This window comes from Elephas maximus, chromosome 6 (assembly GCF_024166365.1).
Source record: "Elephas maximus indicus isolate mEleMax1 chromosome 6, mEleMax1 primary haplotype, whole genome shotgun sequence".
Taxonomy (NCBI): Eukaryota; Metazoa; Chordata; class Mammalia; order Proboscidea; family Elephantidae; genus Elephas; species Elephas maximus.
This window is the reverse complement of record NC_064824.1, coordinates 120,196,182-120,484,539: the sequence shown is the minus strand read 5'-3', so window position 1 is coordinate 120,484,539 and position 288,358 is coordinate 120,196,182. Positions and strand designations below refer to the sequence as shown.

The 288,358-nt window shown below is 40.8% G+C and overlaps 1 protein-coding gene and 1 non-coding gene across 5 annotated transcripts; both read left to right on the top strand.

Moving 5' to 3' along the window:
• The first annotated feature begins 79,898 nt into the window (after window positions 1-79,898).
• EPHA4 (EPH receptor A4) lies at window positions 79,899-247,588 on the top strand. 4 transcript variants are annotated; one of them, XR_007517971.1, is made up of 18 exons: window positions 79,899-80,022; window positions 82,998-83,065; window positions 87,201-87,864; window positions 152,277-152,432; window positions 171,266-171,604; window positions 201,081-201,205; window positions 202,190-202,349; window positions 203,568-203,679; window positions 214,475-214,533; window positions 215,680-215,793; window positions 216,317-216,502; window positions 220,861-220,922; window positions 221,370-221,579; window positions 224,210-224,359; window positions 227,818-228,011; window positions 234,179-234,334; window positions 234,663-235,568; window positions 245,270-247,588. XR_007517971.1 is itself a non-coding variant. In XM_049888303.1 (17 exons), the coding sequence occupies exons 1-17, from the start codon at window positions 79,932-79,934 to the stop codon at window positions 234,775-234,777; spliced, it is 2,961 nt and encodes a 986-aa protein (XP_049744260.1). In that variant the 5' UTR covers window positions 79,899-79,931; the 3' UTR covers window positions 234,778-236,099. The 4 variants fall into 4 exon arrangements, 3 of the variants coding, with proteins under 3 accessions (XP_049744260.1, XP_049744261.1, XP_049744262.1); XM_049888303.1 differs by lacking the exon at window positions 245,270-247,588 and having other exon boundaries at window positions 234,663-236,099; XM_049888304.1 differs by lacking the exon at window positions 245,270-247,588 and having other exon boundaries at window positions 234,179-234,363; window positions 234,663-234,749.
• Window positions 127,308-127,378, top strand: TRNAR-CCU (transfer RNA arginine (anticodon CCU)). The gene has a single exon. It is a non-coding gene; the product is annotated as a tRNA-Arg (tRNA).
• Window positions 247,589-288,358: the final 40,770 nt, after the last annotated feature.

The following is a 288,358-nucleotide window of genomic DNA, read 5'->3' as shown; positions in this document are numbered from 1 at the left end:
TAATGAATCTAAATTTCTAGAGCATTGAGGTGAGGTACAATAGTTGTCCTTCCTGTTCAATTCCAGGCAAGGTCAATAATCAATGCTGAGTATGCAAACAGTGAAGACAATTGGAAACTCAGTGTTAATGTGAGTCTACCAGCCTTGTCAGTTTAGCACCAGGGACCACATTACATAAGCAAATGTGCAGCCGTCAATCTGGTTGGCAGGGCAAGGATCCAAAGAACTGGAAGCAGGAGAAAATGTCATATTGATGGTGCCCAGTCTGGAGCTTTTGAGGTCACCTCTTCATGAGACCAGTCTTTTATCCCACCCTGCTGGGGAATGCTGAGAAAGCCAGGGAGGATGTAGATGGCATGATGTAAAGTAAATATCTCAGCATGTGTCTTGCTGACAGTGGGAAGTCCAGCTCTGGAAGAAACACTGTCAGCAGTAGCATCTATTTATGTGAAGGATTAAGCTAGAAAATGCTTATTCTCGTTGATATTTTTAGTAATTCTCCCAGAATTTTGAAACTGGTTTCAATTTGTGCTTTTGCTTGCTTGGATCTTCACACTTAAAACTGTTTCTATTGAATGCATCCATAACGTTTGAGATGATCAACAGGCATTTAATACTTAAATAAGAATTGAATGGTTAGAGAAATTGGAAAAAAAAAATTAAAAAACCTGCATTCACCATCATGAAACCTGGGTTTGAATCCCAGATGTGTAATTTGTCAGTCGATTTGTAATACCCAAATTTCACTCTAACTGGCCCTTCCTATTTCTTAGGGTTTTTAGGAAGATAAGATAAAGTGATATATGTAAAAGCATTTGGAAACCATACAACCAAAAAATAAAGAGGGAGAGAGGAAGGGAGGGGGGAGGGAGGGCAGGCAGGCAGGCAGGCAGGCGGGCAGGCGGGCAGGCAGGCGAGGGAGGGAAGGAAGGAAGGAAGGAACGAAAAAGAAAAAAGAGGCTCACAGCATTCAATATTCTATTTAAAAACTTGACCAATTCAAAAAACTCTATAGTAAAATGAGAAATAGCCTAGTTCTGCACTTACGTTGTTGGGTGTTTCTTTTGCCCCCTCTCTATTGTCTCACAATATTTGGTGGGGAGGAGAAGAAGGGGTATGTAACTTCATTTTGATGCACTAAGAACTTGGATGATAACAAAAGTGTCAACCCCAGCCTAGATCTACAACTTGGCTGAAGGACATTCACTGATGGATGGGTAAGACTCCAAGGGGTTCTACCTAAGTAAGACCATCTGTGGAGAGTTTTTGTTAGGAAATGCTAATGTTTTATGTGATTCCTTTAAAGGGTAAACATTAGCTAAAAGCCAGGGTAGTAACCTCATTGAATATGACTGAAAGGGTCAGTCCTGACTGACATAGGCCTGTTTAAGCCCCAACTGTTTTTGAGAGTAAACACCTAGAAAAAACATTTAAATTATGAATAATTAAATCTAACAATCACATCTTATTGCCCACATCAGATAGGAAGAGGGACAACCGAGTGATATTACTGGTTGAAACCCCCTGAAATGACTGAGGTTTTTTTCTTGGTTTGTTTATTTGAGTGAAGTGGTTGTTTATATTTTTTTATGATAAATGAGACAGAAAATTTTTTTTTTTCACTTTGGAATCTCATCAAGCCAAAAAGATCCAGATGTAATTTCACTGAAGAGCAAGACATCTTTGCCAACTGAATTCCTATTGATTAGCATCTGATCTCGTCAGCAAAAAGAAAAACCTTATTCTTTAACAGCTTGTTTGGCACATTACTAATGGATGCTTACGGACCTGCGTGTGGACAGAAGTTTCACTTTCAAAAGTCGATGAAAAAGTATTACAGTATATGAACATTTCTGCTCTCAACCATATAAATAACAGCCATAATCTTAAAGCAGCCAACATCTTGCCCTGAAGATGAGAAAAATCATTGTCTGGGTGTTGTTCTTCAGATTTGGAAGCTGTCTTGGGCTGGAATGGGGGCTGGGATGTGCTGACTATAGGGCCAATGTCACTCTTCACATAGGCTGTCTTCCCTGGAGGGTTCAGAGGAACCATACACAAACCAGTCATTCACACTGGAGGAGGTGGGTGTTGACAACTCCTAATTACATGTTATAGCTGTTTTGGGAGATATGGCAGCATGAAGGCAGGCCCTGCCCCAGAACAGTGTGAAGAGGATTTCTGGGTAAAAGGAGCAGACCCTAGAGTTTTAAAAACAATCACACTGCTAGATTATAGCCATAGAATATTCTGGAGTTTACCAAGAACTTTTTCGTACATTAATTCATTAGATCATGATTACAATCCCATGAAGTAATTATTATTATCTCCATTTTAAACTGGCAAAACTGAGGCCCAGATATATTTAATGACTCACCGATATGTAATTTATAAGTTACAGCCATAAGATTTGAGCCCAGGTCTTCTGCATCTGAGTCCAGTGTTCTTTCTAATATACCACTCTCTCTAGCTTACTTTAATAAGGGAATATACTTTATATGCTTTCAAATAAAAACCTTGTTTCCTGTTGGTAAAGATTTTTTCTAATGAAGTTCTTTTACTAACTATGTAAAACTTCAATAATTTATGAAGGCAAATAATTTATTACTTAGGTTTCATAAGGGAAGAGCATAAAGAATCAGTGATGCTTTTAAACCTAAACCATATACCTACCACCAAAAAGACTTTATTTCTTTAGTAACTTAACATGTTTCTTTCATATTAACCCGTGTGTCCTCACATCAGCAGAGGAAGCAAAAGGGTGTACAACTTGATTAAGTAACAGAAAAAATTTCCTGGAATGAATTAAATGAAATGAATTTTCTTAAGTGATTGACTGAAGACCTAGCAAGAGTTTCCACTCAATTCCCTATGCAATAAAGAGTGTTTCTGGTCAACTATGGCCTTCAAGGAATTAAAAGGCCAGAATGCTCTCCCAGTCCTAAGATAAAATAAAGAAGAACAGGAAATAAATAGGGAAACTGGCATCAAAATATGAGACCAAGTCTGTATACGGCTAAGATATTTTGAGAAAGCCTGCCTGCTCTAAAGTGGTAATGAGAATTTAGTTACATGAAAGTGGGATAAGCTATCAACTCCAAGTAAACTAAATGCTTGGTCATAAGGCAAGGTCATAAAGCATGGTTCAAATGAAAAATGTTTTTATAACAGAATTTTTATAAAATGGATTAGGGGGAATGACCCCACACGTCTGTCAGTTGTCATACTGTGGTGGCTTTCATGTTGCTGTGATGCTGGGAGCTATGCCACCAGTATTCAAATACCAACTGGATCACCAATGGTGGACAGATTTCAGCTGAGCTTCCAGACTGAGACTAAGATGAAGGATCTGGCAGTCTACTTCTGAAAAACTTGGCCAGTGAAAATCTTATGAAGAGCAGCAGAACATTGTCTGATATAATGCCAGAAGATGAGCCCTTCAGGTTGAAAACCACTCAAAATATAACTTGGGAAGAGCTGCCTTCTCAAAGTAGAGTCGACTTCAACAACATGGATGGAGTCAAGCTTTCACGACCTTCATTTGCTGATGTGGCACAACTCAAAATGAGAAGAAACATCTGCATATACTCATTAATAATAGGAATGTGGAATGCTGAAAGTATGAATCTAGGAAAATTGGAAACCATCAAAAATGAAATGCAATGCATAACAATCAATATCTTAGACATTAGTGAGCTGAAATGGCATCTTGAATCAGAAACTCATATGGTCTACTATACCAGAAATGACAAATTGAGTAGGAATGGCATTGCATTCATCATGAAAAAAAATTTCAAGATTTATCCTGAAGTACAACACTGTCAGTGATAGGATGATATCTATACGCCTATAAGGAAGACCAGTTAATATGACTATTATTCAAATTTATCCACCAACGGTTAAGGTGAAAGATAAAGAAATTGAAGATTTTTACCAACTTCTGCAGTCTGAAATTGATCAAACATGCAATCAAGATGCACTGATAATCACTGGTGATTGGAATGCAAAAGCTAGAAACAAAGAAGGATCAGTAGTTGGAAAATATATCCTTGGTGATGGAAACGATGCCAGAGATTACATGATAGAATTTTGCAAGACCAACAATTTTTTCATTGTAAATACCTTTTTTTACCAACATAAATAGCGACTATTCACGTGGACCTCACCAGAAGGAATACTACATTTGTGGAAAGAGATGAACACTTACTTGTGCCATGAGAAGCCTGTACGTAGACCAAGAGGCATTCCTTCGAACAGAACAAGGGATTACTGAGTGGTTTAAAGTTGGGAAAAGTGTGTGTTGGGGTTGTATTCTTTCACCATACCTATTCAATCTGTAAACTGAGCAAATAATCTGAGAAGCTGGACTATATGAAGAAGAACGGGGCATCAGGATTAGAGGAGGGCTCATTAAAAACCAATGACACAAACCTGCTTGCTGAAAGTGCAGAGGATTCGAAGCACTTACTGATGCTGATCAAAGACCATAGTCTTCAGTATGGATTATGCCTCAACATAAAGGAAACAAAAATCCTCACAACTGGACCAATAAGCAACATCATGATAAACAGAGAAAAGATTGAAGTTGTCAAGGACTTCATTTTACTTGGATCCACAATTAACACTCATGGAAGCAGGAGTCAAGGAATCAAAAGACGTGTTGTATTGGGCAAATCTGCTACAAAAGACTTCTTTAAAGTGTTAAAAACAAAGATGTCACCTTGAAGACCAAAGCAAAACACCCTGGCAGTTTATAAGGTGTGGCTAATTATAATTTTTAAATGACTTCTCTTGGTCCAAAGAGTTAGCTAAGATTCTTGACACATGGTGTTTTCAATCGCCTCTTATGCATGCGAAAGCTGGACAATGAATAAGGAAGACAGAAGAATTGATGCCTTTGAATTGTGATGTTGGTGAAGAATATTGACTATACCATGGAATGCCAAAAGAACAAACAAATCTGTCTTTGAAGAAATAGAACCAGAATGCTCCTTAGAAACAAGGATGACGAGACTTTGTCTCACATAATTTGGACATGTTATCAGGAGGGATCAGTCCCTGGAGAAAGACGTCATGCTTGGTAAAGTAGAGGAAGACCCTCAATAAGATGGATTGACACAGCGGCTGCAATAATGGGCTCAAGCATAACAGCGATGGTGAGAATGGCACAGGACCTGGCAGTGTTTTGTTCTGTTGTACATGGGGTCGCTATGAGTTAGAAGCGACTTGAGGGCACCTAACAACAACATGGGGAATGCAGGAAACTTTAAGTTTTGATCTCTGTCTCTTTGTCTCTCTTTCTTTATCTATCTTTCACATGCTCTACTACTATCCCTTGTTGGTACAAAGGTTAAGTGCTCAGCTGCTAACTGAAAAGTTGACAGTTCGAACCTACCCAGTTGCTCCATGAGAGAAAGACCTGGCAATCTGCTCCTGTAAAGATTACAACCTAGAAAACCCTATGGGGTCTATCTCACAGATCACCTTTTTCAGTAATCCTATTATTTACTGTTACTAACCCATCCTTGAAGGAGCCCTGATGGCACAGTGGTTAAGTGCTCGACTGCTAACCGAAAGGTTGGCAGTTCAAACCCACCAGCTCCTCTGTGGGAGACAGATATGGTAGTCTGCTTCCATAAAGATTACAGCCTTTGGAAACCCTATGGGGTAGTTCTCCATTGTCCCCTAGGGTCTCTATGAGTCAAAATCGACTCAAGGGCAGTGGGTTTGTCTTTTTTTTTTTGGAAGCCATTCAGTTCTTAACAAATTCAATTCAGATTTCTCCAGGACACACTCGTTCCTTTAGTTCTTGCTGGATTTTCACAAAGAACAAGCAATGGTACAATGATCCACCTTTCCTCAGCCATGCTCTCGGAGTCCATCACACTCTTCTCCCACTGCCTAAACACCTAGGCACACACCCAGTTCAAACTTCCTTATTCACTCATACTTTGAACTCTTCTTCCCAAAATATAATTGTGTCTGCAACTAATGACTTCTGTCACTGCCTTTGGCCCTGAAGTTGCCAATTTTGATTTAACTCAATGTAAGCAAGGGGGGAAAACACCTTGACAGTTTCTAAGGTGTGGCTAAATAATTTTTAAATGATTTCTCTTGGTCCAAAGAGTTAGCTAAGCTTCTGAATGATAGTGATAGTAGGGACATTCTTTCTAATTAGAAAGGCAAGGGGGAAATTATATAGAGAGAACATACATATAGGTATATGTATATAGCTGCATTACGTACCTAGTAAGAAAACACAGAAAGTATAAGGCAAGATATTTTCCTAAAAGAGCTCTCAATATTACTTATTTGCACTTCAATATTGTTTTGAACTTTTTTCCATATGAATTTCATCTTTGCATTTCTGTAAAACCCTTGTTGAGAATGCTATTATATCTTTCAAAGTTTGTCTTCTATTAATGCAATATGGACAAAAATATATTTTTTGCATTTAGTCTCAAGGGAAAGCCAAAATTTTAAAAGTTCTTAAAAAAATAAATTTATGTAACTTACCACATTTCCATTTTCAACTTAGCTATCACACTTCCATCTTCAACTCAGCTGTTAGGGTGCATATGCCCTCACCTCTCCGCCACCACACATACACAGCAATATATAAATTCACCATAATTCCAATAAAAATCCCAGAAGTGTTTTTTTTTTTTTGCAGAAATTGCAAGCTGATTCTAAAATGTAAACAGCAAGACAAAGGAATTAGAATAACCAAAACAATTTTGAAGAAGAACAAAGTTGGATTATTACACTGCCTGATTTCAAGATTTTCTATAAAGCTGCAGTAATCGAGGCAGTGTGACATGCCAAAAGGATAGATGTAGAGATCAATGGAACAAAATAGAGAGTCCAGGAATGAATCCACACATATACGGATTGTTAATTTTTAACAACGTTAAAAACGCAATTCATTCGAGAAAGGATAATCTTTTCAGCCAATGGTGCTGGAACAACTTGACATCCACATGCAGAAATCAAACCTTGATCTATTCCTGGTACCATACACAAAAAAATTAACTGAAAATGGATCACAGACTTAGTATGAATCCTAAGACTGTAAGAGTTCTAGAAGAAAGCATAGTAGAAAACTCTGTAATATTTCCACATTCCCTGTAGAAAAAAAAGGGAGGTTTCAGTCTATTTTCATAGTCTCCTGGAATCTGCTGCATATCTGATCCACAGCTGATAGAAATTGGTGTTTCTGGGTACACCTCTGACTATGTAGACCACGTGGTCCAAAATGGTTCCAAATAGTCTTTAGCCTTTTATGATCCAGTTACGGCATGTGCAATATAGTTATTGATATCAGCACAGTGGAGAAAATCATATTATACTCACGTGTTTCCCATTCTTACAAATGGCCCTTTTGGGCTTAAAGGGCCATTTGAAGCCAGCCAACTTTTCATCCTATGAGTTAGAACAGAGAGCTCTTCTTGCCCAGTGATGGAAGAAATTTGCTGGTGTTCTTCATTCCCTTTCCCACTGATGATTTGTTGTACAGCCTTTGTAGCAGCCACTCCTTCTTTCTGTTGTGTGTATGTCTTCTTTTTATCTTGGCAGACAGGGTAATTTCTTTGAAATATGGCCCCCTTCTCTGTTGCAAGTGACCTTGAGACATTCAGCACTATCATTTTCCAGCTATATTAGTGACTCCAAATTTAATTCCAACATTCTTGAAAGCTTTCTCTTGTCTACCTGTGTTCCTGTTGCCTTCATTTAAGTGTCCTACAAAGCAGTTGCTTTGGGATCCTTGTATCCACTCTAGCATGTGCCTGACAGAATTGCAGCAACTGTGGCTTCAATGCCTGGGGCCTGGAAATGATTCCAGAGTGTCGCAGTTGGGTCCTCTGGTGTGTCATTGGATGTCGTGAATACCCAGTAATGGGAAAAGAGGGAAGTCCTATTCTAGGACCTCAGGGTCGAAATCATTTAACAATTTAGTAGACAATCAAATATCCATAGTATATAGAACCAAGAGCGCTTTTACAATAGTAAACTTGAATAATAAGCAATTATAAGCAGATTTTAAATTGCGTGTTTCTGATTGATGGGTGGGACAGTATACATGGTGTTGTCATTGAAACATGCTATTTATGGTTGTCATCAACTATATTGGTGTTTATCAAGGAACAGCCCTCTGTAACTTAGCTTCCTCATTTGTAAAATTTGTGTCTAAGGCATCTGTACAACCTGGGCTTCTAGGCCACCTGCCTGTTGAGTACTCAAAACTATTTCTAATTCAGCTGCCCGTGATTTCTTGTCTTTTCTTGTCCTACACAATAAATGGGAAATAGGTTTCATCTCTAGTGTCCAGGCTAACCAAGTGGCCATGGATGCCTGGAATGCCGGGTTGAGAAGGATTTTGAAGTTGCACTTGGAATCACCTGAGCACTGGATGGGGGGGGGGTAGCAGCAAGTATGTCCCAGGTATGCCACCATTGCTAATGGATTTAGTCCAATTACATTCTCCCTCCGAGTGTCTGGTCTACCTGCTTCCTTTCCTCCACATCCCTCCCTCTTGGTAGAATTCAGGCTGCCTGAACAATATTGTGGCCCTGGTGGCTCAGTCATTAAGAGCTCAGGCTGCTAACCATAAGGTCAGTAGTTCGAATTCACCAGCCACTCTTTGGAAAACGTATGCGGCAATTGTACTCTGTCCTATAGGGTTGCTATGAGTTAGAATCGACTCAACAACAACGAGTTTCTTTTTTTTTGTTGTTATTTGTTTGTTTTTAATAAATCTACCTTACAGGCAGAATTTAAAAGAAGTTTACAAAACCATCTGTCTGAAAATTTAACAGATTGTAATTACAGGGGAAACTGAGGGATTAGCAACAGAGTTAGGGATTTCAAAATTAACCAAATTCTCAAAAAATAAATGATACCTAGTCCCTATTACAAAGTAAATGAGTTAGTCATATGTTCTAATATCTCTTAGAATCCTTTCTTAGACATTCATGGGAGAGAAATAAACTGTTTGCCACGCTTATACTGTCTCACTCCACTAAAAAGAGCCATCCACTCTTAGTACTATTACTGCCTGGACATAATAAAAGACATTAATAGGAGGATAGTCAAGGATCTGAACATGCGAAGGGGATTCATTTATACCTAAAGTGAAAACTATAGCACTAGTAGACTCTTTTTTCCAATCTCAGCTACCAATATCCCGTCTTTAAGCAGGGAAGATCAACTTTAGTCATTATTTGAAAATGTTGTACTCAACCCTTACCCTTAGTCAATGTGAATTTTCCATCATCATAAACAAAAATGGAAAATCTACATTGATTAAAGGTAAAGGTTGCACAGCTGTCTTAGGCTGGGTTCTCTAGAGACGCAAAACCACTTAAGCGTATAAATATATATCTATATATAGACAGAAATTTATATCAATGAAACAGCTCAAATGGTTATAGAGGCTTGAAGGCCCAGTTTGGGAATCAGGATAGAGGCTTCTCCTAATTCACATAGCCTCAGGGGCTGGTGAACCCAAAAGTCAGCAGGTCAGGGAGCAGGGCTCTTGCTCACAGGCTTTGAAGTTCAAAGAATTCCAATATCTGCAGACAAGCCTGAAAGGTTTCTCTAGATTCATGTAGCTGCAGGGGCTGGTGAACTTAAGATCGGCAGGTCATAGAACAGGACTCTTGCTCACAGGCTGTGAAGATGGACAAATCCCAAGACTGGCAGGTAAGCTGCTAGCTCAAGTCCCAAGAGCCAGAGGTCAGATGAGCAAGAGGCAGCTTCAGGATCCAGAACAAACCAAAAACCTTGGCAAGGCAAGCAGGAAGGAAGTAGGTGGTGGAGGGCAGAGAGATGAAGCCTGAGGGGGCAGTGAGCCACCACAGGCCCCGCTCCTGCTGGTACCACTCAGCAGATTCCATCATGGGGGTGATCAGATATCAAATTTCTACAAGGAAGTGATCATGACATTATACAACTACCAAAACACTGAGAATCATGGCCCTGCCAAGTGACACATAATTTTAACTATCACAACAGCCAATTAATGTAATTGATGTCAATAAGTTATACACCTGTAAAAAGTTGAATTGGCAAATGTGGTATACATGCAAAATCTAAACAATGAATAAGGAAGACCAAAGAAGAACTGATGTCTTTGAATTACGGTATTGGTGAAGAATATTGAATATACCATGGACTACCAAAAGAATGAACAAATCTGTCTTCGAAGAAGGACAGCTAGAATGCTCCTTAGAAACAAGGATGGCAAGACTTCATCTCACATGCTTTGGACATGTTATCAAGAGAACTAGTCCCTGGAGAAGGACATCATGCTTGGTAAAGTAGAGGGTCAGTGAAAGATAAGAAGGCCCTCAATGAGATGGATTGACACAGTGGCTGCAACAATGGGCACAAGCATAACAATGATTATGAAGATGGCACAGGACCAGACAATGTTTTGTTCTGTTGTACGTAGGGCCACTATGATTCAGATCCAACTCAAAGGCACCTAACAACAACAGCATATAGAGAGAGAGAGAGCTCTGGTAGCGCAGCAATTAGAAGCTATGACTGCTAACCAAATGACTGGAATCTACCAACCACTCCTTGGAAACCTTATGGGGCAGGTTTACTCTGCCCTATAGGGTCACTATGAGTCAGAATCAACTCGATGGCAATGGGTTTATGTGTGTGTGTGTATATATATATATATATTTAGAACAGAAAAAGAGTAGCTGCTGTGGCTGCTTATGTACAACTAGGCACCTCATGGGAATTGGTTTCTTGGCTTGGAGGTTTAGGGTCATGGTTTCACGGAACATCCCAGTTAATTGGCCTAGTATGTATAGTGGTTCTATTCTCTCTCTTAGTTCGTTACATCATGATTGGGGTCTTAAAAGCTCGCGAGAGAGCCATCCAAGGTAGAACAATTGGTCTCTATTAACCTGGAACAACAGAGGAAGAAGGAGGGTTAGGAATAGGAGGAGGATATGGAATGTATGTATAATTGCCTCCACGAACAACTGCTTCCTCTGCCATGAGACCAGAAGAACTGGATGGTACGCAGCTACAATTACTAAATATTTTGATAAAAAACTCTGTAGAAGAATCCTGATCAAAAAGGTAAAAATGTGAAACAGAATTTCAAATTCCCATGGAACCCAGACTTTTTTGGAGCCATGGAGGCTGGATGAATCCCTGAAACTATTACCCTGAGATAATCTCTAAACCTTAAACCAAAAATATCCCCTGAAGTCTTCTTTAAACCAAACAAGAGTTTAGTTTAATTTGTAAACAATGTCTGCCTTGAGCATCGTGCTTTTTTTGATAACTATCTATAGGATCAAACTGACAACAGCAACTCAAAAGGTTAGATAGTAAGCTTAGGGAACAGTGGGTTTATATTAATATGGGAAGAACAATGCAGAAAAGGGGAGTGAGGATAGTTACACAACTTGCAGAGTGTAATCAATGTCACTGAATTGTATATGTAGAAATTGTTGGTTTGGTATATTTTTTGCTGTGTATATTTTCAATGACAACAACAATAAAAAAATTATTTAAAAAAATGTACTTACAAGGCAAGGTCATGGAAACTCCATAGACACATCCAAACTCCCTGAGGGACCGAATTACTAGGCTGAGGGCTGTGGGGATCATGGTCTTGGAGAACATCTAGCTCAACTGGTGTAACAGTTTATAAAAAAATGTTCTACGTTCTACTTTGGTGAGTAGCATTTGGGGTCTTAAAAGTATGTGAACAGCCATCTAAGATACTCCACTGGTCTCACCCCTTCAAGAGCAAGGGATGATGGAGAAAACCAAAGAGATAAGGAAAAAATTAGTCCAAAGGACTAATGGACTACAACTACCACAGCCTCTACCAGACTGAGTCCAGTACAACTAGACAGTGCCTGGCTACCACCACTGACTGCTCTGACAGGTCTCACAATGGTGGGTCTTGAACAGAGCTGGAAAAAAATGTAGAACAAAATTCTAACTCGCAAAAAAAGACCAGACTTACTGGTCTGGCAGAAACTGGAGAAACTCTGAGAGTATGGACCCCAGACACCCTTTTAGCTCAATAATGAAGTCACTCCTGAGGTTTATCCTTAATCCCAAGATTAGACAGGCCCATAAAACAAAATGAGACTAAAGGGGCACATCGGCCTAAGGGCAAGGACTAGAAGGCAGGAGGGGACAAGAAAGCTCATAATAGGGAACCCAAGGTTGAGAAGGGAGAAAGTTCACATGTCATGGGATTGTTAACACGTAAGAAAAAAAAAAATATTGTACTAAATACTGAATAACATTTTAAATGCTAGGACTGTCCTATCAACTGAAGTGTCAATCAAGATTTCCAAGAAAGTTTCACTATCATTGACTTTTTTTTGCTAAGTGAAACGTGCTTTCCCTGTCTACCAGGGCTCTTGCAGTTTGAAATTTCAAATGTTGACCCTACTAAATGAAATTTGGTTCTTTGAGTTCAGAAAAGTGTTGCCCTTTCTCTAGTGTTTCTTCAGAGATTTAACTAGCCACTTTTAGGAACTCAGGTCAACATGCGTATGTGTGTTGAGCACATGAGTGTATACATGTATCTAGATGTTTGATGGGATGATCTTCAGCATCCCCTAGACACAGAGAGAAGAGAGAGGTGAAGATAGGGGAAGGATACCTGAGGCATCTCAGATGGATACAGGCTTGGCCCTGTCTTGTCCCATCCCTTTGCTTGTTCTACCTTGTTCTAGAGGCTCTGCTATTAAGGTTGGGGAAAGATTTTTCCATTTTCCAAGATACCTAAGAAGATTTTGAGCAGAAGATTTTGAACAGAAGATTTCAAAGGGCCTCTTGAGAAGACAAAGTAAAGTATTACAATGACATATGCAAAGAGCTGGAGATGGAAAACTGAAAGGGAAGAACACGCTCGGCGTTTCTCAAGCTGAAAGAACTGAAGAAAAATTCAAGTCTCGAGTTGCAATAGTGAAGGATTTCATGGGGAAAATATTAAATGACGCAGGAAGCAACAAAAGAAGATGGAAGGAATACACAGAGTCATTATACCAAAAAGAATTAGTCGATATTCAACCATTTCAAGAGGTGGCATATGATCAGGAACCGGTGGTACTGAAGGAAGAAGTCCAAGCTGCTCTGAAGGCATTGGCGAAAAACAAGGCTCCAGGAATTGATGGAATATCAATTGAGATGTTTCAACAAACAGATGCAGTGCTGGAGGTGCTTACTCATCTATGCCAAGAAATGTGGAAGACAGCTTCCTGGCCAACTGGCTGGAAGAGATCCACATTTATACCTATTCCCAAGAAAGGTGATCCAACTGAATGTGGAAATTATAAAACAATATCATTAATATCACATGCAAGCAAAATTTTGCGGAAGATTGTTCAAAAACGGCTGCAGCAGTATATCAACAGGGAACTGCCAGAAATTCGGGCCAGATTCAGAAGAGGATGTGGAACCAGGGATATCATTGCTGATGTCAGATGGATCCTGGCTGAAAGCAGAGAATACCAGAAGGATGTTTACCTATGTTTTATTGACTATGCAAAGGCATTCGACTGTGTGGATCACAACAAATTATGGATAACATTGCAAAGAATGGGAATTCCAGAACACTTAATTGTGCTCAAGAAGAACCTTTACATAGATCAAGAGGCAGTTGTTCGGACAGAACAAGGGAATACTGATTGGTTTAAGGTCAGGAAAGGTGTGCGTCAGGGTTGTATTCTTTCACCATACCTATTTAATCTGTATGCTAAACAAATAATCTGAGAAGCTGGACTATATGAAGAAGAATGGGGCATCAGGATTGGAGGAAGACTCATTAACAACCTGCGTTATGCAGATGACGCAATCTTGCTTGCTGAAAGTGAAGAGGACTTGAAGCACTTACTAATGAAGATCAAAGACCACAGCCTTCAGTATGGATTACACCTCAACATAAAGAAAACAAAAATCCTCACAACTAGGACCAATGAGCAACATCATGATAAATGGAGAAAAGATTGAAGTTGTCAAGGATTTCATTTTACTTGGATCCACAATCAACAGCCATGGAAGCAGCAGTCAAGAAATCAAAAGACGCATTGCATTGGGCAAATCTGCTGCAAAGGACCTCTTCAAAGTGTTGAAAAGCAAAGATGTCACCCTGAAGACTACGGTACCCCAACCCAAGCCATGGTATTTTCAGTCACATCATATGCATGTGAAATCTGGACAATGAATAAGGAAGACCGAAGAAGAGTTGATGCCTTTGAATTGTGGTGTTGGCGAAGAATATTGAATATACTATGGACTGCCAAAAGAAAGAACAAACATGTTTTGGAAGAAGTGCGGCCAGAATGCTCCTTAGAGGCAAGGAGAGTCTTACATACTTTGGACATGTTGTCAGGAGGGATGAGTCCCTGGAGAAGGACATCATGCTTGGCAGAGTACAGGGTCAGTGGAAAAGAGGAAGACCCTCAAAGAGGTGGATTGACACAGTGGCTGCAACAGTGAGCTCAAGCATAACAACGATTGTAAGGATGGCGCATGACCGGGCAGTGTTTCGTTCTTTTCTGCATAGGGTCGCTATGAGTCGGAACCAATTCGATGGCACCTAACGACAACAACCTAAGATTATGGGTAAGTATCTAAACTTCACTTTAAATATGGAGATTCTTATAGAATAGTATAGAAACCATTACAAGGTTCTACAAAGTAGTGTTTTGGAGCCTTGATGTTAGTAATGAGAAAGTGTCTAAGCTTATTTTCTTGCCTAAATTGTCAATTCTTTAGGTTGTAGCCCCAGTGCCTGGAACTGAACATAGTGCAGAATAGCAGTTAGTTGCTACTGAGTGGGTTCTGACTCACAGTGACCTTACGTATAGCAAAACAAAATCTGCCTGGCCCTGCATCATCTTCGTGATCATTGGTATGTCTGAGTTCATTGTTGTGGCTATTCTGTAAATTCATCCCATTGAGGATTTTCCTCATTTCTACTGACCCTCTGCTTTACCAACTATGATGTCCTTTTCTAGTGATTGGCCTTTCCTGATGTTGTGTCCAAAGTAAGTGAAACAAAACCTCACCATCCTTGCTTCTAAGGAACATTCTGGTTGTATATCTTGTGAGACTGATTCATTCTTTCTTCTGGTAGTCCACAGTATATTCACTATTCTTAACCAACACCGCAATTTGAATGCTTCAATTCTTCTTCTGTTTTCCTTTGTCATTGTCTAGCCCTTGCATGCATATGAGGCAATTGAAAAGACCATAGCTTGGGTAAGATGAACCTTAGTTATCGAAATGATATTTTGCTTTTTTTTTTTTTTTAACACTTTAAAGAAGTCTTTTGCAGCAGATTTGCCCAATGCAATACTTCATTTGATTTCTTGACTGCTGCTTCCATGTTGTTGAATGAATAAAGTTATTCAATATTAACATTTTTTAACTATTAATATCATAGACTCACAGAATTTTGAAACTCTGACAGCTTAGAGTTTATCCTCCCTGAACCCTTTACTATAAAATTCTCTCTCTCAGAGAGAGAACCTCATTTCTGAGGCTTAATACTATAACATGGTGATGACATAAAAGACCATCTCACAGACAAAAGTAGACCTGGGTCTAGTATGCTAGTGTCTAGACTCCTGTTGACTTTTTATTCTCCTCCTTACCCCCATTCAGGGTCCTGTTAAAAACGAGAGCCATATTCTCATTTTTTTCTGGTTATATTTTTATGTATTGACAAGTAGGAAGGTGCAAGGGAATCTTTCATGAAAATGTGCTGTGTCCTAGAAAATATGAGCACCACTATTACAGAATACATTGTTGTCCTTTCTGTTCTTCTGAAGTAACTTTCAAGAATTCGGCCCCCCAAATGTCCATATCTTCTCTCCTCCAGATATCTGACATCTTATAGAAAGATACCTTACTTAGTTATCTAGTGCTGCTATAACAGAAATACCACAAGTGGATGGTTTTAATAAACAGAAATTTATTTTCTCACAGTTTAGGAGGCTAGAAGTCTGAATTCAGGGCGCTGGCTCTAGTTGAAGGCATTGTCTCTCTGACAGCTCTGGGAGAAGGTCCTTGTCTCTTCAGCTTCAGATTCCTGGTTCCTTGAAGGTCTCCATGTGGCTTGGTATCAATCTTCCCCCATCTTTGCTTGTTCGCTAGTCCTAATCTGCTCTTTTTATATTTTGGCAGAAATTGACTCAAAACGCACCCGATATTAATCCTGCCTCATTAACATAACAAAGACATGAGCCTACAACCACAGGCGTGGAGGTTAGGATTTACAGCACATATTTTGGGGGGGACACAGTTCAATCCATAACAATACCATAGAAAAGTTTTCCCTGTGAAGTCATTAAATTTAGGCCACCACTATCTGCTGTGAAATTTAGCTAATGGAAATGGAAAATCATTCTTTAAAAATGACTATTTGACACAACCTCCTAAGTATAACAATAATATCAGTTAATGGCTCAACATATTTAATATATAAAATTCAGAGGTACTAGGGTAAGGACATTATTGAGTTATTTTTGTTTAAAGTCTCTGCATTTTCCCTCAGGATTCTGCCTTCTGTCAAGATTAAGTTGTTCAGACTTTAATATTTGTTGTGAAAGAAATGGCTTTGATCTCGCAGATGCCATGTAGACAGAAGGTGGAAAAGCCCCATTACTCAGAGAGAAAACAAATTTCATGGGCTGCAGTCATACGTTCCAAATGCCAAGCTCAGGTGTAGTAGTCATTCTTGAAGCAGAAATTCAATGACCTATATAGATACGTCCGTTTCCCAAAGGGCAGTTCATCATGGAAGGAATGATAGATCAAAGTCTGCATGGTCAAATTGGGTTTTCTTGATTCAAGGCTATTGCTGGGGAATGATTACGCATTCATGTGCACCACCAAATATCTCCTTAGATACGTCTCTATGAGCCCACCAAAAAACCAAGCCAAACCCGCTGCCATAGAGTTGATTTTGACTCATGGTGGCCCTATAGGACAGAGTAGAACTGCCCCATAGTGTTTCCAAGGCATCTTTACAGAAACTGACTGCCATATCTTTCTCCCATGGAGCAGCTGGTAGGTTTGAACCACCAACCTTTCAGTTAGCAGCCAAGTGCTTAACCACTGTACCACTAGGACCCTTTAAAAGTCCACTAGACTCAAGCTACTTAAGGCCAGAGCTAGATCTCCTTTACCTTTTTTCTCCCCAGCCTGGCACATGGTAGTTGCTTAACAAAAGAGTTTGGAATGCACCAAAGTTTAGCAAGTAGAACTGGTGTCAGTATAGGTCAGTGGTTTTCAACCTAAAGGTGATTTTGTCCACCAGGAGACATTTGGTAACTTCTGGAGACAACTTGTGGGGTGCTACTGGCATCTAGTGGGTAGAGGCCAAGGATGCCGCTAAACATCCACAATGCACAGGACAGCATCCCCAACAACAACAACACAAATCTGGTCTAAAATCTTAATATTGCTGAGGTTGAAAAACCCTGACAAAGATTATTGGAAGGGAAAAGGTATCCCTTACCTTTTCAATTTTCTTTCCACTGGAGGTAGCTCCATCAGCTTAACACCCACAGCCTCTCTCTGCTCCTTACTTCCTCCCTCACACAAGATAAAGGTGATTCCTCTGATTGGTGGGACCTGGATGAGAACCTGGAAATGCCAATACGAGCCTTTACTCAACCCTTTTCCTTTTTGGCAATGAACTGCCTGCAGGCTTCTGTGCTTTGCAGTTGAAGCCACAGGGAGGAGTGGGCACATCCTGCCCAGCTTGTGCTGGCAGGTGAATCTGTCTGTCAGTTCAGTATTAGAAAGCCCATTGTTTCTCCACACCTAACGCATGTAATAAACCTCTGAATTGGTTCAGAATTCAGGTGGGGAAAATGAGTGCCTTCTCTAGATCCCCAAATCCCCCTGTAGGCCATGTTTGATATTCATTATTTACTTACCAGTTGCCATAATGGCAACCCCATATGTCACAGTAGAATTGTGCTCCATCGGGTTTTCCATGGCTGATTTTTCAGAAGTAGATTGCCAACTCTTTCTTCTGAGGTGCCTCTGGGTGGACACAAAACTCCAGCTGAGCATGTTAACCATGTGCACCATGCAGAGACTCATGACACTCATTCATTGTTGTTCTTAGTTGCAGTCGAGTTGATTCTGTCTCATGGTGACCCCATATGTGCAGAGTAGAACTGCTCCATAGGGTCTTCAAGGTTGTGACCTTTTGGGACCAGATCTCTAGGTCTGTCTTCTGAGGTGCCTCTGGGTATTTTCGAACTGCCAATCTTTTGCCTAGTTATCAAGTGTTTAACTCTTTGTACCAGCTAGGGACTCCTGACATTCATTAAGACTCATGTATTTGGATATTAGCAACAGTCCCGTGCTATCTTTCTTCTCAGCATAAAAGTTGCTGCCAGGAGCAAGCCCTGCCTAGGCAGATACACAGTGATAACCACTTGCTATCAAGAAAATGGCCCTAAGTTATTAGAAAGCATGGGATTTAAAGATATGTTTGGAGGCGCTGACAGCGGATTTGCAGATTTGGAACTGAAGGCTTCCGATTAAAGACTGAATCAGCCTTGCTAATACAGAGAGTAAGCACTCAGTGATAAGCTGCAGTGAATGTGATGTTATCCCAGGTCAAATAGCCAAAACCAAACCCATTGCCTTCCAGTCGATTCCGACTCATAGCGACCCTACAGGACAGAATAGAACTGCACCATAGAGTTTCCAGGGAGCGCCTGGCGAATTCAAACTGCCGACCTCTTGGTTATCAGCTGTAGCACTTCACCACTACACCACCAGGGTTTCCCAGGTCAAACAGAGGCTGGCAAAATAGCCATTCTTTTCCAGGATGTGGCACACAGACCTCCTCACTGTATAGAAGGGTACATTTTCGTTAGATTATCTAGCCCGAGAGAAGCTCTCTCCAAATTATCACTATTTCATAATGATTAAAAAAAAAAATTGCCATTGAGTTAATTCCAACTCATAAAAACCCTATAGAATGGAGTAGAACTGCCCCATAGAGTTTCCAAGGAGCACCTGTTGGATTCGGACTGCGAACCTTTTGGTTAGCAACCATGGCACTTAACCACTATGCCATCAGGGTTTCCCCAGAATCATAAATCCTGGAAAAGAGCATCATCTTAAAATGCTGTCCCCAAAATCGACAGAGATAAATGACTCCAGAGGTTTTCCTTTCTCACACGTCTACTTAAAGCCTTTTTTCCCCTAGACACATTTATTTTAGTGTTTCCGCTATAACATCATTGATCATATCTGATTCGTAATTAACTCAGAAAATATAAGACTTGCAGTTTCCATTCAATTCTTAGATTTAGGAAAGAATATTGATGGTTTTCTTCACTTAAGTTCTCATCTCTTTAGTGGGTCCTAGAGCAGACATTGAAGTTCCTATGTGGCACAAAGAGTTAAGTGCTGAACTGCTAACCGAAAGGTTGGTGGTTCAAACACAACTAGAGGTGCCTTAGGAGAAAGGTCTGGTGATCTGCCTTCCCAAAGGCCACAGCCTTGAAAACCCCGGGGAGCATAGTTCTACTGTACACCCGTGGGGTTGCCATGAGTCAGAATCGATTCCATGGCAACTAAAAACAATAACAGAGTGGACATCAGTTTTTTTCTCATTGGTAGATGGAAGCAAATTGATATTTGATGTTGAGTGAAAAAAATATTTACTTCTGAAAATGTCTTCTCCATTTATTATTGTTCACTCGGTGTACAACTCTTTCACTATTTTTTCCATTTGTTTAAATTAATCTAACATCATCACTGTGATAACAGCTCTCATTTCTTCTTCTTTTTTTGAAAATAAATATAGAGTTTAATGAATAACCATAAAGTAGACACGTCAACAACTTCATTACCAATCCCCTAGAAGCCCCTTGGGTGCCCTCCTGTATGAACAATGGTCGACATAAGGCTGATTTCCAAAATGTGAAGATAACTCATATTCCCACTTTCCTCCTTTGTCATTCTGACACCGGCCACCCATGTGACACTTTTTCTCTCTGACCTTAACCACGCAGAATTGGGTCTCTACAAGTTAGGACTCTGTCCTTCCAGGTCCTGCCAAATAGGGAAAAGCCAGCCTCCCTGCTGGCTCTCACTGCCCCCAGTGAGTTCAGTAATTCACTAAAATGACTCACAGAACTCATGGAAACTGTTACCTATACTTACAGTTACCCATTTATTATAACCGGAAAGCATAAAACCTTAGAGATGCATCAGGCAAGGTCCGGGAAAGGTCCTAGCACAAGGCTTCCCTTATCCCCAGGGACATGGCGCGCCCTCCCCATTTATAGATGTTCCCCCAATCCTGGAATAATCCCAAAAGCAACAGCTCTCATTTCTTGAATACTTACTTTGCTTTCCCAAATTGTGCTGGATAATCAACACAATATTTCCTTTAAATCTTACAACAACTCCATGAAATGGGTATTATATCCTAGATTTTACAGACAAGGAAATGTAATCTCTGAGAAGTAACTTGCTCAAGGCCACATAGCTATAAGGGACAGGGTCTGAATTCAGCCTGAGGTTTGTCTGAACCTTTTATCAGCGATACAGATAGCTATAGGATTGTATCAGCAAGGCACAGAGAGAGCCAACCAACACCCATTGAATGCATCTTCTGTGGCATGCTGTGTGTTAGCTACTGTGGGAATAATACATGGGGAAGTACAGAGTCCCTGGCCTCAAGGAATGTTCTGAACAAGAAGGTAGAAAATACCAAGCACAGAGGTGGCCCACAAGATTTCTCAAAGTTTCTCACCAAGAACTTCTTTGGGAAACAATGCTTAGAAGATCTGGGAATGTGGCCCCAAGTGACTGCGACAGGTATGGCATATCTTTGGAGTCTTGTTTTAGGTTAAAAAAAATCACCTTCTAATCCCTTAATGTGCTCATGTTGTTTTAATGTAAAACTAAAATGTAGAGATACTTACCATTGACTGGAGTCCCTGGGTGGTGCAAACGATTAATACTCTCAGTTGCTAACCAGAAGAGGTTGAAGTGTGCCCAGAGGCACCTCAGAAGAAAGACTTGGTGATCTACTTCTAAAAATCAGTCATTGAAAACCCTACAGAGTACAGTTCTACTCTGACACACATGGGGTCATCATTGACTAGAATGGGTGCTCCCAGTAGACGGAGCACTTGTTCTTTGTGATCTCATGTATCTCTGGCACAGTGCACGGCTGTGAGCTTCACAGTATATGTTTCTCATTTTGAGAAGTAAGGAAGTATTTGGTGATAAATTTCCACACCATAAAAGGTAGGAGTAGAACTGTGTTCCACAAGACTTTTAATGGCTTTTTAAAAAATTTTTTCAGAAGTAGATCATGTTTTTCTTCTGAGGTGCCTCCAGGCGGACTCGAACTTCCAACCTTTTGCTAGCAGCCAAGCCTATTAACCATTTACATCATCCAGGGATGGAAATTATCTCAGACTCATCTTTTTTCAAATTTTCCTGAATATCTCTTGAATTTATAAATTCTCTCCTTCTTTATCATTATCACTCTAACCAAGCCATCGCTAGCTCCCCTTGGATTATGGCAACAGCCTCTTAACAGGTCTCTGACTCTAGTCTTCTCTCCCCTGTCCATTCTACTTCAGAAATATTGATCAAAAATATGTAACTGACCCTTAATGTCCATGCATGCGATGCCCTTTGCCATTTTCCCATCTCTGCAGAATGAAGTTCAATCTTCTAGGTACACAAAGCAAGACCCTGCTTCCTCATCTCTTCCCACTCCCTGCTTCAATCCCATCCACCAGCAAAGTGACACATTATGGGACTGAGAGTAGGATGATGCAAGTGAGATTTTGATTTTCAGGATGTATAAGTGTATCTGACAATGAGTGCCTCCTTAAATTTTGCATCCAAAATGCTTCACTTACCTCGCCCTAGACCTCACCTGCCCTTCATGCTGTTTCCTATCTTTCATGCCTCTTCTTGTGCCATTCCTTGGCTGGGACACTACTTGCACCCTCATTTACCTCACCAATTCTCATTCATCTGTTTTATATTTGGCTTCAGTACACATTGCCCAGGAAGCATACCCTGAACACCAGGTGGTATAAGTTTACTCACTTTCTCTGAGCTCTTATAACAGCTCTGGGTTTACATATCTCACCTTCCCCACCTTCTTGACTAAAATTCCTGAGGATGAGGTCATGCGCTATTCATCTTTGTAGCATAAGGGCCAGGCCAGTCACCCTCAAAACCCCCTCTCTCTAGTTCCCCAGATCTAATCTAATCTTTCATTAAGTCATGTTTCAATTACCTTCTAAATGTCTCACAAAGCCATCCACCTCTATACCTCCACCCAAACTTCAGAATCTAAGCTCTCATTATCTCTTACCTACCCTGTTATGATAACCCCTTACCTGGCCCTCCTATGTTCTACCCACCACCCGACACCACCCACTCCCATTTGTTCTTTTCAATGAAGCCATAGTAATCTTTGCCAAATGTAAATATGAGCATGTCACCAAACTTTAATGGCTTTTCCTTGTTCTTAGGACAAGAACTCACATCCTTAGGATAGTCTAAAGCCACCCTGTATGAACTGGTCCTATACTACCTCTACAGCCTAATCTCAAACCATTGCTTTTCACGTTCACTTCTTCACTCCTGCCATCCACTCCCCCACCTACAGGTCTGGACACAGGTGGGTCCAACTGCTTAAAACGATTCATCCCCTCCATCATTTCACCTGATTAACAGCTACTCCTCTTCTCGTGTCTGTCCAGGAATCACTAGTTCAACCTTTCTTGATGCCTCAATCTAGGTCAGGTTCCCTGTTATCCATTTTCATCGCTCTAGGACTCAAGACACCTCCATTCATAATGTTTCATGTTTCTAGGCAGCTGTTTTTGTTTATCTGCATCAAGTTTTCTTTGTGCTCTTAAAGAACATTTTATTATAGGAATTTTTCAATATGCGCGAAATGGAGAGGACATAATGAACCGCCATGTTTCCTTCTCCCTGCTTGGACAAGTATCAACATATGGACAGTTTTGAAAGAGCCCTGGTGTGCAGTGGTTAAGTGCTCAGCAAATAACTAAAAGATCAGTAGTTAGAACCCACCAGCCACTCCACAGGAGAAAGATGTGGCAGTCTGCTCCCACAAAGATTATAGCTTTGGAAACCCTACATACAGAGCGGTGCTACTCTGTCCCATAGGGTTGCTATGAGTCAAAATCAACTCAACAGCAATGGGGTTTATTTCTGTCCTAAATATTACATTGTATCCTTAAGTACTTTAGTGTGTGCCTCTAAAAGATAAGAATTCCTTTTTTTAAATCATATCTACAATATATTTTCATATCACAAAAATTTTAATTATTTAAAATTAATTTTGTTGTTGTCAAGTACCATCAAATCAATTTCATCTCATAGCAACCCCATATGGCAGAGCAGAACTGCCCCAGGGGTCTTTGTTGGCTATAATCTTTATGAGAGCAGATCGCCAGATCTTTCTCCTGCAGAGATGCCGGGTGGGTTTGAATTGCCAGCATTTCAGTTAGCAGCTGAGCTCTTAACCGTTTGTAGCACCAATGTTCAAGTATTACATAAGATTTTAAGTCTGACTTTCCATCATACTGCAAGCACAGATAATCAGCCTAGCACAACACATGGCGCATAGTAGATGCACAATAAATATTGTTGAATGAATAATTGAATGGAAGAATGGTTGCTCACTAATATGAACTGAACTGGGCACAGGCGCTCTGGGAGCACTTCCCAGAGAAAACCAGTTAAACAAGCTGCCACCCCTTTCTTCACTCCATATGGGCCAAACCTCCTCTTTAGAAAGCATTCTTGGGCCTTTGGACAAGATGGTATACTGGGACAGACCCAGAGCCAAGGTAAACCCAACAACCCTTGCTGTCAATCTGAGTCCAACTCATGGTAACCCCTATGTGTTACAGAGTAAAACTGCTCCGTAGGGTTTTCTTGGCTATAATCTTTACAGGAACAGATCACCAGACCTTTCTTCCACAGTGCCTTTGGTTGGGTTCAAACCACAAACCTTTAGGTTAGCAGATGACCGTAAATTGTCTGAGCCACCCAGGGACCTTCAGAGCCAAGGAGGGGTGTCAAAAGTTTGCCACCTCAGGCATGGTATACCTTGCTCTCATCTCTGGGTGAGAATATGGTGGGATGACAATGGACTTTCTGCCCTTCCAGGATTTTACTTTGTTTCTTCCCATCCTTCTCCTTTGCCCATTCCCAGAAAGCACTGGGCATCCACCAGTCAAAGGTGGCTAAAGTGAGCACTGCAAGGGTTGCCAGTTTGTCAGGAGGCGCCATGTCTATACAGACACTTGACTGTGGGCCAAGTGTGTTCTTAAGTATCTAATCCCACCATTAAGGAAGAGAACATTTATAGTTAAATCTCATGGTGGTGGGGGGGTGGGGGATTGATGCTTATTACTTCTTCTAATTTATTGCATTTTTATTTTTTAAAATACATAATTTTTTTTATTATATTACTTATCCCGATTGTGATTTTTCACTCTTTCATAAGTAGAGTTCCATGTTGTTAGAAACCCTTGGCATACGTCATCTTTTACTTCATAATATTCCATTAAGTGGCATTTCCAAACTTTATTTACTGGATATTATCTTGCTTCCAATTCTGAACTACTATGCTTAATGCTTTGATAAACAATTTTGTGCATAAAGCATTCCTTAGGGTAGATTCCCAGAATCGAATGACTGGGTCAACGAACAAGAATGATTCTAAAGCTCTATATGCGTATCACCAAACTGCTTAGAAAGCATTGTTGTCTGTCTTTCAAATTAGTTTTCAATTAAATTTTTGAAATATCTTTTATTGTTCTTTTTTTTTGCAGAAATAATACATATTTACTATAGAAAAATTAGATCATACAGACAAGCAATAAGAGGGAAATAAAAATGATGAGAAATTCAGGGCAACTTTTGAAACCTTTGAAAAGTTATGAACATGCCTGGGTTGGATGAGCTCTTTACTGGGAAAATCTTTTTTTTCCCTCCCCACTGCTAATGAAAGCTCTGTTGTATACAGTGCTACATCTTTTAGGAAATCTTTTCTGACCTCCTGTTTACTCTGATCTCTCCTTTGTACCTATGTACTATGCTACTTGTTCCTCTCTTAATATGCCAAGGATAAACTGTTGTGCAGTGTGGTTAAACCTCTCTTGTTGTCCTTAACAGTTGCTAAACTTCTTGAGGACAGAAACTATTTTTTACTCATTTTTTTACACCCTTTGTAGTACCTGGCACTGATTCACATTGAATAATAAAGATTCTCTGAAAAGTTGTATAAATACAACATGATATATTGCTTCACTATGTGTGTATGTTACTGTTGTTGTTGTCAAGTGCCATCTAATCAGTTCCAACTAATACTGACCCTATATAGAATGAAACACCGCCTGGTCCTACACCATGCTCACAATTGTTATACTTGAGCCCATTGTTGCATTCACCATGTCAATCCATCTCATCGAGTGTCTTCCTCTTTCGCTGACTCCCTACCAAGAATGATATCCTTCTCCAGGGACTGATCCCTCCTGATAACATGTCCAATGTATGTGAGATGAAGTCATCCTTGCTTCTAAGAAGCGTTCTTGTTGTACTTTTTCCTAGATAGATTTGTTCATTCTTTTGGCAGTCCACGGTATATTCAATATTCTTTGCCAACACCATAATTCAAAGGCGTCAATTCTTCTTCAGTCTTTCTTATTCATTGTCCAGCTTTCACATGCATATGACATGACTGAAAACATCATGGCTTGAGTTAGATGCAGCTTAGTTCTTAAAGTTACATGTTTGCTTTTAACACTTTAAAGAAGTCTTTTGCAGCAAATTTGCCCAAAGCAATGCCTCGTTTGATTTCTTGACTGCTGCTTCTAAGCGTGTTGATTGTGGATCCAAGTAAAATGAAATTCTTGACAACTTCTATCTTTTCTCCATTTGTCATGATGTTGCTTATTGGCCCAGTTGTAAGGATTTTTGTTTTCTTTATGTTGAGGTGTAATCCATATTGAAGGCTACAGCCTTTGATCTTCATTACTAATATCCTCTTCACTTTCAGCAAACAAGGTTGTGTCATTTGCAAAATGCAGGTTGTTATTAAGTCTTCCTCCAATACTGGTGCCCCCTTCTTCCTCATATAATCCAGCTTCTCCAATTATTTTCTCACCATACAGATTGAATAAGTATGGTGAAAGGATTCAACCCTGACACACACCTACCTGACTTTAAACCATGCAATATCCCCGTGTTCTGTTTGAATGACTACCTTTTGATCTATGTACAGGTTCCACATGAGCACAATTAGGTGGTCTGGATTTCCCATTCTTCACAATGTTATCCATAATTTGCTATGATCCACATAGTTGAGTGCCTTTGCATAGTCAATGAAATACAGGTACACATCTTTCTGGTAATATCTGCTTTCAGCCAGGACCCATTTGATGTCAGCAATGAGATTCCTCATTCCATGTCCTCTTCTGAATCCAACTTGAATTTCTGGCAGTTCCCTGTTGATGTACTTCTGCAGTTACTTTTGAATGACCTTCAGCAAAATTTGAACTTGCATATGGTATTAATGATATTGTTCAATAATTTCCACATTCAGTTGGATCACGTCTCTTTGGAATAGGCAAATATATGAAACTCTTCCAGTCATTTGGCCAGGTAGCTGTTTTCCAAATTTCTTGGCATAGATGAGTGAGCACTTCAGTGCTGCATCCATTCCTTAAAACATCTCAATTGGTATTCCGTCAATTCCTGGAGCCTTGTTTTTCACCAGTGTCTTAACAGCTGCTAGGATTTTTTCCTTCAGTACCATCAGTTCTTGACCATATGTGACCTCCTGAAATGGTTGAATGTCAACCAGTTACAGTAACTCTGTATATTTCTTCCATCTTCTTCTGATGCTTCCTGCATTTTTCTGTATTTTGCCCGTAGAATCTTTCACTGTCGCAACTCGAGACTTGAATATTTTCTTCAGTTCTTTCAGCTTCTGAAATGCTGAGCATATTCTTTCTTTTGGTTTTCTAATTCCAGGTCTTTGCACATGTCATTATAATACTTTATCTTCTCGTAATGCCCTTTGAAATCTTCTATTCAGCTCTTTTACATCATCATTTCTTCCATTCACTTTAGCTACTCAACACTCAAGAGCACGTTTCAGAGTCTCTTCTGACATTCATTTTGGTCTTTTCTTTCTTTCCTGTCTTTTTAATGACCTCTTGCCTTCTTCATGTATGATGTCCTTGATGTCATTCCACAACTCATCTGGGCTTTGGTAATTAGTTTTCAACACATCAAATCTATTCTTGAGATGGTATCTAAATTCAGGTGGTATATACTCAAGGTCATACTTTGGCTCTCATGGACTTGTTCTAATGTTCTTCAGCTTCAAATTGAACTTGCATATGTGCAATTTATGATCTGTTCCACAGTCAGCCCCTGGCCTTGTTCTGACTGATGATATTGAGCTATTCCATCATCTCTTTCCACAGATGTAGTTGATTTGATTCCTTATGGATAGCATATGTTACTATTGTCTCCAAATCCCTACCACATTATTTTTTAAATTTTTTGCTAGCAACGCTGCGTTTGTGACAATCAATTCACTGACCGTTGGTCTAGACCATAAAATGGTCATCACTTTGATAGACAGATATGAATATACCAAACCAAAAGCCAAACCCGTTGCCACTGAGTCAGTTCTAACTCATAGTGACCCTACAGGACACATTAGAGCTACACCACAGGGTTTCCAAGGAGTGGCTGGTGGATTTGAACTGCTGATCTTCTGGTTAACAGCTGAACTCTTCACCACTGTGCTACCAGGGCTCCTAGATATATATATATCTATATAGATATATATACATAGATATGCATGTGGATCTAAATATATATATATGTAATATAAAATACAAAATGATACATGATAATGACTTGTTCATAGGTCTACACATTTTATTTTTCTGAGAGGACTATTATTTTCACATAGGAAAAGAGGTTGTTCTATTCTCTCATGTCCCCCATGTTCACATAGCATCTGCTCAAAAATTAGTATTGATTTATTTTAGACAACTTGTTAGGATTGACTGTCTCTTGTTAGGCTAAAGTAGCTGGTTAAGTGAGAAATTTGAAGATACCTAAATTGTTAGAAAGATAGAATATTCAAACTGAGACACAAAAGTAGATTGTTGTACTTCTAGTTTGTTCCCTGAATTTTGTTCACATTTTTCTAGTTCTTTATAACCTAATAGAAGAGAAACCATTACTTATTAAATAAGTCAGGATATATATTTCCTTGTGTAAATGAAAACAAGTATTAAAAGTTATCTATGAGTACAGAAAGAGTCAAGGTCAGAGCCTAATTGTGAGGTGCCTATAAGTTCTGACTCTTTAATATATCATTTTTCCCACGCTGTATACCCTCTACAAATAAAACGCATATTCTCAGAGCTGGCTGTAAACAAAATGGTCACATAGATGTAATCTGTCTTTGGCATTCTCTCACTTTACCAGTCTCCTTACTCTGGGAACAGGGTATCCAGGCTTTGGATCAGTCTCCAGGAAGTCCAGTGCCTTCCTCCAGTTTACCATCCACCAGGTGGAAGAACTAGTCTAAAACTTTGTCTTCATTTTTCCTTGCTTGAAGCATCTCTGTGAGATGGCCTACTTCCTTAAGGACCTAGCTTTCAGGCATCAGTCAGCAATCCCGATTTATTAATTCCCACTAAATCGATGATCAATCATGGTTCAGTGCATGATCTCCCTGTGGGATATAAAACAGAACTTGGTAAGAAGTAAAACCTAACCCAGAGATTTTGCCTGTGGGCCAAATCCAGGCAGCTACCTCTTTCTGTAAATAGTTTTATTGGGATACAGCCACACCCATTCATTTATATATTGTCTGTGGTGGCTTTCCCATCACAACAGCAGAGCTGAGCAGTTGCAATAGGCATTATAGGTCCCAAAAACCTAAACCTTTTAGTATCTGGCCCTTTACAGGAATAGTTTGCCAACCCCTGCTCTAACCTAATGCACAGGAGCAACTCTCTAGTGAGAACATTTCAAACCTGATGGAAGAGCAGTGGGGAACACATCTGAAAGTTTGACTGTCCTTGGGTGGTCCCCTAATATCGCACCATCAAAGTGACTCCTACAAACATGGGAGACCAACCTTGTAAACACCGTCCTAAAATGATGAACATGCCAAGTGGCTGCTACCAGACAGGTCTGCCACCAACTTTAATTCCGAGCAACCTGTCAGTGACAATTTCATTCTCTCTACACGAGGTAGGAGCCGGGAGAGAGAAGATGGTGACCTTTTTGAATGGTTTTGTAAGTTCTGTGGCAGATCCAGCTGTCATGTTATTGAAGCTGCTTATTACCTGAGAGCAACACTTCCTTCAGGGCAGACCAATCTTGCTAGTGGAAGAGGTTTAATTTATAAGCAGTCTAATTTAATTTTCTCTGTTTGGACAGACTGTAATTTGGTGCTAGAAAGAAACCCTTAGAACAGCTTTGTTGTCTTAGCTGACGATTACGCGGCTTTAAGTTGTTCTACCTCTGAGCCACATTGCTCACACATACATGGCAGATTTATATTCTTTTTCTGTTTAGGTGCTATTTCAAATCAGCACTTGGGTGATAGCAACTTAGGCAGACAAGGGAGCTAGTCTAATTCTACTTATGCCAAATTACGTTTAGTACAAGAGAGCTGAACATTTTAAATCATAGAATAAAAAAAAAAAAAAAAAAAAAAAAACTACCTCTTTTAGAGTTCCTAATTGGAAAAGGTAACATATTCAGCAATACCCTTGGAATCTGGAAGTGCTAATTCATCTCCTTCTAAGCAATAATTCTCAAAGACCGGAGTACTTTGCTCATACCACATAGGACCAGACTTGTGGAAAGGAACTGGGCTCTTTAGAATACTGCATTAAATCTAAATTTACTTTCTGTGCCATCCACAAGAACTTAACTTGCAGAAACCACTGAGCAAGCAACATGAATTTCAAGACCATTCTGCAGTTCACTGTTTTCCTATGTGTCTAGAAATAGTCCAACAATCTTAGCAAGCGTAGAAATCAAGCCCATCTGTTTTGGAGACTCAAAAAAGATCCCCTTTCCCATCAAAGCCCTGAGAACTTTACATAGAGTTCCAAAAAAGTAGGTTCACTCTCCAATTTCTGTTTATTTTATTTAACAAACATTGACATAGTGCTTACTAGGTGCCAGGCACTGTTCTGAGCATTTTACAAATATTAAAATATTTAACCTTCACAATAATTCTACGATGGCAGGTCTCATACTAAAATCCATTTTAAAGATGAGAAAACTGAGACACAGAAAAGCTAAGAAATTTGTCCAAGACCACAGAACTAGGAAGTGACAGGGCTGGGATTTATAATCAGAAAGTCTCTGCAAGCTTTCAACTACTGAGCTCTCCTGACTTTGAGGACGTTGGTGGTTGAGTGGTAGAATTCTCGCCTTCCATACAGGAGACCTGGGTTCAATTCTCTGCCAATACAACTCATTCACAGCCAACACCCATATACCAGTGGTAGCTTGCAGATTGTTATGATACTGAACAGATTTCAATGGAGCTTCAAGGTGAAGAAGAAAGGCCTGGTGACCTATTTAAAAAATCAGCCAACGAAAGCCCTATGGAGCACAACGGTCCAATTCAATCAGTCCAATTCAACCCTGTTGTGCATGGGGTCATCATCCCACCTCGGCAGCTAACATCGACAGCATCCTGCCTATGTACCATCTGCACCAGCATTCCTCACCACCAGAGAGAAATACTAAAGTCCTGATGCTCCCATGAAGCATCCTTGGAGCTCCCTGATCCATTGTGAGCTCTTCTACCAATGACTTTTGTAGCATTTACCTGTTCCTCCTGATCCCACTGGGAATTCATGTCTAGTATTGTTAAATAACATTTCAGATGTATAGCAAATCCTTTTAACTTTCTAAGTTTCTTGGGGAAGGGTACAAATTCAGCACAGTGCTTGATAAATCTTTGCATACTGACTTATCCATTGATCCTCATTGTTCTCGGAGTCTTTTTAGACTCAATGGATATTTTATTTACTAAAACTGGAAGTGTTCCTTGGATGTGGGTTTTGCCTGGGAGCAGTTTTCTGGAGCAGGCATCCCCTTGAAAAGTAAGCAGATCTCAGGACAAGGTATTTGCAGGACTTTGAGACCTTTGACTCCAGTGGTCTGAAGCATTTTCAGGTGGATATTTGTGGTTCTGATTATCGATGAACCAAATTCGATGGTTTACAATTATCTTTTTCTTCCTTAACATGAACCAGCGTCACACGTACACCAAAGTTGGCATTTGAGAGAAAGTCACTTGGCTAGAGAGAGACTTGTTCATCAGTCAGCTTGCCTCTCCACGAAACTTTGTTGGCTTCTTTATTCAGTGTACCATCTCATTTAATTCTCATAGCAACTAGTGATATAACTTTTAGTATAACATTGCAGATAAGGAACTAAGAAAATTAATTGTATAGTAGTTATTTGCAAATACTACCTTGGGGCTTTCATATAATCCTGGAGATTGAATTTTGGAGAGTATCAAGGTTCTATTGTAGTAATTTATTGATTCTAATATACAAAACCAAACCAAACCTATAGGACAGAGTAGGACTGTCCCATAGAGTTTCCAAGGAGCAATTGGTGGATTAGAACTGCCAACCTTTTGGTTGGCAGCTGAGTTCTTAACCACTGCACCACCAGGGCTCCAATTCTAACACAGACCATGAATTTTCAAACATAGTCATATCAGTGGAACTTTCTGCAAGATAAAATCTTGCGTGGAGCCCCAAAATGTAAAGCAAATAAAAGCCGAGCTCCTCAGGTTAGGGCTCTGTAGATCCCATAGAGCAGTCTGAAACCATGGCTACAGACCAGGACCATCTACCAGTTTTCAGCGTTGTCAGTTAGGCAGGAGACAGTAAAGAGTTCGGAGTGGACAGACACTCCATTTTTTTATGACTTCATGGACAATCACCTTTTATTTTCATTGAAAACCTTTATATGCACCAGATGCCAAGAGCGAAATCTGTTCCTTGTGCTTAGAGTCCAACTTACATAACCGCTTTGGCACTTGCTTTATTTCTATTCACATTAGGTGTTTTTACAACACAAGAATTCGTGCTCTCTTATTGCATTGGGAGTGACCTCTGGAAGTAATAAATGGCAATCCAAGGGACTTCTAATCAAGATGGCTTCATAAGTCATGCTGTGAATTACATCTTCTGCTCCAAAACTTTAGTAAAGACCAATTAAAAGGAGAGGTTCTGAGAACAAGAGTAAGAGAGAAAAGCAATGAGTAGAGCTGAAACTTCCAGCCTGCTGGGCTCTATTGCTGGAAATGGTAGCCGAACGGACAATTTCTGAAGGATAATGGGGACTCAGATGACGAAGTAAAGGACTGGTGCTAAGTGCTTGAAGAAGGATCTGGATGAGGCTTGTTTGCTTGTGAAGAGAGACTGAGAAAAAAAGGGCCAATAACTGGATTCTGGAATTAGTGCTTTAAAACAAACTGTAACCTGATGTACTTATGATCGTGTGACATATGTCTATGTGTCATTATTTATGTAAAGGAGTTTTTTTTTTTTAAACCATACGAAACAATCCTACATATTGTTCAAAATTACATATATTTATCTGGAAAAATAAAAAGAATAGACTTGAAGGGCCAGGATAGAAGAGGAATTGTGGATGGTAAAGAGAACTTTAGATTTTCTGTAATGAAAAATTATCTTTAAATAATATTAGAAGCAAATATTAAAATACAATAAACTGCTGTGAATTCTGGGTGGTAGGTATTTCCTGTATTATTCTTTGTACTCTTTTGTAATTTTAAGCTTTTTCTCCACCAAAAAGAACTATTAGGAGATAAATATTGTAATCTCCATTTTATAGACAAGACTCTCAAGCCACCAGAGAAGTTAAATAAACTTTGCAAAGTCATATAGCATATTACTGACATGAGAAATGTGTTCTCTCCACACCCCTATTTCAAGCCGGATTAGGTCCCAGAATAGAAAGCTGCTTAGAGCCAGTGACTTATTCCTTCCATTTTGCCAAATGGGAATAGCCTGGTTTTACTTTGCCTTTAGAGAGCCTGGGAAAAAAAGAGACTCATGCTTCCCCCAGGGACTGGAAGGTGATGAGCATCTCAATGACAAGTGCCTTGAAATAGGGGATGATAAATATTTAAGTTGAACGATACAAACCCGGACTGAATTCCACAAAATTGAACTGAATTTTTGGCAACTATTATGGATTGAATTGCATCTCCCAAAAGGATATCTGTGACTGTAACCTTATAGGGTCTTTGCAGATGTAATCAAGTTAAGATGAGGTCAAACTGGATTAGGGTGGGCCTTAAATCCCATATGACCTGTGTCCTTATAAGAAGAGAAGAGGTACAGAAACAGACACACAGGGAAAATGCCATGTGATGAGGGAGGCAGAGGTTGGAGCGACACATCTACAAGCCAAGTGTAAAAACGGCAGGGCAGAGGCATCTGACCTCCTCTAACTTCACCAGGGGGAAGGAGAAACAAGATCAACAGCCCTAGGCTGATTCCTAGGAGGCGGAGTTCAGGCTTGCCTTCACTCTCCAACCTTTTTAGCAATTCCGATACCAGCTATCCCTCCCACGGCATTCTCTACTTCTCTGCCGAGTTCAGTAATTTGTTGCAATGTCCACACAGAACTCGCAGACCATACTCGCAGTTATGGAATTTATTAGGGAACTAACAGGTTACAGTTCAGGTTCAGAAACACTCCTTGTTAGGGATTGAATCGTGTCCTCCCAAAACGTGTATCAACTTGGCCACGATTCCCAGCATTGTGTGATTGTCCACCATTTTGTCATCTGATGTGATTTTCCTATGTGTTGTAAATCCTACCTCTATGATGTTAATGAGGCAGGAATAGAGAAAGTTATGTTAATGAGGCAGGACTCAATCTGAAGGATTAGGCTGTATCTTGACTCAATCTCTTCAGATATAAAAAAAAAGAGGTGAGCAGAGGGAAGGAGCTCATGCCACCAAAAAATGCAGAACAAGTAGGGAAGCGCATCCTTTGAACTCAGGGTCTCTGTACTGAGAGACTCCTAGACCAGGGGAAAATTGATGACAGGGACCTTCTCCCAGAGACAACAGAGACAGAAAGCCTTCCCCTGGAGCTGGCACCCTGAATTCAGGCTTCTAGCCTCCTAAACTGTGAGAGAATAAACTTCTGTTTGATAAAGCCATCCACTTGTGGTATTTTATAGCAGCACTAGATAACTAAGATACTCATGATAGAGTTCGTCAATCAGGACAGCCTCTTCTCAGCCATGCTAACAGGCAAAACTCTCTCTGGCTGCTGACATCTGACATGCTCAGTCAAGCGTTAGAAAGCTCTTTCAGTAATCCTTGAAAAATGCCCAGAGGCACAAGCTCAGCTCTAGCTCTGTGGGTCAGCAAACCTAGCTCTACCAAGTGCCTGGAGGCATCCTATTCCTCCAACAAGTCTCCTGCCTAAAAGCATTCAGCTTTCTCACTCTATGCCAGTCTCCTGGTTCTGCTGCTGCTGTTTCTTTGCTGTTGCTTCTCGCTGTCTTTGGTGTTTTAATTCTATCTCAGTCTCCTGGTTGCAGGAGTTTCTCAGCTCAGGGATTCCGGGTCCAAAGGATGCACTCCACTCCTGGCTCTTCTTCCTTGGTGGTGGTGAGATCCTCTCCTCCTGTCTCTGGGATGGCTCATTTCAAGCCTAGCGGGATGGCAAAACTGACCAATTCCTTCATTAGGGTTCTGTAGACCTTATATGCATGGTCACACCCCTACAAGGGTACCATGAACTTTATTTGCATTATTAACAAGCTATCCAATCCCCTTGGACTTTTAATTGGGCCACAATTACCTTATTTGTATAATCCCACCCAGTCACTTGGGTGGAAGTTACAAGACCTTGGCAGGAAAGGCCATGTAAAGGTGATTCATCACACCGCACCAAGGAATATCAAGGATTGCCAGCAACACCAGAAGCTAAGAAAAGGCATTAAAGAAATGTTCCCCTAGAGTCTTCAGAGAGAGTATGACCCTAACAACTCCTTGATTTCAGACTTCTAGCCTCCAGAACTGTGAGAGAATAAATTTCTGTTGTTTTAAGCCATCCCGTTTGTGGAAATTTGTTATGGCAGCCCAAGGAATCTAATTCAGTAATGAAAGGAGATAGTGTAAGGATTCTCCTTCCTGAATGTCACAGAAGAAGCAGCAACTGTCTCCAGGGCTCCAGAGGCTAAAGGAGCCCAGGCATCAACAACCCCAATGTACCTACTGTCTTTTCAACTGTAATAAGTTATGCCTGCTGAGTAAAGCAGTCTTCCTTCCAATTTAATGTAGAACAATGAAACTCAAAAAGAAAAAAAAAAAAAACCTGGACCATGCACTTTGTCACTTAAAAATTTATTTTACTTTTTATCTTTCAGCACTCTTTACATCTGGGAGCAAATACGTCAAAGCATTTATGATTATGGGTTCTTTCATTCTGTTTAAAATAAGTTGAAGCAACATTTTCCCTCTAGAAAAGCACATCGTAAGGAAGTTTTGAATAAGCATCAGTAAATCCTTCCTTTTATCACAATCTTCCAGAATTTTCTGGTTTGCCCTTCACTCGCTATGTACATATTTCCTTTAACATGTCAGTTTTCCAGGTGACAAAGGTCCTAAAGAGGCCAAGTTTCCCACAGCAATATGTCAGAAATGATAAGCTTCCTTTGGTTACACACAGCTCAACTTGGACTTTTAAACACTGGTCTTTCTACTCTATTACATGCTTACAAACCTTTGTTTTGCTGTCACTCAGGGAAAAAAAGTGTACAAATCAATTGGGCCAGGATTTTTTTTTTTTTCTTCTTTGACTTAACCAGTGAAACCTTTCTCTTCTCTCTACCTACACAACCCGTAGTCCGTCTTATTTCTTTCTAATGGTACCAGACAGCTGTACTGCATGGACTCGCAAGTTTCAGTAGGCCCTGGGCTTTGGGCTCAAATCAATGATAGCTCTACAAATTAGAACAAACTACAGAACCCATGCTAAAATCGCCAAGCAAATTGTCCCGATTTTTAATAAAGCCACTTTGCTCCTGGAGCACATAATGGCCTTTAAATTAAGGAATTAGTTACATTTCCTTGATAGCTCACATTCTTATTAGCACCAGTGGCATCCTGACTTGGCCTCCTTCTAATTATTTGTAAAATATCTTCTTGCATGAGATGGCTCATTTTCCACTCATTTTTCAGTTTTTAAAGAATATTGTATTATTAGATGGCATATGCCCAGTTATTTATATAAGAGGAAGAAAAAAAAAAAAAAGAAAGAAGAGAACTTTGCTATGGGATGAAACCTGGTAATTATGCTCTGCTAAGCAGATCACAGATCCCCAGCTGGCACAATTAAAGAAATAGCTGATCAGTTCCAGTTATTGGCTCTGCTAACATGTTTGTTCACGGTTGCTTCTTGTCTAATTAGTTTTTTCTGCTTTCTTAGTCTAAAAGCGTACCTTTCCAGACAGGGCTATTTTCAGACGTTAGTAAGCAAGGCTTCCTTTGGTTGCCTTCTAGATTTTTTCTTTTTTTTGGATGCAATAGTTTGCCTATTCACTCATTCACTGAACTAAGAGATGGCCTGAAAGCTAGACTTTTCTCTGAGCGCCTTAGTGAACTTCAAATCTGGATTTTACATGCTTTCTCTTTTTAAATGGATATTTCAGTAGCGCTGGCACAGCCACATTTGAAGCTGTTGTCATCAGAGGGTGATGTGGCACTAGGGCCATCTCCACAAACAGGGACAAATTTGCTAACGCCTGAAAGATTCCGTGAGTCCTATTTGGTGAGGCTTGTTACAAGGGCTCATTCTCCCTTTTGCCAAAAAGGAAAAGCTAACTCAATGCAATTTCTGTTTCCAAAATGCAGATTGCACCAGTAAAATGTTTTTACTACTACCAGAATCTGTGGCAAAAAGCAGAGTCAGTTTCCAAGAACAAAAACGTACGGTCATGATCCTGGAACATCGACCAAATGCCACTCTGTTGGAGGAGCAAAGGCATATGGTATGGAATCTCTGCCTTTGTCAGAGTTTGTGAAATAAAGCTTTAAAATACGGCAACAGCTGCTTGTGTGAAATGGAGGCAGAGTGTCTGTGGCCCAGCAGAGCAGTTTACCAATAAAGCTCACCCTGGCTCTGTGGCTGTGCTCAATAGCCATGGCAGCTGTCACCAAGCTTGGGGACGCTGGTATGCTATCAACATTTTAATCACTCCCATGTAGGCAAAGAGTAAATGTTGTTCTTTTTTAATACTACTATTTTTTTTTCCAATGCAAGATTTAGATGCAATGATATTTATTTACCTAAGCATTAAAAATGAGACAGAGAGAACCTTTGAGATTTTCGACAGGAATTTTTATTTTCTCGGTAAGAGAGGACGGGTCCATTTTCATCTGGTGTTTTTACTCTTAATTGCTGATTTAGTTGGTCCTGTTGCTATAAACCTTTCAAACCATGGCAGATGAGCCAATTCTCCTTCTTCAACAAAACAGCATCTTGCAGATTATAATATCTCATTAACTTTGCAGTTTTACTTTAGCACCGTATTGAGGCATCGGGGCGCTTTGATTCAGATGATAGGAAATTAATTTTCGCTTTTTTAAATTATATTTGCAGTGGGAAACTACTGATGACATAGCCATTGTAGCATAAAAATGACACAGGAAATTATGGATTTTATTTCCTTCAGGGAAAAGAAAGTGAACAATTAAAAGCTACAACACTACCCATATCCATCCTAAAAATCCACAAAAGGCTGAAATTTGAAAAAAAGAAAAACACAGAAAGTTTAACCTTTTGTAGAAAAGCTACTGTCGTAACCATAAGATTTTGGCGTAAATAACAATGTAGAATAGGAATGAAAAAGAATCACATCGGCTGTGTTAGTCATTTACTGCTGCTATAACAGAAATATCACAAGTGGATGGCTTCACCAAAGAGAAGTTTATTTCCTCACAGTAAAGTAGACTAAAAGTCCAAATTTAGGGCATCGGCTCCAGGGGAAGGCTTCCTCTCTTTGTCAGCTCTGGAGGAAGGTCCTTGTCCTCAATCTTCTCCTGGTTGAAGAGCTTTTCAGGTGAAGGGAACCCAGGTCCAAAGGACACACTCTACTCCCGGTGCTGCTTTCTTGGTGTTATGAGGTCCCCAGCTCTCTGCTTGCTTCCTGTCCCTTTTATCTCTTGAGAGATAAAAGGTGATGCAGGCCATACCCCAGGGAAACTCCCTTTACATTGGATCAGGGATGTGACCTGGGTAAGGGTGTTACAATCCCACTCTAATCCTCTTTAGCATAAAATTACAATCACAAAATGGGGGACAACCACACAGTACTGGAAATCATGGCCCACCCAAATTGATACACACATTTTGGGGGACATAATTCAATCCATGACATCAACCAAACAGCAAATAGCTCCAAGTAAAACACTCCTCAACCAAGGCAGATTTTAAAGACTGTATTTTTTAATATAATGCAGGGAATAACCAATTACGGTTCATAGGCAAAATGCGAACCACTGCCTGCTTTTGTAAATAAAGTTTTACTGGAACACAGCCACACTGATTTGTTTATGTACTGTCTATGACTGTTTTTGCACTATACTGGCACATTTGAGTAGTTGTGATAGAGATTGTGTGGCCCACAAAGCCTAAAATATTTATTTATTTTTTTCAGGCTCTTTACAGATAAAGTCTGGATATTTTAGGTATAATGCATGAAATATTTAGGTATTTTCTCTTAATATAAAAGAATTAGAAGTAAAATTGAGGCTCCCTTGCCCTTTTATTTATTTGTTTTTTTGGCACAAAAATAGCCAATTATCCAGAACAGTAATATAAATTCGAGAGACTACATAATTTCCTAAATTATGAATTTCAATAATCCTAAAGAAAAGCAAAGCCTAAAGGAAAAATCAAGATTTTGGAGTATTCCTAAAGAATTAAATGCGCTGGTTGATGTTGTTACTTGACGTCCACCTGGCTCTAACTCATGCGGACCCATTGCCTTCGAGTCGATTCCTTCTCACAGTGATCCCAGAGGAGAGAGTAGAATGTCCCCATAGGGTTTCCAAGGCTATCATCTATATGGAAGCAGACTGCCACATATTTCTCCTGTGGAGTGCATGGTGGGTTCAAACTGCCGACGTTTCGGTTAGCAGCCGAGCACTTAACCACTGCGCCACAGAGGCTCCTTGATCTTATGTACAGTAGAACAAAATGAGGCCTGGTCCTGCACTATCTTCATGATCATTGCTATGTTTAAGTCCATTGTTTAGTTTAGGCCACTGTGTCAATCCATCTCGCCCAGGGCCTCCCTCGCCTTCACTGACCCTGTACTTTACCAAACATGATGTCCTTTTTTAGCAGTTGGCCTTTCCTTTTGATTTGTGCAAAGTAAGCAAGCTGAGGCCTCATCATCCTCCCTTCTAAGGAGCATTCTGGTTGTATTTCTTCAAAGGCTGATCTGTTCATAATCTTCTGGATAGCAACAGAATGCCCTGATACTGTTCATTTACTCAGATATTCAGAAAGCCCTGTTACAAATATGAGCTTCTCTTTCCACAGTTTTATTCACTTTATTACCAATTTATAACACTCTAGCTCCCATACTTTGCCTAAATCCACTCATTTCTGTGTACCAGCTCCTTCCATAGCTTTTGTCGTTACCAAGTTTCCCTCGTTTATAACTGTTTAACTCTATTACCTCTACCTGCTCACTTGATAACGTGTCCTACAAGTGTGTCCCTCAGGACTAGTTTACCTTTGGTATCACCAACCCCTTTGGTGGTAAATCTCTGCCTCCCCCTTTCCTTAGCCCCTCCCCCATTCCACCTTCAAGCATTTGGTCATCTCACATCCTTTTTCTCTTCTTCCTTCCAAACTTATTAGGAGAGAATTTCACTAGGGCATGATGACTGGTAAGATTAAGACCATACTCCCTCCCACCAAAAGCATTTGATATTATAGTAGACGGACAAATTAAATGTAATTGTCAGCATTTGGGGCTTCTGAAAGCAGACAGCATGCCCTGGGGAGTATTTTTTTCCTGGAGGGTGGGTTGTAGAGATCGGGGTGGGTCACTAGGAAGAGGCTTCCTTGTTTTTGTTCATTGCCATCAAATCGATTCTGACTCATGGCGACCCCATGTGTGCAGAGTATAACTGCTCCATAGGGTTTTCAAGGCTGTGACCTGTCAGAAACAGATTACCAGGCCTGTCTTCCAAGGCACTTCTGGGTGGGTTTGAACCACCAACATTTCAGCTAGTAGTCAAGAGCTTACTGTTCGTGCTACCCAGGGACTTCTGTATTACCTTCCTAATGCTTCTCGAATCATTTGAGCCAAGCTACTGCCCATATTTACAAATATTTGCCAATCATATACTTTGCTACACCTGCTCCCAGCCTAACATGTCCCTTCATTAAGTGGTGGCAGGGACCAAATTCTCCAATAAATTAAAATTCTTTGAGGGCACAACTGTACTCACGTTCAGCACTGTATCCCCAACACTTGGGATAATATCAAGTCTGAAACACAGGCCACTGAACTTGTAAATGAATGAGCATTATCTGCTGCTCGAAATACCCCAATACTTATCTTCTTGCCTCAGAGTAAAAGCCAAGTCCTCACCAGTGTCAATAAGGCTCCTGTTTCCTCTCTGACCTCCACTTCTCTGTTCTGTCCTCTTTTTACTCCAGTCGAAGCATACTGGCCTCCTTTCTGTTCCCCTTGCTCCCACCTCAGGGCCTTTGCACTTCCTGTTTCCTCTGCTCACGTTAAATCCAAGGTTCACTCCCTCATCTCTTACAAGTCTTTGCTCAAATGTCACCTTCAAATTTCATTGCTCCCCATGACTCTCCAGCCTCCTAAACCTACTTTATTTTTCCCATGGCATTTGTCACCTAATAACTGGGTTATCATATTACATACCTAGTTAATTTGCTTGCATTCTATTAGAATAGAAACTCTAAGTGAACAGTGGTTTTTCCTTATTTCCTTCATTGTGTCTTCCCAGGGCCTAGGACAGTGCCTGGCATACACCAAGCACTCTAAGTATTTCCTGAATGAGTTACTTCCAAAGTGTGTGAACCCTGGGAAACACAGACTCACCATTACCTCCTTTTCTTTCTGCCTTGACTCCACATTGTAAATATGCACAAACAAGGCCTAACTTTTAGAAGTATACTTCTTTCCCTTCCCAGTGTGTCTCCTGTTCCACAGGCTTCATCTCACTTTCCCTTTAAAATCTTTTCCTGTCCCAAACTACATCTGCCTTAAGACCCTTGTTATAATGGACTCCTTAACCCCATGCAGCATTGCCCCCCGATGCCTGAAAAAACACACCAGAACTGCACCACCCGTGAGCCTCTTAGTCCATTTCCACCAGGTTCCAGATGCACCGATCTTCCAGACAGCGTGTCCAATACATGTAAAGCCTGAGCAGGCCACGGTGCTCTGTGCCTATGGAGGGGAGAACCAACATAGACTGATCATCATTATAGAGCCATGTGACGGTCCTCTCTCCTGACATATGGGCTGGGAATTGGGATGACTGTCCCCCCACTTAGTTTCTGAACTGCTGAAGGGCAGAAGAGCATTTTTTGGACCAGGTAAAACCTCCCAGCAGCTAACATGGTACTTTCCTTCCGGGCAGCATTCAGTGCAGAGATATTGATAGACACTAGAAATGAGAAAACCAAAGAGAAATAAGGTGGCAGCAGATTCCTTTGTCTAGAATTACGTTACCACAGCAAGTAGGTAACTGCTGTAGTGGGAACGTGGCCCTTGTGCACAGGATGAGCTGCACCGACAATACGTCTTCTCTTTACTGATCGACTATCGCGTTATCCAATATTTTGCATTTACAACAGTAGTAAAAAATCTACTATGTGACTATTTTGCACATTAACAATATACATATGGCAGTAATGAAGGCCGAGATGTGAAGAGAGAGTAACACTGGCCGTAATGGTTAACATAAGTTATGTGTCAGCTTGGCTGGGCAATGATTCTCAGTGGTTTGGCAGTTATGTAATGATGTAGTCATCCTTCATTTTCGCATAACACCAATTTTTGCACAACAGCCTGGTCTTTGGAAGCTAACCATGTTGATAAGGGAGAAGTGGGTGTATACGCAGTGAATATACCCTTTGCTATCGAGTCGATTCCAACTCATAGTGACTCTGTAGGACAGATTATAACTGCCTCACAGAGTTTTTGAGGAGCAGCTGATGGATTTGAACTGCCAGCCTTTCGGTTAGCAGCCATAGCACTTAACCACTGGGCCACCAGGGCTCCAATGAATACAGAGAAATACGAATGTAAGAATGTACCTATATTACGTATGAATGACTTCATGGTCTCTTCTTGTAACGTCCAGTCAGTACCAAATATTCACAGAAAACGTATTCGTCCAGTTCTGAAATATTTTATTTTTATATGAAATTTAAGTATGTACTTTTTCAGAATTAAATAAATACAGAATTTCCAGAAGAAGCTTCTAGTCTCGTAATTTCTAAATAAATTTAAACTTAATTAAATGAATTCAGCTATTATTAGTCATCTCATTTATCTGTTTTTTTAATTTTGAAAATAAATGACATTATCATGGCTCCTGGTGAAAAAACAAAACCCAAAAGCATAAATGATTAAAAGGCTATGTGAATTTACTCTGGCAAGCATAGAAATGGAAACCCCCATTTAGGTATGTCTCCAGTGCTAACCCCAGCTTTACTGTTGTAGAAACTCTCCTTTTTTTCTCACTTCTCTATCAGTTCCTTTTTCCTCCAGCTACTTCAGACACCACAATTCTCTTTCCTTTTCTATCCTTATAACCCCTCCACTGCTCCAGATACTTTTCTTATGAAAATGTCAGTGAGGGAAGGGCTGTTGTTGTCAGTTGCCATGGGGCTAATGAGGCAGAATGATGAAGGCAAAGCAAGAATACAGGCACCTTGTTTCTGCCATGAACCACTCTCTCCATCATGATCCTCTCTCTCCATCATTACAGCTTCTTCTGCTCCCAGTCAGTCTATGTTCCCCTTGCTATTTCTTCTGCTCCTGTCCTAGTACCTCAGTGTTCCCTCATCTTACACTCCTCACTCCAGAGTTCCTACCCTACTCCAAGCCCAGAATCTTCTCTCTCTGGCCATAGGAAACCCCCCCAATGGCTTTGAGCCTGTAACCAACCTAGAGCACAATGAATAGTAAGAAAAAAATCTCTACTTCCACCGCTAGGCCTATAGTTAGAAGCATGTGTGTTCCTAGTATTCACCTTGACCCTAGCAATGCATTTCCCCATAGGAATGTTGTTATGCCTGGTGGTTGGAATCTTCAGTACCATACAAAAGAAGAGCCTCAACAAGTAAGTGCGAAATGTGGAAAGAGGTAATAATCCCTACGTACAGTCACTCACACCCTAGGTTCACAACGGAAGGGAAAAACTTTGCAGTTGTTGGAAACTTTCAAAGTTGTCAAAAATAAATAAACTAGTTGGAAACGATAGCCTGAAATGTCTCACAAAACTTTCCTTTTTCTCTGCTTAAGTCTCAACCATGATATCAACTCAAGTGCTTTCCACATCCCCAAACATTGATATATGTTATTGGTTATATGACTAATAAATGACCCCAGTGGACAATCTGTGGTCTCTACAAGTGGTTATCATGCTCAGCTGCTAATCAGAAGGTTGAAAGTTCAAGTCCACCCAGAGGCACCTTGGAAAAAGGCTGGGCAATCTAGTTATGAAAACTCAGCCATTGAAAATCTTAAGGAACAGAGTTCTACTCTGACACGCATGGAATCACCATAAATTAGAGTCTACTTGATGGCAACTCCTTTTTTTCCCCCCTTTAATTGGCAATCTAAACATGGAACAGACTGTTCAGCCATATCGTGAACAGAAGCTGTGCCATTTTTCCTTCCCGAGCCTGTCTCTATCTCTGATTATGATTTTGCTGTTTTTGCAGTTTAGTTCCTCTAAAAGTTAAAAGTTAACCAATGTTTCCCCTAGGACAGTGGAAAAAGAAGTGATATTGATCTAAGCCTGTCAGACAGGACAATGCACCATCTTGTGACTAGGAACCAGGATAGCAGCAGTTACCCCCTGGGCTGATGGGATAATGACAGGAAAAGGTCAACCTGTTTGAGATGTGACCACACAGAAGGAGAATGGACATTCCACAAGGTCCTAAAACTCATGTACCCTCCCCTATAAAACCCCCAGCTGGCCTCCAGTTCGAGGAGGCAGGTTTAGGAGGAGATCATTCCCCTCTGTCTCCTATATATTGATATATAATAAAGCTCTTGCTACCCACCTCACCCCTGTCTCAAGAATTGGCTGTTTGTGGCAGGTGGCTCTAACTTGCGAATTTGTGGTAACAAATATGTCTAACTTTGTTTTCATGTGAGAATTTTACACAAGCTCTAGATTCATTAAAGTAGAACTTTGTTAATGCTACTGCTTTTGGAGACAGCTACCTGGTGGAGGGGTTTCAAGTACTTTTCAGATCTGACCCCCAGGATTGAAGTCTTGTATTCTGAAAGAGATACACTGGAGGAACTTCCTTAGGTAAGTTCATCTATAAGAGAAATCTTTCTAATCTCTAAATTGAAGGTTGAGAGATCTAGCAGATGTTGTGATGGTAAAGACTTCAGTCCATCAATATTCTTTCTCCCTTTCTTCCACTGTAATAGATGCTTTAGTTAGGCAAATGAGCACCAAATTAAGACAAATTCTTCTTCCTAATCTAGTTTAGCCAAATAAATAGAAGAAAATGATAAGTGACACATTACCATAAAGGAGGAAAGCTTTACAATTAGAAAATTTTGAAGAGGTGAGTTAGTGAGTTTCAGATTGCAAAACAAAGAAGGTAAGTTGGTTTTCATTGTTCAGGCGCATGGCTAAAAGCTGGGACTCATCAAGGAGGGGCTGTAATTGGTTAATAGATGACTTGGGCAGAGGAAAATGTTGGTAATAGGAATAGAGAAGAACGATCTTATTAGGAAATAATCTGAACACATGGCAGGAAGAAACTGTGCTTAGAAAACTAGGCTTTAGAGCCAGATAGCCCTATGTTCTACTCCCAGTTTACCAGCTGTGTAACTTTAGGCAAGTTGTTTAACCTCTCTAAGTCTGCAAAGTGGGGAGGATGTTTGTCCCTATATTGCAGAGATTTTGTAAAAATTAAACAAGGCCACAGAGGTGAAGAGTTTAACAGAGTACCTGGCACATACATAAAAAAATAAAAAACCCATTGCCATCAAGTCAATTCTGACTCATGGTGACCCTGTAGGACTGCCCCACAGTTTTCCAAGCAGTGGCTGGTGAATTTGAACATGCATAAACCAAAAAACAAACCTGTTGCTGTCAAGTTGATTCCAACTTATAGCAACCCTACAGGACAGAGTAGAACTGCCCCGTAGGGTTTCCAAAGAGTGGCTGGTGGATGTCAACTGCTGAACTGCTGCTCTTAACCACTGTGCCACCAGAGCTCCCAAACATACATAGTGTTCAGTTAATTTGAGTTCCAATTATTTCTATTGTTGTTAAGTGCCATTGAGTTGGGTCCTACTCATAGCTACCCTATGTACAACAGAACAAATTGCTACCTGTTCCTACACCATCCTCACAATCTTTGCTATGCTTGAGTCCATTGTTGTCACTTCATCTCGTTGAAGGTCTTCCTCGTTTTACTGACCCTCCATTTTACCAAGCACGTCCTTCTCCACGAACTGGTCCCTCCTGATAACTTGTCCAAAGTATGTGATAAAGCCTTGCCATCCTTGCTTCTAAGGAGTGTTCTGCTATACTTCTTCCAAGATAGGTTTATTCATCCTTCTGGCAGTCCATGGGATATTCAATATTTTCAACAACACCATCATTCAAAGGTGCCAATTTTTCAGTCTTCCTTATTCACTGCCCAGCTTTTACATGCATATGAGGCAATGGGAAATACCATGGCTTGGGTCAGGTGCACCTTAGTCCTCAAAGTGACATACTTGCTTTAAAGAGGTCTTTTGCAGCAGATTTGCCCAATGCAATACAACGTCTGATTTCTTTACTGCTGCTTCCGTGGGCCTTGAATGTGGATCCAAGTAAAATGATATCCTTGGCAACTTCAATATTTTCTCCATTTGTCATGATGTTGCTTATTGGTCTAGTTGTGAGAAATTCTATTTTCTTTATGCTCAGGTGCAATCCATACTGAAGGCTATAGTCTTCCATCTTCATCAGTAAGTGCTTCAAGTCCTCTTCACTTTTAGCAAGGAAGGTTGTGTCATCCGCATAATGCAGGTTGTTAATACGTCTTCCTCCAATCCTGATGCTGTATTTTTCTTCATATAGTCCAGATTCTCAGATTATTTGCTCAGAATACAGATTGAATACGTATGGTGAAAGGATATAACACTAATGCACACCTTTCCTGATTTTAAACCGTGTTCTGGTCAAATGACTGCCTCTTGGCCTATGCATAGGTTCCTCACGAGCACAATTAGGTGTTCTAGAATTCCCATTCTTCACAATGTTGTCCATAATTTGTTATGATCCACACAGTTGAATGCCTTTGCATAGTCATTAAAACACAGGTAAACATCTTTGTGGTATTCTCTGCTTATCCCAAGATCCATCTGACATCAGCAATGATACCCCTCATTCCATGTCCTCTTTTAAATCCAATTTGAATTTCTGGCAGTTTCCTGTCAGTGTACTGCTGCAACCACTTTTGAATGATCTTCAAGAAAATTTTACTTGTGTCTGATATTAATGATACTGTTCAATAATTTCCGAATTCTGTTGGGTCATCTTTCTTTGGAATGGGCAAAAATATGAATCTCTTCCAGTTGTTTGGCCAGGAAGCTGTCTTCCAAATTTCTTAAGATAGACTAGTGATCACCTCCAGCTCTGCATCCTTTTGATGAAACATCTCAATTGGTATTCTGTCAACTCCTGGAGCCTTGTTTTTCGCCAATGCTTTCAGTGCAGCTTGGACTCCTTTCTTCACTTCCACCGGTTCTTGATCATACACTACCTCCCAAAATGGTTGAGCATTGGCCAGTTCTTTTTGGTATAGTGACTCCGTGTATTCCCTCCATCTTCTGGGTGACCCTGTTGGCATTTGAAATATCAGTGGCCTAGTTTAGCGGCACTCAAGCCACTAGTGTATGACAAACTGACACACATGGGGAATTATTTCTATGATTACTAATAATATTAATGTTATTATTATTTACACATGTACAACTAAGCAGGGACATTGACACTAAACTATATGACTCACTGTAATTGTGCTTACCTGATAGATATAGTGATTTTTATGTTCAACACTACTGATGCTTAGGAAGACTTCATGTTTAGAAGATTTATTAACTGAAGCATACTTGTTCTAATAATACTTTGAATTAAGTGTATTCTGGTTGTCCTTATTCATACACATGGTATAAGCACCTTTTATAGGTTCTTTATTCTGCCTATAATGCAAATCTGAAACTGAAAAACACCGTTCAGTTTTTGTTTACTAGGCAATATAGTTGTTTGAGATCCTTTTTGTCTCTGTGACTCTATGTCACACAGAGCAATTGAAAAGGAGAACAAAGGCAATTATCCAAATAATTCAAGGAGCAAACAACCTGCTGGAAGTAAATTGAAAGGAAAACTTCACTGAATGATTTTTTTCTCTGATGGAGCTCATCATGCAACTGTTTAACATACCGATTTCCTATATTTGCGTCACCTAAAAAAAAATTTTTTTTTTTTTTTTTATCCATCCCTGCTAATTCTGATTTTACTTACTGTTATAAAATGGCATTTAGTGATGGCCTAAATAGATCTCTGAAACATGGGGATCTTGCTTATAGACATGATTTCACGGAGAAGTACAGGTAGTCCTGGGTTATGTATGTCCGACTTACAGACCACTCCTACTTGCTCTTTAATGTTGTGTAAATTTGCCCTCACTTTGAAAGGATTGAACCAACCCCTACTGGCAACAAATTCTTCATCACAATCACCTTCTCTTGCTGCACATACAGCTTTTAAATCGTTGAAAAGTCTTCAAGCTTTTTCTTACACTAACGGAAGGCTAACTAAGAACCGTGTGCCCCTATTCTGTCTTACCTACAAATTCTTAAAGACAAACTTAGGGATGGACCTTGTTCTAACCTGGGGATTGCCTGTACCTGTGATAATGCTTACAGCCTAAACTCATTAGAAACAAAGAACCCTCCGGCTTGCAACAAATTGGAATTCCTAATCTCACCCCCAAAGAAAAGTGTATATTTTATTATTGCAGTCTGGATTTATAGACTGTTTTGGATTCTCACATTTCTGTAGTTATTTGCATAGCACAGAAAACATATTACATAACAAGTCAGTCAAGCTAAATTATAGGCAGTTCTTTTCAATCAGGCCACTGCAGTTCTGTGTTGCTCAGTTCAGCTCCCTGTCTCCCACTGCTCAAATGTTGCCATGGTGACCAATTTTTGTCATGTACATTCCTAGGTCCCGCGTGGCCCCCTTATTCATAGTACTTTGCCATCGCTACAGCGACAGTTAGCCGTTATCTTATTATCTAATCTCCCCTTAGTAATACATATCACCTTTAAGCTACCTAGGTGAATTCTGGACATCTGAGTATAAATGATAGGCTACACAAACAAGAATATAAATCCATATTAAATAAAATGATAATGGTAATAACAAGTAAGAATATTTAAGGCATCCATAAGCAGGACCTTTCTACTCCCTTAGTATTGTACAGCTATGTCATTGTCCATATCATTGGAAGACCGATTTGATTCTTTCACGACAAATGGAATAACAAGATTGAAAAACTGTTGAGCCAAATTTGATCAACCATGCTGCAATCCATCTGATTGTTGAGCCTTCCACGGTTATGACAGCTGAAAAACACAAATTATCAGTATATTGGAAGAAGGAGTTGAGAGGTATAGAAACAGTCTAATTTATCCATATGCCTGCAAAGACAAAGTCATATGGATAGACTAAAATGTCACCTTTTTCTCTTTAAATATTGTAGGCTGCATGTCTTTTGGATAAAAACACAACCTTAAAAAATCACAAGAAACCAGATCAAAGACATAAATAGAACAAAATATGCACAAGAGATCTCATCCAAGATCAAAGATGTGAGCGTAATTGCCATGAATAAGAATTGCAGAGCTCACCAGAACAGAATGTCTTCAGCACACAGAGAATTCCACCAAAAAAAGAAAAACAAATCGCTGGGAAATCAAGCCCTCCACAAAGCAAGTAAAATGTCTTTATTTTCTCCTTTGCAGTAAGCAAAAATTCTATGCATTTCAACTGAAATAACCAAATAGGGGCAATGCTCACCAAGTCGAAAAGAAGCACGTCAGGATCTTTCAATTTTGTGGGCTAAGCGCCCTTTGTGATTTTTTTCTGCCAAAATCTACCCCCCAAAACTTTCATCTTTCAAAATGTTTAGCTGTAAGTCAACCTGGTACACAGAGAGTTTTCAGTGCTATATGGAGTGTGAAGTATGGAGGTAGTGTTTGAGAGAGCCCCTTCGCTTGTTAAAAATGAAGTAATTAATTTAATGCATATGGGAAAAAAGCAAAAAAGGGGGAGTTCCCTTTATTAAATATTTATCACGAGAGCCCTGGGTGAATGCCACTCAGAGAAGCAATCATTAAAGATGGGACATTGATTGAAGTGAATATTAAGTAGTACTCTACACTAAATAACGGTTGCTGATTAAAAAAAAAGTTCTTGAGATTCTTAGACACTGCTCTTTTACCGTGCTTGGCTGTATGCACTTAATTTCAAGTAATTCAGTCTTTTAGAAATAGACCGCTGTCTCTGACCTTGTAGAACTTTCATCTCATTTAAACCCATGGACCTGGCATTCTTCTCCCACTCCACAATAACAGGACGTAGGAGAGAGAGGGAGAGGAAGAGTGAAACACAGTCAGAGAGAGAGAATGCGTGTGAGCAGATGGTTATCAGAAATGCAAACTAATGCCCACACAAAGAACAGAAATAGCAAGTTAATAATCCATGATTCTATTTAGCTTTCCAGGGAGAAGACAGATTTCTGATTCAAGGTAAAGTTCGATTATATATGTTAGAGCAGAGATGATCGGAAAGTAACTTTTCTGAACTTGATTCGTTAAAACAAAAACATGTGAGAGATCTAACCAATGCATTTCCTAGTGATTTTTAGCCATAAATATGCACATTAACACGTACATACTTTTCTTACCCTAAGAATATATATAAATCTATATATGTAACAATGGCAAATACTTTCTTTGAAAAATAATACCAATCGGGAGCAATCTATTTCTATGGGGCTAAATGACCCCAACAGATGTATCCAAATTCATTTTGAGACTATTTCTTATATTGCGGTGTTATTAGGGAGAGCAGCACTTGTATTTTCAGATCATTCTAGATCCTAAGTATGATCTGACTTTTACTCTGACCAAATAATAACATGTTTATTAAGCTAATTTCCTGGTCTCACTTCACCAGAAAGCTAATGCAACCTTCACTTGCGTGAGACAAAGCACAATTCAAGGACATGGGATTCGTCCCTGCAGCAATTTCCATTACAATGTGAATGCGCGGCAAATCTACTGCTGCATCAATGGAATATATACGCGACAATATTAGGTGGGAAGGGAATGTAAGACACTATAAATAACCCCAGAGTGCCACTGGGGTTTATGCCTCCTAAGTATAAAAAAAAAAAAAGAAAAATCACCTCCCAGTGGCAAATAGTTTCATACTATTTGTTTGAAAAATAAGTGTGGATTGTTAAGAAGCAAAGGTATTGGTGGTTTAGTGGTAGAATTCTTGTCTTCCATGCAGAAGACCCTGACTAGGTTCTGGCCAGTGCACCTCTTGGAGGCTTGCGTGTTGCTATGATGCTGAACAGGTTTCAGCAGAGCTTCCAGACTAAGAATAAGAAGGAAAGCCTGGAAATCTACTTTCAAAAATCAGCTAATGAAAGCTCTGTGGATCACAACAGTCTATTGGCAACTGATCATAGTGATGGCGCAGGACAGGGCAACATTTCCATTGTGTATGGGGTCACCATGAGTTATGGGCCAACTGGATGGCAGCCAGCAGCAACAGCAACACTGAAGACGTGAGTCCACTTCCTGCAGTGTCTGGAGTTTCTAAAAGAAACGCTCTTTACCCCAGTCCACCTGTTAATGGTCAGCCTGCTTTGAAGGTGTCTATTGAATCCATTTTAAGGATCATCAGAAATGTCAGGAAAAGGGAAAAAAATGCATACTGTCCCCTAGCCAAAAAGAACAGCGTTATACTAACATCGATCATGAAGACTTTTAGGACCATTTTCTTGAAAAGCCAGAAAGATGGGTCTGGTGGAATGGAGTGCACTCCTTCAAGGGTGATCACACTAGAGTACTGAGTCTCAGCCAGGGGTAATTCCTTCCATCCTTCTCTCTTCCCATCTTTCCTAGTTAGAAGCCATTTGGCAATGTCCGGGGACATTTTTGACTCTGATAATGGGTTGGAGGTGCCGCTAGCATCTAGTGGGACGTTCTATAATGCACAGGACAGCCACTTGCTGCCCCCAAGAAAGAATTATTTGGCCCAAAATGTCAATAGCATTGAAGTTAAGAAACCCTGTATTGGACAGTCCCTTCACTTTCTCTCCGTTCTTTCCTCTTTCTTTGATTTCATGAATGCATTTTTACCAAGAGATAAAGCTTTTATTTTCTTTAAAGATATTAAAATCACAATTTTGCTTAGGAAACAATAGCAAATCCACAATCCATTTACAGTGATGATGCTTGGGATGCCTCAAATTCATATACTGAAGAACTCAGAGCTTTATAAATATTCAGCTTGATTTTTGGACTCAGAATTTAGAGACTGGACTGGAGCCCAAACCTTTTATTGGACAGAAGTAATTCTCCACACAGTGGTTTCACTTTTGCTTCCCTGTCATGATCAGGGGTCTGATGCCCAGAAACAATTTGGCAGGTCTAGAGTCCAAACGCCTTCATTTTCCTTTGTGTGGGGATTCTTTGAAAGTCAGGCCTACTACAGATAACATTTGTACTTGGGAACATATTTTTCACAAATTATTGCCTTTACAGAAAAGAAGCAATCGTTTCCAACCACCTTTTTACCCCATTTTTTCCCTGTAATACACAGATAGACTTCTGATGATTTTCTCCAAAAACTCAAATATCTTTCTTGAACAAGAGAGTTGTGTGATAGGAATGTTGTCTTCTTTTCTAGTCTTTTGACTCAAACTGTCCTGTTTATTCAGTCAGAACTCCAGAATTTCCTAGTTTGGAGTTAATGGGGAAGGGAGACTGTCAAGATTGTCTATGTGGTTTAACGTAGAAGCCCATTAGAACATCAGCACTCTCTTAGATGTTTTGTAGTTCAATGAAAGAAATGCAGTAGGCTCCATCACGGCCAGCCACAGAGACCAGCCTTGATCCGTACACCATGACAGAATCCATTGTACAAAGAGCCATGTGGCCATTTATTAACATGCAGTGTACTAATTGCAAGTTATTTATTTCTAAGAATTCTAATCAAAACAAATCAGGCAGGACTTTTACTTGAAAACTCCTTTTATCTACTGTCAAGCTACCTTTGAATCTTAGACTGCATTTTTTATAGTAATATTCTGTAACCCAAGGTTTCCATACAGTCGTTCTATGACATATATGAAGCATCTACTACCTAACAGGCCAGGTGACACAGTGGTTGAGAGCTCTAATCAAAAGACTGGCAGTTCAAATCTATCAACTGCTCCTTGGAAACACTATGGGGCAGTTCTACTCAGTCCTGTAGGGTTGCTATGAGTTGGAATCAACTTGACAGCAGTGGGTTTGGTTTTTTGGTTAGCCTAACAAATGAGGCATTAGTTCAGTGGTAGAACTCTCATCTTCCGTATGGGATCCCTGTGTTCTAGTGTCGCAAGTGCAACTATGACTTGTTGGTCAGTGGAGGTTTGTATGTTGGTATGATGCTGAGCAGGTTTCATTGGAGCTTTCAGACTAAGGTCAATTAGGAAGAAAGGCCTGTTAATCTACTTCCAAAAAATCAGCCAATGAAAACCCTATGGATAGCAATGGTCGGATCTGCAACCAATCATTAGGATGGCAGAGGACCAGCGGTGTTTTCATTTCATTGTGAATGCGGTTACCATGAGTCGGGAGTTGACTTGACAGCAGCTAACAACAACTACCTAATACGTATGTAAAACATAAACCTTCCCTCTGTTTACTTCTGAATGTGGAAGTATGATCTTAAAAAGGAAAAAAAAAAAGAAAAATTTGTTTCCCTTTGAAGTCAGTGTTTTACAAAAGTTCCGGAGCATGAGAGTTATCTGGATTTCTTATGAAAAGAATCGGCTCTGGAGTCCAATTAATACTTCCGTGGCAGAGCCCTAGGAATCTGTAGCTTAAAATAGCACCCAGAGATTTGTATGGTTTGGTAGCTTAGGAAACAATTCTTTAGGAGAATTCGTGTATACGGAAGACCTGAGACGACACAATGGATTTGGTATTTACCCTTCCAAGAGTTGTTTGATACATACAGAGCGCTTGAAAAAGTGTCTGGCACATAGTAAGCCCTTACTAAGTGATAGATGTTAGTGTTATCCCTTGTCATACCTGGTGCAGATAAGGTTTATCATTTCACTAAGTCAACCTCCAAAAACCATTAGCCCTTCTTACTCAATAACCCAGAGCCATAGTTAGAGCCCTGTGTTTATTACCTCAGCGAACCGTTTCCTCTTCTTTCTCAGGCGCTTGTCCAAATTCCTGTCTCATTTTCATTAACTCCTCTATTTTGGTTGCTTTCTTATCTCTCCTAGTGTTCCTCCTGATACTGACTTTTCCAACAGTCGTTTCATTCTTTATCTGTGCACAGGAGGAGATCTTCCCAGGAATTCTAACATTCCAGTGATAACCATCAAGGTACACACCTTGATCCCACCTTCTGAGCCCAATTTACCTGCGACCTGGAGTCTGAGTCTGATTATTTAAAATTAATTGGAAATTTCCCAGGATTTGTGTGGCTTTAACCATCCATCGCTTAGCAATGCTTCAATCCACACGTGTTTAAGCATTCATTTGGAGAGTTCCTTTGAGTGGTCTAAACCACTGCATGTTACACATATCACGGAGTGTGTTCAACCTGGAAGCACTCAGATGGCATATTGCTTTTTTCCATAATTCAAAAGAAAATCCCAGTGCCCGTCTACCAGCTTATCCATAACTACAGCTTATGTTCTATTTCAGCATAATGCTTGGAACAATCATAAGAAATGAACAGGAGAGGCTGTGTATAACCAATCTGCTCCTTTCCCCCATGGCTCATCGTTGCAGCTCTTGTAAAAAATATTTGCTTCATAAATCAAACACATAAAAACTTGCATCACTGAGCTAAAGAGAGAAAAAGAAAAAGCTGTAACTTTCACCTCCTATCAACTCATATTTCTTTAACCTCTGTGCCTAATATGAGTTATTATATTGTCAGGCTGAATTTTCTAATGGAACTCTCAATTCACATTGTGTTAGGAATTCATGTATGTATACAAATGGCTTTATTCACGAAAAGTATGTATTTTCTCTATAAAAGTATAATTTAATTCTGAAGCGGGTGGAAGAAAACAAACAACGATTGCCTATATTTTATCTACTGATTCTTTCCTTTCAGGTCTTAATGAGATGAAGATCGGTGACACCTCAGGAAATTCCTAAAGAGCCAGAGTAACTGCCATTACTCTGTGTTAAAAGAGGTTAAACTGCCCAAAGCCATAATTTCTAGTCTTAATTGAATGCTAGCAATTCAACCATGAGCAGGATCCCAGAAGAATGGCGAAGTTCTCTGTGGGCTTCACACAATGGGAATGCGTGGGTAGATGCCATCTGCAGCTCTGGGGTGGGGGAACAAAAAGACATTTGAGGAAGAGGGAATTTCTTACAGATATGATATAATGGGAAAGATCTGAAAGTCATCCATCATGACCGTGACACACATCACACCCAACAACAGCCAAAAGCCAGGAGATGTCACGTACCGCCTGTGGAGTGTCAGGCCTTCTGGCATCAGCACTTTTGTACATCCTGCCCCCTCCCCTTTATTGCCCACCCTGCTGCACTGCATAGGGAGCCCAAGAATGCCTCTGCCTGCTCCCGCCCCCAACATTTGCTCATGCAGGCTTTATTATCATACACCCCAACAGGCACTCAGGACACATTCATCCAGTGACATGGAGTGACAATCCGAGCCGAGCAAGGATGCCAACACCGCCAGATGTTGCTGGAGCCCATAAATTGGGTTAGTGCAACCACCGTGTTCTGAGAGAGCCAGAACAATGCGGACCAGGGAAAGGCACACGGCCACTCAGAAGCTCTCATGTGACAGCTGCTTGGAGACACGATGAATAGGCCAAGGCGTCCATCCCCTTCTTCTCTGTTGTCCTTATGGGCCTTTCTTTTTAAGTAATGATCTCAAAAAGTAAAATACAGATCAAGTCCAGCAAGGAAAAAAAAAAGGACGGAAAAAGCTATGTTTTAGATCATTGTGCTTTATCAACCTGACACTTATATGTGAGTGTTGTTTGTTGGATTTCAAGGTGCCATACGTCATAAGTGTGTAAGTGTGTGGGCATTCCTTTGAATTACATATACGAAATATATACGTATTTAACATTAAAATGAATTACAGTTAAATTTGTATTATATCCTCTTGTTTTGACCACTGTATACCACTGGTTTTTATCTCATCTTCCCAATGAAATTACAAGCTCTCCAGGGGCAGGAGACATGCGTAGTGGTTCCCCTTTGGTCCTCACAGGGCCTCATACGATACTGAATACATACTAGTTGCTTGATGACTAGTCGGTTAATTTACAAGTTTTTTGTTGTTTTTTTAGCATTCTCAAAAGATTATATATGAACACTGAAGACAATCTATGGAGTGACAAAATAAAAATTTAAAAAAAAAAGCTGGAAATTATGGCCTTGGACCGTACTAAAGAAATATAAAACTAAGCAGTTAAATTTTATCACTTGAATTGAGGATACTAGTAGCATGGAATTCCTATGATTATTCGGACTGATTTTGTAGGTTAATGTCCTAAAAATTGTGCCAACAATTCATGCTCCTGGCTTGCGTGTAACTGCCATGTAAAATGTCCACTTGCAGGTGCGTGGAAGTATGTGTGTTACTAACACATAGAAATCCATACAATTGACAAATAAAGAACACCAAGCAATAACTTGATTAAGTATAAAACAATTGGAACTCTTGCTTTAAAGACTGAGAGAATCAAGTGTTTGAAAACTACCCTGCAAAAATACCAACCATTTCTGTGGGAGAGAATCTATATAACCTAATTATAATGTACTATATTTGCCTCTATTCCAATATCCTGTGTATTTGTCCATATTAATTACTTCTTTCTCGATCTTAATTATTATTCTTGTTTTTTTTAGCACATAGTAAACCATACTCCCCCCAACACAGAGTAAATTTATAATGAGGTCAAATTATTGTATCCATTCCTGTATATATTCTCCTGTTAAAGTTTTATAGATTGCTACACTTTTAATACTGTGTGGCTTCTTGAAACAGCTTCCACTTGGGGCATTGGTGCAATAAAAAGATTTCGTAGTTATCCTGTATACAAATGGTAGAAATGACCTGGTGGAAACAACAAGTTCTTACTCTGTTTGACGGAAAGTTCACATTCAGTTCCAATTTATAAATTGTGGACCCAAATGTGGGTTGGGGGGAGATAACAAAACAAAAACAACTGTGTCATTATTTGTAGTCACTAAGAACAAATCAATTTAAGCCACAGTAAAAATATTGTATATAGCCAGGTTCTTAAACTCAATGTCAGACAAAACAAATATGAATCTAAGGACCATAAGGATATACACTTTGGAGCTTTGTTTATCCTTTCCTGTAAACAAAGTTCTCTTGTTAGAATTAAACTATGATTTCAATAACTGGTTTAAATGTAAGCAAGAGATTATATTAAAACAATGTGTTCCTTTTTAATCAGGCACTTGGAGATTGCTGGTCTAACTTTGATAATAAAGGCTTATTCTCATTTGTTCTACAGGAGTTTGTTTTAACTCAGCATAAGAAATATAGGTGAAACTGTAATTCATATATTACATATATAAGCACTGAGAATACCAGAAAACAGGTTATATAAATGTATATGTCCTCTCTGTGAAATAACCTGCCCTTCTCTGTAGCAGCAACGCTCCACCACTTTCAGCTTCAGTTGCCCCCATCAATCCTACCCGTTATGCTATTTGCTCATTTGTTTTATCGTCCCTTTCTCTCTTCTTCTAGAAGCTTCACTCCATGAGGACTTGCGTTTGCTGCTTCAGTCCCTATAATATTCTGAGCATCTAACATAGTGTCAGACACTCCAGAAATATGTCTGAATGTTTGAATATGTATAGACTACATGTGTTCTTCATCTTAGGACCATGCAGAGGAAGATAAATCCTGCTTAACTTTTAGGCACCAGCAAATGGAATGAGGACAATATAAACCATGAAGTTAATAATTAAATAAATAAAAATATGAGGGGTGGAAGTAACTGCAAAATTAAAAAAAAAAACAAAAAACCTTCAAATAAAATTCCAAAAAAAAAAAAAAAAAAACCATGGTGAACTATATATTGATTCATGTGTTTTTATTTTAAATGTGTATCAGTGGATAGAAGTATCTGTATAAAGTCAGGTTATTTTTCATGAAATCATGAATTTCTGACAGTGCTCACCAATATCTGGAATTAAATAAATAGTTCAGATTTCAGATTGTAGATTCTCTTAAAACCTAAGACATCAAATTCATGTATTAGTTTAAAATGTATAATTATCATCGTATGTTAGTTTTAATACAAAACATTATATTTTATTCAAATTACATGCTTTACCCAGAATATTTTAGTATGCTTTGCAAAAAAAAAATAATCTTTTTCAATGAGTCATTTTTAATCAGCACGTTTCCATAGAGTAACTGAAAAGGAAGTGTGAAAGAAGGTTACAGATAAAACATAATAAAGCTTTATGATTGAACTTTGTGAAATTTTCAACATAGTACTTCATGACTTTGGAAATAAAGGTCCATAAAATCAGTCAAACAAAACCAAGTTCACCAAGTTGCATTCAATACTTGGATTTTCTGCATTTTATATAAAGTTTCTGCTTGTCACAAAAGGATGTGTTATTTATGCCCACAGTAGGTCTGTGATGATGGTAAGCTGCTACAGTGATGAATGGGGAGATTTTCGTGATCACAGAGTAGCACATACACTATTTTAAGAGTTTTAGCCAATGTGTGTAATTTTAGCATAACTTCTAATAAACTAACAATAATCTGAAATATTTGTAACAAGCACCTCTGATTCTAGTTTTAAGTGCACAAAAACCAAAACCCGTTGCCATCGAGTCAATTCCAAGACAGATGGAAATTTTGATAAAAATGGAAGGAAAATTTCCTACTGAAAGATTTTTAGTTGTTGAAAAGTTCTTCCTCTAGAAAAGTTGAAATTATACTTTGGACAAAGTAAAAAGCAAAACAAAAAAAGCCCAAACTGAATAATTCCATAGATTTAAATTTACGTTTCTTGCAGTTGTCCAAAACCTTCCCCTTCAGCGGCATTTACATATGACTATTAAGGTCTTCTGGCATCTATAATGCCCACTCAAGGCAATTGGCTAAGGACCAATTTTAGACAGCCCCACACCCACAGATAAAGCATGTTTTAAAAAGTGTGCACAAAGTCTATCTAGAACTCTTCCTTTGAAAGAAGACCAAGGAAGCATGATGTTTTATTTTCCAGCTCTTGCTTTTCTTTAAATGAATTTTTTTTTACAAAAATGAATATACATTTATATGAATCATATATCAAACAGTATAAAAAGGCATATAGTGAAAAGCTCCTTCCTTTACAAATTTTTTGGGGAGATTGGTTTCCCAGTTTCATCAAGAATTTGCCTCTTTATTTTCTGTTCTCCTTGTTGCTCTTGGGAGTCTCTAGGGAGAGGTGTTTAGAGAGAGATGTTCCTCCCAAAGTCCTGCCTTGGGTCCAGTCCATCCTGGACCCTTGATCTTTCTCCAAGACCCTGGCCTCCCAGTTGCCTCTCAATGGCGCCTGCCTGCCTAACAGAAAACTTGCTCTGGTATTTCACATCCTAAAAAAGAAAATCCTTCCATTAACCTTGCCATTTTCTAAAGTACCCTAATTTTCCTCAAATTGTTAGTGCCAACATTCTCCAAAGAATAATCCAGACTCACTGCCACCATGTCTGCATCAGCATCTACTGCTTAACTTTTTAAAATCTAGTTTTTACACACACGTGCATGAACACACACGCATACACACACACACACACACACACACACACCATACAAAGCCTTTAATATAATGTTTCTTCCAGGATCACCAAGACCTGATCATCACCTTAACCAGCAGTTTCTCAAGCTGGCATCTAGGTCACTCTCTGAATCGCAAGCTTCCCTCCCAGCCCCCACACCTCCTCCAGGCAGGATTATCACATTGCCTCGCCTGCCTTCCATTCTCTTCTCTTGGGATGCCCCCTCTCTGTTTTCTTCATTGGTGTAAGAGGTTTTTTTTTTTTTTGAGCTTTGTTTATTCCAGAGAAGCTCTGGCGGTGTGTTGTTAAAGCACTCGGCCACTAACCGAAAGGTCAGCAGTTCGAATTTACCAGCCTCTCTGTGGGAGAAAGACGTGGCGGTCTGCTTCCATAAAGATTACAGCCATGGAAACCCTATGGGGCAGTTCTTTTCTCTCCTGTAGGATTGCTGTGAGTTGGGATTGATTCAAAGGCAATGGTTTTTTTGTTTTTGGTTTATTCCAGAGTTGTCTGTTTTGTTTTGTTTTTTTAATTGCTTCTTTCCAAGATAATACAAAATCTACATATTTGACTCTTATCTCTCGTGGAATTTCAGCTGCTTCTCACTATTCTTGAATGTCTTCACCTGATTGTCCCAGTACTGCCTCAAAGTCTACTGAACTCAAATTCTATTTCCCTCAATTAATGATTCTCAATCGGGGGTGATCCCCTCTCCAGGGAATATTTGGCAATACTTGGAGACAATTTTTTTGTTGTCACAACTGGGGACTGCTACTGGCATCTAGTTGGTAGAGACCAGGTGTGATGGTTACGGTTGTGTCTCAACCTGGCTGGGCCATGATTCTCGGTGGTTTTGCAGTTATGATAGAGTTTGGCAGTTACATAATGATGTAATCACGTCTATGATGAAATCTGCTGTGAGCAGCCAATCAGTTGAAAGAAAGTTTCTTTGGGGGTGTGGCCTGCATCCAATATATATGGACTTTCTGGCAAAGCTCTCTGGCTTTTGCTCTGCTCTGGATTCTGTATTTAGTTCATCATCATCTGATCTCCGGCTCTTGGGACTTGAGCCAGTAGCCTGCCATCTGATCTGCTGATCTTGGGTTCATCAGCCCCTGCAGCTACATAAGTCAGGAGAAGCCTCTGGCCTGACGCCTGACCCATGGTATTGGAACTTTCCAGCTTCTACAACTGCATGGCCATTTCTGTGATATAAATCTCTCTCCTCTTTCTCTCTCTCTCTATAAAAACCCATTGCTGTTGAGTCGATTCAAACTCATAAAAAAAAAAAAAATTTTTTTAGCAACCCTATATATATACACACATACATATATACAAATATATATATAAATATACATGTATGTATACACACATATACAACCCTATATGTAATATATATGTATACACACACACACGTATATATATATACTTCACTGGTTTTGCTTCTCTAAAGCATCCAGCCTAAGACACCAGGGATGCTGCTAAACATCCTACATTGCACAGGGCAGCCCCCCACACCCAAGAATTATCTCGCCCCAAAATGTCAATAGTGTAGAGACTGAAACTCTGCCCTAAACCAATTGCTATTGAAACTTCCCCATTTCAGTCACCCAGTCACCCACTCGGGCAGAAAGTCCTAGACTTATTCCTAAACTGTTATCCTTCTTTGTTTGTTTTCTCATTTCTCCCGCTCCATCGACACCCAGACGTGCACTTGGGGTTTTCCCTAGGAAATTTGTGTTTGTTAATTATTTTGTATTCATTCCTGCTACCACCATCATCACATGCATGCACTTGGGTAACAAATTATAGTTTAGCTGGTCTCAGTATCTCAATTCTCTTTCCCTCCTCTCCTTACCCTGTTCTGCTACATTGTTAGTTGTCATTGAGTGGGCTTCTACTCAAAATGACCTTATGAATAACAGAATGAAATACTGTCTACTAAATTAAATTTCCTCAAGTGCTGTTTTCCTCACTTCAAAAACCTTCAATCGTGCCTTTCTGTAGCTGCCCTATTCTAAGACTCCTGGACCGTCAGGCCCTTATCACCATCTTTCTCTAATGCTCTCTATGAACCTTCCATTCTAGCCAAATTGGCATAGTCATCATTCCATTTTTGATTATTTGTTTTAAATGTAGTAGTCACATCAAGTAAATTTACTATATTGGTTGCTCTACTAGATAGCCAAGTAGTACTTACCTGTAATCTTTACTGGGACTCCCTGGGTTGCCAAAGGGCAAAGCCCTCGACTACTAACTGAGAAAGATTGGAAGACAGGCCTGACTGTCTGCTTCTGAAAGGTCACAGCCTTGAAAACCCTATGGAGTATCATCCTACTCGACACACATGGGGTTGCTATGACTTGGAGCCAACACGGAGGCAGCTAACAATTATCTTTATGGAAGCAGATTGCCAGGACTTTGTTCAGTGGTGCCAGTGGGTGGGTTGGAACCGCCAATCTTGAGGATAATAGTCTAGTCCAAACCTTTTGCACCACTCAGGAACTTTCAGTCTTGCAGTCTCACTAGTTCCCTGTCAATGACAACGTGGCTTTGATCTATTTGGGGAAAACTGCAAAAAGCATTTAAGAGCAAATTGGACCCAAGAATAAAGGACCAGCTTTCCTTCTCCTTTTTATCTTTTCCCAGAGTCCCAATATTTTTCATTGCAGCTCCCCATGGGCATTGGGGAGGTAGAACAATTAGTAAGTTATTCATTTTGAACTTGGATGGTGGGGAAGGGGGACTACATTTCTCCCTAAACCAGTGTCTTCGTTACAGAATTGCTGTTGTCTCCCTGTTCTTCTTTCCCCTCTGGGTGGTCTCTATCTCCGAAGATGATGGTAAGAGCAGAACAAGCCGACAAATGGGACCACATAGGCGTGTAACTACAGGAGTTTATTGTCTGATGTACAGGCTCCAGATAACCCTTTTACTTCAAAACTCAAATTCTTTCCTTTTGTGATCACCCTTTGCAGTATCAAACTCTCCCCAACTCCTTTCTGAGCCCCCCCAACCCTCCCCACTTAAGTAGAGTGAGTAGAACAAGTGAGGATATGCCTGTAATTACTGCTTAATTCATTTGCATATGGATGTTCTCATTATAATGTCATTAGCATGGGGAGGGAGTCTGGTTACCAGAGCAACCAGGAGTGGGGCAGGTGCAGTTCAGCCTCAATTGGAGTCTCAGCTCCTTTTGGTCAAACTCCACCTGTATTTCTGGCTCTTACCACTCTTGTGGTTGCCAAAAGGAAAACATTCCGCAGCTTACCCCCCTTGTTTTGGCTGTGTCTCTGGGATTTCTTGGTAACCTGTACAGTTTAGCCTGATTTTACTATTTTATCCTTTTATTTTAATTAGTCATGCTTGGGGACTTTATCTTTTGGTTTCGTGCTGGCCAACGTGGTAGCCATTTGCCACGTGTGGCTATTGAGCCCTTGAAATAGGATTAGTCCAAAATGAGAGGTGCTGTTGATACAATACCCAAAGAGGGTTTCAAATACTTAGCATGAAAAATACAGAAAATATCTCATTAATAACTTTCTAAATTTTGAATATATGTCAAAATGGTAACATTTTAAGCTGCTCATTGTAAGTATATTGACGTTAACTCTGCCTAATTCCTTTTTACTTTTTTAATGTGGCTACTAAAATAACTTAAAATTACATTTGTGTCAGGAAGAGTTAACGGTGACGGTTGAACAATCTGACGAACATATTTAATGTCACTGAACTGTACACGTGAAAGATTGTTGAAATGGCAAACGTTTCATTACCTATGTATTGGCCACGATGAAAAAAAAATAAAGTTAATAAAATAACCTAGGTGGCATATATATATATGATCCATGTTATAATTGTATTAGATAGCAGCACTGTCAGAGATCATGGATTCCTCTTCCCAAATCTCTCCTCTGATAAGTTCTGTCTTCTTAGCCCTTACAGACATTTTCAACAGCTGTCATCTAAGGCAGAACTTCCACACCTATTTCTTTCAGAATTACCTAGCAATCTGCTTGTTTTAGCCATCATCTCCTAAAGACTCTTAGAGATCAAGGAATTCAATTTTCCTATCAACGCAGAATTTCCTCTTACAGCAGTTCTGTTAGATCGTTACCCAGGATTTGCTTGAGTCTTTCCCTGGGGGCCACTACTTTACAGAAAAGCAGATATAGAAAAACTCAAATTCTAAGAAAGTTCTTCCTTACACTGAGCAGAAATCTACTTATAAAAGTCAGTATGCATTTACCTTCATGGTGCCCTCTGGAATAAGATAGAGGTAGGGTGCTCCTCTTCCACGTGACAACCCTTCATTTACGTGAACATAGCTGTCATGGTCAGCTAAGCTGAGCTCTTTGTTAAACACCACCCACTCACCTCAACAATTCTCGTAAGTCATGGCCTTGAGGCCTCAAGTCATCCTGTTGCCCTCCGCTGGATGTTTTGTCATTTGTCAATGTCCCTGGAAAAGAGTGGAATATAGAAGTGTGCCCCAACTCCAGATGTAGAAGGCAGTAAGAGGATCCCATCTCTTCATCTGGACACTATATTTAGATTTATTTAGCCTAAGCCCGCATTCATTTTGTCAGCTCCCCTATCACATTGTTGGCATATGTTGAGCTTTTTGTCCACTCAATGGAACAGATCTTTTCCACATCAACTGGTATGAAGTCATTGCTTCTTTGTCCTGGGCTCATATAATTATTCATTTTAAAACCTAAGCCCAGAACTTTATGTTTATCTCAGTTAAATTTCACTTTTTTTCTTTTATTTTTCTGTTCCAGTATACCAATATAATTTTAAATTCTGATTCTTGCTCAATGAATTAGCTATCCTTCCTAGCTGTGCAAGTCAAAGATATGGTAAACTTCCTTTTGATGTCATCTTGATCATTGATAAATGTGTTGAGCTAGACAGAGCTATCTTGTCCTTTAAGATAAGAGACTTTGTCAATCTTCTTTCTAAAATCAAGACACGCTGTGGTGTTATCTGATCTAAAACTATTCTACCAGAAAAGAGCAGCAGTAAACAACTACCTATTGTGTGCCTACTATGTGCCAGGAATTTTCTAGGCACCAACGTATGACTTGACTTTGGTGAAACAATTTTGATGCCTTCTCTATACGCTCCCCAGCTGTCTGCTTGACAATCTCATAGTACATTTTGCTAGACACCATCATTAATTTCATTGATTTATAGTTTCTGTAGTCCAGCCTTTTCACTTTTTCAAGAATGGGGATGCCACTTCTCACTTGTCAATTTTTTTTCATATCCCCTTCCTTCTCTTGGTGTCTTAAAGATTATCAACACTGATTTCACAATTGTACCTGTAAAGGCATTTTATTTTCCTGAGAAAGTGTTTGCCTGTACATGGAGATCAATAGTTATTTAAAGTTCTTCTCTATTTCTTCTTTTCTCCCATCCTGGGGAAGCTATATTGGCCTTGATCACCATTGTAACCTGGCACCTAGTACAGAGCCTGATTGTTGATGGGTTAAATTTTCAGTCTTTTTTCTTCCTTCCTCTTTTCACTTTGAAAGTTCATCTCTCCATCTCAGTAAGATAGAAGAAAAAGAGAGTCAAATAGGTCTTTTGCCTTCTTTTATCTATTAATATCGAAGCATCTTTTCCCAGCCATGATCAACAGGTATGTTCCTCAGTCATTTCCTGAAGGCAAACAGCACACTTAGTTTTAGAAACATAATTTCCATCAAGATTGTGAGACTAGATTCCAGGAAGCTCTCTTGGTTCTTACATCTGTGTTTACCATCAGGACACTTGGAAACTTTGCATTTCTGGCTTTTTTCTCTGGTCTATATTTCTAACATAAGATGTTGTAAAAATCTAGTCATTAAAATAAACAATTATAAAAATTGTTATCGGATTTGTTATAGGAACAATTTATTGAATTTGTAAGTTAGGACTAATCCTTTCTTTTTCATAACTCCTGTAGAGGCATATAATATCTTGACGTTAATATATTTTATACTAACAAAATATTGTTAAAATCATTATTCAGAGTTCCTGGGTGGTGTAAATGGTTCGTGTGCTTACCTGATAAGTCAAAGGTTGGAGGTTTGAGTCCACACAGAGGTGCCGTGGAAGAAAGGCCTGGCAATCTAGTTTCAAAAAATCAGCCATTGACAACACTAAAGAGTGCAGTTCTACTCTAACACACGTAGGGTCACCGTGAGCTGGGGTCAGCTCCATGGCAACTGGTTCATTAAAATCATTATTCAGTTAATCCTTCAGCCAATGTCTGCATTGCTACCTACATTTCACATGTTTCATGTATGCATATTCCACAGTGGTTGGCAATGATTGTGTGGTTGTAAGGAGACCTGGTTTCACAGTGGTTAAAGAGTTTGGCTGCTAACCAAAAGGTCAGCAGTTCGAATCTACCAGGTGCTCCTTGGAAATCCTATGGGGCAGTTCTACTCTGTCCTGCAGGGTCGCTATGAGTCAGGGTTGACTCGACAGCAATGGGTTAAGGGTCTAGGGTCTTACATTGAAATCGTTTGTATAGTACTGTTACAGTGTCGGGGCAGAGTTTAAATATGTACTTTTGAAGAAGAGGCTGATAAATTGTTACTACCTATGTTGCCAAAAGGTAAGTGATTATATATAATTGGATGAATCTTGAAAGGTACTATAAGCTGTGAGTTTAGTGTTCTGCATTTACAAATGTTACATCCACACTCAGATTGTATCTTCTCATGTAATGAGAAGGCAAACTGTGAAAGAGTAATTTAACTAATTCAGTCAAAATTATCATATCAATCATTTGGATATTTCAGAGAAAAGTTTTAAGTGCCTGAATTATCAAAATAATCACCTCATTTCTCCACTCCCTTTACTCTGTGCGTATGAAGAGATAATCTGATAGACTTTTTTTCTTTTTAGAAAAAGACAGTCATTTAAAATGGGGACCCACCCAATATAATCTCTGAAAGCATTTCAAGATGTTGCATCTGGCTTCTTTTGATAAATATTATCTTCTCATTTTTATAGCAATTTTTTTTCAAAACAAAGAGCATCTTCTTCCAAGTTTATTTGACAGCATAATGCAAATTAAAAATGGGAACATAATATCGTAGATTCTTTCCTTACAAGACTGCAAAAAAAAAAAAAAAAAGCTTTGAATTGAACTGAATTATGCTGGCTTACTTAACTCAGTTAATATCAATAAACATGAAAGAAAGCAGGCACTGAAGGTAATTTTATTCATGTCTCAGATTTACAATAACCTCAAATTATTTTGCTTGATTTGTTTCTCCACCAATAATTTAGTTTAATTTATCACCATGCAATACCTGAATAGGTTATCAAAGTATTGAAATACATAATCCTTGTAGAAAACCCGTGATTCTCAGATTGTACTTATTTTTCTACCAAATGAAAGATTTTGTTCCAAGCTGCAAGACAATTTTCTAACCAAAGGATAGCAATGGCTTGACTAATTAAAAATGCATCCATCTGTTGGTTTGCTTGTTGCCTTGCTATTTGAAACACAGAGATCTAAGAGGGTTGTTTTATTTATGAAGACCCTCTAACTGTGAGAGCTCTGAATTCATAAGCTTGCATTCATAAGCACAAAAAAGGTTAACATTATAACAAAAGCTAAATATGCAGACTATTTTATATATTTCTTTAATAGGTTTAAGTTTTTAAGCATGTAATTGTGGAAAACAGACTTTTTCACATAAAAGGCAAAATAGGTTTCAACTATTCTGCTTATAAAATTTTTAGAAAGGTCAAAAGGACTTACATAAAAAACATCAAGTTACATAGGACCTATTTGATATTTATTTTGTTTATGAACAGTATGTAATCACTTTAGGATTACTGATTACAAAGCTTTATTCTTCCCCAAGGCGGGGGTGGGGGTGGGGGAGGGAATGTGGAAATTGCTAGAACTAGGATTTATAGCATTTTAGGGTTGAAAGAGACCATCAAGATAATCCAGTTTGGAAACTGCTGCTTAGAGAGATGCAGCTCTTTGTTCAACATCGAACAATCCAGAATTCAGGACTCCTGCTCTCTAACATAATGGTCCTTTCTTTGGTTAAGGTGTTTTGGTAGTATCCTGAGTCAGAATGACTCAATAGCAGTGTTTTTTGTTTGTTTGTTGTGTTACCGAGGCTCCCTGGTGGTGCAGTGGTTAAGTGCTTGGCTGCTAACTGAAAGGGCGGTGAACCCACCAGACTTTCCTGGGGACAAAGATGTGGCAATCTGCGTCCATAAAGATTTACAGCCTTGGAAACCCTGTGGGGTAGTTCTACTCTGTCCTGTTGGGTCGTTATGAGTCGGAATTCACTCCATGGCAATGAGTTTGTTCTTTGTTTTTTCCTTTGGTTTGAATTAAATTGCTTGATGTCCGCGTTCTGCTGTTATACTATAAACAGAAATGCAAACAAACAAACAAACCCATTGTCGTCAAGTCGATTCCGACTCATAGCTACTCTATAGGACTGAGTAGAACTGCCCCACAGAGTTGCCAAGGAGCGCCTGATGGACTTCCACATTTTGGTTAGCAGCCTTAGCGCTTAACCACTAGGCCACCAGAGTTTCCAGCAGGAATACACTTCCCCTTCATTAAGGTAGCATCCTCTGTGTTGGGGTGAGAGCAATTTTGACTGATACATATTTCAACGTTAATTTCAGGCATTGGAAAGACGTTGTGGCCCACACTTTGTGACTTGCCACCAAAGAAACAGATTGCGTGTGCACGAGCGTGCGCGCACACGCTTTGCAATGGATGAAGCATAATATATAAAATAATCCAATATAGAAACAGATTAATCTCTGCAAAAGATGGTACATGGGAAAAGGATGATTGCCCACGGACTACCAGTGCATCCACCCTTTAGTTTAAGACGAATGACAAATGAAAAAAAAGATCTTTGCTTGGCAAAAAAAGTACTTGTGAGGTTCTTTAAAAACATCTTCCAGACTATTATATTAAATCATAGAAGTGGACCATAGAAGCTTTTTTAAGTGGTTTACCACCATTTTCTAGGGCCTTATCCAATGAGCACCACATTAAGTTACTGTATGAATAGCAAGGTTGCTAACTTAATGGCAAACAATTATTTTGTACCAGGCCCTTTCATCAAAGCTGTGTATTGATTACCTCATTTAATTCGTGTAACAATCCTGAGCTAGGCACAATTATTATCCCAATTTTATAGATGAGGAAATTAAGGCTCTCACTAGGTCATACGTTTCCCTAGGACCTGATAAATACAAGGAAAAGTACTGTGTATGAAATGTTGTCTCACAGACACAATTTGAGAGCTGAGATGAGGTTGGATATCAGGTGATCAACTAGGGTCCTTTGACTCTCTCCCCTGCTTTAGCTTTAAACTGTGTAATTCAAATTTAGGTCTCATTAAGCTTACAGATGACATGTCACGGGCCATCAAGTTTACTCTCAAATGGCCAAAACCTCCAACCTTAAATCTGTATACAAGTCTACTATACCATGTCTACAGAGAAAGATTTTTATGCAGTGCTTAACTCTGACGTTATTTTCAAAAGGTCAGCCCATTTTAAATGATCTTTGATTCCTGGAAGAAGTGAGAACAAGGGAAAAATTTGAAAAGCATTAATTCCCCTAAACCTCATTCAAATCACAAATTGGAACTCTTCTAAGCCAGCAAACTTTTAAGCAGAGTTGCTAACAATTAGCTAAACTATTTGTGTTTGTTTGGGGTTTTATTCCTTTCCTCTCTTTGTTGGGAGCAGCCAAATGATCAGCTAGAAGCAAATGGCCATGGCTTTTGGGGACAATCTCCAAGCCCCTGAAATCAAAAGACGGCTGCAGAGACAATGGGAAATGTAATAAGACAATCTGTTTACAGAAGTGGGCGCATTTGTCCAATATGGTACAACACAAGGCCACACATTTTGGTGAAGCAGCAAGCGAGTCATTGTGTGAAAATCCACATTTATTCTCCAAATGGCTATAATGAATGGGCCCCTTACGCAGAGTCAGTACAAATCCTGTGTGGTTACAGAAAAGAAGTAAACCTTTCAAAAGTTTTGGGAACATTTTCACCAGCAGCTAATTAAATTTTATTGCACAGATTAATTACAGCCTGATAATTTATAAATACCCTATATAGAGAAGCACCCCTTCCATGCACAGTTTGACTACTTACTCAGATTTATTTTCTTCATAGTTATTATTTCCCAAATTAAATACACTGAACATACATGGAAAAGTACATGCTTTCCACAGTGAAGAAAGAATTAAAGAGAAGGTCAATAAATGTGTAATTAAAAGAGAAGATGGATTGCTCACTTTGAGGTTTCAAGTGGCAATTTTATACAGATGCTGATATTGGAGGAGTTTATTTTTTCTTAAGAAATCAACTATCTTTTATCCATCCCCCTCCTCCCCCACCCCATATAAAAAATCATGTAGATTGCTTTTATTCTGAGTTAGAAGCCAAAGAAGACGCAGGCTCATTTTTTGGAAGTAACAAAACTCAGTGGCTTGTAAAGAGTGTTTCTGGATTTACGTGTTTGTACATGTATGTGTATGTGCGTGTGTGATATTTACACAGATAATCCCCAGGTACACTTGTATTGAAATATACCAAACCAACCCAAATTGAAGTCCAGAGACCAATATTATTCTTGGCATTACCTTACTAAGAAGACAATTTACTAAAAGCCCATTTGTATCCACAACCAAGTGTAATTTATTGGGAGTTTCTAAAGCTTTGAAATATTAATTCCAAGCACTACTGTGTTTCTTCTCACCAATTTCATCATTTTGAAAATCAAATCAACTGTCAAAAAAGTTGAACTCTAAGTGATATTAGATTTAAATTATGCATGTGTTTTTATCAGGGCATGAATAGCAAAACATATTGCAGAATTATAAATAGGTAAATTATCTTCAAAGAAGAGTCTATGTAAACTGAAATTAATCAATAATATGGCCTTAATTTTAAAAGTTAAAAGCTTTACTCTCTTTACAAAATTTCAGACTAATCTAAAATCGCTCCAAAATAACAAGTTTATTTAGCAAAACAAAAAGAGAAAGGCTTTCTGTGATTTCAATTGTTTTTGACCCCTGTTTGGCTGTTTTCTCCCTGACTGTTTCGCTCAGCTTCAGTGACTATTAAAATTGTGTGTGCGTGTATGTGTGTGTGTATACGTGTGTGTGTAGAGATATGTAGACACATAGATAGGAGAAGTTTTTCTCTATAAAAGATTATGCCTTTTGGCTGTTGATTTGAAGGACCAAAAAGGGAACACCTGCACACACTGTATGTATACAACTTTAGAGTCACTCAAACTGGGTGAAACAGCCAAGAGGAAAACAGCCAAACAGGGACTGCTCTAATATTTAACCATCTAGGTCCTAATCACATTATCAAACCAAAACAATTAAATCACAGAAAGCCTTTCTCTTTTTGTTCTGCTAAATAAACTTTCTTTTGGAATAATTTTAGACCACTCTGAATGGCTGCAAAGAGAGTAAAGCTTTTAACTTTTAAAATTAAAGCCATGTTATTGATTATTGTGTGTGTATGTACACACACACATTATATATATATACATAATTACCCACAATTCTACACATTTTTTTTAGACTTGTTCTATTTTTATACTAAGTTCCAAGAAGAAGTACTATATTTGAAGATTAACTGCATTCAGAAAAAAGAGGAGTCACAAAGTTATTTTCTTGGTAATTATTAGCTTTACACTCAACAGGTTTAAGGCACCGATGACTCAAACATTTGCCAAACATTCCCCATGGATTTGCCAAGCATCTGTGTTAACATCCCAAATAAGCTCCAGGGTTAGAAAGTTATTTGCACAGGTTTATTAGTTACACTCTTGCCCCTGAACAACTGGTGCTTGCCTTTTGCCTGGCTAGATGAGAAACCCAATTGATACACTGTTCCTGGACAGACAGCAAAACAGACCATTTATTCAGCATGAGGAGCTGTGATATTCAAATTGTTATATCATCAGCTGGTTCCACTTTTATACCTTCTTATCTCCAATAAAACAAAAATGAAAATAGAAACACCATCAAAGTAAAACTTGAGTTTAGAGCTAATGTAAAAAAATAAATTATAATACATGACTAGACGATAACGTATTAAATTTTTAGGTGACGTGTGTACCTGAATTGAAGCCGAGACAAATGTATTCATTTCCCACGACAAGGTGAAAATTAATCTGTTTATTTTTAGAGACTATCAGGACTTTTAATGCTTTTCCTGCAAGCTTAGAACATTTTGTTTAAAGAGCCTGTAACTTCAACTATCAGAAAGACGAAGTGAAATTCAAGAGGCTCTGAAAATCAGAACAGAGAAGGCACTAAATAAAAAGTCTTGAAAATAAGGCCACAGTCTTAATTCAGGTGGTTTTTCTAGAGATCAAAATTCTCCTGTGTGCTAATGACCTATTTGACTTTCCAGGGACGTGATTTACTGTACAAATAGAAATGTCCCAGTGGTGTGTGGCTTCATATTACAGACTGCAACGTCCTTCTAATACAAAGATATTAACGAGATGAAATCGGTACAAACCATAAGCAGAACGTTCCTCCAGCTAGTCTCCAATCAGCAGAAACCAAGGTTCCCTAGTCATCTTATGAAGACATGTTAGTACTTACAGGTCAGCTAAGGATCAGTCAGTCGAAGAAAGGGAAAGCTAGACACATCTGATCAAGCACACTCAGAGAAAAATCAGAGCTATTCTTGGGAGCCAACCTCGTCAAAGTACAGCCAGGGTGTTTCATTCTCTGCATCTACAAGGCTTAGAGCGCCTGACTTCCCAGGGTGATGGTATGTTACATTCTGGCTGGGCTGCAGATGTGGGAGTTTGGTAGCTGTGTTTGCGTTTTGTGTATGTGTGTGTGTGTTTGAGAAAGCAGTTTCTGAAGGAACTAAGCACCAAAAGCCTCCCCCTAGTACTCCCCCACCCCCAGCTTTCCAAGAACTGGTAGCATTTGCCCCCTCCCACTCCTCTTTCCATCTAAATGTGGTGCTGGGTCTCAGGAGGCCTTGGTATACAAAGCTCCCATCCAAGCTGTCACTTGACTGACAGCAAAAAGGTTTGCGGAGATGGACAGCTGTGTGGAGGTGGACACGGTGAAAACAGAGAGCTGAGCAGATTCAATCAGGATCCAGCGAGAGGAAGGCTCTAAATCACAGACGTTTGCAGACTTGGAGCTAAACCACAGTGGTTGTTAGCCAACCGTGTGAAGTACTTAGGTAGAGGAGTTTTGATACCGGCTAATCTTCTTTTTAATCTTTTAAACAAGTAACTTAACTAGGGTGGATTGCTAAGCAGTATGGACACCCTGGGCATTCATCAAAGTATTTTAAATGGTAACAATCCGAGTGAAAACTAGAAAGGTTTCAGATGAGAATGTAATAAGACACATAAAGGAAATGTAACCTGCTTTACTGAGCTGCAATGAACTGACCATTTAATGGAACCAAACCAAAAACCCACACCCACTGCCGTCCAGTCGATTCTGACTCATAGTGACCCTATGGAAATGATATGTGTCTGTTATCCAGATTATGTATCTGTTATCCCGAAAGTTAATCCTGAATGTCAAATATGTATCTGTTATCCTGAACGTTAATACTGAATGTCAAAGTGAAGCATCAAATCTTGGGAGATGAATCCTATAATATTTATAATGTACAAATATTCTATATAGAAGAAATATTTATCCCAAACTGGGACAACTCAGTCTCAAACCCAGCTAGAGATGGTTAACGGGTTTCTTCTTAAAAGGCTACTCTTATAGGGAGCCATAACTTTAAATAATCAACAGCATAGAGGTACCATTCTTTGCATTTTAATGCCTAATTTTTAACTCCTCTCACTGTCCAGCAAAAAGAGAACCTGGGGGTGTATACATGTACAGATTGAATAAGAAGGAAAACAAATGGTCAGATTGCTACAGTTTAAATGTCAGTTTGAGTCAAATGATCCATTAGTAACTGAATTTCTTTTTACCTCCTCACTTCAAATAACTCATTGTTTGCCTGAATTTAAGCCAGTTTATTTGTGCAGATATAGTTATGGTCTAAGAAAAAGTGATTCTACATATAACTAAGTATAAGACGGCTGCTTAGAGCATTGCACGACCATACATTTGTTCATAGGCTCTCGAGATAATTTATTTTATATGAATCCATTTTTTAAAATTACTTGTCCAGAAGGTCTGAAAATAATGCCAGTTTTAACCAAGTTATGTTTGTAAATCCCAATTTTGCATTTCATTATATAGGGAGTCAATTTATGTTCAATTGATTTTCATAAAATTCCATCAATCTATACTGGAGCCCCAAAAGTAGATGACTTAGGAAAAAGGCTATGTGGTGTTTTTTTTGAGATTTGACTAAGTTTCTTCTTTGGTCCATTAAAGCAACAGGCAAAAGGCATAAGCTTTCTCAGTACAAAAGCTTTTCCTATTTACTAGCTGGCATAAATGATTAGGTTAACGAAATATCACATTTCCAAAGTTATGTTTCCTCTGGGAGTCCACTTATAAAGTCCAATTATCTAAACAAGTGATTAAAGGTTTTCTGTTGTACACATAGAAATACATTTATCCTTTTAGCCTTCTTTAGAGTATTCAGATATCTTTTGAACATAAGCATTCTATCAATGCTTTAGACTTTGATGGAGGAAGGAAAAGCTAGGTTTCCAAACGTACATCCTCATTATGTAAAAAGTGGAAACCATAAATTATGTTCACTGTTATTTTTTTTTCTTATAGCATTTCATTGCAATTCCATTGTTTCTCAGAAAGAAAGAAAGAAAAAAAAGGCTGTTGCAGTATTTCCATAAATTGGTGTTCTGACCAGATAATTATTTCTCTCTCAAAAACGATTCAAAAGAAAAAAAAAAGTGCCAGTTTTATGTTATTCATATATACACATTATCATTGGTTTTTCACCCTAAGACAACTCTTAATTCTGAAGGTTCCCTTACTAATCATAAATCAGCATAGTTATACATTTAATAATTAATAGCTATGACTTGCAGCTTTGTGTTGGCGTTTTGAATTAGAATAAGTGAACACATTTTATTTCAGTGGTCAATAACATTTTGTAGCTGTTATTTTTGATGGGTTCCAAGTGAAAAATATTTTGGAGTTCTTTTGGGACATAGCTTTCATGCCTCAAAAGAAACAAAAAAAGATCTGATGTTTAACTCATGTTCCTACTGCAACCTAAGACATAGTTACAAATAATCTCCTTGGAGTTCCCCTCTAGAAAGGCCCATCCTCTCTGGAAAACATTGCCAGTTAAAACCAGTTGCCGCTGAGTTGACCTGGACTCAATGTTGAGTGACCCCACGTGTGTCAGAGTAAAACTATGCTCCATGAGGTTTTCAGTGGCTGATTTTTTAGAAGTACATTGCCAAGTCTTTCTTGCGAGATACTTCTAGGTGGACTCGAACTACCAACCTTTCGTTTAGCAGTTGGGCATGTTAACTGTTTGCACTATTATGGATTTAGAATTGTTGCAGGACTGAACCGAGTGTCTTGGTCTGTGCCATCTCTCTCTGCCCTCCTGTGGATCCCCCAGAGAATAAAGGGTTCCTGATGGTTTCTACATGGTTCCCACATCCCCATGTAGTGGGGATCTGAGAATGAAGGAAATGAATGAACAAATGAATGAATGAAAGAAAGCATGGCCAGGGCTGAGACGGAAACTTGGACATGTTAAACATGTGCTATTGGGTACATACTAGTCCCTCAAGTAATGTTTGTTAGAATTGAACTAAAATTCGGAACAGCACTAAACAAAGTTCAGAGCTCCTTGAGAACACCAACCTTCCTGTGGGGCTCTTGGAAGGCCTCTTGCTTTCTCTTGTGCTCTCATTTTTCTGCCCTATCAAGATCTGTCTTTTATCAAGATCTGAGCTCTACGGCCATCTTTCTCACTCAGGTGTAAATGGGTAATACAAGTAGGACTTCTTCTTGCACAAGAAATAGCATCAAAGCCTTGGCATCAAAGGATGAAATCTCCTGTAGGGTTTCCTGGGGCCTTCAGGAAGCCCACCAAATGTTCTTTCAGATTACTATGAAGTCGTAGCCTATGGTTAGAAGCATTTTCTGACAAAGGTGAATGTTAGGTTCAACTTTAGCTATCCTTTGTCACCAGTATCCTGAGCTGGTTGTGGAACTTTTCATCCTCATCCCTTGCTTCACTTAATTATCTTTTAAACTATTATATTTGAAGACTGGTATAACCTGTAGGCTCAAATCTGATGGGGTCCTCTAGGAGTTGGATGTAAGATCCCACAAATCAACAAATTATGGGAGGGAAGAATTTAGAATTCATTTCCAGTCCTTGCTCCAGGAGTTGATGAAATAAAGCATTCTCCTCTCATGGAGCACAAAAGGGAAAATATGGTTGCTGGTTTCATCGTGGAAGGGAAGATACGAGCTTAATAAATGACTTTCCAATATTAATGTAATATTATTTGAGAGTAATAATAGCTGCCTATCACTTGCCAGACACTATACTGCATGCTGTACCAAATTGCTTCAATTTTTAGAAGAATCATATGCCATATTATCAATAATTTACAGGAAACCATGTCTCAGAGGGGTTAAGTAACTTACTCAAAACACACAGCAAGTAAAAGGCCCAGCTAGAAGGCTAAGCCAGCGATATCTGACATAATCCCTGATTTTCCCAGTGATAAGGCACTAACAACTGTGCACCATTTTATCCATAAAAAGACTAACGTCCGGGGAACACTAGCTAGAAAATCTGGCGTATTTCTAGAAAAAGGTAGAGTGGTTCACCTTTTCAATCCTCACCCTTTCTCTAGTTGTCCTTACACTCCCTTTATCATTGCTTATTTGTCCACAGGTTAAAGGGCCTATTCTCATTACTTTGGTGAAACTGGCGCTCCACTTAGAGGCAGAAAACCTTGAGATGCTTGGTGCTGTTTTAAAATGTCTTTTGCAGATTAGAAATACCTTTGAAATCCAACCACCTCAATTCAATTTAGCGTTAAAAATGTACTTTGTAGCTTAAGTCTTTGTGGAAGGCACTGTACAAAAAGGAAAAAAAAACCTAATATTTAAAATTATTTAAAAAAAAAATTTTTTTTTTTTCTTTTCACTAAGCTTACAAGTATACATGGAAACCCTGGTGGCGTAGTGGTTAAGCACTACAGCTGCTAACCCAAAGGTCAGCAGTTCGAATCTGCCAGGTGCTCCTTGGAAACTCTACCAGGCAGTTCTACTCTGTCCTATAGGGTCACTATGAATCGGAATCGACTCGATGGCAGTGGATTTGGTGTACAAGTATACATATTTTAACATGTTGTCTCAAAAGGATTCAAAGCACTCCAAATTCTTACAACAGTGTGGGGTTGGTTTTACTCAAAGGTCAAGAAAACGTATTTTACAGTAGATGATGTTTGGTACTTTTAAAAAGTATGATATTCTATTGTATACTCATGAGTCCAATGGACCATTCATTCCTTACCAACCCTTTCAAAACATTGAAGAGGCCCAGATGCTTTTTGATTAAGGGACGATTCTACATCGATGATGAGCCAGGCGGGGCCACCATCATTTTTTCATTTTTGCTGTATGTTTAGGAGAAATGGTGTCTGTTAGGCGGTCTGTTAGGTGAGGACACTGTTCTCTAGGTTGCCACAATGAACAGAAGAATTTTCAGCAGCCCAGAAATGCGTTCAACAGAAAGTTATAGTTTTGGTTTTCTAGGTTAGCATTTCCTGCCTCTTGGTTCTCCAGAATATGGGACCTAAAAATGAAAAACAAGAACAAAAAAGGGGAAGTCTGTGAATGTGCCCAGCAAAGGAAGGCTTGCTTTCAAGCAGCTATGGCTGGAAAGACTTCCTTTCATATTCAGTGTGCATATAGCCGCTCCCTGCCCCCGCCCCCCCAAAACTGGTACCGTTGTAGACATTTTACTGTCTTTAAGGACCTGGGCAATCCATTTTCCATTTCAACCACTGCCTGCAAAACTCAAGCCCCTGCAAACAGGCAACCAGCAACCATTGCTTAAAACGTTTTCAGAAGAATTTTGATTGCTCTTTTTCTGAGTCAGTGTGCCAAATGACAGGGACCCATAGCCATCCTCTTTTTTCTGTCAAAGTCAAGAGGACACATGAAAGAGCCCAGAAATGCTTTCATTACAGGGACTTCCTGAGTTAATTCATTTATATACACAAATACATATATATCCCCATTGTGCTTTTTTTTTTTGTATAAAATCAGTAACTCCAATAACTAAAATCCACTTCTTTTCAGCAGGTCTTTCACCGAGATGCCCCACTACCCAGGAGCTGCGCAAGCTGTCCCTTTCGGCCGGCCACCTACTCCCACAGCCATCTCTCAGCGCCGAGCCAAGCGTGCTCAAGGCAAAGTTGCCCCTCTCCTTAGCCTGGATCTGAGTTTGCACGAGAAACGCTGGCAGCTTCAGAGCAATGGGGGAAACACAGGATCTGCTGCTCATGGCTCGAAACTGCGCGCCCAGTGCCTGGACAGAGAGCTCTTGACCTGCTCTCTCCTCCACACCCCCTACACCTTTCCGGCTTTATTTAGGGTCCGTTTTCCAGCAGAGCAGCTACTCTTCCAACCCCTGGGGTGCTGTTATTACTGAGTTTCTCCCTGAAACGCTTTCCTAATCTTCCTTAACCCCAACGGCGAGAGGCGCGACTGGACTCCTGAATCCTCTCGACCGCCGCCCGCTATCACATCGCGGGAATAGCTTGGGTCATCAGGTATGGGCCGGCAGACGAAAAAGACACCCCACGCACCCCCATCTCTCCGCGGAGCTGTCAGCAGCAGTCTTTGTCCGTCCCTTTCTCCGCGCACCCTGCCGCAGGGCCGCGCACTCCCTCAACTGAACGGCAGGTGGCGCCGTTGGTTCACGATGAGCCGCAGCCCCGCAGGGTAGGAGGTTCCAGTTCCCCGCGGTCGCTCTCCGGCTGGGATCCAGGCTCCGGAGGAAATCCCAGCCCTACCCCGAAGGGATCCAGAGGAGGGACGGCCAGGGAGGAGGGAAGAGAGGCTCGTCGCTGGGAATCGGGCCTCCTTAAAACGCCCAGGAAATATACCGAGTCGCGTGGGGAGCCGGTCCCCGGAACGCGGGCTGAGCAGCCGTCGCGGGCTGCGCTCAGGTGGCAGTGCCCGCCGCCCGGGCATCAGAGGAGAGCCCGCGACCCCAGGAGGCAGTGACACCTACAGCCCTGGGGCAGGGGCAGTCGTACGGGTCTCCGCGGATCCTGCGGCTCATCACCCAGGCCCGGGGCGGCGACGGCTGTCACCACCGGCTCAGTGAAGCGGTGGACGCGCGTAGCTGTAGCGACGGCCGGGCAGCCCCCGAGTCCCTGTGTGCCTTGTCTGTGCACCTGAAGGCCCCCGCACGCCCACTCAAGCCCTTCGCTTCCACCCCCGGGGCCCCGGAATTTCTAGGCCTGGTTCCAGGGGCTTCCCCCGAAAACCCACAGTTGGCTCCCTGCAGCTAGGCCGTCTCCGTGCGTCTTGCGCGGCAAGGAGCCCTGTCCCGGGGCCGGGACGCGACACACAGCAGGCCTCCCCGCTGCTAGAAAGTCACTCGTTCAGGCTCCGAAGACAGTAACTGAGCCCCGTTGTGGACGAGGCGCTGCACTCGACATTGGCGACTGACGAGGTCACCTCTCTCCAGCAACCTGGGAGCCTGGAAAGACATGAGTGATTAAGTCACAAAACTCCCCAAAAGAGCATTTCAGATGGAAGAGCGCCATAAAGACACAAAACAGGGCAAGGTGGCAGAGGGTGGCTGTAGGTGCGCGCCGAAGCACTTGTGCGGCCCCAGCCTAGGTGCCCCGGACGCGAGCGCCGGACGTCGACTTCCAGAAAGAAGCAGAGAGCAAAGGGGGCAGGGCAACTTGATCCTCATTGCAATAAAAAAGCTTTTTCCTAGATCTCAAATTGCTCGTGGGGGGACAGGGGAGTAGCCCCATCTTTCCTCGGCTCCCCCAACCCCCATCAATTCAGAGTCTTTGGAAGCTCCCTCCGACACTCTGGGGCTCGACCCCCGAGGTGGCGTCCGCAGATCCGGTCGGCTTCCTAGGGCGAGGCAGGGAACAGGAGATTCTTGCCCCTTCGAACTAGGGGGACCCTGAGCCCCGCGCAGCCCAGAGGCGGGGTCTGGAGGGGCGGGCTCTGCTGGTGGGGCGGGGCCTAGCCGTCCCGAGGGCGCCGCCATTGGCCACAGAGCCAGGACTGGCGGCGCGCGTCACGGGCCGGCCCGCCCCTTGGCAATGTCTTCAGTCTGCTGCACTCCTAACTTAAGCATTTATTCCACTGGGATAGAAGCGGCAGGAGCAGCGCTGGCACCGGCGAGCCATGGCTGGGATTTTCTATTGCGTCCTTTTTTCGTTTCTCTTTGGGATTTGCGACGCTGTCACTGGTTCCAGGGTGTACCCGGCTAATGAAGGTGAGAGCGGGGTGGCCTTTCTGGGGTCGGGAACAGACAGGGGACATTCGGCAGGGAATGGTCCTCCGAGCGCGGGGCTGGCGGGGGAGAGGGGAGCCCGGCGTGCGTCGTGCGCCCCACTCCGGAGCAGAGGGCCAGGGCGAGGGGATCCGCGAAGCCGCGCCGGGGAGCGGCGGGCAGCTTGCGCAAGGGAGGCGACCCGAGCCTGCGGCCAGGCTACCCAAGTTTGTAGCGAAAGGCCAAAGTTTATCAGCCTTCGCTGGCTGGACAGCTCAAGACACCCCACGGGGATGCACCGTGAGCCGATGGCAAGATTGAAAAAACGAAAACATTTTTTTAGGCCCAATTCTTTTCCCCCACCCCCATCCTCAGGGGAAAACCCGAGCGTGAAAAGCGGCGAGGTCTGAGAGTCCTCTGATTTCTGTGAAAGCTTTCCGGGCTCCGCGTTCTGCAAAGTTTCCGAGCCCCACACTCCCGGTACCCGGCTGCGGGCCCACCGCGGAGCAGCGGTCGTGGCGCCGTTTGCCGGGCTCCGGTGACCTGATTTCTAGCGCCCGGTATCAGACACCTTTCTCCCCGCCCGGGGGTGCGATCTCCGGCCTGGGGCACCGCGAGACCTCCAGATCCCCCCAGCAAAGCTGGAGAACCCGCCCGCAAGTTGATCGCAGGCGAGTTTGCGCCCTCAGAATTGTGCACTGGGCTAGTTTGGAGGGAGCGTGCGGAACCGACGGGAACCGTCAGGGTGCTCGGTTTTCTACGCTTCTGCTCAGGCCTGAACGTATTGCGAGGACTGAGTGTGCGAGTGTGCCTGTGTTGGGGGCAAGGTGATCATTTCATTTGGTTTCTGATGATCCCAGGGGCGAGCTGTGTGTGCGTGTGTATGTGTGTGTGTGCGCGCGCGCGCGCGTAAATGCGTGTCTGTGGGTGCACGGGTGCCTGCGTGGACGCGAACGCTTAGCGCCCGGGCGCGGGTAACCTGTGTGCGCGCGTGTGTCCTGGTGTTTGCTCATGCTCGCGCCTGAGAACATCTAGCCTTATATCCGTCTCGCCGAACCCCCTCCTCCCTCCCCACCATCCGTCTATCCATTTCGCCAGGCATCCGTCCCGTCCACCCGTCCCTGTGCAATCTATCATTTCCCCTGTTCCGAAGGAGGGAGCCAAAACCCAATTTAGCCTTGGCTGGGCTGCGGGTACCCGGAGCCCGACAGACGGAGGCTCTGAGACTCACACACCTGCCCGCAGACACTGCTTGGAGGAAAGGGGCGCTCTCTCACTGCGCTCCCCCCCCTCCGACCTGGCGCCAGGTGCCACCTCGGTCGCCGCCGCTGCCCCTCGGTCCCCAGAGTCATTCCCTTGAGCGGAATTTTGGATCCCGCGTTCTCTCGGCTACTTCGCACACTTGTTACCAAGTCCCTCGGAGACCTCTCTCGCCCCAGACATAGAAGCGGTTTTCTTTCTTTTTACCCCTTTCTTGCTTTCTCTTTTGGAAGCAAAACTTTGGAGCCCTAGACAAAAAGGCGCTGATGGAGCTGTAGGCTGATGTAGAAAGAAGGGGGGGTCTACCCCCTCCAGCCCCTCCTCCCCCTTAAAATTAATTCATTTTGTTGCTTTTTATTCCCATCACGTTTCCTTTTCTCCCTTTTACCCTCCCTTTCTACTCCCTCCCTTTTTTGTAAATTGGGTCTTATTGTTCCTTTTGTGTCCCTAATCCACCTTACATAAATCCAAATGGATGTAGCGGGCTTTTCTCTAGGGACCGAGAAGGGAGAATGAGGAGGGGGCGCAACTCCGGGCGGGAGCGACCCAGGGAAGGCTCTACATTTTAAAATAATTAACAGACCCCGGCAATTCGGGCTTCACAGGAAAACTAGGAGAAAGAGGCAGATTTTAACTAGGTGTAAAGTGAGACGGGAGGTGAGCAGAATCCAGGGGGCTGGGGCGAGGCGGAGAGTTGGGGTGCTCGGGAGCGAGTACGAAGGCCTCCAATTCACACCCCTCCCCCAGCCTGAAGAGCAGCCTTGCTGATCAAATTAATAACCCAGTGGTTCCTTTGAGATGGGCCTTTCGACCCCGGGCCTGCAAGATCTCGGTGGGAAAGGGAATGTGGAGAGGCTGGAAATTCCTTGTGTCCTTTTCAATGTCCTCGGTGCCTAGGACTTCCAGCCTGGGAGGAGCGCAGCTGCTCTGTGGCCGCCCCCCTCCCCTCCCCAGCTCTTAGGTGTAGCTGTAGCTTACCATATCCTTCAGGCAGCACTCCTTAGCTAAAATTCAGCGATTTTCTCTGGAGCAGAAGGCGAGCCCTACTTGTCCTCAAAAAGACCTGAGAGAGAGAGAGACAATGCTTCAGGGCATTTGTATTTTAACTCCTCAGGTCTGTCATCCCCCCTTTTGAAACTTTGATATTTAAAAAAAGCAGCGGAGACCACACCCAGAGCCAATTTATTTGGTGATAGAGGGGGAAAAAATGGTCAGGAAGAGAGCCTTCCCCCCCCCCCCCCCCCCCCCCCGGTACTCTCCGATAGAACTCACTTCAGGCTTTGTCACCAGGCCAGTGAGTTATGTGGTCCTCTGAAAACTTGCAAAAACAAATACTTCTGGTAGACACCAGACAGAGATGAATGCCATTTTTGCTCTGGAGTGTAACTGCCCTCCATAGATAGATTAATTTTTTTGAATTGTATTTGAGATTCTCTATTCATCCTTTTTTAGAAACTGAAGCACACTGAGTCCTGGGATGGAATTTTAAATGCTAAAGCAAGTTAAATAAATAAAAACCTGCAGATTTTAAAGAGGAGAGAAGATCAAGTGAGTAATGATTATTTACATAAGTGAGAGCAAGTTTAGGTTTTGATCAGAGTTGGATATGCTCAGCCTCAGCACATATGGAAACGCTCAGGCAAATGGTTTTTGTAGTATTGGCTTTTTGTGTGTGTGTGTGATTGGAAATTAATCTATTTGTCTTTGTTTCTTTGCAGTTACCTTGTTGGACTCCAGGTCTGTTCAGGGAGAACTAGGGTGGATAGCAAGCCCTTTGGAAGGAGGGGTAAGTTCCCAGTTGCTCTCTGATCCAAAGGGTAAAAAGGAATGATTAGCAACTTTGCAAGAATCCTAATGGCTTGATCCTTGATTGTGGTGAGGGGGTCAGATTTCCGCCGTGGCCTGTGAAGTGAATTACGCTTTGTTGGAGAAATGCTATACTCCCTTGGGATAGCTCTGTCATGGAAGAACTAGAAACCGAAAGGGCAGAAAGAGGTTTCAAAATTAGGAGATTGGTAGAGGCCGAGACTCAGATGCCTATTTAAAACTAAAATACCCGCAAGATATACGATCCGGGGACCAAATTAGAATTTATGGCTCTTTTTTTTTTTTTACTATGATGGCCATGAAGTCCTGACAGGGTTAATTTTAGAGCAATTGTTCTTTTTCCAGAGGAGGAGAACGAGTAAATAAGGATACCAGAGAGAGAGAGCACATTTGTAACTGTACCAGGTGCACGGTTAGTTCTGCGCAGACGCAGTCAGGAGGTGTCTTACCTTGCTGTCACAACCCTCAGTCAGCTGCTGAGAGAAGGCCGTCTGGATGTGTGCTAGGGCCACGATACATGCAGAAAAACAAACAAACAAAAACCCTATGTATTGTTTGTGTTAAATGTAAAAAGTTGAAGTATTTGGAATCTTGGCTCTTCAGGGAACAGGGAGGCTGGATTATCAAGTATGGGAGAGCTGGGCACTCACTGTTCATTTCTTCCTGCCTTTGTGGCATTTGCTATCAGTGCCTCCATTGGAAAGGTCAGACTAAAACAAGATCAATGCTCACACCCCCGTACCGCCAGTAACAGGTCTGAGTGAATGACAATCAGCTTCGGAGAAAAAGTAGTACTACATGTTAACTCTGGCTTCTGCCACATTGAAATAATTCTTCAATCCTTTAAAAAGGAAACAAATCGTCCTACCTTAACATACTTGATATTCTGTGGCTGAGTCAATTGATTTTAAACAATGGGGATGACAGATTAGGAGGCTTGGAATGCCAGCACCCACTAGGCCGGGTAACACACCCAGTTTGGTGTTCCATACCCATCTATTGAACAAACAATATAGGATTAAAAAAAAAATAAAGTTGCCTAGGAACTGTTACAGAGGACACATTTTGAAAATAAGACCAGGCAAAGACATAGGCGTGAAATAGGGGAGACTTGGGGGCTGTCTTTTTCCAAAGCAGATCTTTTCATCTTTGTGACATAAAATGGAGATTGCCTTGCCTTCCTGTTTTTCTGCCAGAACTTGACTGCCATTGGTTTGGTCTCTGCTGAAAAATTCTAGTCTGGCTTCAAAACCATTTTTTTTTTTTAAAGGGGAGAGAGTGATTGGCAGGCCTCTGGCCGTGTAGACAGGCTGTATTCACCACTGATGACAGGCAATTGCCCTCATCCTCTGAGTGTGAAGAAAGGTACAGCTTTATCTTGGGGAGAGTCAGACCCCTGCTTAATCCTATACCCTGGAAAGGTCACTGATTCAGAGGACGCTTTCCCATGCTACACCGGGGGTATCACTCTGTAGGTTAAAATACACTATCAGAACTGCCAACAAAATTGAGGGTAGAAGGTATCAGCACTTGTATTAATACATTTAACGAGTCCTGTTTTTCTCACTGGCTAAAAAAAGAGAAAATCTATCCAGAATTACTTTAGACTTGTTTCACTAAATATACATGTGGCCTATTTAAAAGCACGGAGTGCCACACTTTAGAGTACAGTCTGTGGTCTATCTAGTTTCTGGAAAGATTTTATTGCAATTTAATAGGCTGCAGAGCCCCCCTCCGTCGCCCCCGCCACCCCGAGAACTGCTGAAAGAGTACCTGGTCACTTTTTCTAGACGCGTAACTTCTTTTGGCTGTCTTGAAGTCTTTTAAAAAAATACTATGCAAAGCTGATTGTATATAATCCAGAACATTTTACGGGCTAAATGTAGGCAAGGTTTTTTTTTTTTTTTTTTTTAAATATATTAAATGTGTAACATTTTACATACTGTAAGAGGTTAGAAATGAAATTTATTTGTGTACCTTAAAATCGGTCATTCTAAAATACATAGTAGCCACTTGCTAAATTATAAAGTATAATTAACCTTGAACTTTTGTCATTGAAGAGGACTTAGAGTGAAGGGAATGAATTGGATTTATACCAAGTAGGGGTGGATTGGCTTAAAAAAAGTTCTTTCCAGTTTAGGGTAAAAGCAAATTGAAGTTTTTTGAGTATTCTGAAACCTGTGGTTGAGTTCAAACATTTTACATCTTTCTTGACTGGCAATTGGGATACTAGTTTTGCTAATAATGCCATTTTGTTGTTATTAAAAAAAGAAAAGAAAACCAACATGATTTGGCATTATCACCAAACCAAATAGGAAATCTATGTAGTCAGAGACAACTGTTCTCGCCTTTGCCCATAAGAACAACTAAGCAGAACAGAAAAATAATGGAAAGTGATGGCTCCTAATCGCAACACTGTAGCAAAAAGAAATCTGATTTTTTGTCAGCGTTCATGTAAAGGCCTATATTGAGTTGCTGACAATGTGATGGTAAAATACAAAGCCAAGGAGAGATTTGGCACTGTTTTAATGAATCGATCAGTGTGGTTAGGTAATTAAGTTCCGGCTGCAAAATTCACATTAGACCTGAACTAGCCTGTCTGGACCCTGTGTGTTTTCATTTACGTTGATAGATGTGTGTTTCCATATTCCCTTTGTTTTGAGATGGGAAACATGTTAAACTTTTTTTTTTTAGGGGGTGGCTATTTTTGGATTTGCATGGATCTCCCCAAATAAGTACATTACTAGGGATTTTTTGCTGACTGCATAAAAAGAAATTTTAATCACCACAGGGCACTTATCCCTTCCCAGTTCCAACTTTCATAATGGTGGCAGATGAAAAGGAGACAGAACTTAATGCATTATGGTCTTTGCATAGTAACATTTCCATCCATTAATAGTTTTCCAATGCACAGATGGAAAACCTGTTAAAAGATACATTATGATTCTATGTACTTCATTGGATTGAATGGACCTTTAAGTAGAGCTATTATACAGTACGGATTTTTTTAACCTTTTTTTTTCTGTTAATTATATTCATGTGTTAGATACTTAAGCTGATTTATACCAGATCTATATAAATGCATTACTGTAGTAGTTAATGAAGAATCAGAGACTGCCAAGCAGCCTGGTAGGAGCCCCAAAACTATCTTACTGCTTTTAGGATTATTTTTTAAAAGCTCTGGTGACTGTGAGCCCACTCCTGTAGTCACAGAGAATTCAGATCGTCCCACCATTTGGATCTCTGTGTTAAGTAGATTGCAAGGAAAACACCACCATCTTTGTTCAAATTTCTTGGACCGTGTATCCTAAATGCCTCTTAACCGTTTCATTTTCTTTATCTGCAGAATGTTTAGAAGCAAAGCATGTGTGCGTTCTTGCTTTCTTATGTGCCTGTGTTCGAAACATAAGAAAATACACATGCCTTTCAATTGAATAAGTGCTCTTCAAGAGCACAATAAGTGCCCTACCACTAGAAATGACAACATATTTGAGAAAGCCAACCATAAAATTTACTCTCTGTCTTCCCAGGCTTATCTAAACCAGAATGGTAGGATTTTCTTTTCCCTTTTAAAGACTAGTAACAGTGCCCAAAAAATGGGCTGACATTTTTTGAGGTATTAGGGAGCAAAGTTCTGACAGGAACCCCACTAATTAACTGATAATTGTCCTCTTTGGCAAGCTCTACTCTTCCTGCCTTTAATTTGCAGGTCTCTGTTTAGTTGTTGAAACAATACACATACGAGTTTCTCATTTATGAGTAAATTTGAACTGTTGCCACTTCAAATTGTAGCTGTTGTAATAGGTGAATCGGAGGTGGTTAGACCCCCACAAGGAGCTGCTGAGAACTCGTAAGCAATAAATCCACCATAGCCTCTGGATTTTAGGCAAAAAAAAATGAAACAATGGAAAAAAAACTTGGAAAAAAATATTGTCTTATCTCCCGTGAGATGCTTTCTTAGGGGGAGCTTTGGTGCTCAGCACTATTCCTTGCTATTGAAACAGAAATCATCAATGTCCTTTAAGAGTAATACAATATCGAGGAATCACTGTATAATGAAAGTTTGTAATTGCATTTCCTTTGGTTCTTTGCAGTGGGAGGAAGTGAGTATTATGGATGAAAAAAATACACCGATCCGAACCTACCAAGTGTGCAATGTGATGGAACCCAGCCAGAATAACTGGCTACGAACTGACTGGATCACCCGAGAAGGGGCTCAGAGAGTGTACATAGAAATTAAGTTCACACTGAGGGACTGCAACAGCCTTCCGGGTGTCATGGGGACTTGCAAGGAGACTTTTAACCTATACTACTATGAATCGGACAACGATAAAGAGCGTTTCATCAGAGAGAGCCAGTTTGTCAAGATTGACACCATTGCTGCTGATGAGAGCTTCACCCAAGTGGACATTGGCGACAGAATCATGAAGCTGAACACCGAGATTCGGGATGTGGGGCCATTGAGCAAAAAGGGGTTTTACTTGGCTTTTCAGGATGTGGGGGCTTGCATAGCCCTAGTCTCAGTCCGTGTGTTCTATAAGAAGTGTCCACTCACCGTTCGCAACTTGGCCCAGTTTCCTGACACCATTACAGGGGCTGATACATCTTCCCTGGTGGAAGTTCGAGGCTCCTGTGTCAACAACTCAGAAGAGAAAGATGTGCCAAAAATGTACTGTGGGGCAGATGGTGAATGGCTGGTACCCATTGGCAACTGCCTATGCAATGCTGGGCATGAAGAGCGGAATGGAGAATGCCAAGGTAAGAAGAGCCATATTGTACTTTTCATTAGGGCTTAGTGCACGTAATTAAATCAGAGATGAGACTAAATGGAGTCAAGCCAGTAATTAGCAGCCCCTGTGGGATGTGGTGGGACAGAGGGGTCTAATGAGTAAGTGCTATAGCTCCAGGTGGCAAGGCTAAGACTGACAAAGTAAATGATGCTGCTGTAATCAGCAGAAGGCCAAACACATTTGCTAGCAGGCACTTAGATCTGAACCTGCCTGATGTGCCCTCTGAAATGTAAATGAACAAGCTGAAGAAACGGGCTTGATTGATCCCCACTTAAAGAGGGCGGACACATTTCTGAGCCATGGTTTTCCTGTCTAAAGACTTGGTAAAATGACAAGGATGGTAAATATCTCTGCTCTTATCTCTAGGTGTGTGAATGACTCAAATATGAAATTAGGGTAGGGTTGTTCTAATTCCCTCCTGCTGATTAAGATCATCAAACTGTGGGAAGAAAGTTTATTTTTTTTTGCTACCTTATAGATGAGTGTAGATGTGGCCCGACAAAGTAGAGGGACTGAATGTTCCAACTACATTCAGTTTCGCTGAGTAGTCATTGATGAGGTCTCTAAGTGAAATTAATCTTGATGAAAGACCTTTATTTCCCTTAGGAGGTGATATAGAGCTAGCAAGAGTCCTTACCTGAGCTTTGGTCAGAAGCAATAGTAAATTGTGATCCATTTTGGTTGCTTGAGTCTTTGAAGAAATCTAGGTATTTTTTATGATGTTAATTACTGTTTGTCATATGGCTACCATGATTTTTCTCCTCATCTAGAGTTCAGTGTATTCCACACATTCTTATTTCCCCCTTTCTGTCATGATACCAGGGATACTGTCATCTTTTTCTTTATAGCAACTTTGTATCTGGGTAAGAGAGGAATCCGGTCCATATTTGTATGATGGCTCATGTCATGTGTGGATTAAGGTTTAAAATAATCGGTTATCCCAAGGTTTTGCTTTGCTTGGTATTTATGTTTAGTGGCTATTAATAATAGGCTGCTGCCAACTTTATTGTTATTGTCACTACTAAGCAGTTACAGTGTCGTTCTGGTCCCATTTATGGAAGAGGTCTGATGAATCTTTTCTTGCAGGGCGATTGCTGAGCTGTAGACTGGATTGCCACATGGTTCATCTGGTTGGGTGATTAGAGTCTGAAATTACTCACTGCCAAACAATTTGTCTGGCATTTCAACCATGTTAATGACAGGGTGGGATTAACTATGGGGGCAATCCACTTGACTCGCTGGAAATCAACATTTATAACCTGAAGAAAATTGCATTTTTTGTAATTTGGTGTCATAGAGTTAGGTGTTTCAGGGGTCATACTTTATACTTTTCTAAACCATTGTTCCTGATTTGCTCTAGCTGTTTCTACAAGTAGCTAACAGTGAAAGTACTTTCATTGAATTCTAAGTGAAATAGAATTAAGGCTAGTTATCTTTCTGGCTGACCTAGAGTGAAAAAGTAAACTTGTATACTTATAAATTAAAAAATTGGAATTTAAAGGGTTTTTGTTGGTTTGTTTTTACAATTTGTTTTACAAATATTAATTCCTTGTCTTTGTATTTGCTCTTGACTTAGAAACTACTACCTAGGCTGTAATTGAATTGAAACCCTCGGTGTATTCTGGTATTAGTTTTAAAAAATATGTAAGTGCATTGCTATTGGCAATTAAATTACAGTGATCATAGCAGGAGTGGTGAAATGAAGAGTGCAATGATGATGACATCGCGTGACACTGGAAAGTAAATTCTTCTGCCTTTGTGATTTTGTAAGACAGGACTTGCACATCTCCATGTGTCGAGATTTTAATATGTATTAAAAGAAAAACACCATTGACTTCCATTTCCTGATCCAGTGCCGACTCTTCTAGCATGAGGACATCTCTCTGTATCTAATGTCATTGATTTTCAATTGTCCCAGAGAGCCCAGTAACTCATATATTGCTACATTGTGAAATTCCTTGACATTTTTACAACCCAAATGAGAAGAAAAAGAGAAAAAGATGGAGGGAGTGTAAATGTAAAAGCAATTGAACATGTTAGTGGTTTGCTTTATGGAAATCATCTAGAGAACCCAGTGAATCACGTGGTTCACGGAGTGGGAGGGGGCCCGTGTTGCAGGCGCAGGCCATTTCTCAGCAAATTATTTCTAATCCAAGGCCAGATATGTCATGAAAGGAAGGCCGATTGAGCCCTTTTTGAGATTTCTCCATGTTTTGAGGCACATTTCTAGGTTCTTTTTTTTTTTTTTTTGCTACTTGTAAAATGATTAATTCTTTGAATAAGACATTTCTTGTGCAAAATCTTACACTTTATTGTTTGTTTGTTTTTGATATTACCAGGTAAGAATCTGATGAATTTAGTCAAGAAGGAAAAATGTGAATGATGAAGGGTTCCTTAAGTTCCCAATTTGTGTGTGAGACTTTTTAAAGATGGCTCAAGACTGTAAAAATGTTAGGAGTAATAAAAGTGATTAACTCAATCCTTGAAATCAGTACCGGATTGTTAAGGGAAGGATTGAGGTATAGCAGAACGAACATAGAGGCAAGGGAATGTGTCTCGATTTGGTCACTTAGCTACATGACCTAGAGCATATTTCCTTAGCCCTCTGAGCCTTGGTTTGCTCATCTATAAAATGGGATGATAATCATTGTACTTAGCTTACAGACTCACTGTGAGAACTTGGGGGTGTCAGATTGGTGAAAGTCACCTTGTAGGTCATAAAGTAGTAAACCAGGGTTACTGCTAGTGTTTCTTTTATCACTCTGTTCTCCCTAAAGTCATAGCTGTTGACTTTTAAGGGTGCTAAGTTGAAACAGTAAAAAAGGAATCCATCTCCCGGCCACTTCTGAAGTCAAGGCTAAAGAAAGGAAGCATTACCCTTGCCCTAGTAAAGAATAATGTCCGTTCTCATACCTCATATTGAAAACGATATTTGGAGAGTGTCATTTTTATTCCCTCTGTAGGAAAGAGGACCTTCTTTGAGTGAGAGAAAAGTGCTTAGGGGGTGGGTCCAGAAAGGCCAGGGTGTAAAGAGAGCTGAGCCAAGTCTTCAGAACTCAGGCAGCAGGCCCCACCCCAATTGTCTTTTCAATGAGTCCACTGTGGCAGGACAAATAGAAGGACAGGTGAAAGGTCACCTACTTCCTCATCCATCTTCCTTGGGGTCTGGGAGGTCAGAGTGAAGATTGATTAAGATCTTAAATGTTTGACAAAAGATCCTTGGGCAAAAATGGCCAGGGCGGGTGGGGGCCTGGGGTATGCTGTTGTTTGAATCTAACCCTGATAGTCTGCCTGAGTCCTCAAGGGGCCTTGGGGACAGAAGGACACTTCCTCTTGCAGTCCTTCCTTGCCTCCAAGCAGAGCATGCTAATGCAGAGGAAGGATGAAGGGCCATCAAAAACTGTCAAGAGTGTGGAGGGTGAGGGTGGGCTTGCCCCAAGCAGCTGCAAGTTCATTCTAACTTCTGCCCTTGAATAACATTTTGTGAAATGATTTTGTTTAGTCTCAGCTGGACAACAAAGAGTGTTAGCCACTCATCTCCCCTCTTAAGGAGAATGTATGGCTGGAGTATAGCAGCAGTTTGAACTTGCCTAGTGATTGGATACAGGGAATAATGAGGAAAGTGAGGCCTTGTCAGGCTGTTGGAAAAAGGAAACGAAGTTTACCTCCAACACCCTTCCTGCACCCCCAGTGAGGAAACGACCCGGAAGTTTTACAGGGTTCTTTTCATTACTACAGAAATATTTAGCAGAAGGAGGAGAGGAAAAGATTCCCTGTTAACTTATTTTTTACTTAATTACAAAGCTGAAACCTGAAAGGGTTTGCTCAAGATTTGCTCAGTCTTTGCGAAATATTAGTAAGTGATGTTATTGGAGAGAATGTCTAAAAATCATACTAATAAAATGGAAAGCATGCTTATGGAGTCGCCCTCAGGCCAAAATAATCACAACAGTGACAAATGAAGCTAGGTAGGAATCAAACCTTGCTTAAATATGCAATTTCGGTATACATTGGTTGAGGTATCCTATCTACTTTACATATAAAAACCAAAAAAAAACCCAAACCCAGTGTCGTCGAGTGGATTCGGACTCATAGAGACCCTACAGGATAGAGTAGAACTGCCCCATAGAATTTCCAAGGAGCGCCTGCCAGATTCGAACTGCCGACCCTTTGGTTAGCAGCCATAGCACTCAACCACTATGCCACCAGGGTTTCCATTTTATATATAGTATTACGTATATTCAGGCTTCATATTGCAAAAAGACGTCTTATCAACGCATCTTTTTTTAAGAAGGAAGAAGATAGAGATGCTTCGATGGCTGTAAAAGAAATATTTCAAATTTGTGCTCTTAAAAGAGGGCAAGAGCTGTGTCCAAAAAAAAAAAAAAATTGTTTTCCTAATACACCATAGAAGGACTTCTGGAAGAAGAAGTAATGGGAAGAAAGCATTTAAAATCTAGTTCAGAGAGAGGCTCTTTCATATCCTTTCCACTTTGGAAATTTTTCTCCTACCTTTGAATCAGGTCTTTAAGGAGCATTCGCCTGAATCACCTGGCTGCTTTTATCTCTGGCTTTGAAGCCTGCCTGTGATCATTGAAAGACGTGATTCTTTATATACAAGAAGAGCAGCATTTAATTGTTGTCCTTTTTCTCTTTGACTTTTTATTCCTCCTTCTTCATGGGATCGGGTTTCTTTTGTGAGTGTGAATCATGGGATAGTCTGTATTTTGGGGTCACCAAAGCATCACACAGAAATTCTCTCAGGGTCTTTTGAATATGGTATTGAAGATTGGATGACTTCTTTTAGCTGACCCGAGCGTCCTTGTACCTTTTAAACGTAATTAAGACATAATTATTCTGTTAAGACGTGGACCTTTAGGAAAAAAAGACTGATTAAGGGGCTTTTTCGGTTTCTACTGTGTAAAGCCGAAGTGGTCATAACGTAATATTATGTGTCTTTGAACTTTACTCCTCTTTCTTGCATTTAATCGACAAATTTAACATTAGCAAAGACATGCGTGCTTGTCTTGTCAGAAACATTTCAAATGCAAAATTGTATAAATTAAAAAGTGGAAGTCTGCCACCTCCACCAAAATGCACACAGACACTTAATTTTCAGACTTCCACTCCAACTTTTTATGAGTTACCATTCTTTACAATTTGACAGGTAACTCAAATAAATGTATATACATATATGTATTTTAAATAATAACAAAAATGGAAGTATCCTCTTAATTGTCATCTTGCTTTTTGATACTTGACTATTTATCATGGACATTATGTCATATTAGAGAATATAAGTTTTCTTCACCCTTCTTAATTGATAAAGAATCTTCTGTAGCATGAATCCATCATAATTTATTTAACCTATCCCTATTGGCGGAAACCCTGGTGGCATGGTGGTTAAGTGCTACGGCTACTAACCAAAGGGTCAGCAGTTTGAATCCGCCAGGCGCCCCTGGCCTATAGGGTCACTATGAGTCAGAACTGACTCGACAGCCCTGGGTTTGGTTTTTTTATCCCTATTGGCAGATATTTAAGTTGTCTTAAATTTTTGACGCAGTGGCTGCAACAATGGGCTCAAACATAGCAACGATGGTGAGGATGGAGTGGACCTGGGCTGTGTTTCGTTCTGTGACCCAACGGCACCTAACAACAGCGACAACAACAAAGCTTTTCCCAGTAATACTTTTTTAAACAGTTTAATTTAAAAATCATCTATTTGAATTTTTGTTAAAAATAAATGGACTTATGGCTTTATGACTGTTCTGGTTTCATCTTGGAAAAGTGAATATAGTAAAATGCCTCTATCATTCGAATATAAGGGTAGGAGCGCAGTCAGGAATAACCAGACCTATAGTACCCTGGTAGCGTACGTAGTGGTTAAATGCTACGCCTACTAACCAAAGGGTTGGCGGTTTGAATCTGCCAGGTGTTCCTTGGAAACTCTATGGGGCAGTTCTGTAGGGTCGCTATGGGTCGGAATCAACTCGATGGCACTGGGTTTGGTTTTGGGTTTTACAGTAACCCCGGAGACCCTGGTGGCATAGTGGTTAAAAACTACGGCTGCTAACCAAAAGGTCGGCAGTTCCAATCTACCAGGTGCTCCTTGAAAACCCTACTGAGCAGTTCTACTTTGTCCTATAGGATCCCTATGAGTCAGAATTGACTCAACGGCAAGAGGTTTTATAGTAACACCAGCAACGATTATGGAACATAGAGGAATCCCATTAAATGTTCATCAAATGAATGAATGAATAAATGCCTAAGGAATTGTGGCCTGTGCTATATTAAACATTTATTTGGTGGATCCCTGTTTCATGTAATCAACATGATATATCCAGAGCCTTGTGTGTGACTAATATATTAATGAGGACCTTGTTTATATTCTGGTTTGATTCGGGCCTTAACTATTTTCATGATGTTTATGAGTCATCTGTATAACTAAATGTTCAAAATTCTCTGCAGCCCTTGAAGTTAGGATAGAGTAGAAAATGTCCTGAAAGACCTAGACTTTGAGACTTGGGTTTAGTTTCCCATTATGCCGCATAACTTGATGTGTGATTGTGGACCCTACCTTAACCTCCCTAACCTCGAGCGTGCATTTGCAGATTGGTGGTAATAGCGTGTTAGTGTGCGTGATACCCACATATAATCACGTATGTATAAAGGGCTTAGCACAGTGCCTAGAATGCTTTAAAAAAAAAAGTAAGTGGCAATTGTTACTGTTGTTTTTATGACTTCTTATTTAGGTGGAAATATGGTGATAATATGGGCTGTTTGATTAATGTCTGTTCAACAATGAAGACAGTTCAGTTTCCAGATTAGAGTTTTTCGTTTTTTGGGGGAGAGGGGCCGTAGAGTGTGTGCAGTGGTAACACACATAGGAGAGAATGAGATGATGGCACAGAGTGGTTGGTCTTGTCTACTTTGGTCCAATCGTCTGTTCCTTTCGGTTATTGGGACTAATTATCGCATTAGTGCAGTGGTTCTCAAAGTGTGACCCAGTGGCTTCCCTAAGGCCCTGTCATGGCATCGTCAAGGCCAAAACTATTTTCTTTATAATACTGATAGGTTATTTGCTTTTTTCTTCTTATTCTGTCATGAGTAGGTGGAATTTTCCAGAGGCTACCTGGTTTGTGATCTCAACAGATTGAATGCAGAAGCCAGTATAAGAATCCAACTGACCTCTATTAAGCCAGGCATTAGAAGAGACTTGCGAAAATGAAAAACAATCCCACTCTGCTCACAAATTTTTTTAAAAATATATGGCCCCATGGATATTTAAAAAATGAGTTTGTAACTACTTTGAAAATTTATCAGTTTCAATTTCTGATATGATCACTAGAAAGAGATATTTCTAGTTGTAACATGGACCAAATCTCTTTGGCATCTTCAATAACTTTGAGAAATATAGGGGGTCCTGAGCCCCAAAGTTTGAGAATCCGCTGTACTACCTTTTACCGTTTCTCTGGCAGGAACACAGAATGCACTTCTGTGTGGCTACAGCTGATGTCAACAATTTGACAATGAAAATGTAAGAAGAAAGCTCTGAAAATAGGTTCTGAATCTGGACAATTCAGCTTAGAAGAGTGGAGTTTTATTTATTCAACCCTTTAGATGTTTCTATAAAATTAGGCAGCAATTTATAGCTTCTGGCTTTTTAAAAACTGTTTATCTGTGTCCAATAACATGGCTCAGTGCTTGCTTTACTTTTATTGTGCTTGTGGGGAGGAATGATTAAAGAAGGCCTCAGCTGTCCCCTGGACCCTGTATCTTTTTCTCTTAGAGCGTAAAACCTTTTTCATTGCATCCTGGTACAGCTGGTACCTCGGAGGAGTTTTGGGGAGGAAAGCACTTGAGGTCACTGGGTTCCATGATCTGAAGGGTAATTAATGGTCCCATGACTAAGTGGACATTTTATGAATCTTCAGAGTCTATTTCACCTTTCAAAGAGCCCTGATGGCACAGTGGTTAAAGTACTTGGCTGGTAACTGAAAGGTCTGCGGTTCGAACCCACCAAGTGCTCCATGGAAGGAAGATGTGGCAGCCTGCTTCCATAAAGATACACAGCCTTGGAAACCCTATGGGGCAGTTCTACTTTGCCCTATGGCAGTAGGCTTTTGGGTTTATTTCTCCTTCCTGAAAAATGAACATGTTGGTACCCGCTTAAAACTCCCTTTGGAGACACGGAGCGTTTTCTGGATGACTGTGGGTCATCGGGAGCCCTGGTAGCTTAGTAGTTAAGAGCTCAGCTGCTAACCAAAAGGTCAGCAGTTCAAACCCACCAGCCGCTCCTTGGAAACCCTATGGGGGCAGTTGTACTCTGTGTTATAGGGTCGCTATGAGTCAGGATCCACTCGATGGCAATGGGTTTGGATTTTCTGGTTTTGTGGCTCCTCAGCTGTCTGCCCAGAGTTGCTTTTCCAGGCAGCAGATTCTTCATTTGCATATTTTGTATGCGCCCTCATGCAAAACAGCACACCCCTTTCCCCGTTTGACAAAGGCGGCCAGGGCTTCCTTTGGAAACTTCAGCCAAAATCTCCTTCTGTTTATGCAGAACCCAGTGATTTAGACACCATGCAAATTAATTCGGTTTTGATATGAATGCTTTCAGAGACTGGGGGTGGGAGGCGGCCGAGAGGCGACTATTGCACAGCGCTCTTTTTGTGCACCCCACCTCCCCCCATGTGGCTGGCTGTCACTGCCGGCCCCATGGGCCATGCGAAACAACCAAAGCCCCCTGCCGCTCATTTGATTTTGACCTTTGGAAAGGAACCCAGCCGGGGTGAATCCCTGGGCTTGTCTGTTCAGTGACAGCTTCAGCTGGAATCTCGGTGTTCTTTCTGAGGTGGGAGGGGATGGCACCATTCAGATTATGCTAGGAATGTTTAGAAGTGTCTCCACAAAGGACACACACACACACAAAATGTCAAGTAAAAAGATAAAACTCTTTGAAAAAGAGTTGTCTGGTCCCAGGAAGTTCCTGAAATACACTCAAGGTCAACTGGTAGGCTGGAGTCCATTCATTCCTTCAGCAAATAGATACTGAAAGAATATAATGTACAAATCACCAATGATATTTTCATCTGTGTTTTCGTGTCTTTGAATAAATCCATCAGTCCTCACACCTAATTTCACAATTAAAATTTATTTTCACTTAAAGGTCCCTGGGTGGTGCTAACGGTTTGCCATGTTATCGGACATGGATAAACAGTTTAAAAAAAACCCAAGAGCTATAAATCACTGCCTAATTATAGAGGTTTTTTTTAATTATAGAGGAGCCCTAGTAGCACAGTGGTTAAGAACTCAGCTGCTAACCAAAAGGTCGGCAGTTCGAATCTACCAGCCACTCCTCGGAAAGCCTTTGGGACAGTGCTACTCTGCCTTCCAGGGTCCATATGAGGTGGAGTCTACTTGATGGCAACGAGTTTCGTTTTTGGTTTTTAATTTTATAGAAACATCTAACCAAAAAACCCGTTGCCATCAAGTCGATTCCGACTGATAGCAAACCCATAGGACAGAGTAGAACTGCCCCACAGAATCTCCAAGGAGCACCTGGGGAATTTGAATTGCCCACCTTTTGGTTAGCAGCAGTAGCTCTTAACCACTACACCACCAGGGTTTCCTGAAACATCTGAAGGGTTGGATAAATAAAACTCCATTCTTCTAAACTAAAAGCTGGTGGCTTGAACCCCCCCTAGCAATACCAGGGAAGGAAAGCCTGGAAATCTACTCTGTAAAGATTACAGTCAACTCTGTAACACAACACATGGGGTCGCCATGAGTCAAAATTGACTCCCTGACAGATGTCCCCCCACCCTTATATTCCCAAATAAACATTCTCTAAAAGGTGTATTGGCTGTGATCCTGTTCCTTATTGCTAAATGCACTCTCTGTGGTTTGAATAGTGCGTTTTGAATCCCTCCTATCCCAGCCCCATCATCTGTCTCCAAACTTAACACTGGCACACTGCATTTTCCCTTTGTCTTTTGCTGTTTTTGGTGGAAGTGTCAGGGCATGACACGCTGTGTTTTTGTTTTTTTTTTTTTTTTGCTCAGCAAACCTCACTCCCTTTGCTTGAAAACAGCATTGCCACGGCCATATGCATCCTATAAACTAGAAGACAGGGACTTGGCATGAGATGTGTTTGAAGTTCAGTAGTTTTGAGTTCAAACTCATTTCACAGGGTAGAAAACGGGCACAGCCAGTGAAATTAAGCAGAGGCCAGGTCAGTTAAAACAACACCCAAATGTGGACGAGCACTGGCTTAGCTCTACATGCTCTGACAAAGTGTGATGATGCCCTTCAAAGTCCATTTGGGATGGATTATTAGGATTAAAGAACAGCAGAAGGCTCCGTACTTGGTATGTTCTCTGGTGTCATTAGCAGATGAGAAAATTCAGCAGCTTATCTGGCTCTTGTTTCTAAGAATGGATTTGAACAGACCCACGCTTTTCAAAGGTGATCTTCCTAACCTCTCCCTAATAAGTTACAGAACACAAATTACTCCAAAGCCTTAAAATACCATTTGAAGTAAGTTGATTGATAATTATCATTTCCCTGACGTGTACCGATATTTTCCGGACCAGTACAAAGCTGTGGTACACTTTCTTAATTACCCAGATAACCCTGTTTGCTTGTATTTTTAAACTATGAAGTGCTGGGTAATTATTCAATTCTTAATAGAAGGCAAATGGCAATGTAAACAATAATTAGGATGTTAGACAGACTAATGCGCTTCAAAGCAAATTGGATTTTTTTTTTCATACCGTTCAGCATGAAGTCCCATAAAGCCAACAATTTAGAAGCAAAGCAAAAAAGGCTCCATTTTGTTCATATTTTATGGCGTTATCTTTTCAGGGCTTGTTTCTCTGAATACTAGTTTGCCCCAACGAAGCTGGCTGCACCAAAGCCAAATGTCTCCTGAACAATTGTTTCCCTGCTGTGTGACATTTGGCTGTGTTCTCCCAGGGCTCCAGATTGGCCCTTTGTCTGCTTCAGATCCCTGGGGTCAGAGGTTAACAGAATACTGATTTCCTCCCATAATACCATGGCAGGTAAATATGGGCCAACCTCATGATCAGTTAAGACGCAGCTCAGTTAGGAATGTCTTTCTCTTGGGCTTTTGTCCTTAAGAACGTCCCTGATTTAAGACGCCAAGTTTCCCAGCTAGTGCTTTCACAGTGGAGTCTTCATTATGATCTCCACAGTCTCTCTTATGTAACTTCTTCCCTTAATAACCATTCACAAGGAACAATACAGCTCCAGAAATACACGACCTGAAAAGTGCAAGCAAATCATTGCTTTTGATGAATTAATTTTGCAAACTTAATATGATAATACTTTGCAATCTTTAGACACTTAATTATGTCTTGTAGTCTTATCTGTACGGTATGTTTCATTGGTGAAATAATAAGCTGATAACAAAAGAAGTAGACAAAGATACTTCCATAATGCTAGAGGTCTAATTTGCTATTCCCTCCCCTCCCCTTTCTTTTTCCTTTTCTTTTCTTTCTTTTTTGGTCTAGGCTTCATGGTGTGTTGCCAGTTAGAGATATAATTAAACAATCAGTTTTATTTACCATTTTCATCATTTTAAAGAGATGTTAAAGCATTCATCAATATCGATGTTATTAATATTTTACATCCGTTTAATTATATCAGCCTTTATTTTGCTCCCAAAGATTAATGTAACTCAATAGGTTACATCCTAATTTGTTATGATGTACACACAGGCTTCAGAAGTTTAAACCCTATTTTGAAAACTTTGAAACTTCCTGTTAATCATCAATTAATTTTAAGCCATCTTTCTATATATTAGCTACTCTTTCTATTTGGCCAACCTCCTTCACATTGCGTGGTGAACTTGATACTTGCATTCCTTTGTTTTCGATTTTAAGTATTTGAAAAAGACATCGCCACTTTGAAAAACAGTTTCCTTTTGAAGTGCCCAGCCTGGCAAAGACTGAAGCAGCCCCAGGCAAATTAGCATGTTAAAAGAGTGGGTCAATACCTTTCTGGTTCCTCCACCCTTCTTGCTCTCCTCCAAGGGGCAAGAGTTTTGAAGAACCCTAGGAGGCCCTTGACAGATGTCCAAGGAGGCTTCAAGAGGATTGTCGTCTATAGCCGAGTTGGGAACACTGACAGCTTGATCTAGTGCCCAGACCGCTCCTCTGATGGCCATTTGAAAGCGGATGTGAGAGAAACCGACAGCTTCAGGAAAGCTCTTGCAGTTCATGTAATTATGGAGAGGATTGGAAGACAAGTGTTGGGAGAAATAAGAGATCAATACAAGGGCGCTAGTTGACTAAACTCACCTGTAGTTGTTGGAACACTCGATTTTGTAACATTTAGCCTGTGCACAGAAAAGAATATTGCTTTTTTTTTTTTTTTAAGGGTTGTATAAGCTTATGCATAAGAAGAAGAAAAAAGGGTATAAAGCAGTCAGTGATATTTGAGAGCGGACTTGTAGGTAATTAACAGTATAATGGTTCCAGTACTTAAGGTACAAAGGTGCTAATTAACTAATGGGAGAAACTGAGATTTCATTACTGTGTTTCTCTAACAAGGTGCCAGCAAGGAAGTGCAGCTGAAAGTAATATTTGGATGTTGTTTTCTTTATAAGGTGCTTTTTTTTCTTTTAGAATTGGCTCTCTGCATCTCGAAGTTTAAAACTAGCACCGATGCAGGGGTACACAGTTAAACGATATGATGAAAGTGTGGTGTTTTTGTAAGAGAGGGACTCGTGATGTTGATGGAAAAGGTGAGAGTTATCTTGCATGAATGAGAAGAAAGACATTAAAAAACAGTTTGAAACAGACCCCACTGGATGGTGTTAAATGGTCTTAAATGGAAGTTATCCTTCATTGGGCAAAAGTGGCTACTATAGTTAGCTAAAATAAATCCCAGTATATAGTTTATTCTGGCCTTCAAACAGGATTCTGGGACCCTGTTTCACAAACTGCTGTAGGTGTAATTGTTTTAGTAGTTTTTAAATGGATACAGGTTAGAGTGAGAATCCTGCACCATATATGATTTTAAAAACTGTACTAAAACTTTTTTTACAAGCTCGATCTTTCCTTTTCTTCTAGTAGAGAAGTAACACTTAACCTTATAAAAATTGCATTATCAGAACTTTTGAAAATAGATGTTCTGAAAAATACCCCTTCTCCCAAAAAAGGACTGTCGACTTAGACTACAGATGATGATTGAAAAACACAAACCTATTGAGTTTTTCCAATATTTTCTATTATGCGTCCTACCTGGTTATCACTGATCTACAGGAAAGCTATTGATTTTTGTATGTTTATCTTGCATCCAATCTCTTTATTGAACCGTCTTGTGAATTCTAACAGGTTTTGACTTAATTCTTTAGGGTTTTCTCGAGAGCAAATAATTTTGACTGCAAGCGATTATGTATATATATATTTTTCTTTCCAAAAAGGGGACTTTTTATCTGAGAGTATTGGTCAGAATTTTCAGGCTAATAATAATAATGTTCATTGTGAGACTTCTTTATGCCTGGTTTTAGTGGACTTAATTTAAGTGTGATATTCAGATTCTGTTTTCTTTATTAAACATCATATTTCTAATTTTTAAACATTTCTTAGAAAGAATAAATGTTAAATTTCATTAAATGACTTCAAGGATCATTTTTGGTTATGTGACTTTTGATTTGTTATACTTATGAAATATATTAGATTTTTCTGATAATAACCCTTAAGTCTACTTTGTATTTCTGGAATAAACTGTATTAGTTGCAGTGAATTTTGAGAAATAGTCTCTCAAATTCAATTTGTTAATCGGAAATAGTGACTAAGAGCCAGAGCTTTGGCATAAGAACTTCATTTGAGTCACAGCTTTGCCACACACTGTGGTGTGATAATGAGATAGTTACTTAACTTTAGTACCTTTAGTGATAGGCAAGTAATTGAAACTTATTCCATTGGTACGTTCAGCATTAAATAGGATAATATATGTAATTCTCACCTATTAAGTCCCAAAACCCAAACCAAACCCAGTGCCGTCAAGTCGATTCCGACTCATAGCGACCCTATAGGACAGAGTAGAACTGCCCCATAGAGTTTCTAAGGAACACCTGGAGGATTCGAACTGCTGACCCTTTGGTTAGCAACTATAACACTTAACCACTACACCAGAAAAAAAAAAAAAAGCCCAGTGCTGCTGAGTCGATTCCGACTCATAGCGACCCTATAGGACAGGGTAGAACTGCCCCACAGAGTTTCCAAGGAGCGCCTGGCGGATTCAAACTGCTGACCCTTTGGTTAGCAGCTGTAGCACTTAACCCAGTGGTACCTAATAAATGCTCAGCAAACAGAAAATTTTATTATTTTGAGTTTCTATAAATAGTAAAGTCATATTAGCTTCCTTTCTCAGTCTTTTTCGTTCCCCTACCCTAGAACTGACTCAAAGATAATTTTTTTTTTTTTTCTTTTAACCTCATCCTCATCACATTTTGGTATTGTAGGGTGGTTGTTATTAGGTGCCTTCAAGTTGATTACGACCCTATGTGACAAGGTAGAACTGCCCCATATGGTTTTCTTGGCAGTAATCTTTATGAGAGCAGATCACCAAATCTTTCTTTCCCAGAGCTGCAGGGTGAGTTCTAACCACCAATCTTTAGGTTCCTAGCCTAGCACTTAACTGTTTGCGCCACCAGGGCTCTATGGTCAATTCTGGCTCATAGTGACCCTATAGGACAGAGTAGAACTGCCCCATGGGATTTCCAAGGAGTGGCTGGTGGATTCAAACTCTGACCTTTTGGTTAGCAGTCATAGCACTTAACCATTGTGTCACCAGCCTTAGAAACCCTGTGGGGTGTTTCTCCTCTGTCCTATAGGGTCGTTATGAGCCAGAATTGACTCGACAGCAGGGTTTTAGAAAGCAAATTAGCATATTTCCCATTTTTAAGTTTATATTTTAGAAGGTTAATGTATATGAGAACAATTTTTTTTTTTTCTTTACAAGTTTGGAAGACCTGACTGTTAAAACTGGCTCTGGATAGCACACTTATGATTGTGTATCTTTCCGTATATTTGCTAAACTTCAATAAAGGTTCCAACAGACTCAACAACAGAACTGCCAGAGACCCTCTTCAGTTGCTTTTCAAATCACATAAAACTGCTTTGTAAACCTGACGTTGTAGACAAGTTGTTTGACTTTGATTTGGTCTATTCCCAGCCTCTGCTGCCTAGTGGTGAAAACCAAAGATGTCACATTGCCCTTATTTATAATTACATTATTGGATTTTCTCATTACTGGTGTAGATCTTAAACATGTAAGGTAAAGCTAATGGAATCGTTAAACCTGGAGTTAGTTCCTAGGCGTGGTTGAGCTACTCATTAATCGGGAGCCTGACTGTTAATGAGAATCTAGTTGAGAAAATATTTGATATCCCATTAGCGAAAGCTACCTTTCACTGCAGAGTGACTGGATACAGCCCTACTGAGCTGTGCTTTGCTCTCCTTTCTTGTTTCGAGAAAGAGTGAAAGACAGACAGATGGACAAACTAACAAAGAAAACATGAAATGGAAGATCCACTGGGTTGTAGAGAAATATCTAATGTTCCTTAGAGCAGCAACTTTGATATAATCATTTGTAAATATATTGTATTGGTCTTGAAGGTTGGCAAGTTCCCATTTTTCATTTAATTGAACAGATTATTTTGTGCGCCACAGCAGGCACAACGGAGACCAGAGGTTATATGCTGCCTTGATAGAAGAAACAACTGTCTAACCTTTTGAGCTAGCCAAGAGGTAAAATGTGATGCCTTTTGAGGCGTGAGCTCCACATCACTGGACTTGTTTACATTACCTAGGTGACCCTAGGAGTCTAACAGTATCCTTACAATAAGAGAACAGAGACCTTATGTTTCTCAAAAGGGATACCATTGGCATTTGGGGCAGGGTGATTTTTCATTGTGCAAGACTCTACCAAGTGCTGTTGGTTTGTGCTGTGCATGTGGACATTTAGCATCCTTAAAAGTTTCAGAAAGGAGCACTCATGGCACAATGGTTAAGTGCTTGGTTAGAAAAGGAAAGGTCAGCAGTTTGAACCCGCCAGCTGCTCCGTGGGAGAAAGAGGTGGCAATCTCCTTCCACAGAAAGTAAAAAAACCTCCTGCTGTTGAGTTGATTCTGACTCATAGCGACCCTATAGGACAAAGCAGAACTGCTCCATAGGGTTTCCAAGGAGCAGCTGGTAGATTTGAACTGCCGACCTTTAGGTTAGCAGCCGTAGCTCTCAATCACTGTGCCACTCAGGCTCCCCATAAAGGTTACAGCCTTGGAAACCCTGTGGGGCCGTTCTATGTCCTGTAGGGCCACTATGAGTCAGAATCAACTCAACAGCATACAACAACTATCATAGTTTCTGAGAAGTCCATGTGTGGTGAAAATGCTTTCTAGTACTAGTTGGAAGGTTGGCAGTTGGAGCTCACCGAGAAGCACCTTGGAAAACAGGCCTGGTGATCTGCTTCTGAAAGATCATAGCCTTGAAAATCTTATGCAGCAGTTCTACTCTGCACACATGGAGTCGCCATGAGTTCAATCAACTCCTTGGAAAATGAAAACAACAGTGGTTCCTGGGCACTAAAAGCCATAGTATCTTCCAGCCAAGATATCCTCTCACATTTCCAGATTCCCCTGGGGATGGATACTAATCTTAGTTGTAAACTTCTGGAGTAGACAAACGCCAAGATTACTTACAACTCTTAAGATTTTAAGAAAGGGGAATATTTGATACTTCCTTTTTAAATATTTCGTGTTTCCTATAGAGTAGGCCATCTAGGTCCAGGATCCTGTAGCACAGAAAAAATGGAGCAGCTCTTCAAACAATCCCAGCTAGCAACCTCTCTTTTATTTTGATTTTTCTTAAATCTAAGTATATACCATGGCATTCTCAAAATCAATGTTGTATGTTTCACCAGCAGGCATGAAATGAACGAGATCGGGGGTGGGTGTCTTTGGGAAGAAACTATTAACTTTTTTAAAAAGCCACTGGAATGATGGCAATCAACCAAGTGATCTGGTTTTAATTTATTTAGTTCTAAAACAGCCTTAGAAGGCAGGTACGGTTATTATCCCCATTTTACAGATGAGGAAGTTTAGGCACAGATAGGTGTCTAAGGCCATTGAGACTACTCAACATGACTCAGTGTATATTGTACTATACTACTGTATATTATGCTACACTATACTACTCTGTACCATACTATACTTCCAACTCCATAATATACTTCCACTGTAAGAATAGTTAGAAATCTGTCCCCAGTTTAACTGACAATATGACGTCTGCCTTATGTTCTTACAAGGTAAGAGTATTTAAAATGCCTGAGTTATATCCTTTTGCAAACAATGCCCTGTATTTACTCCAAATTTGATCTAACACTTCTTGGCCATTAGGTGGTCTTTGTATAATTTTGAATGGCCTTGCAAAGAACAAAATGTGACATTGCATTTGTCAAAGTTGAAGACCTTGTCATAGAGTGTATTGCTGAGCAAATTATTCTTATTTTGACTCTGTACTGCAGCAGGTAGGGATGGTATATTTTTCTTGGATTTGACTAAATAACTGGGAGATTACACAAACAGACCCAACTTTACAAAAGACAGCAACATCTCATCTTAACAAGACAGCCTACCTGCCTTAGTCATCTAGTGCTGCTATAGCAGAGATGCCACAAGTGGATGGCTTTTACAAAGAGAAATTAATTTTCTCACAGTCTAGTAGGCTAGAAGTCCAAATTCAGTGTATCAGCTTCAGGGGAAGGCTTTCTCTCTCTGTCCGCCCTGGAGGGAGGTCCTTCTCATCCATCTTCCCCTGGACTAGGCGCTTATCCACACAGGAACCCCGGGTCCAAAGGACTTGCTTTGCTCCCGGTGCTTCTTTCTTGGTGGTATGAGGTTTGCCAGTCTCTCTGCTAGCTTCTTTTTTTTATATCTCAAAAGAGATTGCCTCAAGACACAATGTAATCTTGTAGACTGAGTCCTAACTCACTAACACAACTGCTGCCCATCCTCCCTCATCAGCATCATAGAGGCAGGATTTACAACATATAGGAAAATCACACAATACCAGGAATCATGGCCCAGCCAAATTGATACACACATTTTTTGAGGGGATATAATTCAACCCATGGTACTACCTGAATGAGAACTTTTTATTTTCCAAATGTTGTACAATAAATTTAGGGAAATCAAGAAGAAAATCAATCTACAAAAGCAGGTGGACTTTCAATAATTTAAATATTGGGCATGTGCTTTTAAGCTAGGAGGCATGGTGGCACAGTGTTTAAGTGCTCATCTGCTAACTGAAAGGTCTACAGTTCCAACTCACCAGCCACCCCACAGGTGAAAGGTGTGGCAGTCTGCTTCAGCCTTGGAAAACCTATGGGGCAGTTCTACTCTGTCCTGTATGAGTCTAATCGACTCAGTGGCAATGGGTTGGCTTTTAAACTGATTCAGCTAGACTATTTATTTATAAATATGTCCACAAAAAGAAAGAAAGAAAGAAATGGCAAAGAAACTATTTGCTCTGGAATTCTTAAATTTAAGCAATAACGGGGAAGGGGAAAAAAGATGGAGCAATCATTTGCAAATGGAGGTGCTTGTCACCTCCTCCCCAGCCTTCTTATCCATCCCACCCCTCTCCACTGTGTTGCAACATCCTGGCTCCAGTGGGAATGGCCTCCCCTTTCAGCTCTCCTGAGTGGGAGTTGACAGCAACTAGTTTTAACTGGTTTTCAGTTCGTAACACATTGTTTAGTTATATTAGCCACAAAAATTTCCTTTTTTTTTTTTTTTGTAAGCCATATGCTATTTAGGGTCAGGTTTTCTCTATTTCTTGCAGTACTACCCTAATCTTAAAAGGAGGTCAGGTGGCATTACTTGAACATGCGAACTAGTTTTTTCTATACAGATATTTCACATCCAAAACAAAATGTTTACCCAGACTGAGCAGTTCCCTTTCAAAAAGTTTCTTTATAAGTCATATAAACAGTGGAAACATCTTGGATGGTTGTTTGTCCTCCCTCCTCAGCCTGATGGCAAGATGGAATACTTTGGGTTCTGTTGCTGCCAGAAGCAGAGAGAAACCCCGTTCAGTGCTGTGGCTTAGTAACGTGGAACATCTCGCTTCTTGGAGTGGGAGAATATTTAAGCTGGAAACCCCCCCCCCAAAAAAAACCCCCAAAACAAACTTGTTGCTGCGGAGTCAATTCTGACTCATAGCAACCCTATAGGACAGAGTCGAACTGCCCCGTAGGATTTCCAAGGAGTGGCTGGTGGATTTAAACCACTGACCTTTTGGTTAGCAGCCAAGCTCTTAACCACTATGCCACCAGGGCTCCTCAAGCTAGAAGAGACCTTCAAAATTGTTTAGTTCGTGCTACTCATTTTTTAGATGAGAAAACTAAGTCTCAAGTGACTGACATTTTGAAGCCTGGAATACTTGAATCTTGCCTTCTTGGTAGTGTTAAAGGGAGGATAAGCCCAGAAAAGGTTGTGGGCAATGTGAATTCCCACCTGCATATCTGAAGGAGACTTTGGGGAAGTCAGTCTCACTCAAGCCTACTGGCACAATGGTTAAACACTCAGCTGCTAAAAGAAAGGTCAGTGGTTCTAACCCACCAGCTGGTTGCTCCAGGGAGAATAGTCCTGGTGATCTGCTCCTGTAAAGATTGTTGTTGTTGTTAGGTGCTGTCGAGTTGGTTCCAACTCATTGCGACCCTCTGTACAACAGAACGAAACACTGCCCAGTTCTGTGCCATCCTCATGATCTTTGTCATGCTTAAGTCCATTGTTACAGCCACTGTGTCAATCCATCTTGTTGAGGGTCTTCTTTTTCACTGACCCTCTTCTTTACCAAGCATGACGTCCTTCTCTAGGGACTGATCCCTCTTGATAAACATGTCCATAGTACATGAGATGAAGTCATGTCATCCTCATTTCTAAGGAGCATTCTGGCTGTAGTTCTTCCAGACAGATTTGTTTGTTCTTTTGACAGTCCATGTTATATTCAGTATTCTTTACTGATACCCTAATTCTTCAGTCTTCTTTATTCATTGTCCAGCTTTCACATGCATATGAGGTGATTGAAAAGACCATGACTTGGGTCAGGTGCACCTTAGTCCTCCAAGTGACATCTTTCCTTTTTTTTTTTTTTTTTTAACACTTCAAAGAGGTCGTTTGCAGTAGATTTACCCAATGCAGTGTGTTGTTTGATTTCTTGACTGCTGCTTCCACGGGTGTTGATTATGGATCCAATTAAAATGAAATCCTTGACAACTTCAATCTTTTGTCCATTTAATGTGATGTTACATATTGGTCCAGTTGTGAGGATTTTTGGTTTCTTTATGTTGAGGCGTAATCCTTATTGAAGGCTGTAGTCTTTGATTTTCATCAGTAAGTGCTTCAAGTCCTTTTCACTTTCAGCAAGCAAGGTTGTGTCATCTGCATATTACAGGTTGTTAATGAGTCTTCCTCCAATCTTGATGCTGCGTTCATCGTTCATCTTCATATAGCCCCACTTCTCAAATTATTTGCTCAGCATACAAATTGAATAAGTATGGTGATGGATACAACCCTGACACACACCCTTCCTGACCTTAAACCACACAGTATCCCCTTGTTCTGTTGGAACAACTGCCTCTTGATCTGTGGGCAGGTTCCTCATGAGCATAATTAAGTGTTCTGGAATTCCCATTCTTTGCAGTGTTATCCATAATTTGTTATGATCCACATAGTCGAATATGTTTGCATAGTCAAAAAAACACAGCTAAATATCTCTCTGGTATTCTCTGCTTTCAGCCAAGATCCTGCTGACATCAGTAATGATAATCCCTTGTTCCATGTCCTCTTCCGGATATGGCTTGAATTTCTGGCAGTTCCCTAACAGTGTACTGCTGAAACCGTTTTTGAATGATCTTCAGCAGAATTTTACTTGCGTGTGATAGACCTGTAAAAGTGTTTATAATACATGCTAAGTGAAGTTACTCCAAATGAGGACCTGAAGGGAGAAATGCTGAGTGTTACTGGGGATGAGGTATGAAGGAAGGTTTTTGGAAATTTAAATAGAGCTTTGTTAAGTAGCAAACTTCAACAATAACCACTTCTTGATAATCTATTGTGCCTGGACAGTTGGGAGGCAAAGACCATGTTCACTAAGTCTCCCTACCAGGAATTCACTGACCACCTTGTAAAGACCCACACCAGTCTCTGCAGAGGACTCAGGCTCCAGCTGTAGCCACCAGGAAGTGGTTTTTATATATGAAAAATGAAGCAAATTAATTAAGCCTGAAAAAAATAAATGAATATGACATGACCTTCCAGTTTAGGGCCTTTCCTGGAAAAGGAAGACAATTACATTTTTATTTGCTATTCTGAATAATTTGACTTTGTAGAAACACAAGTTTTAGGGGAGCTTTAGATTGATAATCTTTGAGAGGTCAAAATGTCTTTCTTTTTGTTCTGTGAAAAATACGTGAACATGTAATCAGATCTATAACGCTTAGTCTGTATCAATGTTTCTGTGTCCCAGTTTTAGGATTGGTTGTATTTACCTATGTCTTTATGGGTTTCTTTTGAAGACTGTGTGGCTTGGTGGCCAAGAACTTCAGTCCTGGTATCAGGGAGACTGGGGCTGTTCTAGGTATATGATCTTGTACAAATCACTTAATCCCTCTAAGCCTTTGTATTCCTCATCTGGGAAATGGAGATAATTTTATTTACTTTTTAGGTTGCAGTACAATTCATCTAATCCAATATGTTGTTGTTGTGTGCCATTGAGTTGATTCCATCTCCTAGTGAACCTGTGGGACAGAGAAGAACGGCCCCATAAGGTTTCCTAGGCTGTAATCTTTAAGGAAGCAGCTCTCCAGGTCTTTTCTCCAGCAGAGTTGCTGGTGGGTTCTTACAGCCAACCTTTGGGTTAGCAGCCTAGTGCTTAACTGTTGTGCTACCAGGGCTCCTTTAATTCACGTATTTGTTATATCGATTTATGTATAATGTCTTCTTTGTTTAAAGAAAATAGCTTGCTTGCTTATTTATTTATTGTTTATCTCAGCTAATACATACTTCATAACATAGCCTTTACACTGGACTTATTGTATGGGTTACTGCTAACTGTAGCGTGGAAAACCCTACTTTTCAGCCATGTTCAAGGGAACTGATGAATCACAGGATTTCCGGTTAAAAAAAAAAAATCACAAGAAATTCTCGATATAGAAGAATATGGCAATATACGTAAATCAAAGGATGGACAGACCCATCCATAACCTCATATAAAGAAATCCACTCTTAACATGTTGGTTTCTATGCTTCCAGAGTTTCTTGGCTACGCACAGGCGCTCGTGTGTGTGCACACATGTGCGCGTGCGCACACACACACACAAATGGATTAACAGGCAGCATGATTATAAGGTTTTTCCAGATCAATAAATATAATTTTACAACATCATTTTTAATATCTGCAGAGTCTCCTATTGCTTGGATATACCAAAATTTATTCATTGTTGTTGGGCATTCATGTTGTTTTTGGTTTTGGGCTTTTAATAACATTGCTGTGAATAGTCTCACAGTGAAATCTTTAAACATATTCTTTAGAATTCACAAAGAGTTTCTGAGTTGAAAAATATGCATCTTTTAAGGTTTTAATGCATATTGAAAAAAGCTCAGTTTTAAGATAGACGCTTACCTAAGCTTGAAACATAGTGAGAAGCAGCACACCTGTAGTGATATTACATGTTAATTTCTGTGCAATGCTCATTCGTGAAATAAACTCCAAAGTGAAGGTAGCTGCACTCATTAGGGCTTATGTGAGAGAAAACTTCCTTTCAGCATTTACCTTCTCCTGGTTTTTGCCAACGAAGCCTTTCTTTTCATTCTCTAAAATCAGTTTATTTTTCAGCTTCTTTTTTTTGCATATTTGAACACACATGCTTTGGCTACCTGTGTGTGATATCTGTTGGCAGTCACACTTTAGTTTAAAGGATTATGTATTTTAATTGCCTGATGCAAATTACTGCCTCTAAATCTACTGTAAGTTTTCCCTCCCAATATGTAAGGTGCATCATTGTTCCAGAAACCCATAGAAAAAAGTTGCCTTTCAAAATGGCGTTGTGAAAACGAGCTAGATGAGGCCGATTGTTTTTATATAATTGCTTAGACGCTGTTGTCTTAAAACTTTATAGAATGCCTTTAGGGTTTCATCAAATGGAAAGGAAGATGACTTAATGGACTAAGTAAGCATGGCCTTTAAAATACCTCCACATACAGAAACCAGAAGTTCCAAGCCTTTTAGGGTCGGGTAATTCTTAATGAGTTAAATGCATTGTGTGTTGTGTAATCAATCGTTTCTGTGACCTTAAGATGCATCTTGTTACACTCCAGAGCTTTACCATTTTTAAACTATCACCCAATTGTCTGTACTAGGGTTCCATGCTTCTGTCTCCCGGGACTCACTTATCCAGTTAAGTTTTGTACCTTTTCCCATTTAAGACAAATTAAACATGTTGCAAGATATTTTTGCAGTTGGAAAGAATATGGGAAAATACTCCGCCCTCTTTCTTTTGCCCTTTCACTGGCTCCTTTTTCGTCCCCCCTCTTTCAGTGAGGCTGAAAGAATCCTGTGCCTGCTGGCTCTGATCTGGAAAAGCTTGTCATTTAGAAGCAGAGTCGAGTCTCCAAGTAAGGTGAAGCCATAGATGTATTTCCCTCAGCCAAAAACATTTGCCTTTCTGTGACTCAGCCTCTGGAATTAAGAAAGAAATAAAACCGTATTATGTATTAAAAATTTTCCTGTTCAATAAATTAATCTTTTATTTTTTGAAACTAGGAGTCTCTGGATGGTACAAATGATTAAGCACTTGGCTAGTGTCATAGATTGAATTATGTCCCCCCCAAAATGTGTGTCAACTTAGTTAGGCCATGATTCCCAGTATTCTGTGGTTGTCTTCCATTATGTGACTGTAATTTTATGTTAAAGAGGATTAGAGTGGGATTGTAACACCCTTACCCAGGTCACATCCCTGATCCAGTGTAAAGGGAGTTTCCCTGGGGTGTAGCCTGCACCACCTTTTATCTCTAAAGAGACAAAAGGAAAGGGAAGCAAGCAGAGAGGGGGACTTTATACCACCAAGAAAGCAGCACCGGGAGCAGAGCGCGTGCTTTGGACCCGGGGTCCCTGTGCCTGAGAAGCTCCTTGACCAGGGGAAGACTGGTGACAAGAAATCTTCCTCCAGAGCCGACAGAGAAAGCCTTCCCTTGGAGTTGACACCTGAATTTGGACTTGTAACCTACTAGACTGTGAGAGAATAAATTTCTCTTTGTTAAAGCCATCCCCTTGTGGCATTTCTGTTAGAGCAGCACTAGATGACCAAAACAGCTAGTAACCAAAAGGTTGGGAGTTCAGTTCCACCCAGAGGCACTGTGGAAGAAAGTCCTGGCAATCTACTTCCCCAAAAACCAGCCATTGAAAGCCCTATTGAGCAGATCTGCTCTGAAGCACGTGGGGTCGCCATGAGTCAGAATCTACTGGGCGGGCAGCTGGTTTGGCTTTTTGGTTTTATTTATGAAATTAATACTGTTCATTGTAGAAAATTTAGAAAATGCAGAGAAAGGGACATACACTTCCACCCAGAAAGAAAATTAGAGTAACCCTCAAGCTCTCACATGAAGTTACTGCTGGTATAACTCCAGCTCTCTATCCCTGCCTTCTTTCTATACACTCATAAGCGTGGTGTTTTTCCTCTTGTTTTGCTGGTGACACATGCCTTTTTCTCTCTACTGCCAGTCTAGAGGAAACTCTGGTGGCGTAGTGGTTAAGTGTTATGGCTGCTAATCAAAAGGTTGGCAGTTTGAAGCTGCCAGGTGCTCCTTGGAAACTCTATGGGGCAGTTCTACCCTGTCCTATAGGGTCTCTGTGAGTTGGAATCGACTCGACGGCAGTGGGTTTGGTTTGGTTTTGGCCAGCCTAGACCAAGGGAGGTGGTTCAGTGGTAGTCTAAGGATCACCTACTCGCTGGGTTGGCAATTCATTTTGCTATTGTAGACTGCCTTTCTGTTTTGTTTGGGGTGAATATTGTCATCTATATACCTATGAGTTACTGCTTCCCACATACCGTATCGGCACAGAAATTACAACTCCTTTGGTCTGTCTTTCTGGCTCAGCATTCCGGCTCCTCGCTGGGACCAGCATCTTCGGCTGTAACCCTGAACTCCCCTATGAGTTCTTGCTGTTCCCTTCCCCTAGGGTGCTGCACCCTATTTCTCAATCCCACAGAATCTTGTGAATCATCAGGAACTTGAATGTGGCTCGCTCCCCTGACTTTTAGTATGGCACCTCTTAGAACCCCCTAGCTGTTCTCTACACCCTGGCTGGAAGCCTGGAGAGTTTGATGTTGTCTCAAATCAAGACTTCATTCTCTACAGCTCTTCAGACACAAATTTAGCCCTTTTGGAGGCCAGCCCCACTCTAGTGTCCTTAGATCCAGTCCCCCCAGATTCCAATTGCTTCTCATTTTCCTATGTTGCCAACACCAGTGAGGTTTCTACATGCCTGGGCAGCCAACCCCTCAAAGATAAGCAGTACATTCTGTGTCCTGGCCAAGTACTTCAACAGAAACTGGAGGGAATCTTTAGTCAGAGATGCTTCAGCAAGTATCCATCTCTGGAATGAAGGACTTGAACGACTGTCCTGGTCCCTTAGAATTCTAAGATATTTTAACTGAACAGTAAGTGCCCTTCCCACTCACAATTCAATTAAACAAACACCTCTCCATTTCTTGGTATATCTCTGATCCTGTTTTGAGAGCCCCAGTTGGTATACAAGGATTTGTTGGATACACATGGAATGCAAAATTAAATTTTAAAAAGGTCATATCAGTACAAAAAGAGGAGAAAGAAGTTGCTCAAAGGCAGCATGTTTGGTAATTTAAATTTTATTGACCAATTTCGACCCTGTTTACTTCCGTCAGATGTGAAGACAATCGAGGCAAATGATTTGATTTACCGGCTACCATGAAAATCTGTCAATCCACACGATGTATTGCTCACTGAATGCATATTTGTTTTGTGTTGCACATAGAAGCTTGAATAATAATAAGAGTAGGAACTCCTCCTGGAGATTTTGCTTTGAATAGAGAGAATTTACTGAACTAAAGAAAACTGTCTTGTAAAAATGGACGAGTGCTAATAAATGAAGTATACTTGGGTGTTATGCAAATCTTCCCTCTTTTCTATCCCCTCCTCCTCCAAGCCCATTCGGCCTTCACTATATACCAGTTGCCAAGGAGTTGATTTCGTCTCATGGCAACCCCATGCATAGCAGAGTAGAACTACACTCCACTGGGCTTTCAAGGCTGTGACCTTTCAGAAACAGATTGCCAGGCCTTTCTTTGGAGGTGCCTCTAGGTGGGTTCTAACCACCAACCTTTTGGTTAGTAACCATTTGCACCACCCAGGTACTCCTTCTCTTTACCCATTAACCCATTGCCGTGGAGTAGATTCTGACGCGTAGCAACCCTACATGGGGAGTTATAAATCTTCCTAAACCTGAGTGCCAATCCTGTGGCACTCCTACTCCAAAAGGACCTCTGGCTGTTCACTGCGGGCCTGCAGGGAAGGTTGTGTAAGTTCTCTCTTCGCCTCCTTACTGCTCCTTAACTACACTAAGGCTCCAGCCACTCCACATTTATCCGAAGTTTACTCTGCCCCACGTGCCTTCCTGCCCGTCAACCATTTTGTGCCTCCTTCAAGACCCTGTTCAAGTAGCACTTTCTTCTCCCTGTGAACTCTTGCAAGGTTTTAAACTCCATTCCTCGATGTCACTTACTATATTTTCTAAAGACACTTTTGCCTTACATTGCAGGGCACAGAGTATTGCTTAGTGAGTAAACTCAGACTGCTTGGGCTCTGCTAATTATTAGCTCTTGACTTCAGGCAAGTTAATTCTCTGTGCATTGGCTTGCTAATGTAGAGAGTGCAGATAGTAATACCCAAACCCACTTACGTCGAGTCGATTCCGACTCATAGTGACCCTATAGGACGGAGCGGAATGCCCTGTAGAGTTTCCAAGGAGGGCCTGGTGGATTCGAACTGCCAATCTTTTGGTTAGGAGCCATAGCACTTAACCATTAAGCCACCAGGGTTTCCGCAGATAGTAATAGTAGCTACTTAATCAGGTTAAGGAGCCCTGGTGGCATAGCGGTTAAGAGTTACGGCCGCTAACCAAAAGGTCGGCAGTTCAAATCCACCAGGCCCTCCTTGGAAACTCTATGGGGCGGTTCTGCTCTGTCTGATAGGGTCCCTATGAGTTGGAATCGACTCGACAGCAATGGGTAATCAGGTTAAGGAGCCTGGTGTGGCAGTGCTAAAGCACTTGGCTGCTAACCGAAAGGTCACTGGTTTGAACCCACCGGCCACTCCGCTGGAGAAGGATGTGAAAATCTGCTTCTGTAAAAGATTTACAGGCTTGGGAGCCCTATGAGACAGTTATACTCTGTCCCATAGGGTCGCTATGAGTTGGAATTGACTCGATGGCAATGGGTTTGGGTTTTTTTTTTTTTGGTATCAAGTTGTTGTGCCGATTAAATAAGTAAATACCTGTAAACTACTTGAAACATGCCTGGAACATAGTAAGTACTCAATAAATATTAGCTCTAACTGTTGTTGTTAGGTGCCATGGAGTCGGTCCTGACTCATAGTGACCCTACTTACAGCAGAACGAAACACTGCCTGGTCCTGCACCATCCTCACAATTGTTTTTGTGCTCTAGCTACTACTTCTGTTACTACTGCTGCTGTCATTATGGTTTATGTAGCCCTTGTCTACATTTCATGGTCTGTAGATTAAATGGTCGATCTGCGTTGTTGCAGCCCCGGAAGTTTAGGATGCATTTTAGAACCCCTATTCTCCTTCATTTGAATACATTTGTGTAGTGAACAGCCTATACAACTGTGCATGGCAGCTCTGAACCAGAATCTGTGCTCTTCCTGGGCTGTTTATCTTTGCATCTGCTGTAGTGCCTAAAAGAGTGCAGTTCACAGGGCCCCATTCGGCACTGACACTCCATATGTGAGCATTGAGATGAATGAACAAACGAATGTGAAAAGGGAAATGTAAAAATGTCAGTACAGTTTTGTTTATTTGTATGCGGCCCGTTGATTTTGGAAACACACTCGGAATGTATCATGTAGTTTCAGTAAGAAACCAGTATTTGTCACCATCTTGTTATAATATTGGATATGTCGTAAATTTAAAGAGTTGTAATTGAAGCTGAATTTTCTACGGGTTTATTTACTAGATCAAAGAATGACTTCAACTTTCAGCACTTATTTTATTTGCCAGCATAAACTCATGGGTTTAGTCAAGTGCCAAGAAAAGAAATTCATCATTCGAATTATGTGGATTCTGGCAAATCACTCTTTTTTGGGGGGAAAAATGAGCTTTGAGTTTTTATCTTCCCCCAACAAATCCAACTGATTATAATAGTAAGAATAAAGCTATAATAATTAATCTAATAGCTCTAGACTGCTAATCATTCCGGAGAAGTGACATTACCCAGAAAATACTGGCTACCCATTGTGCATGTCGTTGATATATAATTCAATTGATTTTCACACTTTTTATATTCCAAAATGAAATACAACTTTTGTCATGTCACCAGATTGGAATTCTTTGACAATACATTAACATGCCAAAAGTAGTATTACATACAAGAATAATGTAGAAATAAATTACAGGTAGAGCCATATCCCTAAGGAGATTTTCATTTGTGTCTTGGACTAGAAGACTTATAACCCTACTCATACATCTATTTCACCCCAGGATGTTTTAGGCTCTTAGTTCAATTCAGTAAATTACTCATTTTGTGGTTGCTGCATACCCAGCAGTGTGTCAGTTTTGCTGTGTAGTATTTTTTTTTATACTTATAGGGTCGCTATGAGTCAGAATCGACTCGACGGCACTGGGTCTGGGTATACTTATACAAAAGCGTCTGTGTAACTCTGAAGTATCTCATGATTTTTTTTTTTTTTTTTTTTGAGAGCAAATACAGAGAGACTTTCATGGAAACGAATCTTGGAAAGGGTCAACTTGGCAGTCTGTGGCTTACTATAGGGTTCTATGTGTTGGAGTAGACTAGATAGCAATGAGTTTGCTTTTTTTTTTTTAGATCTATAATACTGCCACTCCTAAGATTTTAGGACCTCTTTTGGAAATATCTTCTTCAAATGTCTACCACCTTCTTTTCAGATATGTTCAGTACTGAGCGATTTGTCTTTTAAGGTGGATTTAATTTTTGGAAACCAGATAATTCATAGATCGATTGTTGAAAAATGAGATTGATCATGCTGTGTAATTCCATTATTATTATTATTATTTTTGCTTAAGAAAAATGAGAATACCAAAGAATGATTCCTTTTCACCAGTGACTTTTACTCTGAATGAGTGACTTTTAACTTGCTTTCAAAAGAAATGTTTTGAGCATTTATGACATAAATGCAATAAGGAAATGGTGGATCTTCAGTACTCTTGGATTTAGCAGTCAAGTAGAGTGTAACCTCCATAAAGGCCGAAGTCTTTTTTCTTCCTTGCTTAATCCTCAGAACCTAGAACTGAGTGTGGCATATAGTAGCTATTGAATAAATGAATGAATGCATGAAAGTTTTGACCATTCACCTGTTCACCAGTGAGCTCAATGGGCCATGGCACATAATGGGCAATCTTCCCCTCAACCCCCCCGGCTTTAATTTGTAGGAGCCCTGGTGGCACAGTGGTTAAGAACTCGCCTGCTAACTACAAGGTTGGCAGTTCAAATCCGCCAGCCGCTCCTTGGAAACCCTGTAGGGCATTTCTACTCTGTCTTATAGGGTCAGTATAAGTCGGAATCAGCTCGACTGCCACGAGTTTTGGCTTTAATCTAAACAATTTGTGTTGAGGTTGTAGGTCCCTGGGTGGTGCAAACGGTTTGCACTCAACCACTAACTAAAAGATTGGTGGTTCAAACTTGCCCAGTGCAACCACAGGAAACATAAAGATTACATTCAAGAAAACCCTATGAAGCTCAGTTCTACTGTGTTTCAATAATGGCGTCACCATGAGTCAGAATCCACTTCAGGGCAATGGGCTTGGTTTTTTGGTTTTATGTTGAGGTTGCTGTGCACTTAACCTGGTAAGAATCTGGCTCAGTGGTAAGCACTTTACCTTCCATCTTTCTTTGTAACATCACATCTACTTGATTAAAGTAGTGATTGTCATTATCCTCTTTTCATGGATGAGGAAACTAAGACCCACAGAATCTAAGCAGCTTGGGTAAAGACACACAGCTAGCCAATGAGGGGTCTGGATTCAACCTAAGAAGCCTGAATACTGGCCCTGCCCACACCCTTAACTACCTTTTAGTACATGTTTGTTGTTCTGATTTGATACGTGTTCTCACATTAATCTTTCAGTCACCTAACCTGGGGACACAATTATCCTCTTCAGAGATAAGGGATTTGACCTTTCATCTATAGAGAGAACTTCTAATTTGGGAATTAATGGAGGTTTTGGAAAATATTTTTTAAAGAATGTCAGGAGTTTACTGCAGAGCACCTAAGGCAACTAATCTGAAGATGACTTTTCTGTGAAGGGGTAAACACGAGCACATTTATTAAAAAATAATTTCTCATCTAAAGTTCTCTGTTCATGGAGAGAGAAACGTTGTTCTTGTTAGGTGCCTTCAAGTCGGTTCTGACTCATAGTGAACCACTTACAACAGAAGGAAACACTACCTGGCCGTGTGCCATGCTCACAATCATTGTTATGCCTGAGCCCATTGCGTCAGTCCAACTTGTTGAGGATCTTCCTCTTTTTCGCTGACCCTCTACCAAGCATGATGTCTTTCTCCAGGAATTGATCCCTCCCAATAACATGTCCAAATTATGTGAGACGATGAAGTCATTCTTGAGGTTCACCCTTCAGCCAAAGATTGGACAGGCCCGTAAAACAAAACAAGACTAAAGGAGCACACCAGCCCTGGGGCAAGGACTAGAAGGCAGGAGGGGATAGGAAAGCTGGGAATAGGAACCTAAGGTTGAGAAGGGAGAGGGTTGACATGTTGTGGGGTTTTTAGCCAGAGTCATAAAACAATATGTGTACTAACTGTTTAATGAGAAACTTGTTTGTACTGTAAACCTTCATCTAAAGTACAATAACATTAAAAAAAAAAAAAAGTAACAAATTACGTGAGACATAGCCTCGTCATCCTTGCTTCTAAGGAGCATTCTGGCTGTACTTCTTCCAAGACAGATTTGTTCATCCTTTTGGCAGTCCATGGTGTATTCAGTGTTCTTCGCCAACACAATAATTCAAAGGCATCAACTCTTCTTCAGTCTTCCTTATTCATTGTTCAGCTTTCTCATGCATATGAGGCAGTTGAAAACAGCATGGTTTGCTCAGGCACGCCTTAGTCTTCAAGGTGACATCTTTGCTTTTTAACACTTTAAGAAGGTCTTTTGCAACAGATTTGCCCAGTGGAATGCTTCAGTTGATTTCTTGTGATTATTTGTTCAGCATACATATTGGATAGGTATGGTGAAAGGATACAACCCTGATGCACCCCTTTCCTGACTTTAAACCACGTAGTATACCCTTGTTCTGTTCGATCGACTACCTCTTGGTCTATGTACAGGTTCCTCATAAGCGCAATTAAGTGCTCTAGAATTCCCATTCTATGTAATGTTATCCATAATTTGTTATGATCCACACAGTTGAATGCCTTTGCATAATCAATAAAACACAGGTAAACATCTTTCTGGTATTCCCTGCTTTCAGCCAAGATCTATCTGACATCAGCAATGATAATCCCTTTTTACACATCCTCTTCTGAATCTGGCTTGAATTTTTGGCAGTTCTCTGGCAATGTACTGCTGCGCAACTCCTTTTGAATGATCTTCAGCAAAATTTTACTTGTGTGTGATGTTAATGATGTTGTTTGATAGTTTCTGCATTCTGTTGAATCACCTTTCTTTGAAATAGTCATAAATATGGATCTCTTGCAGTCGGTTGGCCAGGTAGCTGTCTTCCAAATTTCTTGGCATAGATAAATGGGCACTTCCAGTGTACATCCGCTTGTTGAAACATCTCATTTGGTACTCTGTCAATTCTTGGAGTCTTATTTTTCACCAATGCCTTCAGTGCAGCTTGGACCTCTTCTTTCAGTACCACTGGTTCCTGATCATATGCTACCTCCTGAAATGGTTGATCAACGACCAATTCTTTTTGGTATAGGTTGAATGACTGGGTTTCTATTCTTTATTCTGAAAATGTCCAATTGTCTGATTATGGATAAGTTCCTTAGCTTTCCCACATCAGTTTTCTCTTCTGGGAAATAGTTAAGTGGATTAGATTATCTACAGGGTATCTTTTAACTCTTAAGTGTCAAAGTATGTGATATAATAAGTGCTCTCCCTTAAAGATAGAAGAACTATCTGTATTGACTGGAGTTATTTCTAAAGGCTTCCAAGGAGAAGAGAAACTTGATAAGGTATGTAGAGAGAAAGAAGGTAGAGGAGGTGACTCCAGGCAAAACAAGCTAAGATAATGGATCCCGTGAGCCAGGAACAGGCAGTTAGTTGCCTCCACTGGGATTGAGGAAGCCAAGTAGGTAGAGCTGGATTTTGGATAACTTTGAAGGGTAGGGGAGAAGTTTGGTCTCCTCTCTTGGCTCATTTGCTAGCTTTCTGTTGATTGTCTGCTATCTTCCTGGGCATTAAAAGCCATTGATCGTGGAAACTATTCTTTCTGTCCTAGAGCAGTCATTGTTAGGTGCCATCAAGTTGGTTCAGACTCCTAGTGACCCTGTGTACAACAGAATGAAACACTGCCCAGTCCTGTGCCATCCTCACAATCAATCGTTGCTATGCTTGAGTCCATCTTTGCAGCTACTGTGTCAGTTCCTCTTGTTGAGAGTCTTCCTATTTTTCACTGACCCTCTACTTCACCAAGCATGATGTCCTTCTCCAGGGACTGGTCCCTCCTGATAACATGTCCAAAGTATGTGAGACGTGGTCTCGTCATCCTCGCTTCTAAGGAGCATTCTGACTGAACTTCTTCCAAGACAGATTTGTTCTTTTGGTAGTCCGTAGTATATTTAGTATTCTTCTCCAACAGCATAATTCAAAGGCACCAATTCTTCTTCAGGCTTCCTTATTCATTGTCCAAATTTTGCGTGCATATGAGGCAATTGAAGATACTATGACTTGCATCAGACGCACCCTAGTCCTCAAGGTGACTTCTTTGCTTTTTTAACACTTTAAAGAGGTCTTTTGCAGCAGATTTGCCCAATGCAGTATGTCCTTTGATTTCTTGACTGCTGCTTCTATATGCATTGATTATAGATCCAAGTAAAATGAAATCCTTGACAACTTCAGTCTTTTCTCTGTTTATCATGATGTTGCTTACTGGTCCAGTTGTGAGGTGTGTCTGTTTTCTTTATATTGAAGAAAGTCTTTGATCTTCATCAGTAAGTGTGTCAAGTCCTCTTTGCTTTCAGCAAGTAAAGTTGTGTTACCTGCATATCACAGGTCGTTAATGAGTCTTTCTCCAATCCTGATGCAGCATTCTTCACATAGACTGGCTTCCGGGATTATTTGCTGAGCAAGGATGGTGGATATTTCCTTCAACCAAAGGGAATGTGCCATTGATGTGGAGATTTGTAATGTTTACCAAAATCTTTATTCTGCCACTTCAGGCATTCAGAAGAAAGATAAGGAAAGCCTCAGAGTAAAGTTGACTTGAAGGTTATATTTGAAGAATGATTGACTTTATTTAAACAAAAAGAGAGAAAATAACAAATCAGTTGTTTGAAAGCCAAAAAAAAAAAATAAAAAGGTGCCTATGATTTGGTGTGATCGATGTTTTATTATCTTGTAGATGGGTGGTGAAGGGCAATAGACAAATGATGATGATGATGTTTACTTAGATTTGGAATTTGGAACTCTTCTAGAAAGTCAACACAGAGTTGTTCCTTTTTGAAAGTAAGCATGGCACAAAGTATGCTAGTGGAAGTGAGTGCTTTCTGGGCTTTCCTTTCTGATAATGAATCTAAGCAGTTCCAAAAATGAGTTTGCACATTAGAATCATTTGGGGATTGCTAATGGCCCAGTGGTTAAGAGCTACATCTGCTAATCAAAGTTCAGCGATTTGAATCTGCCAGCTGCTCCTTAGAAACTCTATGGGGCCATTCTACTCTGTCTTGTAGGGTTGCTATGAGTTGGAATCGACTTGATGGCAACTGGTTTGGTTTGTTACAAAGAAAGCTCTTTTAAGGTCACATCCCAAGAGTCTTGAGCTGGGAGATTTTAATCTGAATTTTAAATAAACTCAGGTAGTTCAGATTAATTTAGGCTAAGGAATAGTTTTGGAAGCCACTGGTGAACTCATGTACTGCTAACACCACCAAGACTGACCGTAGATGATCAAGAACTGAAAGTCAGGTGTAGGTTCCATCCTTGCAAGATCCAAGGGAGATAATAGTGATGCTTGTGCTTTTTAACCTGGTAGGAATAGAAAGTCCTGTGGATCCGGTAGTGGTGGATTAAATGCAGAAACCCCGGATTAGACCAATGAGTTCAATTCCAGATGAAATGGAATTAGCCAGTACCACATATGTTTAGTTTGGATGCTATGAATAATATTCTTTCTAGCTAATATAAAATTAAATTAATTGTGTCAGTGCTCAAGTGAAGAACAGTTTTGTCTACTGGAGAGGTGTGAGTTATCTACCTTTTTTTTATGGCAACTATTACACAGGAGTGAAAGGCTGTTTAGTTTGGCTGTAGATATAAGAGTAAATTGTCAGTTAAATGTGGTAGTCCTAGTGGAACAAAGAAGAACTGATCAAAATGTTCTCACCTATGGAGACTTTTAGACAGAGCTATAAATTGACCTTGGATTCTAGGGATAATCAGAACCTGGAGGTTGTTCTCTTCCTTCCAAAAAGTTTGGAAATTCCCACAGCCCCCATTCCGTTGCAGCAAAGCAAGAGTGTAGCAGACCATCCAAGATGCTGTTTTTCATCCAGCAACCAAGATCCTTTCCAGTTACCAGTGGTAGAATTTGTAGCACTTATAAATAGAATCTCAGAACTTTCTGGAATTAACATAGTATTCTGGTTAAAAGGAAGACTTGTTGGGAGCAGGACTGGATGTGGACTAGTCAAGAAGACCAACAAATGGAAACAACCAGGGCCAGAACCAGAGCAAGGACTAGGGCAGACAAAATTTCCAAAACCTCTGTGGGGAACTAGAGTACCAATAATGTATTTGTTAATTATAGATGTGTTTTATTGGGCAAATTCATCAGTAAAAGAACTATAGTTTATTCCATGTGTGGGTCATTGTCAAATCATCCTTTTAGTTATCCTTCTAAAGATATCGGTTAAAATGATCCCAGCTAATATCCTGCAAAGAAAGTAGTTGAATTGACATTTGCAGTTGAGTCTCTGCTTATCCAGATCAGACAGACCAATTTAGACTTAATGGTATAGTGGTTAAGTGCTACAGCTGCTAAGCCAAAGGTTGGCAGTTCAAATCCACCAGGTGCTCCTTGGAAACTCTGTGGGGCAATTCTACTCTGTCCTATAGGGTCGCTATGAGTCGGAATCAACTCGACGGCAATGGGTTTGGTTTTAGTAGAGACATATGCCCTAACTGTTGTTATGTGTCGTCGAGTCCATTCCAACTCATAGACCCTATAGGACAGAGTGGAACTGCCCCACAGGTTTCTCTAAGCTGAAATCTTTACAGGAGCAGGTCGCCAGGTCTTTGCTTCTGCAGAGCTGCTGGGTGAGTTCAAACAGGCAACCTTTCCCTTCGCAGCCAAGTGCTTAACTGCTGTGCTACTGGGGTTCCTTGTGCCCTATCTAACTAGACCTGTTTGTATATGGATATCTTATACAGTAAAACTTGCGAAAGCTGGAAACTATGTAAGGCAGAAACCTGAGCAGAGCAAATGGTTCATAGCTCCAGTGCTAACTGACACGTTGGCAGTTTGAGTCCATCTGGAGGCTTCTGGGAAGAAATGCCTGACGATCTACTTCCGGAAAAATCAGGCACTGAAAAGCCTATGAAGCGTAGTTCTACTCTGATACACACGGTGTCACCATGAGACAGCAACTGGCTTGGTTTGGTTTTGGAATATTTACTTAGGCATGAAACACATGGGGTGCCATGGAGATATGGGAAAAGCAGTCTCACAAGGGGCTTTGGCCTGGAGCTCTTCTGGTGTGGCTCATCCTGCTCTTACAATATGGCTCCCAGGTAGCCAGGATTCTGCCTTTCAATGTTACCTGAAAGGGGGAGTATAGTTGGTTGCCCCATAGAGGCTGTCCTCATTTTCAGAGGGGGAGATGATCTCTCCTCTTGGATTTACAATCCAAGAGTCCTGGCTTCACAGGCACTTCTTGATGGTGTAGTCATAAAACTGGAGCTCTGGGGGCGCAGTGGTTAAGAGCTACGGCTGCTAATCTAAAGGTAGGCAGTTCGAATCTACCAGCTGCTCCTTGGAATCCCTATGGGGCAGTTCCACTCTGTCCTATAGGGTCACTGTGAGTCAGAATTGACTCAATGGCAATGAGTTTGGTTTGGCTTAGTCGTAAAACTAAAGCTCAGAATACATTTGAGGTCATGCTGATGGTTTCCTCAGAAAGGCACAGTCGTGCATACCATCATTCGTATATACATTTTGAAACTCCATAAAATGGAACTCATTCAGTTTGCTATAATCAGCATGTCTAGAAGCTGTGTTGACTTCAGGAGTCACAGAAGGGTGTAAACCAGGATTTCAACATTTTTCTTTCAGGGACACACCTTTGAATTTTTGCTTTGAATGCATCCCTCGCAGTCATCAACCAACTTAGTCAAGCGCCCATCTGTATCCTTTATTGATACACATGGGTGTGAGAGAGAGGAGTTGGTTCCTACCTGTGCCTCCGTTTCCTCATTCAAACATTAGCAAAGGGCCACAGAGAAATAGATAAGCCAACCCAAAGAAGACAGACCATGTTTATGGTTTGTTGTAATATATTTTGAACAAAAATACAAGGGTTTGGAGTTATGGCGCTGCCTGACAATGAAATAAATAATGGGTTTATTGTAATGCATGTATATTTTTATATATAACTTTCACAAAGTTTTCACACCAGGGCCCTTTGCTCAGATTCAACACTTGCTAACAGGCCATTTTGACATGACAGCTTTGACCTTCACACTGTTCTCCTGGCAGCTTGTAAAGGGAAGAAGAGTGGCTGAGAAACCTTGCTTCCTTGAGCAGAAACTGGAAGTTAATAATGTACCTTTACAACAACGAGGAAATTTGGTCAGGTTTTTAGCAGGTACTTGCATAGCAAATTAAAGTGGTCAGCAAGAACTAGGTTGTGAAATCTCCACTGATCAGTCTGTCTCATCGTTCAACAGGATGCATTTAAGTATCACTGCGACAACTGAACAATGTTTGCAGTTCCACTTGCAAACACCTCCCTGCGTTTGGTTTGTCTCAACCAGCCCCCCCTTGGAAAGAACACAGGCCACTCCCTTGCAAAAGGAAAGAGGTCAGTCAATGCCGGTAGAGGTCCTTGCTCCTGACACATTTTCATTTGAAATTTCAGCACAAGGCATCTCTTCCTTCATTCGTCTTTTTTGTTCAGCCAACATTCGTTGTGTAAGACTTTCTGCTTCCCTGAGAGAAAAATCAGGCCTGTGACCTTAGCACACAAGCAAAATTCTGTCTTGGATTTGGATAGCTATAATGTAGAGAAAACAAAAAAAACAGCAGTGGATCAGTGGTAGAATTTTCTCTAGCAGAGTAGTAAACCCACCAGGACAAACAATGTCTAACTAGATGTTGGTGTTCTAAGCTTCCTTTAAAAAGTTGAAGATTACTTTTCTAATGTTGCAGTTTCAATACTACACGCTCTTGGAAAGGTAGAGATAACAATTTTGTGTAAGTTAGAAACCCTTGTTAGACTTTGCTGGTAATAATTCATGCTTATCTGCGCTTTCTTGGGTAGTTTTAGAACAGGTTTGTTTGCTGCAGTTGAGTCAGTCATGCTTTAACCCATTCTAGGACCACGATGAGTCAGAATCAACTCCACGGCAGTAGGTTTGGTTTTGGTGTTTTTCTGAACTTGATTGTAGCCCAGTATACTCGGATCCTGTGACTAAATTAGCTGCTATAAGTTAATTCCCAGGCCTTTGAGCTATCAACTGTGTGCTAAGCCACTCACAGGCAGTATTTGAAGGATTCCAGGGTATGGGGAGTGTTCAAAGAATCACATTTACCCACAACACAGTGAGTAATGGATTCTGGGCTGAGTGTAGGATGTTCTGCTTTTTGGACTACAAAAAGGACTGGCTTCCTGCAGATTGCTATGTCCTGCTGTAATTCTTCCCTTCCTGGCTAAGACAGGGCCAGAAATGCACCCCCTGGAGCTGGAGAACAGAATTCCTTCTGTCCCCCATTGCCAAATCATGCCCACAAAGCCCCCAGCCTACAGATTTAAGCGTTCCTAGCCTAACAGCTTTCTCTGTTGGTTCTGGCACCTCCTAGCAGGGTGCCCAGGGCACGTGTGTCTTAGGTATCCTTGGCAGGGTGTATTCACCCATCCCTAAGACTGTCAGCCCACGGGGGTCACCTCCTCCTAGTTTGTTGCACTCTAGCCTTTGCTTCCTACTCTGCTCAAATGTTTCCTGTTTGAGAATGTTAACTGCCGTCTCCTCTGTAATGGATAGTGCCAAACCTGACTGCAGATGAAAGTAACACTTCGATCCAGCCTTTCCCTTCCTGTTCTGATGCATGAGTCAGACTCCTGAAACTCAGTGTTTACACAGATCCTTAATAACAAATAACAGCTGACGGTGACTTGCTGAGACATGTACAATAAGGAAAGAAATTACATATTAAAGGATTTAGGCTTTGTCCCAAGTTGTTTTTTTTTTTTTTTTCAGAGGGAAAAAAGAAAAGAGGGAGGGAGAGAGGGACAACCTGGTGGTAATAACCAGTTTGTGCAATAGCGTTTGTTGTTTCAAACCTAATGAGGTCTGATTCCCACAAGTGTCATGATTTATTACCTGCCCCTACTGGACTGTTTGCTTTTAGTGTTTATTATTTTGATATTAAGCTAACCTAACACTTGAAACTACTTTCGGAATCCATTTTTTTCTCCCTTTTCATGAATGGTTTTGTGGTAGGTTGGACTTTGTCATATTAAAACAGCAATCACATTAAAACATTTTTCCTTTTAGCGGTGTTCTGTTTTCATGTTGAGGAGAATATACTTGTTGGTTTCTCCTAATGTGGGATAAAAAAAAAAAAAAGTTCCTCTTCTTTGTGTCTAGAAACTCCATGAGGAGGCACTGGTGGTTCGGTGGTAGAATTCTCGCCTCCTGTGCAAGAGATCTGGGTTTGATTCCCAGCCAGTACACCTTCTGCTCAGTTACCACCCATCTGTCATTGGAGGTTTGCTTGTTATGATGTTGAACAGATTTCAGAAGCTTCCAGATTAAGATAGATTAGGAAGAAAGGCCTGGTGATTGACTTCGGAAGATCAGCCAGTGAAAACCCTTTTGTCCACCGATCCACAGCTGATCATGGGGATGGCACGGGACCAGGCAGCGTTTCGTTCTGTCGTGTCTGGGTTTGGCAGGAGTCGGGAGCAACTGGACAGCAGCTAGCAACAAGAAACTCCATGGTGTAGCCCCTGGAAACTTTTACATGTTAATGAATGATGTTTCATGCAATCTCACAGTGTGTCACTTTAGAGCTACTAAAAGTAAAAGAGATTATGCCTTTCAGCACCATTTCAAATTTTGTTTTTAAGTTTAGGCTACAGATAATCTTTGTCAACCTCTCAGGTGATTTGAATCACAGATTTGATACCAGGGGATCTCAAAATATTAGGTCAAAATAATTAGTTCTGTTGGCAGAATAACCAACTTCCTCTCTGCTCATATTAAAAAACAATTTTACACTTGCTTTAGGGGATCGGCATTCCCTATTGGTACATGTTAGCGTGTTTAGGTGTGGAAGGGGTTGGCAGCCCTTAGGGAGGAGTAGGTGCTTCCCAGAAGTCACAATCCCTGGTGGAGAGAGAAAGTCCTCTATTCTGTTTCCCTGCTGTGTTTGTCAATGGTGGTAGCTGTCTTCACCCCACCCTCCCCACAGTTTCCTCAGCACTGGTGTAAAAACAGTGTGGGGGCAGTGTCTGACCTCCTCTAACTTCACAAGGAGGAAGGAGATTGAAGATCAACAGCCCAAGGCTGATTCCTCTGAGGTAGAGGTCAAGCATGCCTCCTCTCGCTACCGTCTTCACCAATTCTGACACCAGCCATCCCTCCCATGGCACTCTTCACTTCCCTGCTGGGTTCGAGAATTCATTGCAGTGGCCATACAGAACTCACAGGCAACACTCACGATGATAGAGTTTATTAGGGAAGTAACAGGTTACAATTCAGGTTCAGGAACTCTCCGGATACAGTTTTTCCATCAGGACAGCCTCTTCTTTAGCCTTGCTCACAGACAGGCCTCTCACTGGCCCTCGGCCTCTGCCCTGCTCAGGCAAGTGTTACAAAGCTCTTTCAGCTCTGCCAGTAAGTGCCTGGAGGCACCCTATTCTGCCAGTAAGCCTCAGCTCGAAGGCACTCAGCTTTCAGCTTTCTTGCTCCATGGGCCAGGAAGCCCACCACACCATCTCCTGCTGGTCTCTCCTGCCACTGCTTCTCTGCCACCACTTCTCACTGTCTTCAGTGTGACGGCTCTCTCCTGTCTCTCTCTCCCTCTTTCTTTCTTGGTTCCAGGAACTTCACAGCACAGGGATCCCGGGTCCAAAGTACGAGCTTTGCTCTTGGCTGTTCTTCGCTGGCAGTGGTGGGATCCTATGTCTCCCATCTCTGGGATGGCTCACCTCAAGCCCAGCAGGATGACAAAACTGAGCAGGCCCTCTGGGGGCCGCGGTTACCCTATCCGCATAATTCCGCCCCATCATTTGGGTAGGAGTTACAAGACCATGGTGAAAAAGGCCACATGAAAGTGATCCGCTGTATCGCAACTAAGCAAAAGGAGTCTCTGCCAGCTGATCACAGCAGCCACGGTCCCTTTCCTTCCTTCCTCAGAAGACTTGGCGTGCCAGTATCTCCATTGCTTAACATTTTTAAAATCATTTTTTTCTGATATCAAACAGTATAACGTGTGTTAATTGAAGAAAATTTAGGAAATATAGACTATTGCAGTGAAGAAAATGACCCACAGTCCCATCCCTCAAAGAGAACCGCCATTAATGTGTATCCTCTTGAGTTGTTTTTCCTATTGTTTGCTTTTTTTTTTTTTTTAAAGGGAGGGCATACATCTACTTTTTTTTTTTTTTTAATGTCATCTGCTTTTAATTTGAGCTTGCAAATGCCAATTTACTCTCCATCTGGTTGTATTAAAGGGTGTATGTGACGGAAGGTTAGAGCATACCTTTAGTTGTGGGCGCACTTGGAAAGCATTTTAACTTCTGGGATGGAGGACATTCGCTGATGGTATGGACGAGCAGCCAACCCAGAAGGCAAGGATAGAAAAGGAAGGGCATGGAGATGGCCTTCTCAGGGATGGAAACTGGTAGAAGAGGAGTGGCTTGGGATTTAGAATCAGAAGATCCAGTTCCTGCTTTGGTTGGCTGGACCACCTCCCTGAGGCTCAGTTTCCTAATCTGGGAAACGGGATAACTCCTACCTTACCGGGTTGTATTGATGATTCATTTTGTTAAATGAGGCGTATGAAAATCTTTGCCAGTAAGCACTGCAAGGATCAGGTAGTATTATAGTAATTAAAAGACGTTCTAACTTGGCCATGGTGATTCAAAGGAAAGAGGAGGTATAAAGGGAGCCGGGAGGTGGCTGGGAGTGTAGGTGGCTGAGCAGGTAAAACATTTTACTGGCTCTTTGATTTTTTTTTTTTTTTTGGGGGGGCAGAGTGTAATACATCTAATGGTTAATGTACACTTTGTTAAGGTGGTTGTCCAACCTGGAAATAGGATTATTTGGGGAGGAGATTGTGTAGTAGGGAGGCAGTTTAGCAAGGCAGCTATCTGTTGTTTTGCTCGGGTCCCTCTTTCTCCTTTAGTCTGTGTATTTTTAACTCAATGAGTACATTCTCCTGTAAGACTAATATGTTTGCTCTCTCACCTAAGAGACTCTTATCAGACTTTTACTGTGGATTACAGGCCTGGGTATCAGGGATCTTCTGCATTTATACAGGAGAGAGCAGGGCAGCCAAAACGCTGGTGTTTTAAACAAAAGATAAGGTTTGTCTCCTGTATTGAGTGTGTGGAGAAAGGGGGGAGGAAAAAAAGGGAGCAACTGAAGGGGGTGAGCCTGGGAAAGATGTACAAATACCTTTAATATGTGAAAGGATTTCTTTGTCTCTGTTCATCAACCTCCGAAATTTGGGGGCTGTCCAAAGGGAGGGTTTTGCAGGACAGCATCATGGGCTCTGGGGCCCTGGTGGCACAGTGCTTAAGCACTCAGCTGTGAACCAAAAAGTCGGCAGTGAATCCACCAGCCATTCCTTGGAAACACTATGGGGCAGTTCTACTCTGTTATATAGGGTCACTATGAGTTGGAATCTACTCAACGGCAGTGGGTTTGGTTTGATTTTATCATGGGCTCTGGGGTCAGCTGCTTTGATCTAAAACCTGGCCCACTAGTTACTTAACTGTGTGACAAGTTCATTCATCTTTTTGTGCCTCAATTTTCTTACCTGTAAAATGGTAATAATCCTAGTATCTACTTTATAGGCTTGTAATGATGCAAATATAAGCCATTGATATCTTCAGGACTGATCTAGCCAATGCTGTGTTGAATCCGTATAAAGGATTTGAGAGGGCAGCTCCAAGAAAGCACGGAGACCCAACCCTATGACTCTGAACACCCCTGAGTGTTGAGCAGGTCCATGTGGGCCTCCCCAGTTGGGGCTGGGGGCCACTATACCCAGCTGTAAATGGCACGGTGGGAATGAGGGCAAGATTTCAGTGGGCTTTGCCTTAAGCTATGAACCTTCTGCCTAGGTGGTGCAAATGGTAAATGACGCTTGGCTGCTAACAGAAAGGTTGTAAGTTCAAGTCCACCCAGAGGCATTTGGGAAGAAAGGCCTGGAAGTCTACTTTAGAAAAAAATCAGCCACTGAAAACCCTATAGAGCACAGTTCTACTCTGATACACATGGGATCTCCATGAGTTGGGGGTTGACAAGTTGGCACCCGGTGTTGGTGGACGAACCCTCTGTCCTGTGGGGCTGAATCATTTTTCTAAACCTGGAGATTGTGAAAGTCTGTCCAGGGCATCTTCTGAGGAATACATCAGGTCTTTCCAGCTCCCTCTTCCCAGGTTCATGGTTTTCTATTTTTCCTTTTCTGGTCTCTTCCTCCCACTGTTTTATGATGAGAGACTGGGCAGGAGGGCGTGTGCATATGGACGTTACTCAAAGGCACTAATCATTCTGAGGAGGAACTCGAGTAGAACACATTTACTAATGAGAACCCTTTGAAGCAAGAGAACGTTGGGCCATGTTTAATTTACTGCATTTCAACACCATTCTAGTTTATTCTCTTATGTTGTTCTAAAACAAATTAGTAGGCTGGGACTCGAATGCTTCTTCTCATTATAAATGTCTGTGTGAGCTTGCGTGCATATGTACTCGTGCATGCACAAATTTTTCTTGGCCCTGGACTTCCATGCATACTGTTATTCCCTGAGCATATTGGAAAGACAGAGCCTTTTGAGGCACGTGTGTATTATGATTTAGATTCTGGAATAAAGCTGCCTGGGTTCACATCTTGACTCTGCCATTACGAGCCGTGCATACTCAAGCAGTTGCTTAACTTTAAAATGCCTCAGTTTCCTTATTTGCCTCCTTAGTCCCAAGGTTGCCTTGAGTATTTAATAAGATTATATGTGAAAAGTACCGAGCCATAACTATTCAACAAATATCATAATTATTTTTAGACTGTGATAAACCTCTACTTGACTCCTGCTTTGGCCACTTAACTAGTTGGGACCTTTTCTAAACCTCAGTTTTCTCATCAGGAAAATAAAATGGGGAAAAACAGTATCTGACTTGGAGTGATAAACAGGATGAGATGTTATCCCCAGCACTGTTGGAACACAGCACCTAAAAGTCTTCAATAGGTTCTTCTGTCTCTCTTGCTCACTCCTAGCCTCTTTTCTTGCCATCATTTGCTCAGGAGATGCCTATTCCCAGAAGAAACACTTCCATATAGAGACCATTAGCTCTGAGTGCCTGGAGAGGACCTCCAGGCACCCAGTAGCAGTATATTTTGAGTGCTGTGCCAAGTACTTTGTGGGCAGTTTTCATTACTCCTCACGTGATACCATCTCATTTCACTGAGGAAGCTGCAGTTGAGAGTGAAGGATTGCCTTGCATCTTGCTGATCTCGAGAGGCAGCGCCATCATTCCATACAAGTCTGTTTGACTGCAGAGCCTGTGCCTAACCACTGGGATGTCCTGCCTCCACTGATGAAACATGGGAAAGGCATGACCATGAGGATCCCCACACTGGAACTAATGCAGCTAAATAAAGCATAACTTCCTTTATTTCCTCCCTTCTTTGGTTTTACGGAAAGGTAATTTAGGGGAGCATGTGATAATTTGTTTTCATCTACAACTCCAGTGTCCAGACCATGAGTCAGAAAATTAACCTTTTTGCTTAATATATCCATTGTACATTGAGTCTCACGCCAGTTTCCATCCCCCTAAATGGGAAGTTTTCACACAGCTAGTGGATGTTCTTCCCGTGGACACAGAGATGGCGTGCAGCTGCCTTGCCCTAAGGCCATTTTGAATGCCATGGTACTTGACAGATTGGTCTCCTTTACATGAATTCTTATCGCACCTTTTCATGAAATAGAAATTTCTATCCTGGGCATGTAATTTGCTGAGTGTTGAAAATAGCCCTTTCAGTAGGATATGAAATTATATATTTTTACGTTTGTGAAATTTTCCTTTTTTTTTTCTCACCCTAACACTCATCCCAGGTTAAATGAGACAATAAATGGAATAGTATTGAGAACTTAGGGCATTATAAAATTATGGTTATTATTTGAAAAACTCAATTTTAAGTGTCTGGGAAAAGCATGCATCCCGAATATGAACGTATTCATTTAAGTTCATTGGCAGTATCCATAAAATGCAATCAAATCAATTCAGTGTTTTTGATGCGGATGATGTGGCAACTCATGGCAAACTCAAGCGTGTCAGAGTAGCCCGGTGCTCCATAGAGTTTTTTTTTTTTTTGAAAGTAGATTGCCAGGTTTTTCTTCTGAGCCACTGGCGGGTGGACTCCAACCTCCAACCTTTTAGTTAGCAGCCTGGTGTGTTAACTGTTAGCACCACCCAGGGACTCCTTAGTTTCTCATAACCGAAAAAAAAACCAATCAGTTTTTGTTGAGTCGATTCTAATTCGGGGCGACCCCACGTGTGTCAGAGTAGAACTGTGCTCCTTAGTGTTTTCAGTGGCTGATTTTTTGGAGTCAAGTCAGTGATGACTGGAGTGGACTGGACGGATGTGGCCATTGACCTGGGTAATATTTTGTGATCTGAGTAACACATGATACTGAAAATACTGAGACGCCCACATACAAATGTCTCCTGTGTCATATCTTTCGGTTTTAAATAAAGATGTTAGGAGACACTTGAGGTTTATATAGGTAGTTAAGCATTTGGGAAATTCTGAAAGGTCACGAAACAGGACTGTACTTTCCTTGTCTTTTCTACTTTGCCTTTTCATCTGATGTAAGCTTCATTAGGAAATTACAACTATACTTCCCTGGTGACATTCATCCCCATGGAAGACTGAGTATAAGGTCAACTTGCCGGTTATAACAACTTATTGATACAAGAAGATTTCACGCGGACTATGGCACTAGTTTTTTTTTTTTTTTTTTTTAACCATTGCCTTGGATTCGCATTCTCATTCTCATTTTAACAAAAAGACCTGAAAAGATAATCAAACACTGGAGGAATTATAATAACATACATTTAACCTGCCACTTGCCTTATTGACTGTTTGTAGGTGGTTATGCTTTCTCAAGTTTTATTTGTCTTTCTGTCATCCCAAAGCTTGGCATTAAGGTGCACTCAGGCAGAATCTGATGGATTTAGTACTCATCTGTCGTGGAGAAACAGTGCGAAGGAGTGGGGTTAGCTTCTGGCAGGAGGCAACACACACAAGTGGCCAGAGCCTTGGCTCTGGAGCCATTCTCTGTGTATCTGATCCCTGTTTCACCACTTAATGAACATGGAGGTGCCCTATTCAAGTATAGCAATATTTGGGTGTCTCAGTGTTCTCGATGGAAATATATCTTTTTTCCCTTCAAAGTACCTTATAATCAGCTGATTTTTATGTCATTAGCTGCCATCAAGCCAGCCCCCAACTCATAGCTACTCCATGTCTAACAGAAGAAACCTGCGCCATCCCCATGATTGGTTATGGATCAGATCATTTATGGTCCATAGAGTTTTCACTGGCTGATTTTTTGGAAGTAGATACCGGGCCTTTCCTCCTCATCTGTCTTAGTCTGGCGGTGCTCCCTGTCCTCTTGCCTATACTGCTTACTTATTCGTTTTTTTCTGATTTGCCTCTGAAGTATAGGTGTTTACAAGGTTTTTTCTGAACTTTGCAGAATCTACTGCTCATCCATTCCTGTGACTCTTGTGCTCTTCGCAGATGGTTTCCAAATCTCAGTGTCTGGTGGCCGCTGACTTCCAGACCCACAGTGTCAGTTGCATCCCAAACATCGTGACTCAAAACATGTCAGACTGAATGATGGCCTAACGGACTTCATGCCCTTCCTTCCCAAATCGATTCCTCTTCCTCTACTCCCTATTTTGGTTATAGCATCTGTTGTGTCAGGCATTGGTCTGGAAACCTGAAAGCAGATGTGTATTTCACCTTTTCTATATCACAAAACATCCATTGGAAGTGAAATCCTGTTGATTTGGTTTCGGATAGCGCTTTCTGCCTTTTTTTAGTCAAGGGCAGGATTGGAGTGAAGTTGGCTGCTTGAAATTAGGTCAAACAATATCTACTTCATTGACTTTCAGAATAGTAGGTCACAGAGTCTGAAGGGTCTAGGTCTCAGAGTCTGAAGAGTCAAGAACAGAGAAGGAATTATGCCAAGATATCTCTGGGTTATCACTGTAGGGGCCAAGCTTTGAGGTGAATGGAATGGTCTCATAGTCTCTATTTTTCAAACGTATGCAGATGCCGCCGTGCTTAATCAAATGTAAATATATTTTAAAGAATTACCGAATGTGCCGTTTTATAAGTTTGTCGTTATCTAACTTTTCAAAGAATGCAAAAGAAAAGTGCAGTTGTCAAGGGGGTGTCATAAAAATGTTTTGATGTCATATTGTGAAACATGAATTTCAAGGGTGACTGATGATTTTTTCATTTGTTTGGAGTCACTTGTAGGGAAGAAAGTCAATCTGAGACTACATGAGTTTTCAAAAATAAGAGTTTTGGGGAGAGAAATCAAACTGAAAGTCTCAAATCACTTGTCTAGTGATTTGAGCTTAGAACTCCCACTTTTTAAAGACATATCCATTATATTCAAGATATTAGGCACCCTATGTGTGTGTATGCGTGTGTCTGTCTGTCTGTCTGTGTTTGGCAGGTGTGATAAATCTTATAGTCTGGGTCTACCAGTTGCTTGCTAGGCAATAAGGTCAATAAATGTGCAAATAAACATAAAGGTAGAAGTGCTGGGTACACAAAATAATTTGAATTCTGATTCCTGAATATATTAATGCTTGATAGAAGGGATGGCTGGTGAATTTTGGGCTTTGAAGACTGATTAAGATTGTATTATTCATAGATGATTGTGGAGGTGTGAAGAGCAATCCAAGTAAAAACAGACGGCACACAGTCTGGTTTGACTGAAGCGTAGAGTGTTTGAAGGGAGTAAGATACAAACTGGGACCAGACATGGGCACCCTTGAGTTCTCATTCCTTTGAATTTTATGCTATGTGTATTAGGAGTCATTGAAAGACACATAAGAATGACAGACACAAGCGTGAACATCCTATTTTTTTGTTACACAAAACAGGTATTTAAAGATTAACCTTAATTGGAGATAATGGCCAGTAAAGGAAATAGGAGAGAAAACAAAGGAGGAAAGATGAGAGACAGAAGAGCTGAGAAACTATAGACAAAGAAAAACGATGTTGGTTCAGAGATGGGAAGGGTGTGGCTGGGACTCTGTGGGTTGTCAGATGCTGTTGGAGGTAACCTGCTCTTGTTTATTTGGGCTGTTCGTTTAGAATGGTATCTTTGCCTTGCATTTGAAAGGCTAATTTGGTGATTTTGCCACTTTGCATGAATTGACTAGATGGGCAGTGGGTAAGGTGGTGCAGTGGTTAAGAGTTCGGTTGCTAAACAAAAGGTCAGCAGCTCAGACCCACCAGCTGCTCCTTGGAAACCCTATGGGGCAGTTCTGCTCTGTCCTATAGGTTCCTTATGAGTTGGAATCAACTGGACAGCAACAGATTTGGTGTGGTTAATGTTCTTTTACTCTTCCACCCTTCCTCAGGGGATCCTTGTAGGCAGGACTGAGTGGCAGTGCCAGCAGCAGTAACATCAGCCAAGACCAGAGAGTCCTAGGTGGGGTCTCTCTATAGCTGAAGCAGAAGAAAGCAGTTCTGTGAGGCTAGTCTGAATGGCTGAAGGAAGGAAGATGGATTTTGGTTTTCTCCCCATCAGTTGTCCCTTCTTCCTCTCCATGTCTCCTTCCATCAGCGTCTTGCTTTGGAATCCCCATTGGTTTCCCAGTTCACAGTGCATCGAGTTTGTGTCAGCTATGCTGTCTTGGAATCAAGGTACAAGCATACCTTTTCAGAAACTATGCATCACTTAAAGTACAGTAAGAAAATTAGGGCTTCCTTTGTGGCCATTAAAAATCAACAACAAGAACAAAATAATTGCCATGGAGTAGATTTTGACTCCTGTAGACCCTGGGAGTTACAGAGTAGAACTGCACTCTGTGGGCTTTCAAAGCTCTGACCTTTTGGAAGCATGTTGTCAGTCCTTTCTTCTGAGGTGCCTTTGGATGGGTTTGAATCACCAACCTTTCAGTTAATAGTCCAGCACTTAACTATTTGCACCACTCGGGGACTCTTCTGTGGCCATAAAAGCCCAAAACCAAACCTGTTGCCAGGTGAGTTGATTCCTACTCATAACGACCCTATAGGACAGAGTAGAATTGCCCTATAGGGCTTCCAGGGAGTGGCTGGTAGATTTGAACTGCTGACCTTTTCGTTAGCAGCCAAGCTCTTAACCATTTGTGCCAACAGGGCTCCATAGGACTCTCGTGTTCTCAGATTTCCTTATGGATCATGTTTTGTTACATCCTGACCTTTTGATACCTTTTTTATTTTTCTTTCTTAATTTAAAACTACATTTATAGGCACCCTAGCAGTTACACTTCACTGTCTTTTGGTTAATACACGTGCCTGCCTTGTTAGTAAAGGAGCCTTTGCCAAGTGAATTGTCTGTAGGAGGGTGTGACTAACTCAGCAGAGGGATTTATTGCTCACCCTAGCTGCCCAAACTTCCAAGCCTGCCTTTGATATGACTTAGCCTTCCCCCGCCAACCCCACCCTCTCCAACCTTCGCTGCTATCTTTTCTTAGAGAAATGATTCATATCTAAATATTTTAACTTTCCAAAGCTAAGCTGCTCTGGATTCATTTTCTGTTGGGTGATCTGAACCTTGGGTTTCCTACACCTCTGGGTGACAGGTGCTCTTAAGAAAGAAAAACATGGAAATTATACCTCCCCCATGCCCACCCTCTGAATATTATCAGCAGACCTTTCTTGCCTGCCTGGGTGAGGATTGTCTGTTTCCCTTTTGGCAACTTTCAGCCAAGACTCAAATGTTTGGAGGCTGTTTGAAGGGAAATCGAAGTCACAATGGCCAAGAAAACATAGCCAGAAGGTGAACCTGGAAAGATCTTTGTCCAGCTTGGTTCAGAGCCAGTGGATGGTCTAATTTGCCTTCTGTGTCCAGACTTCTAAAGATGGTCACCAGGACAACTCTCAGCACTCAGCTCTTCATTGTCTATGAACAGTTAATGAACAGCTACGATTACAAGGCACTAGTATCAATGGCTGTTGAGTTGACTCCAACTCATGGTGACCCCATGTTTGTTAGAGTAGAACTGTGCTCCGTAGGATTTTCAGTGGCTTACTTTTCAGAAGTAGAAAACCAGTTCTTTCTTCTAAGGCACCTCTGGGTGAACTCAAACTTCAAACTTTTCAGTTAGCAGCCGAGCACATAACTGTTTGTACCACCCAGGGGACTGCATTACAAGATTAAAAAAAAAAAAAAAAAATCCAGGGACCGACAACCTCAACACAAATGGTTTAAATGAAAGCCAAAACCAGTTGCCATCAAGTTAGTTTCGACTCACAGTGACCCTATAGGAGAGAGTAGAACTGCCCTGTAGAGTTTCAAAGGAGCGGCTGGTGGATTTGAACTGCTGACCTTTTGGTTAGCAGCTGTGCTCTTAGTCACTGTGCCACCAGGCTCCCCACTACAAGAAACTGTACTATACTTGCTAGAGATCTGGTAGTAAATGGGATGGACGCATTTGATGCTTCTGTTGAGCTAGGGATGAATTCTACAGGCGGAGATGGACAGTGAACCTCCAGACACACAGTTTATTACTGAATGACAGTTGTGTGGACAAGGAGGAGGTAGAGACGGTCTATAAGAGAGAGACTTCCTCACCTCAGCTACAGGCATCAGGGGAGTTTTCTCCTTTCTTACAAGCTGGAGTCGAAGACTGTTTTGAACTGGAGGATAAGGACTAAGGACAGCAGGGGCAATCAGGAAACAAATTTTTTAAAGGTGTGAGCAGTACCAGATCTGAATAAATCCACTCATATATCCCAGTCTTCCTTGAAACCAGCTAGCTATCTCCTACCTCCCAATTAGGTCAAATTCAACTCTGAGCAAACAGAAAGTGAAGACATCGTTTCCAAAACAACGCAGTAGTGCTGCCCACACCAACAACCTGATGTCAACTTGAAACCTAATAACTCTTTATTTCTGTTGACATGTCACCGTCTTTCTTGCCCCGGCTGTGCTCTGAGTTCCAGTTTGAATCATACTCAGGAATCTGGCCCTGGGCTGACTCCTTCGAAGTCACTGGTGCTGTCAGGCAGCTGCTTTCAAGGTATAGCCCACCTGTCAGTGGTGAGAGCCCAGGCCTGGCCACTGGGCCTCGTTAAGGCTGTTGCATTAGCACACGTGGGAGGCATTCTTGAGCTGTAATTAGTGGGGAAGTGGTAGCCCCTGTGCAGATACATCTAGACATGACTCATTTTGAAGGACAAAGCCAAGGGGGGAGAGGTGGAAAAAACCTCAAAATTTGCTCTTTATGTCACTAGTTTGGAATCTTCAGTCCATGTAAAAGAACATCTTGTGACCTTGGGGAAGAGCAAAGTTAGTTTCTACATCATTTGCTTGGAAATTGCCTACAGATCCTAGTTCCACGGCCTCTACCCTGGTCCACGTGGCCACCACCTCTCCCCTAGACTGCCCCTAAAGATCTCCTAAGTGGTCCCCTTGCTTCTGTTATTGCTTCCTCTGATCCATTGTGCATCAGTAGCCAATGGTTTTTTAAAAACATCTCTTTCAAATCACATTGTCATTTTTAGAATAAAATCTAAACTCCTCATTGAATTAAGGCTCTAGAATGTGGAATCTGCTGATGTCTGTGATCTCTTACTTTAGCCTTCCCTCTGGTGAAGTCCCAGCTACAGTCTCGTCTTTCTGTTCCTCTAATACGTGCTCACCGAAGGGACTTTGCAATTGTCTTCTTTTCATTGAATGTTCCCCCCACTTAAATTTTCACGTTTGCTGGCCCTTTCTTATCTCAAGGCTTGACTTAGGTGTTACCTATAAAAGGCCTTTCCCAAGAAGCTGCTCTAAATCCCTTACCCCTCCACCATCAATCTCTGTTACACCATCCAGCTTTATTCTCTTAAGTTATATCCTCACCAAGAGAAACGTGTGCTCCCCTGGAGAGCACAGCACTTGTCTGTTTTCTCCTCTCTACGTTGGTCATGTGTAGGCGCTCAACAATACATGTTGAATAAATGAACTTTGCCACCTTAGAGAAAAGGTATTCCTTTCCCTGTTATCTTTTCTGACCTGCTTTATTAGCAGGTTGTGGAGTGCAGGAACACTCGGGAATGTCTGCTAAGCCAGGTAAGAGACAGTTCTATAAAAACTTGAAGTTATGAATTTATTAGAAAAAGAGTTGTTTCTATAAACCGTTCGTTCAGTCCCTCGCTCATGATCCTGTGGCTGGTAAATGGCAGAACTTGGATCCTGTGTAGTGAAGAGCGGCCTGCTCAAGTCCTAGAAGGGAACATATACGCGTACAGGACTGTTGTTGTTAGGTGCCACCATGTCGTTTTCAACTCCTAGTGACCCCGTGTGATAGTAGAACCGTCCTAAAGAGGGTTTTCTTGACTGTAATGTTTATGGGAACAGATCACCAGGTCTTGTCTCCCGTGGAGCTGCTGGGTGGGTTTGAACTGCCAACCTTGCGAGCTCCTTACATACTGGACGACTCTGCTGAATGGCATTTGAACCAAGACACGAGTGACTTTAGCGTTTATTAAAACAGATTATATCAGAATCGTTGACTCTATCAGATCATGACTTGGAATTTTAGAGGTTAAAAAGAGAGGTTCTAAATTATTTAATTGGTGCCCTCAGAAGAAGCTGAGGCCAGAGACACTCAGTGGGTAAATGCTGAACTGAACCGGGTCAGCTCACCACCGAGTTCAGGCTCTTCCCAGTCTTCACAGGGATTCGCTTCCTGCACTTCTACCTATGCCAGGAATAGATTCGTGGTTGCTTTTTTGACATACCAAGCATAACCTTGACATAGCCTTGAGGAAAACAGCTTCATTTTTGTCCATGAAGGTGATATCCACCTGCCAACATTTTTTCCTGCTGTTATTTTTTTTTCTGGGGAGGAGGGAGAAGATTTTATGACTTTATTTTATTATTATCTTTTCCTTCAAATCAGAGCCACTTTCAGAAAGATCCTGCCTCAGGGCTAGGAAAGAAACCTTTCCTGTTCTAATAAATAAAACACAGGTCTTCTCATGGTCTCAGGGCTCTAATGATTTTCAAGTGATTCCTGATACGCTCAGCAGGGAAGAGTACCTTAACAAAGAGATGTTAAACCATTTTCCTAAATCCAGGTAGACTGCCTTCTGTAAATAGAATCCTAGAAAAAGTAATCAACCTCCTTACCCTGTATAATAATTTTTTGAAGGTTAGTCTAGAGGTTTGGTTTGGAGGAGTAAAGATTTGTGTCCATCTGATAGGAATTTAGGCTTTGTGGTGATATACTAGAAACCCTGATGATGTAGTGGTTAAGTGTGATGGCTGCTAACCAGAAGGTTGGCAGTTCGAATCCACCAGGTGCTCCTTGGAAACTCTGTGGGGCAGTTCTACTCTGTCCTTTAGGGTCGCTATGAGTCAGAATCTACTCGACAGCAGTAAGTTTGAGTGAGTGAGTGATACACCGTTGTTTTGGGCTTGATAATAAGCCTGGTTGGCTCTCCTGTCTTCTCTTTAAATGGGTCTGCTCTCACTATGATCCCCGTCCATATTTTACGAGGAGTTGTTTCCCTTTTTATTTCTTCATGACCCAACACTGTGGGAAGAGTCAGCATCACGGCCTGTTTTTGTAATTATTAGTATCAATTTTCCTCACGTTGCTTGTGCTTAATATTTGGGATGGAATCATTACAGACACATGAGCAGATTACGACTTGCTATTTCCCCGGGCATTCCTGTTTGTGATTTATAATTTATACATGAAAAAATTGACTGACCTAACTGATAATCCTTCCAAGCAAAAGATAAACATACAAGTCATCAGTGTAAGTCAGATGTACTTGAAAGGGACAAAGAATTCACCTGCAAGCGCTTTTGGCATCTTGCCCCTTCCCATGAATTCAAACTGATGACAGAGAATGTCAAGGCTGCCAAAGCACTTTCCAGGAGAACCTCCCAGAGCCCCCAAGGGGAACTAGCCCCGCTCTGTCCCCACTAGCCATATGGTAATGAGGATCTAGAGGCCAACCCTTTGTGTTTTACAAGACAGAATCAAATGGAGGTGAGAGAACTGGTCCTTGTGCTTTGCAGTGCAGATTTGTGAATGTGTAGCTCCGTGTGGTCCCATAGAAAGTTCAGAGGTAAGCCCCCACAGTGGGGACAGTTAAGTGGTAGAATTTTCACCCTTCATGCAGGAGACCCAGGTTCGATTCCCAGCCAGTACGCCTCCTGCACAGGCATACCCATCTGTCAGTGGAAGTTTGCATGTTGCTATCAGGCTGAACAGATTTCAGCGGAGCTTCCAGACTAAGATAGATTAGGAAGAAAGGCCTGGCAATCTACCTCTGAAAATCAGCTAGTGAAAACTCTATGGATCACTACCCTCCGATCCAAAGGCGATCATGGGCATGGCGCAGGACTGGGGAGTGTTTCTTTCCGTTGTGCATGGGGCTGTCATGAGCCAGGTGCCAACTCACAGCAGCTAACAACAAGCTCTGAAAAGTTTACCAGTTTATCATTGTCAAGTTGGGTGCAGTGTCACCGTGAATATTTCCGCTAGCAGTTTAACCTAATTTTGGGGACAACAGTCTTACTGTGGACCTGATGAGTTAATAAAACAACAAAAACATAACCTGTTGCCATAGATGCTATAGGACAGAGCAGAACTGTCCCATAGGGCTCCCAAGGCTGTAGTCTTTTACGGAAGAAGACTGCCGCATCTTTCTCCTGTGGAGCAGCTGGTGGGTTCGAACCACCAACGTTTCAGTTAGCAGCTGAGCTCTTGACCACTGTACCATCAGGCTCCTTCCTAATGAGTTTAGAATGCACTGAATAAATTTTCAAGCCCCCCAGCTTGCAGGAGTGTAACTGAATTGGTGGGAGTGGTGGGTTGCTCCTAGAACTATAATACATAATACACAAGGTCCTTGTGTGGAGCTAACAGTTTGTGCCTCACTACTAATCTAAAGGCTGGTGGTTTGAACCTACCCAGAGGCACCACAGAAGAAGGGCCTGGCAATCTACTTCCATAAAAATTACAGCCAAGAAAACACTATGGAGCAGTTCTACTTTGTAACACAGGGGGTCGCTATGAGTTGAAATGGACTATAATATATAATATATAACTCTGGTGGCAGTGGGTGTGGTTTTAACCCTGGTGGCATAGTGGTTAAGAGCTACCGCTGCTAACCAAAAGGCCGGCAGTTCTAATCCATCAGGCGCCCCTTGGAAACCATATGGGGCAGTTCTACTCTGTCCTGTAGGGTCGCTATGAGTAGGAATCGACTAGACGGCAACAGGTTATGGGTAACTGTGTAATAGCAAGGTCATCCCTGTGGTCTCAAGGGCTTTGGCAGCTGATTCCTGCTCTGATCTCTCTGACTGCCTCTGTACTGCACCAAAAAGGGACAGTGGAAATTCCCCATAAATTTCACTCAGTCTAGACTAGTTCTCTTCAGGGAGCACCTGAAGAATTATTTTGCTCTCCTGAGACAGCAGCAATGTTGGACTAATCCAACACGTATAATATTAAATGCTGGCAGGTAGTTAAATAAAAATCTGCGAGCCACTTCATACAATACCAAAAACATCTGTCTGATCCAATCATGTCAGTTTCACATTAATCACTTTTATTCTTATTATGTGTACTCAGAATTGGAGAATCGTCTTTCAAAAAACTCTTGCTACACTAATTTTTAAAAAGTAAATGGTAAAGGGGCCCGTGATCAAAAAACCTCAGCAGAAAATTCTAACACGTTGCTAATAACGAACGTGGGGGAATTCAGGCTTTTAAAGCTTCTTTTATTTTTATGGCGTAGTGGTTAAGAGCTACTGCTGCTAACCAAAAGGTCGGCACTTTGAATCTACCAGGTGCTCCTTGTAAACTCTATGGGGCGGTTCTACTCTGTCATATGGGGTCGCTATGAGTTGGAATTGATTGGACGGCAATGGGTTTTTTGGTTCGTTTTATTTTTAAGATGCCGGGGCCCAATCAACACAACAGTAAAGAAGAGAGGCACAGAGCAGTTATTGCCGAAGTCATTGCAGCCGCATAAATCATGATTCCTGACAACTCAGGCGGTAAAGTCGTTTGGATGACAATGACTAGCAACACTGCCCGAGTTAATCAAATAATTATTTAACACGTGTTTCTATTGGTGTGGCCCTGGCTTCAGAGCATATTTCATTCTTTCCCAGCCTTCCTTACAACCTTCACTTTTTTTTTTTTTTTAAATAGAGAAATGGGGCAAGTATATAGGATGTACACAGAGCTAATGAGAGCAGTACTTCTCTCTCCAGTTGGGCTGTGGTCGCCCTTATTAAAAATAATAAAAAGTCATTGAAATTTGAACATAAGGTTTATTCTGAGCAGTTATTCTATATGCATCTAGGGAGACCATTTTGATTCCAGAAAAAGCAAATGGCTCAAAGAAGAGAAGAGGAGGGAACATATATAGAAGATCCACCAGTGGCTAAACTTAACATAATTGATTGGACCTTGCCCTCCCGCTTTTACTGAGACCTACAGGTCACAAGATGGTCTCTGGCCCCCTACCCAGACATATCTTCTGCAATTCAAATTCAGCAAGCCAGGCTTCCAAGGGGAAAGAAAAGATTTGCAACTTTGGGTGAGAGAAAAACCTCTGGCAGGATTAATTTTGGTCTGAGATTTCTTTAAAGTGATATTTGGTTTCCTGGGTAAGAATTCCCAAATCAAAGGAAGATATCTGCTATCAGTTTCTCCCTTTGACACCATTAAAAGAGCGTCTTTGTTTGGAGCCCTGGTGGCGCAGTGGTTAAGAGCTCAGGCTGCTAACCAAAAGGTCAGTAGTATGAATCTACCAGGTGCTCCTTGGAAACCCTCTGGGGCAGTTCTACTGTGTCCCATAGGGTTGCTACGAGTCAGAATTGACTCTGCAGCAATGGGGTTGGTTTTGGTTTGTCTAAATCAGGAGTCCCTGGGTGGTGCAAATAGTTAATGCCCTTGGCTTTTAACTGAAAGGTTAGAGGTTCAGGTACCCCCAGAAGTGCCATGGAAGAAAGGCCTGGCAATCTACTTTCGAAAAGTCAGTCACTGAAAATTCTGTGGAACAGAGTTCTGTTCTGATACACGAGCAGTCATCATAGCTGGAATCAACACCAAGCCAACTGGTTGTCTAAATCAGCTGTGATTTCCTCCTCACTGGCAATCAATCAATATTATTGCAGCTTCGTCTAGATGGAACCAGCTTCCTGGCTGAACTCTGCTTTTTCTTCAAGAGCACTCAACTAAGGGGTGCCAATTTTCGACTCAGTTCCTTCTCCAAGCAGATACTCTGGGTTAGGTGCACAAGAAAAGTCCCACTGAAGTTGGCAGGTCTGCTCGCTCTCGAAGGCAACAGCTTCATATCCTCTGCTTCCTAGCAGGTAGTATACGCTCAATAAATAGTCACTATCACTATTGCTGTTATTATGTAAAAAAAAAAAAAAAAGAATTTTTTTTTAAATAAAATAATAAATGTTTGCTAAAACATGAATGGTTAAGTGAATGAGTAAATGTACACACCCCGTAACGGGTGAAAATTTACATAACCATCCTGATCACGTAGACTCGAGTATTACATTCAGACAGCAGGCTGGCTGCGGGGTAGCGTGAGGAGGGGAAGAAGAAAAGAACAGCGAACAGCTGCTGTCTTTTTTCGGGGCTCTGACCTGTTATTTGTGATCAGTGGCTGTGTAACGAGCCACTAGTCTTTATGCACCTCAAATATGAAAGGACCAAGAAGACAATAGCAACTCTTTAAAAGCCGGACCCTCTCCGAAATGTCACGGGTAATCAAGTTCAGTGTTAATGGCTTTTGATTTGCATGCCATTGCTGTGATTGATATACCAGCGGTGGTGAGGATTGATAGTTTATATGGCAGCGCTTATTTAAGTCTTTCAAAAGGATTTCCATATATTTTCAGTAATTTCATGTTCAAATTCAAGGCAGGGATTTTTTTTTTTTTCTTTAACTTGATTAATCACTTTCTGTATTTAACACATCTTAATAAAGTGTCCAATGAGCTCAAGCATAACAGCAATTGTGAGGATGGCGCAGGACAGGGCAGTGTTTCACTCTGTCATACATAGGGTCTCTGTGAGTCGGAACTGACCTGAAGGCACCTAACAATAAAGTATTTGCTTTTCTTCTTTTAGAAAAAAAATATTTTGGATTGTTTCTCTTACATTCCTTTTCTACTCAAAACTTCAACATGTTTAAAAAAGAAAGTCAGCTTAAATCTTTGTTTTGACCTTAAAGGCATTATTATACATCATACAATTAATTTCTGCTCAATCTACTTGAATTTGTATTTTCAATACGGTCAATATGTTGAGAAAAAAATCAAATGAACATTTCTTTAATCTCAGAGCACACCACAGTCATAGTCATTGATATATGAAATTTAGGCATAAGAAAAATGGAGAAAAAAAAAAAACCTGCAAAATGTGTAGAATGTTAGGGATTAGATTAAGGAGCCTTGGTGGTACAGTGGTTAAAGCATTCAGCTGCTAACCAAAAGGTCAGGGGTTCAAAGCCACCAGCTGCTCCCAGGGAGAAAGACGGGGCAGTCGGCTTCCACAGAGATTTATAGCCTTGGAAACCCAATGGGGTTGCTGTGAGTTGGAATCAGCTCAGTGGTAGTAGGTTTGCTTTGGTTGTTTGTTTTTTTCAATCTAATAATCTACATACTTTAAAAAATATTGTAATGACACGTTGCTGTGCTGCCTTCTATTTTAACATTGTCACCCCTTATCAAATGGAAATAATTTATATATTGATTTTAACACAGTACAGTGATCGATTGTGATTTTTTTACAACTTCATATTAGCTCTCACCTTAAGACGGAAAAAAAAAAAAAGGTCAATAATCAAAGTAACCAAAAGTTCCTAACTGTCCTGTTGTCAAACCCGGTAGCAACCTTTGGGCCTTTGGGACAGAATGAATTACGTTACATCTTTTTCAAGAATGCTGCAGCCCTTCACTTGTCCTATCAGTCACATCGACATTTAGAAGTCTAATTGCCTTTGCCCGGAGCCCTTAAAATTTCCCGGGTGAGATAGAGAGAACCCCAGGCTTGCCAGGCAGAGATGGGAGATGGTAGTCTTCATTTCCATCAGTACCTTTACACAGGTACTGAGGAGGGCTGCCTTGATGCAGCACTTCCGACGATGGAATTAGGTTTTGTTGATGTGCAGGTCCTGGTTGCGCAGTGGTTGAGTGCTTGGCTGCTAACCAAAAAGTAGGTGGTTCAAAGCCACCAGCGCCCTGAAGGAGAAAGAGGTGGCAGTCTGCTTCTTTAAAGATTTACAACCTTGTAAACCCTGTGGGGGCATTTCTACTGTGTCCTGTAGGGTGGCTATGAGTCAGAATCGACTGGATGGCAGTGGGTTTGGTTTTAGAATGTGCAAGTCTAAGGAGCCCTGGTGATGCAGTGGTTAAGGGCTTAGCTGCTAACGAAAGTTCTGTGTTTGGAACCCATCAGTCACTCTGAGGGAGAAAATGGTGGCAGCCTACTTCCATAACCCTCTGGGCCAAGTTCTACTCTGTCCTATCCGGGCTTGACTTGAAGGCACACCACAACAGTGTGCCAGTTTGTTATTTGAATTGACTGTCTCCAAAATTTGCCAAAGATAAATAGTTCCTCAAATAATTAGATTGTCTGCTTTAAAGGCAAGAAGGAAAAATAATAATCTGTTTTCTCCCTTGCATCCTGTTTGTTCGTGTTCTATTTTTATGGAGTTGATTTAAATTTAGCAGGCTTTACGTGAACTTGCTTCTAGAGGGTTTACTGCATCTTATGTCAAAACCATCTACATCTGACATTTCAGAATTACCCACCTACTTATGGAATTATACTCCATTCTGTTCTTGAAAGAGCAAGTTAATTTTCAGCAGCGCTTCTTCTGTTACGTTTCCCCTTTTGTCTGTTTACCTGAGAGCTAGCTCTCAGGTAAGAGAGGAAAGAATGGAAGGGTATGGAGGACACAGGATAGAACTATGGGTTGCTCGAGGGGGTGACCTGGATTCTAAACTATTGATGGAAAGACAAAACCTTGAGAATGCAACTCAATAATTTATTTAATTTGTATTTATTTGTTCACATATGCTTATTAGGGTGTCTCATGGATTGAACTATGTCCCCCCAAAATGTGTGCTTGTCCTCCATTTTGTGATCGTAATCTGATGTTAGAGAGGTTTAGGGTGGTATTGTAACACCCTTACCCAGGTCACATTCCTGATCTAAGGTAAAGGGAGTTTCCCTGGGGTGTGGCCTGCACCACCTTTTATCTCTCAGGAGATAAAAAAAGAAAGCGAAGAAAGCAGAGAGTTGGGGACCTCTTACCGCCAAGAAAGCAGTGCTGGGAACAGAGCCTGTCCTTTGGACCTGGGGTCCCTGCGCCTGACAAGCTCCTCAACCAGGGGACGATAGAGGACAAGGACCTTCCTCTAGAGCCAATAGAGAGAGAGAGCCTTCCCCTGGAGCCAACGCCCTGAATTTGGACTTGTAACCTACTAGACTGTGAGAAAATAAATTTCTCTTTGTTAAAGCCATCCACTTGTGGTATTTCTGTTATAACAGCACTAGATGACTAAGACAGAGGGTCAGCAAAAAGGAGGAAGACCTCAATGAGATGGGTTGACACAGTGGATGCAACTGTGGGCTCAAGCATAACAATGGTCATGAGGAGGGTGGAGGACTGGGTCGTGTTTCCTTCCGTTGTATATAGGGTTGCTATGAGTCGGAATCGACTGGATGGCACCTAACAAGAGCTACAACAACTTATTTTAAAAAAATTGATTTTGATCAGCCACCTGTCTTGCCTGCGGTCACAAAGCAAGCAGTCGGTTTGGTTTGGTTAGTCTTATCAGAATAGAAGTTGAGACAGCAGCAGTGCCTTTTATTTCTCAGAAGTTTTTAAATGTGTTCTCTTTTCCCAGTGGTATGAAGCACGTGTAGGCCCTTTTTTGTTGGTGTTGCTCTTCCGCTTCCCCTATGAATTTTTAGATGTTGATACTTGATGAAATCGTGGCCCATGGGATCAGTCAGGAGTACACAGGCTTTTTTCCAAATGAATTCATGTATATTTATTCTTGGTAACATGACAATACCAGCTTCGAGGGAAATTTGATGAAGGGGGGACAGACTAAAAGTTGGAAAAAAAATCAAACATTCAGATGGGAGAAAATAAAAGTCATTTGTGCCTTCTTGGCCATCCTTATAGCACCAAGTGACCATTTTTCTACAAGTTGCCTTTGTTGCTGTGACTGAGTGACAGTTGGAACCTGGTGCGTTTGTGTCCCTGTTCAGGGACTCATTGGGACTCACTGTGTTTGATGTGGGAAGGCCAGGCTTGACCCCTAGCGTGTCTTCCTGCCAAAGCCAGGGTTCCTGATTTTAATGGAAACCCTTGGGCCATTATAAGCCTGACCAGAGAACACCTTGCAGGTCGAACCTTATCTAATGTGTATAAACCTGACACGCATACATCTTAGTCGTTGCAACCACTTGTTTTTCTAAGATGCTCTGGTCCAGTGAAAGACAAAAGCAAATAAGGGAGAGATTGATCTCCGAGTGCTTTTATTGTCGGTGCTCCAGAGTCGTAAAGTTTTGACTCGTTAAAAAGGAAATTCCATAAACAACATGAGTTAATAAGAGTGAAGTAACTGTGCCTTCCTTGAGCTCCTGCTAAACCCCCTTTCCGCTTGCCATTACATGAACATGATTGAGAAAATGCCAACAGGATGTGCATGAGAGAGGAACAGACTTCAACTGAAAGCCCATATGGATGCCTGGTGGATGAGTAATGGCAGAGGAATCGTGGCCATATCTCTACAGATAATCAAGGAATTTTGTGGCTCTCTTTTATCTACAAGTTTCCATAAGATCTGCTGGCTGGCACGGTTGGTCTCTTGTTGTCAGGCTGATGGAAAATGCCTAATGGAGCCTCTCCCAGGTGGTGTTTTTGATAGTATTAACCAAACCAAAAAACCCGTGGCCGTGGAGTCGATTCCAACTCATGGCGACCCCACATGCATCAGAGTAGAACTGCCCTCGATAGGGTTTTTGTGGCTGTGGCAGTTCAGAAGCAGATCTGCAGATCTTCAGGCCTTTCTTCCGAGGCACCTCTGGGTGAGTTCAAACCACCAGCCTTTCAGTTAGTAGCCCAGTGCTTTACCACTTGTGCCGCCCTAGGGCTCCTTTTGATAGTATAGAAACATCTGGAAGTCACGGTAAATAGAGAGAATTGTTAGTGAATCATGCATGAAAGACTGTGGGTAGCTTTCGCATTTTTATCTCTGGTCTTATGAAATTACTTTTAGTGGCTGTATCTCTGTGGAATTAATGCTGCTGGTGTTGGTCCATTTTTTATTTCGTGTTGGGACAGATTTAGGAAGTGATCACGAAGGACATAGGGGGCGGAGGTGTGGGAGAAAGGTAAGGCCCTATTAATTATATTTTATTATGAGGTTTCACAAAATTATTGAGTTTTTCCACATTAGTAGAAATAGTCCTCAGTGTCAGTGTGCAGTTTATAAAGATGAAGTCATAGAAAGCAAGTCAGGTGCGTAAAGAACTATATGGCCTGTGTTGTCTGCCCCAGCCTCTTGGGGTAAGTGTATGTAGGGAGGGCAGGTGTTGAAAATGGAGGAGAGGGAAGAACAGGAGGCTTTTATTAATTTGAGAATAAACACAAAATATTTGCTGTCGTGGATTGAATTATGTCCCCCTAAAAATATGTTAAAAAAAAAATCTTTTTTTTTTTATTTTAAATATGTGTATTAACTTGGTTAGGCCATGATTCACAGTATTCTGTGGTTGTCCTCCATTTTGTGATCGTAGTTTTATGTTAGAGAGGATTAGGGTTGTATTGTAACACCCTTACCAGGTCACATCCCTGATCCAACTAAAGGGAGTTTCCCTGGGGTGTGGTCTGTACTGCCTTTTATCTCTCAAGAGATAAAAGGAAAGGGAAGCTGGCAGAGAATGGGGATGTCATACCACCAAGAAAGCAGCACCAGGAGCAGAGCGTGTCCGTTGGACCCTGGGTCCCGCACCTGGCCAGGGGAAGATTGAGGACAAGGACCTTCCTCCAGAGCCAACAGAGAGAGAAAGCCTTCACTTGGAGCAGATGCCCTGAATTTGGACTTTTAGCCTACTTTACTGTGAGGAAATAAACTCTTTGTTAAAGCCATCCACTTGTGGTATTTCTGTTATAGCAGCACTAGGTGACTAAGACAGCAGGTTTTGAAAAATGGAGAACAGGAGGCTTTCATTAATTTGAGAATAAACACAAAATATTTGCTGTTTGTAAAAAAAAAAAGAAAAGCAATCCTAACATACTATATTCCAGAGTCTACAGCTGGCAGTAGTTTATACTACTTTCTCTTGAGATTGTGATCCATGTCTTATAAACTTGGCCGCTTTTGGTTTTTTCCCTTTGGTTCGCTCTCTCTCAGGCTGTAATTAGGAAATAATCACCAACCAAGGTCTTGCTAACACCTGGAGACACTTCAAACTGGTTGGTTAAAGACTGCTGTCGGATTCCATAGGATGTGACTAAGAGTACAGGTGTCAGGATACTTGGGGTCAAAGCTCCTCTTACCAGACGCATGGACCTGTACCAGCCATCGCAGCCACTCAAAGGCAGTATGGAAAAGGGATGCTGTAAGGATGAAACAAAACAATGCATATAAAGGGTAAACAGGGTTCCTGGCACATAGGAACCAAACCCATTGCTGTAGAGTTGGTTCTGACTCATGGTGACCTCATGTGTTACAGAGTAAAACTGAGCTCCATATGGTTTTCTTGGCTGTAATCTTTACGGAAGCAGATCTGACAGGCCCTTCTTTTGCAGAGCCACTGGGTAGGTTCAAATGCCGATAGCAAACCATTTATACCACCCAGGGACCTTGGCACATAGGAAGAGAAAATGTCTTCTGAAGGGTTCCTTGCCACCTGCCCAGATGTTGACAGCCTTTAAAGAGCTATCATAATTAAAGTTTTCCATTGCTTTATTCACTCTCTGGAGCCAAATGATCAGTAGTGATTAGAAAACGAATCTCCCTTCTTTGGAATCAAGGAGGAGGCCCTGCAGTTTGCTTTGCTGTATAAGCAGAGGCTTATATTTGTTTCTGTTTGTTTTCTTCCCTCTAGCCTGCAAAATTGGCTATTACAAGGCTCTCTCCACGGATGCCACCTGTGCCAAGTGTCCCCCTCACAGCTACTCTGTCTGGGAAGGCGCCACCTCCTGCACCTGTGACCGGGGCTTTTTCAGGGCCGACAAGGACGCTGCCTCCATACCCTGCACCCGTAAGTTGATGCGCGTCTTCTGTTTCTGAGATGCCAGCAGCTTTCATCACCACCTAGCGGGACGCTTCCGGGCATCTCCCAGGAGAACCACACAGGGGGCAAATTAGATCTAAGATGCATTTTTTTTCCCCTCAATCATAGCAGGGGAAATGCTTAGGAAAAGAACAGGTCTTTTTCGCTGTTCTGGTTGCTTTAAATGCACAGCTGCCAACAGACGACTTTGAGGAGCACAGATTGAGTGTTCAGGGGTTGTCTGACGGTGTAATTAGCGCTGAGATTGGAATTTATAAATGGCTTTACTGTTTCACAGAGGACTCCCGGGGGCCTCTTGACAGCCTGGGGAGAAGTGCATATAGGGCAGGGTGATGTGGGTGGGATCTCATGTGGGAAAGTGGTGTCAGTCCCGCAAAGGGGCGGTGCAGTGTGCACTGAGGTCATGGCTTGTGCCGTCATCACACCTCTTCCTTCTTTCCTCATAGTTTTGTATTCATAACACTTAGGCCCGAATCCTAATAAATGCTTGCTTAATGATAGGTGCTTAATAACTGTTGGGTTAATGAATGGATGGGGTTGGCAAACTTAGAACACAGGGGAGTAGAGAAATCTTTTCTCACACTGTATGTGGACAGTGTTTCTGGGTGTTGCCATTCCTTCCATGTATGTTCTGGGGTTTCGCAGACCCTGCAGTGGGTATCACCTGGGCCATGCCAGGAAGCGGTGGGCCCAGGTATTCCACCAGTCAGTGCTGTGTATGTGGGCATATAGCATAGTGGCTAAGTGCACAGACTTTTCACAGGCTTTAGGTTTACTTCCCTGCCCCCCTAGCTGGATGACTGACTTAGCCTCTTTAGTCTCAGTTTTCTCATCTGTAGAATGGAGCCAATAATAGAACCTCCCTCCTGGCTGTTGGTTGTGAACAGCTTCATGTTGTTCACATACTAGATAGAATGCATAAAATGTTGCTTTGACTGTTGTTATGACTGTAATTATTTCGTTTCTTAATTGTCATAAACTCCATCTGGGCCTGCCTGGAGCCAACATCCCTGCAGATAGAAGTTTTTTGTTTGTTTGTTTGTTTGTCTTCAAGAGCAGCTTGGACTGCTGCAAGGCTCTTGTCTAACCCAGTTAAGTGTGACCTTTAAAAGGACTGGAGAGCAAGATTTCAGGTCTATTCCACGTTTGCCCTGAAACTGCCCTAACATTCCAAGTTTCTTTTATAACGAGAGACAGTAGTAATAATAATAGCAACAACCATTTAATAATTGTACCAGCTAATATGTTAGGCACTTGTCAGAAACCTTACCATTCACTGTTGTTGCCAGTTGCCGGCAAGTCGGTTCTGACTCATGACGACCCCATATGTGCAGAATAGAGCTGCTCCGTGGATTGAGGTATGATTGTATTATGAACCTTATGGAATTCGTCTTTGAAGGCAGGAGGGAGTGGCTTTTTCTCCCAGGTATTTGTCCGTCCTGTGATTCTGATCTCTTAGCTAGTCTTCTGCGTGACCACTTGCCCATCACTTAACTGATACGGCTTGCTACTGGGGAGTTCCTAAACTCCATGAGGTTCATAATACAGTCACACCTCAAACCATGGAGCACATGACTATGTTTCTGGAATGTTTAAGAAGGATGTGGTAGCTGAGCACTTGGAATTTTGTTTCTGTAGGAAAAAAAAATGTTAGCTTTATCCCGAGGGTGCAAATGAAAAAAAAGAAAATGTTGATTGTAGCTTATGGATGGACCAAGAAGTGTAAAAAGCAAAGTGTCTGTTGTGTTTTTCAGAGGTTGTTTTCAACAGTGTCAAGACAGACTGGTGATTTCTGTGTCATTGGTAAAAGGTCCATAAAAATATCAATGCAGCATTTGGTACTTTTTTCCCTCAGCCGAGCTCTTGGACATCCTTTTACACTTTGTTGATTCAGGGTCTCATGTGTTACCATAGTCCCTGAGTGGTGCAAACAGTTGAGCATTTGGTTACTAACTGAAAGGATGGCAGTTCAAATCCACTCCGAGGTGCCTTGGAGCAAAGTCCTGGCAATTTACTTCTGAACGATCACTGCCCTTGCTGACTCCGGCACAGCTCTAGTCTGAAACCCATGGGATCGCCATGAGTCAGAAGTGACTCCTGGCTTTGTTTTTGTGCATTACTTTAATGTTTATCGCATCCCATTGAATGGATGGACACCCAGTGCTTCAGTTAAGAAGAAACACGGTGCTGATCACAACACTACAAACGTGCCAGTCTAACAACCTGGGCTCTAACCATTCACCAACTTTGACTGTGCCAGATTATTTAACATCTCCAAGCCTCAGATTCTCCATGTGTAATACGAGATTCTCACTATCTCCCACTGTGGCTCTTTTAACAATTAAAAAATAGAAAATATGTGCAAAGGTGAGGCACACGGTCAGTATCTAATAAATGTGTGTTCACGTCCTCTTTGACTCTCAGCTGGTCATCTCCTTCCCCACACTACCTCCACAGCAGGTTGCTGGCAAATCTCTCTGCCCCCCAAGCAGTGATTTTCACCCTTGACTGCACAGTCACATCACGGGATGTTCACACTGCTCCCCAGGGTCTCTAGGGGCGGGACTCAGGCATCAGCGTGTTCAAAGGCTGCCCAGGTGATTCCGTGGCACAATCGAGGTTGAGATCACTGCTCTGCAGAGTTGAAGTTTTTTTTTTTTTGCCCCTAAGTTCTTAAACAGGAACTGTTTAAGCCTCTTAAGTCCTCCATTGAGGTAGGGATAATCAGGGAGGTGACCATAGTTTGCTTATGAAGCCAAAAAACCAAACCAGTTGCCGTCGAGTCAGTTCCGACTCCTAGGGACCCTATAGGACAGAGTTGGACTGCCCCATAGGAATTCCAAGGAGCAGCTGGTGGATTCGAACTGCTGACCTTTTGGTTAGCAGCTGAATGCTGTGCCACCAGAGCTCCTACTTTGCTAATAGGCATACCAATAAGTTAGTGGACAGAGTTAGAATCCAGAATTATTAGTTCCTAGCCTATGGCTTTCCCTCTAGGTTTCCCCTTTCCTATTGAATATCATAGAGTATGGAGTCCCTGGGTGGTGCCAACAGTTAAAACCCAAAGGTTGGGGCAGGTTTGAGTCTACCCAGAGGCACCTGGGAAGAAAGGGCTGGTGATCTGTTTCCAAAAAATCAGCCAGTGAAAACCCTGTGGAGCACAGCTCTACTGTGATACACATTAGTTGCCATGAGTTGTAGTCGACTTGATGGCAGCTGGTTAACTGGTTGAATATAGATCACGCTCAATACAGTAGCCACTAGGCACATGGGGCTATTTAAATTTAAAGTTGTTAACATTTCAATTTTGAATTCAGTTTCTTATTTGCTCTGGCCACATTTCAAGTGCTTGATAGGCCCATGTGCCTAATGGCTACCGTATTGGACAGCACAGACACAGAATAGTTCCATCATTACAGAAAGTTCCACTGGACAGCGCTGTAATAGACATTTCAATAGAGAAGACAGTGGGAGTTCCTCAAAGAAACTCTTGTTCAGATAATCCTCAGGGTGAAGCCCCCCACTTGCCCCGCCCCCAGCTTTATCAGATTCTCTTGACAAGATGTAGGGATGGAAAGGAACATAAACATCAGGGATCCTTTCAAACTGATTCCAACCTCTAATCAGTCCTTACCAGTTGGTTAAGCCAGGTGACAAACCCAATTCCCCTGTGCTGACAGCCATGGTAATCAGGCCCCTTCTTTGTTCATTATGCTGTCTTTAACCCCAACATTCTTATGCAGCCCTGCACTTAGTGATCACTCACTGTGACGGCACACTAATGAAGAAATGAAACACACTCTCTGAGACTCATTCTTCTAGCCAAAGAGAGACTCTGCTTCACTGGCTTGTAAAATCAGCTTTTTGTTTACTTGGAGAACGATTAGACCAGGTGAATACCAGTAGCCCTGGCTAATTTAGAAGGAAATGCATAGAAGTTCACACCTAGAAGTTCTTCATCGCCCCCGGACTTAAGGGAAATTAATAGTAAATAAGCTTTATCTTTGGGAAGACTAGGAAACCCTGGTGGTATAGTGGTTAAAAGCTATGACTATTAACCAAAGGTTGGCAGTTCAAAATCCACCAGGCGCTCCTTGGAAACCCTATGAGACAGTTCTACTTTGTCCTTTAGGGTCGCTATGAGTGGGAATCAACTCGACGGCAACGGGTTTGGTTTTTTTGGTTTTGTGAAGACTTGCGATGGAGTCTCTGGTTAGGTTAACAAAAATGGTGAGCCATACTGAGATGTTTTAATGGAAGTGTCATCTGGATGTTTTCAAGAAAATAATCCAAGCCTGTTTAGAATAGAGAGTTTAGAGCAGTGCTTCTTTTAAACATTAATGGGCATATGAACCACATGGAATTCACCTAGGGAGTAGGCAGGACACAGATTAGGCCTAAGATTCTACATTTATAACAAATCCCCAGGTGGTGCTTAGGTAGTAAGAATTTAGAGAGTAGCCTGATTGATGGCAGGGGAAGGGAGACCCTCTCTTCCTTGCCTGTAGCTTCAGCCCAGTGAAACAGAAAGGTATTTCAACGGTTCTGAACATTCTTTCTAAAGGGGGATGGAATGCTTCGGTTGTCTCCTATATGAAGAAATTCCAACCTGCTTTGGGGTCACATCACCAAATACACTCATTATAGAGGTTTTTTTTTGACTCTCCAAGTCCCTACTAAGTTACTGCCAGAGAGTAGACATTTAAACCTCACCTCAGAACACGTGTGTCAGTCAAGAAAGTCACCAGGGTTTCCTGGCTACGTTGCCAGCACAGCGTTCGCCTTCTCTGCACACACAAGGGTGCCATTCAAACTGAGGGAAGGAATTTTGATTTCATGAATCATTTCTTAGAAGGAATTTTGATGTGATTTTTATTAATGAAATTAATGTCCTTTAACTCTGAGGATAACCAATCCCTCCCCTCCAAATCTCTTTCACCTTGGACGTATTTACCTTTTCCCTTTAGTCAGGAATGTCTTCGAGCAGTCATCAACGGTGTTGGGATAAGTTGACAGCACCCTGCCTCTGCATGGAGACTGGACTGCCTTAGTCATTTAGTTGCTTGTTCAGTGATTGTAGTGAGAAAAGATCTTTTCCCATCAGGGGGCTGGACCAATATTATATTTAAGGTCACTTTCCAACCCCTTATTATGTTTCAGAATGTGCTAGAAAAATGACTTCTAAAGGTAGTAAATTGGCTTTGTAGACTAGAAAAAAACAGCTAATTTGTTATTTTGCCATCTTTCCTTCTGAGCAGCATTACTAAAGTGGTTTTCAGTATTTTGCAATTGGAAATCTGTCCTTGTGCTTTTGGGTACTCTGTATTTAACTTGTTTGATGAAACTTATCAGAGCCTTGTGATTGGAGGGCATTCTGCCAATGAGAGATGATTATTTTCAATTGCCAACTTGAAGGGCCTTCACGAATCTGTCTCCAAGTAAAACGGCCCTGAATAATTCAGTCAGCTGTGCCAAACAAACAAAGACTGATTGATTGATACTTCGACGTGGCCTAAAATATTCCAAAATTGCAGCTTTTAAGACAATTTGTACTGGAGGAGCTTAGAGCTAATGAGGGCAAATTTACTGAGCTCTATGACGAGAGGTCCTGATTTGAGAAAGCTTTTCTGCAGGTTTAGGTTATGAAGAAATTGACATAACCTTACTCCAGACAGCAGACATCACTCACTTTGTCTTTGCATTTGGCTTTTCTAATTGAATTTTGCGCGGTGCTGTATTTCCTCCAGAAAGTATATTGTTTTAAATTACCATTTTCGTTCTATTGCTCAAAGCCCTTGCTCTTAATGCTTTCTGACAGTGATCAACATAATGAACCATAATGAAATGGTGAGCAGCCTTCAGTGGAAGCCCAGTGTGGAGTCCACTGGTGCTGTGTGACTGTGCTGTTAAAATCTGAATGCAAATTAAAATAACACTGTCCTTACTTGTTTCCAAGGTCAGGAGAAGAGAGGGACTCACTCTCTCTCTCTCTTTTTTTTTTTTTTTAAGTGCTTTAATTTTGGGAATCTCATATCCATTTTCAAACAAGCCCTTGAAGGTGCCACTGATGTTCAGTTCAACTCTCTACGCCAAAGATCTTCATGCTTAACAGTCTGGCTAAGGGATTTGGGGAGGGATATGCAGCGTTTGGCTTTGATGTATAAACCATTGGATAAAAGGAAGCTTTCAGTTTCAAGTAAACTGCGTTTTTTTTACCCCCCCCCAAAGCATATTGCCTTTTTCTTCAGAGCTGCAAGCAACTCTAAAAGAAGGGAGGGGCATCCTATGGAATAGGTCATGGAGAGCACCAAACCCCTTGTCATTGAATCAATTCTAACTCATAGTGACCCTATAGGACAGAGTAGAACTGCCCCACAGGGCTTCCAAGGCTGTACATCTTTAAGGAAGCAGACTGCCCCATCTTTCTCCCATGGAGTGGCTGGTGGGTTCGAACCGCCGACCTCCTGGCTTGCAGCTAAGCGCTTTTACCACTGTGCCACCAGGGCTCCTCAGTGAGAATACAGTTAGCTCTGATTAAGTAAGGATTGGTTACTAGAAGAGTGAGAACGAAGACAGAGATTCCCAAAATGATGTTAGTGAAAGTGTTGCAGATAAACGATCTATTGGTTGGTCTCTGGCTGTTTTATCGTCCATGTGATCAATCATTTTTATAAACTTATGTCTATGAAGAATCCTGAATCCAAGATTCCTGGATGGAATCCTTATTTCATGTCATTTAACAAATCTGCAATGTAATAGGGGAGTTTGTATGCTGCATTCCATTTATCATAGGGCAGAAACTCAGACAGAGACACTGACTCCCCCATTGCCAGATTGTGTGGCTTGGTTTTTAGTTTAGAACATACAGTCATACTGCCTGTTAGCCAGCTGATAAGCCAACTAATGAGTTTGTCCCTTGGACAGTACAAACATATCAAAGCAACCAAAGTCATTTTGACACATTCAGATGCTGTCTTTGGTCCATTCCATTTCTAGGCAGCTTTTTCATTTAGACCTCACAGTTCAGGGACTGACTTCAGCTAGTGAGTAAAGCACAACCTTGTCTCCTTATTTCTGATTGCCTTTCAGAATTTTGACTACTAATAGGAAAAAGTAGTGCCTTTAAAGAAGAGCCCTTGGGTGGTACAAGTGGCTAACGTGCTCAGCTGTTAACCGAAAGGTTGGAGGTTTGAGTCCTTGCAGAGGTGCCTTAGAAAGGCCTGGTGATCTACTTCCGGAAATCAGCCATTGAAAACCTTACGGAACACAGTTCTACTCTGACACCCATGGTTTTGCCATGAGTTGGAATCAATTCCACAGTGACTGGTTCCTCTAGAGAACCCAAGTGCATGGTTTCTCTTCAATGACGGTTGAGGATATAGGGTAAAGGATTTCCGGTCAAGTTACATGGAGGGCACCGGATGGACCACAAGCTGATTGCTTGCCATTTAGTTGTTTGTAAAATTTTAAGAGTCATGGTATTTAATAAAAAGCAGGTAATCACCTCATTGACTCTTAAAAAACAATGCTGGCTTAACCTCTTCTTCACTTCACTCTCCAACATAGCTCTCATTTTATAGGAAATAAACAGTCTAGCATGGGGATTTTATAGGGGTAAGGAGTCCAGTGTGGATTCAACTGAGAAATGCATAATTTTGAGTCACACTGGTTTAAACTCTGGCAAAAGGTTTGGATAATCTGCCAGTGCCATTTAGCCAAGTCATTGCAATTTTTCTTCTGCCATGAATAATTAAGAGTGGCTTGTCATCAACTGAACTCATCATTTATGAATGGCATTTTTTGTCACTATCTTTTTTTTTTTTTTTTATCATGGAAGCCATACAGTGGTCAGGCACAGCGTGCTTCTATGACATGGGGTCATTTATACCTTTTCTTGAGGTCCACGGGGTGAGACCTGGATAACTTCTTTGCGATCAGCATTTTGATTTTGCTCTCATAGTTGACTCTTGTTCTACTATTTTCTACAGCCCAGCAGAAGATGTGCTGTTGGAGGAGTTCCATGCACAGATATAACTCCATCCACCTCATTTCCCTCTCACTCCCCATGCACTGTGCCCTCCCAAGGGAAAGAACCTTCAACAGAAACTCCTAATTACCTGCTTGCATGGAAGGGGGGAACCAGGCGGGAAAGACAACTTCATTAGGACAAGGCCACCATCCATGAAGTGATGTTATCCCCATTCAGCATGAAGGACAGAGAAGCTAGAAGAAACTTAACACTGGGGTGGATTGACAAAGTTGGGAACTTTCTAGCTTGTTTCAAGAAAGAATTCATACTGAAACTTCATTATTTTCTTTCGAATTGTTATATCTCTTCGAAGGGGGTCTTTTTAGCCTTGGAATCAGGGTTTCTGATCATAGGTTTGCCCACATTGGCTGTGGTAATTTGGATGAGTTCTTGAACTTGTCTAGTCTTAGTTTCTGGTCATCAGATTGCCGGATAATAAATACTTCTCTGCAAAGACTAGCGCTGCTTTACCTTTCTCACTTTTTCTTATTGTAGCTTCATCATGTATATCTGAGAATTTGCCTTATAAAGAACTTCAGCCATAAATGTTGTTGTTGTTGGCTGCCATTGTATTGACCCCCAACTCATGGCAACCACATGCATAGCAAGGTTGTACTGTTGTGATCCATAGGGTTTTCATTAGCCGATTTTCAGAAACAGATTCCCAGGCTTTTATGTTAGGCTTGGAATCTCTGCTGAAACGTGTGGTGACAGATGGATGGTGGTTGCTCATGAGTTGCATTAGCTGGGAATCGAACCTGGGTCTCCCGCGTGGAACAGGAGAATTCTACCATTGAAACACCGCTGCCCTCTAGCCATGAACTAGTCATCTTAAAGAAACCAAAACCTTAATTCCACCAGTGAAGACAAAAGACTTCTAGAGAGGAGAATGAGAAAATAGACCAGAAAAATAGAGGGGGTGCCAAAATCTCAGCAAGAAGGTAAGTCTATAAGAAACCAAGAATTTTCCATGACAGCAACAAGTGATTGATGCACCCAAATGGTTCTGTTTTTTAATAATGGGCAGCTCTGCTTTGGCTCAACTCATTGTTAAAACACATAAACTCCTTTGATAAAAGGTTACGACTGCTCATATATCTCGGAAGAGGTGTCCCTGCACAGCAGGCTTTATGTAAACTAACCCACGGCAGCAACGGCTGAGAGAAAGCAATTAGTGATGGCAACATAGACAACTGTCGGGGGGAAGCATGGGCTTTATTTCAGAGTCAAAACTTACATACCCCAACTGTTTATTCTGTCTTATAACCTGTCTTTCAGCTGGAGAGTGATTAACAACAAAGGCTTATCTAAAGGGTTTTACAGCTAAGACACTGAACAGTTATTGACAATCCGAAAGTTGTACATGATTAATGAAGCTTTATGAAATGGAATTCGAGACCCAAGGTGCTTCTCCCTGGGAAGATATGCCTTGTGCTGGTCGCCTTGACATTTTAGTTAGGGTGACAGTAGCGCTTAAAGAAATGGATCATTTAAGAGCTAACGCTTCTGCCCATGCTCTTGGGGAATGTTTCTTTCCACATCTAGAATTAATTTCATGGCTCAGGCATTGGATTTTAAAATGGTGATTAAAAGTCAGTGACGTATTAAACATCTGTAATAGCTCTGAAAACCGCTCTGTCACTTGAGCCTAGCTACTTTGGTTCCCTATCAACTATCTCTTTGCCACCGTGGCTTGGTTGCAAACTTGAATTTTTTTTTAACATGGAAATGCACAATTGATCTTTTTTTTTTTTTTTTTTGGACAGCTTTTGTGACACACACAAGCATTATGGCAATGAAGCATCTAAGGAATGAACTGGAATGTTCTAAGGAGGCAGCTTTTGTTCTTTTATTTGTTCAGCAGCTATTTATTGAGCATCAGTTGTAGGTCAGACAGCTTTCTAAGGGCTGGGAACACTCTCATAAACAAGACAGAAAAGAGAATGGACTCCTGTTCTTGGGGAGCTTGTATTTTAATGGGAATATAAACAGTAATCAAATAAACAAGAGAATTTAAGATTCTTACAGGAAGGAAATAAGAAAAAGTGATGCGATAGGATGCACTGGTAGGGGTGGGGAGAATTTTACTTTCCTTAAAGTGATCAGGCATGAGGAGGTGTGATTTGAGCTGAGACCTGAGAGATAAGGAGTTAACTGTTCCAAGAGCCCAGGGGAGAGAATTCCAGGCAAAACCAACACCTTCGAAGTATTTAAGTTGCATATTTAAAGTGTTGCTAACAATGTGAGTTTTGTACTTAACAGCTTTTCCTTTGGTCCTAGAGTCTTGTTAGCATTTTAATTCTGATTGTGATAAGAGATAGAAGTTTATGTTTATATGACACATTACAGCTACACTGTATGTGTATGGATTTAAACCTGTTGTCAGAACCCACTTCTAAATGCTGTTATTGCGTCAGGCTTCTCTGTTTTGGAAACCCAGGTGGCATAGTGGTTAAGAGCTATGGCTGCTAACCAAAAGGTCGGCAGTTCAAATCTACCAGGTACTCTTTGGAAACTCTATGGGGCAGTTCTACTCTGTCGCACAGGGTCACTATGAGTTGGAATCAGCTCAACATCGATGGGTTTGGTTTTGGGGGGGTTTTCTCTCTTTTGCTAAAGTTCCAGTTGCTTCCTATAAGAATGAAGAGAGTATGTGTGTGTGTGTGTGTGTGCATGCACAGGGCACAGCTATATAAAAATGAAGAGGTGCATTTTACCTAATGTGTGTATGTATGGTAGTGTGTGCCCACACAAGGTACAGTGACAACACCCTGGATTTTCTATGGAATGGTTGGTATTAAACCATGTATGGTTTAACTGGAGGCATTTATGACTTTAGGTTCAGTGTTGGCTGATCATTTTTGAATGACCTTATTAAGGCTCATGCAGATTTCATGTGGATATGTAAACATAAGGTTATCCTAAAGGGATTGCTTTAAATCCTGAGGTAAGCCAGCAAGTATGTTCTCAAAACTACTCTGGTATTAAATTTTAATCTGATACATGGGAGGTAAGAATTAAGATTTGTGGAATTGCTAGCATTTTCTTTTATACTGAGAGTATCGCCTTTCTTAAATTTTCACACTATAGCTGTGGTTTAAATCTCAAAGCTTGTCTTTTCCTAGAGGAGAGAGATGATTGGTTAAGGAAGATCAAGATTCTTTTCATGGTATGATGTGACATGATAGTCCTTTGCGTCTGCTATAATTTGGCTACAGTTTCTTTGGGGTTTCATATTGTCAAACCCCTGTCAACTGAATGCAAGGTGACAGCCCGCTAGAAAATAATAATTACCCATTGTAGCACCTTTCACCAGTACCTGCTGTGTGATGCAGGAAGTATTTCACACCAGCGAAGCAAATGGATGTTCATTAAATTCATCCAGGAGGGCAAGGAATTCCGTGCCCATTTCTTTCAGAGCAACAAGAATCTCAAGAAATAGGCCGTAATAACTCATGTGTTTCATTCCTTCCTTAGTCATTGAAGACAGATGTAACTTGGACTTGAGAAGCTCTGGTTGTTCCCTGGGCTGTATAGATGTGTAAATTAGAAGTTCTTGAGCTGAGCTCCCCACATTGGCCCAGGATGTCCTTGAAGTTCATAGATTATGTGCAAAATTAGAAGGGTGCCTATGAGCACGTCTCTGGGAGGAGGGTGCATTGCTTCCATCAAATTCTCTAAAGCAAACCAATTCAGCTGCTGCCTCTTTTTGCAAATAAAGATTTATTGAAACCTAGCTGTGCCCATTTGTTTACATATGGTCTGTAGCAGCTTTTGAGAGACAATGGCAGAGTTACGTAGATGCTGCAGAGACCATATGGCCCGTAAAACCTGAACAGTTTACTATGTGGCCTTCATAGAAAAAGCACGTGATTCCTGTTCTAAAAGATTCATAAATTACAGATTACCTCATTTGACTTTAGATTCTGATACTACGGCTAATACCTGTGCCACTAAATTATATTAAAAATGTCAAAAACATTCTAAACAAGAAAACATTAGAATACTTTAACACGATTACTCCTTTTTTAAATTTTATTTTGTTGTTGTTGCTGAGAAATACACAAAGCAAAACATACACACCAATTCAACAGTTTCTACGTGTACCACTTAGTGGCCTTGATTACATTCTTGGAGTTGTTCAACTGTTCTCACCCTCCTTTTCTGAGTTGTTCCTCCCCCGTTAACATAAACTCACTGCCCTCTATGGTTCTTATCTAATCTTTCAAGTTACTGTTGTCCCTTTGATCCCATATGGATAATTCTTGAACAGCCAGTTCCATTTTTGAAGGAAGCAGAGAAATAATCTTGGACTTATATGTGAATGTCACAGGATTTAAAGAATAAAACCAAAAATGTAAAGGAAGGACATTTATGTGATTTAAATATACCTTAGTATTTAAATAATTTATATTTTAAAACGTGCTACTTTTGATGATAAAAGTAAAATTAAAAGAAAAACTGTAATTCTCTAAAGGCTAGCAAGGAAAATGCCAGCGTATCATTGAAAATGTTGAAATTAATTTTCTTCAGAGATAAAGTTTTCTCTGTCCTCATGACTGAATAAATCATCACCTGAAATCTAGGTGGAGAAAGAAAAACTCTAGTGGATACATTCTTCTGTTTTAAATTCCCAGCTATAGGCTAGCCCCAGAAAAGAGGGACTTGAATTAAACTGTTGTTGTTAGTTGCTATCAAGTCAGCTCCTGGCTAATGGCAACTGCCTTGCAAAGTGGAAAAATAGCACTCTTCGGTCCTGTGCCATCCCATGACTGGCTGGGGATCAGACTGTTGTGATCTACAGGATTTTTGTTGGCTGATTTTCAGAAATAGATCCCCAGGCCTTTCTTCCTAGTCTGTCTTAGTCTGGAAGCTCTCCTGAAATCTGTTTATCATCGTAGCAACATGCAAGCCTCCACTGACAGGTGGTGGCCACACATGAGGTACATTGGCTGGGAATCCAACCCAAGTCTCTGCCATGGAAGGTGAGAATTCTACCACAGATCCACCAATGCCTCTCAATTAAACTGGCTGCATCGAAATACCCCCTTACAGAGTGTCATGCTGATGAATCTGTGTGTGAAAACGTGACTAGTACAGCTTTAGCTGGAAGACGCCTGTGTTAATTCACACGCTTAAAATAACACAGTAGGTAGGTGGGTATAAGACGCATGGAAAGACTTTGCTACTTTCCATCCATTCATTGACTCATCAAATATTTCTGGAGCTCGCTCTGAATGAGGAACCGTGGTAGACACTGGAAATGATAATGACATCAGTTCCTCTTGAGGACCCACGTAGATGGGTACCAGAACAGACATGCAATGTGTGTCTGATTAACAAGACAACATCATATGTTTTAACCAAAGTTAAGGCACAGAAATAAGGGACTGAAATGTGGAGCAATTCCATAATTAGGCTTGCTGCCAGTCTTGTTTTCAGGCTAGTAGTGGATAGTTTGGAAAAGCATAAAATCTTACTATTAACCATGACCTTCAAGTTACCTGATATCAGTGTATAATCAGTAGATAAGATGCTGATATAAAGGCTGGAAAAATTAAGAGAAGTGGTCATGTTATCTCTCTTTGTTATAAATCTCAGGTGTAATTGGAAACTTAGTTGCAGGTGGACATATTTCTGATTAGAAAAGGTATAACTGTGTCCAAAATTTAATCATTTCTTAACGTCCAGACCCTATGCTTACATAAGGTGTCCCGGTGGTGAGTGGTTAAGATTTTGACTGCTAACCTTAAAGGTCAGCAGTTCAAATCCACCAGCTGCCCCTTTGAAACCTTATGGGGCAGTTTCACTCTGTCCTATAGGGTGGCTGTGAGTCAGAATCGACTTACTTGCATAAACAGAAGAGTTATTTCTTTTTTCCCTGCTTTGTATTTATTGAGAAAGAGCTCATGTTATTCAGGACACCTGTTTTCTTTTTAGCGATCTATGCAGATCATTGTTTTAAGATGTAGCTGTTAAGTATGCCGGCTGGATCCAGATTGGTTTTGGCTCCATTAAAGTCTGTACTTTTTTCTCATTGCCTTGAGAAGAAACTTAGGATGACATAGCCCCTCCCTATAAATGAGAAACACAATTGATATATAATCTTTAACTGGCAAGAATTTAAAGAAAGAAAAAGAAAAGAAAAGAAACACCGTAATCCCACAAACTCAATGCAACCACCATTACGATTTTAATTTGTGAAGCCTGGATCCTTCCCCAGGTCTATCCAGGCAACACAGTGATCATACTGGGTAGACATTTCCGTATCTCATGCCTCGCTCAATACTTAATCATAATCCAATTTCTGGGCTGTGACTATGTGCTCATGTAACCATTACTCCCTATGGCTGCAAAACATAAAGTATACACAGCAGAATTCACAAACCGTTCCTTGGAGACAATATTGAATCTATCCAGTTCGCTCTCTTCCCTGAGCATCTACCCAGGGCCTCCTTGAAGAATTACTGCCCAAAAGAAGCAGCTTGTTCCAAGGTAGCCCTTGTTTTCATTCTAACTCTCCATTTTGAAACCCTGTAACATCTTTGTGTGTTTTTTTTTCTTTCACATGGCAGTGTTATATCTCAAGTCCAGTGACCATTTAGTTTTCTGCTCCATTTCTTCTCTGTTTAGACACTGTCATGCCCCGTCCTACATACTAATTACTGACTTTTTGCTTCTGCAGTGCTTGATTCATTGTGTCGCATTTTCCCATGTGAAAGTAGACCAAGAACCTTGGCAAGGAGGTTAATGGATTTCAGAGTGACTCTTAGTTAACCCTGGAAGTCACAGGAAAATAAGAACCAGTGGCTGACCCATTTTAGAAACCAAGCCATGGTCAGCTTTGAGCTGCAGGCTAGTTATGGATTTCACTATAACATCAAGCACCTGCATAATCTGAATAGGGCTAAGGATTTGTATTTCCTTTTCCTACCTTTACATTTCAAATCAAAGGCCTGAGCAAGCTTTGATTAAAACTTTTTTTGTTTGTTTGTTATTTATATCTCTAGTGGGGGGTCACCTGGTAGGGTGGAAATACCCCGGAATGAGAGTCAGTACTTTTTTTGGTTGGTGATGAATTAATTAACTAATTTGTAAAAATGGCATGGCTGGGGCATCTGACCTTCACCAAGGGGAAGGAGAATGAAGATCAACAGCTCGAGGCTGATTCCCATGAGGTGGGGGTCAAGCACACCTCCGCTCTTCAACCTTCTCTATTCTTCATCCCTCCCAGGACACTCTACTTCTCTGCTGGGTTTGATAATTCGTTGCAGTGGCCACACAGAACTCACAGGCCATACTCAAAGTTACGGGGTTTATTAGGAAGTAGCAGGTTACAATTCAGAATCAGGAACACTCAGGATACAGTTCTTTGATCAAGACAGGCTTTTCCCAGCTTTGCCCAGAGGCAGGCCTCTCTCTGAACTCCACCAATAAGTGCCCGAGGGCACCCCTCTCTTCCAGGAAGCCTCCTGCTGGCAGGCACTTAGCTCTCTCCCTCTGTGGTTGGCACACCCACTGTAACGCCCTCACTCCATGGGCTGAGAGGCCCACTGCTCCATTTTGCACCCGTTTCTGGTTTGGCTGCTACCATTTCTTGCCATCTCGCGCCATCCCTGGTGTTACAGCTGGCTCTGTCTGTCTCCTGGGTCTAGGAGGTTCTCCGTACAGAGACCCGAGGTTCAAAGGATGCACTCTGCTCCCATCTCTTCTTGGTGGTAGTGAGGTTACCCTGGTCTGCCTCTGGGAATGGCTCATTTTATGCCTAGCGGGATAACAAAACTGACAAATCTCCTTGTTAGGGTTCCATATACCTTATTTGCGTGGTCCCACCCCCCCCCCCCCACAGGGGTTCCATGTACCTTATTTACATTCTTAGGCTGTCCAGTCTCCTTGGTGGGCCACAAGCACCTTATTTGCATAGACCTGCCCAATCCTTTTGTAAGAGTCTCGAGACCGTGGTGAGAAAGGCTGTATAAAAGCGATTCATTGCATCGCACATTTAATTAACTATTTTTATTGTGGTCATATATGTAAATCATTTGCCTTTTCAACATTCTTCACATGTACGGTTCAGTGAGTACTTTTAGGTTTTAGTTGGGTTCTGTCACTATTTAGGTTGCATGAGCTTTCATATCCACTTCTTGAATCTCACTTTCCTCATCTTTAAAATGGGAATGTTTAACTGGATAACCTTTAATATCCCCTTGGCTCTTAGAGGAAACCCTGGTGGTGTAGTGGTTAAGTGCTACAGCTGCTAACCAAAAGGTCAGCAGTTTGAATCCACCAGGCGCTCCTTAGAAACTCTATGGGGCAGTTCTACTCTGTCCTATCGGGTCGCTATGAGTCAGAATCGACTCGACGGCAGTGGGTTTTAGTGGGTTTGGCTCTTAGAGTCAGTGATTTTAAATAACAGCATTCATTTATTCAAAAACTATTTATTTGTCCTTATTATATTCTAGCTAAGGACCATGGACACAAATTTGGAATCTAAATGAAAAAGGAATTGTAGTTTCTTTCTGGGAGCTTCTGTGGGGTAATCTTTTAACACAAATTTTACAATGCTTCCTTCCTTTTAGGTTCATAAGATAGGGAGCTGATTTTAACACTGAGAGGGTTTTGATAAGTTAGTCCCAAGGGTAGATTGGGAGGTCCTGCTTGCCTTGTTAAAATAAAATCTTCAGCTAAGCTGTGTAAAGAGAAAGGGAGAATGAATCACCTTTCCTAAATGTTACCATCAAAATTCTTTCACCATTCCTTACCATGGGCTGAGTAGTAAATATTGAATATGATCCTTATTTGTAGGTTACCTCTTTCAATTCTCTCTCAATGGCTACCTTGGAAGAGTAGATTCCATAGTAGTTGACTAGGTCATTCTTCTCCCAAGTTCATGTAGGCCCTAGTTAATTTCCTTTGCCTGAGGAACATGAACAAATTTCCCTCAAAGTAGCCATTCCAAATATGTTAGTAGTAGTACGGATATGGTAAGCAAGAAATTTCAAATTTTCAATTAAAACTTATTTTGGCTCTTCTCTTGGAAGACCAGAAATGGGAAAGAAAGAATAAGCCTTCCAACTCTCACATGGAGTAAATATTTTTCATTACAATATGGCAGGTGTTTTTAAACCTTTGGAACTAGCCCAGGCCAAGAATATTCCCTCTCTTTTCACTCACCATGATTCTATTTGAAGGCAGTTTGTGTGACAACTTCTTGGCATTTAAAGAATAATGTACATTTGGTGGGTGGCATCTGGGCTCTTAAAAGCTACCACGCGACCATCTAAGATGCATCAATTAGTCCCAACCCACCTGGGGCGAAGGAGAATGAAGAAAACCAAAGACACGAGGAAAATATGAGCCCTTGAGACAGAAAGGGCCACATAAACCAGAGACTCCATCAGCCTGAGATCAGAAGAACTAGATGATGCCCGGCTGCCACCAATGACTGCCCTGACAGGGAACACAACAGAAAGTCCCTGACAGAGCAGGAGAAAAGTAGGGTACAGAACTCAAATTCTAGTTAAAAGACCAGACTTAATGGTCTGGTTGAGACTGGAGGGACCCCAGAAGACATGGCCCCTGGACTCTGTTAGCCCAAAACTAAAACCATTCCAGAAGTCAACTCTTCAGACAAAGATTAGACTAGACTATAAGACATAAAATGATACCCATGAAGAGTGTATTTCTTAGCTCAAATAGATACACGAGATTCAATGGGTGTTTCCATCCAGAGGCGAGTTGAGAAGGCAGAAAGGGACCAGAGTTGGTTGAACGGACATGGGAAATCTGGGTGGAAAAGGAGTGTGCTGTCACATTACAGGGAGAGCAACTAGACTCACTTAACAATGTGTGTATACATTTTTGTATGAGAAACTAGAACTGTGAAATTTCACTAAAAGCATGACAAAAAAATAAAGAAAATGATATACACCAAGAAGCAAGGGAGTTCCTCATGGCTTCATGATCTTGTTATCTTTTTAAAAATAGAACCAACAAGTAAGTTCTTAGTGATCAGTTAGTTCTGTTTTAAAACAACAACTGCCACTTTTCATATTTCTGAAACTCTTTGATATTGGTGGGAATGAGCACCTGCCTGGTGCAGCCCTGGTCAATTGAAGGATGGAAGGAGGGGCCTGGGAGCCTTGAACAGTCCCCACCTAGCACTGAGATCTCTCAGCAGCCCTATCTGCACCATCTCTGCAACCAGGTTAAACCAGTTCCTACCAGTTCCCCATAAGCAGCTTAACCTTCAACTGCCACGCAGAGGTGTATCTATAAAAAAAATCTATGATTCTGTTACTTTTATTTCATATTGATGACATGCTGTACTTAGGAATCATCGTTTGTCTTCAGAAGTGATGTGTCAGTATTAATTTGCTGGAGTCTCACAACAGGCCTGGGAACTAGAATCACATTCTTATACCCCTTTTTCAGAAGATAAGATTGAGACTAGATAAGTTATAATAGTTTCTTCATACTTCAAAGGGGAAGCCTGGGCTTGGAGCCCGTTTGATGTAAGATTGCTTCACATCTCAGAGCAGCAGTTGATGCTAGATTTGTTTGTACAGGAATCAGAATGACATTTACACGTACAACCTTCTAACATATTGTTCTTTTTAAAGATCTTTCTACTGGCATGATTTGCTATTTAGTTTCTTTGCCAAACGGGCCCACTTTACTTCCTGTAGCCGTAGAGAATACTCTAAGCTCTGAGAGGTTCTGAGAGGATATTTTCACTTCTTGGTGTGATGGTGTATTTTTGTTTCTCCAGGTCCACCATCTGCTCCTCTCAACTTGATTTCAAATGTCAATGAGACATCGGTGAACTTGGAATGGAGCAGTCCTCAGAACACAGGGGGCCGCCAGGACGTTTCCTACAATGTGGTCTGCAAGAAATGTGGAGCTGGTGATCCCAGCAAGTGCCGACCCTGCGGGAGTGGTGTCCATTTTACCCCACAGCAGAATGGCCTGAAGACCACCAAAGTCTCCATCACTGACCTCCTAGCTCATACCAACTACACATTTGAAATCTGGGCGGTGAATGGAGTGTCCAAGTATAACCCTAGCCCCGATCAATCAGTTTCCGTCACCGTGACAACCAACCAAGCAGGTAGGCATCAGATCTACTTTATTCTGTGATCTCAATGTCTTGAGAGGAAGGAATTATCATGATGCCTCTGGGTGATATTGAAGTTCTACTGCTGAAGTAGAACCACATGGACCTAATTGTAAATCTTTGAACTGTGTTATAAGAGATACATAGAGGGATGTTTATTTATTCAGCAGATGTTTTTTGGATGCCAACTTCATAGCACGCCCTGTACTAAGTGGTATGGGGACAATGAAGAATAAGACTGTGGTTGAAAGATCACAGTTTAGTGAGCTGTCCATATTGGACTTTTCTTATATGGGATTCCCATCAACCATTTGAATCGCAAGGTCCATGGTTGACTTCAGAGCATTTGCAAAGTATCTGGTATTATAAAATGGATTTTGACCAATACAGAGCACGTTGTCTTTCCAACAAAAGCCTCAGCAGCTATAGTTTTGCTAGTCCTTTTTAATTTAAAATTTTAAAAATCACCTACATGGACCTGTACTAGAGTTACCATGTAAACCGGTGAACAATAAATGGTTTCCGTGGACACATTTATCTTTGTGAGTGACAAGGTTTGCTTTGAAATGGATACTAGTTCTGCACCCACTTTAACAGTAGGATTTATGACTGACACCCCCAGAGGGCGAGCCTGCTCATTATCCCGCATGCCTGCCTTCTTCTCCTTTAAAAAAAAATCTTCTCCTTTAGATGACTACAAAACATTTTCTGTACATAAAGTGTTTTTGTTGAGTCAATTGCAGATGTGTTACAAAATCTTGAAGGTCAGAGATTTCAAAGTACAAATCAGCATGTGGCTCCTGACCCGCTCATTCCCATTTCTTGCCCTGACAGAGTTGCCATACTTTGGCCAATTTTCCATTCTGTATTTCCACCAGTGTGTTTTACGCTGCCAACCCCCATTACTTCTGGAGAGTTACAAGAAGAGCCAGAAGAAAGGACCGTGGTTTATCGTTTTGTGAGGCTCTTAAGAATAACAAACAACACTGGAAAAAGATTGTAAATTGCCAACAATTCTATCACCTCTTACTGTACTTTTCTCTTAAATGAGTGTTTCAGTAAGTGCACTCAATAGTTAAGTGAAATATCTGTATTAATTGATTGTAGAGAGGAGAGTATTCCAGTGTCGCAGTCTACAGCCATCACTTTTCCACTTTTCCCTGAACTATCTAGAATAAATAAAAAGTTAAGGCTTAGGGAAGGTTTTGGACTGTGGTGGGAATGGCAGATCTTCCTGGAAGGTAGCTTCAGCTCTTCAAATGAGCGGTCTTTTTAAACATGTGATGTAAACAAATTATCTGGTTGTGCTTTTGTCTTTTAGTTCTGCATTTTTCAGTGTAAACAACATTAGTGGTAATTAGTTTTATTTTTCTACAAAGAATAGGATGATTTCGGAGTTGTTAATAGCAGCACAAGTACTCAGTGGTTGTCAACTTTGTGATTGTCAACTTTTTGTTTTCACTTGGGAGAACGCAATGGAAATGATTGCACAGATCCTGGTAACATGCATTGGTGCCACTGGGGTGTCTGAGTTAGAAGGAGCTAGAGCTGTGCAGAGTGGCCTCTGGACTCCCTGGAGCATCGGGCTTCTGACACAGTCAATATTCTTCATGTTCAGCCCTAGTAATGTACCTTTTCGGCTATCCTCAAACACATCATGACTTCATGTCCTTAACTAAACTAAAACTAGGATTGGACCTTTTGAAACCTCTGCTATACAAGGTGAAGTCATTCTCTTTGGCAGGGAAAAGCTTCTCAGAAACTTACTGAGGACAGGATTGGCTCCCATCGATTTTGGGGGGAGACTTCCGTGACTCTCAGTATACTTAAGGATTCAAGCCAAGGAAGGGATTATGTCAAGCTCCACCAGGCCAAAAGGTCCAAAGAGCACAAAAAAGACAGGCTAAAAATCTGCCCAAAGAAGAAAATGTGCAAAAACATTACTCCTACTAGAGAGGGGGAAAAAAAGTTACTTTTATTAAAACTGTAGGTATAATTGTTTTAGATCTAGGAGAAAGGTGGACAGGGAAATCTTCTGACACAATGAGGTTTTCTCTGCCTTGGTGAGCAGTACAGCCAGGAGCTTTGCTGAATAGGATAAAATTCCAGCCCCTTATTTTAATTTTCGTGAAGGGTAATGCTGGGAAGCTGTTCAAAATTAAAAATAAATCTTTCAACAAAGAGACCTCCTATGTGGCCAGCCAGAAAGCTTTCGTTTAGCAGGGAATTGTGGATGTGCCCAGCACTGCCTCATTTATCCTACAGTAATTCGGAGTCCGCTAATTCAAAGTCATTGGGATAGTTTATCTTTGATTAACCAACTCTTTCTTCATAGTCGCGCAAATTAATAATGTAGGCCAAAATTATGGGTGAATGTAGCCACCGTAGGCTTCATCAAAGCTCCCCTAAGTATATTTACACATGCACAATTATATTCTAATTGCAGTTGTTCCTATCATTTCATTAAATTAAATTCCTTCAGGACCTCTGTAGGCAATGATGCCTCACTCTATAAGGAATATGTAGAATTCATGAATGTTAGCATTTAACATCTGGAGGCCACAAAGTTTAGTGGCTCTCCATCCTTGCTATTTTTCCAGGGTCCTTTCTATCATTAGTAACCTGCTTTAAAAAAAAAAAAAAAAAAAAAGCCTGGAATTCCTGGTCCTATCATCACGACCTTTGAGGAACAGATGAGGAAAAGTTCCATGAGGGTGAAGTGACCCACTGAAGTTAATGTCAAAGCCAGTACTAGAAGCCAGGTAGAACCCTGTTCCTAAAGCAGAAAGTTGCTTTCCTTTAAAAGGATTGGATAATTAATGTTGTGGTTCTTGTGTGCCGTTGGGTTGATTCTAACTCATAGCAATCCTGCATGACAGAGTAGAACTGCCCCATAGGGTTTCCTAGACTGAAATCTTTACGAGAGCAGATGGCTAGGTCTTTTCTCCTGTGTAGCTGCTGGTGGGTTCGGACCACCAACCTTTCCATTAGCAGCTGGGCACTTAACCATTGCACCACCAGGGCTCCGCTAGATAATTAATGGCATTCTTTCGTTTGGCTTGGTATTCTCCGCTTTGTGAGTATCTGGGCACAGATGTAGATTTAACTGGGCTTTGGTCATTTGGGAGTCCCTGGGTGGTACAAATGGTTAACGTGTTCAGCTGCTAACCAAAAGGCTGGTGGCTCAATTCTACCCAGAGGCACCTCTCAAGAAAGACCTGGTAATCTATTTCTGGAAAATCAACTATTGAAAATCCTCTAGAATACAGTTTTACTTTGACACATGGGGTTGTCATGAGTTAGAAGCCACCCTTCTGGTCATTTAATTGTAAAATGTGGTGTGAATAGGCTGGTGATCTCACATTGCTGTTTAAACCATTCTAACCCAAATTTTACAGTTGGGATTTTAAGGGGCTAATGTATAACAGCCTTCTTCTCCCTTCCTGAGATCAAAAACCAACTGACACCTAAGACAAGATAAAGGGAAATCACATTGTCAGCTTTATTGCTGATTAACTAATTAGAAGAGCTTTTTATCTGTGGCCAAAAGGACTTGCCTTGGTGACATTTGCCACTTACAGCCCAACTGGCTGACTACAAGCTCCCTGCAAGGGCAAAGCCTGCCTTGGTAAGGTTGCCAAAATGGACAATCAGAAGCAGCCCAAATGAACGCTCTGCCAAGGCAGTTCTAGGCAGGTCCGAGAGAGAAGAGGCAGTGGAGCTGAGGGCAGAGTACAACCAAACCTTTGCCTTTGAGTCGATTCTGACTCACAGTGAGCCTACATATATTAGAATAAAATGGTGCTCATTAGAGTTTTCATGGCTGTGACCACCTCTGGGTGGACTTGAACCTCCAACCTTTCAGTTATCAGCTGAGCATGTTAACCGTATACACCACCCAGGAATTCCTCCTAAATTCCCTAGTGAGGTGTCACCCCAACCACCCAGGCCAGGAGCCGTGAAAGAGAAGTGGGAAGAGGGTGACAGTCCGGGAGTACTACTCCAGCTGAAGTCTCACTATGGAAAACTTGAGACAAGGAGAATGGAGGTCCCCCTACAGTTAACATCCCTGTATTACACTCCAAAAGGAACAAAATGAGTCTTCTTGAAAACTCATTTCCCTTCCTCCATCTTCCATCCCCTAGCAATTGTTCTGTCTGTTCAGGAGAAGATGGTTCTGAGGTTTATGAAAAATGGACAAGCCAACTGCTGGGTGATTTGTTTTCTAGATGGCTTTCCTTCAGTTTACTTTTACTTAAGTGGACCAAATCAGGCAAATGAATACAGGATGTGTCGCTAGGAGAGAAAAGCTGTGTACATGAAATAAAGTTTTCCCAGCCAAGCATCGGAACATTGAACATTTTTGCTAAAAATGCCACAGTGGCAGCTAAGAAAAAACCCATCCGAACCCATTGTCCCCAAGCCACTTCCGACTAATAGTGACCCTACAGGACAGGGTAGAACAGCTCCATAGGGTTTCCAAGGCTGTAAATCTTTATGGAAGCAGACTGCCACATCTTTCTCCCACGGAGCAGCTGATGGGTTTAAACCTCTGACCCTTGGTTAGCAGCTGAGCACTTAACCACTGCATCACCAGGGCTTCTTGATAGTAGGCAATAGAAGATCTTAATATCACTGAATCGTTTTTTGTCATGTATTTCCCCAAACCCTCATGCCAGGTCTTCCAGCTTTGGGGCTAGACCATACCGTATGTGTGTGTGTTTGTTTTAAATAATTACAAAACCCTGTGGGTGGTGGCCTCCACAAACCTCGAATTCACCCCAGCCATGTTTTTATTTTTATTTTGCATGTGACACCTTTCTAGATATGTTACAATGAAATAGCAGGCGTAGTGTCTGAGTGACAAACCCACATCCTTAACACTCTGAGTTTGTAAAAATTCAAATATTTAATGGGTACTTAATTATTTGAACCTTTTTAAAGCCCTGGTGGTGCAATGGTTAAGAGCTTGGCTGCTAACCAAAAGGTCAGCAGTTCAAATCCACCAGCCACTCCTTGGAAACCCTGTGAGGCAGTTCTGCTCTGTCCTACAGGGTTGCTATGAGTTGGAATCAACTGAATGGCAATGAGTGTTTTCGATTCTTAAATTCTGTGACTCCAAGCATATAGCTATGAGTGTGGAGGAGTGGGGCTTATTTTCCTTATGGGACTCAGACACTGGCTTTGAAGGCAGTTCCAAGAATGGGAGCAAAAATCCAAGAATGCTTCAGCAGTATGCACCTGACTCCTGTGCCCCGTCTACTTGCCCAACCACCCATCCTGCCAATGTATTTACTTTGAAGAGCAGAACGTTGAGCTAGCTGTACCTCTAGTGCAGTGTTCTCCACAGGGTGATTTTGCCCACACCCCTGCTCTCCCCGGGGCAAACTTGACAATGTCTGAAGACGTTTTCAGTTGTCGCAGCTGGGGAGTGGTACTACTGGCATCTAGTGGGTAGAAGGCCAGGGACGCTGCTCAACATGCTACAATGCACAGAACAGACCCCACAGCAAAGAATCATCTGGCCCCAAATGTCTACAGTCCCAAAGTTGAGCAACTCTGCTTTAGTGTTTGGTTTATTTGAAAAACAGACTTTATGACTTTGCCGGGACCAGCTTGTGGCTCAACACACATGCAGAGGTTTCATGATCCTGCAGTTGGACTGCTCTGTGGCTGGAGTAGAAGGCCCCCATCACTGTTGTCTGGGTAGAAAGTTACAAAAGCCCTTTTGGGGCCTCTTGTGTATCTTCTCCCAGTTGTTTGGCCATGAGGTGAACTGTGCTGCTTGTCAGACTGGTACTATTCTCTGAGATTAGGCAATTAAGAAAATGCCGAGAAAATACCACCCTGACAATAAAGTAGCATTGCACGTATGGTAATGCTGCTGTATACCACGTAGTAGATATTGAGTACCTGTTCGTTATGAATGCATTTACTTACAATAAAAACAAACTGGTTAACTCTCTTTGTCAGTCAGTGATAAATTTAATAAAGCCAAAATAATGAGTAGAGAAAAGAAAATAACTAAGCATAAGAGGCACACTGCCTTTTATTACTCAACTGATAAGTTCCCATTCTCCCTCTCTCTGCCATCTTTTAATTAGACATATTATGTTATTTGAGTGCGATAATGGATAACAGTGGGAATTCTCAGCCCCACTGGGTATAATTGCTACCTGTCTTCCAGAGAATAAGACAAAAGTTTCAGGGAGATGGTGGGAGAAAGGGGAAAATCTTAGAGCAATTGAGATAGGTAATGTGCTGTAGGCAAGGTGGAGCCAGAGCTTATATATTTTTTGGTGTCATATTAAAAAGAAAGAAGCAAAAAGCCCTCCAGAATATCAAATTAGCAACAGAGCTTTGGAAAGGACCTAGGCAAACTACTTTAGCTGCAATATATAGAAATCTGCTTTGAAGTTATTAGATAAGGGGACTTTTACGCCTAAGATTAGAAAGAGACAGGAAGAAACAAGAGATATTGGGAAAGCTAGTTGGGCCCAATATGAAGGGCACTGAAACACAAGATCATCATAACGAGTGGTTCTGGCCAATAGTTAAGCACGAGAGGCAGTTCTAGAGTGGTCCTGAACGTGATTCAGATCAAAGCAACAAGCAGAAAGCACAGAGCTGGGGATTTTGGGAATTGTAATGGAATGCTGAAGACCCTGGATGGTGTGAATGGTTAACACACTCAGCTGCTAACTGAAAAGTTGGAAGTTCGAGTCTACCTAGAGGCACCGCAGAAGAAAGCCCTGGCAGTCTTCTTTTGAAAAATCAGCCAGTGAAAACCTTATAGAGAATGTTCTACTGTGATACACATGGGGTCACCATGATTTGGAATTAACTCCAAGGCAACTAGTGTAACTAATTTAACTGGTCGGTGGAATACTAAACTCAGATGAGATTTGATCCGGACCAAGGCTTTTATGTATTCTTGAAAAGGAGGAGAAGAAAAAAAAAAGGTCCATTGATATTTTTAAGGTACAAATGCCTGTCTTCTTTTACTGTCCTAGAGAAGGGGTTGGCAAACTATGGTCCACCAGCCAAATCTGGTCCCCAACCTGTTTTTATACAGCTTGCTAAGAATGGTTTTCACATTTCTAAATGTTTGAAAATAATCAAAAGAAGAATATTTTGTGACATTTGGAAATTATATAAAATTCAAATTTCAGCATCCATAAATAACGTTTTATTGGGACGTAGCCATAGTCATTCATTTACGTATTGTCTAGGGCCGTTTTCTCAACAACGGCGAAGCTTCTTAGCTACAGCAGAGAATGAATGAACCCCAAATCCAAACATATTAACTATCTTGCTTTTTTACAGAAAAGTCGGCCAACCCTTGCTCAGGAGTATTAAATCAAGAAAGGAGACCAGTCAGAAAGGAAATTAAGTACCATGTTTTTACTTCAATAACACTTGCCTTCTATGTTTGTTTACTAACTGCTCCCTCCCACCACAAGGTATTTTCATAAGCTTCGCTATGCCAATTGTTTTTTACATGTTGCTGTTAAAAAAAAAAAAAAATAGCATAATATGCTTATGAAAATACCTTATGAGGGGGCATGGGTTTGCAAACAAATGCAGAAGGTGCATGTTGTTTGCATAAAGCTACAGCAGATGTTGAAATGCTGATGTCCTTTGTTGGAAGCTGCTCCAACAAATGATGTGGATTAAAACTTAGATTAATCTCACATTTGCAGCAATTTTTATATTTGGCAAAACACCTATTTCAGAGGTTTTGACTATGTAAACAAAATTTAACTAAAATAATTAGGATTTCAAACGTGACTTTGCTTTCATATACAGTCATGTACCACATAACGTCCACTTGGGCAATGTCTGACCACATATATGTCTGTGATCCCACCGGGTTATGATAGAGTTCAGAAATCCTGATCAGAGAATGGGACATAGCTTTGCTGAGTATATAATATAGTGCTCGTAGAACATCCGGTGGCTAGAACATCCAAATGACATAAAGTCCTATTTCACCAAATGTATCATGGGCGTTAAGCGACACATGGCTGTACAGTAAAACCTGTGAGAGCTGGAACTCTACAAGACGGCCTTTTCAGGTTTCACAGTTTTCTACCTTTGATAGGATGCAATCTTATCATGTGTCCATCGCTCTCTATTAGTGGAAAATATTTGAGTTTTCCTTCTCTGACAGCTTTCTGCCTTACACAAGGTTTGGCTTTCGCAGATTTTGCCGTATCACAAATCTTTTCCAAATGACACTCAGGCCTAAATGTATAATGTGGAACATGCTGAACTCTGTTGAGGCTGTGTTCTGGTTCTCGTTAAAGTGTGCGTTCTTAATGTTGTCATATAGTTCCTGGATGCTGGCAGCAATTTTCCTTTTAAGAAATCGTATGTTGTACTCTTTTGCATGGTCCTCTCACCAAGAAGGGTTCTTGTTTGCCTTTGATCTTACATAAATCATGTTGTTTTATCTTACCCCTAAGAATTTCAGCAAAAAAAGCAAGGAACCAAAACAAAAAAAAAAAAACCCAAGTCCGTTGCCGTCGAGTCTACTCTGACTCATAGGGACCCTATAGGACCGAGCAGAACCGCCCCATAGACTTTCCAAGAAGTGCCTGGTGGATTCAAATTCCCAACCTTTTGGTTAGCAGCTGTAATTCTTAGTAGTGAGATGTATAAAGCAAATGCTTCTGAAGACACATTTAAAAATTCTTCAAATTGTGAAGCAATTCCATTAAGACATCGTGCTGAGGTTGTTTGCTCGTCCTCTGTTATTAGGAAGTGGTGGTGCTTGTTAGCTGCTGCTGCGTTGATTCCAACTCATGGTGACCCCATGTGTGTAGAGTAGAATTGCTCCCGTGGTGTTTTCAAGGCTGTGACCTTTTGCAAGCAGATTGCCAGGCCTGTCTTCTGAGGTGCCTCTGGGTGGGTTTGAACTGCCGACCTTCTGGGTAGTAGTTGAGCGCTTAACTGTTTGCACCACCGAGGTACTCCTATGTAGTGGTTGTTGTTAGGTGCCATTGAGTCAATTTCAACTCATAGTGATCCCATGTGACAGAACTGCTCCATTGGGTTTTCTGTGCTTTAATCTTTGCCTGAGCTGCTGGGTGGGTTTGAAACCACCAGCCTTTAGGTTAGCAGCCTAGTGCTTAACTGCTGTGCCACTAGGGCTCCTTTTATGTAGTAGTTAGGACCTCCAAAAGTGGTAACTCGATGAAGAGTCCTTTCTGTGTCTGGGTAATTAGAGGTCCAAGAAAGCACACAATGGGCTTCAGAGGGGCCAGGCTGTGGTTTTCTCATTAACAGCTCTGATGCTGTTCCATGGGCTTCTGGTCTAAAAAAAATTATACTGCGTGTTTTTTAAATGTACATTTAAAAAACACGCAGTATAATTTTTTTTTTCTTTAAGGAAAGACAAGTCTCTTGATTCTAACTTTATACCAAAAAGAATTTATTTTCTATGAAATGTTGTTGCCACCACTATAATTATTAAGCATGCTCACTAATTATGATCATAATTAAAAATAAAATAAACCAGTAGATATGCTGTGGTGCAGCCTCTTATATGTGCCATCAAGGTCTGTGAATTTGTATTCAGGATGGAAGCTCCAAGTCCTGGTGAGGAGAAAAAAATAAAAGCCTTCCAAAAGAACCTACTAAATTACCCAGCTTCGAGGTTGAGTGAGCAGCATGAAGAAATCGTATGGCTGTACAGCCTAGTGGTAATTACCACACATAAAGTCAAAGTTGAGTTGCTTTTCTGTTTTGTTTTTTAATAAGATGTGAATATTTCACTCTAAGAAAATGAAGGTTTTATTTATACACCAGAGCTGAGAACGCTATTTTTCCTGACTCCTTTTCTTTCACTCTTACATAAATACACCTTCTCCTCACTCATCGACTATCTTGTTATCCAACGTTTCGCTTTTACGACAATAGTAAAAAGTCTACCATCCGACTATTTTGCACAAGAATGCCAAGATGCGAGGCAAGAGTAATGCTGGCTGTGATGGTTAAGGTTATGCGTCAGCTTGGCTGGGCCATGATTCTCAGTGGTTTGGCAGTTATGTAATGATGTAGTCCTCCTCCATTTTGTGATCTGATGTGGTCATCCTCCATTTTTGCGTAATGTGGATCTTTGCGTAATGACCTGGTCTTTGGAACCTAACTATGTCGATAAGGGAGGGAGAAGGTGTATACACCTACATGAATTTGTGAGACGAGAAATCCATTCACCAGCATTCACTTTGAACTCTTGACTGTCTAATCCTGATTCGTTTCTCATTTTTCAGTGTTGTGCTAGTTACACTGAACATCAGTACCAGCTTGCATACATTTTGGTGAAGCCATGGGAAGATTGAAAAAAATCACTGCCTGGCCGCAATGAGAAATGAACAGTAGAGGGTTAGCAAAGGTTTTAGATGGGTTTCTAAATTATGTAGTTGTTACTCCAACTGGCTAAATTAATTACCTCTTCCGAGTAGCCAGAAGAGACTCTAGAGTCCAATTTGCAATTGAGCATCGGTAAAAAGATCCAGAGAAACTTTTTTCAGAGCTTCCATTAACCCTTTACTGATGTCTTTAAACATTTTTTTTTTCCCTTTAAACACTGTAAAAACCCAAAAGCCGTGCTATAGGACTAACCCTACGTGGAAAGACCTTAAATCTACAGTGACTAACTAAATTGCCTGTCCATGACACCCAAATGTACAGAGCCTTCTCTGGATTTTCAACATGTGAGTGCTGTATTCACAGTGTGGGTATACAGCCTATGTCTAATAAGACTGAATTTTCTGTATTGTCTTCAGGTACAGACTTGTGAGGATTCCTTAGATCTTGAATGTTAATCTGTCAAGATAAGCAAGCCTTACTTCTATCCATCTGGATTAAGAGTATCTCTCTTCCTTAATGAGCCATCCCCACAGTCACCACCTCCTCCTCCCACGTCCACATGCTTTCTCTCCTTTGCAAGTGCCAGAAGTAAAGAACGAGAAGGTTCCATAGGCTCCCCAATAACGCTAACAGAAACGTAGCCAGACATCAGTGTGACCACATACCTGGAGAACAAGCGAACACCATGGCTTTTATTGAGAAATGTCACTTCCCCACATGTGGAAGTTCCAGTATCGGGAGTACCGCGGGAGTCCGGCCAATTGGGAGAAATAGGTGCCATATAGGCACATGTCTGAAGAAGCAACAACTCTTACAGTCAATTCCTTCTTTACCTCTTCTAGTAAAATGGTCAGCTTGACCTAAAGAAACTATATTGTGGCTCTCCTCTGAACCACTTTTTTTTCTTTGTTTGACAGAGCACGAGGGCTGCTTTCTAAACCAAAATCAATTCTACAACATCTTATAGATAAAATTATTGTGACTTGAAATATTTGTTCTATTTTGCTATTGCTCTCAGGAAGAGAGGGGAGAGAAAAGAAGAGGAGGGATGGTCCACTCCTTTTTTGCCTCATATCTTCCAAATGATAATCTATACACTTGAATTTCTAAGGTAGTCTAGTCCTCACTTTGAAAAGAGCCTCTTTGATGAAGGCTGTTGGATAGATTATTATTTTTTTTTTTAAATCTTATGTAAAGTCTTTTTGTCTCTGACATGCGCATATGAAGAAGACAACTATGGAGCTTAAGCTTTTCAGTGGGTGCTAAATAGGGGCCTACATCCACCAACAGATTCACAGTGTGCAGCAAGCTTGGGTAAGCTCTGTCCATTGGAACAAGCGCTGAAAAGGGGCCAGCTGACAATGGCTCCCTGGAGAGCTTGTGTTTGCCTAGATAACGTACTGCAAGCTGTAAATCTGCCTCCTGAATCAACCCTAATTTATCCTTTTCTTTAGCATAATAAGTGTGGAAGTGGATGGGAGCACAGCTTCTTCCATGTTGCTTTACCCAAGCCAGAGACACATATGAACAAGCGCAGGATTCTGAATCTGCAACAAGCAGAAAGCTTCAGCAAGTGCTCTTTCCACTTTCCAAGACCATCAAGGACTTCTTTTTTGTCTTCTCATCTGAGAATTTCTGATGATCCCACATTACTGGTGGAGCTCTTGCTTGTGTTAAAACCCACTGAAAGATGTCTTATCCTACCAGGCTTCTAGAAGAGAGTGATTTTAGGAAAACCACCTGGGGAGAATGATTTTGGAGACTCAGGAATTTTTTGAGCTAGCATTTTGAAGTTTTTTTTTTTTTCTTCCCAGTATAAAATGGGGGTGGAATTGAAATTATAGCATGTCATAGGGGCTCTCTTCGCTTTGTTTTGCACTGAAAGCAAGGAGAACAAATATAGCAGAATCCTGCTCCATGGAAATAAAGAGTGTCTTCTTGTAACTACAGACAGTAGGTTGAGAATTTAAAAAGCACGAATTGTATTTGCAGCCCTATTTCACACACCAGTGCAGAGTAGTCAAGTAAACCAAGTGTAGCTATAAGAAGCTGCTGATATATTTAAGGAGTCTTCATAGAAAGGTGTGTTGTTTTGGGGGAGAATGGTAGATGAGAAGCCTTTAAATCTCACTGGTAACTCTTCAGGTGGTACAGTGGTTAACAGCTTGGCTGCTAACCAAAAGTTTGGCAGTTCAATTCCCCCACTGCTCCTTGGAAACCCTGGAGGGCAGTTCTACCCTGTCCCATAGGGTCACTAGGAGCCAGAATCCACTGGACAGCAATGGTTTTGGGTTTGTTTGTTGGTTGATAACTTTTCAAGGTTATACCTTAACTGTATGGGTTCTCTTGATGATGGCTTTATCTTTTTCCCTCTAGCCTCTCCCTGCTTTCCTATTTCAGAATACACACAAGATGACTTCCATAAAACTGTTCCTAGTGTGTTAGAGTTCTGCTCCAATGTCGTTCTTAGAGACCATGCTGTGGGACTGTTTCTAGGTGAGATGTTCTAATGAGGTCCTTCCGGTATTTATAGGTTGACTCTTGGGTGGGGCCAGTTACACCAAATTTCACACGTCAGCAAGTTGTGTTCAAGTGAAGCTCCAGCGAGGTGCTTTGAACCCCCTAGTTAGGAAAAAAACCAAGTCCCGACACATTCTTTGTTATTCTTTATGACAACAAAAGTCATCTTGAATTCTCGCTCATAGATCCAGTAGGAGACATCTATTGGCCTTAATAACGTTTTAAAATTTAATAGCTCAGTTGTTTCAGCCTTGGTCTTACAATGCCTGTAGGAGTTGAAACTATCTGGCACATGCAATTTAGTTTCTGGTTGACACCTCAAAATAAAAAAAATAATAATTCTAAGCTTGCAAGTTCCCAAGCTTAAAATCCCTCCTCATAAATTATGCTCCTGTGCCTTACCTATATCATTGCTTCTAAGAGAATTGGCAAAAAAAGAGTTTCAAATATGAGGGCTGCAAAATATCATTTCGTTACAACTTTTTTTTTTTTTTGAGAGACTAGCATGTGGTGACCATTTGTATATGAAACAGTTTCCAAATGTACTCAGTTGTAATTAACCCAAGAATCTCTGTATCTCTTTGTTCCACTCGCCAGTTGCTTCTTTGTGCTTGTCTACAAAGCAAGCAAGAAACTTGATGGGAAAGGTTCAGCTATACATGAAAGGTAGGGTGTCTAGTGGTGGAATCCTTCAGCTGCTAACCAAAGGCTTGGAGGTTCAAATCCACCCAGAGGTAACCTCGGAAGAGAGTTCTGGCATTCTACTTCCAAAAAACCGTCCATTGAAAAGCCTCGGGAGCACAGTTGTACCCCGACAACACACGGCAACCAGTTCAACAGATTTCCTTAGTGGTGCTAAAACCCAGTTCCTCGGCATTCTGTGGTTTGTGGATATTGTACTTGATTATTTTGATTTCCTGTGTTTGGAACTTTCCCAGACTCCTAAGCAGTAAAACCAAATTGGGAAGAAGATGCAGGGATCTCTGAACTTCACCCTGATGTCTTTTTCTTGTTTGTTTGTTTGCTTTCTCACACATGTAACATTTCATCCATGGCCATTACTTTTCAAGTCTTAGACGTTGCTCTTTAAACCAAGAAACATTTTGATCTTGAATATCTCCTCTCAGTACAATAGAGCACATAGATTTGGAACCAGAGTTATTATTTTTTATTATTATTTTTTTTTTATGCTTCCTTTGCTTCTTTGATGCTGTCAGTGATCGCCTGTAGCCTGTAGTTTCATGCATGGATCACAGTTTATTCCTTGTCAGATATTTTTCATTTCAGTTGTTTCTCCAGCCTTCACATGTGTTTCAAATGCCACAAGAGAATGAAAGATGAGTTATTAAAAAGTAGTTTCAGAGATTTAAAAGGACAATGGGTGGTAAAAATACTAAGGAGCTAATACCCCCAATTTTGCGGTCAATGTGACTTTTTTTTTTTTTAATAAAAGCAGCTCATGTGGCCTTTTTAAGTGACTGTTAGGAAAAATAGTGGTCCTGGTCCAACTGCATATGTGATAGGGAATTGGATGGCTCAGGAGATGACTAATGGGACTCTGGACCTTTCTGCCTTTAGGTCACCTCCATGAATCTGGACTACATCATAAGTGGTCCAAGGCCCAGCCATCTGGCAGCCCTAGAATGACTTTAATGGACTTGGTCTCAGTCCAGGTCCTAGTCGACAGGTGTTCACATCATAAGTGACACTAATTGACTTCCTACTCTCTCAAGTTGGAAGAGGGTGGCCTTTCATTGAGACGGTGATGGGGAAGGGGTTACCCATGATGTATTCAGGCTCCAGTGAAAGCCAAGTCATTCAACTTCTGAAGCTGGCACCAACCTGGCATCTTGCAAATGTGATATTTCTCTCTCAGGAATTCCATTAGCCTGAGAAATAGAAAATAGGAATCTAAATCCAAAGATTTTCTGTAACCCAGGGTGGTTAATGCTGTTTTTCTGAGGTTAAGAAAACTGTTGGGGCTTTTCTCCCCATTTTGTATTGTAGTTATTAGATGCCTCCTATGAAGATGATGGGGTCTCTAGGTGATGCAAACCGTTAATATGTTCAGCTGCTAACCAAAAAGTTGGAGGTTCGAGTCCACCCAGAGGTGCCTTGGAAGAAAGCCCTGGGGATCTACTTGCAAAAAATCAACCACTGAAAACCATGTGAAGCACAGTTCTACTCTGACACACATTGGGTTGTTGTGAGTTGGAATCTACTCAGTGGCACTAGACTGGATGAAAATGATGTGTATAAGGAAGCAAACGGGAACATTGAACTCCAGGTTGCTGTGATAATGTCAGTCAGGTTATTTGCCTTTGCTTTGGGGTTGGTTTATAACAAGCTGTGGCGCTCTGGTGGTACAGGGGTTAAGAATTTGGCTGCTAACCAAAAGCTTGGCCGTTCGAATCCATCAACCGCTCCTTGGAATCTGTGGGGCAGTTAAGCTGCCCTCTATGAGTCAAAGTCAACTCATTAAAGGCAGCTTTTTTTTTTTTTTTTTCTTTTCTTTTTAATGGATGGTACTCTTTGATGGAAAATTTAATTCTGCTGTCTTCATGTCCTGGCAGAATGCAGACCAAAGTGAAAAAGCTTAATTTTGAGACCCTTTTAATAAACATAAATTTCAAGGCGTTGAATTCCAGGGGGCTTCATCCAAACGTCTCGATGGCACTAGTTTTTTTTTTTTTTCATCCAACACATACTCTTCTCTGTTATTACAAGTATTTGAATCCAGAATGAGCTGCCATCATTGGCTCTCAGGGCTGGGACCTATGGGTGATTTGGCCAGAGACCGAGGAGAGTATCAGTAGTATTAGTACAGGGAAACCTGTGAGAGTCAGAACTAAATAGGACTGTTTCTTATTTCCTGGTATCACAAGTGATCTGCCTTTGACAGCATGCAGTCTTAGCACTTTTCTATTTCTCATCTTAGTGGGAAACATTTGAGTTTTCCTTCTTTGAAAGGTTTGCGCCTTACCCAGGTTCAGGCTTCTGCTGCTTTCATTGAGTATTTTGTCCCCTGAAGTATCTTACGTTCATCTACTTGACTTTTTTTTTTAAGTACGCAGATGACTGGGATGTCCCTTAGCAAGTGACAAAGCCACATTCCTGAATTAGTGATCACGCTTAAAAAATCACGATGACAACAGCCACCGTGAGTCTATTTATTAGAGCAGAAAGGCTCTTTAAGCGAAATGATCAATGTCTCACCTCTTTCTGAAAAGGCTTTCCGGAGGTGGGAAATCCTTAGACGTCTGATCTAAGGTAATGAAGAAGGCTTTTTATTGGTCTGTTTCTGGAGCTGGCTTTCAAGCAGTTCTCTTGGTAAATGTAGAAATCTGAGTATTAGAAAGTGAAAGGCACCAGCAAAGATTTACTGGGTGAGGCTATCATCCCAGCTTTTAGAGTCTTTGTGATTAACACATCTTTAATTGGGGACTGATCTAGATGCTTCGGATGTCAGAAAGCTAAATGTTACAGTATTGTCTCATTGGCTTCTAACACAGCAGGACGATTAGCAGCTGTCTGGGTAACAAAGAACCTGAAGCTCACAGCACAGCATTTCTTTTCCAGATTTGGAATGCTCGAAGCTCTCCAGTGGGGCTGACAGCTGAAGGAACAGAAGCCGTAATTCACAGCAGCTAATCCCTTCCCTTTTTCTTTGCTGTATATCTGCTCAATAGACGGGACCCGTTCCCGACACCATTCTCCACATTCCAAATTAAATTTCAGAGACCATGGTAGATCATTGAGGAGCTCACTTTGCCAGATCTTTCCATCCTGTCCAAACAAGACATGCAGGAAATAATTCCAACTAAGACTTTAGGCTAGGTACTTTTTTTCAACATAATTTAGCCCACCAAGAAGTTTCACCTTACTGAAGGCATTTAGAGAAAATAAAATAAAATAAAGGTTTAGCTAACTTCGCTCCATTTACTTATCTTAAAATAGTTGGCTTGCTCGGGCAAATTCTTCTGAATTGCCTTCCAGTGGAAAGGCTTGTTTTCCTGTTTGCCTCAAACTGGCATTCTTACTTAACGGGAAATACACACACTGAATCCTGCCATGTTTCTCTTGGCAAGGGTTGGGCTATCCTTGTCAGAACATGCCAACAAATTTCTTAGTAAGCAAGTAGAAAGTAAAACAAGCAGCTCTCAGACGAAACAGGGCACTGCAGAACTGGAGCAGAGATACTCAGGGGCCCCTCAGGTAATTTCTAGTTAATTCTGGTAGACCAGGAGTGGGGTGGGGTGGGGGGGCTTGGTTTCGAGTGAAGCTGTCACCACTTGTAATTCTACAACTAATTGTATGGTTATATATGTAGTAATGTTCATTCAAGGTAGTGGTTAGCATTTTAAAAACCCTAGCAGGCATTTAAGTAATACATTTTCCTTACTCCAGAGAGCAGGGATTGCTGCATGGCTCAGATATTAAGCTTTAATAGTTACCAAAGTCCTAGTTTGCAAAAAAAACGAGATCTTTCATGATACCTTTAGACCTTTACTCAGAAGGTTAACTGAAGCTCTTGGATAGGGCTTTCTAATAATCACTTCAATGCTTCATCATTAATATTCTATTGGTTACCATTTTTATTTGATTATAACGTTTTTTATTTGTGAAATATATACACATACAGAAAAGTGGGTGGGACCCAAATGTGTAGTCAATGAGTTATTGCAAAGCAAGCAGCTGTGCAGCCATTGCCCTGGTCAAGGAATTGAGCATTGCCAGCCTTCCAGAAGCTTGCCTTAGACCTATTGCTGTCAAGTCAATTGTGACTCATAGTGACCCTACAGGACAGAGTAAAACTGCCCCATAGGGTGTCCAAGGAGCAGCTGGTGGATTCAAACGGGCGACCTTTTGGTTAGCAGCCAAGCTCTTAACCACTATACAACCAGGGCTCCATACCCTGTCCCAGTTATTATACCTGCCTTACACCCTGTCCCAATTATTTTTCCTTAAAGCCAAATACCATTATCTTCTTATTGAAATTTTTGGTTTTAGATTGTTCTCGTCTCAGCTCTTTAGGTAGCTGTAATACAAGGTGCTACATCACCAAAGAGCTTTAAGTTTTGTCTCTGAGCTGGGTTCATGTCTAACTTTTCTCTGGGCTTCTGGCAACTAACTGTGGATGGCCCTGCCCCTAGCACATGGCAGACCTCAGGAAGATTTATTTTGTTTTCACTGCTACTGTGAGAGCAAGTCACTTAACTGTGGCGTCTCAGATTTCTTACCAGGGAAGGAGACTTACATGCTTTCCGTAGATCCGTGCTTCAGAGTATGGGCTCTGGGACCAGACTTTTTTTAACTCGCTACTTATTAGCTGTTATTCAAATTCTCTGTACCTTAATTTCCTCATCTGTAAAATGGGGATGATAGTACCTGCCTCATAGGGTTTTTGTGAGAATTCTATGAGTTAATATATGCAAAAGGTATAAAATAATGCTTGACACATAGTAATTAATAAATGTAGCTCATTGCGTAAACATATGGTATAGAGGAGGGATCTCATACTTTCGAGTCAGGCAGACTTGGGTTTTCAATCTCCTTGGTTAAGAGCTTAGGCAGCTAACCAAAAGGTCAGCTGTGGGAATCCACCAGCCACTCCTCAGAAACCCTATGGAACAGCTCTACTCTGTCCTAAAGGGTCACTATGAGTCGGAATCAACTGGACAGCAACAGCTTTTTTTTTTATTGCTTTGGTCAAATTATTTAATTTTTCTGTGCCTGAGTTTTGAAATATGAAATGCAAGGGTGATAATCAAAGTCCCTGGGTAGCACAAATGGTTAAGCACTCAGTTACTAACTGAAAGGTTGGCAGTTCAAATCCACCCTAAGAGGCACCTCGGAAGAAAGGCTTGGCTATCTACTTCAGAATGATCACAGTCATTGAAAACCCTATGAAGTACAGTTCTACTTGAAAACACATGGGGTCACCATGAGTTAGAGTCAACTCAACAGCACAACTAGTTTGGTTTTTAATTATTCTTACCTCAGAGAGTAACAAAACCAAACCAAACCCATTGCTGTCGACTTGCTTTTGACTCATAACAACCTTGTATAGTAGTGAGTCTTAAATAATGTTCAATGTGTGAAATTGCCTGGCAGTAGAGGCCCTTAGCGTCCTTTTGCTCCTTTACCCATTCTTTTCAGATTAGCTCTGATTGATGTAGCTTGAATCTTCAACTGCTTAAACTGCTAACTGTGCAAGGAAGAGTGAACAAACTCTTCTGTAAAGAAAAAAACTCAGCTGAGCCATTTTGAAAGCCCTCCTGCCTTTTCTCACTTAACATTAAAACAAGCTAAGCTGAATCTCATGGCCGGTGTTGTGAAAGTCCCTGGAGTCGGCTCACTGTTGGAAGACCTGTGGCTGTGCTGGCCCTGGAGCTACACGACCCCTGTTGCTGGCATTGCAGACCTCACCACCTTCTCACCAAGGAGCGGACGGCTGCCTATTGCATCCGCCCAGGAGCTGCAGTTCCCAAGAGAAAACCTGAAGGCCATTTACGCAGGTTCAACCCACAGCCCAAATTTCTGTAGGCCATAACACTACAACATTTAATTTCACTTAATTATATGAAAATGCCTTTTTTCTTTTTTGCTAACTGACCTCCCCCTTTACCTGACTGGGGTGACACAATAGAAAATTATTTTTTGCTGAAGTTATATCCAGTTGACAGTGGTGAGGGGAGAAGGGTTGGTGTGGGGTTACCAAGATGGACTGGGCATCACCATCTAGTTGGCAGATTAGGGGCAGGGAGAATACAGAGGAGCCTCCCGTTGGGTGTCACAAGAGAGATATTTATGGGTCAGGCCTAATAATCACGTCATTTCACTTTCTTTTGCATAAAATGAGCCACACTGGATGCAGTGGGGCCCTAGGAGATGTCTTGGCTGAGTAGTTCCATCCCAGGAACAACTGTTTCTGGGATGGGAGCTCAAACCTTTGAACAGTTAACCACAGAAGCCCAGTCCCAGCATCTTAATTTCTAAGCAAACACCTAACACGAAGGCTAAAGATGACATCATATCCCTTTCTTTAAAATTGGGTTGGTATCTTTCTATACAATTTTTCTACATCTGCTGTGCATCTCTCTGGAAAAAATAAAATGATGTATCATCCCAGCCAACTCTCTGGACAAGAAAAGTCTTATAAAATGTTGGCCTCAGATTAAGCCAAAAATAAAGTGAGACTCTTGAGAGTTAAACCATTTGCAAAGTCTTGCCCTTGAATCATTTAGTTAAAACATTGTTAGGTCCGATGGATGGCTTCTGTCTGGAGGCAGGATGAGAAGGCAGAAAGGGACAAGAGCTGGTTGGATGCACATGGGAAACCCAGGGTAGAAAGTGAGAGTGTGCTGTCACATTATAGGGATTGCAACTAGTGTCACAGAACAGTGTGTGTATAATTTTTTGTATGAGAAGTTAACTTGAGCTGTAAACTTTCACCAAAGCACAATTAAAATAAAAAACATGGTGAGGTCCACAAATCACATTCTTAAAATAAAATCATTGGACACCTGTCCATTTTAGCCTTTATAAGTGGTAGTATACACTGCTTTATTTTCCAGTATTTATTTAAAATAGACTCTGCACTGACCTTGGAAATCACTTTGTGGGGGGAAAAAAAACTGCATCCCTCATACATTTTAAATATAAGCTTAATTAATATTAATACTTCCATATTTAAATATAAATGAACTTCATTTAATTTAGAGTCGTCTGAAGGTTTTGGCTGAGAATTTGGTTCTGTGTTTTTGATTGACTAGGAAAAATATTTCATGTCAATTTTGGAACAAATCAAGGTGCTTTTTTGTTTTATTTTTCTATGCAATTATTTTAGACACAGTTTTACTTCTTGACTAGGAGAAAATATGGATTAATGATGTAGCAGCTAAAAGCTGTGGGACGCATGGTGAGTTCTTCCAATATCAGTGATGTATTCCAGTGAGGGTGGATGAAATTGAGTCTTCGAATGATCTTACTTACTTGTGACTCCCTATCTCTTTTTCTATTCTCCATCCAATCTGAATGTCACAAGTACCGAAATAGCAGCGAGCCAACCCAGCTGGTTGACTGTACCACAAACAAAAGCCTATGTATATGAAAGCACTTTGCAGACTGTCGAGTACTGTCAAATACTGTGATGAAACACTAAGGAAACATCCAGAAATTGCTCGATGGTGTTTGGTGCCATAGGTATTGCTGAGCGGCTGGAGACAAAACTTCCCTCCCTTCGGTGGGATGTGGAAGAAAGCAATTAATACTAGCGCCAGAGTTCTTAGCATCTCTGGGACGGCAAAACCCCTAATCACAAGAATATCATTAGTGCTCTGAAGCATTTAATTTTGATGCTTGACAGCATTTTAAAATGCGCAAACCTTAGATAAAGAGCAAATCAGAGCTGTGGTGTTGAATTGAGACAGACAGAGGGGACAAAAACCACCTTAAGCTCCAAGTAATTAAATTTAAATACGCCATTTGCATGAAGCGGAAATATATATATAAACTGTGGGTTTATTTTTCCTATCCATGAAAGACCCCTTGAGTAAACATGATCCATTTAAACTCTGATCCTGGGGAGGGGAAAGGTGGCAACTTTGCTGTGGTTAGAGTCATCTACCAACAGTTCCCCAAAAGCAAAGATGAGAAGGCAAGGAGAGGAAGAGAACCTAACTCTATGGAAACAGAACAAGCAGAATGGAAATACCTGAGAATGCTGACATATTGTAAAAATTGTAACCAATGGCCAGGAATGATTTGTATAAAAATTGGTAAAGGAAACCAAATTTTCTGCGTCAACTTTCACCTAAAACACAATAATATATACATATATATATTTTTTAAGTCATTTTCCTCCAAACAGTGGCATTGCATGCCACTGACACCATGGGCTCAGGTTTCTTGACTTCATAAAAGGCTGTTTTCATTCTCCGTTGCCCACAGGCTGGAGACCTTTCATTGCATCTGTTTATTTCCTGCCTCACCCCTCTGCCTTCCTAATTTGAGCCAGTAATGCAATGTAGTTTGTCAGTTTCAGCTGTTTTCCTTTTTTCCTGCAACCCCCACAAACTGTTGACCACTCGTGATGCTGGACTCCAGAAAACAGTCTTACAGCCCCCGAGTGAAGGCTTGTAGAGAGTCCTTCCTCCCTTTCTTTTCTCTGTTATCTATCTCTTTTTCTCTTCTCCGTCCCATTTGGGTGTCACAAGTACCAAACTGCTGCAGTAAAATGATCTGTAGGTGTTTAATGGCGAGTCATTGAGGAAGCGACTAGAGAAAATTGCAGCATGTGCATCAGTGGGGTGGAGAACAAGAACTGCTGAGCTTTGAACCATTGAATGGTAAATTTACCCCTTTCTTAAAGGAAGCCACCTCCATTTGATATCAAAGCCATCTCTTGTAATTCTTCCTTGTGAAATGTACCACTGTTAGAGAGACATGTTCCAGCCGCCTAATCTCTGCTGTTTCTGTTTATCCAAAGCAGACACGGAGATAAAACCCACATGTGCCTTCTGGATACATGGTGACCTACCCTCAAACCAAATGTAACCATAGGTAACAAATGGTGATTCTCTTTATAAAGCAGGCTCAGTTTGTCTGGGAAGTGGGGAACTTTGAAAACAATTATTTGGGGGTGAAATTTATCTTGACTTTCTACTAGAAAACTCATATTGTTTAACTTCCAAGCTTTGGTGGATTGTTCCTTTCAATCTCTTTTATTACGATTTAACTTGATTCCAAAGCGTGCAGGGAAAGACAGTCTGTTCCACGTACTTGATCATACAGCCCTTGACTCTACAAGGTCTCTAGTCTCTTACCCTTACACGTCCACACTGATATCCTTTTGGTGGGAGTTCGGGAGTCCCTGAGTGGTGCAAATGGTTAAACACTTGGCTGAGAGGTTGGTGGTTTGAACCCACCCTAAGGTGACTCAGAAGAGAGACCTGATGATCTGCTTCAGAAGGTCATGTCTATGACAACCCTGTGGACCACAGTTCTACTCTGTAACACATGGAGTTACCATGAGTTGGAATTGATTCAACAGCAACCGGTTTGGTTTGGTGGAAGTTTAGGGGCAAGGACAGTAACTAATGGTTCCTTAGGGCCATGACTGACTTTGCTCACACTACTGTTTTCAGAGGGTAACTCTACTCTTATAAAGCTAGAGAAATGTTTAGCGTTCTTTCTGGATTTAAGATTATGACTTGGGGAAGAGGTATCTGAACACCTGCACCTTTGTGGTTAGGGTGCCAGGGAAGCTATTTGCATATGCTGTACAGGTACAGGGGAGAAATGCTGAGCGGAATTGTCAACGCTTTTTTGTCAACCTAAAGGACGGTCCCTCAAAATGCTGTCTGAAACAGGTGCAGTGAAGCCTGGTTTTAATGTTAACATATTTGAATGACATTTTACAGCCTGTGTGTTTGAAAAATGTTCAGAAGTGTCACATATACCTTAGAAACAGACTTCATTTATAATTAGAATCATCATTTGCGTTTATCCCTAATTGTCAATATCTTAGGTAACCTAAATAGCTAAACCAAACCTACAAAAGGTCATCTAAAATGCATACAGATGGAAAGTTATCTTAAGGATGCTTTATATCTGGTCGTTTATTTATATTAAAAAAAAATTTTTTTTTAACTGGCTCCAGGGATTTTTTTTTTTTAGATCTGTTTTAACACTTCTTGTTGTTAGTTGCCTTAGTTCACACTTGCCCATTCATCAAGTATTTATTAAGCACTACAGTGTGCTATGAGTCGTAATTGACTCGACAGCAGTTGGTATGGTTTTTTTTTGTTAACTATGTGCCAGACGGAAACCCTGGTGGCGAAGTGGTTAAGTGTTACAGCTGCTAACCAAAGGGTCGGCAGTTCGAATCTGCCAGATGCTCCTTGAAAACTGTATGTGGGGTAGTTCTACTCTGTCCTATAGGGTCGCTATGAGTCGGAATCGACTCGACGGCACTGGGTTTGGTTTTTGGTTTTATGTGCCAGACATGGTCCTGAATACTAAAAAGATATAGAGATGAACAAGGTAAAGTTCTACCTTATGGAGGTCATTAAAAAAAATCCATTGCCGTCAAGTCGATTCCGACTCATGGCAACACTATATGATAGAATAGAACTGCCCCATAGGGTTTCCAAGGAGTGGCTGGTGGATTTGAACTGCTGACCTTTTGGTTAGCAGCCAAATGCTTAACCATTGCACCACCAGGGCTCCAATAGCTTACATGTTTGTATGTGGAGGGCAGGTATTTTACCAATAGGGAAGCTGAGAATAGGAAATTTGAGTGGCTTACCCAAGATGGCAACTAGTAAATATCAGACTCAGAATTTTATCCAAAATCTTTTTAAAAAAACCATTATTTTCCCCACCAAATTAGTAAAATGAAGAACACTCTAACTTTAGATATTTGGATCAAATTGTTTTTATCTTTACCTCATTTCACGTGTTCTAGGTGCCCTGGTGGCACAGGGGTTAAAAGCTCGGCTGCTGACCAAAAGATGGGCAGTTCGAATCCACCAGCCGCTCTTTGGAAACCCTCTGGGACAGTTCTACTCTGTCCCATAGGTCACTCACTATTAGTTGGAATCAACTTGACGGCGACGGCGACGGGTTTAGGTGGTTCCTTTGCCCTTATATTTGAGGCAGTACACCTTTGCTCAGCCATCCTTATTTCCCTAAGCTTACTCCACTTCCTTCTACGGTTTCTTTTGGAATCCATAGTGAGCTCCTCCCTATTCTGGTTTCCTGTCCCAATCATTGCCTTTCTTCAGCCCAATATGGTTTAACTTTTTAAACCTAAGTGCCCCAGATAGTTCTACTTTGGGTTGTAAATTGCTCAAACAAAGCCTTAAAGAACATTTGTTGAATGATTGATGTGTCAGCGTGATTTGTAAGCATAAAACAGAGGAAGTGAAGGGTATGTTTTGGAATAATAACTGTGATGCCCTTGAGAGTAATAGGAGAAGATGGCCTCAGGGATGTGCATGTCAGGTCAGGAAAATAGCCATCTTTTGATCGTTGACAATTCACCTTTGAAAGTTTGAAAAGTAGGGACTCAATTGAACTAAACCACAATCGTCACTTAAAGAATTGCCCTTTTTTTTAATTCCTGCCTTTGTGGTTCTTACATTCATCATCTTTCCCCACACATACTGCTGCCAACTAACATGACTGGCTCTCCTTGTGTGTATTGTCTAAATTCGGGCCACTGAGAGCACCTGGTTATGTCCAGGGACACAAAGCTTTTCTGGAAGCAAGCATTTCTACTTTTATGAAGAAAGTCAGTGGGTAGATAGGGATGCTTTTGAATTTAAAATGCATCTCTTTCATTTAGTGGGGGATACTATGTACATTAGCCCCCAGCTTCCTCCTGGCCTCTCCATCTTTTCAGCAGTCTGTGTCTAAAGATACAGTATGGTGAAGAAGTGCCTTCTTCTTAATCTTCCTTATGACCGAGGGAGCATGGATAATAAGGGAATTAACAGGAACTGCCGCCTCTTGAATTCAAGAAAAATGAGTCCCCTGAGTTGACATTAGAGAGTATCTTCTCAATATGATGATTATAAAAATTCCCCCCCCCCTTTTTTTAACAGGAAGAAGAGGCCAAAGTATAAGATGGTACTGATACCAAGGATTATGTTATTCTCTGCTTTGTTTCCCTTCTCTCCATCAGTGCCTCGTTCAGTAGGTACCCATTAAATATGTGCTGAATGGATGCATCAGTATTGAGAAAGACCATGCTCTGGGAAGTAAATGACAGCACTGAGGCCAGTGAGACCTTTTTCGGCTTGGACTTTATATGTTGACAGAATTCCCCCTTGTGATTAGAAACCCTCTTTTGAACTAAGGCATTGATTTGTCAGAGCTCCTATTAAACTGTATATTTGGGGGAAGTGTTCAATCTGTTATTTTATTAGTCTCTTCTCTTTTAGCCAAGGGCAGAACTCTTGGGGTATTCAGACTCAGTATCCAAAACATTTCTAACTGGAGTTGCGCTGGGTGGCGTTTACCAAAGTGTGGAAACATACCAGTGGTGGCCTCTGAGATGATTTTAGGGAAGACGTAGATGAAATAATGCTTGATACTGAATTGCTCTGTGTGAAAGTTAGTGCCTTTTCAATTCTCAGTTCTTTAATTGCTCCAAGGTCAGAATCTCTAGCTGGTGCCAGGATATCTTTCATGCCTTTCTAGCACTGGCTCATCTCTCTTTTTAGCAAAGTTCAGAGAGGCAAGGGTTTCCAGCAAACATTTGATGGCATTGTTTTATTTACATTATATTAATTTTTTATGGTTATCTCCCATTAATTGCAATTGATAACAGGATTTCACTTACACCAGTAATGGGAAGTTTGTTTTCAAATACAACAACTTAAGTAAGAAAAGTGAGCTAATTTAACAAAAACTTTACATAAATCTTACTACAGGGGCAAAGGGATATGGCATCAGTTACGTAAGTGGCATGAGAAGACTGATGCTTGGGAACCATGGGGGCTGGGGAGAGGATGGGAAAGAGCCATTGCCAAGTGCCTCATCTAGGGAAAGGAGCCATAGGCAGGCACACACAGTAGGGTGATGGCTTCCAGATGTAGAGTTGGAGGCTGTATTGGGATAGAAAAAGTTGAGGGAAAAACCCTCCAAAGTGGCAAAAACTATGACATGAGGGACATCTAAGTTGCCCCTTGTCTCCAAAGGCCCAGTTTTCCCAACTGGTGTTCTCCTTACCAGAGAAGGTAAGAAGCCCCTCTCCGGGGGCAGAAAATGGCCGCCATATCACACAACAATGCAATGAGCATGTTTGGTTGTTTCTCAGCCTTACTTGACCATGGATTACTTTTGTCACTTCTGCCCTCCTCTAGCATCTCGTTCTGCAGAACCTCTGTTCCGGAAGGAATTCAGACTTTACAGCTGTACAACCTAATACTTATTTTGTGAACTAGAGCAATTTATTCTACTTTGCTCTGGTTGCCCTTGTAATGTGGGTCCTGGAACAAATGTCCAGTTAGCAGTTTTATGGCTGTCTCCGTACTAACCATCCCATTTTCATTGAGCCCTTCCTGTCTATCCCTTGCAATTTCTCTTTTATCTCTTATTTTCCTCCATCCGTATGACAGCTGACGCAGGGTCCACTCTGTTGGTTTATTCTCACATTTTTGTCTCTCAGTATTCCACGTCAGGCTCTGTTTAGAAAAATTCTATTAGCTTTTTTTTAACGTGATTACATTGTTAATTCCCTGCCTGAGAATTTTGAGCACCTCGGCTGAGCTCACATTCCCTTTGAATGGGTACAGAACGCTGCTGCTGGAACTTCTCAGATGGAAATCAGGTTTATTTCCTACACGCAGCTGAGGGAAGCTGTCTTAGTTAATCAGTGCACTTGGAGGTCAGGCTGGCGATTCTTTCCCGAAGAGTCTGTCAATTATCAAAAGCTGACCCGGACCATTTCTGAGAGAAAGTTCATTTTACAATTTTATGATTTTCCTCCCTCCTGCTTTCTTTCTAACAGTCTCACTTTTCCATTTCATTTCCCAGTTCTGAACATCAGAGTTTAAAGAGCCCCTTTTTATGGAGCGTATGCTAAAGTGCTGTGTTAGGCAATATATTTATTACCTGGAGTGAAACGGCTTTTCACAGCCAGGTGGCCTTCTTGCTACTGCTATACTTAAGAAAGTCACTCCTTGGCTTTTATTAGACAATAGCTCTGTATCAACCAGTAAAGAAAGAGAATGCGAAAGAGAGAGAGAAAGACAGAGTGTGTGTGTGTTAGGAGGGCGGCCTTAATGCATCTAATGAGCACATTTCCGTCTTGCATTTTCCTCAGATGTTCAGTGGCTTCCATATGTTGCTACACACAGCTTTGTTCATCTAGTTGGGTATTACTAACCTTGGGGTTGTCTTTGATGGAGGACATGTGTATCCACTGTATCTTTCTCTTGTGTTTATGTCTGAGATCCAATCTGGAATAGTTTTGGAATTGAGAGAGAGAGAAAGAAAAATGAGGGGTGTGTGTGTGTGTGTGTGTGTGTGTATGTGTGTCCATCTCTAATAAGGATGCCCCACTGTCAAGTAACCCCCTCCAGGAGGCGCTCCCTGGTGGATTGGCTTCAGCTGGAAGACTCCCTTTTGAGGCTGTGGTATGTGCTGCTTGGCTTTCAGCCATCACTGGACCTGTCAGATATGGTCAAGCGGGGTTGAAGCTTTTCCAATTCCATTTTACTCTATCTCTTTTTCCCTCTGAGTTATGGGTTGGCCAAACCAAAACCAAACCCAGTGCCATTGAGTCGATTCCAACTCATAGCGACCCTATAGGACAGGGTAAAACTGCCCCATAGAGTTTCCAAGGAGCACCTGGTGGATTCCAGCTGCCGACTCTTTGGTTAGCAGCCATAGCACTTAACCACTATGCCACCAGGGTTTCCTATGGGTTGGCAGTTCTGTGTATATTGGGGAAGGTGAGAGGGACGACACAACTAAGTTTTTCCACAATGGCCATTTTGTAAGGTTTGTTGTCATCCCTGTATATAACACTTCACACATTTCCACAGTTTGGGGGCAAAAAGAGAATATACTTTCCATTTAGGGAGGCCCCTAATCTCTAGTTCTACAGACCAGCTTTGGTAGATAAGATTAAAAATGTCATGAATTGTCCCTCTTCTCTTTGGAGATTGCTCGTTTGTGCCAGCCGTTGTCAGTCAGTGCAGAGCCTGACAACAGCTGACTGGAGATGTGACCACTGTGGTGGAGAAGCAAGAATTAGACAGCCTGGATTTATAAATCTCAAGCATGTTCCTCCTCCCCACCCCCAATACACAGCCGGCTGAGGACTGCTTTTGTGTCTTTCTGAGTTAAAAGAGGGAGGTTTGCTACTCAGCAGGCAAAAGCAATATTTCAACTCTGTTGTAAAGTAGTTGCCAGATGCCGTATATGTCCAGAAAGACCACCATTGTTTTATTTGTATTTTCCATCATTACGTGGTTGTATTCAAACTGAAAACTTTTAACTATAATTAAGCAGTACATACTTGTATTTATCTTGGGAAATTATGTAAATTTTTGCCTTCAGCATTCCCTTCATACCCAAGAAAGATTTGCTTTCTCTTGATTTTATAAAATTTATAAAGACCGGTAAGATGACAGCCATCATACTCTGGAAGTAGGATGAGATGTAGTTTTGTTGAGCTTAGAAAGAGATTTTTCAAAGGCTTTCATGCTTTGCAAAAGGTCAAAATCTAGGCAGAGCTCTCTATCTCCACAGTGTTTTTTGGGGAGTGGCTGTGGGTACAATGGAAATGAAGCTCCAGGCCTGTGGACCTCCAGGCTTTTCCTTCAGAAATTTTCTAAGACAAATCACTTCTAAAAAAATGTTGGAGAAAAGACTATAAATATGATATACTTTTGCACTGGGAAGACCAAAGCGGGATGGGGGAGGGGAGGGTGACAAGACCATCATTCATACTTTTCTTAAGTAAGATGAAATTATCGACTGATACTTAACAATCCCTTTTTTTTTTTTTCCGAAAGTAAAATTTCTTATGTTTTTTTTTTTTTTTTCCCAACAGCACCTTCATCCATTGCTTTGGTCCAGGCTAAAGAAGTAACAAGATACAGTGTTGCATTAGCTTGGTTGGAACCAGATAGGCCCAATGGGGTGATCTTGGAGTATGAAGTCAAATATTATGAGAAGGTAGTACTTGACTAAGCAACATCTTCCCTCCTTTCCTCCTTTCTTCCCTCCCTTTCTTTCTTTCTTCTCTGTTTAGGTTTTGGCCAGTTAGAAATCCTAGCATGCCAGTGAATTCCAACCAAATACAGTTTGCTTCCCAATCAAATCCCATTATGAATTTTATGCATTAAGCTAGTTATTTTGAAAAAGAGGCAAAATACATTGCATTCTAATATAGCTGCATTTTTTTCTTTCTAGTAATGGAAATCAAATAGCTAAGTCATTCTGATCTATAAGCCTTATATCGGGGCTAGTGAGTCATAACCACCATAATAATAACCTGTTTAAGTAGATCGCTGCTATTCAGAATGAAGGTGTGGGTTTTGATGACTTTTAATAGAAAATCAGGGAAAGAAAATTACATTCTTCAGCCTCTTGAAGTTGTAGAGAGGCATTATTTTTACAAATAATTTGTCTCTCTTAAAGGACAGAATTCTGAAGATAGCGATTTGCATTCAAGGTTGTCTAGAAAGCGAACAATTGCTTTCTCTTTCTTTTTAAACATAATCTCGTATTGGCTTCGTTATTAGAAGCAGAAAAGGGGCAGAATTTTTTTTCATTGAAACCAGATTTTACAAAACTTTTGACATTTTCAAGACAGAAAATAGAAAAAGACAAAGGACTTGCATGCAGTGATTTCTGTTACATTGCTGGGTGTGGAGTGAGAAAAGCCACCAACTATCTTTGAATGTTTTTTTTTGAATTACGAGTATAGACCTGGATATGGTCAGTGTCAACAAGTTCGTACTTGAAATTGTCAGATCTTTGGCCATCTAGGAAGTAACAATAGTACTTACAGCGCTGAGGAGAACGTGGGGTTGAGAGACTTTTTTTTATTTACCTTCAGCTTCTGAGTAGACTGGCATGGCTCCTTTAATACTGTGCCTAGAATGAGCAGAGTCTTTATTTTACCACCTTTCACAATTTTATCTTCCCGTCACGTAGGATCAGAACGAGCGAAGTTATCGCATTGTCCGGACGGCTGCCAGGAACACGGATATCAAAGGACTGAACCCTCTGACTTCCTATGTTTTCCATGTGCGAGCCCGGACTGCTGCTGGCTATGGGGACTTCAGTGAGCCTTTGGAGGTCACAACCAACACAGGTAACTGGGCTGTCCAGACTGGACTCCAGAGCAAATCCCATTACAGTGAAATGTAAGAAGCTGTGTGCAGTTTTTACTTATGCAAATATATTATTGGAATGAACGTTGCTTGAAATACCGTAACCAATGTCTGTAACTTAGAAAATCTCATACAATTTAGAGAAGAATATTTTTCACAACAGTGTCTGGCCTGTCTTTTCATGTGAATGAAAAATGTTGTCTATTTTTTCTTGTTTTAAGCCTTCTATAAACCACAAAAAATGGGATTACTAAACTAATTGAGGGTTGCATAGCTACCTTACATTAAGATAAGTTTTCTCCCATAGAGGATTAAACAGCAAGCTTTACATTTTTTTTTAGTTCCTACTTTTTTTTTTTTTTTCTGGAAATCTGTTTAAATAAAGTCAGAGGATTTTTTTTTTTTAAGCCCCTTTAGACAAATATATCAAATCTTTCAACATATTGAGGTGAATCAACTGGTTGGTCGGTTAGGTGGAAAATGTTTAGAGGGCCCACTCATGGACGAGCAATTTATATAAGATTCCCACCTCCAGAACTGACAAGCCCAAATTTGGCCTACTTGATAAAACGATGGTTGGGACAGAATTTTTGACATCAGCTCTAGAAATTTCCATCCATAGCTTATTTATTAATGTTCATAATTTATTAAATTAAATAAGAATTTTCAAAAGCAGATTTAAAACAGTGCCCTAGAAGGGAATCTTGAAGGGAATTGACATGCTTTGGGGTTATCCTGGAAAGCTTCAAGAAAGAAGTGGCTTTTGAACTGGACAGCAATCAGCAGGTTTTCCATAGATAGAGAGGAGAGCATTTCAAAACTGCTCCTTTTTTCAGAAATTTCGAAATCTCTTTCTCACGAAGGACTGCATCAGAGCGTTATGTAAGGGTTAGGGCTGGGGGTTAAAAAGGAAAAGAAGAAAGAAAGGGCAATGACTGGCAATGTTTACCATTGGATTTCCTAAGAAGGGAGAAGAAAGCAACCTTTCTTCTTCTGGCTGAAATTCTTCATACAATTATAAAAAGATTGTCTTCACCTCATTAAGGCTGTCTTAGGAAATGCTATTGAATGAATACGAAGGGCAAGAGAGGCTGTGAGCATTCCGAATGGCTTCAGAAAGACAGAAATTGTGGCCCAGTCAGAAGTTCTGCCTCTTAAGACCTTCGCAAAGGTGACCCTTATGTAACCGTTGTTTCCAGTGCCTTCCCGGATCATTGGAGATGGGGCCAATTCTACAGTCCTTCTGGTCTCCGTTTCAGGCAGTGTGGTGCTAGTGGTCATTCTCATTGGAGCTTTTGTCATCAGCAGGAGGTAAGCACTTAAGCCATTCGTGGACACTCCCCGCCCTCCTCTTTTTTATGAGGGAGCGTTTTTTTGTCTCCTTCACACAAAGCTGAGGCTTTTGATTAGCATCATAAACATAGCATTTGCATCACAAGCTCCTTCCTTGTTGCTTTGATCTTTCCACATCCCGACTGGGGCTGCCTGTGGTACCCAGTGGCAGTCCTCAAACAGCCAACTCCTGGAACAGCCCAACTAATTCCAGTAAACCAAGCTGAAAAAGCAAGCCAGGGAGAAATTTCTAGATATTCTAATCTCAGCTATTAAAAATAAATAAATAAAAATTGCCGTTGAGTCAATTCTGCCTCATAGCAGCCCTATAGGACAGAGTAGAACTGCCCCATAGGGTTTAATCTCAGCTATACAGTGTTGCGTTATCCCTCTTTTAAACCTGGACAAACTGCCAAAGACAAGAAACATCAAGATAGAACTTGGGCCTAAAATTTGAGCTTCGCCATATGCTAGCTATATTACTTAACCTTTTTGGGTCTTCATTTCCCTTTTATAAAACAGGGATAGTAGTATCTGCCTCAAAGGGTTATTGGCAGGAGAATTATGATAAACAGCGTAGATAACACAGCACATAAAAAATGCTTTAACATGATAAACTCAGTACCCATGATATTCGTGAATAATAACAGTAACTGAAACAAATAAATGGTGTAGTGGTTAAGTGCCATGGCTGCTAACCAAAAGGTAGCAGTTAGAATCTACCAGGCGCTCCTTGGAAACTATATGGTGCAGTTCTACTCTGTCCTATATAGGGCCACTATGAGTCAAGTTGGAATCGACTCAGTGGCAATGGGTTTGTTTTTTTTGTTTGTTTTTATAGGCCCAGTCTCCCCTCAGGAGAGGGCGTTTTCATTTCCAGAGAATATCCATTCAGCACATTGTGGGTGTGGCATTGCTCTTGGAAGTGAATCTTAAAACAGCTTGGTACTCAACAATCTAAAAGAGAGAGAGATGAAAATGGCTTGATGGCATTATTTTTGTGTTATCAGATTTTCCTAAATTATTGTTGCCACCGTCTACATACAACACTGCCTAGAGACTCTGGAGGAATCGTGGGGTGTAGCTACTCTTAGTCAGTATGTGCCCCACTTCTAGGCCTTCTTCGTTTCCAGTATGTGAGAATCTGACCCTTCCCCAGCCTTCACCCCATATCTCTCTGTTTCTAGGCCCCACCAACTTGCTTCACAAGGTGGAGTTTTTGGTAAAAATGAAGGCAGAATGGGCATGTCAAGATGATCCTCTAGAATATATACATTTTCATGTAATAGAAGTAGAAAGTGATGCTCAAGGATAAATTGACTTGTCCAGAATCATTGCACTGCCGTAGTGGTAGAACTCGAACCCGAATAGCCACATTTGACTCTCAGGCCATGGTCTGATGCATTGTCCCTCTCTGCCTCTTCTACAAGTGATCTCACTGTTGCCATGATGATGCTTCAGGCTATCTCCATGGGCCCGGGCAAGCTACCAGCTTTTCCCTCAGTTTGTAAAAAAAATCAGTTTGTAGTACGTTATAATTAGGGTGCTGTCCATACATCCCTGTTTGCTTGCATGGTCTCAGTCGTCTCATGTATTTTATTGATAGCATGCACCCACCTTTTATTCTCCAAAATGTCCTGCTTTATAGAGATCAATTATGGCCACTAATTATAAGGCCTATGGAACAATTTCTCATTCTGTGTGGGCATCTACGTTTATCATTGTGTTGATTCTTTTTTGGTGTGAAATCTATAACTAGGCGTTCCATCTTGAAGAAGTTAAATTTACCATAAACACCCCGTTGCAGTGATATATACATATAATCTTATATATAGACACACATGGAGACACACCTGCTTTACCCCACCAGTTGCCATTGAGGTCATTCTGACTCAGAGTAGACACACATAGGGTTCTCAGTGGATGGTTTTTCAGTTGATCGCTAGGCCTTTCCTCTGAGGTACCTCTGGGTAGACTCAAACCTGCAACCTTTTGGTTAGTAGTCAGATGAGTTAACTGTTTGCACCACCCAGGGACTACCGTTTTGCACCCTCTATGGTTGTATATCTTGGTCTTTGGAAACTTCAGCAGGGCCGAACAGAAATTGAATGTCCAACGTTTGTTCCTTCCCTGACATTTGATTTTGGAAGCCGATCAAGATGACTGTCTTCCTTGTCCATTGCCATTTGACTTCGTGTACACGTACACTGTCTGCACATACACACATGGAGAAATATACGTGTTACTGTATATCCATCCGTGGGTACATGTATGGGCTGAGGGAGTACGTAGAAATTACGTATTTCTGTGTTGGAAATGTTTCCCGTGAATATAAGCAATTTTTGTTATCAGAAAATAAAGGTGTTTAAATATCTAAAAATAGAAAACAATTACCTCCACCACCACCACCCCCCTAAAAGAAAAAAAAAAAAAAAAACTTGACTAAAATCCAGCCATGTATGATGCTGAGAGCTAGGCAGTGGAACGCTTCTTTGCAGAAAGTGTGTCTCATCTTGTTTTTAGACTATCATTTGAATATTGGTTGGAAACATTCTCTAGTTGTAGTCCATCTTGCTTTAGATTTACTTTTATCACCATTATTTTTTCAATTTAAAGTGGCCCTAATATAGCAGTCAAACAGGGCTAGTTAGAAATAAGTTGTCCTTATGATAATAGTTTCTTTTGAATATTCTGCTTCAAACATTTGGCTCTGGCAAAAAGAAAGGAAAAAACACATGAATATGTAATGCATGGAGACAAGTTTATTAAAAGCAGTGGCTATAGAAAATAGTGTCGTCAAGCTTGATGACTTAATTTCCTTTCTGCTTTTATTGATCGCTTTACTATTTAAGGCAGGATTGATGGCAGGATGCATCGGATTTCCAATTATGAGTCCCACCTTAGAGAATTGAGCCTGTTGAGTAACCCAGCGGTGATTCCTGTCCCTTCTCCCCCATTAAAAAAAAAAAAAAAATGTCACTTCCCAAGGCTGATAAACACTGCATGGTGATTGGTCCTCAATGGATCACTTTTTAGAAAATGAAATGTCAACCCTTTGCCCCCGTATTGATTCTTCTTTAGTGTCAGCCATAAAGCTGTCATGGGAAATGCTGCCTGGAGCCAGGTAGCTGACAAGCTTGGCAGTGGCTGATGCACACTCAGCCAATTCTTCTCCCCACTCGGGCTGTCTGCTCCGTTATCTTGGACTACAAATGTTTAAATGAGACAGGAACAGGTGATGAGAGAGGAGACAGGTAGTGGGGACAAAAGTCTGGCCCAGACTTTTAGTGAGTACAGGTGATAGGTGGTAAATGTTATAGTTGTTAGCTGCTGTCCAGTTGTTTCTGACACATGGTGACCCCATGTACAACAGAAGGAAACATTGCCCAGTTCTGCACCATCTTCACCGTCGTTAGCACTCATGAACCTATTTTTGTGGCCACTGTGTATTTTGAATGCCTTCTAACCTTTTTTTTTTTTCCATTGGACCATAGTCTGTTGTGATCCATAGGGCTTTCATTGACTAATTTTCAGAAGTAGATTGCTACACCTTTCTCCCTAGTCTGTCTTAGTCTGGAAGCTCTGCTGAAACCTGTCCACCATGCATGACCCTACTGGTATTTTGAAATACCAATGACATTACTTCCAGCATCGTAGCAACATGCAGGCCACCATAGTAGGACAAACTGGTAGATGGGCAGTGGAGATGGTAATAAAACCCAAAAAAACAAACCTCTTGCTGTCGAGTTGGTTCTGACTCATAGCAACCCTAAAGGAGAGAGTAGAACTGCCCCATAGGGTTTCCAAGGAGAACCTGGTGAATTCGAACTGCTCTTAATCACTATGCCACCAGGGTTTCCGGAGGAGGTGATAATGGTACTCCCGAAATAATCTTGCAGACTTCAGCCAGCAGTCTCCAGGACAGCAACAGCTTCAACAACCTAGTTGACTAAACCTGAATCATGTCCTTTGCTAAAGGCCGTTTCTCATTTCTTAGAGCCCCAGAATGTTGATGCCAGAATGGATATGAAAGACCCCTATGGGGTGAGCCCCCTCGTACTGAATCAAACACTGCTGATGGCGAGTGAGGTTTTTTTCAAGAGGTAGATGGACAGAAACACACAGTGAGAAAAGTTTCCTTTTTTCAAGCCTACTTCAGTCTTTTTGATTACCTCACCCAGAAAGTCCATTTGGTGCTAATTTGTCTTTTAAGAAAGAGGAAACAGCCGCAGGCTCACAGTTGGTATCTTGATAGATTTTTTTCTATAGCAGTTCCTTTATTTATTTCGTATTCATTCTAAACTGTATAAGCCTGAGCTCACGGCAAGCCAGAATAGAGCAATTTCCAGTTTCTTTGGTGAGAAGACATACTTTTTTCTTTGAGTTAACTTGGATGCGTAAGCACTTAGGAATCGCAGAGAAAGATTGAAGCAACGAAATTTGTAAACTTTATAAGTTTAAAATGATAAGTTATAGAAAGTACGTTGATTTGGACGTATGTATTTTTATCACTTAAAAATATATTTACATTTTTTGTAATAGGCGTCTTTTGGATCAGTATCTTTCTCATCACTCAAATTATAACGTCAGGATTCTTTCAGTTTTCTAGAGCAAACCACCGTTTTTGCTATTTGGGTTGTTTAAGGCACAGACTTCTTGTATTGGGGTGCTGCAGTCCCTAGAAATTTTAGCCTAAACCATAAGTGCCTCTTTTCTTAGCTTCCCCATTCTTCTGTAGGATCTATTTGTGATCTCTACATTGTAACCACTTCACTGCTTTTTCCAACTGATCTTTCAAGGGGCTATTAACAATGACATCATAAAATGCAATGATAAGGTCATAACCTACAGGACTAATGATTGAACCTCTGCTAAATTTCTCTGACATCTCCCCTTTTTAGTAATGATTCCAACTTGTTACCTCCAAAAGCATCCCAAGCTAGCATTAGTTCAGGTTGTTTTAGGCTAGTTTGTCTACCTCACGTGGTACTTTATTGTTCCAGGATGAGAAAAAAATTAAAGACTGGAATACAAGATGGCTCCCTCTTTTCTAAAGGACATTTGGGAGTCAGAGCAGGGATTACCCCATAACCGGTGGTATAGTTGCTTTTTGGTTGCTGTTAGTTGCCGTCAAGTCAACTCTGACTCATGTGACCCCCCGTACAGGAGGGCAAACCATTGTTTCGTCCTGCACCATCTTCATGATCGTTGCTGTTTGAGTTCATTGTTACAGCTACTAGCTACTTTTATACTGCTTTTCTAATGATTGGCAGTAATACTGGGTTTCCACTGATGTTAAGGTTATAAAGCATGGCTCTGACCTGAATTAAAGCAAAAGAAATGAAAGGATTTTAAGGGAACACGAAGTGGCTATGGCCCATTTTGCGAAAGAGCTACATAAATGGCCCAGGTTTAGTGTACTTCTTAATTTTAACCTTAACATCTTTTAGATTACGGATTTAAGGCCTGAAGAGGTTAAGCCATTAAACCGAGGCCACCCAACTAGTTAGTGGCCTGACCAGGACAGGAGCCTAGGTCTCTTGAGCTCCGATAGTGGCAACAATAGATTTTTTCATTGTCTTCCTCAGTGTCAAAACTGACCTTCATAGAAAACTAACATTGTGTGTCCTATAAAAGCAAAATTCCAAGAATCTCCCCAGTGATTTTGGTTAACCTTTGTGATCTGTGAAGGAGTGTGCAAGTCTAATGTGCTATATCAAGTCAGATTTGGAAAATTAACTTTACCTTCTTCCTGAAGGTTAAGATTTTCTGCTTTGGAACTGTTCCCCATCATGTTAAAACAGTTGCCATTCAGCTCATCTTTATCTTCCCTGGTACCCTGATTTTCTTCCCTGGAATATTATGATCCCAGAAGAATGAATACCCTTAAATGTTAGTCTAAATTAGCTCTGATGAAGTTATATAGATTCATACAATTAGAGGGCAGATGGTACCTGGGGAACATTTCTGAACAACTTTGCTGCAATTGTACGATTCAATTCCAACCATTTCAAAATCTTGCTCGTGAAGCACGTTTAGACATCCTCGGGTGCAAGAACAATGACAGCTTAAGGAAGGAGAAAAAGAAGGATGGCTTTTATGAATCTTCATGGGTGATGCCGTTAAATGCTGCAAAGGGCCCTCCTGGAGCCATTCTAGTTATTACATTGCTTTATTTCCTTTAATCTGCACTTTAGCTGAATAAATTACTTACCTTTTACTAATTAGTTTTGGAACAGCCAACCACATCAATCAAATCCGTCTACTCCGTCAAGGAAGTTAGTATTTTAATAAAAGCAGGGTCTTTGCTGGGCTGCTCACCCCCCTCCCACTCCCCTATTTTGTTTGTTTTATTGACTAGTCGAGGTGCCAGGAACAATACATGGTGGGGAGGGCAGCGCTGGGGACTCACACTGTTCGTCAACAAAGTCAGTTAATACCCTTTTCGCGGTGTCCCTTGGCCCATGGGGAGGGCTCAGCTTGGACTCTTTCAAAGTTTCACCTGCAGAGTCAGCCCTTTCCTCTGACTCTGCAGTTGAAAGGTGCCATGTTTCCTTCTGGAACATTCACTAACAAACCACTTCCCTCCTCCCCCTTTTTAATCAGCTTGCCCCAACTCTCAATAATGAGAAAACCCAAACCTTCAACAAAGGTTTCCTCCTGCCGTTCAGGTGATCTGCCTGAATGCCAATTTAGTGTTAGCACTTCTCGAGGGTGAGTGGTTTCCTCCCGGGGCTCCCTGGCCGAATAATAAGCTTCGGTGTGCTGGCTTTCTTGGGACAAATAAGGGTCCATATTGTTCTCCCCTGAGCCAAAGAGGAAGGGTCATGAGGTGACAAAGGTAGAGCTGAACTCAGGCATTTTTCCTTTTTCAAGGTATCATTAAAAAAGCTCGTAGGCTGCAATTAACCTTTGAACAGTAATCCTTGTGTTTCTTTTTCGGCATTCCCTGGATTCCTGTAGGGTCCTCTCCTCTGAATAACACACCAAGGAGTTTCTTTAAATGCACACCTTCACTACTAATTTCATTTCTTCCTCTGCATTTAGAAGTCTGGGTAAGGGATGGGCGGGCCAGCCTGGTAATTAATGATCCTTGGCATTTTGGATGTCTTCTAGCTTTGCACATGCTTAGTGAATATGCTTGATGGAAAACAGATAACCACATACAGCTCAGCATCTTGAGGCCACTTGTGTCTATGGGTTTATATCTGAGCTTTTGACTCATTCATTGAGAATTTAAAGTGGGCACCCAAGCTCTCTTGCTCTATGTGGGTTTTTTTTTTTTTCTTCTTTAAAGGAAAGAAATTCAAATCAGTTTTCCAGATCTAAAGTGGTTTTTAAGATATACTTGTAGTTGTAGATAATGCTTTTAGGAGCTCTGATAAGATACAATCCCAAGGGCTAGCAGGATCCTGTCACCACCACCACCACCCCCCTACCCCACCCTACCCCCCCGACATAATCACGTGTTTCCCTGATGCAAAACGGTATGAAAAGCATTGTTCCTGACCAAACACTCTTCTATTTTCTTTAAAAATGGGAAGGGGAGGGGGAGGAAAGTGGTTGCAGGGGGTTTAGTGGTAGAATTCTTGCCTGCCATAAGGAGACCTAGTTGGGTTCCTGGCCAACGGATCTCATGGGCATCTACCACTGTCTGTCAGTGGAGGCCTGTGTGGTGTTATGATGCTCAACAGGTTTCGGCCGAGCTTCCAGACTAAGACGGACTAGGAAGAAAGACCTAGTGATGTACTTTGAAAATCAGCCAGTGAAAACCCTCTGGATCACAATGGTCAGATCCATAAATGATTATGGTAATGGTGCACGACTAGACAGCGTTTTTTTTCCATTTTGCATGGGGTTGCCGTGAGTCCCGGACTGACTCAATGGTAGCTAACAGCAACATCTTTCATTGAAAGCTATGTGTTTTCAGTGTATTTAAACCTGTATCTTTAAAGCAGTGAATTTTAAGAGCATTTCAGTTTAATTTTAGTGACTGTACTGATATTAATTATAACTAAATCTCATCAGATAGTCGTATGACGACATCTCCATGCTGAGAGGCTCTGTGAAGTGGTGGGCGGCATCAGGGCGCGTGTTAAATTCTGCATTTGCAAAGAGGAGACGTGGGTGACCGCCTGCCTCCACGTCCTCATCTATATGATGGAGCTGAGTGTATGTCTGTCTGTCCGATGGGTTTCATAGTGTTGTTGGGAAGATGTAGTTAAATAATAGACATGGAGGCCCTTTGAAAAGTTAAATGCAAAGTAAAAATGCAAGCTATTATTTGGACTGAATTATACACTTAGCAGTTATTGGTAGGAACTGGAGTCCTGTTTTGCAGTTAGGGGAGGAGATAATACCTACATGTGATGAGAGCAGTTTGAAGAGTTAAATGTAGTGTTAAAGGACAAGGTATTATTATTTGCAAGGGAATTATACACAGGGAGGAACATCTGTAGGCTCAGAGGGTCTGACTGCCAAGCTGGTTCCCACATTGCTGACAATTCGGAGAGTGATGTGGGCGAGAAGCTTTGAGCATGTGACCGTGGCTGGGTTGCCTCTTCAGTCGCACCACATGGCTCCTTTAGTGTCTTTGTCATTTCCTGGTTAAATGCCCTTCTCTATTTGTTCAAAGTTCAGAAGTTAAAAGAACTGGAGGCTATATTCTGACAGACCACACTGCAGATATACCCTATGGCCTCAAGGGAATCTTTTCTCATCTCGGAGCCTCGGTTTCCTCATCCTTACCTTGCCTTTAAAGACCTAAGAAAACGCAGATGATGATAAATCTCAAAATAAATTTTACATCTTGAACAGAAACATAAGAAAACATGTATTATTCCCTAACGTGGTCTACTGCCCAAACTCTGTTGCTGTTAGCTGCCATGCAGTCAGCCCCTGACTCAAGGTGAGCCCATGTGCAATGGGACAAACTGCTGCCATCTTGCATTCTCATGATCGGTTGCAGATTGGACCATTGTGATCCATAGGGCTTTCACTGACTGATTTTCAGAAGTACATCAGAACCGGGTTGATTTCTGGATTCATTTAAGTGGTGTGGTTTTATATATACATATATGTATTTATGTACACCCACTCCTCACTTATCAACTGTCTCAATATCAAACATTTCGCATTTATGACAATAACAAAACATCTATTATCCAACTATTTTGCACATTAATGATAAACATCTGGCAGTAACGAACACTGAGGTGCAAGACAAGAGTACCATTGGCTGTGATGGTTAAGGTTATGTGTCAACTTGGCTGGGTCATGATTCTTAGTGGTTTGGCAGCTATGTAATGATGTACTCATCCTCCATCTTGTGATCTAATGCAGTCGCCCTCCATTTTCACATAATGCTGATTTTTACATAATGACCTGGTCTCTGGAACCTAACCATGGTGATAAGTGAGGAGTGGGTGGCAGTCATGGATTACGAACAAGTTCTGTTCCTAAGTCTGTCTTTACGTCAAACTTGTGTGTAAGTCTGAACAGTTACATATCTAACGTCAGTTAGTCAAATGTTCATCTTAGTAAATAGTATACATTTCTATGAATAAAAAAACATTAAAGAAACACTTCCATATACATTAAAAATGTCTTTAACATAATAGTACAATAATAATAATGTTTTGATGTCATCACAAAGTTGTGTTTGTTGTTATGAACCATTGTATGTACCTCGAAGTTTTAATGTAATAGGCTTTGTGAGGTTGGTTCATAACTACGGGTTGTACATAAGTGGGACATTCATAACCTGGGGACTACCTGTATATGAGTTCAAGATTTCCCGTTCCAAAGACTTTATAACAAAGCCAGGTCTCAGTCCCATAGGATACAGGAAAAGGCCCACTGTGGGAGACTACACACTATTTTATTGAGAAATAATTAGGCAAAGCAAACAAAAACTTTTCATTTTTACTCTTGATATTTTTCTATAAAATCCTCAGGAATGCAACCCAATACAAAGCAAATATTTACTTTTTCATTTTTGTGCAAATAATTCAGTACTTTGTAATGCAGCAGTTGAAACCAGTAGATACAAAACTTTTGCTTTAAGAATATAAATAGTGAGCTATTTTGGTGGCAGGGATTATCATGGTTATAGCAACAGGATTTACTCTATTACCTATCATACACTGGAAGAGCCCTGGTGGTGCAAATGATTACACGCCCGGCTGCTAACCTAAAGGTTGGCAGTTCGAACCCAAACAGCCACTCTGTGGGAGAAAAGCCTGGTCATCTGCTTCCATAAAGATTACAGCAAAGAAAACGCTATGGGGTTGCCATGAGGCAAAATTGACTCCATGGAACCTAAAACAAAAAAGGTAAAAAAATCACACACTGAGTATATGCCATTTGATTCATGTGGAATTTACCCATGGAAACTTCTTTTTGTTCAGAAAATAACATGTATGTGAAAGAAATTAGACAAATGTGTTTTCACTATAATAAACTTTCTCTGGGGATTTGAAGTTATAATTATGTTTTAAAAATATTTGATTTGCCTGTCGAAACCCTACCTCAGTTTAATGTTGTGAAGAGGACATTCTGGAATCTGACTGCTTGAACTTGAAATGATTACTCACCAAGCTATTCACCTTAGTCTCTTGCCTCTTGTGAACCTCAGTTTTCTCATCTGTGAATTGTGCATGGTGTATCTGCCTGATTGATGTTAACGGTAGCAATGAACTTGACCCATGGCTAGTATTTTAGCTTTGTGTTGGAAAAAAAAAAAAAATCTTCCTTTGTAAACATTTTTTGACAGGCGAAGTAAATACAGTAAAGCAAAACAGGAGGCAGATGAAGAGAAGCACTTGAGTCAAGGTACAAAAAATTGGAGTAAAAATCATTTTATTTGTAAAGCGTGTGTTATGTTTCCTTGTTTAGAAATTTCTAAATGATACTCAGGTGGCTGTTACTATCATAGTACATTTTCCATAAAACTTTTCAAATATCCATGGAATATCAAATAAATATGTGACCAACAATCCTTCAACTTAGATTAAAAGTAGGTTACAATAGATGAGAAGCATAATATCACATAGTTGATTTGAGAATACGAACTCTATGTTGGGCCTCTACTTCTATTCTGTTTTGGAAAGCAGATGTTATAAGCAAACATTGAAGTTCATCTAGAAGCTTCTGCTGGTGATAATGTTGTAGCCTAATTGCAGAATGGTTTGAACACCAGGAAGTTCCACTCAGTCATACCCCACAGTTACTTAAAAATGAAATTCAGAGCATGAGCTCTAAGGCAGCCTGGAGATGTTTGAGCCAAGACAGAGCTGAAAAAATCAAAGGGATTTGGGCCAACCAGCATCCTCCACACTTTCAGTGCCCCAAAGCTCCAGAAGCTCCAGTGGGAAGAGGTGGATGGTGGTAGAAAACTCCTAGTAATTCTTTGTCTTCTTGTATATTTTAACCTAGGTTTAATCCAAGTTTGATAGTTATTGGTCACATATTCAGTTGTTTCAGAGAGTGTGCAAAATGTGACAGCACGTAGACAGAGTCAGTTGAGAAAGAAAATTCCTATTATCTTCCCCAAGGGAACTTCCTGCTAACAAAGGACAGGTAGAAGCCGTGGGTAAGACTTGGGGCAAGGAGAAAGAGCAAATGATTGGGATAAGAGTATTTGTATTTAGCTAAACATTCCGAATTTCCTTATAGAGACTCTTTTCCTTGATGAGATTTTTAAGTTTTAAATTTAAAATTTTGTTTTTAAATTTTATCCTCGAAGGGTGAATACATTTCGGGAAGTTCGTAGAGCTGTAGCCACTTAAATAACTAGCAAGTCTTTATTTACCACCAAATGAAATCTAGAGCGAGAGTTTAAACATTTTCACATGTCAAGAATAGACAGCTAACCTGACTTTTCCTATATTAAACAGTTTTAGACCCAAACAACGTATATTGTGTTTACAAGTGGTTCCTGAGAAGTGTCCACCAACCTATCACATGTTTATTACTTAGGTGTTAGAACGTATGTGGATCCCTTCACATACGAAGATCCCAACCAAGCAGTTCGAGAATTTGCCAAAGAAATCGACGCATCCTGCATTAAAATTGAAAAAGTCATAGGAGTTGGTAAGTGTCCAAGTGTCTGTCTAATATAAGGCTGTCTTCTTGGTGGGTATTACATATATGTATGGATGGATTATATAAATATTTATATTATATAAATGTATGTATGCCTATGAGTATATTGTAAGTTTATATGTAAATATCTTTGTGCATGGAATTTTGTCATTAGAAGTATCAAATGGGGTGTGCTGTAAAGAACTCTGGTAAACATTTTGATTTTGATCTTAAGAGAGTTTAACATAGTAAATAAACATGTGGGTTCTGAAATCAGACCAACTGCATTCAAATTCACACTCTACTACTTATGAACGATAAGACTTTGGGCAAGTTATGTCATTTCCGTAAGCCTAAGGGTCCTCCAATAAAATGGAGCTAATAATAGCGTCTATGTGGTGGGGTTTGGAGGAAGCCCTAGCGCGGTGCCTGGCAGATACAGTGAGTAGTCCACAAATGAAGTGTCAGCTATTATTATTTCATTTTAAATGTATTTCTGGTCCTTAGTAGATTTTTTTTCTCTCTTCCAAAGGTGAATTCGGCGAAGTATGCAGTGGGCGTCTAAAAGTGCCTGGCAAGAGAGAGATCTGTGTGGCCATCAAGACTTTGAAAGCTGGTTATACAGACAAACAGAGAAGGGACTTCCTAAGTGAGGCCAGCATCATGGGACAGTTTGACCACCCGAACATCATTCACTTGGAAGGCGTCGTCACCAAATGTACGCAGGTCACTCCCTCTACCAAGCCAAATTAAAAGTACCTGGGAAATTAAACACACATTTGCTTTCCAGGGAAATGACAGATGGAACAGACCCACTGATTGCTAATAGGAGGAAATCAGTGCTGGACAAGTCATTAATCTTGTAGTCAGCTCTAAATGGGTCCATGGTTTCAACTGATACCCTATCTCCAAGGCAGCTTGTGTGAGATTTGGGGGAAATTAATATTGCAGATTTTGGGTACACCATGCCATCTTTCAAATCTTTGCTAGACCAAACTGATTGTCACAGGGTAGGCACAAGCAGATGGTAAGCGAAATAAATTTAAGTACTTTTCTTATAAAACACAACAAATCCCTGCCATCCCCGCCACACTTTGTGCTTGAAGCTTAAGATCCAGATGCAGGGAGTGAATCTTGGGACTCTTTATAATATTGGGGGATTCGCCTGTCTGCTCTTCCTGATTTATGGTTGTTACAATTCAGCACCTATTTACAGTAACACCTGGTTGCACCTTCCTTCTCTAGTCCATTAGCATTCACTGAGTCTATAAACCATGCTTCAGTTAAAAAATGACACAGCTCAACAGATGCATTTTGTGAAGCAAACCCTGAATACACCTGTAGGGTTGGTTAAGACCAACTTAATAAAGACCCATGTGGACAGTACAGCTGAAATGGTTATTTAAGGTGGCCCCGTTCCAGGAACCCTAGTACCTACTACTCTTACTACAAGTCAAGGATCTTGTAGGCCTGGGGCTATGTCACCAGGAAGATTGGGGCTCCTCTCCTGTGATCAAAGGTGTCTTTGCAAAGCATCCCCAGTCAATGTGTGCAGAGTGGTGAGAATATGCTCCAGTGGGTGAAAGGGGATAGATTAAAGAATAAAATTGAGACACTGGGTCTCAGGCAGAAGGAGAATAGGACAAGGGCAGAAAATCTTTAGGAAGAGAAAAAGGAGGAGGTTACTAAAAGGAGAATGAATGTACTAGAATAAGAGGTTCTCAAGCTTAAACATCAGAATCCCCTGGAAAACTTGTTAAATACAGTTCCCTGGCCTTATCCCAAATCTCTGGGTGGCCAGATGTTTAAGAGTTCAGCTACTAACCAGAAGGATGACGGTTTGAATGTACCTAGAGGCATTTGGGGAAAAAGGCTTCAAGACCTACTTCTGAAAAGTCACCAAAACCAAAAACCCATTGCCACCAAGTCAATTCCAACTCATAATAACCCTATAGGACAGAGTAGAACATCCCATAGAGTTTCCAAGGAGCACCTGGTGGCTTTGAACTGCTGCCCTTTTCGTTAACAACCATAGTACTTAACCACTACGCCACCACAGTTTCCACTGAAAGCCCCATGGAGTGCAGTTCTACTCTGAAACATGTGGGTTTGTCATGAGAGAATGGATTCGAAGGCAACTGTTTTTTTTGTTGTTTTGAACTTATCCCCAGAGGTTCCGAATCAGTGGCTTGGGGTGGGACCAGTGAGTGTGCCTTTCTGACAAGCTCCCAGTTGACACCACAACTGCTTATCCGGGGACCACGCTGGAAGAACTACTGGTCTAGTGACAAATGATTTGCTTCCCATCCCTACTGTTCGTGAAGCTCTGTGACCTCAAGTAGTTACTCCACCGCTCCATTTACTCATCTGTAGAATGGAGACAAAATTAGAACTTGCCTTTACAAGGTTATTTTGGATGAAATAAAATATTTAGAGTCCTTAGCAGAATGCTTGGCAAATTAAAAAAAGAAACAACTCTAAGTTAGCTACTGTTGTTATCATGCCTTCAGAACTACATCTTTCCCCATCTTTAAGAATTCTTCAAAAAAAAAAAAGGAACCTTGGTGCTAAAGATCTGTAATTTCTCCCCCAAAAGTGAAGGCTATAATTAGCATAGAATAGCTCTATTTGCTTTTTAAGATGAGTTTCACAGACAGGATATCTTCCTGTTGCCTGCGGCCTTCAGGGCTGCCTGGAACCCTTCACTACTTTAATTAAAAGATAACATTCACTTTAAATACTTCTGCAGGTCCATTTTCTAAAAAGGAGGCTCTGTTCAGCTTGGGGTGTTTTTCCTGCCGCAGACAGTGATTTTCATAGCACCTCTGCAGAAGAGAGAAGAAACAGGGGATCTTTGTATTAAAGTCCCACCGTGCCTCTAAAACCCATAGCTGTTACAGCTGGAACTGTTAGAAACGACTAGATACATTTGCATAATGCAGTTGTCACTGAATTCAAATGATTTAAAATTTCCACTCATGGATGAAGCTGTCCCCTCACCCCTTAGGTCCCCTGCCCACCATGTCCCTGCCTGACCCAGGGAACAAGCGAGCGAGCCCGGGGTCCGTGAGCCCAGCCCCGTCCTCTTTTATAAGCCCTTCTGCTCATGGAGACATTCATCTTTATTTCTCTGGTAGAGCTCGTAAAGACTCTGACAAATGGACACTTTTAATAAACAGAAGGAATGTAGAAAAATCATGAAGATGGTGCCAGCAGTCCGATGAGGGAGGCGTGAGGGTGAAGAGGTGGAGAAGGAGGGTGTGAGTTCATTACCAGCAGTTTCTCGAGTAACTTCTTAAATTGACAGGAGAACCATAAATTTTTTCTCCCACCCCCTCTCTTTCGGGTCTTCTACTCTCTTCTCCACAGCTAAAGAGGGGCCTGGAGAAATGGAAGTAGGTGTTAATGTTTCACCAAGAGAGCCTCCTTTCCTCATTAATTGACAAAGTATCTTTTGATTGAGGCAGGTTAATTGAAACTCATTTAGCTGCATTTGGTCTGTCAGAAGACTGGTTACAGATGTAGAGAGTAAATGAAGGTGGGGACTATGCCGAGAACCAGGAGGTTCTTATTTAGATTGATGGAGGATAGAAAGGTGTACAGGGACCATCTCCTTCACTGAGGTGCAGAGGGAAAAGATTGGAAGGGTGATCACTCATCCTTTTGGTCTACACCAAGGTTTCTGCCAGCTTTCATTCACCACTTGAAAATTATATCCAAGGAATTGTTTTTGAATCCAATTTTTTTTTTTTTTTGATTTCTTAGATTTCAAAATATTTCTTAGATATAAGACCAAAAACATGGTCAATAAAAGAATAAATAAGTAAATTGGACTTCAGCAAAACTAAAAACTAATGTTCTTCAATTATTTTTGCCTCTAAAATGAAGACATTTCCCTTTTCCCTACTCTAGAAATTATAAGCTGACAGAGACTCTGGGTGGAAAATTTATTAGTTTAGACTAATTTGGGGAGCTTTTCAGTGGTGAAAGATTCCAGCCCATTTTCGTTGACTGAAAGCCAAAGTCCAAACAGAGGCCCGAAGCAACCATAAGAGCGTGAGCAATTTTGATTTATCAACTCAGTGTTTCATTTTCCTCCAAGGGTATCTTCTATGGACTTTTAACCTTAACCCTTCCCTTAGTCAAAAATTTGAGGACCCCCTCCCCAATCAAGACACTTTAGGAAGAATGAATTTCAGGCCTTGGGTTCATTGCCAGTGATTTAAAAAAAAAAAAAAATGGTGCTGATTTCCTAAGGTGCTCAGAAAGCAAATTAAAGTTAAAACAAATGTTTCCTCCCACCCCTCAGACCCTAACTGAAATAATTTTTGATTGCTCTGCTTAAAAAAAAAAAAGTGTCGAGGGTGGGCTGAAAAATGTTCTAGTACTGAATTTTAATTTCTGTCTTGGATGAAATAATTTAATGTTTTCTTTGATGATACTTGTTTTTTGAGGTGGGCAGTTTAAGGAAGGAAATAGAACAAGTTTGTTTCTAGGTCAAGAAAAGGGAACAGAATGGATACAGCCCCTGATGTGAGCAAGACAAGGGCGAAGGACATTAATACTGTGTGTGCTTGGATTTGAAGATGTATCTGAGTAATAAAGAATCCAACACAGCAATTGTTGCCTGAGGCTTAGATTTCTCAAAATCAGGGCAAATATTTCTCTGTCCATTGACGCCTTTAGCATCATGCAAGTGGCTCTTCTGGGGACAAAATAATTATCCTAAAGATTTTTTTCATGTTTAAACAGGCCTGCCCATTTGTCTTTTTCGCCTTTTGCTGGTGATAGCAATTACCCATTCATGTGCTCCCTCGATACCAGAGGCCACTTTAGTTAAAGACCTTGTCAACAAGCCACCCAAAGGGTTAACCTTCCAGATGGAATTTAAACCTACTCGTCCTTTTAATATTTCATTCCTAGCTCCCCACAGCTGAGGCATAAGCTTGGCTTGTTTTAATTAAATTAGATCACACAAGACAGGTGTCTTGGCAGTAAAATTGTGCACAGCCCATTTTTATCTCATTAACTGCAGCGCTCATCAAGGATTTGTGTTTTTGTTTCTGAAAACTCTAGGTAAACCAGTAATGATCATAACAGAGTACATGGAGAATGGTTCCTTGGACGCATTCCTCAGGGTACGTGACTACTTTATATCAAACCCAAGAACGTTGGTGTTTAGAACACTAGCAGACTCCTCGGATCAATTCCTTTTGGTTGTCTTCATGGATTTTTTGCATGAGGCAAAGGAGGAAGAGTCGAAATAGAGAATCATGTGCTTTTTAAGGCTATTAAATAATCCATGTTCAGTGAGGTGGTATTTGATTTATTCTTGTACAGTAGAACTGTTTGAGCCATAGATTCATTACAGTTGGATAATTTCCATCTATCACAGGAAGAACACCCAGCTCCTCGGATACACTCTACTAGTAAATTAGTGACTTCGATCAGAAAGGCCCGGAAATAATGTTGAGTTTCATTGCATACCGGATAAAGATAGTGAAAGAGATCCAAGTTATAAATGCTTGGTGATAATTAATTTGGCCTAATGCTAATGAGATTTTCTTCATTGCTTTCCTATGCAGAAGAATGATGGCCGATTTACAGTCATTCAGCTGGTGGGCATGCTTCGTGGCATTGGGTCTGGGATGAAGTATTTATCTGATATGAGCTATGTGCATCGAGATCTGGCCGCCAGGAACATTCTGGTAAACAGCAACTTGGTCTGCAAAGTGTCCGATTTTGGCATGTCCCGAGTACTTGAGGATGACCCTGAAGCAGCTTATACCACGAGGGTAAGGGCAAGTTGTGACCTGTGCCCTGATGAAACTGTTCTCCTCTTCTTGATATTCAAGTCCTTTATGATTTTTGAAGGTCCTCATCCTTCAGAGCCTTTTCATATCCATGCATCTGGTTTTAAACCATGTTTCTCAGAAAAGATAGGGAGTTTGAAGCAAAGAATTTAGATGTGTGACTGACCACATTACAAAGCCACAAACTAGAAGCAAAATTTCTTTTTCCCTCTAAGTTTTTTTTAGACAAAGTGCTAATAAACAATGAGAAGTTGTCTTTAAAAATGCAGGCAGTAAAAAGAGAAGCAAGTATCAGGGGTAATTCCCCTAGCAGGAGATCCATTGCTGGAAAAAAAAAAAAATCAGAAGGTAGCTTCATTTATTATTGTAATTTTCTACACTTAATCTTTTTTCCTTTTTTTTTTTTTTATTATTCATTTACTCATTCATTCTGTTTGTTGTAAATTTTCTATTTGGGTCTTTTCTATTCAAAGAATTATTTTGGAAGTTATGGAAATTGATGGTAATATTTGTACAACATGGTGGATGCAGTTAATATCACTGATTTGTATACTTAAACACAGTTGAAAAGGCAAATTTTATGTTATGTGTATTTTGCCACAATTTTTAAAAAAAAAAGGCAAGTTTCTTAACCTTAAAAAAGATTCTTCTTAATCTAAATGAGATAAAGCAATGTTTCTAGTTGGTTGGCTACTGAATCTGAGAATGTATATAAAGGATTTATAAAACATTTACAATAGGCAAGGGTTCCCAGTATCTAATGGTCTTTATTTTACTGCTGGTAGAAAAGCAGGGATTAGGGCATGGTTAAGGGGGATATTTCGTATACAGTTAATGGCTATGCTATTCTTAGCTCCACAATCTGAAAATAAAATACTAACGGAATAAACACAGTGTCACGGAACAGCTATTGGCCATTAAGGTTGATACTGCTAAAATCAACAAGAAGAAGACAGTTACTAGCCATTTTCCTCCTTTAATGACCACCATTCTGCACCTGCAATTCCAAGCATAGGCCTTTTTTTTTTTTTTTTTGAGGGAGGGGCAGTATTTAATTTTGGGAGCTTTAATTTTTACTCTAATATATACTCTCTTTCAAATTCCAAGTCCATTCATTTAGGAAATAATGCAACGTTGTGAACATCTTCTCCCAGTAGTTTAAAGGAGGAATGTTAAATAATGCTTCTAGAATGGTACATTTACATAGATAAACCTTACCCAGATATTCAAGGAAGGCAGAAAGTAGCACAAACGTACTATTGTATGTAATGAATATAAATGTAGTACGCTAGGTTTTCAGAGTAAACTGCTGTGAACCCATGCAATTTCCACTACAACTGATTGCCCTGTTTAAACCAAAAACACTTTGCCATCAAGTGGATTCTGACTCACAGCGACCCTGTAGGACAGAGTAGAACTGCCCCATAGGATTTCCAAAGCTATAAATCTTCACAGGAGTGAATGGCTACATCTTTCTCCTGAGGAGTGGCTGGTGGGTTCGAACCGCCCACTTTTCAGTTCGCAGCCTAGTGCTTAAGCACTGCCCTACCAAGGCTCCTTTTGTCCTGTTCAGTAGCCCCAATAAAGCAAAGAAAACTTTTAAATGATCTCTACCTGAACAGTTTAAAGGCCTGATTCAAGTTGAATCGAATTCCCGAGGTGGACCCCTAGGAAATTTGAAACTCCTTGCCTAAAAACAAAAACAAACGAGACATTTTGGGCACGTTGAAATAACAGAATCGAGTTCAAGCAGAATAAGAATTGCTTTTGAAACTTTTCTTTGGTAGTCTTCAGTCACTGTACCATTTTTGCAGGTGTCTTTTTAAAAATCAGAAACTAAAATTCTGCTCTCCTTTAAAGTCAATCATGTCTTTAGCATCTTGTATTACCTGGGCTTCCCCTGTCGTGATGTTAGCATATCATCTTCCAACTCTGGGGCATGTTTTTATGCTATAGTAGGATGGTGGTTGGAAACCTTGGTGGCGTAGTGGTTAACTTGCTACGGCTACTAACCAAACGGTCAGCAGTTTGAATCCACCAGGTGCTCCTTGGAAACTCTATGGGGCAGTTCTACTCTGTCCTATAGGGTCAATATGAGTCGGAATCGACTCGACGGCATCGGGCTTGCTTTTGGTTTAGTTTTAGGATGATGATGTGATAGATAGGCACTTGCATATTTAAGCCCATTAGTTCATGATTTCCAAAGCGATGGTAAGCATTGACTTTGGGCTGCTACATGAAAGAATCCAAGATGTCAAGATGAATGTCAGCTGCACATCCGTTGATACACCACAGATAACATGTGCATTTTGTAAAACTTGAGATTCCCTCTCTTCTACAATATTGCCTTAGGCAGAGTCAGATAATAGGTAAACTTTTTCAAGATGATTAAACAGATTACTTGTTCACTTCCCTGTGACTAAAGGAAACATATGACAAGCAATGTCTCAACCTGGAAGACTTTAGTGAAAATAAACAGGTTTCCTATTATTGTTTTGAGAACTATCCCGGGAATGCGGTTGCCCTGCTGGCAAGCAGTAACAACATCCAGAAACTAAAATGGCGCATCAGTGATACATTTAGGGAATAACTTATGGCTCAAATGTTCACAGGGTGGCAAGATTCCTATCCGGTGGACTGCGCCAGAAGCAATTGCCTATCGTAAATTCACATCAGCGAGTGATGTATGGAGCTATGGAATCGTTATGTGGGAAGTGATGTCGTACGGAGAGAGACCCTATTGGGATATGTCCAATCAAGACGTGAGTCCCTGTGTTCTGAAAAATATATCCTCGCTTTGAGATTCAGAATGTCGTGCATTCCTTTATAATGGAATGAGCACTGGGGTTGAAATGATATGTTAAACTCAAGATTTTGAATACAAATGTATCTAGTCATCTAATTCAACATTATGGTCATGGATTTCAAGGACAGAAATTAGCTGGCCTAAATAGGATATTATGGGAGATTGAGGCACAGATGGAGAGTATTTGGAATAGTACTTATACTTGGCTAACTTTCGAAGCTGTGCTGAAAAAAATTTAAACTTAAGAATTTAAGAAAATCCCAGGAGATGTGACAAAACACACATTTCAAATGTGATAAAATTGGCATGAAAGGTTTATTGGAAGAAAACTAGTAAATATTTTAAAGCTGGCATAGTTGTAATTAGAGCTTGTCCCTTGAGGACTCTAAAATAAAGCTTCGCTAAATGACCCTTTGTAAATTATGCACGTCCCTTTAAATGTACCATCTGGACTACTTCGTAAGGGAGTATCCACAATGCCTGCAATTTCAGAAAAGCATTCAATAATGACACTAATCAGATTCCAGAGTAATAGAATTTAATTACAAACATCTCCAGTGAGAAAGAAGGGGGAGGGCGGCTAAACCAGGGGGTCTTCCTAGAACATTTTTTAGCTAATTCTGGGACGGTTTGAGTTAGCTCTAGAAGGATTAGAGATCAGATCAAAATCAAATGGCCACCTATACTTTTTGGAACTCTTTCCTCATTTTTTCTGTGAGGTGGAACATTAACGTAGAGTGTTTACAAATGAGTGGTATTCAGTTTTTCAATTAGAATTACACTTTAGTAATGGTCTTCTTTTACAAAATTCTCTCTGATGTGGAATGTTACCTGACCGTCCGCCTTATCCTCCTGAGTCAACAGGAAGTTGCCAAGTCTTGACAATTAAACTAAGAACCAGGTGCACTTAAGAAATAAGATGCAGCAGCCTTATCAATGAAGGAATGTTCAGAGCAATAAGGGCGCTAATACGCTCCATGTCTGGTGGGGCAACAGGAATTCTCTCTTCTAACTAGATTAAGGGGAAGGGCATGTTGACATTGTATTATATGTAAATTATAAAGGCAGATTCATAGCAGATGGGAAGAAAGACAGCAGCTAGCATAACTGATAGATAATTACACGCTGGAAAAAGACTACAGGGGTGAGGAGTGTACAATCTGTTGTTTGATACCATTATACTATGCCACCTTAGAGTAACATTTGGATTCAGGTTAGACACGCTCAGTGGGACAAAGGCGCATCCCCTTAAATGAGCAAATAGTGCATGTCTTTAATTAATTGTTTGATATTTAAGCGCTCCTTTATTTCAAGTGAGGGTCATAGCCAAATGCTGGTAAGGGCAGACTCTTAAAGATAATTGTCAGTTTTCCTATGCTAAATATCTTCATACCTGTCATTTCAACAGTTTCAGTATTAAAATAATTGTTGCTATTTTAAACTTTCTAGTTATCTGGTTTGACCCATGAAAAAGCATCTCAAGCCACTTCTCACAGATAATATGGATCCATCATTCACATGTATTTGTCTCCTTGTTGGATTCTGTGTAGAACAGACATCAACAGGAAATGGAACTGGAGAATTCCTTCCTACCTAGAATTCATTTGGCATAGGTGGTGAATGGTGAACGTAACTGTTGAAAATACGTCAGACTTACCGAGTGTTTTGTTTGTTTTAATCCTCTCCTCACCCCCGGTCCCCCAACATGCAGCAGTAAACTGAGACAATATGCTTTATTAACCCACAAGCCATCTCCCAAGCTGGCGGCAGATAAGGAGTTTATGAAATAGTATTAATCCGTCTGAGGGCTGTAACAAATTGTGTTAGCCCAATGTCACTTGCATTCTCATCAATTTAATGTACAATGTTCTTATCAAGGGTAGAGTCAAGACTCTGCACCTAGAAAGATAGAAGTCCGAGGATCAAACTGACTGACCTGTGCAACCTTAGACGGAAAAGTAAATAATACTAATACAACAGGATATTGGCAAAATGCATGGGAAAAAAGTCTTTGAAAGCTTAATCATTTGCAAAATGAAGCAGTCATTGGTTAAAAAGACAGCAGAACTATCTGTACCTAGAAACTTGGCCCAACTGAATTGATCATTTTCTCTTGAAGTTGTGGAGCAGGCAGTGGGCTCACCACAGGTGAATCTAATGTGGTCATTGAGCTCTGTGGTCATTAAGATGGTTGCAGCCACGAGTTGGATAGCTATTAGCTATGATTTTGGTAGAGGGGGAAGAAAGAAGAATTGATTTAAAACAAATAAAGCTTTTACAAAACCCAAAACAAGCAACAGGTCCTCCAGAATCTCACGTGATAACCAAAAACAAAGCTTATGGGTAGCCAAGAAACTGTGAAGCAATTCTCTCTTCAAATTCTGCAGCAGTCATACCATATTACATCCCTGGTGGTGTAGTGGTTAAGTGCTACCGCTGCTAACCAAGAGGTTGGCAGTTCATATCCACCAGGTGCTCCTTGGAAACCCTATGGGGCAGTTCTACTCTGTCCTATAGGTTCCCTATGAGTCGGAATCGACTCGATGGCAGTGGGTTTGAGATTCACATCTTGGAGGAGGAGGGCAAAGAAGAAAGCCAGTTAGAAAAATACTATAATGCTTGTGAAGGCAGATCAGAACTAGAAGAAAGACTAAAATTTGTTTATGTCTTGTAGGCAGAGAGTACCTCCTATTGGAACTTCCTTCCTTAGCGATATGAAGGTCCACCGTAAAATGTAAATACCCTAGAAGAAGACCTTTAAAAGGGTTAGTTGACAACCAGCTAAGACCAAGAAAGGGATACAGAATTGATACCTGAGGGGATAGTTGTCTTCCTAAAGGACAAAAGGCTGGGCACCTGGAGGGGAGGGTATGAGAAGTGGGCTATTTCAGAGAGGGTCAGTGTCAGGAGGTCTGGAAGGTGGCCTTAGTCTTGACCCACTCATTGCCTGAGCAAGAGGACACAGGCTTTAAATGATGCAAAGGGAATTCCATTTTGGTGGCAACTATCAACTTTTGCTAAGAGTACATAGGAGTGCTGATGGTGAAGAGCAGAAGGGGGATAAGAGTAGGGAGCAAGGCCCTGGTGACCCCTGAGGGCCGTCACCGAAGCTCTGACACCATGTCGCTCATCTGATCAGGTTCTAACCATTACAGAACATTGATGCGTCTTCACTTCAGAGTTTCAGATTGGCATTGCCTGCCATTCGAGACTGCCTCATTGCAACAACTGGCTTCTCTTTCCTATTGCCAGGAATACTCAGGTCCAGCTTTGGCTTCTGAGAAGGAGTTGGAGCTGTTCCCATGCTCAGGCCTGCTGGCAGCTTAATATACAAGAAACATGCCTGCTGGAAAGGGTGAACCTCTAACAACAGCTTGCCTGGCAGCTTAACGTACCATTCTGGGTTTTCAACAGGTGATTAAAGCCATTGAGGAAGGCTATCGGCTACCTCCTCCAATGGACTGCCCCATTGCACTCCACCAGCTGATGCTAGACTGCTGGCAGAAGGAGAGAAGCGACAGGCCTAAATTTGGGCAGATTGTCAACATGTTGGACAAACTCATCCGCAATCCCAACAGCTTGAAGAGAACGGGGACCGAGAGCTCCAGGTCAGCCATGCTTGCTTAATAGTGATGTATGAAAGAATACATTAGAGGTGGCAGGCAAGCGGTGACTCACTTTAATTAATGCCTTGTCATCAGAGGCCACTTCCTGGCTCTCTGCAATCTGGGTGGCTTTTTTCTCAATTAGTGGAGTATTTACGGTAGTTCTACTTAGCACTTTGCAGAGCCTAATACCTGTCATGAGAGCTCAGCTGCTACCCAAAGGGCCGGCACTTTGAATCCAGGAGCTGCTCCTTGTAAGCCCTATGGGGCAGCTCTACTCTGGCCTGTAGGGTCACTATCAGTCAGAATCGACTCGACGGCAGTGGGTTTTAATACCTGTCAGGCCTCAAATAATTGTAAGAAAAAAATAACAAAGAAATAACTAAAGTTATTTTTGCTTCTTTTATGATGCTAAATCTGAAAATTTAGGACGAAAGATGAAATATATTCTTGGAAGATGTTCAGGTCAGACTCTATTTTGAGAAGGGAAAGGAGCATTGAATGAGTAAGAAATAGCATTAGAGGACAGCTCCTTAAGCACTGCGATTTTAAGTCGATTTGTAGAGTGTTAATTGTAGCAAGAGATTCATTGGTTTTCAGGTCTTATGGTTTCTCCTTTCCGTGTCTTTCAAGAGTAGAACAGGGCCAGGATAGAAACTGATCTAGTTACAAAGCATGTGGGTGAATGTAAGTGTACTGCAAGTCCTATAATTCAAAAGGAACTTTTCTAAGTGGGGTCTGGGCTTAACTGGGCAGGGATTCAGCATGCCCAGGTAGCAGTCCCAGCTGCAAGGGTGTAGACCATGCTTATCAGAGACATCATTTAAGTAGATAGGCACAAAGACCAGGTGACTCAGGCATTCATGGGGAGCCTAAACCCATTGCCATCAAGTCGATTCCAACTCATAGCAGCTCTGTAGGACGGAGTAGAACTGCCCCATGGGGTTTCCAAGGCTGTAATCTTTATAGAAGCAGATGATCACATGTTTCTTTTGCGGAGCAGCTGGCGTGTTCGAACCATGGATCTTTCAGTTAGCAGCTGAGCACTTAACCACTACTCCAACAGGGTTCCTACATGGGGCACCTACTCATCTCCAGATCTGAGCTTCTCAAAGGCTTCTCTTTTATTAGGACCCTGAATTAAAAATAAGACATTTTTTTTTCCCATGATAACAAGCCCTTCTGATTATTCTTTGCAGACACTATGATCTCTACTGTCTCTCCTGAAAGAGAAGAAACACACTTATTTTTATAATACATGACAAAGAGAATTTGGGTAAACAACAGAGATACCATCTGTCCCCCTCCAGGCTTTCAAATCCCTTAGCATTGGCCACTTTACAAAGAGTGTTCAACCGCTTCTTAAATAACATGGGGGTGAATTCACATTTCACCCCTGCCACTTACTAGCTGGGTGATCTAAAAAAAAAATTCAAAAATCACGTAGCACAGGCATACCTCCGAGATTTTGCGGGTTCTGTTCCAGACCACCGCAAAAAACCAAATATCGCAATAAAGAGAGTCACAGAATTTTTTTAGTTTCCCAGTACATATAAAAATTATATTGACATTATACTGTAGTGTATTAAGTGTGCAACAGCATTACGTCTAAAAAAAAAAACAATATACACACTTTAATTAAAAAGTAATTTATTGCTAAAAAAAATGTTAACCATCGTATGAGCCTTCAGTGAGTTGTAATCTTTTTGCTGGTAGAGGGTCTTCCTCAATATTGATGGTTGATGACTGATCAGGGTGGTGGTTGCTGAAGGTCAGGGTAGCTGTGACAATTTCTTAAAATAAGACAGTGACGAAGCTTGCCACACCGATTGACTCTTCCTTTCACGAAAGATGTCTACGTAGTATGCGGGGCTGTTTGATAGCATTTTACCCACAGTAGAACTTCTTTCAAAATTGTAGTCAGTCCTCTCAAACCCTGCCACTGCTTTATCAACTAAGTTTTTTTTTTTACTGTTCTGAATTCTTTGTTGTCATTTCAACAACGTTCACAGCATCTTTACCAGGAGTTGATTCCATCTCAAGAAACCATTTTCTTTGCTCATTCATTAGAAACAACTCCTCATTCGTTAAAATTTTATCATGAGACTGCAGCAATTCAGTCGTATCTTCAGGCTCCATTTCTAATTCTTGTTCTCTTACTGTTCCTACCACATCTGCAGTTACTTCCTGCACTGAAGCCTTCGACTCCTCAAAATCGTCTGTAAGGGTTAGAATCAATTTCTCCGAAACTCCTGTTAATGTTGATATTTTGACCTCCTCCCAAGAATCACAGTGTTCTTAATGGCATCTAGAAAGGTGAATCCTGTCCAGGCTTTCAATTGATTTTGCCCAGATCCATTAGAGGAACCACTGTCTACGGCAGCTATAGCCTTATGAAATGTATTTCTTAAATCATGAAACTCGAAAGTCAAAATCACTCCTTGATCCATGGGCTGCAGAATGGATGATGCTGAGTAGTAGGTCTCAACAGTGGGCTTAAAATATTCAGTAAACCATGTTGTAAACAGATGTGCTGTCATCCAGGCTTTATTGTTCTATTTATAGAGCACAGGCGGAGTAAATTTAGCATAATTCTTAATGGCCATAGGATTTTCAGAATGGTAAATGAGCGCTGGCTTCAACTTAAAGTCACCAGCTGCTTTAGTCCCTAGCAAGAGAGTCAGCCGGTCCTTTGAAGCTTTGAAGCCAGTATTGACTTCTCCTCTCTAGCTATGAAAATCCTAAATGGCATTTTCTTCCAATATAAGGCTGTTTCATCTACACTGAAAATCTGTTGTGTAGTGTAGTGTAGCTAAGATAACCTTCATCAGTTATCTTAGCTAGATCTTCTGGATAACTTGCTGAAGCTCCTACATCAGCATTTGCTGCGTCGCCTTGCATTTTTATGTTACGGAGACGGCTTCCTTCCTTATACCTCATGAACCGACCTCTGCAAACTTCAAACTTTTCTTCAGCAGCTTCCTCACCTTTCTCAGACTTCATAGAATTGAAGAGAGTTAGGGCCTTGCTCTGGATTAGGCTTTGGTTTAAGGGAATGTTGTGGCTGGTTTGATCTTCTAGCCATACCACTAAACCTGTTTCCATATCAGCAATAAGGCTGTCGTGTGTTCGCTAGAGTAGCACTTTTAATTTCCTTCAAGAACTTTTCTTTGCATTCACAGCTTGGTTAACTGTTCTGCGCAAGAGACCTAGCTTTCAGCCTGTCTCGGCTTTTGACGTGCCTTCCTTGCTAAGCTTAATCATTTCTAGCTTTGACTTAAAGTGAGAGACCTGCGACTGTTCCTTTTACTTGAACACTTAGAGGCCACTGTGGGGTTATTAAGTGGCCCAATTTCAGTATTGTCGTGTCTGGGGGAATAGGGAGGCTCAAGGGAGAGAGACGAGAACGGCCAATTGGTAGAGCAGTCAGAACACACACATTGATCAAGTTCACTGACTTAGTATGGGTGCAGTTTGTGGTGCCCCAAAACGATTACAATAGTAACATCAAAGATCATAAATCACCATAACAGATATAATAATGATGAAAATTTTGAAATATTGCAAGAACTACCAAAATGCGACACAGAGACATGAAGCGAACACATGCTGTGGGAAAATGGTGCCAATAGACTTGCTCAACTGCAGGGTTGCCACAAACCTTCAATTTGTAAAAAAACACAGTATCTGCAATGTGCAGTAGAGCGTAGCAAAATAAAACAAGGTATCCCTATATTTCTGGACTGTGTTTTATTCTTTTCCAAGAAGATGAAAACAGTTGACTGTAAGACACCTCCTTTCCAAATCTAGTTGACTTCTTTGATCCCAAGGTAAAACTCCTCCGGCTTATAGATCTTTAGCTCCAGATCCCACATATTTTGTCCAAAGGTCCTAAGGCCAGTTCTTTGGTGATTCTCCTGCTAGCATAAGCTGTTCAGCCACTAATGCTCTTCAGCCACTGATAGTGCATAATGACGGCTTTACCCCAGCATGCAGAACCAATTGAGTTATTGGATACACTTTGCTCAATTCTAAATTTTTCTCACTGATGGTACTTAAATAGCTTGATGCTTATTACTGCTTGCTGATCGTGGAATATGTAGTATAACATGGAATGTGATTCAGCACAAAATTAGGCAACTATCAAGGTGTTCCACAAAGAGTACAAAGACTTCCAGAGCAAGGTTAAAAATGACCCTCAGGTCATTTTGACCTTCTGGGCGCCTAGAGTCCGCATCTTTGCCCTACTGATGCTGTTTTATTTTTTATTTATTTTTTTATTTTCCTTAAGTTAGAAGTCATGCAAATGATTGGTCGTTAATTGTGAATATTATTGACAAACATCCAACAATAAATTAAACGTATAAAATTTTAAGTGGCAGTATTTGTTTACCCACTCAAAATAGGGAGAAGAAATAAATCTTGATTATTCTTAATGCAATAATCCACAGAATTTTACTCAGAAAATTGGATTTAATTGCTCTAACAGACATAAAAGAAAGATCACAAAGGCAAGCTATTATTTCGACAAAAAAAAAAACACTGATAATGTAAACATTCATTAAGATATTTATATAAAAATAGTAATTCAAATCAAAATAATTTAGGTAAAATGAAACAAAATGGAAGTGGACTAATTCTGTAGAAAATTAATCAAGGCATTATATTGGCTTAATTTTGTTTTCAAGAGAAAATGATTTTTTGATTGAAAATTCAGTAGTGTTGATGTAATTCTGGCGAAAATACCTGTACTCACAAACACAGCCTCAGGATAAAAATCTGGCTAACGTGGTAAGATAAAAAAATTCTCTAATTTCTAGAGAATAAGGAACTGCAAGAAAATGTAACTTAACAAGTAGCAGTGTTGTAGATAGGTCAGTGTAATAACGATAGTATATGAAATAATTCTATGAAGGTCTTCCCTGTGGTTATTAAATAGTTTGCTAATGATGATAGCTGTAATTCTCTTAATAAAGAGTATCTATAAATAGGTGATTTTTTGTATACCAATATCACAAGGAATCCAGTGTTCCTGCCTTGAACTGTAGTAGCTCTTGACAGTGACCTAATAAAAAACACCTGGCCTGAGAAATGCATAAACTAATAAATAAGTTAATAAGAAACACTTTGAATTTGTTGAAATCATTATTTAGGTGCTCCAGCAAGGGAATACGAGAAGCACATTCCACAGTCCGAACAGTGATCAAAGTGGCCATTCTTCCTGCCAGTCTTGGCACACGTGCTGGTCAGACATGGGTTGATGAAAGAGGGGATTAACTCCCTGCTGTCCCAAGTTTGTTTGGATGCACTGAGCCTGCCTGCAAACCTGGCTGGATACATGCTGGACTTGAACGCTCACAGCTTTCTCTGCTGCCATTAAGTCTGGCAGACTGCAAGCTCCCAGTTCCCCTCACTCATACTTCACTAGGGTTTCTATAGTTGCCGAACTAATGGCTATAACATGCAGTGCTGGCAGGGGCCAGACTCTTCTGCGAAGACTGAGCAGGTTTCAGCCACAAGGGTTCCCCCCAGTCTTTGCCCCAGGCTACGATGTTAAAAGATCTGCTGTGAGCATTTAATGCACTAAGAAGTCCACATAAAACAAATGTGGGAAATGGAATTCAGAACAGATAGGGTGATTGCTGAGAATTCTTGCTTCCATGCCAGAGACCCCCAGATTCTATCCCTGGCCAGTGTACCTCAGAAACAGCCAGCCCACCCGCCTGTCAGTGGTGCATTGCATGTTGTTGCTATGATGCTGAACAGGCTTCAGCATAGCTTGTAGACTAAGGTACACTAGGAAGAAAGGCCTGGCAATCTACTTCTAAAAATAAGCTGATAAAAACCCTATGGATCACAACCCAATCCACAACTGATCATGGGGATGGCACAGAACCGGGCAGGGTTTCTTTCCATTGTGAATGGGGTGACCATGAGTTGGGGGCCACCTCAAAGGCAGCTCACAATAACAGGGTGATTGATAAATCTTTTGGCAACTTTGTAACATCGAGGGGAAGAATTAGTGTGATGACATTTGACCGATGGCTATTCTACCTGAAATCTACTCTGGCTGTTTCAGTTCCCCTTGCCTAATTTAGGCAAGCTGACTTCTGAGTCTTGATGACTCACTGACACCCGTTGTCTTCTACGCTTGCTCTCTGTCTTTCCAGGCCCAACACTGCCTTGTTGGATCCAAGCTCTCCTGAGTTCTCTGCCGTAGTATCAGTGGGCGATTGGCTCCAGGCCATTAAAATGGACCGGTATAAGGATAACTTCACAGCTGCTGGTTATACCACACTAGAGGCGGTGGTACACATGAACCAGGAGTAAGTACTCAGCGATGTAACACCAAAGGGTAAATCTGGATTTAATAGTATTTTCCTTTTTTTCTGCTTTGAGCTGCATAATCATCCTACTCATTAAATAATAATAATAATAATAAAACTGGAATGCCTCTCATTTTGATTGAGTGTAATTTTACACGGCCTCCCTAAAGCCACCTACATTACTGCATTGGATTGCTTAACTAAACACGCTGATACACCTGCCTTGTGCTGTATTAATTGTGGCTGGTTCAAATGTGTGTCTGCATGAAACCTGGAAAAGATTCTCAGCCCATGTGACTTGTTCTCTCTTTTTCCCTCCTACGTACAGTGACCTGGCAAGAATTGGCATCACAGCCATCACGCACCAGAATAAGATTTTGAGCAGCTTCCAGGCCATGCGAACCCAAATGCAGCAGATACACGGCCGCATGGTTCCTGTCTGAGCCAGTACTGAATAAACTCAAAACTCTTGAAATTAGTTTACCTCATCCATGCACTTTAATTGAAGAACTGCACTTTTTTTACTTCGTCTCCGCCCTCTGAAAATAAGGGAAAAAAAAAAAATCTGCAGTGTTGCTTGGTGTACAGATTGCAGAAACTGGTGCGCCTCACGGAAATGACATCTTGTCATTGGAATAAGACCTGGAACAAATTGTTTCTCAGAAGTGCTTCTGTAAAATACATGTACCTGTATAAATAGAACATCACCTCTGAGTTCCAATGCTGTATTTGCTGCCAGACACTGAGTTTCTCTGAGACACCTTTGCTCCTCTCTCCATTTGAAATGACGACTGTAGCATTTTATGTGTGGAATAACTAGCAGCCGTTCCTCTTTCACTGGAATGAAGACCATGCCCTGGAACGTTTTTGAAGGACTCCGTTGTGGCTTTTAGGGCTTGGTTCACACCATGGAAAGAACCTAGGCGAAACCATGTGGCTCCCTTCGTGCTCTGCGGAAGCGTGGCTCAGCCCGCCTGGTGGACCGCTGTTACTATGGGGGGCTGGAAAGGAAAGAAACATGGGTTATTAAAAACAAAAAAAAACCCAGCACCAGTTCCCCCCTAACTGGACAAATGAGGCCTGTTTCTTTGGGCCTGAGGTTGTGCCATATAAAATCTTGTTTTGGGACTCTACAAACTTATTGTAACTACCTTATGGATAGTGGGCTGTGACAATCTTAAATAGGGAACTTTCTTGTGTCTCCCCATTAAAGGAGCAACCCCAAATCTAAAAGGTAAGTTGAAGGAACCAGCAATGGATCTTTCTCCAACAGACACTTTTTTGTTTTTAATTTGACCTGATTTGAGGTACTGAGCAGTAAGCATTTTTTCATCTCTGTTAAATGTATCAGCTCAAGGTTAAAATTCCTCAACAGCCCCAGTGGTTGGCACTACCAGACTCCCTGTTGGGGCTGAAGCCGTTCTCTCTTGCCCCCTCTTACATGCTTGCATGTTATCCAGAAAAATCTATCTTGTGTGTTTTCCAGAAAAATTTGCCTTATACCTTCTGGTTATACCTCTTTAGAAGGAGTGCTATCTGTAAATAAAAAACAATCAACCAGTTGCCCTTGAGTTGATTCTGACTCATGGCGACCCCATGTATGTCAGAATAGAACTGTGTTCCATAGCATTTTGTTGTTGTTTGTTTATTTTCGTTCGTGTTAAAAAAAAAAAAAAAAAAAGGAGCCCTGGTGGCACAGTGGTTAAGTGCTCAGCTTCTAACCAAAGGGTGGGCAGTTCAAACCCACCAGCTGCTCCACGGGAGGAAGATGTGACAGTCTGCTTCTGTAAAGATTTACAGCGTAGGAAGCCCTATGAGGCTGGTGGCACAGTGGTTAAGTGCTCAGCTTCTAACCAAAGGGTGGGCAGTTCAAACCCACCAGCTGCTCCACGGGAGGAAGATGTGACAGTCTGCTTCTGTAAAGATTTACAGCGTAGGAAGCCCTATGAGGCAGTTCTACTCTGTCCTACAGGACTACTCTAAGTCAGAATCGATTCGACAGCAGTAGGTTTAAAGAAAAATAAAATTTTAATTATTTTCTCAATAAAATTCAAATGTTTTATATCTGAGATTAAAGTGTTATTCTATATCATTCAAAAGTAGCAGGTGTAATTTCTTTTTTTCTTTTTTTTTTTGTTATTGAAAAATATACAGAGCAGAACATACACCAACTCAACAATTTCTACATGTATAATTCAGCAGTATTAATTACATTCTTCAAGTCGTGTAACCATTTCACCCTCCTTTTCCAAATGGTTCCTCCCCCATTAACATAAGCTTATTGCCCCCTAAGCTCCCTAATCTAACATTTCATGTTGCTATTATCAATTTGATCCCATGTAGATACTCCGTGGGGTTTTCGGTGGCTGATTTTTTTTGTAAGTAGATTACCAGACTTTTCTTCTGAGTTGCTTCTGGGTGGACTTGAACCTCCAACTCTCAATGTCCAATCTTTCAGTTAGCAGCCAAACACGTTAACCGTTTGTATCACCCAGGGTCACCAACTTGTAAACACATGTTTAAAATAGTCATTGGTAAAATGGATTTAGTTAAATAAAAAATTTTAAGGAAAAAAGGTGTCACTGTGTGCAGTGGAAGAAGCAGGATTGAACTTGGTATCCTTAGCAGGAGGTACAAAGAGGAGCACAAGGGTTTATAAAGATAGTCCCTCCCAAGGGGTCACTGTGGACACCTGTATTCTTTTTTGTTTTTTAACAGATGAAAAAAATTCACCAGCTCTCCCCAGAGCATAAATTCCCAAGAATAAATTAGGTTCTTATGGAGGTTGTAATAACTTTTGCACGCAATTAAATCATAACTAGTCAAATTTTCTATGCACTGTTTTACATACCTGCTAATACATTTTTTATGCAAAATCAATACCAAAGGAAATCAATGCTAAAGGTGTAAATTTGATGAATCCTTAGTTTTTTTTTTTTTTAATTGTGCTTTAAGTGAAAGTATACACATCAAGCCAAGTCTGTCATACAAAACCTTATATATGCCTTGCTATATATTTCTTTTATTTTTTTATATATTTCTAGTTGCCCTCCCCCTAAGGAGACAGCACATTCCTCTCCACCCTGTATTTCTGTGTCCATTCAGCCAGTTTCTGTCCCCCTCGGCCTTTATATCTCACCTCCACACAGGAGCTGCACACATAGTCTCATGTGTCTAGTTGATCCAAGTAAGCCCACTCCTCACCAGTATCATTTTCTATCTTATACTCCAGTCCATTCCCTGTCTGAAGAGTTAGCTTTGGGAACGGTTCCTGTCTTAGACTAACAGAAGGTCAGGGGACCATGACCTCCAGGGTCCCTCCAGTCTCAGTCAGACCATTAAGTCTGGTCTTTTTTATGAGAATTTGAGGTCTGCATCCCACTGTACTCCTGCTCCCTCAGGGATTCTCTGTTGTGTTCCCTATCATGGCAGTCATCAGTTGTAGCCAGGTACCATCTAGTTCTTCTGGTCTCAGGCTGTTGTAGTCTCTGATTTATGTGGCCCTTTCTGACTCTTTGGCTCATACTTACCCTCTGTCTTTGGTATTCTTCATTCACCTTTGCTCCGTGTGTGTTGAGACCAGTTGTTGCATATTAGATGGCCGCTTGCTAGCGTTTAAGACCCCAGATTCCACTCTCCAAAATGGGATGCAGAATGTTTTCTTAATAGATTTTATTATGCCAGTTGACCTAGATGTCCCCTGAAACCATGGTCCCCAGGCCCCCTGTCCCTGCTATGCTGGCCTTCGAAGCATTCAGTTTATTCAGGGAACTTCTTTGCTTTTTGTTTAGTCCGGTTGTGCTGAAATTTCCTGTATTTTGTGTGGCCACCTGCAGTTTATCAATCCCACAGCTCTTCTGCTATCCTCTTATTTTATCAGCACGTGCTTTCTTAATTATTGACTTTTCCCTCCTGTGTTTGCCAGTAACCAAAAAAAAAAAAAAAAACCCCATTGCCATTGAATCGATCCTGACTCATAGTGACCCTGTAGACCTTATTAACAGATGAGGTGGCAAAATGAGGCAGTGAGATCTATGGGTGAAACTGCATTTCAGGGTCTGTTCTTGACTCTGCAGATGTTTTTTGGCCTTTGACCTATACAAACTTCTCTTGCCTTAGTTTTTTCACCTATGAAATGGGGATCGCAGTGCCAATTTCAGAATTGTGGGAATCCCATTAGATAATGCATGTCCCTCACCTTTTCTCCATACTAAACCACCACCGTTGAGTCAATTCCAACCCATTGCAACCCTATAGGACAGTAGAACTGCCCCATAGAGTTTCGAAGGAACGCCTGGTGTATTTGAACTTCCAGCCTTTTGGTTAGCAGCCGTAGCACTTAACCACTACACCACCAGGGTATTCTTCTCTATACTAGGTACCGAGAAATGTTTATTTCCTTCCTCAAGCTACAAAAAAGAACAAGGTGGTTTGGGGTTCTTCCAGGATTTCAGTCCTCTTTTGACAACACAGAGAGGAGACTAAAAAACAGCCTGGCCCCTCTGCTGTTTTTCCAGAAAGAAAAGAAATATGAACCATTATATGAGGTCAGGTTCAGGAGGAAGAGACCTAGGACCCCGGCTGTGATTTCCCTCAGAGAAGTTCCTTTTTGCCCTCCATTCATGCCACAGACACTTATTAAGCATCTTGTAGGCATAGATAGTAACCTCAGGGAAATTTCCTGCTAATCTTATTGGGACATCCTTTGGAGAGTTTGCTGTGGTTGAGGAGTATTGAGGGTTTTTTTTTCATTAGTTTCTTTTTATTTTTTGTCCTGTTCTGGCAGCCCCTGTACTCAAACAAGATTAGCCAGAGAAGATACACCAAGATGCCAGTGGTGAGACTTAGAACTCACTCTGACTTCCTCATTATCAGAAAAAGACCTACCAAGAATCCCACTTTTTTATTCCTAAGGCCCATTATCCTTGGATACTTCTATTTTATGTCCTGGAATTTTCTTATAGAAACAGATTAATTACATGGCTGTGTTCATTCCTAGAAAGAAAAGGCCAACATTTTTTGCCTAGTTGAATTTTAACATTTTTGAATGTGCCATTTTTATCACTTTTAATCAATAGTATATGGCTGATTTTAATGACCATTTTTCCCTTGATTTTATCCTAAAAGCTATTTCTTATAAAGCAAGGAATGTTAAACTTGATGCTGTCAGATCACAACAGTTTAGGAAAAACCTTTCTTGCAACATTAGTCATAAAAGCTTTTCTATTCAGAAAGAATGTGATTTTTTTTTTTAAAACTACTCCAGCAATTTTTGTTTTATCTCCAGTTGAGGAATCCTGGATATTCATATTAAAAGTTGAGGAAAGTAGTTTGATTTCTTTCCTTCCTTTTATTTAAATTTTGTTTTTATTCAGCAAAGCTATGGAATCTTCTGTCTTCTTTTCACAGTCCAATTCCCAAAACCTGGGACTATGGCATTATCTTTTAACTAAAGTTTAGCTTCTATAAAGTTAACAATTTAAGACTTGACGTATTTTTCTAAACGTTGGACATATTTAAATCAGAACATTTCAAAAGGGCAAGTTCATCAATTCTACCATTTCTTAACAAATTAATGTTTTTTAATATGTATGTACGGAGCCCAGGTGGTGCAATGGCTAAGCGCTCAGCTGCTAACCAAAAGATTGACTGTTCAAATTCACCAGCCACTCTGCAGGAGAAAGAGGTGGCAGTCTGCTTCTAGTGAATATCTTTGCAAATAAAATAATCAGGTGAGGATTGAAAGAAAGGTAGAATTTGAAAGCTTACTTCATTGAAAGTTCATGTTTTCTGAATCCTAGCCATTTGAACACATGGGTTAGAATAAAGGCCAATGGAAAGGCCACAAAAGGACTTTCCAAATGTCTAAAATAATATCCAGTAGCATTAGAGGTGAGAAGAATAGGAACGTTGCATTGCTTCCAGGGTGAGGTGACAGAGTCTGGCACCCGGACAGCCATGGTGTCTGAAGCCAACCTAGATATCGACACTGGGAAGTTTACTCCATTCTTTTTTATAACTCAGTTCCTCCACTTGTAAATTAGAGATAATGATACCTTAATAATAACACCTTCCCTGACTCATGGTGTTGTTGTAATGATGTGAAATACTCTTATGTAAAACACACTGAGCTCCAAACAAGAAAGGTGCATTCTAACCCCAAGGTTGCCCAGGTGTTACTCAGCCTTCTTGCACTTGTGATACCAATTGTTCTATTGAGACATGCTAGCCTGGGATGGAGTGAAGTTCAGTGACAGGGAGCCTTGCAGATGAAGCTTCTTCACTGGAAATGGATTTATGAGGGTTTAGGGGTAAATTTAGGAGCCCTAGCGGTGCAACGGTTAAGAGCTCAGCTGCTAACAAAAAGGTCAGGGGTTTGAACCTGCCAGTGTCTCCATGGGGGAAAAGACCTGGCAATCTGCATCCATAAAGTTTACAGCCTAGGAAACCCCATGGGACAGTTCTATTTTGTCACAAAATGAGCCGGAATCGACTTGAAGGCACACAACAACAGGCGTAAATGGGTGCCTATAAAATGGTGGTGGTTAGGTGCCATTGAGTCAGTTCTGACTCATAGCGAACCTGTGTACAACAGAATGAAACACTCCCTGGTCCTACGCTATCCTCACGATCATTGCTATGCTTGAGCCCATTGTTGCAGCCACTGTGTCATTCCATCTTATTGATTGATTTTGATTCGTCTCTTTTGCTTGCCCTCTGCTATACCAAGCATGACGTCCTTCTCCAGGAATTGGTCCCTCTTGATAACATGTCCAAGGTATGTGAGACATAATCTCGCCATCCTTGCTTCTAAGGAGCATTCTGTACTTCTTTCAAGACAGATTTGTTCATTTTTCTGGCAATCCATGGTATATTCAGTATTCTTTGCCAGCACCATAATTCAAATGTGTCAATTCTTGGGTTTTCCTTATTCATTGTCCAGTTTTTGTATGCATGTAAGACAATTGAAAATACCATGGCTTGGGTCAGATGCACCTTAGTCCTCAAAGTGACATCGTTGCTTTTTGACACTTTAAAGAGGTCTTTTGCAGCAGATTTGCCCCATGAAATATATCCTTTGATTTCTTAACTACTGTGCATGGGCGATGATTGTAGATCTGAGTAAAATGAAATCCTTGACAACTTCAGTCTTTTCTCTGTTTATCATGATATTGCTTATTGGTCCATTTGTGATGATTTTTGTTTTCTCTATGTTGAGATGTAATCCATACTGAAGGCTAGTCTTTGATCCTCATGAGTAAGTGCTTCAAGTCCTCTTTACTTTTAACAAGCAAGGTTGTGTCATTTGCATATCATGGGTTTTTGATGAGTCTTCTTCCAATCCTGATACCAAGTTCTTCATCGATTCCAGCTTCTCAGATTATTTTCCCAACATACAGATTGAATAAATACGATGAAAGGTTACAACCCTAACTCACACCTTTTTTGATTTTAAACCATGCATTATCCCCTTGTTCCTTTTGAACAACTGCCTCTTGATCTATGTTCAGCGTTCTCATGAGCACAATTAAGTGTTCTGGAATTCCCATTCTTCACAATGTTATCCATAATTTGATAATCATCCACAGAGTCGAATGCCTTTGCATAGTCAATAAAACATAGATAAACATCTTCCTAGTATTCTTTACTTTCAGCCAAGATCCGTCTGTTATCAGCAATAATACCCCTTATTCAACATCCTGTTCTGAATCTGGTTTGAATTTCTGGTAGTTCTTTGTGGATGTACTGCTACAACCATTTTTGAATTATCTTCAGCATCATTTACTTGCATGTGATATTAATGGCATTGTTTGTAATTTCCACATTCTTTTGGATCACGTTTCTTTGGAATGGGCACAAATATAGATCTTTTCCAGTAGGTTAGCCAGGTAACTGTCTTCCAAATTTATTGGTATAGGTGAATGAGCACCTCCATGGCTGTATCCCTTTGTTGAAACATCTCAGTTGGTATTCTTTCAATTCCTGGGGCCTTGTTTTCCACCAATGCCATCATTGCAGCTTTGACTTCTTCCTTCAGTATCGTTGGTTCTTGATCACATGCCACCTCCTGAAATGATTGAACATTGACCATTTCTTTTTGGTACAGTGACTCTGTTTTCCTCCTATCTTCTTTTGATCCTTCTGCATTATTCTAGTTTTTGCTCATAGAATCCTTCAATATTGCGGCTTGGGACTTGAATTTTTTCCTCAGTCCTTTCAGCTTAAGAATGTCAAGAGTGTTCTTCCCTTTTGGTTTTCTAATTCCAGGTCTTTGCACATTTCGTTATAATACTTTACTTTGTCTTCTTGATCCTCCATTTGAAATGTTCCGTTCAGCTCTTTTAATTCATCATTTCTTCCTTTTGCTTTAGCTACTCTATGTTCAAGAGCAAGTTTCAGAGTCTCTTCTGATATCGATTTTGGTCTTTATTTCCTTTTCCATCTTTTGGAATTAAAGGTGGTAACCAAAACAAAACAAAACCCTTTGCTGTCAAGTCAGTTCCAACTCATAGCAACCCTATAGGACAGAATAGAACTGCCTCCATAGGGTTTCCAAGGAGCAGCTGGTGGATTCTAACTGCCCACCTTTTGGTTAGCAGCCGAGCACTTCACCACTCCATCTATCAAATTTCTCCTGGCAGGATAAACATGTATCACTTAGCCTTGAAGTTCATGAATCAGTTATTTTGGAATTGAAGAGACAGTAAAATTAAATTCACAAATAAAACCCCATTACAGTGAAAGGAACTGGATAATAAAGACATTTCAATGTCTTCATGACTGACCTAAAAGGAACAATACTTTGTTTATTTAGTTACAATGAATTCACTTTAACTCATATCCCGTGTAGACCGCATGCTTTATCTGGTCTCTGTCCAAGCAATTCCCTGTGATAAAGGAAATAACTGAGTTCAGAGGAGGGAAGAAGTCTTATTTTTCTGAACTCTTACTCTAACATCAACTAGATATAAGCCTTCACATTCCTACCCTTCTCAAGTAAATACCCAGTCATGTTTATATACTCACGTGCACACCATGTCCTCCAGTTGGCCACTTAATGTTGCAAATATATTTATATTTTTATATCCAGGCATTTAGTGAAGGAGACTGGCCAACTGAAAGCGGACAGAGGAGTTCATGAAACCACTCTATCTCCCCTGATAAGACTGGAATTTCTGGTAGTAAAGGAAAATCACCATCAAAAAGTTTGACTATCCGTATGGTATTGGTTATTCTCCAATCATGTGTAAAGCCATGATTTATGTTCTCCTTGTCTTTCGTATAAATACACACCCACCTGATAAAAGCCCTGCACAATCAGATTTCAAAAACTACATTTGATGGACTTACTCATTCTAGAAAGGAAACAGTTGGAAAAAATACATCCTTTCCATTTACCGTCATATATTTTCTTAATAGGCAAAATGAATGGTCTTGCAAAGTGGCTTCTTGAAGGCACTGGTAGTTTCACCCTTACCCACATTTATAATTTTCAATATCTCCAAATTGACTAAAGTGTTTTCTACAAGTTTAAATAATGGTCACTTACCTCAAAGAAATTACGTTTTATTTATTCCTTCCCACAATAAACATATAAACATAAAACACACAAATAAATAAATGGGTAAATAAATTAAGGAAAAGTATCTGTGAGATACACTTTGGTCTTTGTCCTGTTCTACACTTGGGCCCACCCACTGCCCAACACGGCCACTGTGGTTGGAGATACCCACCAAGAAACAATCTCGATGGTCAGTTGTCAAAATTTAAAGAAGGGAAAATTGCTTCTTTTGGTTTGAGTTGATTACCTGATGAAAGAGAGGGCAAAGAACAGCCAAAATCGTTCCATTGTCTTGTGCCAGCTTGTTCAATTCCAGACTGGTGGGGTGGCCATGGCTGATTATTTCTTGATGCACCACAGACAGGCTCAGACCCTGAGACATTTGTCACTGGCACCCTGGGCCTCTCACCTTGCCCATGACCCGAGGCTTTCACTCCTGCCCGTTCATATGCTGACTGTACAGATCCTTCACTAAATTAGACAATCCAGTTCACTAGAAGCTACTTTCTTTTTAAGGAAAACACCCCCACTGTATTTTATTTCTAAGTTTTCTTTTTTGTTTCTGTTTTTCAATAATTTTTGTCAACTATTGTCCCAATGTGATATTTCCAGATTTGTGGCCAAGGTGCACAGCTCCCCTGTTTGGAAAGACTGAGATCTGGGGCTTTTGCAGTCAGACCTTTTGCAGCTGTACCTTTTCAGTTTTACCTTTTGTCTTTTACATCATTTCACACTGGTGGTGCAGTGGTTAAGAGTTCAGCTGCTAACCAAATGATCGGTGGTTTGAGCCCGCAAACCACTTCATGGGATAAAGGTGTGGCATCCTGCCTCTGTAAAGATTTACAGCCTTGGAAGCCCTATGGGGCAGTTCTGCTCTGTCCTATAGAGTTGCTATGAGTTGCAATCAGCTCGATGGCAACATGTTTTGGGGAAGCACTTCTTACTTTGCACAACTGAACCATAACAAGTCACGATTTTCATTTCAAAGAGAGGCTGTACAACATGCTGGTTAAAAACATGGCTGCAGACTCAGGTGCCTGGGTTCTAACCCAAGCCTCACTTACTTCAGCGTGTGTAACCTTGGGCATTTCTTAGTCTGTGTTTCAGTGTTCTCATCTTTACAGGAGGGATAAGACTTGAACCTGCCTCAGAGCTTTTGTAATTAAGCTATTAATAAACTTTTCTTGTTGTTGCTAGTATGATTATTGTTTTTCAGAGGAAGAAAATAAGATTTCATGATCTCTTTCCTGAACTACTTCTTATTAAGCCATACCAACTTCTACGTAGCCATACTCTTTCTTATAATATTGGTCAACAATAGGCTGGCGGTATTACTTGGCATTTTGTCTAAAGTCTTGTTCATTTCTTTCCAGGGAGTAGATTCTGCTATCTTGGCCTCACAGCCCTTCCTGTTGACTATAAAGCCCATGGAATAGAAAAGAACACACCCTTCTCAGTTCCTTCTAAACGTGTTTCTTCTGCTTCTACTACACCAGTTCTGGGGCAAAGACATTGATGAAACAACGCCGATCTCTGAAACAAAAACATGTGAGACTTTTAAACCTCTGTCCACAGTGAAAGAAACAGCAAACATTCAAGGTTCAGCATCTGTTCTCCAGTTGCTCTTGAGGAATGTACTGTCTTGCAGCGCCAGCTCTGCAGAGCCCCTGTTCCCAAACTCTTTATGGTTTTATTTATATGTATTTCCATATTTCATTCCTGTACGTCACTGCTGCATTGGTGTGGCAGCAAGTGACCCAAGGCTACAGGTTTTACTATGGACACCAGGTCAGGTGCCACCACACAAAACAAAGCCAGTTCCCATGAGCTGCCTATGATATGCATTGCTGAAGTAACGTTTTACCCAGGGTGTGCCATTGCAGTGATATAAATATATTTTTTTCCTAGACTAAATATGAGCTGACTATCTCTTTTGATGTGTGTACATAGGTGTGAGTGTGTGTGTGTATGTGTGTACACGTGTGTGTGCGTGCGCGCGTATAACCTCATGCTTAGAACTGCCTGTGAATGTTGTGGATTGCTACACTTGGAAAGTTCTGGTTTCCTCCAGTTCCAAGATAAAGAGCCACGTGAGAATGGGCCTGTAGACCATGCCCATCCCTGTAGAATGACAACCCAGGAATGTCAAATGTCCTGTATCTATAAGTGTATTTTGTAGCTGCCACACTAACCTTAATAAGTAATTCTACAGCCTTGGACAGAGGCATTTTCACCTCAGCAGTGGAGTAATTTTAGGATATAAATCCATTCAGGTGATGCCCCATCATCAAAATCAGGATTCTGATTCAACAACTCCTTATCCAAATTAACAGTTCCTTAATGGAGAGAAAGAAGGCGATAGAATTGTCTGGTAACCCCAAATGGAGTACAAGTTAGCCTTTGTTTTCCTGCATAAATGGACTTGTTGAATGAGAACAAATATATGCAATTCATATACTTTCAGAGATGAACGTAGACGCGTGTGTCGGCTTTGAGATGATGTGTCTCGGATTAATACTTTGTCTGCCAGTATCACAGAAAAATACATACCAGTGACTCTTGAGGTTGGCATAGTTAAGGTTAAATGGCCTCAAGCAATTTCAGGACCCCAATTTTCCTAGAAAGTTCTAGAGTAATTAATATGCAGCTAGCTCTTAATGGCCCTCAAAAATGCATTAGCCTTCTAGATCTGAAGGTCCAGTGTGTGAAAACTCAGAATTGCTCTGATATGTATACCAAACTCCAGCGAACATACTGCCATTTTGCATAATCTTGGAGTGTTTGCCTTGCTTATTCTAAACTATGGTTGCAGAAACTGTGGCCATTTATATAAGCTATAACACCAAATCAGGGAAAAAGAGAAAAAAAATGGAATCTGAACCCTATGTTGTTGAATAAATGGAGAAAATCATCAATAAATATTTATTTACATTCTGACAGGGTGTGTGGCATTGTATTCTCATAACTATGCCGGAGTAACAAAGTTAATTGACCCCTTTTGGGGGACCTTAGTGTATTTTTAAAGGGATGTGCCTATGCATTGATGCCTGAAAAATATGTATAAAGAAATGAGGTTGAATTTCTGAGCAGGTCATCTTTCCAAGATAGGTAGGAGGAGGAAGTCAAGTTCAGGGACTGTGTCAAGGCCATGAGTGAATGCTGGCCCGGTGAGCTCAGATGTTAAATCAGGCCCAGATCTTCTATTAGGCAGCATTAAGCTGCCCTCCCACACCAAATTAAGTCATTTCACCATGTGTCTGCTGGCCCCAAATTGTTTTTAACAATCTTATGGAAGAAATGTTCTGGTGTGATTAAAGAAAAGTTATTTTAAAGACAGCTTGTGCTCACTACTCTGCTGGTGTGTGTGTTTTGAGACCTCTTGTATGCAATCTGTGAAGGATATGTGTATTAATCCATACACGCTTATAGCCTCCATATTTGTCTGAAGACACTTAAAATTCTGACCAGTAAAGTTCTAGAAGCAATATTTTCACTTATGTAACATTCTCCAAACAACATCAAGTATTGATACACACTGAAGAGTGCATTTATTTTTTTGTATCACTCCACGTATGTTGGAATATGCAAGGACTGTGGTTAAAATTAGAATGTATAAGGCATATCATAATTTAGTTCATACTGAAAAAGAAATTAACAGAACATTCCTTGGTTCATAAATGTTCTGAAATTTGAGTGATTTTGAGTTAGACATAGACTTTCTATTTTGTTTTAATTTGTCAAGGTATTTTTCTTCCCTTCATGAACTTTAGGTACACATAACTTATGTCATTTATTTATGGTCTTTTATACCTAGTTTGTAAAATTGTAAAATAGCAAACTAAATGCAGAGAGTTTGCATTTGAAAATAATAAAGTAGTTGCCGTATACAAACCTGGAATTTAGTTGCCTCAATATGTTTGGACTTCAGTATGATGTTTTTAAATTAATTAATTGTTGCCATATGATTAAAACACAAAATCTTACTTTCTAATTGAGTGTACTTATTTAGAAGATAAAAACCATTAACTTCTAAATGGTCCTTGCCCTTGGGAATAATGACATTAGCACATCTGACTTAGATTCTACAAGTTCTTGTATCTCATTGTAATTAAAACTATAAACTTTGGAGTGCAACAGAACTGGGACTTTGATTGGAATGCAGGCTCTACCACTTAATAATTATGTGATCTAGGACATGTTTCTTAACTCCCCTCTACCCAAGTCTTTGTTGGTACAACGGTGATTACAATACCAAAAGCTTTATTGAAGATTAAACGTGTTAAAGCTTTTAGCGCAGTATCTTGCAACTCAACAATATACAGCAAATGGTCGCTATCTATGTTCATCAGCCTTTTTTGATAGTATAGGTATCTTTTTTAACATCTTCTTTAAGATCCCCAGTTCAACACCCTCTCTAACATCCTTGCTGCTGATCCAAATGACCACCTACCAATCATTGACAGTAGCTGCCATTGAGCCAGCCCCAACTCGTGGGGGCCCCATTAACAATGGAACGAAAAACCGCCCAGGTCCTGTGTTAGCCCCGTGATCAGTTGCATCTCTCTCTAATCCCTAGGGTTTTCGTGGGCTGATTTTCAGCAGTAGATCACCAGGCCTTTTTTCCCGGTCTGACTTAGTCTGGAAGGTCTGCTGAAACCTATTCAACGTTATAGTAACACGCAAGCCTCCGTGACAGCGAGGTGGCGGCTGTGCAGTAAGTGAATTGACCAGGAATCGAACCTGGGTCTCCTGCATGGAGGGTGCGAATTCTACCTCTGAATGACCAGTGTCTCATCAATCCTTACCAGAGGTTTTTAACCTGATACCCATGGATCCTCGAGGTTGCATTGATTAGTGCCAAGGGGTACAAGAATGTTCCTGAAACATTATGCAAATGTCAATGATTACATATATATGTGCACCTTGATGGGGAGAAGATTTAACATCTTTCATCGAATTCTAAATTGGTGTGGAATACAAAAGTATTAAGGGTCGTAGTTTTAAAAACAGATGCTCTCAACATGATGCTATTTCATTAAACTCAATGGACAGAGCTCAATTGCCAATTGAAAAACAGACTCAGAACTTGCCACAACATATTTACTAAAGGCCTTAAGAGCAGCTGGCATTGGAGAGGGGAGATGGTAAATGACCGTGCTTTTGGGGGCGGGGGGAGGAGATGGGAAATGAGCATGCAGTTGAGTATTTGCTGGAATGTTTTAACTCTTGGGCATTGAAATAAAAAGAAGCTTAGGATCTGAGTTACAACTGATTATTTTATGATCATTTCCTTGAAATCATCTCAAGAACCAACAGGACCAACCCATTGAGTGGTCGGCAGCATATTTGTGGTTTGAAAGGGACGAGAGTTGGAATCTTCTAAAAATTCTCTCCAATCTCCCCACCTGTTTGTGGTGCTTGTTGTTAGTTGCCATCCAGTCTATTCCAGCTCATGGCGCCCCAAGCGTGCAGAGTAGAACTGCTCCATAGGGTTTTCCAGGCTGTGTCCTTTCAGAAGCAGATCATCAGGCCCTTCCTCCAGGGTCCCTCTGGGTGGGTTCAGACCTTCAGCCTTTCTTCTAGTCCAGTGCTCCATTTGCACCACCCAGGGACTCCTGCAAGATAGAAAGTCAGCCAATAAATAACTTTTTCCTAATTTTCTAGACTGAGCTGGTCCAATGGAATCAAATTACTTCATGTAATCTTAGCAGTATTTCCAAGGTAGACTTAAGAATTGTGTGACATGAAAGTTTTGTATTACTTGGGGTAATAACTGCTAGCGTTTGTAATAAACAACTCCATATTCTTAGTGGCTTAACACAATGAAGGTTTAGTTCTAACATCACAACCCACAGAAAGATCTGAAGGATTTTCCCTGGCAAATCTTTTCCAACCATGACTAGGTGACCCAGATTCCTTCCCTCCTGTGATGTTGCCATGTTAAATATGTAGCCTCCCAGGTCACTCCATAAGGGGAAGAATATGTGGACCTTGTGTTGGGGTTTTACGGTCAGCCTTGGGAATGGCTTCCATTACTACCTTCCATACCTCATTGGTCAGAACCTAGTCCGCGGGTCCAACGTAACTGCTCTGAGGCTGAGAAACAGTCTTCCTGTGTATGCAGGAAGAGGAAATGAAACAATTGAGCAGCTAGTCTGTCTCTACCACAGGTATAAAGGGGGATTATGCACCTAGGGGAGGTCAGTGAAAGCTTTCTGGAGAAGGCGAGTGCATCTCCAAGCTCAGAGTTTGATCTTCTCCACAGATGCCTCCAATGGCCATTTCCCAGGTACGTCGAGAAGCACAAGCAATTCTCAGACTTGCTGTGACATTGGCAGTTGCATCCTTGTCTATCCTGGTGCTTTAGGGATCGCACTTTCCTTTCTGCATCACACATTTCTGCATTTTTCTAGAAGCTGAGTCTTTAGTCACGATCATCTGTTTGCCTTTTAGGGTTTAAATGGTCTTAACTACTCAGTCCTCCCAGCTTGGGAGGGAACATAGGATGAACCCTAATCCCAGGCCAAGAAATCTGAAGTATTATTTTTCCCCCAAGTCAAGCTAAAACTAGAATGAGCAAAACAACAACACCTGAACCCCTTGACACTTATCAGGTGGGCAAGATCTTAAAGCCTTGCTCTGAAGCATCGTAAGAATTGGAGCTGGAGCCCCAGCTTACAGAATTTCATTACTGTTAACGTTTTTGAGTAGTAACTGCAAACCAGAGCCCTGGTGGCCCAGTGGTAAAGCGTTCGGGTGCTAACCAAAAGGTCAGCAGTTCAAATCTCCCAGTTGCTCCTTGGAAACCCTATGGAGCAATTCTACTCTGTCCTACAGTGTTCTTGTTATGAGTCAGAGTCAACTTGACAGCAATGGGTTTGATTTTTTTTTTTTTTTTTAACTGCAAAGCAGATAAACAACCTATGACAAGGACCCTTATGCCCAATTTTATAGATATGGGCACTAAGGCATAGGAAAAAAAAACACTGCTGTCAAGTCAATTCCAACTCATAGCACAGAGTAGAACTGCCTCATAGCACTTCCAAGAAGCACCTGGTAGATTAGAACTGCTGACCTTTTGGTTAGCAGCCATAGCTTTTAACTACTATGCCACCAGGGTTTCTCTAAGGCCTAGAGAGGTTAGATAACTAGTCCAAGGTTACCTGCTGTAAAGGTTGAAATGGAGATTTAAACTGAAATAGGTGAACCCCAGAGATTTGCTCCTAACCTCTACACTCCCCTGGCATACTGTATGATGGGCCAAGTTGCTCCATTCTATCTGATTATACCATGTGTCAAATGTGCTTGTTTTGATCTGATGATGGTGCTACACATCATCGTTAGCAGATGTGTCTACCGTTGCATTCTTCCTGAAACATCGCATGCCCATTTTGTTGTCAAGTGGCTTTTTTTTTTTTTTTGGTTGATTTGTCATGTTGATAATTTTTGGTAAACTCTAGTGGAACAAACTATACCTTAAGTACAATATTTGTCCAACACACTGTGTTTTGTAAGAAATAATCTTCACATTCTACGTTTCACTAAAAGCAGAGTATAATCTATTATCGTTAGGGTACAGCCATCTGAAATATAGTCTGGGAGGAGGTAGTGATTTTCTTTAATTATCATTTCCATGTTCTAGGCATAAAAGCCATGGACAGCACTTCTCAAATGCCATTCTTCACTTTGATGATGGCCTGTTACAGAGAGAGGTTAGTCATTAACCATATAGAAACAAAAGATGGGTCCAAAGACAGGGGATATTAACTGAGGTGGAAATGCTCAGCATGATTGTCATATATTGAATTATGTCCCCCCATAAATGTGTGTATCAACTTTGTTAGGCCATAATTCCCAATATTCTGTGGTTGTCCTCCATTTTGTGATTCTAACTTTATGTCAAAGAGGATTAGGGTGGGATTGTAACACCCTTACCAGGTCACATCCCTGGTCCAATGTAAAGGGAGTTTCCCTGGGTTATGGCCTGCATAATCTTTTATCTCTCTAGAGATAAAAGGAAAGAGAAGCAAGCAGAGAGTTGGGGACCTCAATACTACCAAGAAAGTAGCACCAGGAGCAGAGCACGTCCTTTGGACCTGAGGTTCCTGCACTGAGATGCTCCTAGAATAAGGGAAAACTTATGCATCACAAGGACTTTCCTTCAGAGCTGACAGAGAGAAAAGCCTTCTCCTGGAGCCAGAGCCCTGAATTCGGACTTCTAGCCTACTGGACTGTGAGAGAATAAACTTCTCTTTGTTAAAGCCATCCACTTGTGCTGTTTCTGTTACAGCAGCACTAGACGACAAAGACAATGATGTAGTGAAAAAGGGAGCACAGGCTTAACGTGAACCCTGCCTCTGAACCCTGCCTCGGCTACTAACTAGCTGTGTGGCCTTGGGCAAAATCACTTAACCTCCCTGAAAGGCAGTATACTTCTTTTAAAATGGGGGTAAGAGTTCCCTACTTGGCCAGGATATGTGAGAATTCAGTGTAATCAATTCTATTGAAAGCTACTATGGAAAGCAGGAAATGCAACTGTGGAGGCCCTCGTTGGCCACAGGCATCAGAATGAGTCAGGCTGTCCAATTTAAGACAAGAGAGAGTGGGTAGGCATTTAGATAAAACCTTTGGTTAACTAGACATCCATGAGTATTATTCAGTAGACAGTTGGTTGATGGGGAGTGGCTTTTCTGGTGAAATAAATCGGGCAACAATGATGTGCTCTACAACTCCGTTTGAGAGATTCATAAAGCACACTGGTATATTAAAGGCCCTGAGAAGTCTTGTTGTAAAGAAACCAATTTTTCCAGTTTCACCTGACATTTTTCACATGTATTCGAAAATGAGACCCTTTAACATCTCTATTGAACAAAAGTTCTTTGAAATGCATTTTAGGGAATGCTGATTTAATCTATTCTTGGAGGTTTCAGATGAAAACACGGAAGGAGAGGGGGCAAGCAAACAGATTTACTCCATGCTGTACAACTTTGGGTTGGGTTGGGTACAACTTTTAGTGTTTAGTGTCTAGCTTTTAGTGTTATTATAGTGTTGTTGTTGGGTACCATTGAGTTGATTCTGACTCATAGCGACCCTATAGGACAGAGTAGGATTGCCCCCATACGGTTTCCTAGGCTGCAGTCTTTAAGGAAGCAAGTTGCCAGGTCTTTCTCTTGGAGCAGCTGCTGGGTCTGAACCACTGACATTTTTGTTTAGCAGCCGAGCTCCTAACCATAGCACCACCGGGGCTCCTTCATAGGGTAAGTACAGAAGCTCAAGCCTCCCACTATGCCTTCCACCTCTACACCCCAAGGCATATTTCAAGTATTTATCTAGGTTTGCAGTTGAATGGAGATTTGCCTTTTGTTCATTGGTGAGTGGTCTAGTAGCCTCCACGCTGGTTAGAGATGGAGCATGCGCTGGGAAGATCTAAGGTATCAGGAACAAGAGTTGGAGAGATTGTACTTCTAAAAACTATAATCGATTATGTCATGATTTCAAAGCTTGTTATAGGAGGTTTTAGGGATGTCTGAATTCTTCTAGTCACAGTAAGGATCCAAATGGATTTTGACAATGAAAAAATGCCCAACACATGTAAATCAACAACCTAATTAAGACCTGTAGTTATATTGTGGGCTTTGGCCTCAGTTATTTTACCCTTTTCCTTTGGAGGAATTGCCTTGGGCCATTGGCTGCTCCCAGTTGAATGGGTAATAGACCTCTGACATATCTTATTTCTGGCAATCGCCCTGGACATAATTCTTTGTTTATAGCACTGCTGCAGAAAACTTGATGAATACTTACAAAAAAATAGAATTAGAACCTAAGGATCCAGTTAAAATCAACTTAGTAGAACATAGACATTGCTTTGTGTGGAGCTGGAAAAGATAGCCATGAAAGTGGTTTTAACATAGATGCAAGAAACTGTATATTACACACATAATATGTAAGAGGCAATTATGGCCTAGTAATCTGCAGTGTATCACTAGGTAGCAATCAGATTGACATATTCTAATGAGACCCATGTTGTTTATAATCAGACTGGCATCGCTTATTCAGAACTCTATTCCATAAGATGCACTTTCAAATGGCTCAGATTGCACCAGATGCTATAAGAAATAGCGCTCCATTTTATTCCATTACCAACACTTTTCCCTTTTCCAATTAGCATAATTTAAAATCAGCCAGAGGCAAATATGAGGGGCTGAAAGTTGCAAAGAAGTTCAAGAAATACTCAAAAAAGGCAAAAAGACACGCACGTGAGACAGTTTTTTAAATGGGCAAGGGAAACTTGCAATTAAGAGAGTTCCTTTTCTTTATTGCTCAGAATTTATTTCTGTGGCTTATTGAAATAGTAGACTCCCTCAGGGGACTAATTGCCCTGTAGGTTTTTCTTGCTTGTGCATTATTATCTTGTGGATGACATAGTAGAATCACCATCTCATTTACCATTCAGTTAAGGTTTAATTGAGTTCATCTTTTCACCATCCCCCCCTCCCTCCCAATGGCAAGTAACTTATAGAATCAAAACGAATTTGGTGAAATGTAAAACGAGAATATTCTCATAAATTTCCTCTTTATAAATTAGGTCTTGACTGTTGATAAAATATCTAAAGTTAAAGCCTGGGCTATTATAATAAGTTTTTTTTTCCCCTAATGCACTTTGTTATGATGCCGGACACGGTGCCTGCTTTTTAAATAAGAATTGCAATCTGACATTGGGAGAGGAACTTTTCAATGATTTGCCGTCATCCTCACAATAAGGCACTAACTCCCTAGCTGATGTGTTGGACATTTGTTGGTAGCTCACCCAGCATTCACTCCTCGCTGGGAAACCAAGTTCTCCCTTTAGGCCATTTGAGTGGGACTAGCCCATTCCTGCTCGTGGGACACCAGGACGTAAGAAGAGACCATGACCGGAGAAAGGTATGCTTTGTTATGTTTTTGTATTTCATTCTGAAAGAAATATTTTGAAAAGTAACTGGGCTGGTCTTAGTAACCTAGCTTGAATTGTTGTTGTCCTAGATAGGGTGTTATTTAAAACTGAATAAACTAGACTTTGAGAAATACCCTGTTGACTCATGTGAATATCACGTTTGAGCCAAAGGACCAGACCATACACTATGGGTGGCAATTTCAGCCTGTATAGAAGGTAAATAACCACTGTCAATGGAAAAAGGAAGTTCCTTTTTTTTAGGGCTGGACTTGAGCTTGCCTTTGGATTGGTGGAGAGGACACTCTTCTTCTATGGGCCACAGGTGGGTAAATGAAGTTGGTCCTGGGCTCTAGACACGGAAGTACTTGGAGCCTTTCAAGGGGAGGAGAAGGAGTGAGCTCCTGCGCAAGAAGATAGACTTGGAGGTAGGCAGAGCCTTGACCTAATACATCAGAGGTAGAATTTGGGCATTTGGGATGGTAGCCAAAAACTCAAAAACCCATTGCCATCGAATCAATTCCAACTCATAGCAACACTATAGGACAGAGTAGAACTGCCCCATAGGGTTTCCAAGGAGCAGCTGGTGGATTCGAACAGCTGATCTTTTGGTTAGCAGCCAAGCTCTTAACCACTGCACCAGCAGTAGTTGCCAGTTATTCTTTGTATTCTTCCTTAAACCTCAGTTGAATTTGGAATAAACCACACCCTTCCTGATCCTTTCCTAATTGTGATTTATGGAATCCGGTTGAGCAGTAATAAATTTACAACAGGACCAGAGCAGAGGCAGTAAAGGCCTACAGTGAAATATAGGTGCCAACAAAAGCAATAATATCACAAGAGTTGTCAGCAACACTAGCGATCCAAAGGGAAGAACTTGGCCAATTTGTTCTGGACTACATGGGTGAGAAGATCCTGGAAAATTCTCAAAACTATTTGTCGACAGCTGGCTGGATAGTTAGGAGTGTAGTAGCCTGGGCATGAAAAATATATGTAACATTATTTTGTAGCCACAGGTTGGTGAGGTTGGTGACTTATGGGTTACAGGCAGATTTCTTGTTTAATTCTCATAACAACCAGGCTGCAGGTATTATTGCTACCATTTCACAAGTTCTGTAGAAACTGAGAATTAAGTAGGTTTAGCATTTACTCAAATTTTCACTGCTTTAAAATGGCTGTGTTGAGATTTGCATCGTATGTCTGCCATCAAAGATGATGCTCATTCTATAAAACCATGATACCTTTTGTTGTTGTTAGTTGCCATTGAGTCAATTCCAACTCATGGTGGCCCCATGTGTGCAGACTAGAACTGCTCCACAGGGTTTTCAAGGCTGTGATCTTTCAGAAGCATATAACCAGGCTTATCTTCCAAGGTACCTCTGGGTTGGTTGGAGCTGCCAATCTTTTGGTTAGTGGTCCCGTGCCTAACCATTCACACCACCTAGGGACTCCTGTGATATCTCTTACAGAAATGAATATAGGACTAGGAAGGAATGTGGTCCACTGGTTGATTTTCTATGGCATTTCCAAAAAGTTTGTTATTGTTGTGTGCTGTCAAGTTGACTTTGACTCATAGGAACTGTCATGGATTAAATGGTGTCCCCCCAAAAAATATGTGTATCAATTTGGCTAGGTCACGATTCCCAGTATTGTGTGATTGTCCACCATTTTGTCATCTGATGTGATTTTCCTGTATGTTGTAAATCCTATCTCTATGATGCTGATATGATGGGATTAGCAGCAGATATGTTAATGAGGCAGGACTCAATCTACAAGATTAGATTGTGCCTTAATCTAATCTCTTTTGAGATATAAAAGAGAAAAGCAAGCAGAAAGACAGGGGACTTCATACCACCAAGAAACAAAAGCCAGGAGAATATCATGTCCTTTGGACCCAGAATCCCTGTGCTGAGAAGCTCGTAGACCAGAGGAAGATTAATGACAAGAACCTTCCCCCAGAGCCAAAAGAGAACGAAAGTCTTCCCCTGAAGCTGACACCGTGAATTGGGACTTCCAGCCTCCTAAAGTGCGAGAGAATAAACCTCTGTTTGTTAAAGCCACTCGCTTGTGGTATTTCTGTTATGGAACAGACAGCCAGGGCTTTCTCCTGTGGAGCTACTGATATATTTGAACAGCCGACCTTTCGGTTAGCAGCTGAGCACCTAACCATCGAGCTATCAGGGCTCCTTTCTTCCAAAAAGTAGACCTGTGTAAATATTTATTTTAGGTTGTTTTAACACTTCTTTGATATGAGTTAGGTATCATTATTGTTATTTCTTCAAACGTCTTGATTGAGGAGTAGAATGTAGGCTGAAATTTGTGTTTTCATGGGAACAAGTAATGTTTCACATCTTAAGTAAGACTTCTAATTCCCTGGTAGATAGCTTGAAATTGATTTTCCCGTGGTTGTAGACTAATGTGTTAGAAAACCTACTTAGTGTAATAGGCACTCTCTGCTGGATATTGTTGAAAAAGAATATTTTACCATTTAGAAGATACTGGATCTAGCCCAAACTCAGCCACAAAGAGTTTTGTGAACAGGAATATGCCACTCATGACCACTTACTTTAACTCCAGAGCTTGGGCTTCATAATCCCTAATATCTTTCAGCTCTAAAATTCAATGCATACTTTAAATTTCTTGGCTCCTAGGTATGAATTTCTAAATTCAAGAATGTTATACATAGGTGCAAAAAAGAAAGGCAGCACTGATAGGTACGCATCGATGTTGCTGTAGCAGTTGTTAACAATATTTAAGTGCTCCCACGCTAGTTGGTAAGCCTCTGGGTAGTGCAAATTGTTAGCATGCTTAGATACAAACTGAAAGGATGGAGGTTGGAGTCCACCCAGAGGCACCTGGGAAGAAAGATCTGGTGATCTATTTCTAAAAAACAAGCCATTGAAAACCCTGTGGAGCACAGTTATACTCTGACACACATGGGGCCACCATAAGTTGAAATCAACTTGAGTGCAACTGGTATGGAAGTTGGTAAAATGGCTGCTGTCTTGAAGTATCATGGTGACTCCCATTGCCCCAGCTGGCCCTAACTATCCCTCCATGCTTCCCCACAATCTCGGAGTCAAAATATTTAATAGAAGCTTATTATTCTTTGAAAAGTTTGAAAATAATTTCACACATATAAAGTAACATATATACCAACCAAAAACCCACTGCCATCGAGTCATTCCAAATTATAGCGACCCTACAGCACAAAGTAGACCTGCCCCCTAGGGTTTCCAAGGCTGTAATCTTTACAGAAGCAGACTGCCACTCCTTTCTCCCACAGAGCAGGTAGAGTGTTCAAACTGCCAACCTTTAGGTTAGCAACCGAACAAGTTAACCACTGTGCCACAAGAGCTTCTCGTAACATATATAACACATATAAAATCCTGAGGAGATATTTAGGTCATAAAGACTCTTGGGAGAGAGAGAAAGAAAGGGAAGGGAAGGGGGGTGGTGTTACCACTAGAAAACAATAAGGTCGACTTGAAAACTAAACCCCACGTTGACATGGACTGTCTTCTTGTGCCACATTGTGTTTTTTCTTTTTCTTTTTTTTCCCCATCCTTCCTTTTTGTCTTCTTTGTGCTTTCATTTGTTTGGTTTCTTTCTCATCCAAATGTTATAGGAAAGAAATTTCTGTCTTCAGATTTTTCTTGAATCTTTTCGCTAAGATTGTTAACAGAACAGAGCTTTGAATAGGTTAGATGTCTTTCGTTATGAAATTAGATTTCCTATACTTTGGAAATGGAAACAGAAAGAAGAAAAAAATTTTCTTGGGCCAGTAATAAAGTCAAAGCGCTTCTTTTATTCATTCATCTGTTCAAAAATGAACAATATGTTCTGTGGAGCTTTGGACAGTAAAGACAATGAGACACTCACAAGACAGGCTCTTTTATGGATCTGCAGACCATGTTCCTTCAAAAGGTAATCTAATAATCCTCTATTCCATTTAAGGACTATAGCAGCTGGTACATTTTTAGACATTTTAAATGAGTTGCTCAATGACCCTTCAAGCCCTTCTGATCCGAGCATTGTTATTACTCTTACTAGATTGGAATTTAGGTGGACTGAGGTAGAGTGGGATCTTGGGTGCTAACAGATGCTCTGCTCTGTGTGTGGCTTTCTTTCTGATAAGTCAGCCACATTGTCCAGAAAGGTCCCCCTAAATTACAAGCACATGTTTTTGTTCTTCTGATTGACGTGAGTAACTTCCAGAAAGCTCTCTGAAGTTCTTTGAGGAACTATTGATATTCTTGACAGAGTTCTGTAGTTGATTGCTTTGAAGCCCACTTATCTTCTTGAGCTGATTGAAGATGTCGTTGATGTGCTTTTTTAATTAGTTTGTGAAGTGGGTGGAGTTGAAGCAAAGTCAATACTATCTTGCTAAAATCCAATCAATGCTCGTTGACTGAATGGCTTTAGTTTATTTACTTGATTGACCCTGGACTCCTTTAGAAGGTGTTTTCTCTTATTTTCAATTTTTATGATTAAAAAATGATTAATTACAGAAATCACTTCTATGTAGCTTAATATGTTTGCATAAAATTCTATTCCACCTTTCTGTCTTATGCATAACTCATAAGGTACGATAAAGTTCTGCTGAATTCAGTAACATTTGCTGTTCCAAACTATAAACGAGGACACGTGATTTTCTCTTTCGACTTTCCATTTCCTTTGGCTGCTCAGGCAAGTATTTATAAAAAGAAAAGATGGCCCAAGTCTTTGCACAAATATTTACAGTATACTAACTTTTGTTGCAATTTTCTTTCAGGATTTTGTGCTGCAGTGTTTTGCCAATTCTTTCCCTGGTTAAAATTTTCTCGCTGAAGTAACGAATAGAAATATGGTGGTCTCATTTATTTGAAAAAGAATTATTGTGACTGCCTGCCTGGACATCAAGTTGAAATGCTTACAAAACCATTTCGCATCCCAAACAACAACCAACCAAATTTTGTTTCTGTCAAAATAACGGAAACAAATGGCTCCAAAGCAGAAACGCTGCTAGTAAACATTTTCGTCAGAATCAAGCCCTGTGGCTATTAAAATTCACCCAAATTAAATGTTTATTTCTGAAACAAATGCCTTCTTTGAAAAAATATTTGCCAGCCAAGATACCACTAACCTTTCAGAGTGAGTTCACTTACGTGAAAGGCCTACAATTCATGAGAGCACAATTAAATAGCCAAAACTTTAGTAAACTTCTCTCTGAAAGGAAATGTTAAGCTTGCATTGTGAAGGTGGCAGTAAAAACTTGCTCTGCAGTTTTCTTTCCAATTGCCATTTTTAAGGAATTCTATAAGCTGACTCATGAAAATTATGAACAGATCACTATTAATCAAATGTACCAAGACGTCCTAGTTGAGTCCCAAACTGGATTCAGGCCTTTTTTCACTTTGATTGCGTTTGTTACTGGCTTGTTGGAGGGAACAGAGGTGGTGGGAAAACACTGGAATGGATAGAATGGTGTCTACACTTCTGATCCAGCCTGAGGGACTGATTCTATAGGATCAGAGAAGAATATATTGTTCAGTGATTGCTACATAAAAATTGCCTAAAAATCACCCTAAAATGGAGTACACACAGCAGTAATTGTTTATTTTTTGCTCAGACACCTGTAGATAAACTGCCATTCAAATGATCTAGTCTAGGTTTATCTGGCTGAGCTCCAAGTTGCAGGTTAGGTCCAGGTGTGTACCATGTGTCTCTTAGTTTTCTTGGACCAGACACAACATGAAGCATGTTCTTCTAATGGCAAAAGTAGGAGAGCAATAGACAAAGTTGAACTATGGAAGCACATCTTAAACATCTGGGCACGTCACATATAATAATACACTATTGGCGAAAACAAGTATGTGGCCTAGTTCAAGGTCAAGGGGTAGGGAACTGCATTCTACCCACCATGAGGTCAATGTGAGGCACATGGCTAAGACCAATATCAATGAGATATGGAATGTTCTTCTGTCATGAGGGTTGGAGGAGGAAATAAATATTTCCTGAAAAATCTACTACACGGGATAAAGCCAGAAAGTAAAGTAAATGTGTTCATGAGATACTTCATAAGTTTCAGGGTCCAAATAGTGCCGTACATCATAATGCAGCTTTGGCACTACCAGGGTTTACAGTAGCTACCAGTGGATGATGGATGAACATGGGGGAACAATGCTTTCTCAGAGGTCTCTTGCACTATAGTCATTGGTCAGGTGCTTTGGTGAGATGCTAGCACACTGGAATAGGAGTGTGCTTCCCTGAGCTTACATCAGATCCTACTACCCCTGGCATCTAAGAAATATCTGGGTGGAGTCTTTGGGGTTTGCTCAACTCCTGAACAAATAGAATTGGTACAGATTAATTTATATCCATAGACTTTGGGTATTGTGGTTCCATAAATGGTAAGCCTGGTAGCTTAGTGGTTAAGAGCTACTGCTGCTAATCAAAAGGTCAGCAGCTCGAATGGCAACCCTATGGGGCAGTTCTACTCTATCCTATAGGGTGGCTATGAGTAAGAATCGACTCGATGGCAGTGGGTGGTGGGTTTGGTTCCATAAATGAAGGAGGGGCGGGATTTGATCCATTTTATAATTCTAAAAAAAAAAAAAAAACTCCACATGTGTCTTATATCCATGTTGTCAAGATGAAGAACATTTTTGGCCTACAACTACCTGATTATATATAGGATTAGGGATCTCCCCAGAAAACTTATTTTTAGACATATACTGTATATCCAACGGGAGTTTTAGTCAACAATAAAATGAGCAAATAAACAATTTTCAAAAAGACATGGAAACAATCCAAAGATATATAGCGCAAAAATAGGTGAACATAGTTTCCAATGACATGAAAGACAGGAAAGGATATGTTAGATGAGATGACATCTGAACAAGTTTTGAGATATCCCAGAAAGGGTCTGTGTTATCAATACTTAAACTAATTTTCCAAATAACTTAGAACCAGGAGATAGGTTCTCAGAACCAAAATCAAGTTTTCCAAGAGTAAATACCAATACCATGTGAGTATCCATCTACAAGCAGCAAAGGAATGCCAAGGATTGCTGGCACCCACTAGGAGCTAGGAGAGCGGTATGGTTTCTGTCTTAGAGCCCTTAGAAGGAATCGACAGGGCCAAGACCCTGACTTGGATTTCTAGTCTCCAAAACTGTGAGAAAATAAATTTCTGTTCTTGAAGCCAACTACTTCGCAATATTTTGTTATGGCGACTCTAGGAAATCAAGACAAAGCTAGGTCATTATCTGAGTATGAGACATGGGCAGGGGTCTTGAGGAGCAAGTATAAGTTATAACATAGTCATCTAGCGGGTGGGGAGTGAAATAAGTGGGGAAATGTAGGATTGCCAGAATCGCAGAGATTTGTGATTATAAATTTAAAATGAGACGAATCATCCTATTTGTATTTTTTTTTTAAAGGCATATTTAGGTGATTGTTGTAGGTAAAGGGTAAGAGGATAAAAAAAATTTTTTTTTTTTAAGAGGATAAGCTGATTTAATTAGAGCCAGGGCTTTTCAAGGCAAATAAGTTACAGTTGGAAACATAGGCCCGGGAGTTGAGGATATGTTCAGAGGAATTAAATAGACTATATAGAATTGATCTACAGAATCCAAGAGGAGTAAAAAGGAGTATGAGAATATTAGGGGGACTGATAGGCACGATAAAGTCAATAGATTGGAAGTCCCAATGAAGATCACATAATTGTTGGAATGGGGTATTAGATTAAGTGAGCTGGAAAGTCAGAGCCAGTGGTCAGAGAGTTGTTGTTGTTAGGTGCCGTCAAGTTGGTTCCAACTCACATTGACCCTATATACAACAGAATGAAACACTGCATGGTACTATGCCATCTTCACAATTGTTTCCATGTTTGAGCCTTCTGTTGCAGCCACCGTGTTAATCCATCTCATTGAGGGGGTTCAAATCATATGATGACTCTCTACTTTACTAAAAATGATATGCTTCTCCAGGGACTGCTCCCTTTTGGTAACATGTCCAACGTATGTGAGATGAAGTCTTGCCATCCTTGCTTCTAAGGAGCTTTCTAGCTGTACTACTTCTAAGACAGATTTGTTTGTTCTTCTGGCAGTCCATGTTATATTTAGAGAGTAAAAAATTAGAGAGTAGAGTGACTGAAATCAAGATAATGGAGATAATATTGTGATAGGTAATTATGGAATCTAGGTTAAGATCATGAATGTAGATGGCTAAGGTGAACTGATAGAAAGATTATTGGAAATGAGAGGATAGCGTGATGGGTGGATTATCTTATTAGCTGTTGAAGCCATTATAAATAATGACAGGAGATAGGATTAACTTTTGCCAGAAAGGTAGTGACTAAATTCTAAATTTCCAGTGCATATGGACCCTTGTTAGATGAACTCAACAAGGAGGGGTGGCTTTGCGTGCCACCTGATGGATGAACCTCTGAGGAGCTTGAGTGTTTGAGGAAGGAGGGATGAGAAATTTCACAGAACTGTCAAGAGGAGCAAGAATGCTACCACTTCATGTCCAGGCCCTTAGTTACATGGAGGCAGTAAAAAAAAGTATCACCATTGCTGGTGAGAGGTATTGGGCAGTCGTGCTGTTAGACAATGGCCAGATTTCAGTTGAAGCAAGAAGGAACAAGACGTAAGAAAATGTTGAGGTTAAAGGGAGATTGGCTGATAATAGACTCTAGATTGTAGGTGGAAGAGTGGGAGGGTTTGGAAGCCAGGTATGCAGTGGAAGATTGGATGAGATTAGGAAATTATAGAGCTATGGAGGGATAAAAAGCTGAGTGGTGACAAGAACCTGGAAGTCTTGAACTTCTTGAAGTGGCTGAGGTAAACAGATATTAACGCACAATCAGATTAGCTGTAATGGTCTTTTAGGTAAAGGCATGTAATAAATTCTGATTATAGCCTTTCCTTGGGATTGTTCCTAGTTTAGTTATAGTGGTGAGGTAGGTGTTAGTGAGCCCACAAGAAGGGTGATTTTACTGGGAGCACAGGGAGCTTTGTACCCATACTCATTGCCATGGAGTCAATTCCGACTCATGGCGACCCCATGTGTTACAGAGCAGAGCTGCTCCGTGGAGTTTTCTTGGCTGTAATCTTAATGGAAGCAGATTGCCAGGCCTCTCTTCTGCAGTACCACTGAGTGGTGGGTTCCAACTACAGATCTTTAAGTTAGTAGTCTATTGAAAACCATTTGTGCCAACTAGGACTTTGTAGGCCATCCTTAATCCCTTTGAGGGTGGGGTTGCAGGAAGGACCATGGAGGCAGTGGGCAGTGCCACAGCCCAACAGCAGGGAGCCCCACTACAAGAAGTCTCCATAGAACTCTGTACATCTTACTTAAATTCTTGTTTGCTAAGTACTAACTGCCTTATATGGAGCCCTGAAGGCACAGTGGTTAAGAGCTTGGCTGCTAACGAAAAGGTGGGCAGTTCAAATCCACCAGCTGCTCCCTGGAAACCATACGGGCAGTTCTACTCTGTCCTATAGGATCGCTATGAGTCAGATTCGACTCAACGGCGACGGGTTTGAGTAACTGCCTTATTGATAGATCAAAGTGCAAAATACACGCAGGGTTCAGAATGGTGGACTCAATAAAATCTTGCATGATCCCTGTCCACCACTTCATAACAAAGAGAAAACTGAGTCAAAATGCAGCATTTTATGCCTAACTGCTTCTTTTTCCTTTTCTCACCTTAAATTCATTTCAAAAGGCTGAAGTCATTTTCCTCAAAGTCTCCAATTATGATTAAGCACAAATGAGTGAATTCAACTGTTTGATGGCTTTCTGGAACCCAGGCAATGTTTCTTCACCTCTAGCAGGAAGGGCCGACGAAAGGGCCTTGGGGACCTGAACGCAAGAGTGGAAACTTTGAGGCCAGTCGTCACTCTCACCCGAGTGCTCCTGGGCTTGGAAAGGCACTCAATCTTGCTCTCTGTGTTTCTTTCTCTGTAAATCTCTCAAGAGTGCTTTGAGGAATCAATAATTAATGGTTCAAAGCGTGAAACCCAACGGGCTATGGAAACAGAAAAGCAACTATAAAGAGATTCTTTCTGTTGCTCAACGCCAGCACTTGGCTGAGGAGTGCCTGCAACACGACCCCACTCAGACTGCAGTTGGGGTCAGGGTGAGAAGTGAGCTAAGCTTCCCCAATGCATAGCACTAACCCAGCTGGACCCTGCCTCAACCCTACCACCTGCTGAGCCTCCTTTCCTTTGCTCCATCTGGCCAGAAGGAAAATAGAGGTGATTAAACATGATCACAAGGTCCCTGGCTGTTGTAAACGTTTTACTCTCAACTACTAACCTAAAGGTTGGTAGTTTGAACCCACCCAGAGGCACTGTGCAAGAAAGTTCCAGGCATCTCCTTCTCCAAAGATAACAGCCAAGAAAACCCTGTGGAGCAGTTCTACTCTGTAACACATGGGTTCGTCCTGATTCAGAATTGACTCAACAACAACAGGTTTGGCTTTTTTTCAAACATGATCATACTGGTGTGATTTAATTCCATGCACTGCATTCTTTTGTTTATCCATTTGACATTTATTGAACATCTGCTCTTTTGGGGCTCTATACTTGACCTGATGTTACAAACATGGAAGTGTCCCAGCTTGAGCCTAACCCCTGAGAACTGCAGGTGCCCACATACTTGAGCACATGGGAGAACCTGTGGGGCAGGCTCTTCAGGAGTTTGTTTACACTCAAATCTGAGGAGCATTATGATGGGAGGAGGGCAGGGAGCAGGTGAAGCTTCACCTAGAAACAAGAATTTTTTCCTCTGTCTCCAGCAGTCACCCCAATGGGGAAGATTCAGGCTTTGTGTTTTAATTCCATTTCTGCTACTTTTTGGCATAATGATCTGGATATGTCATTTACCCTTTTGAGCTCAGTTTTCTTATCCATACAATGGAGCTACTAAAACTTACGTTTTAGTAGCTTCGGAAATTTCTGAAGATTAAATGCAAGTGGGCGAAATAGCACTCAGTTCATAGTAGGTGCTTCTTCACATGTCACACAGACATATGTCAGTTAAATAAGCAGGACGTTTCAGAACTTGTTTCTAAAGAAAATTTAGCTGGCATTTAACTTAGTTCTTCCACAGTGACATATTTTGAATCCTAAGTAAAATACCCCAGGATCGCTATTTATTTTAAACAACAAACACCTGTCATTGCTCGAAATAGAAACACTTGCAGAACCATGCTACAAAATATTTATAAATTCACAAATGTGTTTTAATTGCTGTTAAGTAAGATGAATTCAGCTGTAGTCTTTCATGTTACGAAAAATATGCCTTCATTTCTTTCTCCCTAGCCTAATTAGAGCTGTTGAATATTGGATTCGTGCAACCAATTGTACGGTATTTGTGCTAAAGGGAATTTTGGAAGGAAGGGGAGAAGAGGGTGTCGAAGAGAGATGACTTGATGTGAAGCAAGCACTTTGAATTTCAGATGGAAATGAGACCCAAACAGTGCACTTCTATTTTGGTTCCTACCCACGGTGGAACATTTGTTTACCTAGTTTGGTGAGGTGCGTTTTCATTTTAATTTGATAATTTAAGTCTGAAGGCAACCATGCTTTTGCTCATCCTAAGTTTTATTTCTTCTGGACTCCAGGGGCAAATAATATCAATTTTATCTTAAAGATAATGTCTTACATAATTTCTTGTGATAATGGCATTATGGTTATATAGAAGAGTGTTCTGCTGTTAGGAAAAGCATGAAGTTATTCAGGGTGAGGTGTCATGATCCCCTCTCACATGGTTGAGGGAGAGAAAGAGATAATCTAGTTAAAAGATACACAGGAGACTCCTTGATGGAGCAGGAGAACAGTGGGATGCAGATTTCAAATTCTCGTAAAAAGACCAGGCTTAATGGTCTAACTGAGACTAGAGGGACCCTGGAGGTCATGGTCCCTGGACCCTTGTCAGCCCAGGGTTGAAACCATTCCCAAAACCAACTCTTCAGACAGGGATTGAACTGGACTATAAGATAGATAATGTTACTGGTGAGGAGTGAGCTTCTTGGCTCAAGTAGACACATGAGACCATATGGGCAAATCCTGTCTGGTGGTGAGGTGAGAAGACAGAGGGGCATAGGAGCTGGTTGAATGGACACGGGAAGCACAGGGTGGAGAGGAGTGTGCTGTCTCAGGAGGAGAGCAGCTAGGAGTCCATAGCAAGGTGTGTATAACTTTTTGTATGAGAGGCTGACTTGATTTGTAAACTTTCACTTAAAGCATGATAAATAAATACGTTTTTTTAAAAAGATACGCAGGTGATTATTGTATTCTTTCCAATTTTGAAGGTTTGAAGTTTTTCAAGTTGAAGTTTCGAGAAAAAAACAAACGAGGGGACACAAGGAGGCTTTCTGGAAAGATGGCAAGGCCCGATATTTGGACATGGCTGGTGGTGACAAAAGTACTTTCACTTTGTTGTAGTCTATTCAGCTATTCGGTTATGATTTGTGTCCTCTTTTACGTATATGGTATATGTCAATTAATATGTTTTAATATGATGCCTTGTAATTGAGGAAGAATGACACAAATTTGATTTATTATTATACTACTGCATGAATTTATGCCCGCGCTCAGAATTTTGGGGAGTGGGGAGGTTTTTTTCTAATTAATCAGATGATCATTTTTCTTTTGTTTTTATACATTAGATTCCAGATGCCACATTCAAAATTTTGACTGGAAGTTCAGTATGGAAGAGGAACATGAGTAATGTGAGGAAACTCAGGGAGAGTTTTAGCAGGGGAGGATTCAGGTGTTGTGTGGCTTGAAACTTATACAAATTTGAGGGCCCTTATGAAGAAAAAGAATACAAAATTAGGTGTGGAAGTAAATACTGATTTAGAATTTTTTTTCTAAGTATCTAGGAGGAGCCCTGGTGGCACAGTGGTTAAGAGCTTGGCTGCTAATTGCAAGGTCAGCCATTCAAATCCACCAGCCCCTCTTTGGAAACCCAGCGGGGCAGTTCTCCTCTGTCCTGTAGGGTCGTTATGAGTCGGAATTGACTCGTGGCAATGGGTGTAGGTATTTAGGTAAGTGAAGGGTCAAAAACTTAAACATTTTTGTCTTCGTGAGACATCTACCGCTGGCGTTTATTTTTCATTAATTTAAACTGGGATAGAACTTAAAATATTTTTGTCTTGATTCCGCCTATTGAGCCAATGCTATATTTACACTATTCTTGTTGCTTATCTAGGGCAGCTTGGATGACAGTTCTTATTTTTTTCATGACTAAAGGAGAAAATTCCCTCTGTTTGCTTCTAAGTAGTAACTGAAAAGGAAGCTCTAGATCACTAGGCTTGTGTGCTGTCAAGTTGATTCCGACTTATAGCAATCCTATAGGACAGAGTAGAACTGCCCCATAGCATTTCCAAGGAGTGGCTGCTGGATTCGAACTGCAGACTTTTTGGTTAGCAGCCTGAGCTCTTAACCACTCAGCCACCAGGGCTCCAGATCCATAGACTAGTATATGGAAAAGGAAGGTTTAGAGTAAAATCTCTGTTTTCCTCTTGTCTGAAATAACACAGAATACTCCATGCCTCCCCACCCGCGTTGTCTCCAAATTCAGAGCCTAGAAAAGGCACCTGTGCCAGGTACCTCATAACAGAACTCAGAAGTGACCAAATCAAGCTTTGCTTGGTCCTCCCAATGGCCTTCTGAAATGGAGCTATTATTCCCATTTTGAAGCTAAAAACATGTTTCCCACGTTTAACCATAGAGTAAGGTCCTTGGGTTATGCAGATGGTTTCCTCTAGGCTTTCAACCAAAAAGTTGATGGTTTGAATCCACTTGGTGGTGCTGCAGAAGAAAGACCTGGCAACCTTCTTCCATAAAAATTAGCCAAGAAACCCTACGGAGCAGTTCTACTCTGTAACATGTGGGGCCACCATGAGTTGGAATCAATGCAATGGTAACAGGTTTGAGTTTTTTTTTTTTGAAACTCAGAATAATGCCTGAACCAGAATTTAAACTCAGGTTTTGTGCCTCCAAGGCTTATGCTCTAACCATTACACTCATAGCTCAGGGGAGCACCTCATTTCCTAAGATGGGGTATAAAAAAAATCACTCTCTTAAGCTCAGGGCTCTGATGTCTGCTTTTCATGCCTCTAACAAAAAGGATGAAGCACAGAAGAGTTTAATTTTAGAGAAGGTCTAAAGCAGGAGGGCGTAAAGAAGAAGCACAGCGTGGTTTCATGACTTGGGCTCTTTCTTCTAGTCCTTCCTACTTGGCTCTCATAAACTCTCCAGAGTGCCAAAAGGGAAAATTAAAAAATGGTCTATTTAATGAACAGAAAAATGCATCTGGCTGATGCACTTTTGTTTTTGTTTTTTGCTTAATCTTCAGACTTACGTCACAAAATTAATGCAATTTCCTAGTTCCTTTTCCTAATTAAGTTTTTTTCCTCTTATACTAGGCAACTAAGCTTACCAAGATAGTATAGGGACACATTTTGGTTTTTTGAAACAGCTCTTTTTATTCCATTTTAGAGGGGTTTTATGAACCTCAGGCTACAAAGGCAATGAATTTCTCTCTCTTCTTTCCCCCACCCCCCACCTCTTTCTCTTTTCCTTTAAGGAACTGACAAACATAAATAAATAAACCTCAGGATTTCACTTATACATGAACATATCCAGGGTCAAATGTTTTCCTGTAAAAATCCGACGGAAAGCTTATGCTCTCTCCCTGTTTTGTATAAACTCCAAATCAGCACCAATCCGCCTGCTTTGATTGGGTATCAATCCCTAGAAAGGCGACTGGCAAAGCAAACGTTAAATAGGTTTCAGGACCAGCTAAAATGGGACAACTACCAGTGGATAAAAAAACAGTTCATCTTTTGAAGACAGGCATCTGCGAGCATTTGGTAAAATCAGGTGCCCCTTGCATGGCTGGCAGCCTCTGTTCTCACTAGGCCTTTCCCTCCGGCATGAACGGCCTCTGCCTTCATTTAGTAACACTGTCCATGGACTGGTTTCCTGCAATACACAAAACAGGTATGCCTTCCTTATAAGCCTGGCAAACAAGAATTGTCTTTCATTAGAAGGACAAGTTTATTGTGGAGACAAGCTGAGTTCCCACTTCCACTAGTGTTTGAACTCCTGGGCTATAGGTTGATGCTCTCTTGAAGGAAACACAAACTCACTACTGGCTGCTAGTTTAGGCCTGATCTTTTGGTGTTAAAAAGTCTGTCTAATAACTCAAGACATAGAGCAAATGGGCTCTAACCCGTTGTTGTCAAGTTGGTTCCAACTTATGGCGATGCCATGTGTTACAGAGTAGGGCTGCTCCTTAGGTTATCTGGCTATAATCTTTAGGGAAGTAGATTTCCGGGCCTTTCTTCTGTGGTACTGCTGAGTGGGTTCGAACCGCCAACCTTTAGGTTAGTATTTGAGTGCAAACTGTGCCCCCAAGACACAAAGCAAATAGTATTTCAACTTCTGGCAAAGTAGTTTTATAGTCCTGGGAGTGGGGAATCAGGTGAGTATTCCGCTTTAATTTAAAAAGAAAAAAAAAAGTGTAGTGTTAGAAATGCATGTAGAACTTATTTTCTCTCTCTTTCCTTCTGGGAAGACTCCAGTCCCATGTTTCTTGAGAGCAGAGGACAGAATACCTTTGAAATTCCGACGCTGAGCCACGTGTATGATGGGCATTTATGATGTTTCTTGGTGATCATCCTTCCTTGTTTCTTTTAGAGGACATCTTAATTAAACTTTTCTTGGGAAACTGGCCAAGATACTCTCTAGTCTCTACTCCCTACCCAGAAATTCTTTGGAGGGGTGATGTGTATTCTTATAGAATAGAAATTTATTGGCCAATTTCACAGTTTCCACTCAAGTTTTCAAAGGCTTGTGTTGAAGATGAGAAGGTGAAAGTTAACCCAGGATAAGGCAGCTGTTCACTGCAGCTGATAGTAAAACAAACTCTTTAATATTCTGTATTCTTTCTCTACAACTATTCTGTCATTGCACTGGTAGGTGATGACGAAATTGACCCCAAGTTTAGTAGAAACCATGAACTTTATATGATCCTGTGGTTTCTTTCTCCCTAACTAAATTGATTTATTTATCCAAGAAATATTTGTCCAGTGTGCCAATATGAAGAAAATAGACTTAGAGCTTGGTTGCAACCTTGCCCCGGTCACTGGCCACCCTTATCCGAGGTAACGATGAGGAGTTATAGATGGGAAACCTGGAGTACACGAAGCAGATGTTAAAAGTCAGGAAGATTGAAGCTTACAAATAAACAGTGACTAATTAAACCTAAGTGGCAGAGAGAAGGCCACCTGGCTATTTTCGAAGTTATGAAATGGAGGCAGAGGGGGAGTAAAGGGGTGAATTCAACACCCTCCAAGAAGGAACCGTGAGATTTAGTCCTGAGAGCCGTTTTATGGCTGACAAACTCTCCTTGGAAATTTCACAGAGATACCACAAGCAGGAACTCCAAGTGAAAGAATGGGGCCATGAAACCGTGCTTGTAACTTACTCAGATTGTTTGCTAAACATGTCAATAATTACAGGGTGATTGGTGATGACGAAAAGAAAGTTATACTTGGGGTCTTAGAAGATTGCCTGTGGAAGGAGCACTGACGATTACCTAGCAGAGTGTCTCCTTGTCACCCCAACATTTGCAGACTTAGAAACTGGAATTCCAGAAGTGTTCTGCTGGAAGTCAGCATCAGGTGAGTAGCAGAGTCGAACCCCTGTTTTTTTTAATTCTTCCTTTAGAATCCCATAATCCAGATATGCTAAAATTTGGCAAGAATGATAAATGTCTATACCCAGAGCCTCAGACCCAATGCCTAGAAATATATGTGAAGGTGTATTCACCCTAGCTTCTCCCAGGGTTACAGTTCAATAATCTTTTTGACGAATTACACAGATATATGAATACATGTGACAGCTGGGATAAAGGAAAGAGAAAAATGCAGGGGCTTATAATTTTCTGTGAGTTTTCGGAAAATTCAAACTCTTGACAATGGAAGCATAAGAAATGCTGCAATTTTCTGAAAAGGAGCTTTTTTTCTTTTTTAAACATCGTAGCCTTAACACTGAACATGATGGAATTGATCCTGTAGAAGTTTTTATAGATGTGGTCAATTAAAAACACACTCCCCAGTAAGCAGGAAAAGTAGATGTCATTACCAACATGGATTGGTCAGGTCAGTCTGGGACTGGTTAGATTATCTTGTATGGAAGTGCTCATGTGATACCCGCTGTAGATAAATGCGTATAAAATAGTATCTCGCTCAGTCATCTTACTTCATTTCGTGGAAAAAAAACAAACAAACCCTGCCACTCTACCTCCAAAATGATGAAGATTTGTTTTCCTTTAGATGTTTAAAAAAGATCATGCTGACACATTTCTTACCAGATGCTAATATACTGATTTGGTTTCTTGGTTTTTAATCAGTTGGTTGGGCAGATTCATTCAGAAAATATAGAATGATTGAGCTACTGATTGATAGAATCATCAAAGGAGTGAGGGTTAGTACTACCAAAGGATACTTCAAAAGCAGCATTAACCTTATCTAGCTATCTGACTTTTGGAGGTTTTATTTAATAAATTGTTGGCCAGGTGTACGTAATTAAGCAGGCTATAATGAGCCCCTGCTGGTGCAAACAGTTATGTGCCTGGCTGCTAACCAAAAGGTTGGAGGTTTGAGTCTACCCAGAGGTACCTCAAAAGAAAGGCCTGGTGATCTACTTCTGTAAAATTCAGCCGCTGAAAACTCTCTGGAACATAGTTCTACTCTCACACCATGAGCTCACCATGAGTTGGGATTGACTCCATGACCGACCACTGGCTTGTTGTTTTTTGTTTGAATGAAGATAAAGTGGCTCAAAAATTTGTCCCCATAAGTTTTTCTCTAGCTACTTAGATCTAGAACACAGGGGTAAGTGACATAGTGACCTTGATAGCCAATCAGAAGACTTTCTGATGGAAGCCTCCCTCTGAGTTCTAGATAATGGCGGGTTTGATTGTATATCAATAAACTACCACTCACAGGGTTTTATATCATGTAGTGTATCATGACTCCATGACAATTGTGTTTCCACATACCAAGTGTCTTAAAGGCATTTTAAATTTCTATATCTAATTTGTTAGTATTATTCTCTTTCAAAAACCTTTTCCCTCCAACTGCTTGGTCTGACTGGTTTTTATAGCAAGGAAGGAAATGGAGCAGAAAAATAAAAAATGTTACATCAAATAAAATGGAGAAATCCAATTCAACTTAAGTACACTTAAGTAACTACTATGTGCAAGGCTCTTTGTTAAATTCTCAAATATAACAGGCATTTTGAGCTTATCATTTTGACAGACTTTGTTTATATACTTTGTGGGGTCCTGATCCCAGGAACGTCCTGATTCTGAAGCTCCCTGTCTCCAAATCCATAAAGGAAAAGTGGTCCTGAGAAAGGATGCAGCCTGAGTCACTCCACAGGGTTTTTGGGGGCTTGCTGTAATATTTTGGGACACTAGCAGCCTGCTTCACCAGCAATGAGGTGTGGGGGGCGAGGCTTCGCTAACTTACATCGTGCTGACCTTGAATCTCTCCACGGGAAATGAAAAAGTAAGGAACAAAAAGTTTACACTGAAAATATTATTGAAGAAATATTTTTCAGCTGCTGACTCTTGCTGTTTAAATGCTAACTGTGCCTAAGGTGTCTACATAATATAATTGCTCCAGAGATTCTTTGTGAATAATTCAGTATTTTTTTTTTTTTTTTTAACCAGATGCCATTGAGTTGATTCTGACTCATGCATGGCAAGCCCACGTGTGTCAGAGTAGAACTGTGCTTCATAGGGTTTTCAATAACTGTTTTCTCAGAATTAAATCTCCAGGCCTATTTTCCGAGGTGCCTCTGAGTGGAGTTGAACCTCCAATCTTTGGGTTAGCAGCTAAACGCTGTAGCCATTTGCCCCATACAGGGACTCCGTTTAGTAAATATGGAACCCTTACTCAAGGTTGAAGCAGTAAGGTGCTAGTTAAGGGGGAATATGTGAATATGAAAGAAGGAACAGGTGGCAAAATAAAGAGGATTTGGGGATTAATTGGACACGGGAGATAACATGAAGGGCAAAGCAAAGTCTACACTAAGATTATGTCAGGAGTCTCTCAGCTAGGTTCCCTCCTTTCCATTCTACCATCTCCAAGTTAACCTATAGAATGCTGTTAAGTTATTCCTCTTAAAACTATTTTTTTTAATCTTATATTACTTTCTTTCCAACACTCCTTCTCATTCTTATAACATCAGTTTTCCCATTCTCACATGCACATTTCTGCAAAGCTCATTTCTTCTTCATTACTCTATGTTCTTTTGGATGTTACTTCAAGATAGTGGACAACCAAGGAAATGGACCAGCGCAAGATTTAGTCATTTACGTAGGTGATTCTCTCACACCAACCCTTTCTCACTCTTCTCTTTACCGTCTCTGCCTTGGAAGTTTTCAGAATGAACCCTAGGGCTGAAATTCTTAATTATGCCTTCTCTTTGTTACTATCATTACTTAGCCCACAGGAAGTTGAGCTCAAGAATTAAATATGCAAAGGCAGGTTTGACTTTCAAGTGATTGGCCTCTTGCATAACCCCATTTAGTGTGGACTGTCAACATACATGGAGATGTACTCTATTTGTTAGAACTCTCCCTTAGACAGTAAACCTGGGTATGCATTGTAATTTGTAGGTACATTATCTTGCTGAGACAGTCCAGTTCTGCTCCTTAGAAAACACCCCACACACCTGAATCAACATGGCTGTTCTCTGGCAAAGAGGGGTGTTGCTCTAAAGCTGGCGATTCACTCTCTATTATCAACTTGCTCACTGGCAGGACTTAAACAAATGAGTTTGTTCCCTCAGAAATAGGAATCATGTCTACAGTTATCTTGGGGAAAAAGAAAGATGTTAAAGGAATGAGTATGATCTTCATGAGAGCATAGATTCTCTAGCATGTAGAGTAGAGCAGGGAGCTAGAAGATAAAATTTTTAGGAAGAGTATAAAACAGTGACCCAGAAAATAAATTTTTTAAATTTATTTATTTTTTGTTTTTGAGAATATATACCAATTCAATAATTTCTACATATACAATTCAGTGACATTGATTATGTTCTTCAAGTCGTGCAACCATTCACACCCTCCTTTTCCAAGATGTTTCTCTGCCACTAACATAAACTCATTGCTCCCAATCTTTTGAGTTGCTGTTGTTCACTCGATCCCACACAGATGGTGCTTAAAAGAGCACAATGCTCATTTACTAATTAAGCTATCGTTAAAAAATGATTTTTTTTTTTTAAGAAGATGATATACCAATATACATAGACTAGAATGGCCAAAATAACAATATACTGACAATACCAGGTGCTGATGAGGATGTGGAACAACGGGAACTCTCATACGTTGCTGTTGGGAGTGCAAAATGGTACAACCACTCTGGAGAGCAGTTTTGCCTTTCTTATAAAGTTAAATATAGAGATACTGTATGACTCATTACCCCTCTCTTAGGTATTTCTCCAAGTGAAATTAAAGTTTAAGTTCCCACAAAAACCTATGCATGGATGTTTATACCAGTTCTATTCATAATCACCAAAAACTGGAAAAGCCACACATGTCTTTCAATGGGTGAAAAGATCAATCATTCTGTGGTCCATCCATGAATACAACGGGCACACACTCAGCAGTGAAATTGAATGAACTATTGATACACAGAACAGCTTGGCTAGATCTCACAGGCATTATGCTGAGTGAAGGAACCAACCAAAACCAAACTCATTGCCATTGAGTCAATTCCAGCTCATAGTGACTCTATAGTTCAGAGTAAAACTGCCCCATCGGGTTTCCAAGGCTGTACATCTTTTGGGAAGCAGACTGCTACATCTTTCTCCCACAGAGTGGCTGGTGGGTTCATCAACCTTTTGGTTAGCAGCCAAGCACTTTAACCACTGCACCATCAGGGCTCTTTGAGTGAAAGAAACCAAACCAAAACCAAAACTGCTGCCGTTAAATTGATCCTGACTCATAGCAACCCTATAGGACAACGTAGAACTGCCCCATAGGATTCCAAGGAGTGGCTGATGGATTCGAATTGCTGACCTTTTGATTAGCAGCCATAGCTGTCAACCACTGCAGTTTAAAGGATCACATGCTACATGGCTCCATTTCTATGAAAGTCTAAAAAAAACAAACTACAGATCAGAGGTTGCCAGGGGCCAAAAGACAGGTAACTACAAAGGGAGAGTATGAGGGAATGTTCTGGGGTGATGAAACTGGTCAGTATTCTAATTTTGGTGGTTAACCATGCCCAGGCTTTTGTGTGAACTTAAACTTTAATTTCACTTGGGTAAATACCTAATGTGGGGTGCTGAGTCAATAGTAACTGTAGACTTAACTTTATTCGAAAATATATGAATGTATGTACACGTATTAAAATCCACAGAACTGTACCTTAGAAAGTCAATACTACTGTGTGTTAATTTAAAAATTAAATTAAAAGAAAAAAGAGGTAAGAAGCATGGGCAGAAAAAAATATCTGATACAAACTATTCTTTATTTTTAAACATAAGTGCAGTTTTCTTACAAAAGAACTCAGTGCCAAAGGGATTTTTCCTTAACTGCACGAAGAAGTTATAGAAACTCTTGGATACTCATCAGGTGAACTGCTAGGAATTTATCATTTTGTTTTTCAAGTTTCAATAAAATTAGTTTTCTGATATGCAAAATGGAGGATTAGATGAGGAATGCATGCTTACATTATGATAGAAACCATCGTGAAGTCACATTTTTTTTTTCTCCTCACCTATTTGTTGCTTGAAAAAGAGGCTTTACTAAAACAAGGGCCTATAAAAAGTATTTTCTGAAGGAAGCTAAACGTTGAAATCAGCATCTTATCTTTGAAAAAAATGACATCTGCTAATGAAACACCATTGGCTTCTTTAACAGGCAACTTTCTCTCCCTACTTTTCATGGCTTCCACCATGGTAGTGATGGATAGAGACCACGGCAAAGTAAGTCAAGCTCCATGTTTTTGTTTCTCTCTTTGGCTTTAGCTGCTCCTGTCTATCATCCTTAAGAATTTCTGGGCTTATTCAGCAATCAAGAGACACAGCTCACATGGTGAGACGTGACTTTATGTAGCTATGCATTTCAAATATTCATCAATCCACATAATAAGGTAATTCCTTTATCATTTCTGTACAGCATCATCCTTTTCAATGTGTGTATATGTGTGGTTTTATAATTAGGCTGCAAATTTACCAGATCTTTACTTTAAATTCTTGAATATGTCTACTAAAATAATTTTTCTTTTTTTTAAAGTGATCTGATAGTTTTGTGCAGAAAGATGCATTTCATAGTTTTAACGCCCACACTTGCATTTTCTGAAATCTATTGTATCTTCTCTCCTCATAGAGCTGTAATTTCAAAGACAGCTACTATCATTAAAAACACAAGGCAAGAAAACAGAAATGTCTGTTGCCAAACATAAGGGGCAAACTATGACCTGTGGGCTCACTGCCTATTTTTGTAAACAAAGTTTTTTTGGGGCCCAGACATGCCTATTCATGTATGTATTATCTATGACGAGTTGATTAGTTGTGACAGAGAGTATACGGTCTGCAAAGCCAATAATATTTTCTATTTGACTCTATAGAAAAAGTGTGCCAACTCCTGGCCAGTATATTTGTCTCAATCAGTGTTTCATTTTCTTATGAAGAATTTTATCTTAAACATTTTAAAGCTCAACTTATAATGAAATAAAATCTCAGTTTACTTATTTTGTAAACACCCTGGGAGGGGAGTTAAACGGAATTTGAAATTAAGTATTGGACAAATCCGTTGAGATTCTGCTTATTCAAAGCTTGAATATGGAGAGGCAAAGGCTAGGTATGGAGCCCTGGTGGCGTAGTGGTTAAGAGCTCAGCTGCTAACCAAAAGGTCAGCAGTTGGAATCCACCAGCCACTCCTTGGAAACCTTATGGAGCAGTTTTTCTCTGTCCTCTAGGGTCACTATGAGTCGAAATTGACTCAAAGGCAACAGGTTTGGTTTTTGGTTTGTTAAGGCTAGGTATCTGCAATAAAGTTCACATGTGATATCCCCACACCTGCTAAACATCAAAGCTCCTTGCCTTGCTGAAGTGATAGGAAAACAACAAAAAGAAGGGACATTAGCTTAATGAGAGAGCAAGCTAGGTAACTCTTAACGTGGAAGATGTATATATATATTTTTCACTAAATCCTAGCATACGATTAAAAAAAAAACTCTCCCACCAACTGAGGCATAATCAGAGACTATTCACCAGAGGCATTATGGGCACTGAAAGGCAGTCACTCAGAGGAATTATGTAGCATTTTCCTTTTTGAGTGTATTTCTGAAATAGCCAACGATAAAATACAAATGGAACCAGTTTACCCACACTTCTCTATTTGGGAGTACGAATAGATGACGTTGACAGTAATAACCTACTCTCATTGGCTTTAAAACTTCACCTGACTGATGTCTGGAAATCCAGCCTGTTTAAGTTTCCCATTTCCCTAAAATTTCTGAGGTTTCCCAGGTTTGCTTAGAGAGTGCATACATCCATCTTGGCCATTGCTGCCCAGCAAGTAGCAATATCCGGTGCCAATGCCTGCAGCCTCAAACCTGGACAATGCTGTGAATGTACTCCATTGAGGCAGGACTCACCTCCTGTCATCTTGCTGCTGTTGTTGTTAAGTGTGACATTTATAGGAGAGTGGCTGCCATCATGTCCTTCTCCATCCTATAATGAAACTCTGCCAGTGGGCTATTCCAGGCTGGTTTCCAAACATGGCTGCACACTGTACTGGGAGCATCACTTTTCTCTCTTCCTAGGACTCTGAGGTCTTGATGTTGCATCTGGCCAACGCATAGACTCCTACCCTTGCTGTGAGGTCACTCCTAGGGCCACTTTTGTCTTTCCTATAATCTGGCCTCTGACAGGTCTATTTAAAGACAGCAGGATTATGAATTTGAATCACTAATGGGAACAGAATGCAGTCTTGTTTTTCCCCCAGGGGACTCCTTTGCACCTGTGCAAATTAGTAGATGCAAATAGATTCTTGGGAGGAGGGACCTAAGCAATTCTATCTTCATCAAAATCCAGGTTGCAAATGCCAATGGATTCTTTGGGAGAGGGGTTGCTATGGAAGGACTTTCACCACAATATTTGAGCCCTATATCCTCTCCATCCAAGCATGCATGAAGTAAGAATGACGTTGTTTAACTCCAGGTTAAAAAAGACAGAAAAACTCTCTTTAGAAGTTCACTTTTCGACTATGCAATTTTCATAGCTGAAGGTTATTTCAAAATGTGGCCCCAGAACTACCTATAATAGAATCATCTGAGCATTCTAAAAATGGCAAGTCCTGCCAGATTCCCCAGCAATCCAGGGTGGGACCTGGGAAACAGCTAATGAGATGAGGCAGCAGTAAACAGCAAGATCACAGTGTAGACATGTTGTTCTTGTTAGGTGCCATCAAGTCACTTGAACTGATGGTGACCTTTAAATTATGATGTGGGAGAAGAATATTAAATATACTATGGATGACCGGGAGAATGAACAAATCTGTCTTGGAGGAAGTACAGCCAGAATGCTCCTTAGAAGCAAGGATATCGCAGAGCAAATCACTGCCTAGTCCTGTGCCATCCTCAAAATTGTTGCTATGTTTGAGCCCATTTTTGCAGCGACTGTGTCAATCCATTGAGGATCTTTTTCACTGACCCTCTACTTTACCAAGCATGATGCCCTTCTCCAGGGACTGGTCCCTCTTGATAACATGTCCAAAGCATGTAAGACAAAGTCTCACCATCCTCGCTTCTAAGGAGCATTCTGGCTGTGCTTCCTCCAAGATAGATTTGTTCATTCTTCTGGTCATCCATGGTATATTTGATATTCTTCTCCAACATCATAATTCAAAGGCATTGATTCTCCCTCAGTCTTCCTCATTCATTGTCCAGTTTTCGGATGCATATGAGGTGATGGAAATTACCATGGCTTGGATCAGGCGCACCTTAGTCCTCAAAGTGATAAACTTGCTTTTTAACACTTAAAAGAGATCTTTTACAATAGATTGGCCCAGTGCAACGTGTATTTTGATTTCTTGACTGCTGCTTCCATGGACATTGATTGTGGATCCAAGTAAAATGAAATCCTTGATGACTTCAGTCTTTTCTCCATTTATCATGATGTTGCTTATTGGTTCTGTTGTGAGGACTTTTGTTTTCTTCATGTTGAAGTGTAATCCACACTAGAGGCTGTAGTCTTTGGTCTTTATCAGTAAGTGCTTCAAGTTCTCTTCACTTTCAGCAAGCAAGGTTGTGTCATGACCACATTGCAGGTTGTCAGTGAGGCTTCTTCCAGTCTTGATGCCACGTTCTACTTCATACAGTCCAGCTTCTCAGATTATTTGCTCATCATACAGGTTGAGTAAGTATGGGGAAAGGATACAACCCTGATGCACGCCTTTCCTGATTTTAAACTATGTAGTATACCTTTGTTCTGTTTCAACAACTGCCTCTTGATCTATGTACAGGCTCCCCATGAGCACAATTAAGTGTTCTGGAATTTCCATTCTTCACAATGCATTTGCATAGTCAATAAAATGCAGGTAAACATCTTTCTGGTGTTCTCTGCTTTCAGCTAAGATCCATCTGGCATTGGCAATGATATCCCTCATTCCAAGTCCTCTTCTGAATCCACCCTGAATTTCTGGGAGTTCCCTGTCGATGTACTGTTGCAGATGTTTTTGAATGATCTTCAGCAAAATTTTACCTGTGCGTGATGTTAATGATATTGCTTGATAATTTCTGTGTTCTGTTGGATCACCTTTCTTTGGAATGAGCACAAATATGGATCTCCTCCAGTCAGTTGGCCAGGTAGCTGTCTTCCAAATTTCTTGGCATAGAAAAGTGAGTGCTTCCAGCATTGCATGGAATTGTTGAAACATCTCAATTGGTATTTCATCCATTCCTGGAGCCTTAGTTTTCGCCGATGCCTTCAGTGCAACTTGGACTTCTTCCTTCAATAACATCGATTCTTGATCATATGCTGCCTCCTGAAATGGTTGAACATCGACGAAATCTTTTTGGTAAAGTGACCGTGTATTCCTTCCATCTTGTTTTTATGCTTCCTGTGTCATTTAATATTTTGCCCATAGGAAAAATAAAAAAAATCAAACCTGTTGCCATGGAGTTGATTCGACTCATAGCAACCCTATAGGACAGAGTAGAACTGCCTCATAGGGTTTCCAAGGAATGGCTTGTAGATTCGAACTGCTGACCTTTTGGTTAGTGGCTGAACTCTTAACTACTACGCCACCAAACCAAAAAAGCCCAAACCCATTGCCATCAAGTTGATTCTGACTCATCGTAACCCTGTAGGACAGAGTAGAACTGCCTCATAGAGTTTCCAAGGAGTGCCTGGTGAATTCAAACTGCCGACCTTTTGGTTAGCAGCTATAGTTCTTAACCAGTACGCCACCAGGGTTTTCACTGTACCACCAGGGCTCCATTTTACATATAGAATCCTTCAGTATTGCAACTCAAATTTTTTCTTCAATTCTTTCAGCTTGGGAAATGCTGAGCGTGTTCTTCCCTTTTAATTTTCTAACTCTAGGTCTTTGCACATTTCATTATAATACTCTACTTCATCTTCTTGAGCCATCCTTTGAAAACTTCTGTTCAGCTCTTTACTTCATCATTTCTTCTATTAGCTTTAGCTACTCTGTGTTCAAGAGCTAGTTTCAGAGTCTCTTTTGACATTCGTTTTGGCCTTTTCTTTCCTGTCTTTAAAAAAAGGATTTTTTGTGTGTGTGTTTTTGGTGAAAGTTTACACAGGAAATTAGGTTCTCATTTAACAATTTCTTTACATATCGTTCGGTGACATTGGTTACAGTCTTCATGATATATCAGCATTCTTGTTATTTCCATTTTTGTTGTTCCATTTCCATTAATCTAGCTTCCCTCTCCCCTCCCTAGCCTTCTTGTCTTTGATCTAGAGTAAATGTTAACCATTTGCTTTCATCTAGGCAATTATTTTGAGGAGCACAGTACTCACGGGTGATGTTATTTATTTTCTTGGCCAATCTGTCGTTTGGCTGAATTATGACGTATGGGAATTGTTTGAGTTCCAAGTTTAAAGAGTATCTCAGGGTGATAGTCTCAGGGGCTCATCTAGTCTCTACCAGTCCAGTAAGTCTGGCCTTTTTTTTTTTTTTCAGGAATTTGGGTTTTGTTCTACATTTCTCTCCCATCCTATCTGGGACAATCTGTTGCATCCCTGGTTGGAACAGTTAGTAGTGGTAGTCAGGCACAATCTAGTTCTTCGGGTTTCAAGGTAGGTAATATTGTTGTTCATGTAGACTATTGGTTCTGTAGACTAGTTTCTTCTTTGAGTCTTTGGTTTTCTTTTTTCTTCTTAGCTCCGGATGAATAGAGACCCATAGTTGTATCTTAGATGGTGCTACTCACCACACTAAGATGTAGGTCATTGCCTTTATGTGCTGTATTATGTCAATTGACTGAATTGTCCCATGAGACTATGGTCCTAAGCCCTTAAACCCAGTAGACCATTGCCATGAGGTGTTTGGATGTGTCTAGGAGGTATCCATAATTGTTCTCCCTAGGTACTTTATTTTATACTTGAAAATATATATAGTACACATAAACATGTATATATATTATATGCCTAGTTAGTCGTATGTGTCTTCCTGTATGTATTTATTATGCATACTTACATATATGGGTAACCAAACACATATTTTTAGTTGTTACTATTGTTGTTGCAAAATTGTATACCCCCAATGAATTTTTTTTTACAAATTTTCAGATAAATTGTTCATTGACATTAGTTACATTTATCACAATGTGCCAGTGTTCTCTTTAATTGTGTCTATATCCTTCTATTTATGCTCAAACTCTCATTTTTACTGTGATTGTGCTGTGCTCACTACTCCCACACTTGAAGCTACATTCCCCATCACTAAAATTAATACATCTCAAAGTTCTAAAGCATACTTACCCCCTACCCCCTAACCATCAATGAATATTGATCTGTTCATGTCTTCGTATATAAGAGGGATCATACAATATTTTCCTTATATGCTTGACTTACTTCATTTAGCGTTATGCCCTCCAGGTCCATCCATATTATATTTCACAGTCTCATTGTTGTTCTTTGTGGTTGGGTGGTATTCCATTGTGTATATGTACTACAATTTGCTTATCCAGTCATCTGTTGATGGGCACTTCAGTTGTTCCCATAGGTTTGCTATTGTGAATAAAGCTGCAATGAACAGAGGAGTACATATATCTGGTCATGTCAGTAGATTTAGATCTCTAGGGTATATTCCTAGGTGTAGGATTTCTGAATCAAAAGGTAGCTCTATTTCCAGTTTTATAGGGAAGCACCAAACTGTTTTCCATAGTGGCTGTACCATTTTACAGTCCCACCAATAATGAATAAGGGTTCCAATCTCCCTACATCCTTGCCAAGATTTTTTACTTTCTGTTTTTTTTAATCAGTGCCATTTTAGTAGGAGTGAGACAGTATCTCACTGTAGTTTTGATTTGCATCTCTCTAATGGTCAAAAGAATGAACAAATCTGTCTTAGAAGAAGTACAACCAGCATGCTCCTTAGAAGCAAGGATGGCGAGACTATGTCTCACATACTTTTGGATGTGTTATCAGAAGATATCAGTCCCTGGAGAAGGACATCATGCTTGGAAAGTAGAGCGTCAGCGAAAAAGAGGAAGACCTTCAGTGAGATGGATTGACACAGTGGCTGCAACAACGGGCTCAAGTGTAGCAATGATTGTGAGGATGGCACAGGACTGGGTGTGTTTCGTTCTGTTGTGCATCATGTTGCTATGAGTCGGAACTGACTCAACAGCACCTAACAACAACAATGACAACAACAACAATGGCTGATGACAGTGAGCATCTTTCATGTGTTTGTTGGCCACTTGGATGTCTTCTTTGATGAAGGTTCTGTTCATGTCCTTTGCCCATTTTATAACTGAGTTGTTTGTCTTTTTGTTGTTAAGTTGTTGAATTTTTCTATAAATTTTAAAAATTAGACTCTTATCTGATATGTCTTCTCCAAACAATTTTTCCTAGCCTGTAGTTTATCTTTTTATTCTTTTGATAATGTCTTTTGAAAAGCAGTTTATAATTTTTATGAGATCCAATTTATCTATTTTGTCTTTTTCATTTTTTGCAACGCTTGCTATCCTATTTTTACAGAAGATTATGTCCCGTAGTTCTTTCCCAGGAATTTTATGGTTTTAGGTTTGATGTTTAGGTCTTTGATCCATTTTGAGTTTGCTTTTCTGTTTAGTGTGATGTATGGGTCCTTTTTCAGTTTTCTGAGCTGGATATTCAGTTTTGCCAGCACCATTTATTAAAGAGATTGTCTCTGCCCCATTGGATGGACTTTGACCCCTTGTCAAAGATTAGTTGTCCATAGGCATTTGGGTTTAGTTCTGACTTTCTCAATTCTATCCCACTGGTCTATGATGTGTCTGTTATTGAACCAGTACCAGTCTATTTTGGTTACAGTGGCTGTATAGTATGCTTTGATATGAAGGAGTGCGAAGCCTCTTGCTTTGTTCTTTTTCTTCAATATTTCTTTGACTATTCAGGGTTTCTTTCCTTTCCATAAGAAATTGATCATTAGGTTTTCCATTTCAGTAAAGATTGTTGTTGGGATTTGTATCGGGATTGCATTGAATCTGTAGACCGCTTTAGGTATTATTGACATTTTCATTGTAGTAAGCTATAGTACATGGTACTGTTTTCTTGATTTCTTTTTTGGAGTAGTCTTTGTTAGTGTAGAGGAACTCAGCTGATTTTTGTGTGTTGATCTTGTGTCCTGCAATGTTGCTAAATTATTCTACTAGTTCCAGCAGTTTTCTTGTGGGATCTTTAAGGTCTTCTATATATAAGGTCATGTCATCTGCAAATAGTGATAATTTTACTTCTTTTCCAATTTGGATGCTTTTCATTTCTCTTTCTTATCTTACTGCTCTGGCTAGGACTTCCAGTACAATGTTGAATAAGAGTGGTGATAATGGGCTTCCTTGTCTCATTCCTACTCTCAGAGAGAAGGTTCTCAGCCTTTCCCCATTGAGTATGATGTTGGCTCTTGGTTTCATATATGCCCTTAATTATATTGAGGTCTTTCCTGCCTTTTTAATGACCTTTTGCATTCTTCACATACGATGTCCTTCATGTCATCCCACAACTGGTCAGGTCTTTGGTCGTTAGTGTTCAAAGCATCAAATCTATTCTTGAGATGGTCTCTAAATTCAGGTGGAATACTTAAGGTTGTGCTTTGGCTCTCATGAACTTGTTTAAATTTTCCTCAGCTTCAGCTTGAACTTGCATATGAGCAACTGATAACCTGTTCTGCAGTTGGCCCCTGGCCTTGTTCTGACTGATGATTCGCCATTGTCTTTTTCCACAGATGTAGGCAATTTGATTATTATGTGTTCCATCTGGTGAGGTCCACATATATAGTCACCATTTATGTTGTTGAAAAAGATATTTGCAATGAATAAGTCATTGGTCTTACAAAATTCTATCACACGGTCTCTGGCGTCATTTCTATCATCAAGGCCATATTTTCCAACTACCGATCCTTTGTTTCCAACTTTTGCATTCTAACCAACCAAACATTTTGCATTCTAGCTACCAGTAATTATTATCAAGGTATCTTGATGGAATGTTTGGTCAATTTCAGATTGCAGAAGGTAGTAAAAATCTTCAATTTCTTTGGCCTTAGTGGTTAGTCATATTAACTGATCTTCCTTATAAAAAAAAAAATAGGCATGTGGATATTATCCTATCACTGAACAGTGCTATAATTCAGGATAGACATTGAAATTTTCTTTTTGACAATGAATGCAACACCATTCCTCTTCACTTTGTCATTCCTGGCATAGTAGACCATGTGATTTTTCCTATTCAAAATGGCCAATAAACAGTCCGTAAAGCTCAATAATGCCTAGGATGTCGATCTTTATGTGTTCCATTTCATTTTTGACAGCTTCCAATTTTCCTAGATTCATTCTTTGTACATACCACATTCTGACTATTAATGGATGTTTGCAGCTGTTTCTTCTCATTTGGAGTAGTGCTGCATCAGCAAATAAAGATCCTGGAAGCTTTTCTCCATCCATGTCGTTAAGGTCAACTCTACTTTGAGAAGCCATCTCTTTTCCAGTTGTATTTGGAGTGTCTTCCAACCTGAGGGGCTTATCTTCCAGCACTGTATCAGACAGTGTTCTGCTGCTATTCATAAGGTTTTCACTGGCCAGTTTTTTTTTTTAGAAGTAGATTGCCAGGTTCCCTAGTCTGTCTTAACCTGGAAGCTGTACTGAAACCTGTCTGCCATGGTTGACCCTGCTGGTATATGAAATACTGGTGGCATAGCTTCCAGCATCAGAGCAATACACAAGCCACACAGTACTACCACAAACTGACAGATGAGTGGTGATGAGACATGGCAGCAGTAAACATCAAGGTCACAGTGTAGACATATCTATATATGATTAGCACTTCTCTATACATATTCATGTTTTCTAGAAAACTGCATATAATTCATTCTGTAACATGGGCCTAATTCTTTTCAACCAATCCTCTAGTTGACTATACAGCTATGTCCCTCTGAGGTCTCTCCTGACCTTAGATTGACTATCCTAGAACATTCCTTCTAGAATTATCCACACCAAGAGATGTATTCTAAATTGAAGTTCAATACCCAATATATATCAATGAATACCTAAATATTTTAAAAACACCCACCTAAGGTACATTCTTTGTGTTTCATCCAATCAGTTCATGCCACATAGATACTGTTTAACAGGCTCACTTACAAAAGAAAAATGACCTATAATAGTAAACAAATCCTGAAGTGGTACTCTTCTGATAAACCACTGCTTAAAACCAGTGGGTATCTGAGGATGGGCAGAAAGCTGAAATACTTACGGGCAGACAACTGACCCCAGTCTATTCAATAGTCTGTTTTCCCTTTCCTTTTGTTATTTTTGGGACATTGATGTTGTTTCTTAAACCCAGAGACATCTGGGGAGACTACTTGGAAACAGGAAATGTGTAGTTGAACTTGCCAAAAGAAAGACATAGGAGGTCTAGAAATGCACAGGAGATCCATTGAGAACAAACTCCAGATCAGGGTCCTGGGACATTCCTCTTCTCCAATGTCATGTCTACCCATCCATGAAGATAACAATTAAAAAAAAAAAAAAAAGAAACAAAACTTTCATATATTTGGGGTGCCTGGTGTCAATCATCTAAATAGTTGGAAAAATGAATGTAAAACTTGGCTCCCTCTCTGGTTTTCCTGATTGGTAAATTTCATCAGGATAAGCATTGGTCACTGGCAATTTTAAAAGTAAATAATAAACTCAGCGTATTGATCTCTTTCCATAGAATCGCTTTAAGGTAGTGACCCCTGCCATATACCATTTTTCATGCTTAATTGTTCTTCTGTGTCTTTCCTTCTCATCACTCCACCCTATCACCCTCTTTCTCTTTTTTGCTCTTATTTGCTGGCTCCTTCAGTCTGCCTCTCCTTCTCTCTCCTCATTTGTCACTCTTGTATAACTCTGCGCTTGAAACTAGGTCATGAGGCTGTCAAGATGTCAACTACAAATTTAGTCCTCAATTCCCTGTCTTTAAACCACTTTATACTTTGGGGATGATTTGCTCTTCTTTGTGGTTGGATGGAGCAATTTGAATACCCTTTATATCGTACAAGTATTTTCCTTTACATATACCTGCTTAAATGGCTTCCTATAAGCGGTGGTACAATGGTATTTACATATTACAGCATTCAGGCTGGCTTAAAACCCTTCAGGTCTTGCTAAATTAAAAAATAAAAAAAAGAAGAAAAAGTGAAAAGTACCTTACAAAAGCAACATGAAGTTAATTTTTGACACCACATTTATAAAACAGTTCCACTAACCAAACACAGCTTACTACTACTTACAAATGCAATTATGGTTATGCCTCATTGAGGGAAAAGGTTTTCAAATATTAAAAATAAAATGAGCCACAGAAAACTCAAATATCCTCCCCTAGGAACAAATCGTAAAGTCTGGTGTTCATTAAAATACTTGAATACTAATGGAAGAGAAAAATGTAAGCCCTATGTCTCCATTTCTTTGGACCAAGACAGTGTGGTTTCTCAAGTTTTCTCGAGGCCTGGCCAGCTTGAGATCTGGTGAGACTCTTTGGAGACAGGAAATGTGAGATTGAATGTAGACTACAAGTGGGTGAAATAGTTGGAGAGGGTCAGCCTCACATGTGCATTGCCTTGACCTTTTTTGTGGGAAGGTATAATCAAATGCAAGAAGCCTACTCTCCTTGTAAGTCCCTCTCCATTGCCAAAGCCCTCTTTGCCTCCAACATGGGGAAAAAGTTCTAAAAATCAAGACAAAACAAGATATATGTGGACATTTTGGAGGATCTGTGGGTTTTGATAGGTCC

Bases quoted from the DNA above. Each gene is read 5' to 3' on its own strand.
- EPHA4 (XM_049888303.1), top strand. From the start codon at position 79,932: ATGGCTGGGATTTTCTATTGCGTCCTTTTTTCGTTTCTCTTTGGGATT. The intron at 83,066-87,200 runs GTAAGTTCCCAG...GGTTCTTTGCAG, and splicing joins CAAGCCCTTTGGAAGGAGGG to TGGGAGGAAGTGAGTATTAT. The intron at 202,350-203,567 runs GTAACTGGGCTG...CGTTGTTTCCAG, and splicing joins GGAGGTCACAACCAACACAG to TGCCTTCCCGGATCATTGGA.